The following is a 244,634-nucleotide window of genomic DNA, read 5'->3' on the forward strand; positions in this document are numbered from 1 at the left end:
AACAATGCCAACAGCCAACCTGAACCCTTCTAAGTCCACTGAAGGTTCTAACTTAGTCAAGAATTGCACTGAAAGAGAAGCAAAATCAACTTTGCTAAAGGCCAATTTCAACTTAGTTGCAAACATAACAGTGCATTTATCTAAATGTATTTATGATATTTCTACCCTGTCTCATTTCCTCAAATTCAAGGCAGAGATACAACAAAAAGAAATAAACTGTGGTACCATTATTTGTCTTTATGAATTTTCTTTTTTTAATACAATGAGATAGATATCCAAAATAACTCCCTGAGCATTAGTGCTGTACCTTTAGATTCAGGATCAATATATAAACTTGGCTGGGGTTGCCAGGTCTGTGCTCGAAAATACTTGGAGACTTTGGGGGTGGAGCCAGGAAAGGGCAGGGTTTGGGAAGGGGAGGGGCCCCAGCATGGTACAATGCCATAGAGTCCATCCTTCAAAGCAGCCATTTTCTCCAGGGAAGCTGATCTCTGCCAGCTGGAACTCAGTTGCAAAAGTGGGAGGTCTCCAGACCTCACTTCAGTCACCTGGAGGCTGGTAACCCTAAAGCTTGGCTCTGCCACCTCCTCATTATAGGACTTCCTCATCAATCCATCCCACAACAGAAAAAAAATGCCTCCCAGTGCTGCTTCTAGGGGACTGGGAACCCCCAGGAACAGTGTGAAGAGGAGTGGAGGTATGTAGTATAGGGTTGCCAAGTCCAATTCAAGAAATATCTGGGGACTTTGGGGGTGGAGCCAGGAGACATTGGGGCGGAGCCAGGAACAAGGGTGTGACAAGCATAATTGAACTTCAAGGGAGTTCTGGCTATCACATTTAAAGGGACAGCACACCTTTTTAAATGTCTTTCTTCCATAGGAAATAATGAAGGATAGGGCACCTTCTTTTGGGGCTCATAGAATTGGACCCCATGGTCCAATCATTTTGAAACTTGGGGAATACTTTGGGGAGAGTCACTGGATACTAGACTGAAAAATTGGTGCCTCTACCTCAAAAAATAGCTCCCCCAGAGCCCCCGAAACTCTATGAGAATTGATCTCCACATAGAGAATAATGAAGTGCTCAGCAGACTTCCCCCCCCCCCCATTTCTGGCAACACTGAAGGGGGATTGGCCTCTCTACTCACGAGTTGCTGCCAAGTAACACAGACACCCCATCCCAAGAGGAAGCCTTTCAATCAGTGACTGAAGCCTCTGGAGGTAGAAACGCACATGGTCCTCTGGGGGCGGAGCTCCCCCCCCCTCCGCCAGCCAGACTCCCCGAGGAGACACCACCCGGCAGCCGGAGAGGACGCAAGGACTACGAGTCCCAGCATGCACCTCGCGAAGGGAGGCCGGACTGGAGTGAATAGCAGGCCGGCAGTGGGCGGGTCTTTGTGACCCGGAGGAAGGGAGGAGCCTGAAGCCTGCGAGGGAGGGAGGCAGGCAGCGAAAGAGACACGGCGCCGTTCCCCATCCCCACCCCCAATTCCAGATTTTTGAGAGCGGGGGAGGAGGCTGCTTATACAGGGGTACCCCAGCAGGGCAGTGGGGTTGGGAAGCCTAATGTAGTAGAAGAGGGAATTGGCAAAAATTACCTCCTCCTGTTGTTGGAAATTTTCCATGGGATCAAACTGACAGATGGTGGATAATTTCCCACTGCCTTCCATTACCTTTTTGTTGGGATCATATGAGACCAAAAGGCCTGGCTGTTGCTTTGAATGCATGTGAAAAAAATTAGGCACACACAAAAACTTTGTATATTGGATGTATAATATTGTGGGGTTTTGCATGGTTTCCTGATTCTATAATCCAGTGGAAAAGATGAACTATAAATGAAATAAAATGGACTGCTTACTTCAAAATACTTTCAGTGCCTTCAAGCTGCACATTTACTCTAGAGTAAATGGTAAATGTCTACTACTTTCCTTTGCAATGTGATTCCTGCAAACATTTGGAAATTACTCAAAGGAAAAGGAGGGTTTTTTTGAGCAGGAACGCAGTTCTGGCTGGCTTGACATCAGGGAGTGTGGCCTAATATGTAAATGAGTTCCTGCTGTGCTTTTTCTACAAAAAATTCCTGATGAAAAGTAAATTCCTTGCAAAAGAGCCCAGAATGGATTTCATTTTATTAATCTAGCAACCATAATTTGGGGAAACATTTCTTTATTTGGTGCCATTCTGGTCTTTGTGATTTCAGGGGACAATCCCTCTTTATCTAATTGTGTAAAAAAACCAACTTTAAATGTGGCTTTAATGTGAGTATATGAAAGCTCTCTGAACTCAAAAGAGAAAATGAAAGCATTTTTGAAAGAACCTTTGGATAATGGAGCCATCTATTAAGGCTACTATGACGTATTATTTAGGGAAGTTTGGAGATGGTCACAGAAGAGACTTGGCTACCTAAATTATGGACAGGCAATTAAAAATAGAATACAGCTGCCTAGGGCTTTTTTCTGTCAAAAGAGATGCTGGAACTCTCAAGAGGGAAACAAAGGAGAAATACATGGGTGCCCCTCATGAACTTTTAAACATTTATTTTTGAATTTTGTTTCCATTGAGAGAACATAAGAAAAGCCATGTTGGATCAGACCAATGGCCCATCCAGTCCAACACTCTGTGTCACACAGTGGCCAAAAAAACCAAGTGCCATCAAGAGGTCCACCAGTGGGGCTAGAAGTCCTCCCAAGCACAAGAATACAGAGCATAACTGCCCCAGACAGAGAGTTCCAACGATAAGCTGTGGCTAATAGCCACTGATGGACCTATGCTCCATGTGCTTATCCATTCCCCTCTTGAAGCTGTCTATGCTTGTAGCCGCCACCACATCCTTTGGCAGTGACTTCCACATGTTAATCACCCTTCCTTTTATCAGTTCTAACCCAATTGCTCAGCAATTTCATTGAATGCCCATGAGTTCTTGTATTGTGAGAAAGGGAGAAAAGTACTTCTTTCTCTACCTTCTCTATCCCATGAATAATCTTGTAAACCTCTATCATGTCACCCCTCAGTCGACGTTTCTTCAAGCTAAAGAGCCCCAAGTGTTTTAACCTTTCTTCATAGGAAAAGTGTTCCAACCCTTTAATAATTCTAGTTGCCCTTTTCTGGACTTTTTCCAATGCTATAATATCCTTTTTGAGGTGCAGTGACCAGAATTGTACACAGTACTCCAAATGAGGCCGCACCATGGATTTATACAAGGGCATTATGATACTGGCTGATTTGTTTTCAATTCCCTTCCTAATAATTCCCAGCATGGCGTTGGCCTTTTTTATTGAATGAATTGCAGAAGTATAAATAATGAACATAAGAGAAGCCATGTTGGATCAGGCCAATGGTCCATCCAGTCCAACACTCTGTGTCACACAGTGGCCAAACCCACCCCACCCCCCAAGTGCCATCAGGAGTTCACAAACTCAGTCCCACCACATTCCCCCAGGGGAAAAAGGCCTGCAGCTGCCCCCAAAGCATAAATGGGAACGTGAAGCTGCACTTGTGCTCGTGGTCAGTACTGTACAGATTCTGTTAGGGGAGCCATAGGTTGTGCTGAGAAATTAGAAGCAGCAGGGTCAGTGTGCATATAATCAAAAGATGGGAGAAACACAGTTAGTGCTTTAAAGGGAGGAAGAATTTCAAGATTTACACAGGCAGATCTTGAATTCAGCAGGAGCTCACAGGAGCACAGCTCCTGAACCTGAGGGTTCCACCTCTTCCCACCTACCTACCTTGTCCACGGAATAGTAGGTGCTGCTATATAACAATCCCTAGATGAGCTCCATCACCTGTTTTTCTACAAAATGTACAGGTAATGAGTAAACGGGGCTAAGGATCAAATTTAGCATCCACCATCACCATAGAAAAGAGTATTACTTTATTTTCAATTCTTTATTTTTTTAAAAAAAAAAAAACTTTATTTGAATAAAATAGCCACTGATGGACCTATGCCACTGATGGACACTGATGGACCTATAATTTATAAATTATAAATACATCTCTTGCCAATTACAAACTACAACTGCAAATAAGTCCCCCATTACGGTGTTACAGTTGTTACACATTATCAGCACGAAATAAATTCATCTCCCTTTTCCCCATCGTTCAGAATCAGATCCCTACAAAATCAATCTGTTTTCACGCTGACGGAATAATCGGGGAACAGATGCGCTGATACATTCGCTGGGCAAAAGGATTTATGGGGCATACGCAGAATGAGGCAAGGCAGGCTCGCGGCGCTTCCCTACGTGGTTGCTGCGGCAACGGAGGCAAGCAGGCATGCGCAGAAGGATTCGAGCCTAGCACCGCCTCGTCGCGTAGCCACGGCAACAGCGGCATCAGCCAGCGAGGCCCGCGGTAGTGGAGCGGATCGTCGCGATGAGCGGCGCCGAGGCCGAAGCTGGTGCTGAAGCCGAGCCAGATGCAGAGGGGGCCGCCGGCGGTGGCGTAGTTGGTGGCGGCACCACGCGCATCAGGGTGCCCAACTTGAACTCTGATGACCCGCAGGAGCGAATCGCCGCCCGCCGACTCCGTATCGCTGCCCGACTAGAGGCCAAGCGCAGGTCCGTGTATCCGTTGGAACAGCGCCCCCGCCGGCAAGACTTCCGTTGCCTGAAAGACCCCGCAGCTTCAGAGGGCAGACGCTCTGGCATAACCTTTCCACCAGCTCCCTGACCTTTCCAAATCCCACCTTTCCCAGGCACCACCCCCATTCTCCAGGAGTTTCCCAAGCTGGTAGCTCTTTCCCTCCTACATCCCTTACTGGTCATTAAGGACAGACAGACCATATCCAGCAGGACTGTAGCCAGGATTCTTGGAGCAAAACAAAAACAGAAGAGAACAGGCTTTTTATCTGCAACAGGACCATGAAAAAGAAATCCTGTGTTAATACTTCCCCATTTAGTTGCAGCACTGGGGAGCACAAGCACAGTGTTTAAAGGGTTGGGGGACTGCAGGGATGACTAGAATGATTACAGCTTTGGAACACTTTCCCTATGAAGAAAGGTTAAAACGCTTGGGGCTCTTTAGCTTGGAGAAACATCGATTGTGGGGTGACATGATAGAGGTTTACAAGATTATTCATGGGATGGAGAAGGTAGAGAAAGAAGTACTTTTCTCCCTTTCTCACAATACAAAAACTCATGGTCACTCAATGAAATTGCGGAGCAGTTGGGTTAGAACGGATAAAAGGAGGTACTTCTTCACCCAAAGGGTGATTAACATGTGGAATTCACTGCCACGGGAGGTGGTGGTGGCTACAAGCATAGCCAGCTTCAAGAGGGGATTAGATAAAAATATGGAGCAGAGGTCCATCAGTAGCTATTAGCCACAGTGTGTGTGTGTGTTTATTTATTTATTTATTTATTTCTGGCCACTGTGTGATACAGAGTGTTGGACTGGATGGGCCATTGGCCTGATCCAACATGGCTTCTCTTATGTTCTTATGACCAGTTTCTTCATCCTGGAGCTGGATCCTCCCAATCAAGCAGGACTGGAGTCCCTAGCCATGATGTCACTGCCCCCCTTCTCCATACAAATTGGCTGTGTGTGGCCCTGCCTGGAAATGTTACTTTGGATTCATACTAGCTGTTTAATTGCCAGGATTCACTCCCCCCTTTTTCCAGGCAGTCGATGTGATGGCATGGTCAAGCTGTTGCATTCCATTATTTTTTGTTGTGAAGGATGCCTGCTGGCCAGATGACTTGTGACTTCAGTGTGGATGGCTGATGGATTTGATAGTCCTTTCTCCTCAGCTTGTGAAACACATGTTGACTTTTTACTTGTTTTTGTTCATTGTTTCATTTGATCAGAAGCTGAAATCTAAACTACAGGAAGCCTACTTCTTTTGAAGCCATATCTCTGTCCACATCTTATTTCTGAGGCAATATCTGTGTTGTTGTATTGATTCTGGGAATACCTAGACATATTTCTAGTATCTTACAGAGTGGGTGTATTGAGTTTTTGCATGTTTCCCTTCCCCAGAGAGGCTCTTGGAGAAGATCCAGATCTAAAGAAGCTTGTGGAGGAAGAAAAGAGCCGGAGCTACAAACAAATAGAAGAGAGCAGACAGGTTAGGACTAAGCAGTCGATTCTGTCTTTGAGCACAAGATCTGGAACAGATATTAGAGACTGAATTCCCCCTGGGCCAGCTGCAATATTCAGCAATCACAGCCACCACCAGTGTTCCACATTCAGAACTTCTGTGTCACTTTGCCTTGCATGAAAAGCAGTAAAGATAGTTCTTTGAATCACTGCTGTATATCAGGCATAAGCTGGACTTCCAAAGGTAAACACTGGTGTCATTAAACATGGAGGTCTGATAATCTTTCTTACTCTTCCACCAACTAATGAGCCTTTTGATAATGTGGCTTCCATTCATTATCAATGCTCTGTGTTCAATTACACCAGTGTTTGGCTTTGGAAGTCCAGTTTCTGCCTGATACACAGCAGTGATTCTCCAATGAGAAAGTTTGATTACAAAAACAAGAAACTCCACCAGGATCTTGTTTGGAACTGTGGAGTATCTTTGGAATTTGCCACATGAATTATTGCTTATTTGATGTTTTTGGGCACTCTTGTGTCCAGGACTTTTGGCTTTAAGGAGCTACTTATGTATGGACATGGTATTTGGATGTATACGCTTTGGAGAGTGTAAATAACAGTATACATTTGGCATTTAGTGTTATATGGCTTGATTATGCACAGTGTTCTGATTGCTACTGTGTGCCTTGGTTGTTCTCTTGATCCTCCATGTGTGTTCAGAGACTGGCCAAACTACTGCTCGATGGCACACAACTGGTGACAAACATCCAGGTGGCAGCAGATGCTCGGGAGGCGCAGAGGAGGTCAGAGGAAGAGGAACTGAGTCGGCAGAGGTAAGCAGTAAGCCTGAATGTCCAGAATTATGTGCCTTCTTTGACAAGTCTGTGGGATATTGCATTTAAACAAAGGGAAGGAAAATGACATCAGTGTCCTGTTTTAATATTCCGGTTTGAAGGGATGAATCCCAGCTCTCAGCATGTGAGCCTGCTTTATCAGTTTAGCTGTCCATGTAATCCCATGCTATCTCCTCTAACTGGCAGCAGCTCTTCAGAGCCTTAAAATTTAAGACTCTTTCCTGGTCCTGCTACTTGAGATCCCTTTAACAGAAGATGGCAACAGGTGAACATGGGAGAGTCTGCCTGAAAGGTGTGTGCTAATTAAGGTGTGACAGAGCACTGTGCATGGTCACGTGCAGTTTCCCTACATTATATTTCTGTATTGACTGCATTTTCTGAAGATCCATTCTCATTCTGATGAGACACCCCAACTTGTGGATTGCACTGCCTCATAGAGTATTTGTGGAATTGTACCTTCATTACATTGGCTGGTTTAGTGCTGTTATGCTAGAATAAACGTTAAGGAAAAGATACTGCGAAGAGGCAGTACCAACCAGTGTGGCATAGATTGAGCAATGTGCCATTTCGGCTGATCTTGCTAAGCTCAGGTCTGCCATTTGCACTGGTAGCATGTCTGGCATACTAATACCCTTGGTCCTTGGTAAGGTAACTGAAAGCAAAGGCTGAGATCTTTGCTCATCATTTGCTTGTCACACTCCCCAGCAGTTCACAATGGCTTTATGCCATTCTGAGCGAGAGCGCTGTTTTAAACTCACTGTAAGGGTTTCATACTGACGGCTGCTTGCAGGCTCGAGAAGCTGGAAAATGAAGCCAAAGCCAACCAGGACAAGTTTGATGAGATCACCTCCAAGTGGGGCACTGCCAAGGAGAAGACCATCCCCCAAGACTTGTGGGACGTGCTTAACCTGCAGCAGCAGCATTGTGCACTCCTGATTGAGGAGAAAAACAAGCTCATCAGTGAGCTGCAGCAGGTGAGGAGGAGGGGCCAGAGCAGCTCATCATATGACTGAGAACAGTAGCCCAGTGAGGGGAAAGGGAACCAAGAAATGTGTTTTGCTTAGAGAAAAGATTAAGGGAAACGTTGCCAGAGAATAGTGTTTTAGATCAGCAAATCTCTGTGTAATTTTACAGCACGTGCTGTTCTAGTCAGTATGTCCGTATGTCCACTTGGATTTTACACATGTGGGACTTTTGCAGAGGTCTCTCAGCTTACAGTGATTTAACCCAAACGATTGAGTGCCTGATACATGTATTTATTTATAACATTTTTGTGCCACCTTCCCACCCTGATCAGGGTCTCTAAGGTGGTGATCAGTCAAAACCTTAAAAGAGATTTTAAAATGAACAGAAACAATTCAAAACTTATCTAATGGCGATTAAATAGTTCACGTCCCCCTTCTGACTTGTGGAGGACTGGCCTGCCTGACAGGGTTGTTGTTGTCAGGCCTAGATTTTTCTGAGGGAGCCCACTCCCTGGGTTTCTTTGCTGGTGCCACCCACATAGACATACCCAAGTCTCCCTCTATCTCATTGAGGATGGTGGCTGCCTCCTCCACAGTTTTTAACTTTTTGTCCCTGAGGACCCATTTGACCTGAGGAGGGATCAGGCTGTAAAATTGCTCCAGCCCTATCAGGTTTCTTAGCTCCTCAAAGGTGGTGACTTTGCTGCCTTCTATCAACCTGTTGAGGGCTCTCTCCAGCCTGCACCCCATCTGGGAATATGTCTCCCCAGACTTCCTTTTGATTTCACGGAAGGTTTTTCTGCTTTGCTCTGCCGTGAAGCCAAATCTGACCCTGACCCTTTCCTTGAACAGGTCATAATTTGAAGTCTCATCGTCCCTCATCTCTGAGTATATCTCACTCAGGCCACCACAGATCTGAGGGCGCAAATAAAGCATCCTGTCCCCATCAGCAATGCGCAAGTCATGGCATGTCCTCTCAAAGCTAAAAAAGAATGCTTACGCATCTTCTCCCTTATTGTACTTGGGAAACTTTTTCTGTTCTACAGGAGGCCTGTCCCTGTGAGGACTGGGGAATTCTGCCCTCACTTGGAATTCTTTGCTTTTGAGTGTATATCGCTGTTTTTCTTGTTCTCTCTGCCTTTCCCTCTCTCTTTCTTCCCTTTCTCTCGCTCTTTCTTCCCTTTCTCTGCTTGCATTTTGGCCATTTGTAACTGATATTCTCTTTCTGCCTTTTCTCTCTCTGCTTCAAGTTTTTCCCTCTCTAATCTCTCCATTCTCTCCGCCTTCTCTCTCTCTAATCTCGCCATTCTCTCAGACTCTTTCTCAGATGCTTCAATTCTGGCTTCAATTCTGGCTCTTTCGTTCTGTATTCTCATTTTTCTAAATCCTGACTGGGGTTCTCCCCAGTAGCTGCCTCATCAGGCTGGCCGTAATCTCCCTTTGCTTTTCCCGCCTTTTGTGGTGGTGCCATTTCTGACAGGAATTTCTCCTCAAAAATAGTTCTGAGGTATAAAAATATTAAAAAAATTGTTTCACCAAATGTGAAGATCTTTAAAATAAACAATAAAGCAGCAGGCTTCAGAATCCTACTAGATTCTACTTCAGGCTGGCTGTGCCTTCTGGGCACTCAGAATGCTGTTACTTCAGATGTTTATCCCTAGGCTTCGGCAGTGCCAAATCATAAAAATAACAAACCACAATCACTTTTTTCACACACAAATAGAGAACTCCTGACTGGTGTTAGTATATTCTCCCTCACAGACCCTCTCACACTAGCTATCTTCCAGGACTCGCATACTGATGCATCTCCGAAGACTCTCTGGCTCAGAGTAAAATCCTGAGGTGTTTTTCTCCTAAGCAAGCCTCAAATGGATACTTTTTCATTGCTCGGGCAACGTTCCAGCCGATCGCTGCAAGCCTGTTCCTCAGCTACTCAGGCTGAGTTCTTGAGTCCGTCACAGGGGCTACTTGCACAACCAAGCCAAAACCCTAAAAACGGGCTTGTTCCAGCATCAGATTTATGCAGACTGGAAAAATTCAGATGGTTGATAAGAAGCTGACAAGGGTGCAGCTGTGTTCAAGAGTAATGTGTGAATTGATGCTGGCTTTTGCCTTCCAGGAGCTGAAGAGCAAAGATGACCAATATGTGAAGGACCTCAAGAAGCAGTCAGATGATATTAACCTTCTGCTGGAGCGAATGGAGGAGCAGATCAAGAATGTTATGAGAAACTACCGTCGAGAACTCTTGCAGATTGAGGTACTGGTGGAGCTTCCCTCCCTCCCCTCTGAAACCTGCTGGGTGACCTTGGGTCAGTCACAGTTCTCTCAGAGTCTCTCAGCCCCACCTACCTCACAAGGTTTCTGTTGTGAGGAGAGGAAGGTGTTTGTAAGCCACTCGACTCCTTTGAGTAGTGAAGGGCAAAACCAACTTCTCTTCTTGTAGAATCTGATCCAGCTGGCATGTAAGAGCAGACACCTTTCCTATCATGCAGAATCTTAATTATTTATCCGAAAGTTCAGGGTCATGAACTTTAGTGCCTGAAAGCATTGTGTCTGGCATTGTGTTTGGTGTTACTTGGTGTTGGGTTTGAGTTTATTGTATGTGCAGATCTGTTTCCTGTCTGTGACATATTAAAATACTGCTGTTAAAGTTTTGTGCACATCACTGAATTGTTTGGATACTTCCCCCTTCTTTGTGGAAGAAAAATACTGTCAAGTAAATCATTTCAACAGCCGAAGAAAAGTAGCATTGTGTCTTGCCCGAATAAAAAGATTGAAGTCAGCACCAAAAGGAGAAAAGAGGAGAGGGGACATAAAGTGAGCACCCCTGGAGTCCCAGATCTTGGGTGCTCCCTCCCACTGGGAGGGCTTGCTCTGTGGCTGCAGTCACTGAGAGATGGCCTTTTAGAAGGATTATGCCCATTGCCTGGGTCATCTCTATATTCCAGGGGTCAACTGGGGCTCCAGCGGGCTACTCTTGGCACACTGGACATCTAATATTTCTTTTGCCAGCATAGGCCAGATTTCCATTCAAGGCAGCAAACCTGGGGACAGTCACAGTTTAGAAAACTTTTTGTCAGAGGGAGAAGGCAGAGCACCCATGAAGAAAGGGAGAAGTGGGATGCCTGTCCCTTGGGGCTTCATGTCTAAAATGAGAAGTCAGGGCCAGGGTTAAATATTGCGTCAATGCTAATGTCAGATATTGACTTTAGAGTAGTGGCTTTTTACAGAGCAACATACCCATAAAACAAAGAGAAAGGCAGGCCCCTGCCATAAATGGATGACAGTATAAAATCCCTGGCATGCTTAAGGTTCCAGGTTCAGCCCCCGGCATCTCCAGTGAAAAAGACTAGAAAGCATGTGATAGGAAATACCTCAGCCAGAGACTCTGCCAATCCCAGTAGACAATGCTGACCTTGATAAATGAGCAGTCTGCACCCAGTATATGGTTCGGGTGTTTAATTCTGCTGTAGAACTAAGCTGTGGCATTGCAAATGGATCCTCAGCTTGAACTATGCTGCACTTTCCCTCCCTCATTTGCAGAAGGCCTTTGAACTGGAGCGGCGTGAACAACTGTCAAGCAACAAGAAGAAATGGGAGCAAGCTATGCAAGCCCTCAACCAGCAAGAGGTAAGGGGAAGGTAAACTGCTTGTTCCCCTGTCTGAAAGAAGCTTTCTGAGAGTGTGTGCATCCCTGATTAGCGCTGAAGGACAAGACTTTTGGCAAGAAGAGTCAGAATTATATGTGTTTAGAATTATATGTGTTTATACAATAATAATACGTATAATATGTATAATACGTATGTGCTTTCTGTTTCCTTTTTCAGATTTTTTTTAAGCTGGCTAGTGGGAGGGGTGGGCGATCTGGGACTGATGCATGTAGCCAGGATCAAATTTCTGCCTTAATTTGATGAGGGTAAAGCAACTGGGCTTGGGCAGGCCCCTCATCCAGTCAGGGCCCTGACCTTTGTGTGCCTTCTTTTTTTTGGCCTAGTTGGAGTTTATGACAGCCCGCCTGAAGAAGGTGGAAGAATATGAGTGGGAGTTGAATCGGCTGCGGATACAAGATGCCGAGGAATACAATGTTATCAAGATCAAGTTGGAGCATGATGTGCAGGTATGACAGGAAAATGGCCCCTGGGGACTCATGCACTGGTTCTCTGAGTGCTGTGGGAGCACTGTCCCAAGGATGATGTGAAGGTGGTTGTGCCACTTCTGCAGGAAATCTTCCTTGAAGGCTCTGTAATTCATTTGATAGGATGGCTTGCTAACAGTTCTCAGGAAGTAGTAGGCTTGCAGTGAAGTCTGGTAGTCAGAAATAGTTTCTTGGTGGTCCAGAGGAATTGTAGATCCCTTGAATCATTACTTGACACTGGAACGAGTAGCAGGAATGGAACCTCTAAGATTGATGTTTTGATTCTCATCTGGTGCTTTTCATAGAACTTCAGCATTGGATCATAACGTGAATCGTATCCAGCCTATTACCTCTTTTTTAAAAGTTCCTTTTCTCACCTTCCCAGCTTATTCCCCTAGGTTTTGACCAGGTTTTGATCTCACTGCATCTTTTCATCAGGGGACATCACCACATCTTGCTGTAAATCTGTGGAATAGGTTTCCTCTTTAACTTCCATTTTTGGTGACTCCTATTTTTGCTGGGGGGAAAATTGGGATCATTGTGATCAAGATCAGTGGTGAATGTTATGTCCTGATAGCAGCTTAGTGAGTCTTTTCTTTTGGAATGCCAGATCCTAGAGCAACAACTCCAGCAAATGAAAGCCACATACCAGCTGAACCAAGAGAAGCTGGAGTACAACTTCCAGGTGCTGAAGAAGCGAGATGAGGAGAATACCATTATCAAATCTCAACAAAAGCGGAAGCTCAATCGGTAAAGGAGCAGGATACCTGCCACCCCCAGTTGCCTCTGTGCTCCCTTTTGGGGTCACTGTCCTGGAGAGACGATGTCCTGGATTGTGGCTATGGTGTTCATGCCCTGGGAAGCTGTGGCCGATCACACCTCTGATGGCAGGCAATTGGGTGATCAGGTTGTGCGTTCCATTCACCCCTAAGGACTGCAGGCCTTATAACTGTCCAGGGGCAGAGAGGGAGCCTTTGCTGAGATGCTGGATGTTACATGATTAATTGCCTGGCTGGGTTGAACTTGCATCCTTTTCCTGAGGATGGCAGGACTGAGCACCTGGGGTTGTCTCAGGTAGAGTGGGAGTCTGGCTCTTTCCAACGCTCCCTTTCTAGCTCTAGCCACCCTCAAGTGCTGGTTCGCTTGGCCACTTTCCCTTTTCCACCTTTGCCACTATAGCTCCACTTATCCTCTTTCAGGTTGCATGATGTGCTCAACAACTTGCGCCAGAAACTGGCCAAGCAGATCAAGCAGTACCGTGAGGAGAACCAAACGCTGACGGCTGACTACAAGCGCATTGTAGAGCAATATAAGGACCTGCAGAGGACCATGAGGTGCGATGGCCTGCTTGGTGGCAGGGATGGAAGGAATACTTTGGCAGGAGGAAGTGGTGCAGACACACTAGGGTGGGATCCAGCCAGCATTTTCAGTCAATTGCCTAATTCCCCTCCTTATCCCAGCCCCATCTGCACATCTCTTTTGTCTCCAAGGGCTCCAGCATAGCCTTTTTGATGGCCAAAGGGGACTTTCTCCTTCCTTTTTCTCCAGTGGAAAAAGTTGGTTGGATCCAACCCGTGGACACCTGATTGTATTCTGACACCACAAGCAGCTTCCAGGGCTCAGCCTCAGCAGTTCGTAGGGACAGCTGGCCGCCATCTGTGGCCTTGCTTCCAGCTGAATGAAGGAAGCTGCCTGCCTGTTCTTTTTACGCAGACACTTTGCCACCGTGGACGCTGAGCACTTTTTGGAGGTGTGGCTGATGAATGAGGAGGAGGCCAAGGGGCTGATCCGCAAAGCCCTTGATGCTGACCGGGTCATCAACATCCAGCAGTTGGGGCTACCCTGGACAGAGCCGGACAGCTGGTTTCTGCATAATGTGGGGCCCATCACACATCACAAGAAGAAGAAGTCGGCCACTGAGCTGGCCCGGGAGGTTATCATGATGGAATGTAAGCATAGTTTTCCTCCAGGTCCTTCACCTAGCCTGGGGGTGGGGGGTGTTCTCTACTGAAGACTTTGCTGCAGATCCTGCAAAGAGGAGACATGTAGTACAAGCCTTAGTATGCTTACTCAAAAGTAAGTTCCATTGGCTTTAATGGGACTTGCTCACTTGTAAATGTGTTTTGGATTGCAGCTAAGATTCCACTAACACAATAAATGTGTAATCGTGGGGCAGTATATATTTCCCCCTCTTGTTACATTTATTCATTTTTATGCCATCCTTCCACGAGGAGCTTTGAGTGGTAAATTGAGTGCCCCACCACTGAATTTAGTCCTCACAACTACCTTTTGAGGTAGGTTATGCTAACAGAGAATAGTTTACCTCGGGTCACCCTCTGATCTGAGATTCCTAGTCTGACACTTAGTCTAACCATATAGTACACGATGTCAGCTGAAGTAGTTTGCTTAATATTTGAAGAACTCTGATTCCATGATCTCAGGTTTTCATTGGAGGAGTCACAAAGGAAGGCAAAGAGCCATGAGATCTTTTCTTGGAAATGAAGGACAGAATTTGTCTTTTGTCCAAAAGATACAAAAGTGGAGATTCCCTGAGAGGCTGAATTCTCCTGTCAAACAATCCACATTTTTCTGCAGGAGAAACTTATCTGCACTGTGCAGATGTACATATATGCACAGTTTCTGCTGCTAAATATAGGAAAGGGCAAAGAGCCCTTTGCAGCACTGAAGCCCCTTCTCTTTCCCATGAGGTCTCCTCAACCTCTCTTTCCGTCCTGAGGTTTTGGCCCCATCTTTTCAAGCATGTCTGTGGTCCACGAAGTATCAAATTGCATACTCACCTGTACATAACCCGCAGAATTCTTCCACATGGCAACGTTCTTCTCTTTGTGAATGTCCTTTGCTGTTGTTTTTGTTTGTAGAGAGGGTGTGTAAGGGTACATGCCTTCCAAGCAGAAATTCTTATCAGTGTTGGTCTCAAGCTTTCTTTGCAATGCCTTTGCCTCACTGCTCTTTACTGTAGCGAGCAAAGTAAAACGAGAGTCTACCACCCAGTCAGAAAGCGGTGCTCCAGAAGAGAAGGAAGTGGCCCCTGAGGAGGGTGACAAGGGGCCTGTCGAATCCGAGACAGAACTCCCGTATCTCTGGTCCATCTCACAAGCAACAGTCAAGCACGTATTGGAGCTCCTGTGTGATGAGTCGGTGGGTTGAAGACCTGGGAGCCATTTGTCATGTTACTTTCTGGGTCTGAAGCCTTGCTTTGCTGTTGTTTCGTGGCCCCCCCCTCGCATCTAATCCCAGGCTGAAGGCATTAGTACAGCATCAGCCACCTACTGTTTTCTGCCAAGAACCCTGGGGAATACTCTTTTCTCCTTGTCTTTCCAGGGCTTTGTGATTGAGAGCAAGCTGCGGGGGCTCCTCCAGCCTCTAGAGAAGCATGACCGCACCCTCATGAGACTGGACTCCATTTTCTCAGTGAGTTCTGATTCTGAGATGGGAAGATCAAGAAGGGTAACTGTGCTAGTCTGTCTGTAGCAGTAGAAAAGCGCACACCTGGCATCGGTAAAATCCTCAGCACTGAGGATTGCTGGGTCAATTCTCCACTTTTTTCATACAAAGAGTGGACGCTTGATAGATCCGGCACTAAAATTATTTAAGAGTAAGGTTCTACCACATCTTTTGTACGGTGCTGAAATATGGGGGTGGAACGAGAATGCTTTATCTAGTCTGGAGGTAGTCCAGAATCAATTCCTAAAACGAATTCTTGCTCTTCCTAGGGGCTCTCTTGCTGCCCTGATGAGGGCTGAAACAGGACTCCCTTCCATAAGAGCACGGGTACACTTAGTTATAATAAAACATTGGGGAAAAATAAAAAAACATTGGGGAAAAAGTAAATCCTCTCACCATGCTTCCTTTAATTACCGTTCACTTAATTTTCTGCTATTGAAAGATCACAGGCATTCTAGATACCTCAACAACATTATCCAAAGTTATTCTATTCCTGATGATCTCCCAGGGGCCCAAAATGACAATTCTCAATTTAGGGATTGGATATTTTTTTCAGATGCATTGCTAGATTGTTCTGTAATCCTAAAATTTAAAGTAGCCCCCTAGTTCAGACTAATCAGATCTGATCATCAGAGATCCCCATACCTGGTTTATCCAGATTTAATCTCAGATCATCCTTCACAGCTCTCCGCTTTCAGACTATGCAAACAACTCTGTTAACTGGTCAGTATTCCCACATCCCAACAGAACAATGTTTTGCATTTGTGGTTCACCTATGATAGAGAACCTCCCCCATTATATTCTGTCCTGTCCACTCTGTAAATTTCTGTCTGGAGTACTAGCCTCCTTAAAAGCACGTTCAGAAACTGAAAAGATTATATTTCTGTTATCTGACAATGATGCTCATGTGTCCTATAGAGTCTCTTTGCCCTTGCAGCAGAGAAGATAAGAGCAAGAGTAATATTAAATGCTGTAACTTCTTGAGGTTAACCTTTCTGGGGAACTTTTAAGGTGTTTTGTTGTTCAGGTTCTGTTTTGTAATGCCCAATGGCTATACACAGTAAATTTTTGACGACTGACAGTAGAAAAGAGCACACTGTATCTGAAGAAGTGAGCAGTGACTCATGAAATCTGCCACAAATTTTGTTAGTCTTTAAGGTGCCACTGGGCTCTTGCTCTTTTCTACTGTAATGGGAAGGTTATGGATGCAAGGATAGATTTTGATGGAAGGGTCTCTGTCCAAGGTGGAGAACCTGGGGCTGTCAGGAGTATCCCCAGGGAAGCTGATGGGTTGAGTTTTGCTGGGGATTGCCTGACTTGACTCTGGCTGTCTTGCCTGAAGGGGCTGGGTCTCTCTACAATTCCAAGCAAGACCCTTTCAGTCCTCTGAGCTACACTCTATTTCTACAGAGTAAAACTATAATGGATGGTTGCCCTGGCTTATGTCACTTATGAAGACCTCAGTCTCCAACAAATCACAGGAAGATTTTTGTCTTATTATTAGTTTCATTTTTTTTAAAAAAAAAACATCGTGCGTGTATGTATGTGCATGCTTGGAAGGCATGGTTGATTTCTGGCGACCCCTAGTGGGACTTGGACATTTCAGAGATATGCCTGCCCATCTCCCAGCCCCTGGTATTCCTTGGAGGACTCCCTTCCAGGTACTTGCCAGGGTCAGCCCTGCTTCGCTTTCGAGATCTGATAAGATCAGACTTGCCAGGGCTATGAAGCCTATTTGTGGTTTATTTTAAAGGAAAGGAAGACAGACGGGGGAGGCGTGGGGAAGAGATAAGGAGAGAGAAGAAGACAAGACATTGGATTTATATCCTGCCCTCCACCCTGAATCAGAGTCTCAGAGCAGCTCACAATCTCTTTTTCTCCCCCTCAACAAACACCCTTTGAGATGGGTGGGGCTGAGAGGACTCTCACAGCAGCTGTCCTTTCAAGGTCAACCTCTGCCATCGCTATGGCTGACTCAAGGCCATGCCAGCAGGTGCAAGTGGAGGAGTGGGGAATCAAACCTGGTTTTCTCAGATAAGAGTCCACACACTTAACCACTACACCAAACTGGCTACACCAAGCAGAAAGACAGGCTTGAGTAGTAAAAGCTAAAAAGTGGGGCCCATGTAGCAGGTGGGGGCTAAAGGGACAAAATGCTCTAATGAAACTGAGAGATGGAACCAAATGGAGAGCTATGGAGGTAAGGGCTGTCTGGTTCCCATTCCAGGCTGCAGCTTCGGGCATAGTTGGGTAAAGGGCCAAGAGCAAGGGGTCAGGTTTGGCTTCCACTGTAAAGGTGTCTCTCAATCGACAGTGGTGAGCATCTCTGAATGCAAAGTTCCTAACAACATGCAAGCCTCTCCCCCACACCTCCCCATCCATCATAGCAACAGGCACTCTGACCTTCTGCTTGTATGTATGTGCCCAGGACCCCTCTTTGACTTTGGCTGGTGTTTAGTTTGCCTCTCCCCTGCTAGCAAAGCTGTGGCTGTCTGGAAGATCAGAGTTGGGTTTTCAGAAAAATTACACTGCAGTACGCTTTCCATTTTCTGTCCACGGAGCTTCCTGATGTGGGAAAAGAGCTGGAAATTTCACTGGTACACACAGTCTGTTAGATACCACCTCGCTATATGAGGTTGCATAAATCACCATGGAAAACAGAGAACAGTTAAGAGATGTGCTTGAGCAGAGGCTTTGGTAACAGACTATAGACACCAGTGAAAGTCTGAGTTGTCTGCCTTTAGTCACTCAGGAAGAAACAATAAAGAAGCTCACACATCAGTGTGAGGACTGACATTCGCTACCATCTGGGCACTTGCCACTGATCCTGCTGACCTGTAATCTTTCTCTGCTTCTCCCCAGGCCCTATCAATTGATAATGAAGATGATTTGTATTACATGGTGGACTTCTTCATGAAGTACAAGGCTCAGTGCATGCTCTCCCTTGAGGTAATGATGTGGGTCTGGTGGGGAAGATTGTATTTAAAACTTGCCCAAACTGTCCTCCTGCACGAACATCCTGTAGGCAAATAAAGGCCCTCAGAAAATTCATGAAAAGGGAGCGATCAGAATATTGCTCCTCTCTGGTTTGCCTGCTACCAGTTGTGACAATGCAAGTTGTACTTTGTCCCAACACTGATAAAATTTATGTATTGTTAACATTTTCACCAAGCTTTCATTCATTTTAATTCTTTACAAGTTTCTCCCTGAGGCTGTTGTTTGCCAGTAAATGTTGGCCCAATCTTCCCTTGTAAATCTGGACAAACCCTCCTGACTGCCTGGAGGTCTCTGAGGGAATTCTCATTGTCATGTAGGAGACAGAAGTGAAGGTGGACACAGCTTCTGAAGAAGCACCTCAAGATGGGACAGCAACCAGTGAAGAAGAGGCCTCTTTTGTTACACGAGAGGAGGCCAAGGGTCTTGTGGTCTCAGCCATAGATCCCTCCACAATACGCATGCACCCCAATGACATCCTAAAGGCCCTCAGGGCTTTTGTGTGGGAATTCAAGGAGCCAAGGTAGGACTGAAAGTTTGGGGTGCTGAGGGGAGGGAATGGAATTTGCCAGAAGGGCAGGACATGGAGCAGAATGGAAGGAAGGAGCAAGTCTTGGTTGTGCTGCTGACTCGAGTCCCTGGGGAGCAGGTCGAAGTGGACACTACTTTCCTTCACCACATGTCCCAGGGGTGTTGTGAAAAAAAACAGGGAAAACACAAACCACTAGGAGTTCCTTAGAAGAAGGGCATTATAAAAGTTGGATAAATAAAGGAGGAGCTCATTTTGATGCAATGCCAAGCTGAGAAGCAGGCACCATATTTTCCTTTGCTGGCCAGTTCTGTGACCATTGAGATTGTGGCTCACATCCTGAGCTGCATTTCAAAAGTTTTCTTGCAAGGAGTGAGCGTCTGCTGTTGATACACAGACAAATGGCAGTCTAGTGGTTTAGTTTTGGTAATGTGAACCAACTTTTGCGCTTGCTAGCAGCTACCAAGGGTGATGGGATTAGCCTGGAGAGCCAGACTGTAGGACTAAGACTGGAGAAACCTGGGTTCAAATCCCCACTCCAAGCTTATTGGGCAAACTTGGGCCAGTCAGCCTAACCTACCTTGTAGGGTTGTTGTGAGGATCAACAATGTATGCTGCACTGAGCTCTTTGGAGAAAGGGTGGGCTAAAAATGGTGTGTATAGGTAGATGAGGTCCTGGATGCCCTATAGTGAGACGTGCAGCCCGGCCCCTGTCACAACCGGAAGATGACTTGGATCCAGCTGACTCTTTTGACTTCCAGCCCAGTCAGCCCCTCCCCCTTGCCTCTAGGGGGAAGCACCCAAGCTTGAAGCAAATTCATGAAGAGCGGGACACCTCCAAGGACTCAGAGTATTGGGACGCATTGACCCACATCATCCCGGATGGCAAGCTGAAACTGTGGGATGCATTAATAGAAGCCCTGCAGAAATATGAGTAAGTGATGGAAGTCCCTGCATCTGTATTTTGCAGGGCCAGTGAGGTGGAAACAGAACCTGGAAGGCAGCGGTTCAGATTGTGGGTTTCTGCCAAGAGGGCTCCTTGTGCAAGATGTCTTAGCCTAGAGTGGCCTCTGGTGGTGAGATGGGAGAATACTTGTTTCCTTTAAAAGCAAAGGCATCCCATCAAAACCTACCAGGGACCTGCTTTTTTGTACCCACATATTGGTTTTGCTTTGCGACCAGAAGTCTTTTTTTTCTTTGGCTTTTTAATTGGATCACTTTTTGAGCTAGTGAGGAAGGACTTTTCCATGGCTCAGTCTGGTAGGTCTGTCTCAAGTTTTTTTAAGGACACGGGATCACTACAAGAGCCAAGGACTTCTCTTGCCAATGGTAGGCCAAATGCTCTTTTGACCATTCTTTTTCTCCCATCTGTCCAGCTATGTTCTGACTCAGAGAGACAAGTTGATCACGGAGACCGATGGGCTGCAGAAGCAGAATGTGGAACTCCGGATGCTGCTCCATCAGTATTTGCATTCTCCAGTAAGTAAAGGGATGGGTTCCTGGGGAAGGAGTTACATAGAATGGGCTGTCTGTTTTAGGAGGAGAAGAGCCACTAGTAGCCAAAGCAAGGGGCAGGGACTCCCAGAAGGCTGTATATCATCTGTAGCTCTCTCTGGTCTCTGATGCTGCCAGTCATGAAGAGCTCTCACAGTCCCCAGGTCTCTACCCTTTCCGTGGTACTTGCAGCCTACATTTCTTCTACATTAATGCTAAATATAGCATTTGTAGGCAAAACAGTGACACAATCTTTGCCTGGAAGTCTTTAGATTAATCTGTGGAAGGGCCAAAATCATCTAGCAGGTGGGGTGGAGGCTGAGCCATCCTTAGCTATGAAGATCCATTGAAGGCCATTCTGCAGACTTGCAGGATACCAGGTCTTGGAGGTTTGCTGAGTCAGACAGATGGGCATATCTGTGTTTGTGGGGAGCCACGTATAGTCTCTGCAGGAGAAGAAAAAACATCACAAAGCAATGAACTGTGAACTGTGGCCTTTTCACAGAATGCATGCAGTATCTTCTAATCTAGTAGTGGACGTCTTTCTCATGTGAGATCATGAGTAAGGATTTCATCTGGTAATGGCTGTACCCACACTCATTACAGCAGCTCGACAGAAGGAGATGGCTCTGGCCACTTAGATTCAGTCATCTGTCATCTGTACATTCTCTAGCTCTATGATGTCAGGAATGTTTCCATGTTCCCACATTGCTTGGAAATCTGGGGAAACAGGGGCATTAAGTATGATAGTAGTTGACCCATTGTGTGTCCACAGCCTGCAGATGACTTGGTCCCCTCACATGGTCAAGGCTGCCAGATAGGAGGTTTCTACGCACACACCACCCCTCCCCTGAGTAATTGGTTTCACCTTCCGCCTAAGACTGGGCATATGCTGATCCGTGAATTATTTGGAGGCGCCGGGGAAGAACAAACTCTTACGGTGTGCCGTGCCTCTTTTTTGCAGGTCAATGCTGAGCTGCTGATCCCTCCCACCCACCTCCTGAACCTGCACCTCAGTTCCCCATGATTTTCTCGTCTGCAGGAGTAGCAAGGCCAGTTGCTTCCCTGGCAGCAGCATCTCTTCTTTGCCTGGTGTATGAGTGGGAGTTGTTCCAGGAAACCTGCTTGGGTTTACTTCCAGGGAGGCATGTGGGGATGAACAAGGTGGGCCTGAGGCTTCTCTATTACCCTTGAATGCTCATGCAGGCGATGTACGGATGAGCAGCCTCCTTTTTGCAATGAGCCACAGAACAGCCCCCTCTCTCTTTTTTGCCTGGCAGAGGCCGGATGCAAGAACTTTGGGGGGGGGGAGGGAGGGGGGGTGTTAGGTAAATTGAATTGGTTTTGCAAGTGCTCTGATCCACATCCCAATTTGGGCAATCCACAGCATTCCAGAGCATTGACAAAAAAAAACCCAAACAGCATCGCAGCCACTCTCGCCAACCCTCCAGAAATATTAACTGTAGGGCACAACCCTTTCCCCAGGTACGTTCTCTTAAATCACCCGATGCAGCCAGAGAAGTTAGCCTGCTTCCTGTCCATCACTTGCGCCAAGCAGGGTTCCAGGCATGTCGCGGGAGAGGGACAGGGTGAGGGACAGAACAGGCAGGTGGAACCGGAGCTGCCTCTTTATATAAAAAACTACTTTTGGTGCAGTAAGTCCTGGTTAACTCACATGGATCACAGCAGCTCAGGGTAGATCCTGGGTGGGTTGCATAGAAGGCTGGAGACTGGGGGCACATCTACACCTTGTCTAATTCTGGCTATCTCCTTGCCTGCTTGTGTGTTCATTGCAAGAATGCTTGAGGGAAGGGTGGTTTGTAAGTGTTGCACGGGAGAAGAAGCAAATAAAATGGTTGACCAATTTTCCCATTTCTTGGTCTGATTTTTGCTGCCTCCTGAGGAGCCAACAGAATAGATTGGGGAAGGGGATGCATGTTAATTTATCTGTGTTTGTCATCTGCAATTGCTGTTCTCCACCCAACTTTTGTTGTTTTTAAAGTGACTCTCTAATCTTCTTGAGCAGTGAAATTAAGCATGAAATTAAGTGAACAAGGCGTGAATGCAAAGCCCAGGCGTGGAACTGCATCACTGTGAGGGCCTTAGGTTTCTGCTCCTTGGTCTCACGCACCTTTTAATTCAGCCCTAGCTCTAGTTCTTGCCTGGCTGTCTCACTCTGGCCAGCTAGCAAGCATCGTACTTGCCCAGTTTCAAATTCTATCTGTGATCTTTGCCTGGAGCAGAACATTTGAACATTTAAGATCTGTGTAGTATTCTATTTTCAAAACTGACCGCCTCGATGCCTTTGGAAAACTCACCAGGGGGTATGAAAGTGACGGCTCTCTCTGTAATTTCTCCCCAACAGGCAGGCATGAGAGATACACTGCTTCTGAAAGTGGAGGGTCCATGTAGATATCTTTACTAATAGCCATTGATAATTCACTATAATTTGATTGCAGTCTCCTCACTGATCTTGTTTTCTTTATTCTTAAACTAACCACTGTAGTGTTTCCTCACTGGAAAGGTGCTTCAACCCTTTAGACGTTTTAGCTTTCCTGTGCCCTTTTTGAGAAGGGGTGACCAGAACTGTTCAGTATTCTGAATGGGATTACATCACAGATTTATTTAGAAACACTGAAGTGCATCCTGGTGTGTGTGTGGGGGGGGCATTTTAAGGATTTCAGGAGACTGGAGAAAGGGTGAGGGGTATGCATATTCCTGCATCTTCCCTCTTCCCACACTCTTCACTTTTCTCATTCTCCATAAAGAAAGACAGACTCTGCTCCTTTCTGGTGATCTGTTTTTATTAAAGAACTTAAAGATTTCCTCTTACAGCAAATTCCAAAGTCCCTTTATTAACAACAGTGCACAGAGAATATCCCCACCCCACCCCCACCAGAACTCTCCCCTTAACAGGAGAGAAATAGGATCAATCTTGCACACACCAAGGAAAGAGAAAGGAAAGCAGCCCTCATGAAACACACTTCCCTCAGGTGTAACAGAGCTGCAGGAGAAAGAAACAGAAAGGAATTGTGCTGGTTTCTTGAAAAGACCTGCTGCTCTCCATCTAACCCCCAGATCCTCCTCTGCCTGTTGCCTCCATGTTGCCATTGCCCTGACATCGCTCTCTGTTACTCCCTGTGACTGCTGGGGCCCCAGTGGTGGCTAGTCTTGTTTCCTGTGCTGTGGTGTCATGTGAGCACTGCCCTCTGGGTCTCAATGCCTGGGAAAGGCATACAAATGTTCAACAGGCAGCAAATACAGATGGACTTATTCAGTCATTTGTGGGTGTAGTCTCATGGGGTAGAGGCTATGAACAAGACACCTGCAGTCAACCCAGAAGAACCTTCTTTAGGAATCTCAAATCTATCCTTGCTAGTTTCCAGAGCACTGTGAGAGATGCAAGGAGGGGCAGATTAATGTTCCTGTGGAACAGAACAATGTAAACACTCTTAACGATGGGTGGTATCCATACACTACTGAGTCTTTTGTGTAGGCAGTAGGGCTCTCCCAGGAGCAAGAAGGCATCATTTACCTTGCTTCCTTGATCCTTAATCTTCTCTGTAGCAAAAACAGTGGACAAAAGTCCCTGCCAAATACAGGGATTAGCAGGTCCTTCAGACTTCCATGGCCTTTGGGAACCTGCCCCGCCTTGTCGTACCAATACCTGCTGGTATTGGTGCCCTCATAACATACATTTAAGCATTGCCCGTGCTGCATTTGATGAAGTCAAGATCCATTTTTCACACTTTCCCCTTTGCTATTTTGTAGGCTTTACCAGAACTCCCATTTTCATGCCCTTGCAATCCCTAAAGACCATAGTGGATGCTTTTTTATATCTGAATTTAGTAGCTCGGTGGAACGAAGTGCCTTATTTGACCAAGCAAAGGTGCTGTCATGACAAGCAAAAAAGAGAAAGATTCTGGATAGGGAATTAGGATTTGGGAATGGGACCACTGCTTATCTCTTCCTGACCCACAGGCCATGAAAAGTAGCTACTGTCCAAGTTGGATAGATAGACAACTGCTCCAGACAGAGTCTTCAGGGGTTACAGGTACTCTCCCAAATTGGCAGGTTGCCCTTTTCCCAGGAACTGTGACCAAAAATGGGAACTGTCTCCATCGCAGCCTCGGGGCTAGATAATCTGGATCCTCCCTCATCTATATTGCTGTTTCTCAATCTCAACCAAATTTCCAGGTTCTTCTGGAAGTCTGGATCATCAACAATCCTTTGTGAGAGCCCCATATGTGTATTTTTTGATAATGCGTAGCATTTATGAAGTGATTTCAAGTTGATCCAAATTATCTCGGTAACTTTCATAACCCCTGTAAGGTAGGTCCAGTTACTATTATTCCCCAATTGCAGGTGGGGTTGATGGCCTTAGGTCAAGTGAGAGTGGCTCATCTAGGCCACCCTGGAGTTGACAGAAGTGACCCTCAAACTGGGAACTTCCTGATTTGCAAACAAGATTCAAAACAGGCACTTCCTGATTTGTAACTCAGTCCATTGCAGTAGCTCTGTCCCTAGTGAAGATAACTCTCGTGGCCTGCTGCTGGTCAGCTGACTTGCCTTGTGTATTGTACCCATCACTGGAAGGTAAAGGGCTCTCTTCAATGGCCATGGAGCTCCAGGGTTGTGAAGGTCAATTTCTGTTTGAGTGAAAAACAGCAGAGAGCCAAGATGACAGGAACTGGGAAGGAGCTTTCTTATCAACAAAGGAAATGACATTGTCAGACAGCAAGCAGAGACCCAAAAATCTCTTAACCAGTTTTCAAACCTACAGAGAGAAGGAGATCTGGCCTTCAAGTTCCTAGTCCTCATGGAGGGATAAAGGGCCTCAATTATGTAAGTAAAACAGGAAAGATGGGACATGTCAAACTCACACAGAGCAGAAACTGTGGCCTGAGGCAGCTCCAAGCTCACCATTGGCTCAGTGGTGGAGAATGTTTCAGCTAAATCGCCTGTAGGAACAGACGGGAAAGGCCTCGTACAACAGCTGATCTAAGAGACGCTTCAGCTTCAAGACCTAGCCTGGGGTAAGAATCCAGATTTAAGGGGTTGACTGCTCCCCTCACCCCCATTCCAAGACAAAAGTTCAAAGCAAAATAAAATCTGAACTCCTCTTCTCCCACCCCGATTCCCAAAAGGAAACACAAGGAGGCCACAAAAGAGAAACACAAACGCAAGGCAGTGACCGAGAACACTGGGAGAACAGGGAGGGGAACCTGGGTGGGGCGGTTTCCTCATGCCCCCAAAAGCTTCTTGACCATGTAGCCAGGCATGGAATAGAGGAAGAGGCCAACCATGATGACCAGCAGGAGGGCCAGAACAATCTTGATGATGAGCCATTTGTAACGAGTGCAGATGAGGTACTTAATAGACTTGAGTGGGTTCAGGAACCAGATAAAGGATGTGTCCGGACGACTGCAGGGGGGAGGAAAGAAAGAAAATAATGCACAAGATTAGCAAGGGCAATGGCTCCTTCCAGGTGGATCTGGCCCCTTTAGGTCCCCACCTCTAACTCCTCCAACTACAGGCCTTGCTTGAAAAAGGCCTGCAGCTTAGTGGAAAAGTTTATTCTCCCTTTTCATTGCAGAGACAGCGAGGGTTGGTACTTTCCTGCTGGGCTGACTCCATAAACAAACCAAGAAGTCTCTGAAAGGCAATGGTTTTAGGCCAAGCCAGGGTCAGTTCCCTAGCTCTTGTCTGTGAGGTGCTCGACAACCCTGGCAGTTGAGCGCGCACTGTCTGCAAAAACTGGGTTGTCAATACATGGCCTGTGAACAGTTCACAGGGTTGTTTAGGCACCAATGAAGTCATGTGCAACTGGAGATACTCTTGACACAGAAACCCACGCAATGCTTGCTGAGGCTCAGGCTGGGACCTCCTGGTTTAGAGGTAGAATACCTCTAAATACCAGTTGCTGTGGGGAAGCAACAGGGGGAGGATCCCTGTTGTGGGCTGCCTGGGGGAATTTTGCTGGCAACCACAGGAAGCAGGAGGCTCAGCCAGATGGATTCCTCTTTGGTCTGATCCAGCAGGGTGTTTCTTAGAGCATGCCCAGTTCACAATGCCAGCCATTCTCTTTCCTCACCAAGATTTTTCCTTGGTAGGGTTCTTAATGTGACTTCAAATTCAGTTCAATTCCTGAACTGTGTGAGACAGCAGTAAACACAAGGGTGTTCTGGGGCTTTCACTGAGTAGTGACTCCTTGCCCTCATGCAACTGGGCTTGAAGGGAAGGGAATTTAATTACATTTTTGATCAACATGTTTTTCCTGTCTGCGCTGGGTAGCCTCTGCTGCTTATTGTGCTTATTCTGCCACTAGCTTTTCTGCTCATGCAAAGATCAGGGTTTTTCAATGAGCCTTTGTGAGAACAGAAACGGTCCTGGCAGAGGAAGCATGCTTTGCGGTGGAAACTGTCCAGCACACACAGAATGCGCTCACAGCATCCAAGCCAGCATCATTTATTTGATGTTTAATCTTACCTTTCTTCTATGGAGCTCAGAACTCCCCTGTGCAACAAAACTGTGAGGTAGGTAAGGCTGAGATATTGTAACAGATCTAAGCCTACCTAGTAAAGCTCATGGCAAAGTAGGATTTGAGCACAGGTGTCACTGCTCCTTTACAGGTGTCACACTGTTAACCCTCTTCTCTAGCCATTGCTACCACAGCTGGTATAAGAATCAAAGGGAATCCCTGCAATTCCTCTGGAGCTACCCACTCCCCCCACCATCATTACTGCTTCCACCATTCCCATCTGGCCCTATAGTGTGGCATGAGGCAGGAGAAAGAAGTACCCTGGACAAAGCGCCAGGCACCCTCAGGCCCCAAGGAGTTTCTTGACCAGGTAGCCAGGCATGGAGTAAAAGAAGAGGCCGACCATAAGGAGCAAGAGAACGAGGAGAAGAATTTTCAGCAGGAGCCAACGATACGTGTGCCAGATAAAGTACCGGATAGACTTGAGAGGGTTCAGGAACCAGATGAAGCTGGTATCTGGGCGGCTGGGGCAGGAGAGCAGGATGGGGCAAGGAGAAGGAAGAGAGCCAGGAAGTGGGGGGGGGAGGGGAGAGAGAGACAGGAAGACATGAATGGTGTCAATGGAGGTGGGAATGTTAAAGGCAACCTCCAATTCCTGGCATATCTCCCCACCCAAGACATACAGCTGCCATTATCGGTAAGCATCCCTGTTCAAGACAGGACCCCTCCCCCGCAAAGGTCTCCATTGGGGGTGTTTGATTAAAGAAAATCGAGAGTCACTTGCATAATTTCCCACCACTCACTTGGGTTTCTCCAATGGGTCGGGCTCGTTACGAGCCAGCCCGGCCGGGCTTTTCTCTGCTTCCTCGGCTGTCAGAAGGTGCAGTTCAGCTTCCACTTTCCCCTGCAGGGATCAGAATGAATATCACTCTGGGAACTAAGCAGCTGACAGAAAGAGGCACACGACACCATAGTTTCAACCAGCATCAGGACAGATGTGCTACCTGCTGAAACCCTGAGATCTGTTCAGAAGGCCATCTCTGAGCCAGATTGGCGCCAGATTAAGAGCCTTTTACTTGCAAAGGCTTTTAATAGCTGATTGGTTTTTTTGTTTTGCAAATCTAGTTTCCATTTTGAGTCATGTAGTTTTAATTGTTTTGAATTTTTAAAAAAATTGTATGCCACTTTGGGAATTTTTTAAAAATAAAAATCAGTCTATACATTCTCTAAATAAACACTTGGAACAGATATCTCCAGAAAACAAGTAGTCAGATGGGGGAACGAGAGTGTCGACAGTCCCTAACTGTCAATACCTGCACATAAACTCGGAGAACTGGAAGGAATCTATGATCACAAGACAAAAGCAGGGAAATCATTCCACCATTCCCTCTCTGATTAAACCACATATCCCAAGCCATGGCAGACGGCTGTAATTAGCAAATAAGATCTCAGATCAAAGTCTTGACTGTTGCTGGGATCCCTCCAGAGAATTCCCCCAGAACACAGGTGCCCCAAAGACTGCTGTATTCCCATTTTGTTCTCTCCACTGATGCTTTTTCCTTTCTTCCAAAAAAGGCAGGCTTACATGTTTACTTTCTCCTTAAAAAGGTAAAGGCAGTCCCATGTGCAAACACCAAGTTGTTACCGACCCATGGGGTGACATCACATCATGATGTTTTCTTGGCAGACTTTTTAAACTAGTAAAACTTGCTTAGGTTAAAATTTAATAAAAGTTTGGATTTCCAGAACTGCTATTTAGTATATATATGTGTGTGTGTGTGTGCATATATAATGTGGGAAGATATAATAGCATATACACCCAGACAACACAATCACTGGACCGAACAGCATTAACTACACCATCTCAGGCTCATTCACTTGCTCATCTTCCAGCATTATATATGCCATTAAATGCCAACAATGCCCTTCAGTTCTCTACATAGGGCAAACAGGACAAACCCTCCGCCAAAGGATAAATGGACACAAATCTGACATCAGGAATTACAGAACTGAGAAACCTGTGAGGGAACACTTTAACCTTCCAAAGCATTCAATGGGTGACCTCAAAGTAGCTTTTTTACTGCAAAGGAACTTCAAGAACAGAATGGAGAGAGAAATTGCTGAATTACAAATTATTATGAAACTTGGAACTAGCGCCTCCCCAGGACTGAACAGGGATATTGGTTTTTTATCTCATTACAGATGCTAAACCCACTCTCAGAACTTCAAGAACAGAATGGAGAGGGGAATTGCTGAATTACAAACTGTTATGAAACTTGGAACAAACACCTCCCCAGGACTGAACAGAGATGTTTTGGGTTTTTTTTATCTCATTACATATGCTAAACCCACTTTCACCAAGTAGGGCGATATATCCACAGTATTCCAATGTATTTCTCTTTTGGGATAGCGTATCAGAATAATGCTTTTGTATTGACGTACTCAAACAAGGGATATTGGCTGTTTATCTCATTACATTTACTAAACCCATCTTCCACTATATTTTAATGCATTTTTTCCTAATGGCAATCTAGAATGATGTATATATTTATGTTACATGTTAAAAGGTAAATTAGTTGGACAGGAAAAACTTCTGGGAAAGAAATGCCCTCTTTTTGACCCAGGCTTATTAGCAATAGAATAATTAACAGGCATTCTCACATTCTGACACGTTACTGTTTTATGGTTTCCCATGCTAATGCAACCCAGATCAAAGGTTTTCTGAATTTGTTAATTTTACTATTCTGCTATTGGATTTTAACTTTGTACCACTATTCCAAACCCCACCAGCTATGTGTGACTCTGCTTACTGTACCTCATTCCTCATCTGAAGAAGTGTGCATGCACACAAAAGCATATGTTCTGAATAAAACTAAGTTGGTCTTAAAAGTGCAATTGACTCCTATTTTGTTCTACTACTTCAGACCAACACGGCTGCCTACTGGGATATTTTTACAGGGTGGTTTGCGATTGCCTTCCCCAGTCATCTACACTTTCCCCCCAGCAAGCTGGGTACTCATTTTACTGACCTCGGAAGGATGGAAGGCTGAGTCAACCTGAGCCAGCTACCTGAATCCAGCTTCAGCGGGGATCGAACTCAGGTTGTGAGCAGAGCTTGGAATGCAGTACTGCAGCTTACCACTCTTAGCTACAGTCTGCATACTTTATATGAGAAGCTATCTCATATATACCGTACTTTAGTATATCTCATATATACTTTAGATACTATAGTATCTCATACTTTATATGAGAAGCTATCTAAATCTTGGGCTCTGGTAATACACCAGACAGAAAGTGCCAATAATCCCTGTCCTGAGCCTGGGTACAGGCGTTCATGTGCACTTGATATGCATAAGTTAAGATATATACTTGTGTAGGCCGTTTGGGTAACTTGTCCACCAGATCCTCCTTGCATCTTAACACATGCATTCTCAATTTTTCCTACCTGGCTGTTCCACCCCACCTCTCTTTTCCCTGCAGTCATTTTGCCTGGGCTCCTTTTCCAACGCCCTTGGTGCACCAAACAGTCCTTGGTGCAGGAGTTTCCCTAACCTCACTCTGCTCTGAGCAAAGATATTGACCCCATCCCCAGCTCCATTACCGTGATTTCAATTTCATCATTCTCGTCTCTTGCCAAAAAGGGCCACCAGCCCTTCACCCTCTTCTGCTTGAAGATGGAAATCATGGGCACTTCTGCCTCGCCAGTTCCCAACTCCATGCTGCATTGTTTGGCTGTCTTAGCGCCACGCGGGAAGCGATTCAAATCAAGCTCAATAGCTCCTGGAAGGAAGAAGAGAGCAATGTTGTTAGACCCTGTAGCAGGCAAGGCTAAAGTGGTGGCTGGTGGTGCTCCTGACCTGCTTAACACCCACCTTTTATACCCCTTTCCTCCCAGATTCTTCCCTTGTCTCAGAATCAACAGGAAATCTTGAGATACTGACATACTAAGCTACATTATACCAAGTCAGACCACTGGTCTCCGTAGCTCAGCATTCTCTCTTCTGACTGGCAGCAGCTCTCCAAGGTATTCAGGAGATAAAGGCCTTTCCTGCTACCTGACATCCTTAACTGAAGATGCCAGAGCCTGAAGCAGGGACGTTCTTTGTGCAAACCAGCCTTCCCCCTCCTCCAAAAAGGAATGTTTATTCACATACTCAAGCATCAAGATTCCTCTTTCTTGCTACCCCCTCCTTTTCCATGGAAAAACAGTTTTTCTAACTCCACTGCTCACTCAGCAGTATAGCACCCTATTTAGCTAGGGACAGCCCAGAAACAGAGCCAGGGTATGGGTTTCCTTATTGCCTCTAAACCCACCCACCCCCTTTGATGATGGGAACATATACAAGCTGAAGCAGCAGAAGTTCTTGCCTAAAGAAGGAAGTGAAAAGGGAGCTGGAAGATGGGCAGTAGATTTAGGGCAGACAAAAGGAAATACTACTTTACACTGAGAGTGATTAAATGTGGAATTTGCTGCCAGAGGATGTAGTGATAGCCACAGGAATGAACAGCTTTAAAAGAGGATCAGATAGATTCATGGAGGACACATCTATCAGTGGCTATTAGCCATGTTGGCAGAGGGGAACCTCCATGTTCAGAGGCAGTCAACTTCCGAATTCCAGAGCCAGGAGGCAACATGAGGGGAAGGCCTCAGCCTCTATGCCCTGTTGTTGGCCATCCAGAGGAACTGGTTGGCCACTGTGTGAGACAGGACGCTGACTAGATGGATCACTGGTGGGATCCAGTGGGTCTCTTTCTTATGTTCTTAGGTGCTTGTTTCTACTTTGGAGAGGCCTGTGGCTGTCCCAGCCCTTGAGAGACTTCTTTCCACATCGTGGAAGAGTGCAAATGCTGCCTTTCTTTTACCCTCCCACCAGCCTTGCAATTCAGGTTATGTGGAGAGAGTGTGTCAGCCCATGGCCACCCACCGAGCTTCATGATGTGGTATAGATTTGAACCCAAATTTCCTGGCTCTGTCCAACAATTTGAGCACTACACCACATAGCAATTGTGTGTATTTGTAAGCTTCTCTTCAAGCAGCTCCATGTTACTAGCAATAAGCACTGAAAAATTCCTGTATTTAGGAAGACCAAAAGTTAATTACTGCTGGGCATTTTCATTAGCACATTACATGCGAATGTACGACTGAACTCAATGAGATATCTCTATGAGTAAAACCTGCATCAGTTGATGTTGAAAAAGGCTGGTACAGTATATATATCCCCTTGCTCATGGTGATTGATGGCCCCACAGAAAAGTGCTCAACAGGATTTGGTTATCAGAAGGCATGAACAGGTAAATATTGGTTGAGTGCAGATACCAAAATTTTCATGGAACCCACTCAAAGCAAATTTTTCAAATGCTGATATGACTACATGACTTGGCCCTAGAAACAGAAGATATAACTTTTCTGCAAACATGATGGGAATAACTGGTGAGGCAAAGAATCCCAAAAATTCCTAATCCAAGCAACTGGGGAAGTTAGACTATAGGGAAGCCCTTTGCAGTCTTAAAACCTAGAATCATAGAGTTGGAAGGGACCTCCAGGGTCTAGTCCAACCCCCTGCACAATGCAGGAAACTCACAAATACCTCTCCCTAAATTCACTTCATTGCTGTCAGATGGCAATCTAGCCTCTGTTTAAAAACCTCCAAGGAAGGAGAGTTCACCATAAGAACATAAGAGAAGCCATGTTGGATCAGGCCAATGGCCCATCCAGTCCAACACTCTGTCACAGTGGCCAAAAAAATTATATATATACACACACACACACACTGTGGCTAATAGCCACTGATGGACCTCTGCTCCATATTTTTATCTAACCCCCTCTTGAAGCTGTCTATGCTTGTAGCCGCCACCACCTCCTGTGGCAGTGAATTCCACACGTTAATCACCCTTTGGGTGAAGAAGTACTTCCTTTTATCTGTTTTAACCTGACTGCTTAGCAATTTCATCGAATGCCCATGAGTTCTTGTATTGAACCTCCTGAGGAAGCCTGTTCCACTGAAGAACTGCTCTAATGGTCAGGAAGTTCTTCCTAATGTTGAGCCGGAAACTCTTTTGATTTAATTTCAACCCACTGGTTCTGGTCCTACCTTCTGGGGCCACAGAAAACAATTCCACACCATCCTCTATATGACAGCCCTTCAAGTACTTGAAGATGGTGATCATATCACCCCTCAACCACCTCTTCTCCAGGCTAAACATGCCCAGCTCCTTCAACCTTTCTTCATAGGACTTGGTCTCCAGACCCCTCACCATCTTCATTGCCCTCCTCTAGACCCGTTCCGATCATTTGGACTCGAGACCCAACCTGATCATTTATGATCCCCAACACAGAAGTCCCTGTCCCCATGAAACTCTGCTCTTGGGGCACCATCTCCGAAGCAGAGGGCAGCCATCTCCTCTCCCCCACCCCCATGCTATGACCCACAGTCAAGGCATTGTTACGCACCAAGGAAGTCATCAGCGGAAAAGTGGTCGGCATCCCACACCTGTAGCGTGAGTCGGGCCGGTATCTTGTACTCGGTCTCGTCCCAGGAGAACATAGACTCTTTCTTAGAGATGACGATCTTCTCCTCAGCTGCTAGATAGTCGAAAGGAAAGATATAGCGCCAGTTGAAGTTGCCCTCCCCAGTCAGGGAGTGGTAGTGGACATCTGTGTCCTGCTTGTCTTCTTGTTGCCCCTTCAGCCACCTGCACAGGCAAAGCCAAGGAAAAGGATGAATGCGGAGGTTGAGAAAGGGCGACCAGATATTTCTGCCACTGGTGATGCTCATGCAGTAAGGCTCTGCCCAGGCACTGAAGAGGGAGGGGCAGCTGGGAAGGGTGGTGGGACATACTTGCATGGAAGTCTGGTTAGTTGGCATTAGAAGGGAGAAGTCTTTCATCCAGTCTTGTCACATATGGCAGAGAGGTGTGGTAAGACCCCAAATAAGGGCCTTTGTAAGGGATGAGTCGATTTCCCCACCTCTGTAGGGATTTATTTTTTTATTCCAGGACTTTTGTTCTGACAAATGTTCTACTAAACTATGTGGAATTTTGAGAAGCAGAAACCAAGGAATAAAGAGAAGGCATTCCATCTCTCTTTTTTTTTGGGGGGGGGGGGGGATAGGGTATGAAGACCAAGAAAAGCACAGCCATGTGAATAGAAATCCCTTTCAAAATTTGCCTGTTGAAATTCTTAAAGATATATGTCTTGGGCACACGACAGGATAATTTCGAAGGGGATTCTTTCTACTTTATTTTTATTTGCATTCATATTGTAGCACATGGCTATGCTCTTTCTTGAGGGGCCTAAATATCAGGATTGCAGAAACACTTATCTGTGGGACTTCATTTTTCCCTGGAAGAGCTGCCTTTGGGAAGCTGGATCCAGACTGGATTGCAAAAATTGACTCTAGCAGGTTTTTGCAGTTCTTTCTAGTGTGAACTGTGGTAGCCGGTTTGTATCGGCGAGATAACAACAGCTGCATCATTGAAGATTTAGTGTTGTGTGGGGCCGAGCCTGAGCCGAAAGAGTAGGAGGTTGTTTTGTTGCCAGAAAGGGCAAAGATGAAAACCTTAAAAAAAAAAAAGCAGCTATGGTTGCCTGCTGTTGAGTATCTGAAACTGGCATCCACTTGAGGAGCAGTAAGGAACAAATTAATTTAATTTCCGATGCAGCTGTACTGCCATATTTAAAATATGATTCAAAGGCAGAATCCCTCTAACAAATTCTTGGAGAGTAACAAACACCATTTCCAGATTAGGGGCTGGTTTAGAAGAAAAGCTGCATCTGTGAAAGTGATCATGAGCCTGAAAAACACAAGCTGTTGAGAACGCACCAAAATCTATCAATGGACCTGGTCTGTCTTAATGTTTCAACCAGTCCATTGTACCATGGAGGGTCATGCCTGTCTCACTGCAACAGGGCTTGGGATAAAGAGGGCCCTAAATTATCACTAAGACTGCCCTGCCCTCCAAAACATGCAGCAGAAAAGCAAGCTTGACTCCAGAGACACACAGACATATACACACAGCCACCATTCCCCAGCCATGCCCCTGCTGCCAGGGGAAGGGGGAAAGGGGTTAGCAGAAGGAAAGCTCAAACCTGCACGCTGATGCCAAGAGCATGCAAAAGAGGCAGTGGGATGGCATTCCTCATTCACGGCGGGGAGAAGAAAACTGGACCCAGATTGATTACCTGGTCAGATATCCATGCTACCTTTGCCCCGATGAGTGATCAACCAACCCTATCCCAGGCAAACACATAGCTCAGGCTGGATTATCAAGGCTGGTTCTGGCATACCACAAAACTAGCCACCCTAGATCTCTAGCTCAATTTTGTTGAGCCTGTGGGCAGTTCTGGAATTTCTGAGAATGAATCCAATCACAAAATATTGGGAGGCTGCAAGTCATGCATCCTTCTGCATCAGAGGCAACTTTCTGAACTGTTGCTCCTTGCCTCCTGGGTTCTTCAGGAGTACTTCCTGTTCCTTTGAAATAGCAGAAAGCTAGGGCTGCCTCTCTGCTTTAGAAGAGGATGCTAAAGGGTGCACCTGTGGTGAGTGCAATGGCATTGCATTGGGGATGTTGGAACTACTTGACCCGAAGTTTATGGGAACACTCTGTCTTCTCACAGTGGAGACTCCACAGAATGACCACTTCTGAGCCTTATGAAGGGATGGAAGACCCCCAAAAAAGTTTGCTTGGTGACAAGCAACATTTATTGACTGGTCACTGGACTCTGCTGAAGATAGCACACTTATTTCAATGTTGCTCTTTCTAGCTACACAGAAAACTTTTCCACAGAGAATTGAGCTTGCAACACGCTTATGTTCTTGTGTGTCCTTATTAGCTCCACTGGTATTGTCCAAAATTTGAAAATTTGAATCAAAAGCTTTCTGGCTTAGCTATCATAACCTTTGTTGTTAGGCCGTAGAGTAGAGAAAGAAGGGACAAATATTGTTCCCATTGGTTCCTTCTGACCTGATGTGAATATAAAAGTTTACAGGTCAGACTTGGCCTGGACACCAGCCAGATTCTGGCTTTACTTATGTGGTTCCTAGTCTTGTTTTTGGGTCTCAGATCCTGGACTGCTTTGGATCTGGTTTTTCAGTCCACCTTCCCTTGGCTCTATCCTTCTGGAATTGGTACCTTCACCTCTTCACATGTGCATTTGCACTAGTAGTCCCTCAATGAAAGGAGAATGTCCTCCTCATGAATCCAAATGTCTATCCTTACAGAAGTTGGCTGAATGCAGCAATGAATCTGATGACTTTGCCTTCAGCACAGCACATTGGTCAAGGTTTCTTGATTAATCCATTCAAGCTCAACAGGGAGCTGGGAGGAACAGAGAAGTTATCAATCCAGTTCATACATTGTGTCGCAACTAACCCAGATTTCCCACTTAGAGAGCTTTAGCCACTTCTGTCTTAACTAACAAATGCTCCTGCATGAGGTACATATTTCCAAAAACCTCTTTTCCTCTCCGCATTTCACATTTTCAGACGTATACCCAAGCCATCCAAGGGGTATATCAAAAACGTAATGTACAGACTGACTAGACCAGGGTTGAGAGGGGTTCATATCAGATGACTCTGAATCTGCATTCTTTTTAAGGATGTCCGCGCTAACCCCCCTTCTGCTTGGGGATTTCTTTTTCTAAAAAATAAATAAATCCAAACAACAAAAAAGCAGCAGCCCTGTTCACAAGTTACAGTGAATTCACAGCCAGTGAGGTTTCTTTATATATGTGTCGAGTAATTCTTGTGTTCCATTCAACGCATGTACAGTTTAACATGGGATTTAAACTCACCTTTATTCAGGCCCTGGTCCCCAGTTTCATTTATAAATTGAATGCATGTTGGCTTTCTTGCAAACAGATGTGTGCATGTACATGTGTCCACTGTAACACATGAACAAGGCTATTGTCTGCATAGATGGACCAATATCCTAAGAGTTCCACAGATCTCCTGCTTGAACTCATTATGGAAAGAAGCCATGGTTGAAACCTGGTCTCTTTGTCTCTACCAGCAAGTTGCCATAAGCTATCAATTTGCTCTAGGTGCCCCAATGGGTAGTGTCCAGTAATGGGCAAGCAAAGGATCCGAGGGTAACTGCCCCGTGCATCCTCCTCCCCCACCAGACCAGACCCGCCCCAAGGAGGGGCCGTGCAAGAAGCATCCGTTGTCAATTACCCCCTGACATAGATGTCTGACATCTTCTCGCCCGTCATGAAAGCATCATCTTCCAGGACCACCTCATCGGTGTTCCAAATAATTACCCGCAGCTCATACCTAGCCGCCAGCATGGCGCGGACAGAGGCACACAACAGCAACAAAAACAACACACAGAACAAAAGAAGGGGGCAGAATAGAAAAGCAAAGTGTCCATTACTGACAGCCACAAGGAAAAGGAGACACTCTGTCCATGAGAAGCCCACCCTCTGCAAGGAGCACGGAGCCAGGCGGCCACACCACCACAAGAAGCTCACACACAGATAAGCTGGCCGGCTGGGTGAGCCGTACATACCCCCGGACAAAAATGTCACTGGATTTCTCGCCAGTGAAGTAATCATCGTCCTCCAGGATTACCTCATCAGTGTTCCACACTATCACTCTAAGCTCGTATCTGGCGAGGAGGAAGGGAGACAAGGGATGAGCCTGAGCGAAGAGGGGGTAAGGCTGCCTAATGCGGGTACAGGCTCCCCATTGGACACAGACACACAGACACACATTCTCTTTTTTAGGGCCTTCAGGGAATAGCTGAACAGCTGGAATGGGGCCACTGTGTTCTGGTATAACCTTGCTTTCTCTCAGCAAAACCCAAATTATACAGGGCCTGCAAATCAGAGCTCTTCCACCAGGCCTTCAAATGAGGCAGCGGATGTCGCCTTTTAGTGGCCTCCACCTCTCTGGCGACTGGTAATTGATGGACCTTGAGGCCTTACTGGCTGTGATTGCTGGAGCAGAGTCCTAAGTTGGTATCTCAGTTATTATATTGTAATTTTTAATCCTGTTTTAATTGCAATTTTAACTCTGTTGTAACCAGCGGTCATTTTGTACAAAAATAGGTGGTGGAGCTCATCCAAGGATTGTTATACAGCTGCAATACTACTCAATGGACAAAGAGGTGGAACTCTCAGAAGGAGGAGGAGGAACTCTCAGAAAGGTTCAGGAACTGTGCTCCTGTGAGCTCCCACTGAATCTGAGGCCTGGTTGTAACCTACCCTGAGCCCTCTTGGGAAGGGCAGGATTTAAGTCAAAGGAAATAAACAAACACACACACAAACAAAAATTAAGGCATCCTCTAGAAGTGGTGCAAGGATGTTAAAAAATTCAGACAGGTTTTTCCAGGGCCAGAGATGGGCAAGATGTAGTTTAATCAATGTAGTAGGGGCTTTGTGGTCGTCTAACATACTGTCTGGTTGATCCAAGTCCTGAACTGTATGGCTCAAGCTAGATTGATCTTTCCAGATTTGGAAAGCCAAGAAGGATGACCTGGAGACCCTTAAGAAAGGCAAATGTTGCTCTTCAGAGGAAGACAATGGCAACCCACTTCTGCTCCTTGCTTGACTTGAAAACCCTACGGGGTTGTCTGCAACTAGACAGCACTTTTCATCACCATCTGGTTCATCAAGTGCATTTTTTGCCACCAAGGAGGCCATTATTTAGATGTCCCCCTCCATTGGAATACCACAGCAATAGGCTAAGAAGATTCCTACTAGTCAGGTGGACATCATTTAATGGTTATCTCAGCCATATATAGAGAGCCAGATGGAAATGGAGCCAGATTCCAGGTGGCCATACTTCCTACTTTTTGAAAGCAGATTTGGGGACTAGCGCTCGGTCTCCCCTGCCGCCCCCCCCCCATTTCCAAAAGAGCAGTGTGGGCTAACTTTCCTGGAACTGGCCTATGGATGGTCCCCACCCTATCCCTTCAGGTAGGGGTCCCTGAAGTTTTGGCTGCATATGGAGCACAGCCAAATTTGAGGTTGAGGTCAAACCCCATTTTCTTATGAACTCATCTGCAGGAACTCATCTGCATATTAAGCCACACCCTCTGATGTCATCATTGTTTTGCACAGGGCTTTTTAAAAAGAAAAGGCCCAGCAGGAACTCATTTGTATATTGGGCCACAGCTCCCGACACCAAGCCAGCTGGAATTGCATTCCTGTGCGTTACTGTTCAAAAAAAAAGCCCTGCAAGCTTGTTAGGTGACCTCACACCAGTGTCTCAGCCTAACCTGCATTATAGTATTCTTGTGATGACCAAGAGAAGGGGAGAATTACATACACTTCTCTGAGCTCCCTGGAGGAACAGTGAAATAAAAAGATACTAAATAAATAGCCCATAACACAAGGAACAACTTTAAGTAGTATCCCCAACAGATGTGCTCCATTGTGGGGATGAGTACCATTCCAACATTTCATTCCTTTATTGTTCTCGGAAGCCTGCTCTATATTGTGCTTTGTGCTTCCTGAATGCCAAATTAACCAGGAGAATTTGTCAAATTAATTCTAGAATTAAATCAGGCATAGCTTCCTGGGTCTTTGTGTTCCTTCAGAGCATTTGCATTTTCCACTCCTGTGTTACTGATGAGCATGTGTGCATTGACAAAGCAAAGCACTTTGAGTGTATGTATGGCTGCATCACTAGGCACACATGTATACCAGTGGACTGCTGAAAACACAGTTCACAATCATGATACAAGTCATGCCAAGACACCTTCTCTGCAGATTTTTTTTTACAAATATCCATGAATAACTAGAAGGGTAAACATTTGTATTTAATTCAGAAATTAAAAAAAGAAAGAAACAGTGGACTTCCACATGAAAACAGTTACCTGGAAAGCCAAGATCCACCAGAAATTCAGATGAGGAAATTTTGAATGTATCCCTCCTCCACTGTCATTTCAAAGAGAGCCTGAACAGAAACTTTGCATACACAGTCCTAACCTCATCCTCCCTCTTACCCAGAGCTGATTCTCAGCCATTTGATAGCATGAAGTCAATACTGAGAAGATCCCCCCACCCAATTTCCCTGTATTCCAGTATGGGAGAAGTCTGCAGTGAGATGGTGTCCTGCAAAAAGTCTGAACACTGAATCAAGTCCTAACCTCATCCTCCCTCTCACCCAGACCTGATTCTCAGTCATATTTGATAGCATGAAGTCAATACTGATTGATAGCATGAAGTCAATACTGATTCTCAGCCCTATTTGATAGCATGAAGTCAACACTGAGAAGAATCCCCCCCACCACAATTTCCCTGTATTGGGAGAAGACTGCAGTGAATGGTGTCCTGCAAGAAGTCTGAAAACTGTGTCATCAAGAGGATTGGATCCAAACTAACTTTTCTGCTCACATCAGGCACTTCCATTAAACATCCCTGCCACCCCCTCCCACTGACCTCCCCAAAAAGTTGCTCCTGTGGAACAGCATATCTTTAGGAATGCAGCAGGAGAAGGACTTGCTGGAAGTTACCCCATGCCTCCTGCTAGAAGAAAATTTAGTCTGGATCCAACCTAGTGAGTTGCCCCCTCCAGATGAACTAGAACATTTGCAAAATTATTGTCACCTCCATGAAACTGCACAGGGTTATCCTTACCAAGCCAATAAGGCCAGTGAAAAGCAACCCTTCCTCTCCAAGCTGCTTCACCAGTTACCAAATTCCCACAAAGAAGTTGGCTCCCTGTAGAAATCTGGAAACAGGTGATGTAGCCCTCAGAGGGTGATTTTCAGAGACATATGCAACATATATCCATTGCTCAGACAGTCATCTACATTTTCTTACGCCCATACCAACTATGATATTTTATATTACTATAGCAGTTTAGATCATGAGAGCTGCTTAAGAGCCAAAGAAAAGCACAGCAGCCAAATGTCCATATACTCCAAAATCCCATTTCCTACCATGGCCAGCCAGATGATGCCAAGAAACCCACAAGAATGGCATGAAAGTATTAATGACCCTGCCATAGCTGGCTCCCAGAATTTGCTTGTCTTTGAACATGCAGGGTACAAGCATCCATCATGGCCACTAGGTGTTGAAAGATATACCCACCTCCATGAATTTGCCTAGTTCTTTTTTAAAGCCGTCTATAGCAATGGCCCTCAATACAGTGTGCTGGTGAACTGCAAAGGTTATTTATGCATCATATATATAAGTATTTCCTTTGGGTTGTTCTGAATTTGCTGTGCACTGTTTTTTTCTAGTGACCTTGAGTTATGTAGCATATGATATGATGATATATGATGCAAAGTATAAGATGATATATGATGCAAAGTAGGAGAACATAACTTCTGTTCTCCTTCTACTTTGCATTATATATCATCATATAGCTCTCAGTCATATGCCCTTTGTTGTTCCTCGCCCCCAGCTAAAAAGCCCCAAAGGCTTTGGCCTTCCCTTTTATGGAAGGTGTGCCAACATTTTACCGAAGCCCAATATCCATGATAAGGGACTTTTCTAACGATCTCTCCTCTCTGTGCATGACCTACTCTGGCCCCTTCAGTTATTAAACACCACCTTACACACTCACTACCAACTTCCATCTTTGGTCCTTCCTACACCATCTATCCTTCCCTCCCTTCTGCTCCTGTATGGTCTTCATAGGTTCCAGCACAACTCAGCCACAGGGACCTCAAGATGAAGTTCTCCCTCTCTCCCTCCTTCCCCAGCAGAGAATTACTTCTTTGGCTTCCTTGGTGAGATGTCAATAGCTGGACCCGGTGCCGGCATGTCCATGGGGAACATGTCTACCCACAACTCCAGTCGTCCCTGCAACAGTAGAAAGATCTGATTAGTTGCTCCTGAGCGCCCCAAGATCCTTTTTGCCTCTCAACATGTTGCCCTTCAGTTATGGCAGCTCCATGCCTCTGAAGCTAACACCATCTTTGGAGATCTCCTTTAATTGGAAGAACTTTCTTTTCCAGAAGGTCTTTAGGTTACACTGATGGTAGGTGTTGCTGGTTCTGTTTACAATTTTGTTTCTGATTGTGACCATAATTTCTGTTTTTTTCTATACTTATAATGGCATTTTATTTTGCTTATTGGTTTTATTATGAATGTTTTTTGTGTTTGAAATATGCTGCAAACCATTTTGAGTACCCTTTTGAGTACCATTTTGAGTCTAAAAAGCCATAAAATAATACATTTTTGGTTTGGTTTCCAACACATTCCCAAATCATCCTTGTCGCCCTAACGATAAAAAGGTTCTGAGATTAAAAACATCAGGAGAGTCCTGGAGGATCAGACCATCTATTTACTGCACCATCCCATTTCCAACAAAGGCAAGGCAGAGTCTTCCAGGAAACCCACAAACAGATTGTGAAGACAAGAGACCTGCACCATTGCCCTCCAGCACCTAGTATAGCCTCTGAAGTTGGGAGGGGGTTCCATTTAACAATGGTGACCAACAGCCGCTGATAGAGTTACACTCTTCCATGTAACTATCATATCCCTTTCATATCTGCCTAGGTCAGAAGTGGACAAACTGCGGCTTGGGAAACACATGTGGTTCTTTCACACATCTTGTGTGGCTCTCAAAGCCCCCACTACCCCATCAGTTGTCTTGGAGAAAGCATTTCTTTCTTTAAATCACTTCCCCATGCCAAGTCATTTAAAGTTAAAGTTAAATGCATTTAAAGTTAAAGTTGCTTTCCTTCCTTCCTTCCTTCCTTCCTTCCTTCCTTCCTTCCTTCCTTCCTTCCTTCCTTCCTCCCTTCCTTCTCTCAAATATCTGATTCTTGTATTTTTAGGCTCTCGAACATCTGATGTTTATTCTATGTGGCTCTTACATTAAGCAAGTGGCCACCTCTGGTCTAGGTCAAAGGTCTACATCTTGTGGTAACATTTGAATCATGCTACTGAGGGCTAAGATAGAATCAAGAATCTTGGGTGTGAGGCTAGACTTGGTCAGGTACCTGTTCAATCCCTGGCTTGTCAGGGTTGAGCAAGGGGCGTGTTTCCACGTGCTCAGGCACAAGCTTGCAGCCCACACGGGGGATATCTTCCCAGTGATGCAACACCGTCAGTGCCAGATGCTCATCTGTTTGTTTCTTCTGACCTGCAAGCACAAATTCCTTCTATGGAATCAAGCTGGCTAGTACAATATTATCTCTTCTGACTAACAGTGTGGTCTCCAGAATTTCAGGCAAATAATGGTCTTTCCCAGTATCTGCCACCTGAGATCTATTGAATGACAATGCTACAGACTGAATTGGGACAGTCCACATATAAAATTTATGCTCCAAAATGAAGCCACAGCCCCTCTCCAAGAGCACAGCATAAAGAAATACCTACTTGCTTCACCAGAACTCATACATATATGACTTTTGGAACACTGCTCTCTGGTTATGATTGAACATGGTATGCATAATGAAATCATGACAAGCCAAATTCTGCGTTAAATCAGGGGGAGAATTTATATGTATTGGGAATATCGAAATGCACACTCCTGTATTCTTATCTTTTTCTTGTTTAAATTAAAACTTCATTGGTAGTTTTTAAAAATTACCTTCTATGTAGCTCTCATGTATTTCGTTACATGCTCTACGCAGGGGTGTCAAACTCATTTGTTATGAGGGCCTGATCTGACATAAATGAGACCTTGTCAGGCCAGGCCATGTTGGGCTGGGCCATGTGTACCTATTTATGATTAGGTAGCAAAGATATAAACTTTATACAGGACACAGACAAACACAATTAAATATATATATTTTAAAAAACCAAACTTAAAACATGCTTAAAACGTTAGTACTCATTGGTCTTAAAGGTGCTTTCTTTGTACCTCTCCTGTGCAATCCAGGGAACTTGGCAAAAGAAGCTCTGGTTCTTTCCTTCCCTCCCCAGGGGATCATTTGGAGAAGGAGTTTCAGCCAGTAGAAGGAAGAGAGGCTTGACACAGTAGCTCTGCTGTGCAATTGAGAGAACCTGGCAAAGCAAGCTCTACCTCCCCCCTTCTTCCTCAAGGGAGGAGCCTCAGTCAATGGAGACAATAGAGGCTTTGCTCTGCAGCTCCTGTGTGATTAAGCAAATCTTGCATAGCAAGTTGCTATCAGAAGCAAGCAATAGAGAGAGAGAAGGAAGCAGATGACAGCCAGTTGCTCGGTGGCCTGATAGGAACCCTCCAGGGCCACAAGTTTGACACCCCTGCTCTACAGGGTCATACTGACACTGCCTATTATGTGAGATACAATATCTAATTGGCAATGGTCCTCTGTATCCGTAATGACAAAGGCCCCATCCTTACAAAAATATCCCATCCTCTTTTTCAAAGTTTGTTAAATAACCTGTTTTTCCTCTTGCCATCAAATTATGCCAAGCCTGTTATGTATTCTCAATGTCTTTGATTACCAGCTCTTCAAATTCTTTAATCTTCAAGTCATTATGGGATAAAATAAATGCTGATTGAGATTTCTGGCTTTAATTACCTCAGTTCAGACTATCTGTGTCATCTTCTGTTATAGTTTGTACACCATTTGAATGAGGGGCTGGCATAAAAGAATGACCTTTCCAAGGAACCTACCTCTCGTAATCAGTAAATATTTGATTTGTCAAATTAATCAGCAACTGGTTAACATTTTTTTTCCCTGTGTGTGTGTGTGTGTGTGTCTGTATCTGATGGCTTTGGCATAATTTAACAGAAGGAAAGAAATACTGAGAAGAGAAGCTCCTCAGCCAAAGGTTTCAGTTGTGCCCTCACAACTCAAGCCAAAGCCCACTTACCATTTTCATCCTCCAGTTCTGTGGGGCCAGTGAAGACTCGGTTGACAACCTTCACTCTGCCACCAGGACCATAGTGGGGACCATCAAGTTTACCCTCTTTGCATAGCTTGGACAGAATCTGAGTGGGCTTTTGGGGGTCTCGCCAAATATTATAACCATGACTGTGGAGAAAAATAGAAGACAGTCAGAGAGAAGGTCTGAGATACCTAGTTCCTTAACTAGTCCATCATTCAGTCCTTGCAAGCCCTCATAGACCAGTACATCTCAATCTCATATGCTTCAATGGTCCCAGCTTTACATAAACACCCGTCACATTACCAACAATATCTTAAAATAATCAACAAAGCCTGTTGTTTTCTGAAGTAAATTTCACATGAAAGGCCCCAGACTCTATATCAAAGTCCAGAGCGCTAATAGAGTATGAATCTGCTAATGAATCTGGACAATATCCAAAGCAGAATTATGTACATTTTAAGTCTTGTTGGACTGTGGCCTGTCATGTGTCCTAAGGGAGGTATCCCTAGCAGCCATCTTGGCTTCAGTCACAGAGACCTAAAATGGTCACCATAGGAGATTAACTGCAGACAAGCACAAAACCTAAGTACCACCACATACAGCTCTGTGGGTCAAGAACAGGTAGGTATTCTTACATGGAGTAGGTACCGGAGAAACCACAAGTTGCCCTGTGCTTGCTGTAGTATCGATTCTCCAGGTCTATCTTTGTTTCGCCAATCAGATCATCGGAGCCCACCAAGTCCCAATCATAGATAGCCACTGTCAGCATAGATTCCATAGGGAATGTGGCCTCAATATCAAATGACCTGAATGTGAGGAGATAAAAATTTGAGATTGTGACAGACCTTGAACCAGAACTTGTGGATTGATTCTTCCATGTGCTGAGGGAGAGCAAGTATACTGGTAGTGATCCTTATAGGGACCCAAAGCAGTGATCATATTAAGCCATTTTCATCTGAGCTACACAGGCTTCCAATCTGTTTTCAAACTAAACACACATGACCTTGAAACCTCCTAAATGATTTAGGCCCAGAGCATGTGATTGTCTGCCTCCATTTGTATTAGCACACTGAGGCTTGAAATGTCTCGTGGAGGCCTTCCTCTGGGAATCTTGGCAGAAGTTTGGCAGGTGGGAACCCAGGGGAGGGTGTCTTGGGCTGTTTCTCCCTCCCAGTTGTAGACTTCCTCCCTCCAGAGTGGTGAATGACGATTTCCCTGAAGTTCTTCAGCATGAGTTTGAGGATCTGCTTTTCCAGATTATCATTCAACTGGATTAATGAATACTCCAGGGGCAGTAGATAGTTAGCACTGCTGAAAATGGTTTGCTATGTGATGTTTGGATGTATTGGATTTTCACTGTATTTGACTGAGCATGCTGAAAGTCACCTTAGGGAGTTTTTGCATAGGAAGGAAGGAAGGAAGGAAGGAAGGAAGGAAGGAAGGAAGGAAGGAAGGAAGGAAGGAAGGAAGGAAGGAAGGAAGGAAGCAAGCTATCTTATATTGAATCAGATCATTGGTCCATCAGGGTCAGTATTATCTACTCAGACTGGCAGCAACTGTCCAGGGTCTGAAGTCTTTCACATCACCTAACTGCTTGGTCCTTGTAACTGGAGATGCTAGGGATTGAACCTGGGACCTTCTGCATGCAAAGCAGAGGCTTTTCCACTGAACCACATCTCTGTGGGATCAGGGTTGGTTCAAGATGTTTTGGCATCTGAGGCTAAAAAAAGCAAAAATGCCCCTTTGCACTCTTGCCACCAAAAATGAACATATCCCCATAACTGACAATTATATCCCATAACTGGCAATTTGTGGCCATTTAAATCATACTCCTTCTATTTGCTACAAGCAGGGCTTTTTTTGTAGAAAAATCCCAGAAGGAACTCATTTGCATATTAGGCCACACCTCCTGACATCACCATTGTTTTGTGCTGGACTTTTTTGTAGAAAAAGTCCAGCAAGAATTCATTTGCATATTAGGCCAACCCCCTGACACCAAGTTAGCCGGAACTGCATTTCTGTGCATTCCTGCTCAAAAAAAGTCCTAGTTACAAGATAGGTCTGGCCACGGTTGGGGGTTTTGTGCTATTCCGCAACACAAACATCGGTAAGGCTCCCTTACTTTCCAAAGACTGGGTTCAGCTGCTTGGAGATGTAGTTCTCTTTGTCCTTGATATCTGTCTTTCCCAGCTTGATGACAACATAGGGATCAGCTTTCCCATTGATGTCAGCAGGATGCAGATCGGTGGCCTGCAACAGAAACCACACCATCACTTGAAACTCATTGCATGCCACATCCTAGAGAGCCATATTAAAAACAGATGGCACAATCCCACTACCCAGGGGGGCAGTCTGAAGCCACAACAAATCCTGTTTCTGATCCTGCTGTATCAACAGAAGTAGTGTCCAGATTATGCAAAGTGATGGTATCACTTCACTCTGCTCTGGTTAGACCTCACCTGGAGTATTGTGTTCAGTTTTGGGCACCACAATTTAAGAAGGATACAGACAAGCTAGAAAGTGTCCAGAGGACAACAACAAAGATGATGTGGGGTCTGGAGACCAAGTCTCACCATCTTCGTCGCCCTCCTCTGGACCCATTACAACTTGACTATATCCTTCTTAAAATGACGCTGGAGGTCCCTTCCAACTCGAGGATTCAATGATTCTGTGATTATGTGTCACATGAAGAAGTATCACATGAAGTATGATTATGTGTCACATGAAGGAGAGCTAGTTTGGTGTAGTGGTTAAGTGTGTGGACTCTTATCTGGGAGAACCGGGTTTGATTCCCCATTCCTCCACTTGCAACTGATGGAATGGCCTTGGGTCAGCCATAGCTCTGGCAGAAGTTGTCCTTGAAAGGGCAGCTGCTGGGAGAGCCCTCTCCAGCCCCACCCACCTCACAGGGTGTTTGTTGTGGGGGAGGAAGGTAAAGGAGATTGTGAGCTGCTCTGAGACTCTTCGGAGTGGAGGGCGGGATATAAATCCAATATCTTCTTCTTCTTCTTCTATCTCACTTTGTCTGTCTTGGATCGGCTGACCATCACTTTCAATGGGTATTCAAATGTTTTCTATCCAGTTTCTCCACACCACACATAATTGTATAATCCTCCCTTAGTTGTCTTTCTTGAAGTCGTGCCACAGAAGATACTGAGTCCCATCTTTTGACTTCAAGGGAGTAGGAATTCGGGCTGGGTCAGTCTTGCTTGCTTTTCCTCCTCCTGAAGATAATAGTCCTATAAAAAGTGCTCATTGATGTGGGTTCCCCCAACATTTTAAGAAGGATTGTGGTCCCCTTTTCTTGAGTAAAGAAGAAATTTCCTCTTCACTCAGGAGAAAGGGGAACCATAATCTTTCTTAAAATGTGTGTGTGGGGGTCCAATTTGAACACAGCAGCAGTGAAGATTGGGGGGTCCCCCCCCTTTAACCCAGATGAGAAACTGAACTTCAAATTTGGGGAAGAACCCAAGCAGTGTTGCCTACAGAATTGTGAGGAGAAATGACAAAGAATTGTGAGGATAAAGATGGTTTGAAACAGTAACTGATTCGTTCTCACCCTAACAACGTAGACCCGGACCAGTACATTGATGGGATCGTTGCTTGGGATTCCCTGGAACATGCCAAAATTCGGGTCATATCCGGCCTCCTTGGTGATATCGTCGGGGAGTGGCACTTTGTACACACACATAGAGCCCTGGGTGAAAGGAAGACAGTGTAGTCTGGTTGGAAAGAGAATCTAAGGCTTGCTGAAATAACTTTCTCTAAGTGCAACATCACTATAAGACATGATTTTGCTATTAGAAAATCATTCCTTCCCTTGTGTCAAAACTGGAAAGTGTCCTGCAGGTGGGTTCCATTGTTAACTTTTGAGAGGACACTGCTTGAGCAGAATATGTTTGTCTCTTTCCTGTTATCAGACACAGGGAACTGGGGAGATATTCAGCCAGCAGAGATGCTAGCCTCCAAGTGGAACATGGAGAGCCCCCAGAATTGCAGCTCATCTCCAGACAAAAGAGATCAGTTCCCCTGGAGAAAATAGATACTTTGGAGGGTAGTGTCTATGGCATTATGCCCAGCTGAGGTCCCTGTCCTCCGCAGGCTTCATCCCCAAATCTCCAGGAGTTCCCCAGCCTGGATCTGGCACCTCTGCTTCCCATCCCCTGCTGGTGGCCACTGGGGACCTGGCAACCCTATCAGTCAGGTTCATTTACAACAGATGCCACAAAGGCATGAATCAGACTGTGTCTGTATTGCATGCACACTAAGAACAGCTCATTTTATGTGCTGCAATGACTGGACTGGACTTGAACTTTAAGTTTGTCATCTGTTCATCTGCACCTGAGACATGTCCTCCCTATAGAAGTGTGAGCAGCTGCTAAGGGACATTCAAACCTGCTTTAACATTTCATGTGCTAGAATGATGGGGAGACAAATTGCTGAGGTCTCCTCCCAGCCAACCAATCAGCTGGTATATGTTCCTCAAATTGACTGGGAGTGAAAGTAGCCACTTGTCATGGGGTTGGGGAGGTTTGAACTGGGGTTGATTCCAAAGGGGATGTATGCTATTCTCACTGAAATTCAAGCAGCTTTGATAAGTTAAAATTGCTTTCAATTGCTGCTTTTGGGGAGCGGGAAGCAGCTGCAATGAAGGACCAAAGAGTTTGCCCATTTATAGTGGGAACAAGAATGGTCACACCTCAGTTTGTATTAATTTTAATGCACTGTGAGATAGCCAGACCTACCTGGCTACAAAATGGCTTCATTACATTGTGATGTCATCAATTTGGACTATCTGACTATATCCCAATTGGTTGGAATCACTTTTCAGAAATAAATAATCCCAGTTCTTCTTGTTTTTAAAATGATGCTGGACAAGTGAAGAAGAGCAGAAGGGATGAGAGGGGAGGATTCAGGCCCACTGAATACAGTATATTTTGGCCCTCTTAATATAGATGTTGGAATCAGGGCTTTTTTTGTAGCAGGAACTCCTTTACATATTAGGCCCTGGTTGTAGCCCTGATGTAGCCAATTCTCCTGGAGTTTTCAGTAGGCCCTGTATTAAGATCCCTGTAAGCAAGGGCCTACTGTAAGCTCTTGGAGGTTTGGCTATATAAGTGGTGTTTGGCCTAATATGCAAAGGAATTCCTGCTACAAAAAAAAAAAGCTCTAGTTGGAATATAGTATATTTTGGCCCTCTGACTACAGTATACATTTGCTACAGTGACAACATTAACCTCTTACTTTGCTTATCTTGAGGAGGCTGGCTCATGTATGAAAATCGCCATGTCCTGATCCAGAGATGGTGCCCATACCTTGAATGCCTCTGATCAGGACTTTTTTTGTAGCAGGAACTCCTTTGCATATTAGGTCACACCCCCTGATGTAGCCAATCCTCCAAGAGCTTACAGTGGGCTCTGTACTAAGAGCCCTGTAAGCTCTTAGAGGATTGGCTACAACAGGGGTTTGTGCCCTAATATGCAAAGGAGTTCCTGCTACAAAAAAAGCCTTGCCTCTGAGGCAGCGAGAAGATCTGCGATGCTTGCATTTCGCATCACATTCTTCCACCAGACCACTCCCAGAGCTCTCCCTCCTCCCAACAACATTTGTCACCCAGATTTGTACAGCAGACGGGAAAGGAGAGAACTGTGGAGCAGCTTCTCAGTATGTTGCCACCTTTACAGGGTGAGGCACCAAGTCTGGGTGGAGGCATGGCAGCTGAAGCTAGGATGGTTGTAGATTTTTTTACTAGAGAGGCCAAGGCTCCCAGGCATCTGAGTCAAAGATAAACAACATAACGGCACCCAAACGCTCCAGTTTCCTACTGCCATTTCCTCTTCCTTCCAAAGCCACTTGTTGGGTAAACTGTCTAAAACTTACCTTAAACCTGCCCACTATGCGCTCTTCATCAGCTGCATTGTCATCGTCATCACCAATCTTCCCGCGCAAGAGGTTGAAGGTATGCAACCAGTCTTCAAAGTTGTCAAATTCTGTTTCCAGCTCTTTGGGATACACCTGGGATTGCAAAGAGTGTTGGGATGAGTTAAATGGAACTGACTATTTACCTGGGTGCATCAACCACCCCCAAACACCTGGTTACAGGATCCTTTGCCCTTGAGCTACAGTTCATTAAGAGGAGGAGTACTTAGAATTGTCCTGCTGCATCCATCTCTTACACAGGCAATGCCTCTGATGTGCATAGTTCCCCTACCTTTAAACCTTGTCGTGTTCATTCCACCGGAAAGGAGAATTCCAAGTGTATGAGAGGACATATGTGTGGAGCTGTTCAAGCCCTGATAAAGTGAACGGAGCAACAATGCAGCTCTGTGTACCTACACAGTGTTTACACAGTGATAGACTTATAGGTTGCTGCAGGCCTCATTTTGGGCAGGAGCTCACAGGCGTGGAGCTCCAGAACCTCTAGATTTTATTGTGCTCTTTATTTCTTATCCCCACCCTCCAATAATTGCTTCTGGGCTCCATTGTTCAACCTCCCTGTGAGAATTTAGCTGACAAACTTTCTAATATTTTTCCCACCAAACTTTTCCCTTTGCTAATTCATATGCGTGTGCATATTTCCCCAGAAAATGGGAAAATAACCAAATCATTTAAAGCAGGCAGAGGGAAATCATCATGCCATTGTGGCCACCAGAGTTCCCTCTGAGTGAGCAGGAGAAGCTCACAGATTTTTAGCCTCCAGCACACACATTTTTGTCTTAGCTCAGGAAGGATGACCCCAGAGCACACTAATGAATGCAGTAGCTCACAAAGTAAAATTTTTGTTCACAAGACTCTGCAGCTTAGAGGGAATATTGGTGGTCACATCGGAGAAAGTAATTTAAAATGTATGATGGGAGTAAGATTTTGTTATGACAATTATAATTCAAGAAGCATCTGAAGGTAGATGCTGAGCTGATATAATTCAGTACACCTTCCAGTGATGTCAGGGGTGTGCGGCATATGCAAATGAGTTATGCACATGAGCTGTGCTAATGAGCTCCAGCACCTCTTTTTCTGTGGATTGACCCCTGGTGTTGCTGATGCGCACTGAATCCAGCACATTATGCACTGGGGTTTAGGTCCCAGCTACAGGGCTATAGCAGCTGACAGCAATAAGATACCTGACTTGGGACCCTGGACCTTGTACTAATGAAGAGCCAGGGTGGTACAATGGTTAAAATGTTGCAACAGGACTGGGCAGGGTTTAAATCTCTCCTCAGCCAGGAAGCTCACTGGTACATTGCTTTTTCTGAGTTTAACATATCTCATAGAACTGTTGGGGGGAGAACCAGGGATGCAGCTCTAGACTTCCTGAAGGAGGGATTGATAAGCTGCCTGAATTCTGCCATGTGCTGCATATTTGTTCTCTTGTGTGCAGTGGTTTGGCCAATAGAAGCAGTGTCCAAGCATCAGCCAAGAGGGATGCAGAGTCCAAATACTCTACTATTCCTTCTGGGATTCAAAGCTTTTCTGTTGGAGTGTTTACAAGTTCTCTACCTGATGTCATGGGACATAAGAGAAGCCATGTTGGATCAGGCCAATGGCCCACCCAGTCCAACATTCTGTCACACAGTGGCCAAAAAGCAACAACAGGTGCCATCAGGAGGTCCACCAGTGCGGTCAGAACTGTAGAAGCCCTTCCACTGTTGCCCCTCCCCCCAAGCACCAACTTGTTTGTTTTGCCTGTGCTAAATTGTTAGTTAGATACATAGGACCTATGGAGTGTCAAGGAGAAGTTCCCACATTAGAAGAGGAAGGTCTTATGCATAATGAACTGACCTTTAGCCTGGTCCTTGGTCAATTCATAACTGGGAGATATTACCTGTGTTTTGTCACACAGGCATTTTGGGTTTTTCTTCTCTCTTTCTTTGTTTAGAGTTCTTTGTGTGTGGGGGAGGGGGCAAAGTCTCCTTGTTGCTAGGAAGATGTAGCTTAGTCAGCTAGACTCAGTTTGTTTTATTCCTTCATATAACCCTCCCTAATACCTTAGTAAACTTTTCCTTTTGCTAATTCATATGCGTGTGCATGTTTTTATTTTTACGTGTCAACCATTTCAATGCAGAGAGGATAGTAAGAAAGGACAGTTCACCTTCATCTCATCGATCTTCTGCTTGTTCTTCTTCTCGGGCACTTCTGGTTGCTGAGGCTGCTGCTGTTGCTGCTGTTTCTTCTTCTTGTCCTCTTTGGGCATCTTGATTTTTTCCTTGACCTTCCCTTGTCCCTTGGAGCCTTTCACAGGAGAGTCATCAAGTCTGATTTCTGAGCCCCAAACAAAAAGGCGGTGGATGGCAGGAGGGAAAGGTGAATGGTTGGAAGCAGGCAGTGGTGGTAAAGATGACATGAGATGGAAAACAGAACATGCAGCCATGATGTGCATGAAAGCTGGCAGACAGCCACTAAGATTTTGTTGCTCAAAACTGACCCTTCTACATCCATGCACCCATCCCTGGGACAACCAGCATCTCCCAGGTTAGCTCCTCATCTTTGTTCATTTTTTGATACAAGTTTTGAACCTGGTGTTTTCTGGGTATATATACACACACACATACACACTGTGGCTAATAGCCACTGATGGACCTCTGCTCCATATTTTTATCTAACTCCCTCTTGAAGCTGCTTATTCTACAAATGCTCTTGCACAGATCACAGACCACATTCTATTCCTGCCAACTGTTAAAAGTCTCTTTGCCAATGGATATATGATGATACCAAAACAGACAATGAGACAAGGAGAGTGTGATGTAACAATGCATGCAACAGAACATGGATATGTTTAGACTTTAGAACTGGGCAGTGGGCAAAGGGAAAGGAGAGGTAAAAGGAAGATCGTGCATACTGAGGGTGCTATGGAAGGGGTATCAGAACTGCAACAGACTTAATTCCTTCTTTGCATATTTGGTAAAAGATATCTCTTATGGGTCAACATTTTTCTTCTGCCCAAAGATGGCACAGAGAACCTTCCTTTGCATTCAATATTTCTCACTATTCCAAACTACATATCATGCTGGGGATTGGTGTTGGAATCCCCTGTTGTGCAATGAAGCTGCAAGAAGCAGTCATGGGAGGGGGCAATGTGGGTCAGTGCTTCAGATGGGAGGGTCAACACTTTACCTCCACATCATTTGTGTGACCACCCCCCACCCTTTAAGTGCTGGGAGTGAAAAAAAGACAGGCACAGTTTGAGACCTGTCTTTTTTTCTTTCTTGGATTTAAACCCTTTTGGGGGGGGTCATCTCCAACTGGCAAAACAAGGCAGGGGGATATTAGACCTCTTCCTGCAGCCCAATCCATATTGGTTCTCCTACCCTCACCATTGCTTTTTGGAGCTGTGTACTTTCCGGGGCTTAGATGACATTCTCAGCACTGACACAGGGAATGGCCCATAGTTGCTAAAATTAGATACTTTACTTTTTTCATTACAGCAAAAAAGTTTCCTGTTTTTGTTTATTTTTGAAAACCACTCAAAATGCTTGTTTAATGTGTAGTGAAACTCTAAGGCTATGATCACACATGCTAAATAATGCAGTTTCAATGCACTTTCCAACTGAATGTTCATCTGTGAACTGGCAAAATCCAGTTTGAAAGTGCATTGAAGCTGCATTATTTAGCATGTGTGATTGCAGCTTAAAATTCCCTTACACCTAAATGTTCCATGTAGCAGAAATGTGGCCCTGAAACATCTGTTTGTGAGAAAATAACAATGTACCTTAGGCACCAGAAAGACCTCTGCCTGAGACTCTGGAGAGCTGCTGCCAATCAGAGTAGGCAAGGCTGACCTTGAAAGGTCTGACATAGTTTAAGGCAGCTTGATGTGAATGCATACATATCCAACATTTCTTAAAGGATCAACACGGTTTGTTCCTTAGCCGCAACTCTCCTAGCTCTCAATTAAGGGTGCCATATTTAAATGGTCAGAAGCAGTCTGTGCCTTTAACTGCTGCAGGACAGAGAAATTAAGAATACTGTGGAGTTGCAATGATGGGAAATGCTTTACTGGTTAGTTGCCTGTTTGGTTGCTGTTAAGGGCAGAGATGCTCTCAGCACAGCTTCGCCAACATTCTTCAGTTTGCATTCTCTCTAAACTGGAACAGACCTCTGAGTTAAGTCTCTTCTAGCCAATCCTCAATCACCATTGTCATCCACAAATTTACCCTCGGTCAGGTCCATTTCTTCCTTCTCCTCTGCCTCTGCTGCAGCTGCCTCCTGTTGCCGAAGTTGCTAGAAAGAGAAAGGTTGCACAACAGGACAGGTGAATACAGTGGAACTTTTAGAACCCTAGCAGCTGGACTACTGTAACACATTCTATGTTGGTCTGCCCTTGAAGACAATCTGAAAACTGGTTCAAAATGCTTCAGCTTCAGGGGTTGCTAATGGGAAGACATATTGTCTATTTTAAAGCAGCAACACAGGCTGATTGTTTTTAAGTTCAATTCATGGCCTTGAATACCTGTCTCCCCATGTGTGCCAACAACAGTCTTCCGGTTTTCACCCTCTAGCTGCTTAAAATGGCCTGCTTGGCATCCACTAGAATCTGATCTTCATTGCGGTCTCTGCGCAGTCCCACACATGGCACTGTGCTCAGACACAAACCCTATTCCTTTGCTAAAGTTGCTCTCATCTTAAAGAAAGGGCACCGTGAGGGGGTGGAACATCACTGTTAGAAGGAGCCATACCAGAAGTTCTATTTGAGAGGGCGTTTAGCATACTTCATATTTTTATTTTTTTGAAAATGTAAGCTGCACTGAGCCACAAGCGAAAGACAGGAAATATATATTTTAATGAATAAATAGAATGTGGGCAATCAGTACTGAGATGCTACAAGAAGTCCTTCTCAACAAAGAATATCAAGCCGGGGGCGGGGGGGGGACCCACCTGAATGCGTTTATTCCACAGCTCACACATACCAGAAGGATTTTTCATTAATCTAACAAATATTTTTTTTTTGAAAATGAAACCTCATACAGATGAAGATGAAGAAAAAGAAGAAAGAGGTGGAGGAGATTAGATTTATCCCCTGCCTTTCACATGGAGTCTCAGAGTAGCTTACAATTTCCTTTCCCTTCTTCTCCCCACAACAGATGTCCTGTGAAGTTGGTGGGGCTGAACAAGCTCTTTCGAGAACTGCTCTTTTGAGAACAGCTCTGAGAGAACTGTGACTAACCCAAGGTCACCCAGCTGGTGGCTTGTGGAAGAATGTGGAATCAAGCCTGGTTCTCCCAGATAAGAGTCTGCCTCTCCTAACCACTACACCAGACTGGCTCTCCAACAGGAAGTTCTCTGTACTGGAGCAGTGATACTTAGTGGCTCGATGCCACCTTTGGCTCTTCTGAGCACCATTCCCTAATGTGGGGCCTCCTTCATGTTTCAGAGACTCCCTTGTGCTCTGAGCTTATGTATGGTTGCCAGTTCAATCTGCCCCTTGAAGCAGCTGCTGCCTGTGGAATGGGTAAGCTGCAAGGCTCCCCGAGGTGCAACAGACCTCATGCCAGGTATGGAAGTAAATGGGGCTCTTTTGGTGGAAGGTCTCTGTGAATATGGCTCTCTGAGAGCCATGGAGTAAGCACTACTGTACTGGAGGAAGGCTCCACACTTAGCTGCAGCATACAGCCCAGTGGGCTAAATCCTGTAGATGTATTCCACTAAAAGCAGGGAATTCCCCCAGTGCAAGTAGCCATCCCTTGATACGAGGTTCTTGTACCATACAAAAAATGCTGCTGTTAGTTGAGTGAAGTTACCATGTCTAACCTGGTTTTTGAAAAGACAAAAATTAGCACCCTTTTGGTAGTCTTATTTATTTATTTATTGTAAACCCATGCCCACCGCCATTCTCAGTTTGCTGGTGACCACCCACCTCCTTCATTGTCTCTATAGAAGCAAAATATTTTGACCACCAGTCCAGCATGCTCTCATCAGGCTCGTCGTCTTCAATTTCTTCCACTCCTTTCTTCTTTTTCTTCTTTTTCTCCTTCTCTTCTTCTGACTGCAAATGAAAGGACAATGGAGATACAGTAAGGGGACTTGAGTTTGTTCTGTCTCCTGCTCTGCCTGAAGAACCCTTGGTCTCGGCAGCCCAATTAAATACCATTCTTGGAATATTTACAGGCAATAGTTGCAACATTCCAAACACCCCAGGGGGAATTTCCCAGAACTCTTTGCATACCTTTTCATGGTCAAAAGGGATGCCTGGCACCACCTTAGGGTTGGCGCACCAGTCCACGATCACTCATTTATAGTCAATGGACTGCCTATTATTTGACCACTATCAAATGTTGTCAGAGAACCCCGGAAGCTAGGACTGATTCCCCACTAGGCTTGTTCCAGTGTCGGAGCTTTTTCCCCTCCAACGCTTCCATCCAATTTTGCACAAGCTGCTCCGGGGCTGCAACTTGCCTTGCCTCTTTCCTGTGGCAGGCAGAAACTGGTTTTCAGAGGATCTTGCTTGCTGTGGGAAAGAGGCGAGGCAAGTCGCAGCCCTGGGGCAGCTTGTGCGAATTGGGATGGAAGCATCAGGGGGAAAAGAGCTCCGATGCTGGAACAAGCCTAGTGGGGAATCAGTCTAAGACTTTTAAAGGAAAGCAAATGCTTTCCTTTAAAAAAAAAATCTTGATGACATTATTGGCCAACAAGGGTTGGGGAGACAGTAGCTTCCCCCCTCCCCCAAGTCTTGCAGCAGCAAAGCGAAGCTTTTCCTACGGTTCATCTGCTATACCTGCAGGCATTTCCACACAAGAAGAGTTACCCTTCTGCAACTGATTTTGGTTTTTAATAGTTAGCCAACAGCTAATTTGCTTCCAGGATAAAAACCAAAGAGCAGAATTAGTCAGAAAATCATTCACGTTTATAGAAGCCTTATGTTACATTGTTAAAATGTATAATAATTCATTATCATTTTAAAGAATTATGTTTCCCAATAAAAGTTAACTAGTTTGTAATTAGCAAAGATACCAAAGCTAATGATTGTTATAATTATTGTTGTTTTAATAAAGTTGGAAGTGTAACAGTTCTTGAGCAACAATGGATACTTTTTGACCTGTCAAATGGCCAACTCTATGCCAGCTTTCAAAAGCAAGGGATTTGCTGTGGAAGGTGAAAAAACAGATGCTATGTAGGAGTAGAGTAGGAGCCCATGCAAATCTGAGACGATCACCAGAATCACGGGGTGATTCCTTCTTTCACTTCAGACTGCCAGCGTGTGGAGGAGACTACATGAATGAATGCTGTCACATCTCAGCTCAGGAACCTTACTGTCACCCCCACTGCCATCTTGCATGTTTTCCCAATGAACAGGAATTAACTTTTAAAAAGTATGAGTATCACTAAAAGTGCAAGAGTAGCTGTGCAGGATCAGACCAGCAGCTCATCTTGCCAAGCATCCTGTTTTACACAAGGGCTAACAAGATGTCTGCAGAAAGATAGCTTACAAGTAGGACCCAGAGGCCAAGGTTTCCCCTGGTTGCTGGTTCCCTACATAAGTATATTCAGAAGCACAATACCACTGAGCCATAATGGATAATAACCACTGAGGTACCTATACTCGCTTGATACGCCAAATCCCCCTTTCAGGCTAAATAAACTAGTGGCCTTCACTGCATCATGGAGCAATGAATTCCACAGCTCTTCAAATGAAAAAATACTTTCTTTTGTTTGTCCTGAATTTGTGCCTGTTCTTCCTCTCTGCACATGCAGCCAGCACATGAAAGGATTGTGTGCAGAGGGCTAGAGTGAGGCCAACAAACTGGAAAAATACCACTGTGATCTCAGTAGATCCTGGGAATTTCTAATACTTAACAGAAAGCAAAAGCCTCTTTTTAGATGCACACATGCTTTGCGTACTCCAAAGACATGATTGCATATAGGTTTGTTACCAACTAGACCAAGAGCACTCTTCGCATCCTCAAAGGTATCTGATTCCAGCTCATTGACCAAGCTTGAAGCACACAAATTTAGCCACAGAGGAGGACTTTTAAAGGACTGGAGCAGAAAGAACAATTAAATGAGTTACTACAGAGCCACACCAAGCATAGCCAACACTTACCGGCTCCACCTTAACGACCGCGTCAGAGTTCTGCCAATGGGGAGAGGAACGGGGAAGAACAAGCAATGGTTAAATGCAGGCAGATGGCTATAAGTATTGCACACTCCACTACATAGATATGCACATTGCTCAATCAAGGGGAAAGCCACAGGTGCACTCCTCAGACAGCTAGTGAACAAGAAGGAAACAGGAGGACAAAGTCAACTGTGGAAGGCTCCCTCAGGAAGGGGCTGGGGGTAGTGGGGCATGGTTGATGCTACCATTCAACCCCAATGCTGGGATAATGGCTTTGGAGAAGCATAAAGTTCCAGACATATGATTCATGCATATTATACAGCAGAACAGGATGAACGGATGCCAGTAGGATTCTTCATCCAATACTGTCAGTAGACTTTACAGCAGGGGTCTGCAGCCTTTTACAATTAAAGAATTAACCTACATTAAAAATGCACAGCAAGAGATCAACCAGAAGCCAGTGTAAGAAAGCCCATTTGTATAACTTACAACATGCATTTTGATATCACTAACCATTGCCATGTTGATTAAGAACTTCAACTGTTTTCAATGCTAATTGCTGTGAGTCCTTTGTTAGGAAGTGGCACACACAAGGTCTCACATTAAATCATAAATAGATGCAGAAGCACCCTACATAGTTGTTTTAGCACACTGGCATAAATCTATGCATTGTTCACACCTGGTAAATCTTCACCTCTGTCATTGCCATTTCTGCAAAGCATCTCACCCTAGTACTACTCAGGACTAACCCTGCTTACCTTCTGAGATCCGACATGTTCAGGCATGGCTGTAGGCTCCATAAAGCACGTCTAAGAAGCCTGTAAGTCCCATGAAAATCATTGCCCACCATCCCCATAGTATAATAGTTCTTCTAGATAGTTCTTCTGGCCTGAACTAGCTCACAAACAAAAGGTGGCGATGAATTTTGGTTGGTTCGTGATCACAAATCAAAATTCATGACTGGTCAACTGGCTTGAATTTTCCATGAACTTTCAAGCTGTTCGTGGCGGTTTGTGAATGGATGCATGTCCACACAGTCTCCGCTCAGTCAAAACGTTTACCAAATTTCAAAGTGTGTGTGGGGGGGACTTTTCCAGCCTTGAAAACACCAATACGTTTCCTGTGCATTTGATGCGTGTAGCTTGCGCTTTTGAACCTGTGCCTGACATCTCTCCCAAAAGAACTTTCCTGTGTGCATCTTTTTTGGGAGTCCATAACTCAGACCCCCTAAGTCCAATCTGCACATAACTTGGAGGCCATGTAGTGGAGCGTCAAAGGAAGATCCCCTATACATTTGATGTCTCTACCTTGCATAGGGTCCATTCTATACACTCCTGAACCTGCATCTGTCATTTCCCAGAAAGCACTTTCCTGGGGTCCCTGTCTTTGGGGGAGCTGTAACTCAGATCCATAAAGCCAATCCACATAAAATGTGGGGGGCAGGTACAAGAGAGTCAGCCAGAGATCCCCTATGAGCTTGGCATCTCCAGCATGCTGAGGGGAGCACTTTACCACATCACACCCCTGTTATTCCTTGGAGGCCTCCCATCCAAATACTAGCCAAGGCCAACCCTGCTTAGCTTCTGAGATCTGACAAGATCAGGCTAGCCTGGGCTATCCAGGTCAGGGCAAGTATAAAGCTTAGGCAAGCACACCAAGGTATGTTTTGAAAGATGAAGAGGAAGATTTAGTTTTCTTTTAAAAAGAGCCATATTTGTTTCTGTACTAGCTGTGCAATCCTAAAAACAATTTCCTGGGCATAAGCCTGACTGAGTAACTTGAATAGGACCTGATTAGGATTACTTCCTAAACCCTGTTTGGCTGTAGACTAGAGCCATAGATTGCAGACTCCTGCTTTACAGCATAAGCAAGCAAGGTTGGCCCCTATCCTAAGCAACTTGCACTGAAGTTTGACAGTGGGGAAAGAAGCAAAAGGAGATATGAATGGGAAGGGTAGATGGAGCAAATAGAGGGTAGATATGCAAATGCAGGTATATGGACTTGAGCTTTGTTGCAGCAAAGAGGACTGGGGCAGAGGGAGTTAAGTGTGGCTTTCTGGGAACTGTTGGAAGTTTGGTAATCCAAGAAAGTAAGTCAGGGCCTCCTTATTTTGGAGGGATCTCAAGATTCAATATTTTGCAGGGGTTGCTTCCTAAATTGGATTTCACTTACCGCTTCCAGCTTCACCATAGTCTCCATTTTCTTGATGGGAACCTCAGGCTCAACATTGACTACAATTTCACCTGCAGGGTGAGAGTAGGGGCCTCCGTTTGCCAGGGTTGCATAGGCATTCAGGAGCTTAGCTGGACAAGAGGACAGAGGAAGAGAGAAAGAGGCACAGTGTCCAGACAGGACGGACAGACACAGAAAGCGAGAATCATTGGAGGGCAAAAGATGGCCGGAAGGCTGGACAAAGTTCACTGACTGATTGAGGGAGAAAAGGAAAATTGATCAAAGAATGGAAGGATAAAATACAGAAGGGTTCCAGTCTTCAAAGGGATAATTTATGCAAGTGAGAATTACACCAAAGTACCAAAGACATGAGAACCCCTGCATTATGGAAAGACACATTACACAGAGCAGCAGTTCTCAAACATGAGCAACTCAAGGATCCTTCCTTCAAACTTTCAAATTTATTGCAGATCCCCCAAGCCTATTTTCATTTGGAGCAAATGTTTAAAAATCCATGTTTAAGAAAAGTTCTATTTTTGAAATTTATAAACAAGGGTACCACTTATACTCTGATTTATTTATTTTGATTTATTCAGGAGCCCAGTTTGGTGTAGAGGTTAAGTGTGTGGACTCTTATCTGGGAGAACTGGGTTTGATTCCCCAATACTCCATTAGCAGCTGCTGGAATGGCCTTGGGTTAGCCATAGCTCTCACAGAGTTGTCCTTGAAAGGGCAGCTGCTGTAAGAGCTCTCTCAGCCCCACCTACCTCACAGGGTGTCTCTTTTGTGTGTGTGTGTGGGGGGGGGAAGGTAAAAAAGATTGTGACCACTCTGAGACTCAGAGTATAGGGCGGGATATAAATCCAATATATTATTATTATTATTTTATTATTAAACAGAGACACAGAAACACACCTTGATAAAGAACCAGCCCTTCTCAAAGTATTAATAGTAAGCTGTATGTTCTCTGCACAGGTCTCTGTCTTTTTTGTGAGACCTGAGAGACCAGGCACTGACTGCAGCATTTCTAATCACCATGGCTGTTTACCATCTTTGGCTACTGCCAACTTCCAGGTGGGTGTATAAAGAAACACCCAAAGGTTATAGTGACCAAATTGACTAAGAATATATTGTATAATAGCAGCCCCATGGCGCAGAATGGTAAAGCTGCAGTACTGCAGTCCAAGCGCTCTGCTCATGACCTGAGTTCAATCCCAGTGGAAGCTGGGTTCAGGTAGCCAGCTCAAGGTAGACTCAGCTTTCCACCCTTCCGAGGTTGGTAAAATGAGTACCCAGCTTGCTGGGGAGAAAGTGTAGATGACTGGGGAAGGCAATGGCAAACCACCCTGTTAAAAAGTCTGCTGTAAAAACATCATGATGTGATGTCACCCCAGAGTCAGAAATGATTGGTGCTTGCACAGCGGACTACCTTTACCTTTTTTTCTATATTGTATAATGATGGAAACCTTTAAGATGAAAACTAATTCCTGCATCTACAACAATGAATACACACTATTACATACAATATACAGTAAATTCCAACATGGAAAAAGTCTCAACGGCATGAAAAGAGACCCAATAAGTAATCTGAAGGAGTCCCAATGAACAGGAAGTCAACTTGGTACTCCTGCTTCGACAATTCTTCCAGCACAGGATACTCCACTGGTAATATTCTATATGGGAAAATTCCAAAGTTCAATTCTAAATATTTCCTCAGCATTCCAAGAATGCTCAAAAACTTCCAAACTCAGTGTACAATTAACAGGGATGCAAAGTCTCCAGTGCAATTTTACAATTTTTTTTACAAAAAGGCCTTGAGCCACTTTGAGCAAATGCCAGTTTGTAAAATTACACTGGAGACTTTGCATCCCTATTAATTGTACACTTCAAGTTACTTATTGGGACTCTTTTCATACCACCGAGACTTTTTTCATGTTGGAATTTACAGTATATTGTACGTAATAGTGTGTATTCATTGTTGTAATGCAAGAGTTACTTTTCACCTTAAGGGTTTTCATCATTATACAATATATTCATAGTCAACTTGGTCACCACTATAATTTTGGTTGTTTCTTTACACACACTCCTGAGTGACCTCTCTCCAGTTTTGTAAACCTCCAGGTGGGGCCTGGAGACCTCTTAGAATTACAATTAGTTTCCAGACTAAATAGATCAGTTCACAGGAGAACATGGCTGCTTTGGAGGATGGACTTCATGACATTATCCCTCCCCTCCCCAAACCCTGCCCTCCCCAGGCCCCTCTTCCAAATCTCCAGGAATTTCCCAGCCCAGAGTTTGCAACCTTACTTGACAGCACCCTGAAGATGATGGGCACTGTACTGAGAATTTTGGCCTGCCCAGCTGCTGTTACTGACTTCCACAGTGGGCAGCACCCTAAAGATGAGTGACTCATGCATTCCTGCTGTTTTCCCATGCACTCCTCATGGTTCCCCAGGGTCTAGTTTGAGAAATACTCATACAGAATATTTCCAAAGTGCTGGCTTGCATTATTACCTCAGCCTTGTTTTACAGCAACCAGCAAGTAGGCTGGTGGCATTACGCCTACAAATCGGACTGGAGAATGGGCAGGGCCAGAGGTATGGGCTTGCCAATGAACCCCATATGTTTGCAGCAGGGAATCCTTTTTCCACAGCACAGTGCCTCAGATATCACAGTGCCTCAGATGCCACATCTCCTGCCCTGTGCCACATTGCTCCTGCTGTTGTTCAGGGAAACAACGGGAGTGCTATGGGAGAGAGCGAATTACGCTGGTGCTGTGATGTCATCACTTCTGGCATGAAGCCACTAGTGATGTCACTGCTTTGGTGCAATGCATGGTGATGTCACTTCTGGGTTCATACTGCAAGTTGCTTCATGATTCCAGCACAACACATTTTTTTGTAACTTTACTCCTCCCCCTTCATCTCCTGAGGGCTGTCAGTACTGGGCTGGTAACCCCATCTGGAGAGGGTTTATTAAATACTGAATGTTTTGCCAGCTGCCTCCTTTTCTTCCCCTAGCTGGAGTTGACCTTATCACACACTTCAGCCCCCCAAGCCCTGCTCTAGGGCATGTTCCTCCTGCTCTCCCTGGTTGGATACCTGCTGTACTCCACTGCTGAGCTTTCTTATCCGGAGGTCGATAGATGAACTTGCGCAAAGAGTTGACAGCGTGGCTTCCCACCAGTGTGTATCGCCCAAAGGCACGACAATCAACCACACGGATATTCAGGGGAGGATGGAGGAGCTCATTTTCTGGCAGATCCTGCAAGAGACCAAACCCAGATTCGGAATGGAAGACCGTGGTCCTGAAAGACTTGCAATTCCAAGATCAATTTACTGACAGAGTTCTAGGAAAGGAGGAAGTGATAGGCATTTAAGAGACATCAACAATACTAAATGCTCCATTTAGTCCATTTGAACTCTAGGGGGAGCTGCAACAGATTCATCTGTTCAGACCTCAAAGGCTTCTCTTGTTTACCCGCCTGTAAATTGGTTCTTGTATCCATAGTTAGCTAATCCTGAAAGCAAAGGTGCACGTGTGGAGCTGGATTATTTCCCCAACTTGGGTAACAACAGGTACACTCAGAGGACCAGTGGAGGCCCTGGTGACTGATCACATGTAAACCATTATGGTGAATGGCAGGGGAGAGCTTGATGTGGTGGCTGCAGCTGAAAGGGATTTTAAGCAAAAATCTGAAATTCCATGGAGAGGCATGCCAGGCCTCCCGCTGTAGAGGCCACTGGCTCTTTGAGTGGCGGCAGAAGAATCAAACAACAGCGACATAAAGTATCCAGCAATTCCTAGATCTATTCTTTGTCACTTCTAGGCAGTACCTGGAAGCGACATAGTGATGTTGCTGACATTGCACCCATCCCACCATTTCCTCATCCCCAGCCCTCCCGATGGTTGCCAGGCTCAACTTGGGAACCTATGACTGGGATCTGAGTTTCCAAATTTTGACCTGTTTTGAAACTTCAGTCCTAAAAATCTGACTTTAGGAATACCCAGTAAACAATAGACTAAACCATCCAGGTTGCTAAGTCTCAGCTTTCTCATTCAATATTTTTACTCTGTATTTTTAATATAGAAATGGGTATGCTGAAATTGATAACAGTTGTTCATAGGCTTTTTGGGAGTGAAGCCTGGTAGGGGAATGCATTGTCGATACTCTGGTCTTAGTTCAGGTGAAGACTCTATGGGATTGTCGCCCAGGTCCCTGTCCTCCCCAGGTTTCATCTCCAAAACTCCAGCAGTTTCTTAACCTAGATCTGGCAACTCCCCCCACATCCACTGCTTGTGACCAGGGGGGATCTGGCGACCCTTGCTCAATCTGAAATTAAGATTTTCAAGTTAAAATGTTCAACTTGAAGCAGCAAGACTGCAAAATTCTGTAGCATCTCTGTTTAGAAGCTGAAGCATATCTCATTTCATTCTGCACTGGGTGTTATACTTTGCCTATATAATAAATGTTGAGAGTGTCTCACAACCTTTCAGAGTGCCCTGATAACTCTTTGGATTGGTTCTTGTTTTGAACTGGTTTTTCTTTGTAAGCCCACCCCCACCCCCACCATCATGTATATTCATCAGCCCGATGGCTTCACACCCCAGTGCATTTTATGAAGTGAGCTCTGACTCACGAAAGCTCTTGCTGGAATAAATGTTATTAAGCCTCTCAGGTGATACTGAACTGTGCTGTGACAAAGTAACATGGTCACTGTTCGGAAAGTGAAGTAAATGTTCAGAGCATAGTAAGGCTGGCACACCTTTCCGGACAAATATGTACGTAACAAGTTTGGGCCCATGAGACTCATGGGGGTGCAACTCCCTTCTCCCCACACATTCTCACCAGGCCCAGCTTGATTCCTGGGATATGCCACCAACGGGCCCAGAACAATTCCTCAGATCTTCCAACAACTGCTGGAGGTAAGTGCATTCTCTGTGCTTTAAAGGGGATTACCCCCTTGTGTATTTTTAAAAAAAGATTTCAGATTTTGGGGTAAGTGTGGCCATGATCTGTGGATTTCGATAACCACAGATGAAGGCCACACTTGAGAAACAGATACACAGATAACGCATCTTCCCAACCCCATCACATCCCAACTCTCAGCATCCTGACCTCATTCCTGCCTGGCTGCTAAAGGCATCTCTGGCCTCAGAGCTTAGTTTACTGCTTCACTATAACCAGCCTGCTAATATGGAGCAGCTGCAAAATGCCACTATCTCTACTGATGTGTCTTCTTGTTTTCTGGAAGGGCAGGCTTGTATTTTGCTAAGCCATTTATTCAGCCTCGTAGCCTGTCAGATTTCTGCACTTCTGCACTGTAATCACTACAATTTTGCATCTTTGTGTAATCATATCCTTTTGATCAGTTATCTAGTTTTATGCAGTCATGGTTTCTCTTTCATTCTTGTGCTTGTTTACTGAGTAATACCAAAGCGCTGTTAATAATAACAGAGACACGATGGAGCAGGGTAGGCATGTGAGCAGCATTTCCAGCCTCCAGGTGGGGCCTAGAGATGTCCCAGAATTAGATCTCATCTCCAAGGCCGTTTTCCCACTCACGTTTTACTGGCGCCACGACCCTCCTGACGCCGGCGAATCTGCCTGGATTTCGCAACAGAAGCGCCGGCGCTCCCAGAAGCGTCGGCGCTTTCCGTCGCTAAGCCAGCGCAAACGTTTTCCTGCATCTTTGCGATTTCCGTTTGCGCTGGCTTAGCGACGGAAGTAGCCGGCGCTTCTGGGAGCGCCGGAGCTTCTGATGCGAAATCCAGGCAGATTCGCCGGCGTCAGGATGGTCATGGCGCCAGTAAAACGTGAGTGGGAAAACGGCCCAAGTGAACAGCTCCCATGAAGAAAATGGCTGCTCTGGAGAGGGACTTTATGCCATTATACCCTCCTGAGGTCCCTCCTGTCCTCAAACCCCACCCTCCCCAGGCTCCACCCTTCAATCTCCAGGAATTTCTAAACCTGGAATTGGCAACCATAGGGATAAGTACCAGGGAAATACTTCTATCGACTCTTGTGTATTTTCAACTACATTACCACTGAGTAGAGATGAAGGTGATAAAGGGGCAGATTGGGTTGGTGCTACCCATTTTTCTCCTTTGACACATACATTGACTATGAAAACGAGGAGATAAGAACATAAGAACATAAGAGAAGCCATGTTGGATCAGGCCAGCGGCCCATCAAGTCCAACACTCTGTGTCACACAGTGGCAAAAAATGTTATATACACACATACACTGTGGCTAATAGCCACTGATGGACCTGTGCTCCATATTTTTATCTAAACCCATCTTGAAGGTGGCTATACTTGTGGCCGCCACCACCTCCTGTGGCAGTGAATTCCACATGTTAATCACCCTTTGGGTGAAGAAGTACTTCCTTTTATCCGTCTTAACCTGTCTGCTCAGCAATTTCATCGAATGCCCACGAGTTCTTGTATTGTGAGAAAGGGAGAAAAGTACTTCTTTCTCTACTTTCTCCATCCCATGCATTATCTTGTAAACCTCTATCATGTCACCCCGCAGTCGACGTTTCTCCAAGCTAAAGAGTCCCAAGCGTTTCAACCTTTCTTCATAGGGAAAGTGCTCCAGCCCTTTAATCATTCTAGTTGCCCTTCTCTGCACCTTCTCTAAAGCTATAATATCCTTTTTGAGGTGCGGCGACCAGAACTGCACACAGTACTCCAAATGAGACCGCACCATCGATTTATACAGGGGCATTATGATACTGGCTGATTTGTTTTCAATTCCCTTCCTAATAATTCCCAGCATGGCATTGGCCTTTTTTATTGCAAACGCACACTGTCTTGACACTTTCAGTGAGTTATCTATCATGACCCCAAGATCTCTCTCTTGATCAGTCTCTGCCAGTTCACACCCCATCAACTTGTATTTGTAGCTGGGATTCTTGGCCCCAATGTGCATTACTTTGCACTTGGCCACATTGAACCGCATCTGCCACGTTGACGCCCACTCACCCAGCCTCAACAGATCCCTTTGGAGTTCCTCACAATCCTCTCTGGTTCTCACCACCCTGAACAATTTAGTGTCATCCGCAAACTTGGCCACTTCACTGCTCACTCCCAACTCATTTATGAACAAGTTAAAGAGCATGGGACCCAGTACCGAGCCTTGCGGCACCCCACTGCTTACCGTCCTCCACTGCGAAGACTGCCCATTTATACTCACTCTCTGCTTCCTATTACTCAGCCAGTTTTTGATCCACAAGAGGACCTGTCCTTTTACTCCATGACTCTCAAGCTTTCTAAGGAGCCTTTGATGAGGAACTTTATCAAAAGCTTTCTGGAAGTCAAGGTAAACAACATCTATCGGGTCTCCTTTGTCCACATGTTTGTTCACCCCCTCAAAGAAATGTAACAGGTTAGTGAGGCAAGATCTTCCCTTGCAGAACCCATGCTGAGTCTTCCTCAATAACCCGTGTTCATCAATGTGCCTACTCATTCTGTCCTTGATAATGGTTTCTACCAACTTTCCCGGTATTGAAGTCAGACTGACTGGCCTGTAATTTCCCGGATCTCCTCTGGAACCCTTTTTAAAGATGGGGGTGACATTTGCTACCTTCCAGTCCTCAGGAACGGAGGCAGATTTCAATGAAAGATTACAGATTTTCGTTAGAAGATCCACAAGTTCAACTTTGAGTTCCTTCAGAACTCTCGGATGTATGCCATCCGGACCCGGTGACTTATTAGTTTTTAATTTGTCTATCAGTTGTAGGACCTCCTCTTTTGTCACCTCAATCTGACTCAGGTCTTTCAACACCCCTTCCAATATTAGTGGTTCTGGGGCGGGCAAAAAGTTCTCGTCTTCTACAGTGAAGACGGAGGCAAAAAATTCATTTAGCTTTTCAGCCATTTCCCTATCCTCCTTCAGTAATCCTTTTACCCCATGGTCATCCAAGGGCCCCACTGCCTCCCTGGCTGGTTTCCTACTTCTAATATATTTGAAGAAAGTTTTATTGTTGGTCTTTATGGTTTTTGCAATATGCTCCTCATAGTCCCTTTTTGCCTGCCTGATCACAGTCTTGCATTTGATTTGCCACAGCCTGTGTTCCCTTTTACTAATCTCACTTGGACTGGTTTTCCACCGCTTAAAGGAGTCCTTCTTACCTTTTACAGCTTCCATTACTTTGTTTGTTAACCACGCAGGCCTTTTCTTATGCCTGTTTGTGCCTTTCCTAACTTGTGGTATGTATTTTATCTGAGCTTCTAGGATTATAGTTTTAAATAGCGTCCAAGCTTCCCCAAGGGTTTTGACCGTATGTACCTTTCCTTTCAGTTTCTTCCTCACATGCCTCCTCATCTCAGTGTATTTACCCCTTTTAAAGTTAAACGTGGTTGTGGTGGTCTTTTTGGACAACTCCCTATTTATACAAACGGTGAAATCAATAACATTATGGTCACTGCTCCCAAGCGGCGCAATCACTTTTACATCTCTCACCAAGTCTTGGGCATTACTTAGGACCAAATCCAGGATCGCCCCACCCCTGGTAGGTTCTGAGACCATCTGCTCCATAGCACAGTCATTGAGAGCATCAAGAAACTCAATCTCTTTCTCTCGACCAGAACACATATTGACCCAATCAATCTGCGGGTAGTTAAAATCACCTATTACAACACAGTTTTTACTATCAGATACTGCCTGATAGGGCCAGGAAACCATTACCATCAGGAAGGACACCTGTATGTACATCACCTATCCCTCTCCTGAGGGCCCATACTTACCACTTCAAACCACTTGACCAAGGTGCTGAAATTGGGGTTTTTCTTGTAGTTCTGTATGAGGGATGATTGGACTCCCTTTCCAGCACATTCAATGTCCACTCGAGGCCGATCCACTTGGGCCAAATTTACACGCTTTAGATCTCTCAGTCCCCAGAACAATATCTATGGAGAAGAAAGATTAGATACCAAGATTGAGGCATTGACTTTTTGGGACTTCCCAGATTGACTGATCAAAATTATTTGCCTTACTTGCAAAGACATAGTTATGCTGCCATAAGAAAGAAAATTCAAAAGGGGGTGGGTTCCACACTCCTGTCACTAAAATTCTTTTGCTATCCTTGGTCAGATCTCTCTGTCAGCCCTTGTCCACACTCAAAGCTATTATTTGCCTTTGCAGCCAAACCCAAACAATGGAAGATCCCAAGGGGGCTCTGCTCTCTAGCTGAGGTTTGAAGAGCAAGGCAGTTCCAGTTCCAGCTAAATTACAGAACAAGGATGGTATGGAACACATGATATTCACCAAATCCTATTTGCATTTTCTGCAAAAGCTTCCATTTACCTCCACTCTGTATTTGCTCAACACAGGGCGGATACCCAGGGGTACTGGCAGGATAGGGCCCCTGTCCAGGTCTGTAGGGCCATCGATGGGAGGCAGATCTGACTTCCCAGCTGGGCCAATCTGGAAGAGACAAAATAAGCAACTGGAATCTTTTCCTTTAAGTAACATTCCCATTCTCCATAAGGCTTCCAACAACTCCCATCAGATAGGTAAGTTCTCTATTCATGCATTGGCTCATTTGTCAGTTTGGGGGGAGGGGGTCTAGAATTCCTGTTTTGGTTGTTTTTTTTTTTTCCAAAAAGAAAAATCCCAAATTTTGCAACCAGAAAACTGGGCTTCTATTCATTCCCATGCTTTATTTCTAGTTGCATAGTTTGGAAATATTGGTTCATCCTGGGGATTTGGAAAGACAGGCTGGAGCTCGTAATGTGCAGGAGGGGGGTACGATAGCAAAACAGATGAACAGGTGGATTACTGGAAGCCTTGTTCCCATCTTCACTGATTTCTGATCCTTTAACAGACACTGTCTATGTGTTTTCTTGTGCAACCAAATAAAAAGAAGGGCAACTTTTTTTTTTTTGCAAATCTCTTGAAAATCCCAAGGAAGAAGCTGTATTCTCTGTAAATTGCACCCCAGTCGCAGCTGTGCAGGTTTCTAGAACCCCTGAGAAGAGAAGCAAGCAGAACATGCTGGAAAGTTTTTGGAGATGCCAATATTTGGGGAGGAAAAAGGTCAGAATGAAAAACAAAGGATGGATACGTTGCTCCGAGCATTGAACACAGCAGTTCAGAAGGTTTCTTGCGTGCCAAGATGCCTGCTATTGTAAATGGCTTGCAGGTGAAAACTGAAGGTGATTTAAGAGAGTGGGAGAGGAGCAAAACTTGGCAGGATCCCTTTCATGCAGAGAGGGGAGAAAGGAAAATGTGCATTAGAGAACAGGACAGAGAAGATATATATGATGCGAGAGAGAAGGTGAACTGCCTTGAGCCCTGTGGTGAAATAAAATAAATGTGTATTAAATAAAATAAATAAAAATGAACCAGTAATAATGTAATCAAAGAGGGTTGCCATCCTCCTGGTCAGGCCTGGAGATCCCCCAGAGCTAAAACTGATCTCTGGACTATAGAGATCAGTTTCTGTAAAGAAAACAGCTGCTTTGGAGAGTGGATTCTATGGCACTATGCCATGCTGAGGTCCCTCCCCTCCTCAAATTCCAAACTTCCCAGGCTCCACCACCCCCCCAAAAAAAAAATCTCTAGGATTTCCTAACCAGGAGTTGGCAATCCTATTAAATCCAAGATATACTGTAGCATATTTAAGGCATCAGGCTATGTGTAGAGCAAGGGACAATTCGAGGCCCTTTGGCCTGATGGCAGCCATGGCAGCACCTTGATCTGTGACACACAAGGATCGATGGCTGCCAGCAAGGCCTGCCTGATCTCTTCGTCATCATATGGAAGCTGAGATCATGACAGAGAGAGAGAGAGAGAGAGAGAGAGAGAGAGAGAGAGAGAGAGGAGACAAACAGGGAGAACACACAGATTACTATACAAACCACTCCCAAAGACAAGGAAATGTCAAAGCCCAAAACTGTTTTCAGAGAGGGAGGTTGAGGAAGAAGACTTGCCTGGCAGATGAGATCTTGCCTGAGGCCCACTTCCAGCAGCCTGGTGGGAGCCATTAGCAGAAGGGACTGAGCAACCCTTTGCCAGCTCCTGTTTATTCATCACCCTTTGCAACCCAATCCTCATTCCAACAAAGTGCATTTTCTAAACCTCTCAAGAACCCTGTGAGACAGGCTAGGCAGTGAGGAATGGATGCAGCAACCTTCGGAATTAATTGAGTGTGCGTACCCATGTGCAATTTCAATTTCATGTCAATTCTATCTTGCATTAAACGCCATTCACAAACTTGCATAGGATGCAGTCCTCAGTCTATGGAAGACCCCTATGCAAGTTTGTGAATGGTGTTTAACATGAGATGAATTGATTGTGCCAAGTTTTTTGTGCTATGATGAAGTGTGAAGAAACATCTTGGCTTTTGTAGAAGGCTGTTTGCTGAAATAAGGAAATTAGGTACTCTTCCCATAAAGCCTCAGACAAGCCTTGCATAGACTGGGACGATTTCAACATTTGACCTTGACTTTGTTTGGCTGACTGTAGTTGTGAACTTCAGGTCTTATTCGTCATGTTGGCTGGGAATTGTACATATTGAGTTGGTCTTGTTAAACTCATGATTGGTGGAACTGTATAGAATTTTGTGCTTTAAATGACTGAAACAATCTTGTACTGTGGAATATTGTGCAAATTGTTATTGTAACTGGAAACTGTTATTTTATATTTACACAATACTAGCTTTTAGGAATAAGTCTGTGTGTTTATTAAGTTTTCAGTTACATTTACCGGTTAAAGCCTATTAATATGGTGGTTGCCTTCGGATTTGCTCTGTCTCTAGGATATGTTTCCCATTGTATCTATTTGACTACCTGGAGGCTGGCAACCCTAGGTAGACTACACTAAATGAGTAACTAGTGTGGTATAAAGAACCTTCGTCATTACAGACTTGATTGTTGCCCCATCCATTCTCAAGGAACTGAAGCAGCACACATAGTCCCTTCTTGCACTTAATTCTCATTAACAACTCTCTGAGAAAGAATAACTGGCAGTATCAGGCAGTGCACGTCAGAATGGCTGGGGACTTGAATGACAGTTCCCTAGTCATAGTCCACACACGGGTTTTTGTTGTTTCTGTGTTTCCCTGTAAGGTCTTTAATGGGGTGACAAGCTTATCATCTGCTTTCTCAGAGTAAAACTGTCCAATAATCCACAACAGCAAAGAAAAAGCAAGAGAATAGTTTAAAAAAAATCATTGTACAAACTGACAGGAAACCTACAACAGTAGTCCTGAAAACCTTACAATCAGCAGTTAGTATTAAAAATGAAATGAAACAAAAAAAACAGATTTGAAAAAAACAACAACCAAGGAGATCAAGGAATAAAACCATTAAAAGCCTTCAGGGACAGAAAAGTCTGAATCAGCTTTTGAAAGCTCCAAAATGAGGGGTGGGGTAGGGTTGCCAACTCCAGGTTGTGAAATAGCTGGAGATTTTGGGGGTGGAGCCTGAGGAGGGTAAGGTTTAGAGAGCTCAGCAAGGTACAGAGTCCACACTCCAAAGCAGCCATTTCCTCCAGGGAAACTGATATGTGTAGTCTGGAGATCAGTTGTAATCAATTGTTTAGGGGAGGGACGGTGGTTCAGTGGTAGAGCATCTGCTTGGGAAGCAGAAGGTCCCAGGTTCAATCCCTGGCATCTCCAAAAAAGGGTCCAGGCAAATAGGTGTGAAAAACCTCAGCTTGAGACCCTGGAGAGCCGCTGCCAGTCTGAGAAGACAATACTGACTTTGATGGACCAAGGGTCTGATTCAGTATAAGGCAGCTTCATATGTTCAATCCCAGGAGCTCTCCAGGCCCCACCTGGATTTTGGCAACACTAGGTGGGGCAAAGTCTGGTTCCAAGAGCAGGGATTTCTATAATTTATTTTCTTTCCCCTAACCATGAAGCTATTACCTGGAGCAACTCAAAGGCAGCCAGCAGGTCACCGGCAGTGGAATTCCCCCTGTAGATCTGGTAGTACTCCAGCTGGGGTGGGAAGCGGGGGGAACAGTACTCCTCATCCGACATCTTCACCACAGGCTTAGCGAATGTTCGGCCCATGAAGTCAGCCTTGCCCTGGAAGAGTACAGAGAGCATGTGGGTCCACGGCCATTTAAGATGCAGTTGAACCAGGACATTGGGTTTCTGCTCCTTGAGACAGGTTGGGGAGCTAGATGGCACTTTGGCCTAACAAACCATAACAAAGGGGATTGGTTGCTGTCAGAAGGGAACCCCAGACTTCCTCACTATAGAAAATAAGAACTGAGGGAAGTTTCAGAGCCAAACTGGACAAACCAACTGGGGTTTCCAGATGTGTGTTTCATACAGCTGGAAAAAACAGCCGGGGGAGAGCAGAGCAGGGTGGAAGCTGTGAGCTGTAAAAGGATTAAGGACTCTTCTCTTATCCCTCGTGTCCAAACTGCTTCCTTCTTACAATATCTTGCAGACAGTGAACAATGTGAGTCAGCCACCAAAAAAATCTAGATTGGCTCTCAGTTCCCATGTAGGGAAATTCCTATGAGCGTCCTCTCAGGGATATTAGTGCAGTTCAAAGTGGGCACCTGAGGAGAAAATGTACATGTAAAAGAAAAACTCTGTCAGCTTGCAGGGATAGGATGCCATTGATTTCCATCTGTGGCTTTCTCTTACCACTGTATCTTGATCATAGATCTCAATGACAATAATGGGAGGGTCATCTCGCATCTCGTGGACTTCTCCGTACAACTCTACATTGTCAAATACCAACAGTTGGTCCCAGGTAGGGCAAAGGGTTTCATTGAGGACCTGTAGAAAGATGATGAGAAATGATGGAGGATGTGCGTTCTTCCTGCTCCAGAAGTCTCAAAGGGTTTCATGAGCCTTTTCTAAAAACCTTTTCTTTGACATTATTTAAAAAAAAATTAAAACTTTTATCAACACAAAAATAACTACAATCACACAAAAACACATAAGCAGTCAATCATACAAGTGACATAACAATCACCTTATATAAACATATATAGAGATGGATTATGGTCTGATTATATATATAGAGAGACATTTTTGATCTTCTACAATTATCTCATCTACAATATCTAAACACACACAAATACATAACAAAAACTAGATATACAAATGAAAACTATCCTATAGTGGCTATTAATCAGAACTTACTTAGACACAGAGCTTACTTATAGATACATTTATTTTTTATACTTCTATTTAAGTTTTTCTTTGTCTTTTCCTAAATGCTTCATATTCAACAGTCCATTTTTCAAACATACATATTGCCTGACTCTATCTGACATGGTGACGGACTGAAGGAGCATATATTACTATGTCCCTTTCATTATTATGAAATGACTGTGTCCTCTTTGACATTCTTCAGATATTGTACTTGAAGCAAAAATTCCCAGATTCACATTGAACCCACACTTCCTTTCCAATCTCTGGAGCAATTTTTCAACAATTATTTTTGAGGAAAAAATTGTTTTATTTCTCCTTCGATGAGGCAAATAATAAGTAAACATTATGCTTTCATTTTATTAGTGTTTTTAAAAATGTATACCCCAACAGAGCATAGTGAGAAGGTCAAAACTAAATGATCAGTCCAGTCCAGTGGCAAGGACTGTCAAAGGTAAGACTCAGTCTTGAGCCTTCATGACATCTCTCTTACCTCAGTGCACTGGCTCTGAGTGATGAAGAAAACCCTGGCAAAAGGGTCGGACAGACCACTGCTGTCTGCAGCAAACAAACTCCTGGCCTGGTACATGTGGACTCGCAGCTGGAAGACTTGCTTCTCTGTGAAAGAATGAGAGTAGAGGAGAGACACTCAGCTGAGTTGAGGAGATTGTGGGTGGGTGGAGTGGGGAGGGGGAGATTACAGATTTAGGATTGGGGAGGGGGTGAGGCTTATTTAACAACACTTTGTTTTCAGTTCCAAGACTTAGTCCTGAAGCATGTAAAGTAAGAATTCCGGACTTGATGAATGTGGGCTCTTTTGTAATTCTGAAATCATGCAGCAGGTTCTGCCACAAAATGGCTGCAGATGTGTTGTCAAGCCAAGCACAGACAGAGCAGCAGCCAAGGGCCTGTGGTCAATTTAAAAAAAAATTGATTTTGATCCTATGATGGAAGCACCTGTGACTGAACAGGTGTTCCTTGTAGATACAAAGGTGATACTTTCTGAATAGGGGTGTCAGGTCTCCCATTTTGGTGGGAAATCTCCAACCCTCTGTACGCCTTTCTCACTGCCACTCAGCTGAGTGGTAGGAGAAAAAGGGGGAAGTGGGGGCCCAATGGTGTTGTGATTATGTGACTTGGGCCTCAGCACTTCTGAAAGCGTTTATTTATATCCACCTTTCCTTCAAGGTGTTCAAGGTGGTTCTTCCCCCCCCCCTCCATGTTATGCAATCACCAATGCTGCAAAATAAGTTAAACTGAGAGACAGAGAACGGTGATTTGAACCCAGCTCTCCCCAATCCTAGTCCAACACTGTCACTGTTACATCACACAAACTCTCAGACGAGGAGGAGATGATCTTACTGGTGTAGAGGAGGCTGATGGGAGGGAAGTAAAGAATGCTTTGTCCCTTGGGCAGTTTCCTCTCTTCAAAGCCACAAGGTAGGCCACTGAGGAAGTCTTTCCGCTGCTTATTGAGGCCCAGCCACAAGTAGATCTCCATTTTGGCCTGCACCGTCCAGCCAGCTGGCCCAAACCCCTTTTTGCCAGGTAACTGAAGGAAGGAAAAACAAGCTTTTAATCTGTGCTGTCCTGAGACCAAGGTGTGTGGTTTTCCTGGAAATTTCTGGTGTATTGGTGTATGTGTGTGTGTGGGGGGGGGGGTAATGCTATGAAGTCTGCCCCTGAAGCTGCCATTTCCACCGGGGGAACTGATCTCTGTCAGGGGGCAATAAAGTTTTAGGACTGTTCTGGTACCCATCTGGAGGTTGGCAACTCTACACGACAGTGCTGAGAGCAGCGCATACTGGGATAAGTAGTCTGAGAGGACAGGAAATAAAAAGGCAGAGATTTGGCCTGGGCCTAATTTGATTTACTGAGTGATGCAACAATGGTGTATGTTTAGTATTATAAAATGAACCTTATTTGGAAATTGACTTGTGATTCATTTGCCGGCCTTTGTGTTCTAAAGCAAAAGCATTTCTGTAGCGGCTCCTCACTTGTTGAATATCCTCCTTCAAGCTATCTAACTAGTACTGCCCGATCTCACTTTAGGTGCCAGGTTGAAACCCAGTCAGATTTGACTGATTAATTGTATCAGTTTGATTCCCTCCCCTAGGAGTAGTTTATTTTTGCTGTTTTTGCTGATTGTACTTGTTATTTTTGCATGCAATGCTGTTAGGCGTTTTGTGTGTGTATGTGCTAAGTGTGGTGGCTAACTTAACATAGGTGACCCTATGAATTAATGACCTTCAAAATGTCCTGTCTTGCTCAGGTCTTGCAAATTAATGACCGTGGTTTCCTTCACTGAGCCCATCCATCTCACATCTTCCTCTTTTACTTCTGCCTTCAACTTTTCCTAACGTTATATTCTTTTTCAGTGACTCGTCTTCTCACAATATGACCCACACGTAGTAATGGAAAATACAATAGCATGAGTTATCTTGGTCGCCAGTGAGACATCTTTTCTAGCTCCTTCATGGCTGCCCTCCCCAGTCTCCATCTCCTTCTGATTTCTTGGTTGACAATCAAGCCAGGGAACAGAGAATCTTTTAACAATTTCAGTTTCTTTCTTGTCAACTTTTAACTTGTGTTTAACTGTTTTAAGTAGCCTGAACAGACCTGGCTAGCCTGAGTTTGACAGAGCTCAGCTGCCAGCCAGAGTGGGCCCTGGTTAGTACTTGGATGGGAGACCCCCAAGGAAGTCCGGGGGTGTTACGCAGAGGCAGGCAAATGGCAAACCACCTCTGCTCCTTTCTTGACTCGAGTGGTTACTGTAAGTCAGTTGTGTGACTTGATGACAGTGATTAAGCGTTTCAATACTGAAAACTTGATTTTAGGACAAGGCAGGCAGACAATCATTTTGGCTGAGTGAAATGCAGAGCTGCCTACAGCAAAGGAAGAAGAGGCATAAACATGATTTTCCATATAAATAAGCAGGCAAGGCAACAGCTGGTTGCCAAAGGCACTGACCTCTGGACTGCAGCATACCAATGTGCCTTTTTTGCAATGCACCTCTCACCCCCCTCCTTCCTCTCCCTCTGCACCCTCCTACTTCTTTCTCACTTATTGGACAACTGCCAGGGTTGCCAGGTCTTACCTGACTCCCAGTGGGGAGGATCTTCTCGTGTGCGCTTTGCACATGTGACACAATGACATCACCCAGAAGTGATATTATTGAGCCAGGCATGCAGCGTGGGGATGCTCTGGCAAACTGAGTTTAAAAACTCTATGGTGCCATAGATTTTTAACCCAAATTGCTAGAGCATCCCCTGTGCAACATGCCTGACGCAATGACATCACCTGGAAGTGAATATTGTGCCACCATTGATCCCTCCCCCACCAGCCAGCTCCATGCCAGCAGGTTAAGGGCCCTGAAACCAGGGGAACCCTTGCCCTCAGCGAGAGGCTGGGAAGCCTAACAACTGCAGCTCCTGTGTGGGAAAATGGCTGTTCAGTCACCTTGAGGAAGACGGTCTTCACTTTCCCACAGTCTTTGCCCATTTCCTCATCCACAATAGAGTAGAGGATGTCCTTGGAGGGGATGCGGGCATAAGCAATGCGCTTATTGTTGCTCATCATCCAGATGAAGATTTCAGGGATGCTGTGCTGGGGCTGCAAAGAGATGGGCAGAGAGAGAAAGACAGAGAGAGAGGTTGAAATGATGACATTTCCATTAGAGCCCAGCATGGACCTGACAGCCAGTGGGGTGTAGTGTTAGAGTGCTGGATTGGAACTGGGAGACCCAGGTTTAAATCTCCACTCTGCTGTGGAAGTTCTCTGGGTGACGCTGGCTCCCCACAGGGTTGTTGTTTTGGGAGAATAAAATGGAACAGGGAAGATAATGGCATAAACTACTTTTAAACTAGCATTGGGAACAAAAGTAGAGCATAAATATGTGAAATAAATAGGTATACAAGCAGGGCTTGAGAGGTATGCAAGCTTAGCCATTCCTTACCTCATCTGCCAGGAATCGCAGCTTTTGTAGGAAGTTCTGTGACTGCTTCAGCTTCTCCCTGATAGTGGTTTTCTTCACCTGGGATCGCAAGGTCTTTGCTTGTTGGCCCATGGTCTCCTGCACAGCACCATGGGTGGGACAAGAAGGGGGGGGGGAGGGAGAGAGGTGTCAGCCAGGGAAAATGAAGCATGGTTTGGAAATGTATGTGATGGGGGGTGTCTCTATCCTGCTATCTACAAAACTGAAAGCCAGGCCCTGACCTGGATAGCCCAGGCAAGATCTCAGATGTGATGACAAGTATTTCGATGGGAGACCTCCTTGGAATACCAGAGCCGGGAAGTGGGGGCAGGCTTTATTTAGCTACCTCTCTGAATATCCTCCAGGCCCCCAATAGGGATCAGTCACCTGAGGTTACCATGAGTTTCAGGTACATACCTACACACCACCAACTCCCCTCCCCCTCAAGAAAACTGAAAGCCAGTAGTGGTTAGAGTCTTGGACTAAGGTCTGGGAGACCCAGCTTTATCCCACAATCTGCCATGAAGGCTTGCTGGGTGACCTTGGACTGGTCATGCACTCTCAGCCTCAACTACTTCACAGGATTGTTGTGAAGATAATATGGAGGAAGTGAGAATGATGTAAGCCACTTTGGGTTCCCACTGGGGAGAAAGGTGTGGTATAAATAAAATAAGCATTTTTAAAAAAAAAAAAATCAGGATATAGTACATGCATAAAACATGTGTCAGCACCTGCCTCCCACCACCCCACAAGTCCCTGTCCCTTCCACCTTTATTTCAGTGCTACCAGTTGGTCCAGAAGAGACACTCACCAGCTCCCTCATGCAAGATTTCAGCCTCTCTCGGTCCAATCGCGTGCGAGAAGAGTGGTTCTCGTCTTTGTTGGCGAGGGTCACAAATCGCCTACAAGGAGAGATAATTGAGGCTTGATCAAAACTTAGCCCTGTTGGAAAGGGGGCCTCATGCACTGCGAAAGAACATTCACACCAGAGTTAAACCTCACTTCTGGATGATCCAATAGAAATATCCCTTTTATCCCCAGTGACATTTGCAGGATCACAATTCCTTGATTTCAATTCAGAATTTACTTCAATCCAGAAATTACTCCAAGCAGAACTGTGTAACATGTTATGAGGGGAAAACACAAATCTCTGTGTTTACCTCAGAATGCCAGTGCAGGGGTATGTGTGTGTGTGGGGGGGGGGGGCTGGAATCAGCAGGATCAATTTGCAGATGGGAGTGGTCGGTGTTCAGTGCTTCTTTTCAACTGATTCTCCCCTTTGAATTCCCTCAGTTGTTTTTGTCTGTTTCCCCCTTAGGTAGGCTCTGGAATCTGAAGTGAGCCCAACTGTATATGGGGGATTGGCCTTACCAGGAAAGGAAAGGAGGATGTGCTTGGAGGCACCTGACCATATGAAAGGTTACCGTACTCCCCCACTCCATCTACTGATCCTTTCTTGAAATTCCCTCCTTTCCCCATAGTATGGCCACTAGTTGGGTTTTAAAAGAAGATGAGACGTATTCATGAAAGATAGGTCCATCAATTATTAGGCACAACTAATGGAATTTCCATGTTCAGAGGTAGTGTACCTCAGAATGTTCGTTGCTGGGGAAGGCCTAGGTCTCTGTATCCCTGTTTGTAGACATCTGAGGGATATCTTGTGGAAAATAAGAGTACTGGACTAGCTGGATCATGGTCTGATCTAGGAAAGCCCTTGTTATGTTCTTATGAAAGTGTCTAGAATAGATGTTGGGCAGAGTAATCATAAGAACATAAGAGAAGCCATGTTTGATTAGGCCGATGGGAAAAAATATCCAGAAAATATCCAAAAGAAAAAGGCCGAACAAGCATCTTCTGGGAATGGTCCATAGATCATGGTCCCAATCTAGTGAAAGTGTCATGCTTAAAATGCATCCTTAGGAATCAATGGGATATTCTTCTAAGGAGACATGCATGATATTGGACTGCTAGTAGCAGTGAAAAAAATCAGTGGGATTACTTTCTTTCTTTCTTTACTCCATATATACCTGCTTTTCTTCCTAACAGGGACCCAAAACAGCTGACATTATTTTCCTCTTCTCCATTTTATTCGCACAACAACCCTGAGAGGTAGGTCAAGCTGAGTGTGTGACAGGTCCAAGGTCACCCAGCAAGCTTTCATGGCAGAGTAAGGATTCAATCCTGAGTCTCCCGGATCCTAGTCTGAAACTCCAGCCACTACACAACACTAGCTGTAGATACTTCTAGCTCTCTTTTTCCCCCAGTGAATACTCAGAGTGGCTTACAGCATTGTTCTCCTTTTGTCTATTGCTTTAGAATCACTGCCCACTCTCTCTATATGTTGGACTGCTAATTCCATCCCATACTATTGTCTGATGAAGTGTGCTTCTAGCATACAAACATTGTGAATAAAACTTTGTTGGTCTTAGAGGTGCTACTGAACTTCAAATTTGTTCTATTGCTTTAGACCAACACAGCTGTCCACTTGGATATATCAACATTGCTCTCCTGTGCTCCATTTTATTTGCACAACAAATAATCCCATGAGGTATGTTAGGCTGAGGAGAGACTGACTGGCATAAACTTTCATAGCCGAATTGAGGTTTGAACATGTGTCTCCTAGATCCTCATATGACCCTGTAACCACCAATACACTGTCCTGTTTCACATTGGTGGCATGGACTTCAAGCATAACTGGATTGAAGCTGTAAGAAAGGGAGGGGATCAGAATTCACCATCTCTTGTCTCCTCAGCTTTATTATGTTCTGAGTCTGCAATTTTTCTCCCACCCAGAGTGTTGCTTGCACCTTTCAACCAACTCACAGGCATCCGCTGCTCAGCTCCTCCAGAACCCCCCGGAGACGGCGCTCAGGATGGGGCTTCTCTGTCTTGATCATCTCATGCACATCATTCAGACCCTCTTCCTGGAAGAACAGAAAGAACTTTTCAATAGGCTATATGCCAGACACTGGGAGACCTGCTGTGTCATAGAGGATCAGGCTGTATCTGAGGGTTGGGCTTCTTCCACACTCACCAGCTTGTCAGCAATCTTGTCCATGATATTTGCATTGTAGAGACGCCGTCTTTGGTCCTGCCACCAACTCTTGATGTAGATGCAAGGCTTCTTGTCAAAATATGGCAAATGGAAGTAATTCCTGAAGCAGTGGGAAGATGCACGTATTAGGAGTCACAGGAACAATGAGAAACAGATTTTATTCAATTGTGAGTGTGCTCCGGTAGGCCACATCAGCTTTCTGGTAGGCCACATCAGCTCTTCCCTCTTGTTTCACCATGACTATCTGAGCTCACTTGCCTGTCAGTGATCAAAGGCTTCATTGGTGGAGTGGTAGAGATGGAGACAAACTCTTCTTCGTCATTGGCTTCCTCATCACTTGAGTTCTGTAGCAACTCAGATGCCTCTTCATTGCCAGCCCCACCTTCTTTCTTCTTCTTTATGACAGGTTTGGACATACCATCAATCTCGTTGCCATAATTACCTTGGAACAAGAAAATAATGATTTGAACTTGGGGGAGATCTAGGTTTAGGCCACTAATGAACACTTTGAAGAGTGCTAAATGAGGCTTATGAGGTTTGCCTTTTTCACTGAACTGAGGCTTCTGAGGATCACTTGGCCATCTGAGTGCAACCAAGATGGCAGCCATTTTGGTTAGTTAACAAGGAACTAAAATCATAGTACAGTCTCATCTTGCTTCTAGAAATTGATGGACAGTGAGATTGTATAGCAAAGTCTCACTTTATGTATAGCCTGCTGGACATAAACAACTTGCAATTTAGTTGACAACTTAGGTTGATATTACTCCGTCATATCTGACAAAAGAAAATCACCTCATGAGGAGAGGTTTTGCTGTCACTCTTGGCTCAAAAGAAACAGACTCAAAAGTGTGTAGATTAATAAATCTCTACATGAGATATGTTGACTAATACAAATTCTTTATAGAGGAATTTTGTCCTCTGCAAAATCATCATGTAATGTTACTACAAAACAAAGGTGAGATTCTGTTACTTCAAGCTAAGTTTGTTTTCATCAAACAAACACACAAGACACACCATTATATCCATCCAAACAAATAAATACAGTAAATTATAGAAACTCAGTAGTACCTCATGGGAATGAAGGGAAGAATGAATAAAATATCTGTGTTAACAAAATGATTTGATCTGACTGATGACTGAAACTAGAAGTAAATTCAGTCAGTGGATATTGTTGAGCTGTTGCCTGCTGTATTGTGCCTTATCAGGAAGTTTTTATTGTGTTGGGTGAAATACGGGGACCAAGTAGAATTCCAGCTGAGCATTCTATTACCTTCTGTGAATTTTGAAGTGTGAAAGCTCAAGTGGAATCACCTCTGAGGAAGGAAAACTTTTTTCCCCTTGAAACACAGCTTATATCTGGAATATGTGTATTTATTTGGTGGATTCCTCATATGGATGCCTTGTCTTTATGCTGTTGAAACTTTGTATGGACTTTGTTATTGAAACTGTTATATTTGTGAGATTATTCAAGAGGATTGCTTTTTCTGTTACTTACCAGTAAATGCTATTGTACTTTTTAGTACTTTGTGATCATAGTTTATTTTCATTGATTACTGAAACTAACAGGATTAGCTGTTAAATGAATTCCAAAGGGAAGGCATTCCATATGCAAACAAAATCCAAATGTAACTTTAGACATTCAGTTTTTAGGGGAAATGTCACTATAAGGTAGCATTTCTCTATGATACTTCCACTGTTTTATTTTCTTGCAAGTACATTTTAAGGCAATTAGAACAAAATGCAGCCACAGGAAATACAATGGTAAATTTTGATCCCTGTATTTCATGTGTGTTTAGCTCTGTGCCACTTACTGAGAGGCCATGTATAGGAATGAGTCATGATGAGATGAGAGCCAGTGTGATGTAGTCATTAGAGTGTTAAAGTAGGGTGTGGGAAATCCAGTTTCAAATCCTCACTTCTGCCATGGAAGCTTGCTGGGTTACCTTGGGCCAGTCACTCTCTCTCAGCCTAATCTACCTCAAATTATTTTTGTAAGAATAAAATGGAGGTGAAGAGACCAATATAAGCCACTTGGATCACCACTGGGGAGAAAGATGGTGTGTAAATGAAGTAAATATCCTGTGGGAAAATTCACCTCACAATGACATTTTCCTGTTCGAAGTAAAGCAGCCACCTCAGTTCACTCTGCAGTCTTCATGATTCCAAACTCTGCTTCAGATCCCACATAAAATTCTGTGGACACAGGATCTGAAAAGGCGAGCAAGCACCTTCCCTCAAAGTTGACCTCATTATTTTACAATATAAGTACAAACCTATTGTGACCTCAAAGTTGATTGGCTTGTCTCCATTCTTTCTGTCAATCATAGTGGCTTCCAAGAAGGATCCAAAGAGAAAGAATTCCTCCATCTTGCCCGTGCAGTTCTGTGGTAAAAAAAAAAATAAATTCAGGAATTGTTCTGTCAACTGGAGGTAACAAGCTTGGTTTCCTGTGCTTCAGACATTCTGGGAAGCCTCATTATGGTTTTATGCATGTATGAAGCTACCCTCAACAGAGTCAGACTATTGATCCATCTAGCCTCATGCTGGGATGAGCAGTAGCTTTACAAGATTAGGCAGAGGTCCTTCCAGCCTTAGCACTTGAAGCCTTTAATCATCTGTCAACAGCAGGAGTTGAGAGCCTAGTTAGATTAGGAATAGGGAGACCCAGGTTGATTTTCACTCAGAGCTCTAACAGATGAGATGATGATCACACATCTTGATCTGTCCATAACATTCAATTTGCATGCTTGTACAACCTCAATTTGCCCAGAACAATTCAGGAAAGGAAGACAGGATTTAATTATCCAATCTGTGACTGGTTTCATTATTTGAAACCAGCTTCCCTGATCCAGTACTAGTGATTTGTAAGGAGACACAGTGTGTTTTAAAAATGTTAACCGCAAAGCAGGGGGACCAATTTCAAATGGTCAAACTGGCAAATAAAAAGTTAAACCTCTTCTCCCATTTCTGTATGGTCCCAAGGCAAATTGACACTGAACAAATCAATGATTTGTATTTTATGGATGGACTGGAACATGTGGCCTTCATCTCATCTGTCTGGTCCCTCAGCTGTGAAGTTTCCTGGATGACTTTGTGTAGCTCATCCTCTGTAAGCCCTAGTCACCTCACAAGGTTGTTATGAGGATAAGATAGGGGAGGTCCACCATCCTGAGCTCCTTGGAAGAAAGATGGGGTAAAAAAATTAATAGTTATATAGGAACTGAACCAGGAAGTTTCTTCAGGCTGAGATTGTGTATAAGTTTTATGCCAGGCTGTACTATTCATGAATGAAAGGAAGCTGGCCTCAGGTACCCAGATTCTGACTATCAGAGTTGGATGCCTTAAGGCATCTAGAGGAAGAATGCAGCCAGCCCTGGAAAAACTCCCATGCAGCCTCTCCCCCAACCAAGTCTGATCAACATTTCAAACAAAAATCATAGAATCATAGAGTTGGAAAGGACCTCCAGGATCATCTAATCCATGTTTTCCATGGTTTCATATTGCATTCCCCACAACATAGAAAAATAAATATTTCCACAGGAAAATGATGCTTCCCATCCATTTTCTTAACTACAGTGACTGCATAACACGCACAGACTGCTACATAGACCCAACACCAATAGACCCCTACATAGTTGCTGAGTCACAGAGAGGACAGACGACTTACATCGGCAACAGGCGTGGCCTGTTCCAACTGAACCTCTGTGGAACTGGTGATCTCAGGGTTGCTGGTATCTAAGATCTCCACGGACAGGCCAATGAGTAGACGGGCACGGAAGGAAACTCCCTCTCCCAGACCTTCATTCAAGTCCTGGTGTTCGTCCATTAAAGTGTAGTTGCGGGTGGAGCCGTACATATTCACCCAGGCAGGACCAAAGGTGGGCAGGAAACCTTGCAGAGACCGTCAAAACAAAGAAAATTAGGCACATGCAGATAAGCCTGACGTGTTCAGGTCATTTATCCAAATTGCAAACATTTCTATCACTTAACTATTGGTCCTTTATTCATATGGCAACCCTGGATTTGCAATCTGTCTTAAATGAATACACATAAGCAAGTCAAACACTGGATCAGATCTGGGTCTTGCCTCTTCACACATGATTCCTTTGTTATGGGCCTTTAAAAAAAATTAAATAGCATATATGCATTTCTGTATCTCTTTATGTTATCAAAAATAATGGCTTTTATTGTAGAAAAAGTCTAGCAGGAACTCATTGCATATTAGGCCACACCCCCTGATACCCCCATTGTTTCATATAGGGCTTTTTTGTAGAAAAGGCCCAGCAGGCGCTTATTTGCATATTAGGCCAAACCCCCTGACACCAGGTCATCCGGAACTGTGTTCCTGCTAAAAAAAAAAGCCCTGTCAAAAATATTTCACAAACATTTTTAAAAGTTTGTTTTGTAAATTTAATATTGTTGCCAGGTTTCTCCACCCCTATTTCCTGCTTCTTGCTGCTACTCCAGTGACCAGTGGGAACATTTTTTAAAAAATAAATAAATTAATAGTTTGATAGTGTTACATCACTTCCTCGGGAAATCTGGAAGTGATGTCAGTCTGCTCTAGGAATCACCAGAAATTCTATGGTAAAAACCATACAAGCCATGGCTAAAATTGAGATTTGGGTTTTTGATTTCTCCCATCAATATAACAGGGAAAATAATTCTTTAACAAGGAGGAAAGCTGACATCAGCTTCTCTAAGCAGTAACAATAATACTAGTCATTTATATTTCAAATTCCTGCCACAGGCCTGTGGGGTTGGTCAGTAATACAATCCTCTTATTGCAGATGAGGGACTGAGGTGGACAGGCTTGCCATGGGGCCTTAGTAAGCCTAGGGCAGGGTTGTCACTTGACCCAGGGACCCCCTAGATCATAGCTTGGCCTTCCAACTGTATGCTGTACCAGGTCCCTGAATGCAAATGACTGTCCTTGACTCAGACCACTGCAGATCTGAAGAAGGCCAGGGACAGAACACTGGGTTTTCAGGATGGTGACAGTGGTACAAGAAAGGCAATGTTACCCTTGTGGTGCACACACTCATCCCATTATTGCTGCCTTTATATAGGCTTTGTGTGTTTTTGTAGAATTTCAAAACCATGCAAAACCTATTTCACCTGAGACATCTGTAAGATGCAATGAGGCCTTTAAATTTTCCAAAAAATCTGTTTTCTGTCTTCATCCTATGCAACTTAAACTGGGTTTTCTCATATCCAAATAATGAAGGTAAACTCCATTCACCTTGACCTCACCTTTGTCTCCTTCATTGGAGACCTTCCTCAGGTCGATGAAGTGGGTCCCGATGGCCACATCATTAACCTTGTCAGAGTCACGGATCTGGACTTTGATCCGTTTGCAGAGGGGGGGGAACATCTCTGTGAAGACAATCTGCTCATTCCATAGAGGTTCATAGCTGCTTTTCTGGACAGAGGTCTTCCCCTGAGTGACAAAGAAAAAGAAGATGGAACTGAAGATGATGGAAGGCCATAACAGGACTCATTTCTAGACTGTGACATATGCAAACAACTGTAGGTGTGGCATAGATACAATCAATCAAGCAGATTTAAGCATTTAATAGATAGCCACATTGATCCACAGCAGAAGAGCTAGATTTGAATCAGATAATGCCTTAAGGACCAAAAATTTTCTGGGAATAAGCATTGGAGAGTCAAAGCTTCCATTTTCAGATATGATGAATGGAGCTTTGACTCTGGAAAGCTTATGCCCAGAAAACTCTGTTGATCTCTAAGGTGCTTCTGGAATCTAGCTCATTTACCTAATATTATAACTTGGCAGAAATTCTGTGGGTATTTCTGAAGCTGGAGAGATCTGCCAAGTTCATCTTGTGGTTTTCTTCTGAAGATGGAAGGCAGACGGCAAAACATGCCAGACTGATGGGGAGGTCAATGACATACTTCCCAAAACAAAATCTTAATTTCAAAATGTTATTTATTTAGTAATACATTTACATCCCATCCCTCACCCCTGATAAAAAGACACCCCAGGTAGCTTATTTTTAAAAAAAAAAATCACAAAAACAATCAATGATAAAATCAGACAGCTTGCATTTTGTATTAGGTGGTATGGAGGATCTGGGAGACCCAGGTTTGAAACACCACTTTCCCATGGAAACACAGTGGGTGACCTTGGAGCTGTCACTCTTTCTTACTCTAAAGGACAAAATGGAGGAGAGCAATGTATGCTACTCTGAGCTCCCTTGATTTAGGGCAGGATAAAACATTACGTAAATAAATCAAATACATCAATGAACAAAATTTTCAGAACCATTATTAGTGGCAATCATCATCACACAGAAGCAGCAATAAAAAATTTCTACTGCCCAATTATTAACAAAAAGTCCTCTTAGATGAAACCACTTTACACAATTTTCTAAAGGCCAGCAAAGGAGATCAATTCATAATGGAAGTCACTCTGGAGAATCAAGGCTATTGCTGAAAAAAGGCCTTAAATGGGTTGAAGGTGTTCTCAACACCCTGAGGGAAGAATGATAACCAGACAACAATGAGATGTTGTTGGATATATTGTAACTGGTGCATGGGGTTTGAAAAGAGAGAGGTAGTTTCTCAGAGATGTGGGTCTCCCTGGTCATAAAGAGCTTTAAAATGAAAGGACTACTTTATACTGTCTTATGATGCCACAGTGAATTATATTTGTAGATTTCAGGCTTTATTTTGTATGAGTCACAAGCAAGTTATTTTTAAGTGCTGGAAACAGGTTCTGAGGATTCCTTGCACAAAGTAAAATGCCAATTGTTTCATTAAGTAGATAAGAAATATCTTTGTGCAATACAGGATGAGGCTGCCCATCTTGAGCCTCCCACCCACAACCAGCATGTACCTTCTGTCCTGCAAACACCACTTGGACATAAGGGTCTACCAGATCTTTGTTTTCACCAATGAGGGCCTTCTTCACATTCGCCATGATGCTGGTATTCATACGTGGAAGCCCCTCTGCCTTATAGATCTTGATATAAAAGCGAGCCCATTGCCTTTCTGGAGGAACACCATCTGGAAGTAGCAGGTTCCTGCAGCAGAGAAGTCAAAGAGAGGAACATGTTGGGCTGTGTGTTAGGGAGGGGTTGTGTCCCAGTTGTAGAGCATCTGCTCAGCATGCAGAAGGTTCTAGATTCAATCCCAGGTATCTCCAGTGAAAAGTTATAGGTGATGTGAAAGACTTCTACTTAAGATTCTGGAGAGCCGTTGCTAGTCTTAGCAGACTTTGATGAACCATTGGTCTTATTCAGTATAAAGCAGCTTCATGTGTTCATGTGTGCAGGGCCTTTTTGTAGCAGGAGCTCCTTTGCATATTAGACCACACACCCCTGATGTAGCCAATCCTCCAAGAGTTTACAGTAGGCCTTGTATTAAGAGCCCTGTAAGTGCTTGAAGGATTGGCTACATAAGAGGGGTGTGGTCTAATATGCAAAAGAACTCCTGCTACAAAAAAAACCCTGCATGTGTGGATGGCATTTGTTTACTATTAGGTCTAATCAACAATTAATAATAATTTCTAGAAAGAACTGTGCTGGACACTGAGAAAGTAACCGTTCCCAGAATCTAAATTCCAGTCTTGTCTTCTATGGTGATAGATTTCTTTCAACTTATGGATGAGGAAGTCAACACCACCCTTCTATTCCTTACCCCTCAATGTCATCCTCATCTGTCTCATTAGCTTTGTGTGGCGTCTTGATGTTGTCCCCTTTGCCCACCACAGCAATGTCAACCTTTATGTAACCTTTCAGGCCTGCTGTGATGTCCTCTGGGTCAGACAGAATGGCCCACTTGTGGTAGAACTGATGCTCTGCAAGGAGAGAAGAAGATATTAGATCACCTGCCAGGCCTTGTGGCTCATGCATTTTCACAAGTTAGTTGCTTAGGCAGAATCAGCCATTTTGTGACTGATTTTAATGTATATACTGCTATGTTTTGATAATCAGGCCATAGAATATTTTAACAGGTTTTTCTTAAAAAAGCAATCCTTTTAATTATTTACTGTAAATTCATTACCGTGCTTCCCAGAGAAGCCAAAATAAATGAGCTTGTAACACTCACAGTTATTCTGTTTGTCCTAACTGTTTAGGCCATGAATGATAACAAGAAGACACCAACCAGGAAAACGATATGAGAAAAAAAAATTAAATCAAACCAACCAACGAGTACAACTGGCCAACCAATGTTATATATTGGATATATACACAACCATGTGTATATATGCAACAATATATATACCCATAAAGCTCATCTTTAGGTGGTCTTCAGATGCTAGTGTCCAAGTAAGAAGCTGCTGTATGGAAGTCAAAATAGTTTTCCCATCAGGGCTGGTTCTCTACTCAAGCAACTGGTGGTGGAATGAGGAGACTGCTGAGTACTTCAGGGGCTGAGCTCACTCCCAGCAATCAGTAGTGTGGAAGGCAAGGGACATCACATGGACCAATGTGGGTACTGCCCAGTCCAAGGCAATCTTCTTGGATTTGGTCAGCAGCAGCATTGGACAAGGTAATGGAGTCATCTTGTTTGAGGTCACAAAATATTGAGACTCATCCCAACTACCTAGCTGTTCTGATGGCCATGACAGATTCTATTTCTATTGGCTTGCCCAGTGTTCATACAGTCTTCCAGTAACTGATATAAAAACTTGCACAAAATAGAGGAGAGAACCACCAAGAGCACCCTGATTTCCTTGGAGGAAGGGCAAGGTGGAAAAAATATATAAGAAATCCCCATTGGGGAGTTCCCCTCCTGTAATCTTTGTTATACTGGTGTTGTCATGGTAATCAAAAATGTAATTTAGAGTTGCAGTCCTAAGCACACTTATCTAGGAATAAATCCCACTGAACATAGTGAGACTTAGTTCCAATGAAATATGGTTAGCATTGGGCTGCCCGAACCCAGAAGGATGGCCAAATGTGTCCTTTTCCTTTTCTTTTGGCTCTGTGTGTTTCAGCCTGCCCATTTTCATTGTTGGACTTGATGATTCATTTGCTTCTTGTATGCAATTTATATGTACAGCATATGTCATACAAAAATACTGACACATAAATAGTATTGGGGGAAAATGTTTATTTAAGGAAAAATACATTTCGAGGAAACAGAAAATGGGGGGAAATCATGTGTAAGTTCGGGTCATGTAAGGGAGAACCCAAGTTGATATGTGGAATTTTCCAGTCAAACTGGCAGAGGTAAGAAATCCAATAGCATGGCTACCGCAAAACCATCATCTTTTGGATGAATGCCCACCAAAGCATTCTTAAAATCAACAAAGAAGGGTGCATAATGCAGATTAAGTGATTAAATGCCTCTTGGGTGAATTCAGCCACTGGATTAATCTAATTAATTCAACCAGCTGCTTTTAGTTTATCCATTAACTGGATGAATTAAAATAAAGTGATTTTAATCCTACTGGCAACGCAGTTCAATTACTAAGTGACTTCCCAGATCACATACCAGGAGTACCATGTGGACATCAGCTGTTGGTATCATATGCTCATAAACCCAGAATTCCCTTGGATGAATACCATAAAAGTAGAGGAGCTATTATGACAACCACATTATGTATAAGAATCGGCATCATGTGCTACATACCAGACTGGGAGTAAACAGTCCCTACATCCATTTTGAAAGAGCCCACCAAAGTTCCACTACGCAGCAGGTTCTTGGAGTGAATCACCTGCAGATTGACAATGGGGAAGGGACATGGGTTATCATTAATGCATAGAGGATCTCAAGCATTGCAAGGATCTCAAGCATTGCAAGGAGTGAGTCTCAGGTGTAAAGTAGTTCAAATTTTAAATTGATCTGCTGTATTGGCATTCCATTTTTCCCATATGCTGCCAATATACTTTAAATGGCAATCCACAGTGAAACGATAGTTTTGTTTCACATAAGTCAATTAGAACAGGAACATCGGAGTGATGGTTCTAATACCAGAAGGAGCATGGCAGTAGATTATCCAGGACTATCAGTGCTAAGTGTGTACCCATAGGATCCAAATCCTGGCACAAACTGGACTGATCACACAAATTGAGGAAACTTATTGGCCTCAGTCTGCATAATTCATGGCTCTATTTATTTATTTTAATTTATAGCCTGCCCTTTCCCAAATGGGCTGTGAGTGGGTAACAACAGTTACTATTTGCATAATTGATTTTTTTTTCCAGTCATAAAAGTCATGAAAAAAGGCAATAAACTGAAACTCCATGCCCAATCACTGACAATCTTATTCTATCACCTCTTTAATGTCTGAGGTGCTGGCTAGGGTCATGCAATTTGAAAAACTATCCTTTCAGCCAAGAGGACTAGAAACTCTTTTTTAAAAAATATGAAAGCTAAGATTATCTGGAAGCAAGTTCTGTATCTAATACTGCATTCTAAGCATGGAATGTGGGTAAACATGAGTATCCTTTCCATTATGCATAAGAAACTTCCCCACCCCCCTTTTTCATTTCTTTATTGTTCCAAAATTTATCTGTGTTGTGTCCCACTTCTTAGGTCTGGGTTAGCTAGAAGCATTTCTGTAGTTAATTACAGAATTAGATCATTACACTACCACAAATTGCAATTCCTTCAGTCTGTTTGTTCTTTGTGCCACTACGTGTGGATGTGCACTGATAAAACATCACAAGAAAGCAACTTTAATGTGAGGTCATCTTGTCCAACCCAGATAGTCATTTTCTGAGATACTAATTTTGAAATGGGCCACTTATCGAGAAATCCAAAAAGTAAACCACAAATGTGTAGTGAATCTTGCTCACCGATAATTTGATGATTTTGTCAAACATGACATCTGGGGGAACATGGAAGTCAAAGACAAAATACTGGAAAGAGAAAAAAGAGTTAGGGGTTTTTTTGTGGCATGTGAAGAGGCAAAATTCTCACAAGATCTTCATTGCAGGGATAAAGGAAATGAAAACAGTTGTAAGTGAAGATGAAGGAAGCCACAGATCTTCCTGCTGCTGAAACAAACAAACAAAAAACGGTAGAAGAAAATCTAACTGCCCCTCACAAGACTGGAAAAATATTTGGGGCAAAATGGACAGTTGATCTGTCCTAAAAAATTAAAAAAATAAATAAAATGTGTTTATTTTATTTTTATTTTAAAATTTTATTTATTTTAAAAAGAGCCTCAGATGAAATCAACACACAAACAATGCACAAGAAGCAAAATGCAATTTTTTAAAATGCTTTTTTTGTTTTAAAGAGATTTCTTGAGATACAGTATTGTACAGCATTTAACCTTTGCAAAGCAATTTGCAGTTACAAAGAAGGAGACAGTGCTCCTTAGCCATGGCTCTGGCCACTGGCCCATCACATCCTTGGTCTCCATATCCTGCAGTGAACCCCAAGACAAGGGTGCATTGTGCAAGACACGGAGCATGGATGGGGTGTAGTTGTTTTCCCCTAATGCATCTAACAGATGGTGATTTAAACTGGGAAAACTGAAGGGGTGGGGCAGAAGATTCTAAATAATATGATAAGAAATGTTAGCCAATAGAAATAAAGACCTGTAGGACATGCCTCCCACAGCCATGAATCATGGCGTGCCAGGTGCCTATGACACCTACTCACCCTGAGCACCTAGTAAGTCACCATACGTGGAATGGTACACTGCATTTTGATTAGCAGGTCCCACAGACTGGGCACATTTCAGTTAGCACTGAGTGTGGACCTACTGCAAGACAAACATGAGATCCCCTGCTAACGGGGAAGTTATGAGGCATCTGCAGGAGAGAATGCAGGTGGATGCCAAACCCTTCCTGTGTGTCATTTCTTCCCTACAAATATCCACCTTGGAGACATTTTTTAAACTTGTTGGCTGAAGACATGATGGGAAGTTGCAGAGGCCAATAGGTGGGCCTGATGATTCTCCCATTACAGCTACCTTTCTTCCCATTGGTGGCCAGGAAGACCACCTACTCTCCGCTCCTGCATTAATGCTACCAGCTCCTTGTCACTCCTCATGTAATGCTAACCCAAGTCTGTACATTCAGGAACACTTTGCTGAGGTCATATAGATCCAGGAAGGGGCTGATAGGCCAATGACCACCCAGAGTGGACTCACCTCATTGTAGTAGGGGCAATTGGTCGATTCCTTCATGGATGTGTATTTCTTCTCCTCCCCTATCTCCACGCATACCACAGGGTCCATATTGAGCCCCACCAGCTGCCGTGCCTCAATTATAGTGATGCTGACCTAAGGCGGGAAAGAAACTTAGCATGCACACACCTTGCAGTCTTCAGAGCCGCAGTTCTTCCTGCATCCCCTCTCCACACTCCTTTCCAAAAGAGCACTGACTGCCAGAAACAGAATGGGAATAGGGGAGGAGTGGATTTCCTCAGTTCCATTCCTTCTTTGCTCTGGAATTTCACTCTGCATAAAGTTTCACCCTTCTGCAATTCTATTTTACCTACAGGAATGTCTAAAATGAACTCTGAAATTGGACATCCATGATTTACCTCAGTTTTCAGTTTATTCCCTCTATGTTACTGATGCACATGTGCAAATTGATGAAAGACAGCAAAAAAGGTAGTCATACATACAATATGTTCCAGTTTTTACATTGCTTGTAGCACAGCTTGCCGTCTCCTAGATGACCCAGGCTAGCCCAATTTTGTCAGAACTCAGACGTTAAGCAAGATTGCTTCTGGTTAGTACTTAGATGGGAGACCACCAAGGACATTCAGGGTTGCTATGGAGTGGCAGGCAATGGCCCTCATTCGTTTCTTGCCTTGAAAACCTTACAGCATCACCAAAGGTCAGCTGCAACATGTTCCCATCTCCATAGCCAACCTTGGTCAGTTGGTTGTTCACACTGTCTTTTAATTCTGTACTACAGCATTGTTCATTGGATGTCTTGAACTTGATGAGCATTGCTTTTATTTTGAACTTGCCTTGAGGAATTTTTTTTTTTGGGGGGGTGGACCCTGGGCAACATGCCCTCTATTGGATCAATTTCAATAAGTGAACATATGAAGCTGCTGTATTCTGAGCAGATGATTTGCCTGTTGGGGTTGCCTTGTCTACCCTGACTAGTGAGGCACTGCTGGATCTTAGGCAAACGTCTTTCATACCACCTACTGCATGACTCTTTTTTAACTGGAGATGCTAAGGATTGAACCTGGGGCCTTCTGGATGTTCTGCCATTGATCCACAGCACCTCCTGGGGAGATACTTGGTCTATTTTGTCTCTTCAAGCAGACAAAGGTAGGCAGATAACAGAAGATGTTGGTTGCTACTGGCCTGGCACATAAATGGCTGTACAGAACTATGAATAGGGCAGGTCCAGAGGAACTGAAACTTGTCACTACTATCCAGAGAAAAGGGCATGTGGTAGACACTGCCATGCTGCAGATGCCAGCCTCTGAGCCTGTGATTTGCTCTACAGACATGAATCCACTCTGAAGATATCATCTGAGTGGTGTGAGATCCAGCCATAGAAAAATGGTAACCATGCCAGACCAGTTAAATAAGACAGAGCACTTGCTAGATGAAAAGAAGAGGAATCAACCAGAAGGCACTGGAGAATGGGAAAAAGAGGATTCAGTGGGAAAGAGGCTGATCCAAGATTCCCAAGAGATGGACTTCATGGAGAGACCCTGTGTGTGTGGAAATGGTACAGGGCTGGTTCCCAGGCATTGTGCATCAGCAGAAGTAGAGAGCAGGAGTTAGGCCAATGGAACGAAGCATGTTGTGAACTCTTGGGCCAGCCCAAATCCAGACTAAAAGACAATGCAGTTAGAAACAGCACTTCACTCAAGTAACATAGAAGGGAAGAATGGAAGCATCATACCTGGTAATCCATGGGTCTTCCAGCACTGGGCTCCATTTTAATATCTGGCTTGGATCTTGAAAAGTTAATAATAAGGATGATGAAAACAACAAGCATTGATACAATATTCCTGAGCAGTCAACACTCTTCACATTGACTTGTTTCAGATGTAACACAAAGGTATGGTTTATATTAACTATGGTTAGTTTGTGAAACCAGAACTCAGGTCACAGACAGCCATTGAAATCCTTGACAGACACTAGTTGAATGTCTTTCTCTCTCCAACCTGAAAGGCCATTGCCACAGAAGAAGACAGGATTAAATCAGGATAGATGCATTCAGGCATCACAGAAACTTAGTTAAGACCAAGTTTGGCTAACAAGCAACATCCCATCTTGGTCTGATGGACTCTCACGAGCCCTTATTAATGGAATAGCCTCAGATAAACAATCACACTAATCATAGTTAGTTTAATTAAAGCAGGGTTTCATGTGATACCTGGACCAAGCCATTATTGCATTTAAACTAGACTGCTCCCCATGTAAAGCAGCTATATGGTGTGGGTTGACTCATGCCAATTTTTTCTCTAAAGCTTGCCTGATTCCAGCCTCTCTTCCACATGGCTTTTGCCCACATACGTCCCATGATCTCCCGCATAGCCCTTTTGGTGGTCAAAGGGATTCCCATATCCTTTTTTTCACTAGTGGAAAAAGCTGGCTGGATACAACCCTATGACCCTTTTACTTCCTTTAAGGCACTGAGAGTTATCCTTAAGGCTAATCCTCAACTTTAGAATTCTGTTTCCTTGGAGACTCCTCAAAATCTGATCCTGGCTATCTTCTATATAAGACTTTTTTCTTCTCTAAGAGGCTTCTGGTGGGGAAGGGAATGTAATTCAAAGCATTTTTGATGCTTTATGCTTAGAATATTGTTAGCTGTGCTAATCCTTTTGGATGGAGTGAGCCATAAAGCATTAAATATTACTGGAAGTCAGAGTGAGAACTTAGTTCTAAAATTTGAGACTTGGAATCTGACCCAGATGTGATATCACTTCCTGCCTTGTGATTCTCTTCACATGGATTGTATTTGGGCTTTGACATCATTTCCAGTATGGCACCTCTCCTTACCTCTTATTAGAGACATTGGTGGTAACGGCTGTGACTGAAGCCAGGGAGATTGTGTCTGGATCCAGGCCACCTCCAAGCCGCATTGCTTTCCGGTCCAGGTCTTCAGCTTCCAGAACAGCAGGCTCATCTGTCAGAGGTACAAACACACTGTTAAGGTTTCATCTGAATCTTGATAGTCTACAGATTCAATCCTGCAAAGGTCTCTCAGCTTCCTGCTGTCACAAGGGCAAATTATAGATGGGAGGGCAGATGTACCTTGCTTCCTGTGGTCATCCTTTGGAGCACGTGCCTTGCCAAGCTTCATGGCTGAAAAGACTCCTTTCCCAGCTCTGTAAGAACAACATTATTAATATTAGAATCCTACCATTGAGAGGGGACGTATAGGTCATCAGCTCCCTTCTCAGTGGAGGAAATCCAAAGGTAGAGCATCTATGACAAATGGCCATCTCTTAACCCCCCCCCCCACACCAAATGATTCCAATTGTTGGATTGCTCTTGCTGTTAGGAAATTTCTCCTAATGAAATCTACCATCCTGTATGCCCATTGTGTCTGGTGTTGCCCTCTGATGTCACTGAGAACAAGTCCTTGTTCTCCACACGGCTAATTCTATGGTGCATCCCCGCTTTCCACTGCCAGTCTCGTCTCCTTTTTATTGCACCATCCACTTACAAGCTGTTTTACTGAAAAAGCACGACAGGATGTAAAGTTTAACAGTGAGGAAAGCCAAATAAAGGGCATAGAGATGAGTAGAGTGAAATGAAATGCTGATCCATGGTTTTGTAACATTTTATTTATTTTTATGTATTTTATTAAATTTTTATCCCACTCTTTCTCCAAACTGGGGCTCAGGGCAGCTAACACCATAGCAATACAAACAATATTAAAACCATCATTTCAATAAAACCCAAGTAAAAACGTAGCATACAGCAAACAAATGCTTTCGGCATAAAACAGCATTGATGGTAGGGTCCACCAAAATTACCTTAGGGGGTTAGCTGGTGGAATAACTCTGCCTTACATGGTCTGCGGAGCACAGACAAGTCCTGCAGGGTGTGAGTCTCCTCAGACAGAGGATTCTATCAGGTTAGGGTCATGACAGAAAAAGCCCTCACCCTTGTCATGCTCAAATGGGTGAATCAGGGGCCAGGTATCACCAAAAACACATGCACAGTAGAATAAATACACCACAGGAAGTCATAGAGGTAGAGGTAATCCTTTAGGTATGACAGTCCCAGACCGTTTGGGACTTTAAAGGTTAATACCAGCACCTTGAATTTGACCCAGAAACCAACTGGAAGCCAATGCAGTTGCCACAAATGGGCTGGATGTGTGCAACTCTGTTCTGACCCGTGAATCGGTCAACAGCTTGGCAGCCATTTTCTGAACAACCTGAAGTTTCTGAAGCACGTTCAAGGGGAGCCCTTGAGGTCTGAGTACAGTAAAGTGCTCTGCGTGGGGTTGCCCTTGCAGATGATCACAGAGGTTCAGCTAGCATAAAAGAGGCGTGCATTTCCTTACAAACACCAAGATATGTGAATATATCCAGTCTGCATTATATTTTCACAGCACTGGCTGCCAGTGTGCTCCAACCGTAAGTGCTGGTCCTGACCTCTGAAGTTCTTTATGGGGCCCCCATACCATCTCTCCTGCTATGAGCTCCCACACCAGCTGCTTTCTTCTAAAAGGCTCTGCTTCATATTCCAACAGGATAAGTGGAATCTTGACAGTAATTGCCTCATCTTCTCTCAGGACTGCAAAGCACATCTTTTATTTATTGCATTTACATCTCACCCATCATGGAATTCATAGGAATCTCCTGTCCAGACACTTGCCAGACCCAAACCTGCTTAGCTTCAACTAGACGACCTGCACTGCATGCCCTCTAAGCATACCCCAGGATCACCCATCAGATATTTACAGTTGCAAGTTGGATACAAGATTCAATGAGCAATGCAATGGTGTCATATTACTTCTGGTTTTGTTCATTGTTTTATAGGTGCCATCCCATTTCAATTGTCTAGCTGTATCTGCTTTCATTTTTGCAAGCTGCAGGAAAATGTTGAGTGGAACAAACATCTTCTGACTAAATAAACATCCCCAGCTTTTGCAGCTATTAGAGAGGCAGTATGCTGTAATGGTTAAGAGCGGTGGACTTTAATCTAGAGAATGGGGTTTGACTCCCTGTTCCTCCACCTGAAGGCTGCTGGGTAACCTTGAGCCAGTCACAGTTCTCTCTCTCAGAACTCTCTCAACCCCACCTCTCAGCCTTTGGATATTGCCCCCCGCCCACTGGCACAGCAAGATGTTGAATAGATGCTCTTTAGGAACACATGGGAAATTCACGGTTTGATCCTTCATGTTCTCACTGAAATTTCTCTTGGATTCACTTCAGTTGTACTTTACCTCACATACCTGCAGTGCCCACCCCTGCCCCAGAGTTTCAAATGGCTCTTCCAACAGCCTATCCCTTTAGTTTCTGATCTGACTTTCACTCTCCCTGCTCCTTGGAAGTTGCCTTCTGTTCCTTCTCCCCCCTCATCCCTTTGGAAAAGAATCCACTCCAGGGAAAGCCTCCCCGATGGCTGTGGCCTTCACCAACCTTCCCTCATGCCCACAATGAACCAATCTCTGGCAGAGATGGAAAAGGTGAAATCTGCAATAAGGTCCTCTCCCCCCCCCCTTTGTCATCAAGCCACAGCTGACTTATGGCAACCTTGCGGGGGTTTTAAGACAAGACTGAGGTGGTTTGCCATTGCCTGGCTCTATGTCATGACCCTGGTATTCCCTCTTCAAAACATTGACTCTGCTTAGCTTCCGAGATCCAATGAGATCTTGCCTGGGTTATGCAGGTCAGAACAAGCTCCTCATTAGTTGACATTATATATATTCGAGTCACATATTAAACTCCCATTCCACTACAAATCCAAAAACTGCATGGCATGATGAAAGGAAATTAGCTGTATATTTGGAGAATAAAATCCAACTTCCAGAAAGCAGACATTTCTGGTCCTTAAAGCAAACTTAGGAAGGTTGTAGAATTTGCTGTAACAGACAATTACACCACACGTATAATTATCTTACAGAATTCGCTGCCACAAGATATGATGGACTGCGATCTTAGGGGGATTAGAAAATTCATGGAGCATACATCTGTCAGTGGCTGTTAGCCACCAGGTCTAAATTCAGCCTTCATATTTGGAAGTAGTATATCTTTGAATACCGGAAATGCTGGAAAGTTGAGGGGGGGAGAGACTTTGGCTGCTATGCCCTCATCACAAGCCTCCCAAAGGCATCTCATTAGCCACTGGGAGAAATGAAACACCAAACTAGACAGATTCTGTTAATTCTTCTAGATATTTTAAGATGATTGTTATAAATTATTGTTTATATAGTGAGCATTTTACAGAAGAGTAAAAAGAAAAGAAGCCCTGTGGTGCAGAGTGGTAAAGCTGCAGTACTGCAGTCTGAACTCTTTGCTCACGACCTGAGTTCGATTCTGGCAGAAGCTGGTTCAGGTAGCCGCTCAGGTTGACTCATCCTTCCGAGGTTGGTAAAATGAGTACCCAGCTTGCTGGGGGGAAAGTGGAGATGACTGGGGAAAGCAATGGCAAACCACACTGTAAAAAGTCTGCCATGAAAACGTTGTGAAAGCAACGTCACCCCAGAGTCGGAAACGACTGGTGCTTGCGCAGGGGAAAAAGAAAAGTTAGCTGTCTGCCCCAAAGAATTTATAGCCTAAATTCTGACACAGAAGAAGGGAAGGAGGCAAGGAGAGACAAAACAAGGAACTAAATTTTGTATGAGTATGTAGCTATCAGTGATTAGAGTGTCAGACCAGAAGTGGGGAGAATTGGGATCAATCCCTACCCCCCTCACAACAAGAAGTTTATCATTAGGCCAATACCACTCTGATACTCTGAGTGAAGGGTGAGATATAAATCCAATTGCCTCCTCCTCTTCTTCCTCCTCACCAGGGCTTTTTTTAGCATGACTGCCACAAGGACTTTGGGGCAGATGAGTTCTGCGGGATCTATGCTGGGAACTAAACTCACTGGCACACAGGTGATTGGGTCAGCAATTGGGTTGCCAGCAAGCCTGGAGAAAAATGCCCTGTCCCTTGAACAGAAATACAATATGTGGAAATGGGCTGCTGAAGCTTTTCAGGCAGAGAAGTAAATAAAATCACTTGGTAAATAGCAGTCCATTAAGCCTCTATTAAAGGGACAGGACTTTTCCCCACCAGGCAGTTAGTAAGTCTAGGACCACAGCACAGGAGAAGAGGTTTCAGCCACCCCCACTTCCTGACCTGAAGTGGAGGGTGTGTGGGGATGCTGCTATATGCCCCAAAGGGGAAACTAGTCTGTAGTCATTGGTACATGGGAGTTTCCACAGCAGGCAAATAGTGGCTTCCCAGGGGAACAATTCACAGGAAATGTTCGGTTTCCAAGCAGGGTTGCCAGCTTTGGGTTGGAAAATACCTGGAGATTTTGGGGGGTGGAACTTGGAAAGGGTGGTGTTTGGGGAGGGGAGGGACCTCAGCAGGGTACAATGTCCTAGAGTCCACTGGCCAAAATAACCATTTTCTCCAGGGAAACTGATCTTGGTCCGTTGAAAATCAATTGTAATAGCAAAAAAATCTCCACATGCCACCTGGAGGTTGGCAACCTATTTCCAGGTGAAGAGCACAGCAATGGATGATTCCCCATGTCTTTTGGCAGATACGTATTCAACAATTTCAACAGCTGCCTGAAATCTGCAGTTTTGCCTTGTGCGATTCTGACTTCTTTTCAATATGTATGAACCCTTTGAGATGTGAGAGGTGCTTGCAGGCAACCAATTAACACATAATGAAAAACTACATGAATGAATGAATGAATCCCATTCCCTTTAATCTGAGAACAAGGAATGAGACCATCTGCCTTCAAGGGAGGGGGAGTGGGCATGGTAGCTGCATTAATTCAGTCCAAAACAGGACTGCAGGTCAAGAAATGGCCCGCTCATGAAAAAATAGGCTTTTCCTGGAGGAAAAATATCCTGTCCCCTTAACAGAGGCTTCATGGGATGTTATTTAGCTGGTGATGCTATTTATCTCCATGCCATGAAAAGCTTCAAACTGCCTATTTTGGCACAATATTAAAGGGACAGGACATTTTTTCCACACCAGTTGCTTGAGTAGACTATACTGCCCTTAATGGGCCAATGATTTGACTCAGGAATAGGCAGCTTCATATGCTCTGTGGGCAGCTACTGTCTTCCATTATGTGGCCAAAAACAAGTAGAGTAAACTAGGGATGAGGGATACAGGCTCCTTCCCTTGGCACAACTTGTACACAGATGCAAATCAGGGATGAAAAGGACATGTGTTTAACTAATGGTCATGCAAAATAATATTAAAATACTTAATGACTTTGAGGGTGGAGTATAGAATAACCAAGAATATTTTCAAGATGATGGATAAAAAGCCAAATATCTTCTTTGTCTGAGACTTAGTGAGGACAGCAGGCCAGGCCAAGGGACACCACTGCCACATCTATGTGTCCCTGTGCTCTCAGCCTAACGCAGTAAAACACATTCAATCACGGATTGCTGGGGTGGGGGAAGAGGAGAAAAAAATCAGAGTCATGTAACTGGCTAACTAATGATCTGACAGCCACAACCATGGCAGGAAATCTGAACAGCAGCTTTTGATCAGGAACAATCTATCTGAGCAGCAAGAACATGGGATGTCATTAACCCTTCAAGGGCCAAATCCACTCTTAGCTATCAGCAATAACTTCCAATAGCCTCATTTTAATTTCTTTAACCCTTTTCTACACATGTAAAATCTCCCAGATGATCTGTATGCAGTATATTATCATATTTATAAATGTGTCTTGCTTTTTATCATAAGGAAATGAAAGATATGTACAAATATATCATATATCAAGAATCCTTTCTGTCCTGATATCTAATATATGCCTGGCAGTCCACCAAGTTACCCCAAATCTGTTTTTTATTCCCAGATATTCACTGAAGTGATTTTTTAAATTGCTATAGTACAGGGGGAGAGACCTGCAAAGATTTGGGAATGTGCTTTTTCCCTCTGTCCATTTCTCACCCACATTCTCATGCACTAAAAGCACAGAGCACACTAATCATGCCACTGTTTAGTTGGGTGTTATGACTGCTGCCTCCTCCTTTTTGTGCTTCCTCATAAATGTCCCATGTGACCGTAGGCCTTGAGTGTTGAGAGTGTTTGCTTTTTAAAAATCTTCTGAGCAGTTGGAATGTTCCTAAACATTCCATAACAACAACTGAAGCAATATCTAGGAAGGCCTTGCTTCTATCAAATGATGCAGAATTCACACAGCCTATAACTTTCAAATGCTGTAGCCTGCTTTTACATGCTTATTTTTTTAATCTTTGTTTCATTCTTACGTTTTTCCCCGACCCTTTCCGTCAATTTCTGAGGAAATGTTGTTAGATCTCTATTTTTTTCTGCAAGTGTCTGCATTTCTGGCTTTAATTTGATGCCTCATTCATCTTGTAGATGTGATGAGACTTCTGCATTCACGGAGTCTTGGATAGGGGATGTTTTCATACAAGCCGACCACCATGTACATGCCAGAAGTGCTACAATTCCACGAGAGGACTGTATCACACAAGTTTATGAATATCTAAAATGTCTCTCCTCATGAACTTATAGTGATACTTCCTCACAGATAACGTACTTGGCTGTTCCATGGCATATTAGATACAGTAATTTGGCACAGCCCTTACCTGGATGGCACAAGCTAGCCTGATCTCATCAGATCTCAGACACTAAGCCTTGGTTACTGCATGCATGAGATACCACCAAGGAAGCCAGGGACTATTACACAGAGGCAGGCAATAACAAACTACCTTGCCTTGGAAAACCTACAAGGGCTATGACTTAATGCCATCTCCCACCAATTGGCATATTCTAATTGAATTAAAGAGTAATTTTGAGGGTCTTAATCATGGAGGACACTTGGGGGTCTTAATCATGGAGGAAATATTACCCCCAGAGCAGCAAATATATGATAAGCAGAAATAGGAAACTCATCTGCATGCTAGCTCCTTCTGCATATCACCAGGTTCCCCCCCCCTTGTCCAAATGCAAAACTGGAAGCCCCACCTCCTATTCCTGCCCTTGACCCAATTATGCCTTGGCACCTGGCAGTCACCTGTGCACACCCCCCCACACACACCTGCATACACAATCCAAAAATCAGTAGGACTCAAGTCATCACCTACCTGTCCCAAATCAGGCAAACTCTTTATGCTTGTCTCAAAGCTACCATCCCTGCAGAGGAGAGGGGGCTTGGAGGAGCAGGACCCCTCGTGCTGGGGGTGCTCTTGGGGTGGAGAGAGGCGTTGTGAGTCCGTTGGTCACTCCCACCCTGTTCCTGGCTGCTTGCGGCATTAAAGCAAGGCTCCATGGCCCCCCATTTTCTGTGACTGCCAAAATATTGCCACTGAGGGGAACGGAATGGCGCAGATGGGAAACCAGAAGTGGCAGTGGAGAACTGACACCGTCCCCTTCGTGAATATTAGATGAGAACATCTGAGAACAGCTAAGAATGCTTGGGACGACAACCTCCACAGGTGCTACTGGTGATGCACCTTCCCCCGTACACCCTGGATTGGGCCCCTACAAAGAATGTCAGTGATTTGGTAACTCATCTGAGAATCTGCTAGCCTGCAGGTCTCTGAGTTCCATTTCTTCCTTCCTAGTTGCCCCCTACATTGGCATTTGCCAAACATCCAGCCAGGGGACTTGCTTAGCAGGCTAGAAAGAGAGCCGGAGGACTGCTGGATGCTTTGCCCCCTTGTGTTCCAGATGGACTCAAGGCATGGATCTGATTACAGGGCTGCCACTGAATTATTCAGAACTTAATTTGCCTTTATAATAACTGGATATGCATTTTGAGATGGGATTTTTTTTAAGGTGCTTCCACCTCTGCTGAGAGTAGGAACAGGGCTTGGTGAAAAATCCTTTGGGGCAGCTTCTTACATTATGTTTTTACTAGTTGCCCTAACAGGAATCAAGGGCTGCATTAGTTCTGGGGTAACTTTGTGAAGCAGAATGGGATATTTTTTGGGGGGGATGGAATCTCCAGACTACAGAGATCAGTTCTCCTGCTGAAAATGGCTGCTTAGGATGGTGAACTCTATAACATTACACGCAACTGAAGACTGAGGTCCCTCCCTCCCCAAATTCTGCCCTCCTCAGGCCCCACCCCCAAATCTCCAGGAATTTCCCAAACTAGTGTTGGCAACCATACAATGGAGGAAGGCTAGGATTCACACCTGTCTGTGCTTTGGCACCTTGAAAGGCTGTCTACACATGCTGCAGCATTTGTCTCTAAATTGCATCCACTACCCTCAAAAATATATTTTGCAAACATTTGAAACTGGATTGAAAATGCTCTGCACAAGCACATGGTCACACTGCTTTCCCTGCCCCTGAAGCATCATTTTTGGTGTAAATTAAAAAGTCACTTTAAAAAAGAAGCATTTCAATCTCACTTGGGTAGGGGCGGAGAGACTACTCAGCAGACTGCCATATTGAATGTCATCTCTGAAGCTACTCACAAAAGTTCATTTTGTACCAACAGCAAATTGTCAACTATGAAGTGCTTGACTCATGAGAGAATAGGCTTTTTTGAACAAGGTAAGAACACTGATTATACCCTGACCTGGATGGCCCAGGCTCCCCCAGTCTCGTTAGATCTTGGAAGCTAACCAGGGTCAATCCTGGCTAGTATTTGGATGGGAGACCTCCAAGGAGTACCAGGGTTGTGACACAGAGGCAGGCAGTGGCAAAACATCTGTTTGTCTCTTGCCTTGAAAACCCTGCAGAGTTGCCAAAAATCAGCATCAAGTTGAAGGCATTTTCCACCATGACCAAAAACATTTTGGCAGTATTTTTTAGCAAAGGTTGGGTCATCCCTAAGCAGAATGGGGTAGAAATAAGGCAAGCAGAATTTGTGTGTGTACACGTTTGTACCTGGAAGTCATGTCGACCTCTGGTGACTGACCCCTACTGGTGGCCTGAAGGATATTCAGAGAGGTGGTTGCTGGTGTTCCAAGGAAATCTGCCATCCAAGTACTTGCCAGAGTCAACCCTGCTTAGCTTCCCAGATCTGATGAGATCAGGCTTACCTGGACTATCCAGGTCAGGGCAAGGTGGGCAGTATTCTGAGGTGTTTGCATGGTCTGGACCACTCCCACTGCAGGAAGTGAATGCCATTTTTTGGGAATCACCCCTGTAAGCAGAAAACTAGCATAGCAGGAAGGTCTTGTACATGGGCTGGCAAGTAACAGTCAAACACCCCAGAATTTCAACTGCATGTGCAAATTAAACCAAAGATTACTGCAGCTACCATTTATTAGGCAATACATTTATTTAGATATTTATACCCTGCTTCCCCCCCCCCCCACTAGCAGTCTATGGCAGCTTATGGCATTATTCTCTGCTTTTCCATTTTATCCTCACAACACACTAGGCTAGGCTTAGTGTGTGACTGGCCCACAGTCACCTAGAAAGTTTCTCTAGCAGAACAGAGATTCAAACCTGCACCTCCCAGATCCAGTACTCTAATCTCTGCACCACATGCTCAGCCCTAGATACTTGCTTGTGATGTTGTTGTTGTTTTTAATTCTTATCATTTCATTTGGCCTCTATAGGATGCAATCCACCAAGGAGGTCTATGCACCCACAGGATACAATACTATGCCCAAAACACAGCATCAGAAAAGATAGGGAGAAGTCAGCCCTCGGGGTAGTCCCACACAAATTAAGGAAGAAACCTGCAAAAATTGAATCTAGGTATGGGTGAATATTCATTTTGTTTCTTTTGCTATTAGCTTGTCAACAAGGCATGCAACACGGACGATAGATTGGTTATATGGTGAAATACATGTTGTGCAGTTTGTAAACTTAATTTAGATGATGTTTGTATATCCAGTGCATACCGCATACATGTGATTATACATATCATGTGTGATGCTGATTTACGAATGTACACATGATGCTGAAAAATGCATTTGGAGGTGAGGGGAGATCCAGTTCAAATCCCCGCTCTACTGTGGTTGTTCACAAGGTGACCTTAGCCTGTCACTTTCTCTCAACCTCACGGGGCTGTTGAGAGGTATGATTGCCAACCTCAGGTAGCACCTGGTGATTTCCCGCTCTTACAACTGATCTCCAGATGACCAAGATGAATTCTCCTGGAGAAAATGGCTGCTTTGAAGGGTGGACTCTATGGCATTATACCCTGCTGAGATCCCTCCCCTCCCCAAATCCCACCCTCCCCAGGCTCCACCCCAAAATCTCCAGGTATTGGCAAACCTAGAGCTGGCAACCCTATTGAGAGGATAAAATGGAGGACAACTGAGGAATCAAACCCAGTTCTCCAGATTAGAATCCTCCATTCTTAACCACTACACCACACTGGCTCTCCCTCCAGCTGCAACATCATAGAGTTGCCATCTGCTAGGTGGGCCTGGAAAACTCATAGGATTACAACTGATTTCCAGACAACAGAGATCAGTTCCCCTGAAGGAAATGGCTGCTTTTGAGGGGAACTGAACTTCATTATACCCTATTGAGGTCCTTCCTCTCAGGTCTTCTGGACTGCTTCTGAAAGCCCTTTTCACCAAGTGGGAGGAGCAACAGCAAATAGCAGAATGGGCATCCAAAGGCACTTCAAAGATACTGTGCTGATATAGAAAGAGGCAGTCCCAGGCTGTTGGCCTTAAAGAGTGCAAGCACCTTTTATGGAACATAAGTTTCAGCCATGATACATCTGTTTGGCCTTCCAGTTGTCATAAGCTCCCTTTTTCTTGTTTTGCTATGGGTTAATTAACACAGCTGCCCCTCTGGAACCTGAAGATCCACTTGAATCAGTGCATAACATACCTTAGTGAGCATAAGTGATTGCAGATGGCTACCCAGAGCAGCACTTTGCAAGCATATATACCTGTGGCAAATAGGGTTGCCAGCTTTTAAACTGCGTCCTCTAGCTGTGCCTTCATATCAGTTTGCAAGCAATTACCAGATGATATTGTTTAATTTCATGCTGTGAAAAGCTTCCGCTGCCCATTTTCATTCATTAAACCTCTTATTAAAGGGATAGGACATTTTTTCCTCCAGACCAGTTGATAACCCTGGTGCCCCTGAAAGGCTGAAGCCCTTTCTTTTTAGGAGGAGATACTGCTCATGCCCAAATGCGCTTTTGGAGCATACAGAAAGATGGAGTAGTAAACCTACAACACCAATGTCAGGCCTTTGTCAGCAGCTGCTAGAGCAGAAAAAAGATGGGCATGGGCTTGCCAACCCCCAGCTGTGGCCTGGAGATCCACCAATATTACAAGTGATCTCCAGACCACAGAGGTTAGTCCCCCAGGAGAAAACTTCCAAAACCCTTACCTTCCCGCAAATTCCACTACCAAATCTCCAGGAGTTTCTCATCCCAGAGTTAGCAAAACTAGATGGGCCAGATTGCCCTTCTTCCTGTTGCTTAATTCTATCCGACAGTAGGAGGAGCGAGGATAATCTCATACTCACCTCGAACACAGAACCCATCTAAAATAAGATGGTGTTATGAAGCCGAGCTGAGGGGGAGGTATTTGGAATGGTCAAACTTCTATAAGACTGCACTGACTACAGTACATTATTATGCATATCCATGACTCATTATATTCTTTTATAAGTACAAATCTACAGAAAGAAGCCGCAGTGGAGGAGGCCCTAGGGCTGAATAACCAGAGAAAAAGTGCTTTTGCCTTTAGAAATCCAACGTATAAAAAATCAGGTTCTTCAAAACTTCAAAAAGGACTGAATGTGAAAGTGTAAAAGGCTTCTGATATGGCCTCATTAGCTGCAGATAATTGCTCATTAAAGTGTGAAAGTATTCGATTAGACTAACATTACAGGATTTTTTGCCAAAACAATAGCAAGCACACTCCAAATTACCCTTTTTGATTTCCTGTTGTATGCTATACTTAAAAAAAAAGTCTATATTAAAAATTAAAGATGTTGTAGGTAGCTGCCTGTTGGCATCTGGAGGGCTTCACTGAATTGCTAAAAAGAGAGGACATCTCATCCATTAAAAAAAAGGTAAAGGTAGTCCCCTGTGAAAGCACCAGTCGTTTCCGACTCTGGGGTGATATCGCATCATGACATTTTCATGGCAGACTTTTTATGGGGTGGTTTGCCATTGCCTTCCCCAGTCATCTATGCTTTCCCCCAGCAAGCTGGGTACTCATTTTACTGACCTCGGAAGGATTGAAGCCTGACTCAACTTTCAGTCAGCTACCTGAGCCCAGCTTCCGCCGGGATCGAACTCAGATTGTGAGCAGAGAGTTTGACTGCAGTACTGCAGCTTTACCACTCTGCGCCATAGGTCCATTCAAATCTCCACCAAAGTAGTGAGTTTGTCCAAGTTCTACCCCTGCTCATAACCCTTAAGGAAGGAGAAGCTGGGCAGGGGAAGAGAAAGAAAGAAGATTGCTTGCCAAGAAGAGGCTGATCAGAACACCTACTTGTGATCACCCTTTGTCTTCTCTTTGCCTTTGCTGGGTGGGTGAGCAATACAGGAAGCAGAGAGTCCAGTGAAATTGGAAAAAAAAAACATAAATGCACATGAGAGATAAGGAAGGTGCTTTACAAGCCAATCATCAAATAAATGAAACCTTTTAAGAAGGTCAAATTTCAGCAAAATGTATAATCCCCTCAGCCCTCCAACAAAGCCGAAGCTCTCGGCGCTCTGACCAGCAAGATGCTATCTGTGCAATCCTAAATAGATTTACATCCTTCTGTTGAACTCAAAAGGCTTAGAAGGGTTGACTCTGTTTGGGATTGCACTGCAAAAGACGCCTCAAGGAGCAAGAGTCATTATTGGCCTCGGATATGGGAACGCTCAAATGCCTCCACTTTGAAATGGAGATTATCAGCCAGTTGTTGCAGTTGACAGCGATTAGCAACCGCAGCCACTCCAGTTGCCTTTCATATGGTATAAGTGCCCTTGGGCTTACTTGTGTGTGACCATGTATTAGAATCCGCTCTGGAAAATGAGTCTCTTGTACTTACAGCACTGCCAGCTGCCTGCAAGAACCACTGAGAGCAACAAAAGGTGCCCAAGCCCAAGTGGAATGACTGTGCAAAAACCCAAGGAGGGGCTAATAGGGGTGACGCCTTTTCAAGAGTGCCATAGACATCAATGCACACCTCTCTCAAAACCACTTCCATCTAACTTGAAATCTATTGTGTGTGCCTTAAGACTTACTACTCAGATTCCACACACACACACCAGGATCTGGTTAGGGTTAACTCCTTTTTCTGTGCTTCCAACATCCCCAAAAGTTTCACTGCTTGAATTTCTGTCTCTCCCACAATTGCTAAAGGCACAGGAAACCTATTGGGGAGAGGAGCATAAGCCATACTGATTCTAGCACCTCTGCATTATACTGTGGCAGGCAACGCATCTCAGATTTGGATGGGTGAGGGATGTCACCACCGACAATATTCACTGGCTTGTTTCTATTCATCCGTACCTAATACCTGGTGTGGTTGCTGGAAAGGGTGGTAACTTTGGAACTGACTTTCTTAAACTACCATCACCCCAATTCTCAGTCTTCATCCTAAACTTTCAACTATTCTGGGAGGTTGTAATGCTGTAGCATTTGATATGGAGGACTAGCAACTTAGGTTGGAAACTGAGCAAAACAAAAGAGGCACGGTAAACATCACAATACCTGAATAGCAAATGGAGGTGTTTTTTCTCTTTTCCCTTAGCTTTATCTCTAAAATAACAAATGAATCAAAAACAATAATCAGCTTCTTCCTGCTTACAACATCAGAACTGCCACAGATGTTCTGTTCCATACTCAAGCAGGACACAAGAATCAGCTGCAAAAGTCTATCCTCCCCCTCCCTCACAACTCAGTATCTCTCATGAAAAACCACAGCAAATGCACACATGCACACAGGCTGAAGGTAGAAAGAGTGGTTAGCCAACATAGCATTTTTAATGCTATCTTGCCTAGAAGAGATTTTTCAAAAAAAAATCAAGACTATGCACTTAGGTTACTCAAATACTCCCCCTCCCCCAAAAAACTAAAGGCATATGAATCATGCAAATTAAGTGGACGATATATAATTCATCCTGTCATTTCTACTGTTTTGTATAATTTATTCTGTTCTTTTTAGTGAAAGGGAAAAGCAAGGATGATTGATAAGTACCTGGCATGATCTTTTTTAAAATATATACATATTGAGCAAGTTAAATAATACATGATTACTTGGTTTCCCCTTTTTTCTGTGTCCACCCTCACTAACAGTGTATTTCTGGCTCCCCCATCTAATGCACACATACAGCCCCATTTTTTTTTTGCCAGGTGGAAAAAGCTGGTCATGCTGGGTTCAAGATTATTAAGACCTTATAAACTCTGATGAGGGGTCTGCATGAGTGTCCAAATGGTCCACTGAGCAACAAGTAGCTGAGAACAGGGAAGTAGGATAAGGGTTTTATGAAATAGTTGCTCTGGGTTTCAAAGCCATTCCAAACTCCTTTAGGACTTATCGTGATAGAGTCAAGATGCTGTCCTTGGTCAGTGGTGAACAGAAAGTTTCACTGGCCACCAAAAGCAGCCTGGATTTGTGGACCCCTGAATCTGGATATCACATCCAAAAGCATTAAATCTTTCATGTCACATCATACCATGCACCTGAGTGGGCTGGCACACATACCTGGAGTCTTCACGATCATCACTGTTAAACAGGGAAATGAGAGGAATCATTAGGACCGAGTGCACAATTCCCATCAGCCTACTTGCTTACTGGTCAACAGAATCCCAAGCCCTACATGCACAAGAGATAATCCGCTACTCTGGATTTGTTAACCTACAATAGCAACTAATATCCTGTGTCTTGGTGCTCAATACAGATTAAGAAGCCACATTCTCTCCAGAAGCACATACTGAAACGGAGGTTTTGGTAAACCTGGCCTGATCAGGAGCAGAATAGATAAAGCTACCTGACATAATCCCCACTATAATACAGAAACACTGTGACATGCCACCATTTGGTGGATTGTGTCCATCAGTGCCTTCAATCATCAGCACTAAGATGGGAGGGAGCTTCTCGTGACCAGTGTTCCCTCTAAGCTGAGTTAGTGTGACCAAGCTCACAGTAATTAGCCTCCAGCTCACACATTTTTGTCTTAGGAAGGATGGCCCCAGAACAAACTAATCTATGCAGTAGCCAAATTGCTCACTCACAATTTTAATGCCAGTAGCTCACGAAGTAGAATTTTTGCTCACAAGACAGGGAGCTATGCTCATGACCCTCACCCATCCTTTTACAGTTACAAAAACTCAGATCCTCATGTGATTAAAGACCATCCAGATGTGAGAGGTGGGTAATCTCTCAAATAAAGAGGTACCAAAAGCACACCGTTCTGAATTGGAAACCTTTATTGCTAACTATTTAGAACCGTTGCTTTAAAAGGGTACTAGGTACATTCATAGAGGATATGTACATTAATTGCTGTTTGTCATGATGGTTTAAGTGGAACCTGTATGTGCAAAGGTATTCTACCTTTACAAAGCAGTTGCTAAGGGGGAAGAAGACCTCTCAGGGGTACTGTGAGAAACAAGGTGCTGGGCCAGATGGATCATTGGTTTCATCCAGCAGGACTCTTTTCTTATGTCTGGCTGCAGCTTAACAGGTGGTCCAAGAAATGGATGCTTGTATGTGCTTAGAAACCCTTGCATCTTTATCCTGTCTCAATATGTTATAATGCTAAGCCCTGCATATGGACACCCTGGAATAGGCTAGGGAGAAATAGAGTAAAAAATATATTGCTTTGAAGTTTCTCACTGAGTCTTAATACCTGGCTATGGATTTGTAGCCATCATGGATCTTATTCTGGAGTCCTGGTAGTTTGCTATGATAGATAACAGAAGAGAGAGAGAGAACACCTATGAAATATACGAAGATAAATTCAGCCATGGTCGGGAAAGCTTTCTGGGTGCAAAAGACATTTAATTTTAGTCATGTATAAGCTCAAACAGGGCAGGAGTGGTCATGCACACCTCCTTTTAGACTGGACTCGTGAATGGGATACAGTACAACTCCTACAATGGGCTACAGGTCTACGAGTGCATGCAAAGTCATGTTGGTCAGTTCTTGCTTGTCTGCATCATTTTAAGTTAAAATCTAGCTCGGTCCCCATAAGGGGGCATTATAAGTCAAACTCAGCACCATGGACAGTGCCTTCCAACCAAAAGAAAACGACACTGACTGCAGGCACAAAGAAGTAGTGCAACATGAGGCAGGCACCACACAATTGTGCAAGAGAAAAGGAAGCATCAATAATGCACCCAGACCAGATTGTATTCAGCTACAGAGCTACATCCCGCACATTAATTTTTCAGAGTAAACAGTGATCAGGTAACATTTCTCAGCATTGTCTTTCTCCTTGCCTGGGAATACAAAGCAAGTTGGCCTGTTCAGGCTGTGCCTTAAGCACTGAACAAGGGGTCCGAGGCAAACGAGCATCATGCATGTGAGGCTTGGCATAAATATTTAAAGGGGTATTGGAATCAGTGGCAGACTGGCTGTCCCAGCCCTATAAAAATGAGGAAGTGATCTACTGGAAAACCACTCCTGAGTAGGCTCATTCAGATGAAGGGAAACTTGCAGGAATATTTCCTGGTCAAGCATCCAGTGAAAGTACCATCTTAGGGCCTATTTAAACACGATTGTAAAATGGTAAAGCTCTGTTTACCATCAAAAGGACACTTAATATGAAGTAGGGCCAGCCCCAGACTATCTGGCACCCTAGGCAAGGCTAACTTCTGCCCCCGCCCCATTGATAACCAATTTTCAAAAACAGATGAATTGTAGTGCCCAATTCAGCACACCCAAAAGGCCAGCGCCCTAGGCCAGGGGTGGCCAACGGTAGCTCTCCAAATGTTTTTGCCTACAACTCCCATCAGCCTCAGCCAGCATGGCCAATGGCTGGGGCTGATGGGAGTTGTAGGCAAAAAAATATCTGGAGAGCTACCGTTGGTTATCCCTGCCCTAAGCAATCATCTAGTTTGCCTAGTGACATGGCTGACCCTGATATGAAGTCACAGCCAGTTCTGACTCCTTAACAATGATACTGTTAAGACCAGTTGGTGCAGCAGAGGGCCTCCATATACTCTGGGTTTGTACCCCCACTCTGTCATGCATTTGACTGGGTGAACTTGTGTCAGTGTCTCTCTCTACCCCCATCCCTTCTCCTTTCAATTCCCTAGGTGTCAATTCCCTTCCACCTCTTTCTCAGCCTGCCCTACCTCAAAGGGTTGTTGTGTAGATAAAATAGAGAGGGCAGAGCTCCTTGGAGGAAGGATGGGATAAGAATGTGAGCAATACATAAGCACATAGCACATGGAACTGCAAACATGCATTGTCCTCAATTTAGTTACTTTTACAATCCTTTTCTCCTGAAATGGCTGCCATCAATGTTCTTTCCTCCTCCATTTTGTCATCTCAACACCCCTGTGAGGTAGGTTAGTCTGAGAGAGTGACTGGCCCAAGGTCACCCACTAAGCTTCCAGGGCATGAGTGCAGATCAGTTTAAAGACTAAAACATCTTCACCTAATGGAGGTGCATCATATGATTTGGCTCTGTTCAGTTACTACTTTAGTAACTGGAATTCTCCCCCTTTTCCTTCCAAAGAGGGGGAATGTGCATGCTGAGGAAAAATTATGCATTTATAGGATGTTTATGGATTTCTATGATGGATGTGGATCAAACAGGGCGTATTTCAGAATGTTGGTTACTTAACAAATTCAAACCTAAGCATACTTACTCCATTCTAAGGCCACATTCTTTGTCTCTTCTACATATTTTCATAGCACTGCACTAGCTACAATCCCAAGAGTTTCCCAGAACTTTATGGCCACTTGCATACTGGAATCAGGAGTGGCCACCTTACACAACTATTTCTGTAAGGATGCAAGGTGCTTCGAAGTGTGGGTGGAATGCATTATAAATGATTGAGGAGGGAAAGGGTTAATTATTTTCCCTAAGGTCCTTTCTATGCTTGTTCATGCTCCACAACACACTATATTTACCCTTCATAGTCTTCTCCATCTTCTCCCAAACTGGTCCATTAGCATATGCAAACACAGAAATGATGTTAAAACAAAAATCTCATGTGATTAAAGGCAGAATAACACTGATCTCCAGAACCTGATGACATGGTTGCCTCTTAATCAATGAAAGAAATGTCCACCAGGTGTCAATTCAGGTGTGAACTTGGTTGTCCAGGGATTACTGACATTACACCCAGTTCACTCCGTGAATGACTAGCCCCCACCCCTACATTGTGAATGACTGGACTCCACCAAGAAAACAAGTTTCTATTTCAGTTCTTCTAGATCACAGACATTGGGATGGAATGGCCATTTTGTCTGTTTCGCCATGCTAACCCAACTTCCAAGATGCAATGAGGAAATTACTGTGAGGCATAAGCAGGACACAGGAAAGATCAGCCATCCTGCTTGTGATATACAAAATGAACGGCTTTATAGCGCTATAGCGATTACCTTTTTTTTTTAAAAAAGTCCACCAACGGCACAGCAGGGGAAATGGTGACTGCTAACGAGGACTGATGGAAGAAAAATATTGCTAATGTGGGCAGTTCTTTGAAAATGCTTCTATCCAGACTGGGCTTTCCACAAAAAGATTGTAGCAAAGGATGTTTGGGGAAGAGCAGTCAGAAGACAGGGATAGGATGACTGGAGCACAATGAGTGCATCATATTGTGTGGATGCTCCCTCCAAAACAAAAAAAAAAGGCACTCTAGTATGGCAGTATGGATATTGAATGCCAATATGAAGAAACCCCTCAAAGAGGAAGTAGTCCTGTACAGCACCCACCTGCTCATATCCTTGAATCGAACTGGTCACGTATGGGCAAACCCAGATCCACATTTAGACATGCAAATAAGCACACAAGCACTCAACAATCACGTGTCAGGGCTAATCTACACTTTTACAAGAATCACATGTTCCCCATTCCCACCTGCTGCTTCCCCATTTCAAGTCACACCTTTTTATTTCCCACAGCTGGCTCCTTCTGCAGCTACTGAGTGGCATCCTGAGATTCAAGACCTGGACTTGCCCCTGATCATCCTCGCTAGCCTACAGAAGGGAATTCATTAACAATGCCAAATAAGTAGATTTATGCCAACTGGCATCACAGGTCAGATTAGGATTCTTTGCTGTCTGTTCAGCTTTGATTTTAAAAAAGGGGGGGAAAGAATGCAGAATGCTAGTACAATGGAACAGGAAGTAAGTGGGTAATAATAATTTTTTAAAAAATATGATGTGATAGGGACATATTCTCTAGTCGACAGTTTGTTAATAAATGGTATTCCCATTTGGTAACTATTGGTCTCGTTTCTGTGGATGTTCCAGATAGGTTGCTTTTTTCTGCTTATGATTTTTGAATTCTGGCACCATCACTGAGATCCCTTCAGAAATGCTCTATATGCCCAGCCTGGGCTCCCCATCGGTCTGCCACACTAACTGGGGACATAAACAGATGGAATGACCATGATGATAAAACACAGAAACCCCCTTCCTGGGCAAGCAGCTGATCCACTTGAGCCCCACAGTGCTATTTACTGATCATTTTTGTTCCAGGATTGGTTGGTTTTCCTCCCAGAGCGAGAGAAAATTAACTGACTAATGAGACATCTTTTCGAAAGATGTTGGAAACACAGACAGCAAATGATTCTTTAATGAAGTCTGCAGGAGCCACGAAACCTCCCAGGAATCCCTGGCAGATTGTTTCTCTGCTCTCCTTCCTGGACAGAGTCACAAAGAACCCAGCTAGCAGAAACACTGGGGTGAGGGGAGATCCTGCCATGTGTTCAACTGCCCCAGGTAAAATAATCATACTTAGCCTTCTATTATATTCAGAGTGCTGCATGTACATCTTCATAATCCTTACCAAAAAGACCACTATTATTACCCTTACATTGCAGATGGGAACACTGATGCCTGCAGGCTGAGGATTGCCTAAAGCCCGTTAGTCACTTCATAGGAGAGGGCAGGATTTGAACAGGGGACATCCTGGTTCACAGATCAGTCACAAACTACATAGAATTTCACAGAATTCCTTGACACTTTGTTTGTTCTTTTCAGGGAGCCTGACAGGTCAAGAAAGATGGCAATCACCAACTAGTTGGCCACCTGATTACCTGCACCAGCCAGCCTGTATCCACCATGAAAAGGGGGAGAACCCTGGGAAGGATTATTCTCCTAACAGAAATAATAAAGAGGGCCCAAGGCAAGCCATCCCTTTTGTGATTTTATTATAAAAAGAAAAGTAGGTTAAGCAGGTTTAAAAGAACTCCCATGGATTGCAACCATATAGCAGTCTGTCTAAGGAAATTGGTTTTTAGGGTTTCTGGTCCTAACACCCTTGCCCACCCTTTTGTGTGCAAGAGTCAGTTCATGTTCACAAAACATATTTGCAATGTTTAGAATTGCAGCTCAACCCAGATTTTTCTCTGCAAGGTTGATTCTGAGGAGGTGCGTTCTGCCCTCAGATATTTCTTCTCAATAAATGCTGGCAAAGTTCATGCAGCTGAATGAGTCCATCATGGTTCAAACTGAAAATTTCCTAAGGCTGAGAAGGGGCTAGGAAAGCCTGGCTCTGACCTTTCTTCCACCCAAGGCAGCCCTGAGTAAAGGTTGTATTTGAACAAATGGAAGGTGGAATCCCATCTCTGCCCACCATAGCATAACAGTGCAGGGAGGAAGATTTTGAGCTGAAAAACAACCTAAGAAAAAAGAGTGAAGAAGCCTCTCCCAGTTCACACATCTGCTGCTCAGATAGTTAAGAGCCTTTTTTAACAACTGTGCTACAGCTGTTCACTGAGAATTGATCTCCCTTAAACTGTGACCTGATCCTAAGGAGCTGTTAATGCTGTGTTACCACCAATGGAACACCATTTCCTCCAGAATTTCTTCTCTGGGATGCAAACCTGAATGAGGTTCTATGCATCTGCAGTGGCCTTCAGGCACTCACCGCGGACTGCTTTAGCACATGCAAAGCAGTTCTTCAACATTAACCATTACTGTTAGGGAAACTCCGTTTGAAGGTTGTGAATGATTTGACTAGTGGAGCAAGCCTAAGTAGGTCTGATCAGAATGAAGTCCTGTGTTATTCAATAGGGCTTTCTCCTGGGAAAGTGGGAGCCTAGTATATGCAATTAAACTTGCTGTTTGGTATCTTTACCATCTGTGACCATCCTCATAATTGCTTCTTGCAAACTCCATATCTCCCATCCAAATCTAAAATCCTCTCCTGTTCCCAGAGTACACGGCTTGAGGGGGAGGGAGCAACTGAATTTCTAAGACACTGTCCTCTGTGGCTGGTGCTGTGGAGTGCAATGGGTGGAAGAAAAGTAAAACCAAACTAGAGTGCCTAATGAGAAATATGTTAATGACACTACCGGTGTGCATGCAACTAACATAAGATGCCAGGAAACAGTTCTCCCCAAACAGACCTGCTATTTTTGAAAATGCAGCAAGAAAGCTCCTAAACACCAAGCAGGTTCAGAATCCAGCCATCATTCTCCACACTGCACTGAGAAGCAGGGAAATTGCTTCCAACCCCTTCTCCAGAGCCTCTAGAAATTTATTTCATAACAAAGTTTGGCAGGGGGCAGGCAGAAAGAAGAGACATCTTCTCTGTATGTAAATACTGGCGTATGAACACTACGACCCCATGTGGTTCACAGCCTGCCTTCTTCACATGCTGGTGAGGGTTATTTTGAAGGGTCAATAACATATTGTAGAGCAATTTGGGCTCCCTTCTCTCTCTAGTTTGGGTTTAGCCAAAGGAACAAAAATGCTCTTGGTTTTTAAATCTGTGCTGGACTGGCCACTGCAGAGTAAATGAATGCAACAAACAGCAGGGGGGGAAATCAGCAATTACATGAGTGTGTCGTACCAGCATGCATACGGGCTCTCAAGCAGTGATACTTGGAGTGAAAACAGGTATGTTACAAAGCTGTGTCCTTATTTTTATGTCTTGAGTGTCTCCATTATGATAATAACTCACACAGCTTGGCATATTATTGCTTTCAGACATCCTGCTTAAAGTGGGGTGAGAAGAAAGACCCACCATGCCTAAAATGTGCATATTTTTATCTGCAAGGTACTCAACATAAACTACTGTTTTCTCCTCCATTTTGCCCTCATGGCCATCTTGTGAAGTAGGGAAGACTGGGAGAGAGCGATCGGTCCAAGATCATGCAGTGGTTGAGGGGGCAGGGAGGTTGAATCTGGGTCTGCTACATCCAAGTCAACCTACTTAAGCATTGCATCACCCTAGCTTTCTTTCTTTATATGGGCCCTGTTCAAACCTACTGACTTGTCTTCATTTTGTTTTGAACTATTTTTCATTCTTTGGATTCCAAGAACCAAAATATGAAACTTTGGCCCCCAAGGGCCAAAATATGAACCCCCAAGGTTTTGTAAAGGTAACACTCCCCCATTCTATTTATTTCAGTGGGATATATTCAGAAGAACTTCCTGGGGGATTTTGCATTACTGGAGTGCGGGGCTCACGCGCTTCAGCCCCCAGACCCCACAAAGCCTGAAGACAGAAATGTGGGTGGATCACGCATTTGGCATATCAGCCTGAGCCGCCCACATTGTGTCTGAAAGGCTAAAAGGGTGCAGACATCTTACACTCATATTCTCGCTTCCTTTTGCTGACTCATGTATTCTTGATAAATTGCTGGCTGTATCGAATCTTGGAGGCTATGAAGACATAACCTCATGCTTTTGAACAAAAGCTTCCTGTTTCATTAACTGCCTGATTAGCATCAGCTAGAGATGTATAAATAAAACCAGGACTTGCAGAGAGCAAGCGAGCTTTCCTCACTTCCTCAATACACGTGTCGAGAGTCTTCATTCCTACACTGGAGACATTCAGCAGCCAAAGAAGCTATCCGTGGATGCAATTCAATCTTCTTCATTGGCAGTTTTGAAAAGAAATCTGCATTGCTCTCTGCCAGAGAGGCCTTCCAGAGAAGATACCAGTCTTGGGACAGGGGTTTGGCTCAAGAGACTCCATTTGGGCCCCTTCCAGATTTAAGTCTGATTCTATCGTGAGGATGCTTGACAGGGGCTCTGAGGCAAAATGATGGGCACTATAACTTTCTAGCCCTGGTCCTTAACTCTATGATTGTGAAAGCACCCAGTCCTCATCTTCCAACATACTAGTGACCTAAGAAGGCTTTGCATTAGTGGCAAAGGGTAATTTGGGCACCGCAACACCATTGGTGTGCCTCAGCACTACCCTGCCTCCAGTAACAATGACCCATGCTATGATTCTGTTTATGCTTTCCCCCTCCACTGGGTGATGTTTTGTTTTGTTATCTTTAACAGATGCAGAAATTTCAGCCAATGCAGCTTCTGAATTCCTGCCTGCATTGAAGCTCCTGAAGGCCTATCAGCTGGAGGCAGGGAGGAAGAGGACCACTCAGTATAGAGCATGTGCTTTGTATGTAGAAAGTCCCAGGTATAACTCTTCCACCTCTTCTCCACCCTGAGCATGGTGCCGTGGTGAGAATCATAAGCTAGTGCTGGGAGAGCCCTGGTTCAAGTCTCCACTGTGCCATAAAGTTCTCAAAGTCATTCTGGGGCAGGCATGCTCTCTCTCACTCAGTCCAACCCACCTCACAAGGGTGTCATGGAAGTTAAATCACATGAAGAAGAGGCCACACATGTCATCCTGAGTTCTTTTGAGAAAGAGCAGGATAAGAATGTGGGGTGGACTGGCCATTTCACTGACAGGGAAATTTCCTGGTGGCCTGCTGCCCACAAGAGCCACCAGTGGCCAGCAGCAAGCATAACCAAGCTCTAGCAACTCTGCCAGAGCCTCAGGGGCCATTTGGCACAGACCATTATTCAGCAATGTTAACTGATGTCAGTTCACCAGCTGTCTTTCTTGCACAGCTGCCAGTTTTCATGAGGAAGAAATGGGCAAGCTGACACCCACTGTTTGCACTGTTGTGCTGAGTGACCCCTGCAGGGCTGACTTCTTGCATCACAAGGGCCACTCAGCTTAGCCTGCTCTGTGGTCATTTCCCCTTCTCTGTCTGCTCCTGATAAAGATGTAAGAGACATCACTGCCAGAGGTCTTGAAGAGTCTCTCCAGATAAGAGACTTAAGATTGCCAGCTACCTGGAGAAAAAATGCCCTGGCCCCATTAACCAAGGTTTAATGGGATGTTATTGACCGGGTGATGTTTACTTACCTTTGTGCCACAAAAAGCTGCAAGTGCCCATTTCTACGCACTAAGCCTCTGTTAAAGTAGCAAGACATTTGTTTTTCTCCAGGTGGCAGGCAACCCAAAAGTAACTTCAGATATTCCCATATTGCTTTTTTATTTAACCTGCCATTTGCTTGATATTATATTTCTTTGTTATTACATTACATGCTATATAGCGTTCCATAATTGGTATTTTATGGTGCACAACTCCTGGAGCCATTTCGAACCATTTTGTACGGAGAGATTAGTCAACGACTATTTCAAATAACAGAATAAATATACTAGAGGAAAAGGTGAAAGGCCCCATTATCCTCACCTCACCAAGAGGAAGGGGGGAAAGGGGGCTCCACTTCTTTTTAAAGCAAGGTTGTCGACAAACAATATCAAAAGATATGTGGTGGTGGGAGGATCAGAAGTAAGATAACTTTACAGGGGCCCTTTTGTGCACCATTGCCATGGTAACAGCTACATCCTGAAATGCAGCCCTCTTGTTCAGGAGCACAATGGGATTCTCAGCCTTGGTCTTTCTGACATCTCTCAGGTCGCTGACAGTCAGCAAGGAGGAAATTCTGCTGTGAACGGTTTGAATTGGGAATACAACCACAACTGTGCAGGGTGAGAACCTCAGAAAGGTACTGCTAACAAGCATGGAACACAGTCTCAGGCTCGGGTTCGTAGCTGTTTCTGGAGTATCTTACAATGCTTGTTTGAATCTGGAGCAGGGCTGAGAGAGAGGTCTGTGGCTTGCAACCAGAGCTCCTGCTTGGCACATAGACATTCCCAGCTGCTTCAGCCCCTAGTGTCTTTTGTGGAAGGCGTTCATATCACAGTTGCTGGGAAAGGACCTTTCTCTGCCAGAGACACTGCCAGTCATAGCAGAAAATATGGATTCCAGAGGACCTAACTACACAATACTTTGTTCCTGAGTCCATCCATGGCTCTGCTTCTGGTCCCATCAGAAAGATATGCCGGAAGCTCCTGGTTGAAACTACTTAGAGGTTGATTCGGACAGGGGCCATGGCATGTAAGGAGACTTTAACCTCCCCTCCTTGAAGTTTCCTCAACCAAGGGCTGTTGTTTGCCTTGCTGGGAAAATCATCAGTATCCCCAGAAGGGTGAATAGTGGCTACCTGAGGTTGTTGCAAATTGAGAAAACAGAAGAGAGGGAAGGCTTAAAGACCATCTTGCATGCTGTGTTCCAATCCACATTGGCTCCCAAAAACTTGAGAATCTGTGTAACAGGGAACTCCCACTGCATGCTGCTCAATGGGATCCAGGATGAACCTGGCCACAGTATATCATACTGTTTTGCCTTTGGCTAGATCTACCAGTGGTCTAAGCTGATGTAAAGCAGTTTTGTACGTTTATGCATGTTCAGATATTAGGGTAGGGGTGGTCAAACTATGACTTGGGAGCCACATGTGGCTCTTTCACACATATTGTGCGGCTCTTGAAGCCCCCACCGCCCCATCAGCCAGCCTGGAGAAGGCATTTCTCCCTTTAAATAACTTCTCCAAGGCAAGCCAGCTGATGGCTTGGAGAATGCATTTAAAGTTAAAGTTGCTTTCTTTCCACCTCCACTTCCCTTCTCATCGATTTGCCTGTCTGCCTTCCTTCCTTCCTTCAAAACCTGATGTTCATGTCTTTCAGCTCTCAAACATCTGATGCTTATTCTGTGTCTCTTACATTAAGCAAGTTTGGCCACCCCTGTGTTAGGGTGATTAGATGCAAAGGAAGCCAGGGAAAATGGTAAAGGAAAAAAAAAGTAGCTTTCCAGCACTAAACCCTTGTGGCACCTTCAAAGACATACTGTGGACTAAGTTTTTCTGAGATAGAACCCACTTGGTCAGATGCAGGATATCTGTACATCTTGTGAAATGGTCTTTAACATCCCAAAAAGCTGATGCCATGATAAATCCATTAGTCTTTAAGATGACTCTAGCTTGTGTTTTTGTGTTGCATAAGGAATCCAAGCTTATGCTTGAGTAGCCATGAGTAAGTTACACCTACTCAGTGAAGATCTGCTTTAGCAGCTCAGATTCTTTCCCTTTCTAATGGAGCCAATGGGAAAAAAAGGAACTCAGGAAGAATGTACAAAACTGCAAGGCAATCCACCAGCAGAAGGCCACAAAGGGGATTGAGAAATTTTACCCAAGTTCTTTACAAGTGAAATTTTGGAGAATTTATACTTTCATTTTGGACTACTCCAGTAATGGATGGATAGTATGGTCAGTGTTTCCACCACTCTCAGAGGAGACTGACAAGAAAGAGATAATGAGGTGTGATGTTCTGGTTTTAAATCAGGTGTTAATGTGTCTAATGGTCTGCTCTCCAGAGGCAAGAAAACATTGCCTGCAGGAGACTTGGCAGAAAAAGGTTTTCTAAAGTAGCTGAGAGGTAATTCTGCTTTTTCTTTTATGCTCGTCCCATTTACTTCTGCGAACTTAGTTGCATGATTTTCTTAAATGACTGTACAAACTCATCACCCTGATTTCCCAGCAGGGATCTTAGCAACTGTTTGATTGCAGTTTCCCTGGCAAAGTTCCCCAACAGCTCCTTTGCAGTTTGGACCCTGCACATAAAGTCCACAGATCACATTCTGACACACATCAGTCAGGGGCTGTTTGCTCTAGAAGGAGTCACCATTCCCTGTAAGTCTCTGTTGCCATGAGATGGACTATTAAATTCCCATTCTCCTCCAAGCTATTCCATCATTGCTGAAGTCCATCAAGGAAGTCCATCACCCACATGCTTGCATACCACACCAAACCAAGCCACACTACACACTCTTTGCAGGAGTTTACACAAATAGTTTCTGCACAGAGAAATCTCACTGTGTGAGAAAAGAACCCTGTAACCGTTCCACATTCTCATAAACCTGTGCAGTGAAAGCTGCTATCGTGGGGTTTTTGCTCTCCTCTGTGGATACATTTCTTCTCTTATTGAGTGAATTCACACTTGTGAAAACACAAAAAACCAAGCATAATTCCAAGGTTTCCTTTACTCGGTAAGATTTCTCTGCAAGAACAGATGTGTAAACTTTCAGCTGGCTCCAGCACAGCAATGCACACTGCAGACTCAGGCAGGCAGGGCTGGTCTGGGCCATGTACCTCGCATTGAGGGAGCCTTGGCTGATGGTGTCTCCCTCGCCCAGAAGTTCATCATCACTGTGGTAATACATCTCATCTTCTTCCTGCCTGCAAGAGCAAGTGGCAAAACAAAGAATATGACTCTTTGAGGTTTTCAGTGGGCTGTCTGGGAACCCTGCAAGGGCAGTAGAGAAGAGCAAGAGGCCAGAAGCATCTTAAAGGTGAACGACATTTGTGGCTGGGTAGGAGCTTTCGTGAGTAACTGTTCACTTCTGCAGAAGGAAAAGTAACAGGAGCGAGGACTGTGTAAATAGTAAAGCAGCCCAGGCAGCTGGCCTTTGATGAATTTATTTTATTTATTATTTATTTATTCGATTTATATCCCGCCCTCCCCACCGAGGCGGGCTCATGGCGGCTACCTTGGGTAAGAGATCTGGATTACTCAGAATTCAAGAAATGGATTGCTGAACATTCCCAGGGTATTGCATGTGTGCATGGGGGCTCATAAATTTTCAATCAATACAAATCTAATCTCTCTAGTCTCTGTTTTCTGTCCTGACCCAGATGGTCTAGGCTAGCCCAATCTTGTCAGACCTCAGAAGCTAAACAAGGTCAGCCCTAGTTGGTACTTGGATGGGAGACACCAAAGAAGTCCATGGCTGCTAAAAAAGGTAGCCCCCTGTACAAGCACCAGTTGTTTCCAACTCTGGGGTGATATCGCATCACAACATTTTCACAGTAGACTTTTTTGCGGGGTGGTTTGCCATTGCTTTCCCCAATCATCTACACTTTACCCTCAGCAAGCTGGGTACTCATTTTACCAGTCTTGGAAGGATGGAAGGCTGAGTCAACCTTGAGCCGGCTATCTGAACCCAGCTTCTGTTGGGATCGAACTCAGGTTGTGAGCAGAGCTTGGACTGCAGTAATTCAGCTTACCACTCTGCACCACAGGGCTCATACACAGAGTCCTGAAAGGGGAGATCCAGATGCGTACGAGAGGAGTTGCCAATAGAGGTTAGACGGGGCCAGGCCTCGGATTCAGTGGGAACTCACAGGAGCACAGCTCCTGAACCTTTCTGAGAGTTCCACCTCCTCCTTCCCGCCTTGTCCATTGAATAGTAGGTGCAGCTGCATAACAATCCTGGATGAGCTCCACCATCTATTTTTCTACAAAACAACCCCTGGAAGAGGCAAACTGCTTCTGTTTGTCTCTTGCCTTGAAAACCGTATGGGATTGACACATCAGCTGTGACTTGGCAGCACTTTCCACCATTCTCAGCTATACATTTCTCAAGAGCCATTTGCATAACTTTTACTGGTTCCTTTCAGAATTATGAAATCAGACCAAGTTAATCTGTGCTTGTTTTAGGCATTGATACACCATGCTCTCAGCCAAACAAATCAGTTCTTGAGGTGGCTCACCTAAAAACCCCAGACCATAATTAGAAGTCAGGATGTCTAGTCAGAATGTGGATTGCTCCTATGGCGATCATGGAAATGGCAACACTTTACAAGGATTCTACGTAGCCAGGGGGATTTCCCAGGTGGGGGGAGTAGTTTTGTAAATTACCAGTGGATTAATTCTCCATTATACCATTTTTAATTCCAACTATGTTTATTGATTTCTTCCTTCCAGATACTTGTCAGAGTCTGTCCTGCTTAGCTTCTTAGATCTATGAGGCCTTAACTACTTCTGCTATTAAAGAAAGAAAAACTATCACAGAGCAGATAGTAATTTGCCTAACCCCAAAACCATACAGTGTGACATTCCTGAAAAGTATAGGAAACTGATATTTCACGATTCTGGTGTGGAAAAATCCAGACAGAATTCTGGTTTTAGATGATAGAGATCTTATGCTTGAATTAAACAAAGACACCATTTATGGAGATGGCACCTTTGATAAAGTGCCAAATATGTTTTACCAACTGTACACATGGCATGTCAAGGTGGGTAATTCATATCCACCATGTATTTACATTTTACTTGCAAAAAAGAACATGGACACCTATAATAGAATGTTTGAAATAATGAAGCTATTGATTCCAGATAAACTGTTGTGGGGGCACAATGCTCTTAATTCCTAGTTCCATTTCAGTCATCCCAGTGTGTGGTCTCTATTCAAAGGACTGCAGAGGGACCTGGCTTGTCACAAACTAACATTGGCTAATGCACAGGCAGGTCGCCTAGAGGTAGAAAAGAGAAAATATGAGGCACCGCATTACATGGTTGCCGCTTCTGTGCAACAGTATGAGCAGGTAAACTAAGATAAACTTAGTTGCTTAAAGAGATTGGCTAATTTGCAATGAAGAATTATATCTGAGTTGTTATTGTTGTTAAATAATTGTTGCTTTTACTATTACGGTTAGATAGTCTTTTGTCGTGGGTGTCCCACAATGTATTAACATTAAAAAGTTTGACAAATTGTAAATTAATAAAGTTAAAGTATTTAATTTCATTTAAATATATATTCCTATGTAGAGTTTTAATTTCTGTTATTATTGTTTTTCCTTCTTAATAAAGTTCATTGATAGCAAAATGGTCACTTTTTGTTGCATGTGAATATGACTTATTTTAATCCTAAAATAACAACAAAATATTATTAATGGTTATCCACAATTATAAACATCTATGATGCTTTACAGATTTTTCCATGGTGGCTTTTTTCCATGGGGGCTTTTTTCTTTGTGGGCTTCTTTCCATGTGGGCATGTTTCCATGGTGGCTTTTTTCCTGTGAGCATTTATGTCTGTGGGGTTTTTTCTTTGGGTTTTTTTCTGGTTACTGTGATAACCATATTCATGAACAGCTATGATGGATTAAGGTCCCTTTCTGGGTCATGTAGGAATCTTTGTCATGTTCACTGAAATACTCAGAGAAGAAGTGCATTTTGCAAAGCAAGCATGGAGGTTTTTTTTCTCCTAGTTTCTCTCAAAACATTTCCTCCCATTTTCTGATCCTACCCTCAGACCAGTTTTAGCTTTTTTTTTTTTTTGCCCAGCCAGGTGCTAGACTGGAGTTAGCCCAGCTAGGGAAAGTGACCAGGAGCAGAAAGGGAACTCTTGCAGGTGAGAAGGCTTAAATAATTTCTCCTCCTGTATCCAGATTCAGCCCTTCAAATCCCCCTCTCCTTGCATTTGTCCTAACTCTGCAAATGCAAAAGGAAACACGACTTTTGTTAGACCTTTTTAGCACATCAACAGGCCACTAGAGGGCATCATATGCAAAAGTAGTCCATGTTGTTTTAACCAGCAACTGTTATCGATGGACATTTCAGACTTATACCTCCAGAGCAGAATTTGGAGCAGGAGACACAAATGTACTCAAGAAATGCAACAATAGTAAAATAACTCTTGAATCTTGTGCCAGATCTACTGGCCTCGAGACTGTGCTTCAGATTTCGTCATCTCCCAAGGTCCTGCATACATCATATCATAGCCGTTCAACAAGGAATGCCTCCTGAGTCCACTGCCCCCAGCCACTCTCCATTTAGGATTGCCAACCTCCAGGTGGGGCCTGGAGATCTTCCACTTTTACAACTGATTTCCAGCTGGCAGAGATCAGCTTCCCTGGAGAAAATGGCAGCTTTGAAGGGTGGACTCTATGGCATTGTACCATACTGAGGCCCAGGGGTGGCATTCTAGCAGGAGCTCCTTTGCATATTAGGCCACACACCCCTGATGTAGCCAATCCTCCAAGAGCTTGCAGGACTCTTTTTTGTAAGCTCTTGGAGGATTGGCTACATTAGGGGTGTGTGGCCTAATATGCAAAGGATCTCCTGCAAGAATTCCACCCCTCCTGAGGCTCCTCACCTCCCCAAACCCACCCTTTCCCAGCTCCACCCTCAAAGTCTCCAGGTATTTTCCAACGCAGACCTGGCATCCTACATCCATTGCTGCTGCCACCATCCCCTCCCTTCCCACTATTCTGCAGCCTAAACTGATAATGCTCCTCTTCAATCCCAAGACATCTTTAAACACACAGTGGCTATGCATGCCCAGTAGGACATCCTGAATTCTCAAATCACATGGGAGATTGCAAAGTCCTGTTGGGCATCTGGGTTCATTGTGGCTAAAGGCATCTGAGGAACAAGGAGGGAAGGAATGTGAGATGGATGGAGTGGTGGCAAGGGTGAAGCAGTGGCAGAGGCTGTCATATTGTTAAAATGCCCCACCAACTCACCTCTCCTCATTGCAGAACTAGCCCTGTCACTTATTTAATGAATTCTCTCTGAGTAAATTCCACAGCTATCCCAGGGCAGAGGGAGTATGATGTGGCCATTTTGCTGAAAATAAGCACATCAGTGCCTGATTGGGAGATCTTGAAATTCTATGTATGCCACCAAGAGTGGCAGAAAGACAGGATATAAATGTCAAAATGTTTAACTGAACAATCTGAAACATATAACCACAATTTCAAACACTGCCATTTTATATACTTCAAACTCCACCATACATCCTTTTTGACAAGTTTTTAAATTGGCTTTCAAGCATTGCTTTGTGACAGGTTTAGTTTTTAATGGAGAAAGTATAAAGAAGAAAGGTCTAGGAAGATCTGCACATTTTACAAGTTGGGTGACTTGAGCAATATAAGATAGCCCCTTTCCTGGCAAAAACAATGGGGTGGAAAACCCAGGGCAGCTCACTAATAGCATAAAAATAGTCCTTGTGTTGGAATAGAGGATATCTGGTGAACAAAGAATAAGAGAATTTGACCCTGCAAGGGGCAGCAAAAGGGCAGTTAGACCGGAGAATGAGGTCAGCACCTTCTCGCCTATTAAGTGTCATTTCTTGTCTGTCTCTGGATTACGACTTTTTGGGCAATATCCTGCTTCTTCTCTGAAATTCTCTCTCTCTGACCAATTCCCCACTAGGCTTGTTCTGGCATTGGAGCTCTTTTCCCCCTGACACTTCTGTCTGATTTCACGCAAGCTGCCATGGGGCTGTGACTTACCTCACCTCTTTCCCATGACAAGCAACATCCTCTGAAAACTGGTTTCTGCTTGCCCTGGGAAAGAGGCAGGGTGAGTCGCAGCCCCTTAGCAGCTTTCAGCTGGGCATTCTTTCTGGACGTCCTTGGAGGAGCCAGCACCTTTGACTTGAAATGTTTTTGAATTGAGTATGAATATATGAAGATTTGTATAACCCCAGTGTGAGCATCTGAAAAAGCCTCCGCATGAAACGGCTGGCTCCAGCTTACAGCCCTGTGATCAATTTATGTAATTGGGGTTCAGCTTCTTTGCCACTGACAGTCTCTGAAGAATGGCACTGGTTTCTGCCTCTGAATCAATGGAATGATTGCAGTGGATTTAAGTGCATTTTGAACTGCTCATTTGTTGTCTCCCAGTTGCTCTGGGAGTTTATCAGGTCAAAGTGAAATTTGGATGAACACAACACATATGAAATTGTTTTAATGTTTACACTGCATTTTTTTGAAATTTTCCACAATTATACTCTTTAAATTGATTATAAATTTGTTGCCAGTAAACTGCAGCCATGAACCTTTGAGATTTTTTGTGGGCATTTACCTCATGGCTTCTTCTTGTTGTGTATGCCGTGGGAAAGAGGTAGGATGGTCACAGCCCCATAGCAACTTATGCAACATCAGATGGAAACTTCGGGGGGGAAAGAGCTCCAATGCCAGAACAAGCCTAGTGGGTAATGGGTCTCTCCCCCTCTCCCCATATTTAGGATCTTGTCTCTGTCTCTCATCTTCATTATCATGCTTTAACTGATTCCTGAATAAAGCTTTATCTACACCAGGGGTCCTCAACCTACGGCCCAAGGGCCAGATGCGGCCCGCTAAGGACGTTTATGCGGCCCGCCGGGTTATGGCAAAATCAGACCGGAAGTGACGTTCGACCTAAACTCGCGTTAGCAACGCACACTTCCGGCACTGGGCTGAGGTGGTGGAGACAGAGTGTGAGGTGATACCGAGGTGAGGTGAGTTCCCAGGCTGGGGTGTGTGGTGTGGGGAAGGGAGAGAGATGCAGAAGATGGAGAACTGACGGCCCGCGGCCTTGTACAGTAACGGCAGCCCGGCCCTCCAACAGTCTGAGGGACAGTGAACTGGCCCCCTATTTAAAAAGTTTGAGGACCCCTGATCTACACTTTAATCAGGTTGTGCACCTTTACTGTGATTACTCTGCCAACACATGGCAGTTACCCTGGCAGTTCCTGCAGAAGTAGACTCAGTGGTGTTTACTACTATGGATCTCTGTGTAGCCAAACAAAGAACAGAGCTGGAATCTGACACACACACACACCCCGCACAATGTTCCTCTACCCCCTACTTCTTTACAATGTGGAGCTCAAGTGGAATGATACAGTAGCCTTGCCAGCATCTACAAGGGACACTGAGACCTGATCGAACAGGTACATGATCCCCATTTAAGCTTAGTGCAGCGCTCTTGCCTAGCTGCAGGAATTGTAAGATATCGATTGAGGGATCTGATCTATGTCTCCAATTAAGAGACTGCGGGCCAGTTTCATTCAGTAAATTGGCCCTTTACTGCAGCTTTTCCAGGTCTCCAGGAGGGTCATCACTCCACGATAAGGAATGCTGTGATTTGTTTCTTACTTACTCTGCAGTCCAAATATACAGAGAAACCTCCCAACTGTGAACTCCAGGATGCAATAATAAATATGTCAAATCTATAAGTCAAAATCCACCCTGTGCAGTTTTCTGACCAACAGGGCTGATGTGACTGAGGCAGAACCCAGAACTTATGGCCCACACAGCCCATGATCCACTCTGTTCAGCACAGCCAGATCTCATCTGGGATACTGTTCTGTAGCTTGCCACTCCACTAAGCAAAGTGTGAAGCCTTCCTCCAGCCAAAGGAGCCTCCTTCCAATTTATAGAAGGAAGTGCCTGGATGGCTGTGAAGAGAGGATGCTAAAACAGAAGTCCAGTGGACACGCTCAAGACTAACAACATTTATTCCAGCAAAAGCTTTCCTGAGTCAGTTGCCTCTCACTTCATCAGATGCAATGAAGAGAAGAATTTTCCTTATACTTGTCTGAAATGTTCAAAGATAGGATATCATCCACCATGTTCAGTTCTGGGCACCTCGCTTTAAGAAAGGTAAACTATCCCACTTGCAGGATACAGCAGGGTTAAATTAATTAATTAAATGAGTCAGAGCTTACTCCAATGGATCTGAAGAAGTGAGCTTTGACGCACTTCTAACACTAATTCTTAAATAAATATGTTAATCTTTAAGCTGCCTCTGGGCTTTTGCTTTATTTTACTGCATCTGTCTAACATGACTGCCATCCACCCCCTGAACAAAAATGGTTGGAATCAGGAAAACAATTCCTATGAGGAGCAGTTGAAGGAACTGATGTTTGGCCTAGAGAAGAAAACATCAAGAAGAGTAATAACTCTTCAAATACCTGGATGGCTGACAAATGGAAGAGGTCAAAGACTTGTTCTCTGCTACTCCAGGGTGCAAGACTTGGGCTTAAGTAAACAGATGAGTACTTCTCACACAAATATTGGAAAATCTTCCTCATGCAAACAGCAGTTTGAAATTGGAATCAGTTACCTGGGGGAGGTGGATGGGCTCCCTCTTATCAGACATTTTCAGGTCTTTTGATGTGATCTTGGGGTTTTTTAGAGATCAGGAAGACACAGGGGAAATTGGAGAGAACTGTGGGTCAAAATGCAGCTGTGCAGCACCTGGTGGGGAATCAGTCACTTGAGCCAGAGAAAACAGAAGCCCGAGGGTGGAGCAACTGCTACTGAGGAATCGCTAAGAGACGGGACAGCCATCTGTCAGGAATGCTCAAACTCTGGATTTCCTGCACTGAACAGGAGGTTGAACTGGACTTCCTGTAAACCCCTTTCCAGCTCTAGGATTCCTGGCAAACAAACAAATTAGATATACCTAACAACCTAACTTCCACCTAAGTGTGCAACATTTCTGCCATGTTCAGAATTGTGTGGAGTCAGACAAGTCTTGTGCAGGTCCTAAAATTAACTTAAAGCCTTCTCCTCTGGTTCTTAACAAGAACATTAGTGATCACCTATACCTGGAGGAACCCAGGAGAGGGGGGATAAGTGCTGCTTACAGTTAGTTGCTAAGCAACTTCAATGAAGTATGTGGTCCTCAACTCTCTCTACAATAGGAGTTGGCTGTGGATTTACTCTGCAGTTTGTCTAACAAGGATGGGTAGTTGTGCCCCTATCTCTCTTCCCTTCCCAGTAGAACATGCACCCTGGGCTTTAGTTATGGAAGAGCAGGGATCCCCATGCTTCCAAATGGCTGCTAAGTGTCCCTCAAAGGACTAATGCCCAGCAGGATCATAGCACTTCTCTATCTTACCAGTCGGCCAACATCCAAGTTCTGACATAATTTAGAGCAACAGTACCCTGTGCATGAGCAAAACTGTGATCTGATTTCCTTCCTGTGTTTTTAGTCAGCCCTTTCTGGGTCTTATCTGACCTGGATGGCCCAGGCTTGTCTGATCTCATCAGTTATTGGAAGTTAAGCAGGGTTGGCCCTGGTTAGTACTTGGATGGGAGACCACCAGAGAAGCCTAAGGGTGCTACACAGAGGCAGACTATGGCAAACCATCTTTGTATATTTCTTGCCTCAAAAACCCCTTGAGGGATTGCCATAAGTCAGCTACAACTTGATGTCACTTAAAAGCAGAGGAGAGCAAATGAGCTAGCTGGCTAATTTCTGGAAAAACACCCAACATAGTTATAGTGATGCAAGTAGAAAAGGGCAGTAAAGGAAGATACAGAGTCCTTCAGAATGGTTACCTCCGGAGAGCTCTCTCTGCAGCACTGGCCTTGCTGGGAGACTGCCGGTGACTGGGAAGCAGGATGTCCGTCTCATAGGGGTCACCCTCTGAACGTGCATTGGGATTCTCCAAGAATTCCTCATCGTTCCAAGCACCGACTGTGCCGTCCATGGCCTGGTACCTAATCTCGATGGAGACGCTGGTCTGAAAAACAAACAAAACCCAGAGCATGTTTATTAATGCCATTCCTTTTATTACCTATCACACCTTAAGGGGCAACATAGCCTCAGATGACACACAGATGGAACCCCAGTCATTTCATCCTTCTGTTCTCCAGCCAACAAACACCCAACTTCCAGGTCAGCCTAAACTTTCCCTAGAAGATCAGAATATACTTGGGGACAAACCAGATGAGAGACACAAGGCGATCTATGATAACATTAGGTTGAGGAATCTGTAAACATATTCCCCGAGCTTTTCAAAAATGTTAATAGATGCTATATGAGGGCTTGATTTAGATTAGGACTGCATGCGGGAGGGGGTGAGGTGAAATTCTCTTTTTTCCCCCCTTTGGTGTTTTTGCTGATCATTTCATTCTTATAGGTTGTTATTAGCCTCTAAAGCATAAAAAAACAATAGATGGACTGCCCTCTTCTCCACCTTTTTTTAAAGGTTAATAACAGTGCTGGGGCAGCTAGATTCAAGTCCAGTAGCACCTTAGAGAATGAGATTTTTTTTGGGGGGGGGGAGTTTGAGCTTTTGAAAGTCAAAGCTCCCTTCATCAGATACAAGTAAAATGGAGAACCCTGAGTCCTTATATCATAGTCAGAAGGTGGAAGAGGTGTTGCAAAGAAGGAATTCAGGATGCAAAGGTGTGGTGACAATTGTAATCAGCTTGTTCAGAGCAAAGGGAAAACATCTGGTGGCAGAAAATTAGTAGCCATAGTGAGATAAAAATCCTGTGACCCTATTCAGTCTAAGGGGGGGGGGGGACTCAAGTTCATTCCCCACTCAAGTGCTGAGGGGAATCAGATTTTATTAGCCAAACCACATCGGGATTAACCCGGTGAGGTAGGTTAGGCTGAGAGAGACCCAGCGTTCCCCAGAGAGCTTCACAGTAAAGTAAGGATTTGAACCCGATTATGCCAAGATCCCTGCCCATTACCCAAATCAGGGCTTTTAAAACAGAAAAAGTCCAGCAGGAACTCATTTGTATATTAGGCCACACCCCATGAACCAAACCAGATGGAACTGAGTTCCTGTGTGTTCCTGCTAAAAAAAAAAAAAAAAAAAGCCCTGAACTTAACCACGACACTTCAGTGGCTCTCACACTTCATCTGGAAATCAGCAGAGGAGTATGGCAGTTTTTAGGCCTCTGCCACCTGGTTGGCAACTGGCCTTGATGGCCTTTTGGGGTTAGGGTTGCCAGTCCCCAGGTGATGCCTTAAGGTCTCCAGGAATCACAACTGATCGGCAGATGACAAAGATCAGACTACAGATCTCCAGACTACAGAGGTCACTTCCCCTGGAGAAAATGGCTGTTTTGGATGTGGTATCTATGGCATTATACTCTTCTGAGGTCCCTCCCCACCCCAAATCTCACCTTCTGCATGCCCTATGCCAAATCTCCTAGAATTTCTCAAACCAGTCTCGGCAACCCTATTTGGGGGTCTAACGCCAACAGGGCTCTCCCTCTGTTCATATACTTGACAAAATCTCTCCTCACTCCAACTTCCGTTAACATTCCCTTCTCATGGCTCGGATTAAAGAAACCAGAAAAGCAGAGCAGAATTCTGTTAACTTGCTTTCCTTTCTTTGGGTGGTTGCCATGGTTACTGCATAGGGGAGTGACAATATGTTGGCTTTATGCAAGCATTTGCTTTACTAATGTGTGTGAACAGCTGCCAGATCACACAAGTGGTGGTCATTTGCTAAAATCCTCTGTTGTGAAACAAGCCCACAGGGGTCATTATTATAACTAAATTTCTCGTGGTGAGAAAGAAACACTTGTAAGGGTGAGGAACCTGTTGCGGACTTGGCCTCTCATCTCTGTGGTTCAGGCTATTCTACATAAAGAGAATGGCAGGTCCTTTGAACTACTGTGGATGCTTCCGTTTACAGGCCTTGATTGCTGGAAATGGTTTTAATTAAATACCCATCCAGGTCTGAAAAAAAGTGAACTTCATGCCTAGTTAGGGCTGCCAACCTCCAGATGGTGGCTGGAGATCTCCTGAGATTACAACTGAATTTCAGGTGACAGAAATCAGTTCACCTGGACTAAATGGCCATTTTGGAAGATGAATTCATTATGCCTCATTGAGGTCCCACTCCTCCCCAAACTTCACCCTCCCCGGGCTCCACCCCTCCACATATTTCACACCCCAGAGTTGGCAACCCTAATCTAGAACAGTTCTCTGAGAGTAAGAGTTCCTCACAGGAATTTGGCCAGAGCACAGCAGAGCATCAGAGACTCCAGCACTGCCAGCAGTGCAATGGATCCAAATACCTCATAATTGGCTTAAGATGAGGCCTGCCTTCCTGGATCAACCAGTCCACTAGGTACAAGTTTTGTGTCTCCAGCTCCCAAATTTCAGCCAGCCCTTGGGCCAAGGGTAGAGTTGCTAGCTCTATGTTGCAAAATTCCTGGAGATTTGGGGTGGAGCCTGGGAAGAGGAGGCTCCTTAGCAGATTATAATACCATAGATTCCACCCATCAAGGCATCCATTTCCCTCAGGGGAAATGATCATGGTTATCTGGAGATTAGTTGTAATTGTTGGAGAACTCTTGGCCTTAGCAGGTAACTGGCAAAATAGGTTTACCAGTCCCCAGGTCCAGGCAGGGGACCCCCAGACTTTGTAGGCTCCTTCTCATTGCCCCAACATCCATAATGTGCCTTTAAATCCTGTCAGGATATTTCAGAAGAAGCTTGCAAATTGTTTGTGTTTGAGAATGTGTGTGTGCCTTTAAATCTCCAGAGGACAAAAGTTGCAGGGGGGGGGGGGCGTGAACAGGCAGAGCCATTTAGCTCTTCCTGGTGAGTGTGTGAGAGAGGAAGAGAGCATAGTCCCTCTGTTTGTTTTGCATTTGTTTCAACTGTGTGTATAGTACAATGGATAAAAAGAGTTAACTAGAACCTGATTATGGGATGGAGGAAAACTCCTCCCCTCTAGATTTCTCTCTTTTTGTGTGTTAGTCTGAAGAAGTTGGTTGTAATAAAGCAGATTGTTAAGTTCAACAACTCCCATAAGTAAAGTGATTCATACCATTGCATCAGTGAGATCACAAAAGTGTGGGCATGACCACTGTGTTTGGGAAAGAATTCATTGTTTATTTTGGCTGCTTTGTGAGTGTGCATATATGTGTTCCTCAATAAAGCCACATTTGGAAATATTACCAAAGACTGACAAGGGATTTGTGGGGGTATGACAAACTACACTTTCATTTAGTGGAAATGCAGCTGCTGGGGAATCCTTTGAAGGCAAGAAAAAAGAGGACAAGCAAATGAAGACTATATTTAGGAGAACTGCACTGCTGTATTTTTATTTATTTATTTTAGGGAATGGGAGAGTCTAAGGCTTCACCCTTAAATTCCCCAGGTGTTTCCTGAGTTGAATCTGACAACCCTACAACCTAGCCAAGGGTCCAGTTCTCTGCACAGGCAGCCTGACTCCAGGGAGTAGACATGTTTAACACACAAGATGAGCCAGCATGCAACTGCCTGCCCACAGTTGTGTTATCCTTCTCTAGCCTAGGTGGGAGAATAGTTCAATTGCCCAGGAAAATCAGCTCTGTTTAAGAACCATCCACCTGCTTCCTGAAATACATTTACCCGAATGACTGAGTTGTTGTCATCTATTAGCGTGTCCATCACCTCCAGCTGTCCTTCTTCCACCACCTTCTGCAAGACCATCCGGAACGTCCCAATGAGTCTGGAAAGCAAAGAGGAAAAGTTGCCTTTAGGACCTCAGGAAAGGTGGATCTCATGCCACCTAATGAAGGTAACTTTTAGAACTCTCAAGATCTTGTGGGAGAAAGTATTTTGGTCTCAGGAGGCAATAACGGAGAAAATCTCCCTTTGGGGGAAAAGTCACTGAGAAAGAGATGGGCAACTTTAACTATTAGGAACTAGAAACTTTTCAATATGATGCAGAAGCCATAGCAGGGGAAAGGGAGAAGTGATCATAACAGAGGAGCAAAAAAAAAAATGTTTGGGGTTTTGTATGTAACTAAGCCCCCAGTGCCATTATCATTTTTAGGCAATTTTGGAAGAGGGAAACTTAGACTGAAGAAGAGGTAAGGGGGATCAAATATCACAAACCCTGCCTTCCCATTCTTTCTCCACTCCAGGTCTCTGTGAGAAACTACTGGCAAGGATCAAAAAGCCACTTGGGAAGGGTGATGAGAATAAAAAAAAAACCCAGCAAATGTGAAAAGGTTCAGCATTCCCATCTCCCACTGCTTCCCTCCTTTAAATTCACCTCTTCTGAAGCAAGTCATTTTTTTTAAAGTGCTGCTTGGTGTTCAGCTGCCTGTGTTTGTGTGTGACATGCAGGGCTTTTTTTTGAGCAGGAATGCACAGGAACGCAGTTCTGGCTGACTTGGTGTCAGGGGGTGAAACAATGGCGATATTGGGTATGGCCAAATATTCAAATGAGTTCCTACTGGGCTTTTTCTACAAAAAAACCCCTGGTGGTGAGTCTGTTGAGGTGACATGTAGTAATTCCCAGAGAGATGGACTGCATTAGAAGAGGCAGTCTAAGTCAGCCAGGGAGAACTGATAGCTGTGAGGTATAACAATTCCTTCGCATGCAAAAGGTTCCAGGTGCCAGGCTCTGCTTTTTCAGTCAAAGGCACAAGAAAAGACCTTTTGGGGACTGGAGCCCTTGAAGAGCAGCTGCTATTCAGAATAAGTGGTACTGGCACGCAGCTTCAGGTATGCAGAGGAGAAATGCTGCAGGAAAACTAAGGCAGAGGGAAGTATAATATTTAGCATGCAGATGGCATTTGACATACTTCAGCATAGTAATCCTTAGAACAGCCAGATAACTATTATTACTTATAATAATAAGTGAGGCAGACAGCGAACAGCTTTTATTAAGCTAGAAGCACAAAATGCTGTTTTCAGAGAGGGGAAAGTGGCTTGAAAGTAGCCTCCCAGCTTGTAGGATGTATTCTCACTCCCCTTTCTGCCTCTGGGCAACAGGTTTTGGAAGTTTCTTATCTTTTTTTTTAAACAGAGTCTGATTAGATTTGTCCACAGGACAGAAGAAATACACCCACATCAGCAAAATGAAGCCTTTCTCTAAACCACTTTTATCTCTTTTAAAAACCATCACCATTTACTGAACAGTTTACGGCCAGGGAGATACAAGCCAGGATCCGGACTTACCTGGGCCGTTGTTTGCAGCGCCGCAGAAGGGGTGAAGAGGGAGGGCAGCCATTGCTGCTTCTCTACAGGGGAAGTGGAGGGGGCAGGCCAGGGGCCCAGCACGGGAAGCTGGGTGCCCATCCAGCCCCTCCCAGACCTATGGGGTCTCTTTGGGGGAGGGCAGAGAGTGGGGGCACCTGCAATTATTTAGGGTGCCGAGCTGCTACTGCCTTCCCTCTTTGGACGCCTGGTCACTTGGCCCACCCGCCCAGCTCTTTATTTAAGTGTTTTTAAGGTTATGTTCAGTTATGTTTCATATGTTCCTTCTCGTCACAAGTTGGCAGTATCCATTCTCAGGAAAAGCAGCCTGCATGCTCATTTCCTGAGTGTGGGGAGCCCAATAAGGGATCTTGGCGTGAGGGGCAGCTGAGGTGCCCAGCCCGGGGGCATGTCTAGGGATCACCCTCATGCTCAGGTGGCAGGGGAGACCACCTCTGGCCTTCCGCCCTAGTGGGATCCAAAACCTGCCACCCCAAGTCTGCCAGCTGATCATTGACTGGCAGGAAGTGCAGTCGATGGACAGCAGCCTTACCCCATGCTGTGCCAAGGCTTTTTACAGCTGTAACAAATAAAAGTTGTGGCCAATTTTATTCCACTTTTCTGAAAATGCTGTGTACTGTGTGTTATTTCAGCTCAGTTGTGTATATTAAACTAAAATATGTAGTCACACTTGGCTCAGGGTGCCCACCTCTGCCCCTCCCTTTGGCCCTGGAGCTGCAAATCCTTGATTTCAGCCTAGTTCAAGCCAGTCCACAGGTGGAGGCTCTACACTATTAAAAAACAAAAACAAAACCAATCTCCCTGCTAGGGTTTCCAGACTGGGGTTGGGAAATATCTGGAGATTTGGGGGGTAGAGGCTGGGCCTAAATCAGGTGGAGTTTACAGAGGGGATAACACCATAAAGTCCACATTCTAAAGCCACCATTTTCTCCAGGTGAGCAGATATCTGTTGCCTGAAGATTACTTGTAATCTCAGGTGATCTCCAGCCATCACCTGGAGGTTGGTAGCCCTATGTTTAGCTAGAAAGCCAACAGGATTGCAAAGGGCTGATCCTTTCCCCTGGGTTGTGTCCATTTTTATTTGCATGAAGGTTTTTACACAGAAAGGAATGTTTACAGGAAGAATCCAGCATCCACATTCTCGAGGGGTGCAATCCCTTCCACCTTTTCAGGATCTGTCCACTTCATTCTCCTGCACGGGGGAACGAGGCCTGAGGCTTAACACTTATGTTGAGATGCGGCCTTCTCTGGTGCACATCTCTATGAGCGCACATTTGACAGCTGAAGTCCTTTATGAGATGGGGGGATTATCAGTCACATCACATCATGTCGCATCACATCAATCCTACTAGAAACCATTCGTTTGCAAGATATGAACGCTCCCTGCTTCGGTGACATTCTCTCCCCTGCAGCCTGCCTTTATCGGCAATTAAAGATAATGACACTCTGCTTCCGACAGCAGCATCAATATTTGGACACTGTGTCAGAAGCCTTTCGGCCCTTGCCTGAAAGCAGGAGTCAGCAGGAAGAGCAGCATCCCTCATTAAAGCCTCTTCTTGCGCTCCATGTCAGCCTGGGGACACAGCCTTTGCACCTGATGGCAGGTTCTCAAGTCAGAGTTTCGGGGGGGGGGAGGGGTCACTGCTACTGTCTCTGTAAACTGGTTCCTGGATGCCCATTTGGCCGAAAGATAGAGAAGAGGCTGCTGCAGTGTAAGATGTGAGGGAGGGACCCTACAGGACCAGCGATTTAATGCACACATTGTGGTCTCTCTCTATGGGATTTGTATCTTACCCTTCCTTCCAGACCAGGACCTCAGGGCAACATACACAATTCTCCCCTTTTCCATTTTATCCTCCCAACAGCCCTGTGAAGTTGGTTAGCTTGTGAGTGTGCCTGTGACTGGCCCACAGTCACCCGGCAAGCTTATGTGGCAGACTGGGATTCAAACAGGCCCACACACACACACACACCCCTGATCCTACTCTGATGCTCTAACCACTACCCTGACTCTATAGTAGTACTCAACCTTAAGTCAGTTTCTCATCTCTGTAAAATTCCAGGGAGCTGACTTGCAATGGCAGATTCAAGCAGGAAGAAAAAAAGATACAGCTTCTGGGATCACATGTCTGAATGCTTGCTAAATGTGGGCCATTTAATTTGAATGATGTGAGGTGTCCAGTTTCTGCTCTTGGTGAGGCGCCATGTTCTTGAGTCTACCCTAAGTAAGGCATGGTCAGCAAGAAGGAGAAGGGGGTTCAGGGGGAAGCTCCCAAGGGCATTGCTCACCCTGCTGACCTAGGTGCCTCTTTGGTGCTATAAATCCTGAGGCCCCTTAAATGGGGGCGAGCGCTTAACTTTGACCTACCTCATAGGGTTGTTTGGGGGATAAAAATGGGGCCATGTATAGTGCCTTGAAGGGCTGTAACTAGGCAGGGGCCATGGGCATGGCACTCCCTCCCAAATCTGCCAGACATACTCCCTCCTTACCCCCCGACCCCCCCTCTTCTTTTGTTTAATTAAATTAGCATCCCCTGGTGCTTCCCCTCGGAAAAAAAATCCTAGATATGGTCCTGCCTTGAACACTGGAGGAAATGTAATGGATGGAGGTGCCATGTTCAATGGCAGAGCAGACAGATGGTCCCAGTCTGAAATGCCTTTCCTTCCAGGGTTGTGGCATAGATAAAATGGAAGAGCTGTCAGCCACTTGGGGTTCCCATTGAGTAGAAAAGTGGGGTAAAAGTGAAGTAAATAAATATTGTACCCATCCTATTATTTTTACTATAGTAATTGGGCCATGTGAGAACTCAAACCTGCAATGGAACCTTGTGCAGCCATCAGTCAACACAGAGGGATCTCTCACTGTAGACTCAGTATTGCAAATCTGAGACAAATTTGGAAAGCCGAGCTCAGGCAGAACATCTGTCTGAACTTTGAGAAGCTGGCCAAAAAGGAATAAACAACAGAGAAACTTTTTGGAATTCCTCAGGATGGAGGGGAGTCAGGTGTGCTTAAAAGAGATATCTTGGGAGGAGCCTGCAGAGGCAGAATAGCAGCAAGAACTCACAGGCACTTCAAAAGGTTTCTAATAATAATAGGGTAAGTTCTCTCATGGGTTCCATACCTCTCCACTGAGTACCTATCTGGATGACAGTGTTCAACCAGCTTGTTAGATGTCTAGTGTGACATGTAGCCAATTAAAAATGAACGGCTCATGTTTGTGGATTTTCATTCCACCACCTGTGCCATGAATAATACATCCTCAGCAGCCTGGATTGTCTTCCAGCTGCACTTGTTACACTTTTTAGAAAAGACATTCTCTCTCTCTCTCTCTCCACCTCACTGTCACTGGACAAGTCGTCAGAATTTATTTTCTGTTTGCCTTTTTCTACCACTTCTAATTTTATGGGTATTCAGCACCAGGAGTGCACAATTATTTGAGGGTGGTGGAAAGCGCCATGAAATCATAGCTGAGTTATAGCAACCCTACAGGATTTGCAAGGCCAGAGACGCTCAGATATGGTTTGCCGTTGCTTGCCCCTCTGTAACAACCCTGGAATTCCCTGCTGGTCTCCAAATCCTGGCCAATGCCAATCCTGCTTCGCTTCCATGATCTGACAAGAACAGGCTAGTCCAAAGCATCTAGGCCAGGGCTGCACAGTTATTCATTTACCATTCATTTACTTCATTATACCTGTGACTGACTCAAGGTACCCAGCAAGCTTCCATGACAGTCTCGGGAGACGGACCCAATTCTCCCAGATCCTAGTTCAATATTCTAACTACTTCACTACATTGACTCTAGGAGGAGTCAATAACATAGGGTGAGACATTCTCCCTGCCAGGGCTTTTTTAAAAGCAGGAACGCACAAGAATGCAGTTACGGCTGGCTTGGTGTCAGAAGGTGTGGTTTAATATGCAAATAAGTTACTGCTGGGTTTTTTTTCTGTAAAAAGCCCTATGTGTAACAATGGTGATGCCAGGGGTGCGGCCGAATATGCAAATGAGTTCCTGCTGGTTTTTTTCTACCAAAAAAGCCCTGCTCCCTGCGCGCAGGCATAGGACAAAAGTGAAGAGAAGGCAAGGGCTTCATAGGCCCCCTCTTTAAGGGAAGGGCGATTAAGAAGAAGAGTTGGTTTTGCCTCTTCGATGTTGCATTCAGAAGTTTTAAATATTCAGCTTTTAGCATAGAAGGTTCTCACAAGATGATACCTGACTTCTGTTCAACTATCTCACATGAAAGTAAAGAAAACAACTTCCAGTTGGAAGGATTGTGGAGAACAGGGTTGTTGACGGACATGTAAATATATTTATAAATTTTGGCAAGATATTTTAAGAGAGATCAAAATGCTAACAGGATATGCAGTTCCATTAGAACAGGGTTTAATTCTTCTAAACTTATGGAGAGTTAAGTCTGTCCCTAAGATTAGGCAAGAGCTTATGATGACTTTATTAATGGCTGCCAAACTTTTGATTGCTACTAACTGGAAATCTAACATGGTTCCTTCTATAGATCAATGGCATGCTAAGGTTTGGGGGTTTTGCACAGTGGATAAAATAGCTGATTCCTTAGTCCAAATGGAGTCCCATTCAGGTTTAGTGAATATTTTTGATACATGGTTTCCTATTTTAGACTTTGAATGGCAAACTATGGCATTGAAAAAATATATACCTAGATACTTACAACACAATTTGTTCTTGTTTGCTTAATAATTGTAATATTTTCTAGGATATATTATTTTTTAATATATAATGTAGTTTTTGTGTATAGATGTATCCAGATGCTTATAATTTGTTTCTGTCTTGGGTGTCTGACCTGTGATTATTTTTTCTTTTTAATGAGTTTTACAACAAAATTATTAAAAGTTAAAAAAAAAGAGTTGGTTTTATACTCCACTTTTCTCTACCCTAAGGGGCTTCAAAGCAGTCTACAGTCTTCTTCCTTTCCCTTCCCCACAATAAGAACCTTGTAAGGCAGATGAGGCTGAGAGAGTTCTGAGTGAACTGTGACTCACCCAAGGTCACCCAGCAGGCTGTATGTAGAGGAGGAGAGGGGACTCAAACCCAGTTTTACTGGATTACAGTCTGTTGCTCCTAGTCCTAGCCACTACGCCACACTGGCTCTCAGTGAAGGCAGTTGCCTGAGGGCTCAAGACACACAGCATCAGTATTGATAAACAGAACTGTTTGAATGTTCAGACTTTTTGGACACATAAAGCTGTCTTACATTGAGTCAACTTCTTGTGTCAGTATTGTCTGCTCAGATCGGCAGCAGCTCAGCACCTCAGGCAGAGGTCTTTCATACCACCCTGATCCTTTAAACTGGAAATGCCAGGGATTGAAATTGGACCCTTTGGCATACAGTGCTCTGCCACTGAACCACAGCCCCTTGCTTCCAAGGCCCTGGTGGTAATGATTGCAAATGTTCACATAGGTATAGACTAGGAGGACTCATTTCAAAGCACAGGGCTTGTTCAATAGTCCATTGACCAGGTCATCAATTTCAGTAGCTGGATTTGTTCTTCTTGTGCTGTTGTATGACCTGCCCATTTAATCAACATCAGCTCTGCTCCTCCTCTCCCCCACAGAGGCAGATCAATAACCTTGGCTAATAGTTCAGCTGCAGTCAAGGATGTCTCACTGGCTCAGCTCAAGAGTCTGAAAGACATCGCTGTGACTTTTTGTGGGTTTTTTTGCAGGCTTCCCCAGTTTGAGGTGTCAACCCTACCAAATAGAGGAAGGATCTTCTTTGCAAAATCAGTACTGCATGTGGCAAATTACCGGGTGCAAGCAGCCTTTCCCTAATGCAACAGGCTCTTATAAGGAGCGGCCTCCAAATTTTGAGGGAAAGTATTACTGTTAGTAGAATGGCTCTGCGGCTTGGGACCCAGCCCATTGATTGCAATGTCATCCCCCCCTCCCCAATATTGGCCTGTTTAAGGTTGCCAGCTCTGGGTTGGGAAATACCTGGAGATTTTGGGGGGTAGAGGCTGGGGAGGATGGGATTTGAGGAGGGGCAGGACCTCAGCATGATATAATGTCATAGAGTCCACCCTTCAAATCAGCCATTTTCTCCAGGGGAACTGATTTTTGTCATCCAGAGATCAAGTGTAATAGTGGGAGATCTCCAGGCACTACCTGGAGGATGGCAACCCAAGATTGCATCCAACCATTTCATGCTTGAAACATGGCATTTCCCTGCATTCCTCTCTGTTCAGGCAGTGCCTTCTAACACCTGTGACAATCATCCCAGGGTAGGGGAGCCAGTGTTAAGAGACAGCCATGTGGACTGGAGGAACTGGAGTGATGGAGGTCAAGGGATGAAACCCCCCCCCCCAGGTTACTCGGTCTTTCACCAGTCCCGGATTAGCGGGCGGGGGGGCGGGGTGGCGGTACTCATACGGGAGGGTTACTCCTTCCGGGCTCTCCCGGCCCCAAAGATCGACGGTATTGAGTGTGTTGGCCTGGCGTGGGATGTCGGGGAGAGGTTGGCGATCTGGCTGGTGTACCGTCCGCCTAACGCACCGGCCAGCGCCTTACCATCCCTGATGGAGGCGGTGTCCGGTTGGGCGCTGGAGTACCCAGGGCTTCTGGTCCTGGGCGACTTCAATGTCCATGCCGATGACCCGGCCTCCACTCAGGCGATGGACCTAGTGTCTTCCATGGCGACACTGGGACTCTCCCAATTTGTTACGACTCCCACGCATCAGGCTGGGCACACATTAGATCTGATCTTTGCGACCGGGATTCAAGTGAACGAAATCGCAACAGAGACGATACCATGGTCGGATCACTTAGCCCTCAAGGCTCGTGTGGAGACGCCACCACAACCCTGTAAGGGCGGAGAGCCTATTTTGGCTCGCCCGCGGAGCTTGATGGACCCGGAACGGTTCCAAATGGCTCTTCGGGATCCTTGGCCCCCTGGCGATTCCCTTGATGCCCTGGTCGATGCCTGGCAAGATCGGCTATCCGGGGCAATCAACGAGATCGCACCTCGACGTCCTCTGCGCCCTCGTTCAAAGCTGGCTCCTTGGTATACCTTGGAGCTACGCCGGTTGAAACAAGGACTCCGACGACTAGAGAGGCAGTGGCGGCGCACTCGTGACGAAGCGGCGAGAACATCCTATAGAACGTTTATGAGGTCTTATGAGGTGGCAGTCAAGGCCGCGAAGAAGAAGTATTTCGCGGCCAAGATTGCGTCTGCAAATTCGCGCCCAGCACAATTGTTTAAAATAATTGGACAGTTAACCACACTGCCCCAAGGCAGACCAAACGTTAGAGAATTGGAAATCGGCTGTGAGGCTTTTGCGAAATTTTTTGCAGACAAAATCACGTCGCTCCGCCAGGACCTGCCCATCACCTTGGATACAGTATGTGAGCCCGAGGCCCCGTGCCTGTCTTCGGATTTAATCCTGGATCACTTCAGCCCGCTCAGCCTGGAGGAAGTTGACGGAATTCTCTCCTCTGCACGCCCTACAACTTGCGATTTGGACCCATGCCCCTCCTGGCTAATTAAGTCCTGCCTGAGGGAGCTTGAATGTCCTTTACGGGACATCATAAATAGATCCCTCACAGAGGGGCGCTTTCCATCATCTCTAAAAGAGGCTCTGGTCCGTCCCCTCTTGAAAAAAAGTACAGCGGATCCGGTCGAATTGGCAAACTACCGACCGGTCTCTAATTTACCATTTTTAGGTAAAATTATAGAGAGGGCAGTGGCGTCGCAGTTGCAGAGCTTTCTGGATGACGCTTCCATCCTAGACCCTTGCCAGTCCGGCTTTCGCCCGGGTTACGGGACGGAGACAGTACTGGTCGCCCTGGTAGATGATCTCCAACGGCACCTGGATCGGGGCGGTGTGGCGGTGCTGATGTTGTTGGACCTGTCGGCTGCGTTCGACACGGTCGACCATCGGCTACTGACCCGCCGCCTCGCCGATGTAGGGGTGAGGGGGTCTGCCTTACAATGGCTTGCCTCCTTCCTCGAGGATCGGGGACAAAGGGTGGCAATTGGGGGCGAGCTGTCCCAGAGGCGCACACTGGATTGCGGAGTGCCTCAGGGGGCAGTTCTCTCACCGATGTTATTTAACATCTACATGCGCCCCCTTGCCCAGATTGCCAGGAGACACGGACTTGGGTGCCATCAATACGCAGATGACACCCAACTCTATCTGCTAATGGACGGCCGGCCTGACTGCGTCCCAGAGAATTTAGACCGGGCCCTGCAGGATTTGGCAACCTGGTTGAGGAAGAGCGGGCTGAAACTGAATCCAGCGAAGACAGAAGTCCTTTGTCTGGGTCGGGGCGCTCGGGGAGGGGAAATACTTCTCCCGGTCTTCGACGGGGCGCCGTTGAAAGCGGCGCACCGAGTTAAGAGCCTGGGAGTTTTACTGGAGCCTGCATTATCAATGGAGGCCCAGATTGCAGCCACTGCCAAGTCAGCCTTTTTCCATCTAAGGCGGGCAAAGCAGTTGGCTCCCTTCCTAGAGCGCCAAGATCTGGCAATGGTGCTTCATGCAACGGTCACCTCGAGACTGGATTACTGTAATGCCCTCTACATGGGGCTGCCTCTGTGCCGAACCCGGAAGCTGCAACTGGTGCAGAACGCAGCGGCTAGACTGTTGCTGGGACTCCCTAAATGGGAGCACATACAGCCTGGGCTGCGCGAACTGCACTGGCTGCCAGTTACATACCGGGTTCGTTACAAAGTGCTGGTCATTACCTTTAAAGCCCTATATGGTCGAGGACCTGTCTACCTTAGGGACCGTCTCTCCTCATATGAACCCCAGAGAGCACTGAGGTCAGCCGGGAAAAACCTGCTGACTGTCCCCGGACCGAGAGAGGTGAAGCTGCAAAGCACCCGTAACCGGGCCTTCTCCTCTGTAGCCCCGAGCCTATGGAACCAACTTCCAGAGGAAATGCGGGCCCTGCGGGACCTAGAACAGTTCCGCAGGGCCTGCAAGACCTTCCTCTTCAGACTGGCTTTCCCTGATCGAAATGGAAATTACGAAGGAAACCGCCATCAGAAAAAGTAAATGTAGCACTAGCACTTTTAAAAAATTAACTTAAATTTAAAGCCTAACCAGATTTTAATTAAATGTTTGATGTTTGATGTAGTTTTATTCACCTGTATAATCTGGCTCTGAGCCATGTTGTTAGCCGCCCTGAGCCTGCTCCGGCGGGGAGGGCGGGATACAAATAAAATTTGTTGTTGTTGTTGTTGTTGTTGTAAGTGCTGCTCCACTGGAAAAGGAGTTCATTGCATCCTCTCCTTCCAGCCTGCCAATCCTTGTGGCTGTTCTTCCACACAGATCCCCCAACCCCAGGAATGATATTGTCAGCTTTATGCAGAGAAGGCTCTGTAGGAACAGAAAGGAACCTGAGGAAAAATTATTTGCCTTCCATTCATGGGTGGTTGGATAGAGCCCAGTATTTTCCTCCCAGCTGTTTTCGAAACAAACTATTCACATCCTGCAGCACTAAATCCTTATGTCGTATATAGATAGGTTTTGAAAAGCTTATGTGTCTTTTGTTTTTCATTTTGAGATTTTACAAAAAATGACACTGCGACAGGGTACAGAGAGATGGAAGGGGACAGCTTCAATGAAACATTTAGCCCATGGGGCCTCTCTGTGTCTTAAAGGAGGATTTGGGGCTCGGCAAAGATAGAGAAGTTGGATTAGCAATCCTCTCCCATTCTGTACTGACTATTACTTTGATTTCCTTCTTTCTTCCTGTCTCGCTCATCCTCTTGCTTGCTTGAAAAATGGCAAGCTCATTGGACTTCTCCTTTGTTATTTGCTTGTATTACTGTGCAAAGCAAGATAGTCATTGATGATAGTCTTTTAAAATTGATAGAAGACACGATTAACTTTTGGATGGATCCCAGCTTTTTGTTTTGGTTTGTTTTTACGGTACTGTCAAATGGTGGAAAGCAAAACTGCACAGAGAGAGACCCTGTCTGAACAGTAGCAAGCTGCCAGCTCCCCCTGTCCCATCAAGGGCTGCAAAAAGCTGAACCACCAAACAAAGCCCCAGAGATTTGGGACAATCTGCCTTGTAATTCCAACACAGATGAAATGCAATGGGTGTCACTTTATTTTTGTGCGCAGCAGGGCTGCAGCCTCTTGTGGCTGACAAACATGAAGAGCGATCTGGCTTCTTTGCACAGCTGTTCCATGCCGCAAATTAGAAATCAATGGGATTTTGATTAGATGAGACGGAGTTTACATAGCCAGTCAAGCAGCAACACCTTCTGGAAGTTCCACCCCTTGGCTGAGATGGGAAAGCAGCATGTGCTTCTGCGAGCTAGCCAGGCAGAAAGGATGGTTACAAATGTCTATCTATTATAGTTTAATTCCATTTAGGGATTTAGTACCACCCACAGGGTTCCCCCCTCCTCTGGATTATCCTTATAACTGCCCTGTCAGGCAGGCTAGGTGGACAGAATAAGCTTCCTGGCAGAGTTTGAACCAGGGATGCTCAAGCACCCACCAGTTGGGCTCACTGCCTGTTCACCAGTCAAGAACAGGGTGCTGATTTTTCATTTTTTGGCTGCTCATGAGCAGTTTGAGCCTGTTCATGGGATTAATGGTCACATAAACAGTACATTCCAATTAGCAGGGTTTCATGCATGTGTGTTCTCACACTACCTCACTAGCAGTCTTGAAGCACAGGTTGGATGAGCACTTATCAGGGATGCTCTAGGCTGATCCTGCATTGAGCAGAGGGTTGGACTAGATGGCCTGGATGGCCTCTTCCAACTCTGTGATTCTATGAGTTTTAGTTTGTCCCCACCACATAGATCTGTTGTTACAGCATGCCAGCCATATCAGTAGTCAGAATATTAATAACAAAGTTTTCAAAAAGTCTTACTGTTTGGTGTTCATTTAAGTTTGTGTTACAGATGCCATTTTCTGAACACACCTTTTTTTTGGGGGGGGGGGTATTTTTGATGTGTGTGTCTGTGTGTTTCCACCTGGAAGTCATGTCGACCTCTGGTGGCCAATCCCATTTTTACACAGCCTTATGGGAGGTAAAGTCCCCCCTCCGACCCAACCATCCATGACCCCTGGTAGAAGTCAGTGAATGGCCCATAAGCACAACAGGTTGTTTGTGATTCCATCTGCTACTTCCCCAAATATCTTTTCATATGATTCACTCCCAAAATGCTATGAAACCCCTGGCATTTCCCTCTCCATATGACATTGATTTGGCAAAGGCCTCTCTGACCTAGGGTTGCTTGCTAATCTCCAGGTAGGGCCTGGAGGTCTCCTGGAATTATGACTTATCTCCAGATGACAGAGATCAGCTTCTCCTGGAGAAAATGGCTGCTTTGGAGGGTGGGCTTTATGGCGTTATACTCTGCTGAGTTTCCTCTCCTCCCCAAAGCCTCCCCTCCCCAGGTTCTACCCCCAAATCTCTAGAGATTTTCCAGCCCGCAGACGGCAGGCCTGCTTCCTTTTGGGGAGTACAAGTAAAATAACACACTTCAACTTTCCCCCCTCCTTTTCCCTTTCCCCCTAAACCAGCTTGAGCTCAGGATGTATGAAAGGAAATGAATTATTGCAAGCTGCCTTGACTCACTCCATCACACACAGGCTTCCATCACGTCCCTGTATAACTGGGAAAGAAACAACTGAGCAGGATGAAATATTCAGGAGTTCTTTACACACCACTGGAGCTCCAAGCCATTCATAATCCACCCAAACCTTCCCCCTCCCATCATCTCTGACAACAGAGAAGAGCTACCCATACAGTCTTCAGGAGCAAAGACAGCTTTTGCTCTTCTAACTGGATCAGATGTATTTAAGAAGCATGCTTGCATACGAAAGCTTCTACCACAGATAAAACTTGGTTGGTCTTAAAGGTGCCACTGGACTCAAACTTTGTTCTGCTGCATTGGACCAACACGGCTACCCATCTGAATGGATTAGATATGTAATTAAGCAAAAAGCAGTTGGGGAAGGGAGAGTATACAGGGTTCATAGAATCATAAAATCATAGAGTTGGAAGGGATCTCTAGGGTCATCTAGTCCAACCCCCTGCACAATGCAGGAAACTCACAAATACCTCCCCCTAAATTCTCAGGATCTTCCTTGCTGTCAGATGGCCATCTAGCCTCTGTTTAAAAACCTCCAAGGAAGGAGAACCCACCACCTCCCGAGAAAGCCTGTTCCACTGAGGAACCGTTCTAACGGTCAGGAAGTTCTTCTTAATGTTGAGCCGGAAACTCTTGATTTCAACCCATTGGTTCTGGTCCTACCTTCTGGGGTCACAGAAAACAATTCCACAACATTGTCTCTATGACAGCCCTTCAAGTACTTGAAAATGGTGATCATATCACCTCTCAGCCGCCTCCTCTCCAGGCTAAACATGCCCAGCTCCTTCAACCTTTCTTCATAGGACTTGGTCTCCAGACCCTCACCATCTTCGTCGCCCTCCTCTGGACCCGTTCCAGCTTGTCTATATCCTTCTAAAAATGTGGTGCCCAAAACTGAACACAATACTCCAGGTTCAGAGCCATGATTAACTCCTCATCCTCCATGCTATTTCAGAAATGGCTCTTCTGGGATGCTTTAAGCATCTGACAGTATAATTTCAGAGAGTAGCCATGTTAGACTGCAGTGGAACAGCTAGAAGCACCTTTGAGAAAAGACCAATGACATATTCGGGGTAAGGGCTTCTGAGAGTTAAATCTCCCTTTGTCAGATACTAAGAAAGTTTGGACTCTCAAAATCTCATTCTCCCAAAATCTTGGTGCTCCTGTACTCCAGTCTAGCTGTACTGACTTAGTATAAGGTAGCTTCAAGTGCTCATGTGTCCCTACAGATTGTGGAATGCTTTCTTCCTGCAGCTGCTTTCACATGAATCGAACAATCACATTCAGCACATTTTAGCGATCATTTGCAACCAGGTTCTCCTGTGGAAGATCCACTTGCAAACAATCGCTAAAGTGCATTCAAAGCAATTGTTTGGGTGGTTTGGCTGTTTTGTTGATACCAAACATATACACACTATATATGCCATTTATATGTGTGCATGATGTGGACTGCTGATTTATTCATGCACAAATAGGAGTGAAATAATAAGGAATATGATGCCACTGCTGAGGCTAGAATCCTGGCAAGAATTTCACTGCAGCAGTTACTTCTCTCCAGAGGTTTCCCCTTGCGGAACTGCCATGCTGCCCTACATTTAAAAAGGACCAGAGAAGCACACTGTCTCGTTACTATTAACATGCATTTGGTAGTACCCTGCACGCTTTTCTTTTTGCAAGGAAAGCAACGTCTAAGGTACCCAGGGAAATGAGCTTCAGAATGGGGATCATTATGTGTGTTTTTAATATTAAAAGGAGGCAATATTTACCAAAGAAAGAAACAATAGCTGCATAGTTCAATTAAGCTGGGGAGAATGCTGCTTAGCATAAAAGCGTCGATGTAAAGGGAAAGGATGAGCAGGAAAATGTGAGACTTTGGGGCCATTCTATCAACAGCTGTGAAGAAAATAACCCCCCCCCCCACACACACACACACCAATGGTGCCAGATGACAGAAGAGAGAGACAACCAATCAGGGGCCAGCTGAGTCCTAGAGCTGACCTGGTTGAGATGATTTTTCAGCTTAGTAAGAGGACGACGAGGTCTTCCTAGAGTTCCAGCAGAGTCCTGGGCTAGCCAGCAGCCTGCCTGCACCCAAGTCACTTGTCCAACATGGTTTACATTAAAATTTGTGCATCACTATCGTAATTGTTCCTTACCACAGGCTCATATTCTAAGCAGATTTACTTAGAAGTCAGCCCCAAAGTATTCATTGGGGCTTAATCCAAGAAAAGTGTCCTTAGGATATACCACAGCTTCCCTGTCACTGTTCCAGCTCCCAAGCTGTGGCTGCTAATTCAAGTGGACTTGAAATATCATCATGATTGGCACAGTCCAGATTTCCATCCCAGTGCTGCTGCCACCCGCCCGCCCCCCCCCCCCCCATGTCAGGTACTAGAACACCATACATATTAATGGTTTCCTACTCCTGGAGTGAAAGTCACATATCTGCTATTTCAGACAACAGATCAGAGTTGGAGAGGCTGTGGCTCAGCGGAAGAGCCTCTGCTTTGTGTGCAGAAGGTCCCAGGTTCAAAAGGATCATGTGGTCAGTGATGTGAAAGATCTCTACCTGACACTCTGGAGAGCCACTGTCAGTCTGAATAGACAATACTGACTGTGATGGCCCAATGGCCTGAATCAGTATAAAGCAACTTCATGTGTGTTGTTAATGAGTTTTTGGGGACAGGGGACAGATGGTGGCTCAGAGCATCAGCTTTGTATACAGAAGGTTTCAGATTCAGTCCTTGGCATTCACAAAAGGGTACAGGTAGTAGGTAATATGAATGACCTCTACTAGAGGCCCTTAAGAGTCACTACCAGGACAAGTAGATTAGATTGATCTTGATAGGCCAAAGGGTATGAATCAGAATAAAGCAGCTGCATGGGTAAGTGTAATTTGATGGAGGGTCTGTGGCTCAGTAGACTGGTGTAAAGTGCAGTCAAATTGCAGCTGACTTATGGCAACTCCATGGAAGTTTCAAGGCAAGAGATGTTTAGAGGTGGTTTGCCATTGCCTTCCTGTGTGTACTGACCCTGGACTTCTTTGTGCTAACCATTTTAGTTTTAGCTTCCAAGATCTGATGAGATTGGGCTAGCTTGGGCCATCCAGGTTGGGGCAGAAATACAGCACATGCTTTGGCTGTAAGAGGTCCCAGACTTAACCCCTGCCATCCTCATTTAAAGGATTCCAAGTAGCCAGTTCTGGGAAAGTCTTTTCTCTGCTAGAAATCTGCCACCAGTCAACGGAAACCATCCTCAGATGCACAGTTTGGTCCAATACAATCAGTTTCTTATGTTTACATGAATTGAGAAGAATGAAAAACTCCTCAGTAAGAAACAAAGCACTGAGTCTGTTCTGAGGTTTTTGAATGGATAATGATAGCACAGTCTGTAATAGCCCTGGAAACAACACACAGTAGCCTGCCATGGGGCTCAGTAGGCTTGCTACTGCTTTTGAGGGGGAAATGATGCTCAATAAAGCACAAAATAGTGATTTAGAAGCCACAACAATCAAACTGGCACATACAAGACACATGCACTTTTGAGGACAAGTATTCAGAGTCCACAATGCTATTACTACAGAAAGAAATACTATCGATGGGGAGGAAATGGACAAAGGCCCCACCAGCCCTACCCACTTTCTAGCACTTGCTGGGTGCCAGGGAAGGTGTCGGTGGGTCCCAGAGAACCCACAGGCACCACATTGGGGGGCCTTGTACTAGGGATATCTGGGTACCAACCTAAACCTCAAAGCTTGCTGGGTGATCCTCTTTTAGGTCAACCTACCTATGGCAAGCTACCTGGCTGGACAGGACAAGCCTGTGGGCCCAGCAGCAAGGCTCACCTGGGTTAAGCAGAGTGGGATCAGATATGGTTGCCAACCTTCAAGTGAGGGCTGGAGATCTCCTGGGATTACTACTGATCTCCAGGTGACAAGGATCAGTTCACCTCCTGGAGAAAATGACCACTTTGGAAGTGGACTCTGTGGCATTATACCCCATTGAAGCCCCTCCCACTGCCAAACTCACAATACTCAGACCCCACCCCCCAAAGTAGGGTTTCCAGCTTCCCACTGGGGGGCTAGGGTTCCCAGTTCGGGAGCCTCCAATCCGCTGGCATGGAGCTGGCTGGTAGGGGGAGCCTTACCCCGAAAAGGCTCTATTGATGCCCAATGTGCCCAGCATGATGATGTCACCTGGAAGTGATGTCATCATGCCAGGCACATCACATGTGGGATGCCCTAGCATTTGGGTAAAAACTCTATACCATCATGGAATTTTTTGCCCAAATGTTAGAATGTCCCATATGCGACATGCCCGGCATGATGACATCATTTCTAGGTGACGTCAGCACACAAGAGGCTTCCTCAGCCGGCAGCCAAGTAAGATCTGGCAACCCTACCCCAAAGTCTTCAGGTATTTCCCAACCCAGAGTAGGGAACCCTAGACCATGGGCAAGAGGGTACATGGGCAGAACCCTAGACCATGGGCAGAACAATCTCAGGAACAGGGTAGTCTACCCAGGGAAGCTTAGAAGAGATGGAGGCAGTGACCAAGCCTGAACAAAGGCTCTTTGAGCCCAGGTGGCTTAAGGTACGTCATGGCTGTGGACAGCAGGGGTGACTAGGGAGCAGGGTCAGGAAAGAGGAGGGTGGAGTTTAGCTCAAGGGCCAGGTGTGAAGCTGAAGCTATAAAAAGGAGGAAGAGAAAATGGGAGAAGGAGGGTAGGAGAAGAAGAGGGAAAAAGGAGGCAGATTGCAACTTCAGGGCTCTTCTCCTATGTATCGCAGAGTAACCCTGAGGTGGGTGAAGTTAACCACACCTGCAGCTGCATGGATTGGTGGATAAAATAACCTGCATAAGGAAATAGTGCCAAGGCTGGTGGTTTCAAGGCCCCATGGGTTCCAGGTATGATGTTCCCCTGCCCTGAGAAAGGCTACATCTTAGAAGTACTGTAAAAATCAAATAGAGAGCAGAGCCACAGAAGCTGTATTGAACTCTATGGAGAAAGGGTTGGCTAAAAATTTAGCAACTAGGTCAAGGGGCAGTTTCCCTTCTCATCTCATTATGTGGAACTCTGGCTATTTCTTTATTTAAAATATTTATATTATATGAATGGAGCAGTGAACAAAACAAAACTCTTCTGTAAAAAAAAACAAACCAAGCTCAATATCAATCTACTCATCATTGGGCTAATGATCAGACAGCCATCCCTCCAACCTCCAAAGTAAACTGGTGCCAGAGCTCAAAGAATTAACCTCCCAAAGTGTGTTGGATATAACAGCCTTAGGGTGTGGTCACATACTCCTTTAGTTCCGTCTTACCCACGGTTCCCATTTGGATTTTATAAGCATGTCCAGACAACCACATCTGTCCCTCGAATGCAACTTGTCAGCATCCCAACTTGCCCTGGTTTGATGTCGGCATTATTTGACCCCAGAGAAAGTCCAGCCCTTTTCCCCAGAAGTGGCAAACATTCAGGTTATTCCTGTTTGGACAGCTCATGCACAATACTGCCCCTTGGGATGTTTGGCGCCTGCCATCCGCCCCTCCCACCTTTTTTTAAAAAAGACCCAGCAGACATGCACGTGACAAGATCATCGGGAATCTGAGGTGATGTTTCCGCTTCTCCGATCAACACAGGATCCATGTTTTTTCCATGTGGAGGATTTCCAGATATCATTGTTACTGCCCAGTTCCAGGAAAGTAGTTCCTGGCAATCCCCTAGTCTGAATCGGCAACGTTAATTCCCGGAACTCCCCCCACCCCCATCTCTGAAGCAATGTTCGATTTTCCACCTCCCAATGGTTGGGTGCATGTTCAATGAAAAAACCCTGGCAGGAATCACCATCTGATTGCTCAGCAACTGAATGAAAGAAAGATTACTTTGGATCTGCTTGATGGGTTGTGCGCACGCTCCAAGAAAAGAGTGTGATAGCATTCAATAACAACAGGATGAGATCGGGACGAGTTTATTTCTTGGATGTTTGTCTGATCGGCCTCACATCAAATAAATATTCAGCAGTTCATATTTGAGCACTGCAGGCCCGCTTTTAATGTGATGTGTGACCACACCCTTAGGCAACTTTCCCAGGCCTGTCCTTGCCACCCAGGGGGCTGACTGCCTGCAGAGATTATTAACTGATGATTGGAGGTCATTCCCTCTTGAAGAGAGGATAGTTTTGGCAGGACATGTGAGATGGCAGAATTTATTTATTTATTTATTTAGATTTATATCCCGTCCTACCCCACTGAAGCGGGCTCAGGGCGGCTCACAGCATAAAAGTTCTAACAATAAAATTCAGAATTAAAATACAATAGCATTAAAATACAGAAATACAATAGCAATTTACATAATTAAAACATTAATAACAATACATCAATCCGACAGTGTGCTATCTATAGACTTCCTTCAGTATTTTGTATTCAGAATGACCTTGTGAGCCAAGATTTGCGTACTCCTTCATGGCCTCTGTGCATCACACTGATGGGCTTTGTGCCTGCACAGAGTAGGATTCAGAAATTGTGAATTTTGGACACAAAAACCCTCCCCATTAAGAAATACAACTTTGGGCTACTCATGTCCAAAAGAGAATAATTGCATCTTCCTGCTCAGTTCTCTCTCCTTTGATGCAGCTGCTGCATGATGTGAGAAACTGCTCCGGAAAATCTTTCTTCAGAGCTTATTATTTCTTTTCCTCATGTATCCAGTTAGATTTTTTAAAAGAACTTTTCCTACTCTATGTAGTTCTTTTTAGTTTAACGGGAAGCTTCTTATGCTGTCAATGTTCACTGCTTTTGCCTGAGCCACGAGGGCAACTAAACATACAGCTTTAATTAACCTTCCTTTCTGATGACCCACTGAGACAGGAGCCACAGCAGCATCCAAAAACAGGCGGCTCAACATCATTAAACGGTTTGTGTGGTTAACAAGCAAGCTGATCACAGCTCTGCTTTGGAAAAGGATGTTTCAAGGCATCATGGTTATAAAGAGTTAGGCTGTTCATTCAAGCGATGCTGCCCAGAGAGAAATTACCATTTGGAGAAATTCTTCTAAGTCCAGAATAGTATCTCTGCTATCCCTCTAGCTCCTGATCCAGCCAATCTCCCTCGCTTCTGTTTACAGAAAATCAGATAATCCTGGTTATAGACAGACAGAGAAATCCAAGAGAGGCTGGTCGGGATGCAGCTGGTGGGGCTGGGTTAGGATGGAAAGCACATCAGATTTCTGCAGCAAGTCCCCCCCACCCCCACCCTGTCCAGCTAATCAGACAGGCTTGCTGTAAGAGCACATAAGGTACCTTAAAATCTCATTCAGTATTTTTACTCATTGCTGTGCAAGTTTGTGCCCTGTCTTTTTTGGGAGCTTTTAATCCCTTTATTATTTTTGGTATTTTCTGCAAACCTGGGTATTCCTGCCCAGGCTTATAGACACACCTTTCCTTTTCAAATCTGACCCCATTGTGTAAATGTTATGTTAAAAAAAAAATCTGTGCTTGAAAAGGAGTATGGCATGTGTGTGGGGTAAGAATGCCTCATCCTGCTATGTTGTAGGACTATATGACATTTTTGAATCACCCGTTTGGAGTTTTAAAATGGTGGCAGCATCTGCATATCAGACAGAAGGATGCTGTCATGTCTAGTTTGGTCCTCAGTCACCTGTCTCTGCTTGCCTGACGGGTGGCCACTTGTAGGACAGGGCTGTGAGACCTATTTCCCACTAGCCTTATGCCGCTCTCAGGCTCCTCTTCTCTGTGGGGCTTTCATCGGATTTCACACTATCTGGCCCAGGGCTGCAACTAGCTTTGCCTTTTTCGCATGGCAAACAGAAACTGGTTTTTAGAGGATCTTGTTTGCTGCGTGAAAAAGGTGGAGCAGTTGCAGCCCCAGGGCAGATAGTGTGAAATCCAACAGAAGCCCCGCAGAGAAGAGGAGAGCGAGAGCGAGGTAAGGCTAGTGCAATATCGGTCTGACTCTCCAGCCTCAGGCTTACTTGTGCTGCAGGGAGTAAGACCTTGGACCCCATAGCTCTCAGTCGGAGACCTTCAGAGCTCTACAAATGAGGAAACATTTATACAAAAAAGAAAAATTATGTGAAAATAGAGGCTTGTGTGCTCCATTCTTGCAGGGCAGCAATAAAACCAAAGTGGGGATATTCAAATCAGACCAGGCTGTTTTTGAAATTCAGTCTCTTCGCTAACTGAGATTCTTGTAGTTTGGCATTTTAGTTATGTGCACATGCTGTCCTGCATTTATGCATGCACTGGCCAGGTAGAGAACAGGAGAGATCTTGAGTGAATGCAAAATACTGAAAATTGTGTCAAATTGCACATGCAATACACAAAATTCAGGAAATGAACAGCTGAGTCATAGAGGATTCCTAATGCATCATTTCCACTTGGGAGATGAGACTCATTAATTTAGAGCATCAGAATTCAGCAAGCAATAATAATAATAATAATAAATTTTATTTCTACCCCGCCCTCCCCGCAAAGCGGCTCAGGGCGGCTAACAGTAAGTAATATATTAACATAAATAGTAAAACATTAGATTAGCAATTAAAATTACACATATAAAAACCCGTTAATTCAGTTAAAATACTTAATTTACAATTACATTATATATATATCTGGCAGTAATAGCTGTTCTGGCGCTGATTCTGCCAGTTTAAATGGTGTTAAAGATGGCGGTTCTTCGTTCATTGCAACTCAGCAGTCCGTATCTTTATAGGCGTGTCTAAAAAGGGCAGTCTTGCAGGCCCTGCGGAACTGGTCGAGGTTCCGCAGGGCCCGCACCTCCTCCGGGAGCTGGTTCCACAGTGCAGGTGCCGCAACTGAAAAGGCTCGCACCCTGGTGCTTTGGAGCCTGGCCTCTCTCGGCCCAGGGATGGTCATTTTGTTTTTACTTGCTGACCTCAGTGCCCTCTGGGGTTCATACGGGGAGAGGAGAATTTTGGAAGCATCCTCTAGCTTATGATGAGCTACTGCAAAGGGCATTTTGAAATCTACCTTTCATTGCAGGTTTGTCTGGAAGTGTTCTAGGAGATAAATTCTCAGGCCAAAAGGTGGCATTGATTGCTATCATTATCTTCCACAAGACTCGTTATACAGCTGTATGGATTAGATGTTTGCTGAACCTTACATAAACTCATACCAGAACAAATCTTTTCTTTGGGGTCATGAAAATGCTGGGCTAGAAGCAACATGCTGTCAGAAGAAGGGAAGTGGTAATCAGTCTCATCAGAAAGCTTTTCTTAGAGGATGACAGTTCTACTGCTGTTGTCCATGCAGTCTCCAAGGGAAACATATAATCCATTGAATAATGCACTTGTGTGCAGCTCCCATTCATTTCATTGGTGCTTGTAGGATTGCCAGCTCCAGATAGGGAAACTCCTGGAGATTTGAGGGTGGAGCCTGGGCTTAAAATAAAATATGCTTAAAAGATTAGAACTCTTGCAATATTTTGTTTATTTAACAGTTTCTGATAACTGACACCTCTTGCTCTGAATTATTGCGTCAAAATTTGTAGACAATGTCTGGGCTGTAGCAATCTTGAGTATGATGTTCAAGTGCTGTTCAGGTGTGTATGTGTGTAAGTTGCAAACCTACTTTAGATTTATTGAAATTCATTACAGAAATCTCATGGGCAATGCTTTGAGCCTAAGACCCAGGGGAAAACATGAAATGGCTGGGCACTGTGAGCTTTTGTACAAGTTGCTTCAAGTGCTGGTCAGCCAATGGAAAAAATATAGAGCAGGGGTGTCAAACTCATTTGTTGTGAGGACCGGATCTGACATAAATGAAACCTTGTTGGGCTGGACCATGTCAGGTTGGGACAAGCCATGTCGGCCAGGCCATGTCTGTATCTATTTAAGATTAGGTAGCAGAGATATAAATTTTATAAAGAACACAGACAAACACAAATACATATTTTTAAAAAACTTAAAACATGCTTCAAACATAGCACTTATTGGTCTTAAAGATGCTTTCTTTGTATTTCTCCCATGGGATCCAGGGAACTGGGCAAAGGAAGCTCTGGCTCTTTCCTTCCCTCCCCAGGGGACTGAGGGGAGGAGCCTCAGCCAATAGAAGGAAGAGATGCTTAGCTCAGTAGCTCTGCTGTGCAATTGAGAGAGCCTGACAAAGCAAACTGTTCCTCCCCCTCTTCCTCCCCAAGGGAGGTGCCTCGGCCAATGGAGAAAATAGAGGTTTTGCTCTGTAGCTCCTGTGTAATCGAGCAAGCCTTGCAAAGCAAGCTGTTGTGCAGAAGGAAGCAAGATATAGAGAGAAGGAAGCAGATGACAGCCAGTTGCTTGGGGGACTGATAGGAGCCCTCTGGGGGCCTGATTCGGCCCCCAAACTGCATGTTTGACACCCCGATATAGAGGCTTTGCTCAGTAGCTCCTGTGCGATTGAGCAAGCCTGGTAAAGCAAGCTGTGATGCAGAAGGAAGCAAGAGAGAGAGAAAGAAGCAGATGACAGTGAGCTGCTCGTGGGCTGATGGGAACCCTCTGAGGGCCTGATCCAGCCTTTGGGCTGCATGTTTGACACCCCTGCACCAGAGCATCAATTTTCTCTAGGGAAACTGATCTCTTTAGTCTGGAGATGAGCTGTAATTCCAGGGCACCTCAGGTCCCATCTGGAGGCTGGCATCCCTAGATGCTTGGGCAGTAAAACCTTCCAAAAATTGGGTTGTTAACATTAGACTTCCATGATAGTCTTCCATTCAAGTACTTACAAAGGCTGACCATGCATAGTTTCTAAACCTTGACAACGTCTTCTCTGAGGTCTCCCAGTGGATCCAACCAAATGAAGCCCCTGCCTGCTTCCAACCCCTTGAGACAGACAAACCTCTTTGCTCTCCTACACTGTCTTGCTGGTCAACAGGTTGCCATCAGAATCTCAGGCCAAGTGACCAGGCTGAGAAACCAGATCATATTACAAGCTAATTAGCCACAAATTGATCAGTGGCTGAAGCACGGGGCATGTGGGCTCCATCACAAAGCCATACAATGGAGCTTCATCCGCTACTCCATCAATAATTCAGGCCCAGGTGAGCATCGAATGTCACTCCTTTATCTGGGACGCCGTCTGGTAAGCAAATAGCCTGTTTCCTTATCAAGCATCTGTGTGCTGTACAGCAGACAGTTAGAAGCACATTCTATAGCTAGTCTGTCATCTCTGACCCTGAACATCTAAGGTACACGAGCAAGCCCCTTCTATACTCCATCTTGTGGAATATGGTGAGCACCAGAGCTTTTTTTGAGCAGGAATTCACAGGCAGGCCTCATTTTGAGCAGGAGCTCACAAGACCAGAGCTCCAGAACCTCTAAATCAGGGGTGTCAAACATACAGTTCAGGGGCCGAATCAGGCCCCTGAAGGGCTCCTATCAGGCCCCCAAGCAACTGACTGTCATCTGCTTCCTTCTCCCTATATCTTGCTTCTTTCTGCATAACAGCTTGCTTCGCATGGCTTGCTCAGTCGCAAAAGGATTAAACAAGGATTGAGGGAGAAGCAATTCCAGCTACAAAATGTTTGCATTATGTCTACTTGAATGAATATAGACTGGAGCTTCCATAGCCAACCGATATTTATGGCTGCAGGTGGAGCCTAAAAGCTGAAGAAGGTGTCTACCAAAACCGGTCCCAAGCTTCTTGATTTGGCTGCAGCATCCATTCCTTTGTTACTCTTCAATGATCCATTTCAGGACACTTTTGGAATAATACTTGGACTGTGCACTGGTATTGTTTATGGACATTTGTTATGGACAGTGCCTATATGTCAGCTTCATTTTTTTTTTGCTTTATTATAATACACTAGAGGCTGGATACAGAAATTGTCATAATTGTTATTGAGAAATACAAAGAAAGCATTTTTAAGACCAGTGAGTGCTAACATTTTAAGCATGTTTTAAGTTTTTTTAATCTCTGCTACCTAATCCTAAATAGGTACACATATCGCCCAACCCGACATGGCCCAGCCCAACAAGGTCTCATTTATGTCAGATCCAGCCCTCATAACAAATGAGTTCAACACCCCTGCTCTAAATGTTATTGTGCTCTTTCTTGCTTTACCCGCCCCCCCCCTGCACCAAATACTTGCTTCTGGGTTTCATTGTTCAAACCCCCTATGAGAATTTTGCTGAACTCTAAGGTTTGACAAACTTTCTAATATTTCCACACACACACACACACACACACACACCCCAAAAAATGGGAAAATAACCAAAACATATAAAGCGGAAAGATGGAAATCTTCATCCTGGCATTGTTGCCACATAGGCGAAAGTAATTTAACAAGTATGATGGGACTCCAAGTAAGGTTTTATGTTGACAATTATAATTCAAGAAACATTTTAAGGTAGATGCTGAGCTGATGTAATTTAATACACCTTCCAGTAACGTCACGGTGAGTGTGGCATATGCAAATAAGTTGTGCTGGTGAGCTCCGGCACCTCTGGGGAGGAGCTGTGGCAGAGCTTCTGCTTTGTTTGTAGAAGGTCCTAGGTTCAATCCCTGGCATCTCCAGTAAAATGTCTCAAGTGGTAGGTGATGTGAAAGTCCTCTGCCTGATATTCTGGATAACTACCGCCAATCAGCTTAGACAATACTGACCTTGATAGCCAGATGAACTAATTCACTACAAGGCATGTGAGGGGCTGTGGCTCAGTGGTAGAGCCTCTGCTTTGTTTGCAGAAGGTCACCGGTTCAGTCTCTGGCATTTCCAGTTAAAAGGATCCAGTAGGAGGGGATGTGAAAGACCCCACCCCACAGAGACCCTGAAGAGCTTCTGCCAGCCAGAGTGAACAGCAGTGATCTTGATAGACTAAGGGTCTGACTTGGAGTGAAGTAGTTTCATGAGATCAACAGTTCGCAGGAAGAAGCGAAACTGAAACAAGGATATTAAAATTAAACCCACATACATACAAAATTCAGTCTTATGCCTGCTCAGACAGCAACCTAGACGGGGTTTCCTTCCTGTCCAAAAGTGGAGAGGATGCAAGAAGATGGGGAATCAAGGTTTATGCAGAAACTGGGATTTGTCAGAAAGGATTAGACAGATAAGCATACAGGACTAAAGCTTGGGGGCTTTGCTAGCCGGGTCGCCAGCCGTGAAATTGCCTCTTTCCAAGGCTTTGTACAGCTGCTGGGGCTGAATGTGGGCTTTGTGCCCTGCTTATTAACTTCCACAATTCATTTCTTAAGCCCATGTTGCAAGAGACAATTGCCCTAGATGGCTATTTATGAGATCTTGTATTTTTCCGGCAGGATTTATCCTGCTGGTGCTAAGTGCTGGACAGCTTGGCGCTCAGTCGGAGTCATTCAGGGGTTTGTTCCTGGACAAGCAGATGCACAGCTAAAAGGCAGGTTTGGAAGTGATGCTGAAGTTTCTTGCAAGCTCCACCGCACCATCGGAGTGCCACAGCCCAGTTACCTGCACACTGGGATATACAACCCCTTCTCTTCACAGGCAGGTCCTGAGGTCCTGTTGAGTACACAAGATAGATCTGTGGTTGAAAATATGGGAATGGTCCTGGGAATATAAAATAATTGCTTGTTTTTCTTCCTTCTGCTCCAAGCTTTGTTGGTGTGAGTGGGTACTTTGAAGATGAAAGACATAGTTGTTGCTGCCCAAGATATTTGACTTACAAACTTCAACAGGTTAAAAAAAATGTCTACATTGATGCCTGGTGTTGGAGCTTTTGAGATAAAGTAACTTTCCCCCTAATTTTGCCCCAGTGAGGTAATGGTTGTTCTTGTGATTTAATAGTTTTATTGGATTTCCAGGTACAGAGTATAGGGGAGGGGAATAGAAGGAAAGGGGGAGGGGAGGGTACTTGAATAAAAAAAGTTTTATAATATTTCTACTTTTACAATGCTCAATTCTAAAATCTTATAATATTCACTGCAAACAGATCTTCTCATTTAATAATACAATACAATAGTCTCTTGAAGCTCCTACTAAGACAAGAATATAATTATATATGGCAAAAATGTTCATAAATTACTTGATTGACTTGTTTTGGAAGTTTATATATCGCGACCTAGCCAGATAGTGTTTGGACCAGAAACAAAGCTAATAACAAAATTTTATAATCTTTTTTTAAACTTAAAGATGCAAGATGAGATAGTTAAAGACTGCATGGTTAAGTGGGCCCAAAACTTGGCTCATAATATAGATTTAGACGTTTGGGAGAAAGTGTGGAAATGTAATATAAAAATGACCAGCTCAATGAACTTAAAAGAAAATATATATGATGTTTTATAGATGGCACTTAATTCCAGACAAATTGGCAAAAATGTATCATAATATGTCAAACACATGCTGTAAATGCAAAAATGCAACTGGAACTCTTTACCATAACTGGTGATTATGTGACAGAACCAAAACTTATTGGAAGATGGTCCATGAGCTACTACAAAAGATTCTGAAAATACAAGTTAGATTCTAACCAGAGCTCTTTTATTAAATATACTACCAGAAGATTACTCCAGACAGACGAAATTGTTTTTAATACATGCAGTGACTGCAGCTGGAATAATATACACCAAATACTGGAAACTTCAAGAAATACCAAGAAAAGAGGAACTAATATCTAAACTCATAGAATTTGCAGAAATAGATACTTTATCAGCCAGACTGAGAGATGACAATCTCTGTGAAACTAAGAAAATTTGGGTAATGGTTGTTCTTTCATTATGCTGAGGACTCAGACTGAGTAGGCAATGTTTAGTTTGGAAATGAGGAGGTTAAAAGAGCACTTTATAGTCAGCTTCAGGTTTTCTGTCTTTTGGTTGTCACCCGTAAACTTTTTTTTAAAAATCTTACTGTTTCACTTAAATCTTTCCCTACAATTACCGAATTTTCTGAAGTGCATCTAATAAAGGGAATTCAGTGTCCACACCTTTTTGAAGCATGCAGATTAAAGAACAGCTTTTTAGAAAATTGCACCCTTGCTAGCTGGTGGTCACCATTTTGCTACACTGAGGATTTAGAATGACGTTTAGTCGATATTTGTAAATTAGGAGGTGGACAGGCGCTCTAGGCTACTATATGGAAATGCTGTGACAGGTGTAAAGCAACTGGCTGTGATTTAGCAGAACAGCCAAATCTGGATTTTGGAAAAAGGAGGATAGAGTATTGCTCCTTGAGCATTAAGAATCTTAAAAGAACCAAACATTGGCAGGTTGTGCATCCATAAACAGAATTCTGGAGAAGCAGAATTAAAGAACTATTCTAAGCAAATGAACAATACTTGGTAAACTTTTGAAAGCCAGAAGCAGATTGTAATGAAATGTCTGGATTTTTGCATGTTTCAGATGCAGTCTGGTCTCCTACTGGAAGTATGTTTGTTCTCCAGACCTTATTGATCAATTCCTCTGAAGAAAATGGCAGCTTTGAAGGCAGACTCTGTGACATCCCTGCTTAGCTTCCTCCCCTCCCGACTCTCCAATTTCCCAAGAAACTGCCCTCAAACCTCCAGGATTTTTTCAAAGTGGAGTTGACAACCCCTGTGTCTGCATACTTCCTTGTCTTTCTCTGCAGGTTTACTGTTCCCTGGCCTTTGTTTGCATTTTCCACCTTTGCCTTCCTAATTCTTTTCACTCTCCTTCTAAACTGCCCTCACCACAGTTCCAAGTGGATTTTTACAGGGCTTTTTTTGTGCAGAAACGCAGTTCCGGCTGGCTTAGTGTCAGGCGTTGTGGTCCAATATGCAAATGAGTTCCCGCTGGGCTTTTTATTTAAAAAAACCTCCCTGTGCAAAACAATGTCATCAGGGGATGTGGCCTAATATGCAAATGAGTTCCTGCTGGCCTTTTTCTACAAAAAAGCCCTGGATTTTTAAAAACCTAATGTATTTTCAAAACCTGACCTAGATAGTCTAGGCTAGCTGGATCTCATTAAACCTCAACAACGAAGCAGCATTGGCCCTGATTAGTGTTTGGATGGGAGACCACCAAGGAATACCAAGGTTACTACACCGAGACAGGCAATGGCAAGCAACCTCTGAACATCTCTTGCCTTGAAATGTTATGGGTTGCCATAAGTGAAATTGCTGTGTACAGTATTTATTCACTTAGTACATTTTTGTCCTGCCCTTCTTCAAAACTCCCAGCGAGCCTCCATGGCAAAGTGGGGATTTCAACCTGGGTCTCCCAGATCCTACTCCAACACTCTAACCACATTGGTTTGCAGGAGCTTGAAAGGTTTACAAGCTAAGAGAGAAGCAAGCAAAGCTGTGCAAGAACATAACAAAGGAGAGTGATTTCCAGTGCCAATTTGGTGTAGTGGTTAGGAGCACAGACTCTAATCTGGAGAACTGGGTTTGATTCCCCATTCTCCACATGCACCTGCTGAGTGACCTTGGGTCAATCACAAGTTTTCTCAGAGCCGTTCTCTCAAGAGCAGTTCTCTCAGAGCTCTCCCAGCCCCACCTACCTCATAGGGTGTCTGTTGTGGGGACAGGAAGGAAAAGCAGATTGTAAGCTACACTAAGACTCCAAGTGAATGGTGGGATATAAATCCACTCTCCTCTTCCTCCTCTTTCCCTGAGACCACTCCCCTGCCCAGCCTCCTGTTGCCTAGTTCTAAGGCCTTTCCCAGTCCTCCTATCTGGATGCTTCTAACCAGTCTGGAAATGCCAGATATCAGTACTGGCAGTTTATACATGCAGAGCTTTTGTCCTAGAGCTGAGCTATGGATTCTCATATGCACGGGAGATGAGGGAAGAGCTGCAGGTCAGAAGTCATGACCCTGATGGGCTTGACCCTCCATGTCTCTGCTGTTCAAAATTAAATTAACACTGGGAAAAGGGGATTCTTCTTCTGCTGTGTCAATGCCTGGAGCAAGTGCAATTAATGCAACAAAGTATTATCATCGGTAGCTTCCCTGCTGCGCGAGCCCCGGCTCAGTGAAAGATGGACTTTAATAACTTTGTGTGTCTTTATTTTAGCTTTGAACATAATTACATTGCAGTTAAAGATCCCAAAGGGTCTGACCGTATAGTGCCTCGCCCTGAACATTTCTCCAGGTGTCGTTCGAATTAAATTCCAAATTAAATTTTTTTAAAAGATTGACTGAGAAAGTTGAGCTGGCCCTAGAAGTGCAAAGGTGGGATTCAAAAATGGTTCCTAGGATACCTTTTACCATGATGACTGAGAAGCAAAGGATACAACAGGTCATTGGGATGCATTCCAAACTGAGCTGCCCACAAAATGTTGTTAGCAAAGGTACTAGATTCTGTCAAAATGGAATATTTCTTTAATATTCTGAAATTACCTTTATGAGCATACAAAAATGGCCATCTCCCAAATCAGAGAAGCAGACTTTCTAATACAGCACTTTCTGCTTCATCTGGCAGTGTCTCTCTAGGGCCTCCACCAAAAATCAGGTATTTCCCTAAAACTGCTAATACTTTTTAATTGAAGGTGGCAGGAACTGAACTGGGGATTTTTGGCTTTTGAAGAAGATCATCTACCACTAGCCATACCCTCTCCTTACTCAGCTATAATGAAATCTACATTGCTTCCTTCAGATCTGTGCACATTCACCTAGAAAGAAATATACTAAAGCTCCAATGTCCTCTAACAACATACAGTAAAAACTTTGTTAACCAGACCGCTTGGTTTACTGCCATTGGGGATGGGCTGTGGCTCAGCAGTAGAGCAACTGGCTTGGCATGCAGAAGGTATGCAATGGATATCCAGAAATAAGTGATTAGCCAAATGTCACTGAATCATATACAGTCCAACTTGATTCCAACTCTAAATGCTGGAGGCTTTGTTCCTGTCTTATACTGTAGAGCAGCAATTCCCAGTTTTGAAATTCAGATCATACACTGACTTGCTATGAGAATAGAAGATGATTCATTTTGGAACAGGAAGGACACCATTTTCAACTTTATCAAGTCAAAGTTTTTGAGTTGTGACTGAGAGCAGAACGCCAAATTTCGAATTGTGCTTCCAGCACAGATTGCAATGGTGACATAGTTTCCCTTGATCCTGTCTCCCATGTGATTTTCTACCTCTGCAAAATGATCCCCTTTGAGTCTAGGAACCAATGGAATGCAAAATCGATGGTGCGGTCTCATTTGGAGTACTGTGTGCAGTTCTGGTCGCCGGACCTCAAAAAGGATATTATAGCATTGGAGAAAGTCCAGAGAAGGGCAACTAGAATGATTAAAGGGCTGGAGCACTTTCCCTATGAAGAAAGGTTGAAACGCTTGGGACTCTTTAGCTTGGAGAAACGTCGACTGCGGGGTGACATGATAGAGGTTTACAAGATAATGCATGGGATGGAGAAAGTAGAGAAAGAAGAACTTTTCTCCCTTTCTCACAATACAAGAACTCGTGGGCATTCGATGAAATTGCTGAGCAGACAGGTTAAAACGGATAAAAGGAAGTACTTCTTCACCCAAAGGGTGATTAACATGTGGAATTCACTGCCACAGGAGGTGGTGGCGGCCACAAGTATAGCCACCTTCAAGAAGGGTTTAGATAAAAATATGGAGCACAGGTCCATCAGTGGCTATTAGCCACAGTGTATGTGCGTATATAAAATTTTTTGCCACTGTGTGACACAGAGTGTTGGACTTGATGGGCTGCTGGCCTGATCCAACATGGCTTCTCTTATGTTCTTATGTTCTTAAAACAGTGCTGAATACCCAGCTCCCACCTCTGCTTCAGTGGCTCCTCTTGCCCTCCTCACCTTTGTTGCTTCCACTGAGAATGTTTTGTTGAAGACAAATCAAAACCCAACCACACACAAGCCCCTAGGACACATACATTCAATATCTTTCAAAGGAAAATACAGACAGATGGTTTCTCTTAGGGTGGGAGGGAGATGCTAAATTTATACAATTTACATAAATTACATTAAGTAAAACTGACCTAATCACATGACATGTGAATTGGACTCTGAATATACATGGAGCTTTGCTGTTCAATAACCTGCTGCCTCTTTAAAATAAAAGGCGAATGAGAACTGTGTGGTTTTTGAGGAGGTTAGAGAGAGTGGTTGTGGTTGATGGAGAAACCCCTCACTTGGTCAAGGTGGCACTGCAAAGAAATGACATCAGACACCCTCAGGTAGGCTTATGAGGCAACTTCAACACTTCTGGAGGAAGTGAGGGAACCCAAAAGTGGTAGAAGGCACTGCGAGGGACAATGGGAAACGTGAGCAGTGCCCGGGTCTATCTAAGGGCTGAGCTGGGGAGATATACCCATGTCCAGGATTTACACACTGGGAGGGAAGAGAAGTGAGTTGTGACTGTGAATCCCTTTTCCATCCAAGTCCACAGATGCTGGGGCTATCCAGCATGCCATAGAACAGGGGTGTCAAACATGCAGCTCAGGGGCCGAATCAGGCCCCCAGAGGGCTCCTATCAGGCCACCAAGCAACTGGCTGTCACCTGCTTCCTTCTCCCTATATCTTGCTTCCTTTTGCATAACAGCTTGCTTTGCAAGGTTTGCTCAATTGCACAGGAGCTACGGAGCAAAATCTTTATTTTTTTTCCCATTGGCTGGGGCTTCTCCCTTGGGGAGGAAGGGGGGGAGGAATAGCTTGCTTTGCCAGGCTCTCTTAATTGCACAGCAGAACTACTGAGCCAAGCCTCTCTTCCTTCTATTGGCTGAGGCTCCTCCCCCCAGTTCTTTGGGAAAGGAAGGAAAGAGCCAGAGCTTCCTTTGCCCAGTTCCCTGGATCCCATGGTAGAAATACAAAGAAAGCATCTTTAAGACCAATAAGTGCTAACGTTTTAAGCATGTTTTAAGTTTTTTTATCTCTGCCACCTAATCTTAAATAGGTACACATATGGCCCAGCCTGACATGGCCCAGCCCAACAAGGTCTCATCTATGTCAGAACTCATAACAAATGAGTTTAACACCTCTGCCATAGAATGTAGACAAAGAGGCCTTAACCTGGAATTTCTGTCATTCACAGTTCTAGAGCACACACTGAACTTGCACAGGACACTAGTCTAGCTGGTCTGACCTCACACTTGCCCTGTGAGCACTAAGATAGTATCATGGAATGTCCAGATGGCCACTGAAGAAACAGAACTGTGGGTTCGATGGATCTTTTGCCGTATTGGCAGGGCAATTCTGAACAGTTATTGCTGATTTTTCAACCAGCCCCAAACTTCCAAAAAATTACAGCTTGAGACAACAGAGAAATGAATACACATAGGAGGGGTAACAATAGTTCCACACCTCAGCTGTCAAAAAACTGCCACCTGGTGTTGTTACTGTTCACAGCAAGACTATAATTTTCTGCTCTACCTTCATACATACCAGTAGTTGTGTTATTTTTTAAAAAATACATTTTGAAAACTCCTGCACTTGATGCTTTATGCAAAAGAAAATAAGATATTCCTTTGACAAATTTTCAGTGAGAAGGCTGGGAGAAATTTAATATTCCAGATGCAAGATTTCTGGAATTGCACAAGCAAAAGCTGAGATGACAACGACCAGCGTCATGCTTTCCATTATCCCGTATTGTACACCTGAACACATGAAGTTACATTATACTGGATCAAACCCTTGGCCTATCATTAGCCGGTATGGCCCATTCTAAGTAGCAGTGGCTCTGCAAGGTCTCAGAAAGAGGTCTTTCACATCACCTGCTACCTGATCCTTGTAACTGGAGACACCTTAGGACAGGAGTGTCAAACTCATTTGTTATGAAGGCCGGATCTGACATAAATGAGACTGTTGGGCTGGGCCGGGCCAGGCCAGGCTGTGTCAGGCTGGGCCATGTATGTACCTTTAATATTAGGTAACAGAGATATAAACTTTTTAAAGGACACGGACAAATATGACTGAATTAAAAAAAACCACCTTAAAACATGCTTAAAACATTAGCACTTGTTGGTCTTAAGGATGCTTTCTTTGTATTTCTCCCATGGAATCCAGGGAACTGGGCAAAGGAAGCTCTGGCCAGCTCTTTCTCTCCCTCCCCAGGGAACCAGGAGGGGGAGGAGCCTCAACCAATGCAGAAAATTGAGGTTGAGCTCCTGTGTGATTGAGCAAGCCTTGAGCAAGGAATCAGAGAAGGAAGCAGATGATAGGCAGTTGCTTGGGGGCCTGATAGGAGCTGTCCGGGGGCCTGATTCAGTCCCCGGGTGGCATCTTTGACACCACTGCATTAGGAATTTCTGTGTACAGAGCAGATGCTCTACTACTGAGCCACAGCCCCCCTCCCTCATTATTAAAAGGGCCATGAAGGAGTCAGTCATGATCATGAGCCGATCCTCAGTGAAAGAACCTTAATCATCTTGGGTCAAAAGATAGGAGACAAAGAAGAGTGGAAGGAAATAAGATTCAGATGCTTGAGAAGCAGCAGCTCAGGCTACACTTGATAGAGGCCATCAAGTACCACAGTTGAGAGATCAGAACAAGCAGGGTTGTAAGACATAGAGACTAAATCATGCATCATTTGCTGTCTGCAACATGAAGTGCTGATTTGCATGTGTGAATGGAATATCACTTCTCTACAGATGAGGGGATTTTCTTCTGCTAGACTGGGCACAGCAAAACGAGCCAGTTGATTTTTTAAAAATCAGAAAATATTGTTTTCCAAGCCCATATCTGAAACTCAACTTTACCATGCTCTCAATGACATCCATGCAATGAGAACCATAATATTCCTAGAACATGGGATTCTGTCTTAAACATAACCACCTGCCATTCTGGCAGATCTTTTCCCACTTCTTTCATGGAAAGAAAGTGTTCAAACCAGACCCCTCACCACCATGTCAAGACATAAGAACAGATATAGAAAATAATCCACATTTCATGGATATAAAACAATTCCAGTAAGGCCAATGGATGACGGAAGAGAACAAGTCCACTGTGTAGAATATCACTCACCTGTTGGAGAAGACCTTGCTGTAGTTGAACACCTGAATTTCCAACATCTCATTAACATCAATACTGCTGGCAATTGGCCACCGGAATGTCTGTGGGAAAATATCATGAGGAAGTGAGAGGAGAGTTTGCCTCAGCCATGCAGTATGTTAACTGTTGGGCACAACCCATAAACACCTTAGTTTTCAAATATTTTAGGCCATTTTATCCAACAAGAATAGGCCGTGCATCCATTGTTCCACTACACAAGTGTAAAATTAGGTATCCTGTTCAGAACTTGACATCCATCTTCAGTAAAGCAAAATTCTATGCCTCACAATTTGTACACAAAGTGAGTAAGTGTGCAAAATCTCACATAACTATGAAGTAAAAAGAGACAGTGTGGGATAGCATCCAGCGTTAGATTAGGATCTGTGCAAATCGCTTCTCTCCATGAAACTGAGAGCTAGTGTGGTGTAGTGGTTAAATTGTCCAGTTAGGATCTGGGAGACCCCAGTACTGAATTCGCACTCTGCTATGAAAACTTGCCAGGTGACCTTGGGCCAGTCACACACTCTCAGCTTAACCTGCCTCACAGGGTTGTTGTGAGGATAAAATGGAGGAGAGGAAAAGGACATAAGCAGTTTTGGGTCCCTGTTGAGGAGAAAGATGGGATATAAATGAACTAGAATTAATGAAGTCACTAGTGTCCTTGAAACAGCCAGTCTCTCTTGCTCTCAGCTCAAACTACCTACCTCACAGCATTTTTGTGAAGATAAAGGAGGGGGGAACCATGTATGCTAATAAATAATCAGGATATTTTATCCCCTCCACAGTGACTTTGAATGTTGAATGTAAACATGGTATAAAAGACTTCTGGTTAAGCTACAAACCAGTATTTCAAGAGCACTTGTTATGAGTATTACTTGTGTATCTGTATCTAAGGCAAAGTTTATTAAAATAGGCCAGCCACTTGCTATATTCAATTTCTGCTTCATTCTATTCATTATTATTCGCACTTGCTTTCAGTATTACATTCATTTTAATTTTCACTGGCTTTAATGGTCATGCTTAGAAGTCAATTTCATATTTCCTGCTCCCTCTGACCTCTCCTTGAACTTCTTCTGCAGCAAGGTCTGTTTGACTTTGCTGGTTGGAAAGCTCCAGTGTCAATACCATATATACCATAACATACCAATCTGTGCCTTCCAGAAACAGAAGCCTCACACCCTGAAAAAAAGCTATATATATATATATATATATATATATATATATATATATATATATATATATATATATATATATATATATATATATATATATATTTGGCCGCTGTGTGACACAGAATGTTGGACTGGATGGGCCATTGGCCTGATCTAACATGGCTTCTCTTATGTTCTTATGTTCTTAAAGCGACTGGACCCATTAAAGCAAAATGAGTGTGCAGATATCACTGTTATTTATTTCTCATTCTGGATACAGATATTGTTTTTCTCTTGGCGCCAGTTTAGGGCTTGGAGGTTACAAAATCTGGAGTTCCTTGTCCTGACCTTTCTATATTGCAGAAGACAGTGGGACAATAATTTCTATCATTTCAGGGACTTTGAAAAGCAATAAGCAATAGCCTCATCATGAAGTGAATGTGAAATAATATTTCCTACAACAACCAGGAGTCTAGAGGCATCTTAAAGATTTTTATGGAAGAAGCTTTTGTGGACAGGAGCCCACTTAGACAGCTGCATGAAGTTATTACCAAAGGGAGCATGGATTGCTTTCTCATAACATGTTGAGTTAATGTTCTCACCCACAACTGCTGTTGCAGTTGCTCCCTCTTTGCATATGAAAGTTCCTGGCTGTACCTCCTTGTTTTCACAGCTTTTGACTTTTCTGCTTCCTTCTGGATAGGCTGTTTGCTTTGGGAATAGAGACACTTTGGGGGAAAAGCAAGTGGGCATCTGGTAACACATTGGGGGGCACCATGCTGGGACAACTAGCTTATTCTAACTGGTAGTATACCACCAAAATCTCAGACAGATCCTTCCCAGTTTGCACTACTGAATATTGAATTTCAGACCTTCTCCATGGAAAAGCATCTTCTCCACTACCAGGTCATAGCCTCTCCCAATATGAAGCTACCTTGCACTGAATCAGATGACTGGTCCCTTTAGCTCCATATTATTGTCTCTGACTGGCAGAGGTGCTCCAGGGTTGTTCTCAACACCTGACCCAGTGTTTCTTTAACAAGACGCTAGGGACTGAACCTGGGACTTTCTGAATGCAAAGCAGATGTTCCATCAGTGAGCAGGAATGTTGGGTTTTTATTAGCTTTTTAATTGTTACTGCTTTTATGGTGTTTGTTTCTCATTATGATTTAATTGATAAGCCTCTGCAAGCAGGCTCTATGGTGGTGGCATAGAAATCACCTGAACAAACCATTTAAGAAGATAACTTATACAAACGCAGGACTTTTTTTTTTCTTTAGCAGGAACACACAGGAATGCAGTTCTGGCTGGCTTGGCATCATAGCGTGTAGCCTAATATGCAAATGAGTGTTTTCTTGCATTTAAAAACCATACCCTAGCACTATCACAGACAAAGCTGTTATCATGAAGAACGAGGGCTCTTGTGCCAATATAACAAGGGATCATCTATCCTGGGAATGCTCACAAACCTGTGGGCTTCAACCTTTGCCCAGACAACTGTAATATAATAGATATTTGCTTGTGGACCACTGGAAATGTCATATATGAATACATTGGCACTTTAATGCAAGCCAATATGGAGTTAAGCCCCGACCCAGAAGGCCCAGTCTGATTTCATCAGATTTTGGAAGCTTGGCCCTGGTTAGCACTTGGGTGGGAGACCTCCAAGGAAGTGCAAGATCCAAAGCAGGCAATGGCAAACAATCTCTGTATGTTTCTTGCCTAGAAAACCCTGGCTGAGACTTGATAACACTTTCCACCACCACCACTAAGTCAAGAGGAACAGTTAAATTTTTAGAAGCCGTTCTCACAGTCAACAAGATGGAATGATGGCTTCAGACTTGGGGGGCAGAAATCTTGCACTCACCTCTATTCTTGCGCTCTGCCAACCGTCACTCACCCAAGAGTCTCAGCAGCATCTTTAAAGACAGTGCAGCAAGCCACATACCCCTATAGGGCTTCCCGAATTCTCGCAAGAGTTCAGGAAGATCTGTTGGGCATGTACAGCTTATTTTGCTGCCTTAAAAGAGGTCTGGGGAACGTGGAAGGAAGAAGCATTAACTACTCTTGGGTGGAGCAAATGAGAAGCAGAGAGCAAGAGATGAGGGCAGGGAGAAGTGGGCATATAGTAGCAGCCTCAAGAAGCTCATGTAGTCAAGCCACTCCAACACCCTTACCAGCAGCCAATTGAAGTCATATTTTATTACAAAATAATGAAGTGAAAAAGTACATGTGGTGACAGATGGGGGAAAAACAAGCACCATGCTTTGGAGGAAGGGGAACATAGCACAAATGGAAAGACAGTCTAATTTCTCTATTTTAAGCTTCTGTTTGTTCTCTCACAAAGATGTGTGGCTGAGAAGGTGGACAGTGTTCGAGGCACCAAACTGAACGACTTGGGGGATAGATCAACAGAACATTGAAAGCAAATGCTTGCAAATAATCAAGCCATTTTCTGCTTGCATCGCCAGTAGATGAGTTTCTAAATGAAAATGTAGAGAACAAAATTGTTTGGGGTTTTTTTTTCTGTTCAGAGGGCCTGTGTGCAATGTAATCTTGAGGGGGGATTAGAATTCTGTGGCAAGAAAAATGGAATTTGGCAACCTGTGCAAACAATGTGCATAATTTCTCCTCCTTTACATATTATCATATGGAGAAGGTACTCAAGCCTTGCTCCAACCACTGGCAATCTTATTCCGCTCTTCCATTGGCTATAAATTTTCAGCAAACATTGCCACATTGTTTCCTCACAATCAAAGAGCTAAAAAGTTGCCTTTAAAAATGAAAGTGGAGGCTTTCAGGAAAGTTAATGTTGTGCTCCATACCAAATTCTACCTGTTTTCTGTGCTTCTCCTACATGACAGCATGCATCACACTTTGCTTATACCTCTCTAGTCAAGACTTACAGGCTTGGTTTTCTAATTTGGTTCCAATGATGGGACTTGGTAACAGCTGCTATGTCCAGGTCCCTGAGGGGCAAGTCATCAAGGTATGGAGAAGAGGCAGCTGATTGTCTTTTTTTATTGCTCACATACTTTATGATGTTGCAACTCCAAAAGACTTTGCAGAAAGGATGGGCAGAGAAGTTGCCTTCTAAGCTAAGCTTGACCCAGGATTCCAACTGGGGGCGGGGGGGGGGGGGGAGTCCTTCCCTTTGTAATTCATATCAGCCCAATAGATTCAAGACTGCTTGTTCGGGTGTCTCAGGGATGGCCACAGAATGAGATCGATTCTGTTGGATGCTTTACTTGGGATAGGAACTGAGTGATTTAAACCCCTCAAAGTGAGCACAGATAGCAGATGACGTTATGTTAGGATGGTATTCTAGTTAGGTATTGTTAGGTATTCTTGCTTGGTTCCTGCCTCTATGGAAACTGCCTGTCCAATGCCACTCAAGTTGCCAGCTTTGTGAAGCATGGGAGCCAATCACAAGAAGGCTGTTTTGTGGGGCAGCATGTGTGCTTTGCTTTGAATAAGAGATGCAGTTCAGTTTTCAGTTTCCAAGGAAGACGACTGTTTGTCCCTGCACAGCCACAGAAGAAGCTGCCAAGCATAAAATAAAATAGTCTGTATGGCCAAGATGAGGGCATATGGCTGCAGTGCCCCTGTTCAGGATGGGGTTAGTGTTTTGCCAGTCAGTCAGCTGATAGCCAGGGTGAGGTCAGTGCTTGGCTAGTCAGTCACCTGCAGGGAGCAACCCAAAACTCCCTGTTCTTTTTCTTGTTCCATTGCAGACCCTTTGGAGAAACAAGAAGCAATGGGTACCAAGAAGCATATTGGTCAACACCGCATTGAGGATCACTGCTGTAGATGAATTCCCTTAAGCCTTACTTGATTAATTGGTGGTGGTTCCAATTTAAATGAGAGAACTAATTGCAGGTAAACTGGTCTACCTCCTTAGGGTGTGCTTACTTTGGAGAAGCTTCCAGCTTATCCAATATCACAAATATAATATTAGATTATGCTAGAAGCTTAGATGTGTGCAGCATATTCCATCATGCCAGAATTCCACACTGTAATAAGCAATGTGCATTAAGATTGTTAGATCCAAGTGGGCATTAAGACTGTTGTTCACCTTTGCATGCTACTGATCATTTTTATGTACACCCATTTAAGTTTTTAAAAAGTAACTGAAAATATTATTTGGAGATGGAAGATCTTCGCTGGTAAAGATGAGAGCTAAGGGCACACTTGCTTATTTTAGGGCCATGTGTATTTTTATTAAGATAGAGGCCGGCAGAGGGGTTTTTTGTAGAAAAAGCCCAGCAGGAACTCGTTTGCATATTAGGTCACACCCCCTGACACCAAGCCAGTCGGAACTGCATTCTTGTGCATTCCTGCTCAAAAAAAGCCCTGGAGGCAGGAATGAGAAAGAGATTGTTAAAGAGGGACTCTGCTTTCAACTCTGAGATATAGATTCTGTTTAACAGATAGTGGAGTTTTCTTACACTTTCTTCAAATACCTTAAAAAAACGCAGCCATCATGTCCCAAAGATCTGACACAGCTAATGTTAATTTAGCAATAGGATCCAGGGCTGCTTCTCCTACCTAGCCTTCTCTCTCACCGCAAGATATCACTTTCCTCAATGTATCTGCTGAGCTTGCAGGCTGCAAGATAAGTGAAAAAGTGGAGCAACAATCAAGGAGGCGAGTTGGCTCAGGCCCCATTCTTCCTTCCTTTGTTTGCTGCTTTTCTGAAACCGCAGTCATAAAAGTTGAAGGCATGCCATTGTCCAGTGGCTGGATACTACAGCCCCTATCAATCTCTCAGCCAAAAAAACATTGACCTTTCTCAAATACTCCTGGCAGACCTTACATACCATACAACATCAGTCCTCAAATATTTAATATCTTAAGAGATGAAATCAGCTCTCCAGGGTCCATGATATTACAAACAAAAGAGCAAGTGTCATGAGTAGGGTATTCAAAGTACATCAGAGAGACTGCACTTCAAATCTGGAAAACACAATGCCAACTTGGGCAAAGCTCTGCAGGTACTTCCAGACAGAAACACATACACCCTCAAAAAAAGGTCATTTTTACTAATGTTTTACAAGCACTGGTCCTGTTTAATCCAGTCCAGTCCCCAGGCAAAAAGAGAGGCAGACCTCAGAAAGAGAAGTCTGTTGTCTCCAGCCATCCTTCAGCCACCATTAGTTTCTTTAAGCCAGTAAAACGATCAGAGTTTTCAACAGTCATTGTCCGTTTTACTAGACTGTGGAAAATTCCTGGTTCAGTAGTATAGAGAATCTGCTTCACATGCAGAAGCTCCCAGGTTCAATACTTCACATCTCCAGTACAAAGGAGCAGGGAGTATGTCATTTTAAAGACCCTGGAGTGCCATTGCCAGGTAAAGTAAAGATCTCGGTAAACCAATAGTCTGACAAAGCATAAGGCAGCTTCATGTGTTCGTATGTGAAATGGCTGCAGTTATAAGGGGTAAAACCTTGTCCATTTCACCCATTCCTTTAAAAAACAAATATTACCACATCATTCTGATGTGCAGCTTCAGCAGCAATAAAGGGCTAAGTGCCACTTGGGATGGAGTAAGAAGGAACCATGTCAATAATCACACTACTCCACCCCAGGTGATACAATCAAGTCATGACTGTGCTGTATTTGCAGATGGAATCCAGCAAATTACCATAAACCGGAACTTGAGAAACCTGAGATGGCAATGGGGAAAACAGAGAAAACAACAATATGGGATAGTCATTTGGGTTTTCAGGCATAAGTGAGTGAGCAAATAGTGTCTCTCTCTCGGCTTGGCTTCGCGAACGAAGATAGTGTCAATGCCTCAGGAAATGACTACTGTTGAAGCACTTTCTGTGTAACCTGCCTCATTATTATAAGGAAAAATGCATCAAATCACATGCACTGCCCAGAGATTTGTGAAAGAAAGATGTGATGCAAGCATGAGAGATTAAGTAAAGAATAACAAATAGTACATTGCAATAGAATGGAAGAAGTGAGGAGGGAAAGCTCCTACCCTGCCACAAATGTTGTTAGTCTTTAAGGTGCTACTGGACTCTTTACTCTTTTCTACAGCTATAGACAGACTAACACGGCTACCCATCGTGATCTAGTCCATTGCAAAGCTGCCTATAGGGCAAGGCTTCCCAGCCCTGATGAGCTTGAAGACTAATTGCCTGCCTTATGTGTCTGTGATTTTAATTCTTTTAAACTTAGAATGAATTGAGGGTCCAAGTGGAGGAGGATGATAAAACCTCCCACTTGATCCCAGGGTCCAGCCACAGACATAGCTGTGGTTGATACAGATAGGAGCTCCTTTACAGGTGTGTCAGGAAGAGGGAGCCACTGATTTGTAAAAGGGTACAGCTGCATTAATAAAACCCATCCCTGAGCATACGAAGTTGTTTTGTACAGAATCAGACTAGTGATCAGTTTTGCCCAGTGGTGTTCACTTGGACTAGCAGTAACTCTCTAGGGTCCCAAGAAGAGGCCTCCCTCAGCCTCACTACCTGAGATTCTGTAAGTAGAAATGCCAGGAGCTGAACTTTGGATCCTCTGTATGCAAAGCATGGGTTCCACCAGGGGTGGAATTCTAGCAGGAGCTCCTTTGCATATTAGGCCACATACCCCTGATGTAGCCAATCCTCCAAGAGCTTACAAAAAAGAGCCTTGGAAGCTCTTGGTGGATTGGCTACATTAGGAGTGTGTTGCCTAATATGCAAAGGAGCTCCTGATAGAATTCCACCCCTGGGTTCCACTGCTATGGCATAGCCCTTCCCATAATCTCAATGGTGAGCCTTGGGGAAACCCCAAACACATCAGTAGCACTATCGATACAAACTGGGCTCAAGTCTTGCTTCAACTGTGGGTTGCAGGCTTCCTATGATGGAAGCTATCTCATTAAAGTTAACATATCTAGTTTCTGCCCATGTGGCTAGAATGGGTTGTGATGGTATGCCATGCTGTCACACACTCTACCATGTCTGTTGTTCTGCAACACTCCTCTAGTGGCGATACCACTATCTAAAACACAGACAGATAGAAAGCAGCAAATCTTGCATCAGGAGCTTATATAGGTAATTGTAGAATAGTCACAATATAAATTAAAAGGAGAAGAAGGAATAGACTCCAAGCAAAATAATCAGCTTTGGTCACCCTGAGGGAACAAACAGCTTTCAAAGGCAATTACAGTCCTTCAAAGCCATTTACAAGTTGTTCATTAATTATTGCAATGTGGCAGCTTCCGTTTTGTGCACAATTCATTGATTGAGATGCGAGAAGTAGCCACATTATTGGATAAAACTTCCATTGATTTTGGCAGGGATAGGAAAACTGTATTTGCAGCTAGATGGCACCGTGCAAATCTAGCAAAGAAAATCTAAAGCATCATCAGATATACATAAATTGTCTGAAACTCAAGCATGCAGTTTGGAAAATAAAAGTGTCTCATGAGACAGATCTGAAAAACAGACTGCATATTTACACCATGTGGGCTTAACCTTCTTCGTATATTGATTGCAGGAACATAGTTGGGGCTGTGCCATAGGATGGCTGACTGGAGGAGGGTCACTTTTGCCCACAAAATAGACTCAAGTGCATTTTGCCACACAGGCTATCCAAAGATAGATATAATATTACATGTTCAAAAACTCAAAACTGTTTATCATGTTGTGAAATCTGAAAACGTGAGAACGTTTTTAACCACTTTTTTCTATACCCTGTATATCCTGGATTTCCCATCAAACATAACAGCCCCTAACCTTTTAGCTTTTTCTTGGAGGTAAAATTCTCCAACCCACTTATCATTCTGGTTGCCATTTCTAGTATTAGCCTGACCTTGGCTATTGTAAAATCCTTCCATGTCAAGGAGAGCCAATGGCTAGCTTTGAGAGGACATCAGCCCAAACCTGAAAATCATATATGGTGCAATCCTAAGGACACTTGCCTGAAAATTAGCCCTACTGAGTGGACTTCAGTAGAATTCTGAGTAGAACTGTTTAGGATAGCACTGGAACTTGTCAGGGGAAAACATTTTGCACTGTGGTGGTTACCCAGTGGGCAGCAATGCTTAGAGTCATGCTTTCTAGGATTTAGAATGTACAGCCCCTGCTATCTCTAGTATTCAGACTGGCATGGTGTCCAGGCCTTGGGCCTCATAATTTGAGAGTATACATGCTGCTGATTGCATGGAGAGAAAAAAAAGTGCATGAGCTATGATTGCATGAGCTATGGCTGCCAATTGCCTGGAGAAAAAAAAAAGTCCTGTCCCTTTAACAGAGGTTTAATAGGATACTGTGTACCCAATGAAATTATTTACCTCCAGACCATGAAAAGCTTTAACTGCCCATTTTCACACATTAAGCTTCTATTAAAAGGCCAGTTCTCTAGGGTTGTTGGCAACTGTCTCTATAATGCTTTAATTCATTTATAATTTTAAACATGGATTTCCATCACCACCACCACCCCCCCCCCCCCCGGTGATTTTTTCCTCTTGAAAATCTGGAGAACCTGAAGACAGGATATAAATTACCAAATAATGTTGATGATGCCCAAAGCAAAGAATCCAAAAGTTGACACCGTCTTTTTTTCTTCTTTAAAGAAATATAATTGGCGAGGAAACAATTCATTTTATCACAATAGATCAAACACATCCATCAGGATCCTGCTTCACAAAGGCAGCCATGTTCTGTTAGCATAGTTTAATAAAAAGTGACCTTTCTGTGTTTCATATTTCAAACATGAGACAGGAGCAGAAGATCTTTAAAGGCTAGGGGGTCTGCAAGATGCCTTATGTCTTGCATTAGAAGAGAGAATTCAGGGCCAAACTCTTTGAGGGCGGGAAGGGTTGCCTTAGCACATTGTGGAAGGGTAGTTAAGAGGAAGCAACACTTTCAGCTCCCTTTGGCAATGTAGAGGCAATAATGCTTATCTACATTACTGGACTGTTATTGTTGTAAAGATTACAGCAAGGTAGCACAAGCTGTGCGGTGGTGGAAAGCGCTGTCAAGTCACAGCCAACTTACAACAACCATGTAGGGTTTTCAAGGCAAGAGACACTCAAAGGTGGCTTGCCATTGCCTGCCTCTGTGTTGTGACCCTGGACTACCATGGTGGTTTTTCATCCAAGTACTGACAAAAGCTGACCCTGCTTAGCTTCAGTGTTTTGACAAGATCAGTCTTGTCTGGGCCATCCAGATCAAGGTATACTGTGTAGATGATAGTTATTATTAGAAACACAGCTAAAACTCATCTGAAAGAGCTGGATTGCTGCACAGGCAGGAGAGGGCTGTAGGAGGTTCCCAGTCCCCCACTTACACAAACAAGGGAAAGGCAGGAGACTCGGGCATCCGTCCTGGCTGGACCTTGTCACTGGGGGGGGGGGCAGCCTGTTCGGCCAGTTCAAATCCTGGTGGGCTTCATACAATGATGATGTGGAGCTCGCTCAAGGTGCATCGCCCATATATATAGCAGTGCAATTTGTGGTGTTTTCTTTGTGGATCTCCTTATTTAAGACCTCTCCTTACTAAATCCTGCATCTGCAATCTGTTTTTAAAAGATAGCACTTGAGGGAGAGGATACATTCAGGAAGCTAATCTGCAAATTTTGGTGATTTTTTTTTTAAATTAGTCTTTCTCCAAGGAGCTCAAGACTGCATAGATGATTCTTCCCTTCCTTCTTCTATCCTCACAGCCACACTTTGAGGTGGGTTAGGCTGAGAGAGAGTAACCTGCCCAAGGTCATGCTGTGAGTTTCCTGGCTGAGAGGGGCTTTGAGCCTGCATTTCACCCAAGACTCTAACTACTACACATACAGGCATAAAGACAACAAAGAATGTATCCTGTCTTGGTTTTCTAACAAAAGAAAGAGCCATGCTTCAGCCCAAGATAACTATCACTATTGGTTCCTGGCTTCAATTAATTTTTCTGACCAAGTGAGAAAGGTACACAATTGAATCACTGATATGGAATAGGGTAGTCTAGTTCAATTCAAGAAATATCTGGGGACTTTGGGGAGGGGTGGGGAGCCAGAAGCAAGCTTGTGACAAGCATAACTGAACTCCAAAGGGAGTTCTGGCTATCACAGCTAAAGGGACTGCACACCTTTTAAAAGCCTTCCCTCCTTTGGAAATAATGAAAGATGGGGCACCTTCTTTTGGGGCTCATAGAATTGGACCCCCTTGTCCAAACCTTTTGAAACTTGGAGTGTGTTTTGAGGAGGAGCCACAGGTGCTATGCTGCAAATTTGGTCCCTCTACCTCAAAGAACAGGTCCCCCCAGAGCCCCAGATACCCGCACATCAATTCTCCATTATATCCTATGGGAATTGATCTCATATAGGGAATAATGGAGTGCCCAGCAGACATTCCTTCCCCCCCCCACTTTCTGATGACCATGAAGCAGAAGGAGGGCCTCCCAACCAGGGGATCCCCTGCCCCCATCTGGGGATTGGCAACCCTAATATAGAAACGTGTACCTGACCATGGCTATGAACTCTCAAGAACGAGGCTTTTGATTAGTATCATTGCCTTTGACCACAGACAATAATTATCAGAATAATTTCACCTTGGTCAGCTTATGGTAAGTGAATGCCATATTGTTATGCTAGGAGCCATGTTGTAACAGTACAAAGTTTGACCACTAGGAAAATGAACTGAAATGATTCTGGTCAGAGTCAATATTTGTAACTTTTGGATGCCACTGTACACTGTCATTGATAACTGAGGCTACTGTGAGGGCCAATGTCTGGGTTTTTTACTGTGAAATAAACACATGTATATTTTTATACATTTGTTAATATTTATTTTTTCTATTTTGACTAGCAGTATTATTGGGCCTATACATTTATATTTTCTTAACCTTCAGATACTTAATTTATTTCCCCTCCCCCTTTTTTCCTTTTCAGCCATGTAGAAGTTGTTCATGTGATGCTGCCAGTCATTATTGGAAACCATAGAAACTGTGTGGCTCTTGAGACCATGTAGTGTATTAAGGTGTCACCAGAATCTGGGAATCTTGGGTTCAGATTCCCACTCCGGTACAAAACCTGCTGTATGACTCTGGGCCAGTCATTCTTTCTCAGCCTAACGAGGCACAGGATTTTTTCAAAGATAAAACGAACAGGGGGACCCATGTATGCTTCTCTGATGTCCGGGGGGTGGTGGGGGGAAACCATGTAAGAGAGATGTGTGGATCAGGTAAATACTTGTGCATTTGCTGTTGCCTGTCCAGAAGATATTTCTGCCAAGCCTGTAGAACCAGGTTCCAGATGTTAATAGTGCTGGCACTCTACATGAAGAGAGGCCAACAAGAGCCCTTGTGATTAGAAAAGTTTTCAGGCCAAATATCAAAAGTTGTGTCAGGCCAAATATCAAACAAGACTCCCACAGTAACTTCGAGGTTACCTAGCAACCAGCGGGAAGCCAGGGACCAAGCAGATAAATGGATGTACAGAACAAGCTGCCGCAAATTTGTAGACTCATAAAATCATAGAATTGAAAGGGGCCATACAGGCCATCTAGCTCTAGTCCAATCCCCTGCTCAGTGCAAGATCATCTTAAAACATCCCTGACAGTGACAAGTGTTCCTTCAGCTGCTGCTTGAAGACTGCCAGATTCATTCAAGATTCATTTGTTCTTTCATTCAAGACTGCCAGATTCATTCATGAGGTCAGTTTAAGTTCCTTCCTCTTGAAAAAAAGCTACTCTGAGAACCTTGTACTAAAAACCCAACAAAGGAATTGCACAGAGAGCAGTCCTTAAAATCTGGGTCTGCTTTCCTCAGAGCACCAAGAATCCACAGGTGTAAATCACTTGAAATATGTGGGTGGGGCTGGCAAAAGGCTGAATCCTGTGCCATTATCTGGTGCCTTCATGCCCCCTCCCCCAGCTCTATATCTCCCTACCCAAAAGCTCAACTGAATCACAGAAACTGGAAACGACCTTGCTAAACTCAGGCAGCCTCCTACAAAGGTTCACTTTTGGTGACAGTATGGCCAGGAAGGGGAAACCTTTGGAGCTATTTTAGGGCATACCATTCACCCTTTGATGTCACCATTTTGTTCCGAGGTTGCTAACAATAAAAATCCAGCAAGGTAGGTAAGCATTATTATTAGCCTTGGCAGCTCATGAGAAAATATTTTGAGATTTTGCAAGTGAAGCCTGGGAAGGGTGGGGTTTGGGGAGGGGAAGGACTTCAGCAGGATACAATGTCAAAGAGCCCACCCTCCAAAGCAGCCTTTTTCTCCAGGAGAACTGACTTCTATTGCCTGAAGAGCAATTGTAATAGCAGGAGATCTCCAGGCCCCACCTAGAGGTTGGCAACCCCATCTCTACATCGCCAAAGGGAGCTGAAAGAATTGCTTGCCATAAATTTCCTAGCTAGACTTGGCAACCTTACCCAGATCTTGCAGTCAGGAAAATTCACTCATGTGAACTCAGTCCTGTATCCTATTGCTACTAATACATTCCCCTCAACATGTGTGAGCTTCCAGAGTACCCCTATCTACAGAAGCAGACTTGGCAGCTGCATTATTGTTCTTGTTGATGATGTTGTTCAGATGGCCATTCCTCATATTTCCCAAGGGGAGGCGCTGCAGTTTATAGCATGAATCTCTCTTGAGTGGGCTGTAAGCACCAGAACACCTGAGAAAAGATGTAGTCAAAGATCAAAGCGAGCACTGCTTTTTCTCTAGAATCTGGTGATGCTATGATGATCCCAGTATGTTGTCTTCTAGTTCTTTCAGAAAGGCTCTGAAAAGCCATGGCCCTGCACATTGAGCCACCCCCTGTACAGAAATAACCTGTAATAATGCTAGTGCGCTGCATCTGCCTTGGATTGGGCAGCACCAATCAAAAGCTTGTTCTTTTTGAGCCCAACAACGGGATTTATTAAATATAAATGTTACTCAGAATGCGAGCATGGGATTTTCACGTGCTGTGAGGTTTGGGGAACAACCTCTTTTCTTCAGCCAGCAGCAGGAGTGGGGAAGTTCAAGGTATTTTGTAGGGCTGCCAGCTCCAGGTTGGTGTATACCTGGAGATTTGGGGGGTGGAGCCTGAGGGGGGCAGGGTTTGGTGAGGGGAGGGACTTCAGTGGGGTACAATCCCACAGAGTCCATCTTCCAAAGCAGGGGAACTGATCTCTGTCACTTGGAGATCAGGCATAATCCCAGGATATCTCCAGCCACATTTGGAGGTTGGCAACCCCAGTATTTTGTCACCTCAGGCAGGTTCTGTGTGCTTCCCACTATTTGCTCCCAACAGAATCTCAGTGATGCTAACAGCACCGGAGGGATTTGGCTTGGGCCCAGCGAGGGGGTATAGATCTGGATTGTACCAAATAGTGTGAGTTGTGCCTGTTGCTTCCTCACCTATCACTAATGGCCAGGAAAAAGATGTTCCCTGTAGTGCTGCCAACATCTTTCCAGCTTACCTTGGACCTGGGCAGCAGCAGCACTGCTCTGGGAAGCAACAGTGGGCATTGGCTGAGCCTATGCCAGGGTTAACCAGCTCTACTTGCACTGCTTGTGCCTCTGGAATTTGCCTTGGACTCAAGTAGCAGCAGTCTGGCTTCAGCAGGTGACAATGGGCATAAGTGTGCCCATTGTTTCCTTCCACACCACTGTTGGCCAGAAGCAGGACATGCCCCCTGCAGCATCAGCAATGAGGGCTGGATCCCAATGGCAGCAGCACAGATAGAGTTGCCAACACTGTGTTGGGAAATTCCAGGATATTTGGGGATGGAGTCTGTGGAAGGTGGGATTTGGAGACAGGAAGGACCTCAGCAGAGTATAATGCCATAGAGACCATGTCCAAAACAGCCGTTTTCTCTGAGGGCAGTGACATTTGCAGTCTAGAGTTCTGTTGTCCAATCTTTGTTATTTGCAGATCAGTTGTAATTCTTGGAGATCTCCAGGTACCACCTGGGGACTGGTAACCCTTACTGTTCTGAGAGGTGGAGAAGATGATGACATTGGATTTATATCCTGCCCTCCACTCTGAATCTCAGAGCGACTCACAATCTCCTTTATCTTCCTCCCCCACAACAGACACCCTGTGAAGTGGGTGGGGCTAAGAAGACTCTCACAGCAGCTGCCCTTTCAAGGACAATCTCTGCCAGGGCTATGGCTGATTCAAGACCTTTTCAGCAGATGCAAGTGAAGGAGTAGGGAATCAAACCCAGTTCTCTCAGATAAGAGTCCACACACTTAACCACTAAACCAAACTGGGTCACAGCTATGGCTTCCTTCCTCCCACACCATTACCAGCTGCAATACAAAACCCAGCAGGGGGTTGCTATCATGGCTGGGCTGTGGTGCCCCAAATGGCAACTTCAGACGTTTGGGAAGCAAATTTGCCCCAGAGGAACTCACAACTGCCTACAATTCAGATGTCAAACATACAGCCAATAATGGGGGCTAAGAGCAAATGTGGCAGTTCAAATATCCACATTTTGACCTTGTTTCTTCCTTGGAAGCGAAAAACTCCCTTGCAAGTCTTTATTTTTGCACCAGTTTCTCCTTCCACGCAGCTGTTTTTTCAGCACTAAAATGAACCCATGTTCCAATGTCATGTCTGCATCTTTGGCTTATAAATGGGTGAAAACAGATCATTGATGGCAATGGCAATGCAGTAAATGAAAATAATGACAACAATAGCTGACAAAATCAAGATGGAACAAAAATTGCTGTGTTGGCCACTCCCTTGCTAGAAAGCTTTTTCTGACCTTTTGACATTAGGGGCCCAGGATTATACCTGCATGCATGCTTCATACTTAGGAGGCACTTAACATGTTGCATCATAGAAAGCATCCTACATCTCTCAGTTTCCTAAGGATCACTCTGGCACACAGCTGTTTGTTTAGCTTTTTTGCTCTCTTTGTTCTATGTGAGCTGTATTGTTCTCCTCTCTCTTTTCCCGTCAATCATGGCTTTTTCCCACGCCTTCATCAGCATTTCCCTTAAACTCTCACAGTCCTTTCTTCTCCTCTCTCATTTAAGGAGGTCTCCACCACCTTAGACATCAAAGAAAAACAGTCTTGGCATGCTTCAATAGAAAACCAAAACAAAAGATTGCACAATTAAAAATTCGTATCAATCCCACACATCTCATTCCACCCAGAGAGGGTATGCTGAGGGAAAAGCAGAAGTCTATAGCTATCTCAACCACTTTTTTAAAAAGGCATGAGGGAAAGCAATTATACCAGATGTCCCCAAGCCTTTTAAAGCCTGTGGACACTGTTGGAATACTTATACAGAATGTTGGGTGCAACCACAAAATGCCCGCCAAAAGAGATGGAGCCACACACAGAGAAAGCCAAAGTGCTGGGGAGAAGGGGTAATTTAAGAATACACTGGGACACAGAATAAAAGCAACACTGTGGTGGCAACTGCTACTGAAACATTATTTTAATCTGCTGTCCCAACCAGACCAGTGGCCATTTAGAATCTGCCAACCCAATCAGATCTCCAGTCACCAATCAGAAGCCCTGCAGAAGTGCCACACCTGGCCCCACCCACTTGCTAAAAAACTTGGTGGAGGCCAGGACAGGTGTCTGCCCTCAGGCACCACATTAGAGGACCGTTGGTTTATACAAGGCACATCAAAATAAGCAGATCCACAGAAAGCATAAGCCACTCTTACATTCAAAATAGTTCCAATATATTTTAATGAGTGAGCCCAAAAACAGGCAGGTAGATATCCTTCCTGCAGTTTTGGGATGGGTTTGATAATATTGCTTGTTTTGCCTAGTCATTCAGGAATCAGGGATAGGATTTTGCTTTCTGGGCAATAAAAATGATTCAGGAATTCCAGCAGGGAATCCCAGGGCATCCAAAGTTCTTTCCTTGGGATGATGTCGCAGCTATGACTCAGCAAGAGGAGGAGAGGGAGGATCAACAATGTGCAACCCCCTTGCACAGATGAACCTAGAATGGGGAGGGGGGGTGCATCTGGCACAGGTGCTTAATTTCTCATTCCAACCAGCCCCAGAGCTGTGGCTAGAATCAGGCAGCAAATGAGATATTCTGTAGGACAGCTAGCAAACTAGAAGATGACCCTTTCTGGTGCTGCAGGGAAAAAGAATTTGAGACTCATCAAATAGAGAATTACTAGTCTAATTAAGATGAAAAGCTTAGAACAAAGAAGACACAAAGGCTAAGTGCAGCTCTACAATTGGCAAAATAAACTCATGTATCTTTATGTTCTGCTTTTGTCTGGACTGCAGAAATGACTCAGACTGGATTGGAAAGTTTCCCCTCAGGAGACCCATCAAAACGTGTGGAGCTTATGCCCGGAAAACTTGCTGATGGATTGTGTCCAAGGGTCCAAATGAAATCCCAACATTCTTGTATGCAACTAGCATTCTCTGTGTGTGATATGGTCCCATGGTCAGGAGGGACATTTCTGTAATTATTTGCTTGGCTCTTACACATAATTCACCTGGCAACTTTGGGATTGGGTGGGTTGAAAGTGAGCTGAAAGCCCTAACTGAATAACTTCAGCGTACTGCACTGGCTCTCTAAGCAAATAATACATCAGTGGATGGACAGTCCACTCAAATACACAGGAACAGTGACTTAAGAAAAGGAATGAGCAAACGAGCATCTGGAAAGTCCCTGCCTAGGAAAGCAAGACAAAGCTTTGCAGATTCTAGTGCATTGTTTAATGCTAGGTTTCCATGAAAGAGCTCAGGTTACGTGGTTCCCTGTTTCTCCATTTCATCCAGACAACAACCCTGTGAGGAAGGCTGAATCACTGGACAAGATTACCAGACAGCTTCATGGCAAAGAGGGAATTTGAGCCTGAGTCTCCCCAGTCCCCACACCTACTTCTCTAACTTCAGCCTAACAATTCTGGGTTAGTAACCTGAGAAGCAAGCTGGAACACTGCAGGTCGCATGAGGGATGTGGCTTGGTGGTCAAGCATTTGCTTTGCATGCAGAAAGCCCCAGACTCAATCCCCAGCACCTGCAGTTCAAATAAGATTGCCAGCTCCAGATTGGAAACTCTCTGAAGATTTTTCAGGTAGAGCCCAAGGAGGGCAGGTCTTGGGGAGAGGAGGGACTTCAGAGGAGTATAATGTCATAATAGGATCTGCCTTCCAAAGCAGCCATTTTCTCCAGGCCAACTGATCCCTATCACTTGGAGATTAGTTATAATCCTGGGAGATCTCTATCCACTACTTGGAGGCTGGCAACCCTAAATTAAAAGATGCAGGCAGGAGGCAACATGAAAGATCTCAGCCTCAGACTCTGGAGAGCTGCTGCCAGTCAGAGCAGACAGTGCTGACCTTGATGGACCAAGGGTCTGGAGCTGTAGAAGCAGGGGTTGTTTTGTAGAAAAATAGGTGGTGGAGCTCATCCAGGAATTGTTATGCAGCTGCAATACTATTCAATGGACAAGGAGGTGCAACTCTCAGAAAGGTTCAGGAGCTGTGCTCCTGTGAGCTCCCACTGAATCTGAGGCCTGTGTATAAGGAAGCTTCTTCTGGACCCTGTTGAAGGCTGGGGCACTTCTCAGGGGTGGGGTGGAGAGCTTGTTACAAACCAGCCTGGAATCCCTGGATTAGCTCTGGGTTGAAAAGGAAGTGTACGAGATTTCTCACTCCTAAATACCCCTCTGAATCAGCAGCAAAGACAGACCCCCTTGCACACATCGAGCATCAAGACGAGCAGCTGTTCTCCTCCTCAAACATTTGCCCTTCTGAGTTCCACAGGCTCTAAGAGAGTAAAGCTATTTGTAGAAAGCAGATGACATTCACAGCAAAGGGGAGCGGGGGTGGAGAAGAGGGGAGCCCCCTGACGCCAGCAGCCCCAGCAGTTTTTAACCACTTGGCAAGCAGCGACGTGCAGGAGGCTTTTATGTAAGCTTTGCAGCAATAGAGGTTTATGTAACAATAGAGGAAAAAGCAGTGTGCAGATGGGGACGGAGAGAGAGCAGTTTTGTGTGCAGCAGCTGAGGAACGAAGGACAGAGTCTCTGTGTGGTGGAAGGGTTTCATGGAAAGGGGGAGATGTCAGGGACTCTTCTTTCAATTTCAGGGTTCACATCTCAAATATGTGAAGGAATAATTTTTAAAAGTCCTTTGAGCATGTACAAAGTATTTTCTTCTTCACCCTGGTGTAACTGCAGGCTGCCTACTCCTTCCCCAAGTATTATCCACCAGGTTTACAATGCAATCCTTACTCTCATCTAAACTTAGTGATTTCAGTAGGTTTAGACTGGAGAAACTGCACTGATACACCATTACAGTGCAAACCTAAGAACTGCCGTGACCTTCTAAGTCCATTGAAGTCAATGGGCTTAGAATGGTATAACTCTGTTTAGGCTTGCATTGTGTCAGGTTTTTTTATACCTGCGGCCTCCTCAAACTAAAACTGGAACCATGATGCCTTTTGCTGCCAAAAGAATACCCAGAGCTCTTTTTGTAGAAAAAGCTCAGCAGGAACTCATTTGCATATTAGGCCACAAGCCCTGGCATCACCATTGTTTCACACAGGGTTATTTTGTCAAAAAAGCCCAGCAGGAATCATTTGCATATTAGGCCACACCCCCTGACACAAAGCCAGCCGGAACTGCGTTCCTGCTCAAAAAAAGCCCTGAGAATATCTATTTTCTCAATCAGCTCCATTAAATAAGAGCCAGGAATGGCCCAATTAATATAGTCCTTCAGCATCCTGCCTTCCCCTTTGCCCAGTTAGTCAGGCTCAGAGATGGTGCTGTGCTTTGGGGCCCAGAGTTGCGCTTTCTGAACAGTGGTGATGCTTTAGTGGTGATGATTTCACTGCACTCATCAGTTGTTACGCAGACCATGTCAAGGAACACAGGAAACCGCCTTTGGCTGAGTCAGACCCTTGTCTGTATTGGTCAGTATAATCTATCCCTTGTCTGTATTGGGCAGTATCTGACTGGCAGCAGCTCTCCAAGGTTTTTCAGATCAACCAGTCCTTTTAAATGGAGATACTGGGCACTGAACTTGGGATCTTCTGCATGCAAAGCAGATGCTCCACCACAGAGTTACAAGCCTTCTCCCCTACTATAGCACATCCTTCTTCTCCCGCTCCATGAATTGATTTTGCTGTCCATTATTCAATACCTATATATCCCATGCTCCCAGCTTTAATCTGGAGGCAGCTTCCAAACAAGAGCAATTAAAAGAATCAACATCACAAAAAAGAATCCAGAGCAACGATCAAAACAACACAGACCTAAACCAAAGTAGCAAAGAGATGGCTGGGGTGACGATAACCAATCTGTATATGGTCTTTGGTTCCAGTGGCCATAGAAGGGTAGGATGTATTTAACATGGTGTCGCAGTGAGCTGGAGTCTATGAACTGGGAGTGGAAGGCATTCACAATCACAAATATTTTCCCCAGCCTCCTGAGGTCTCCAAAAAGCTGATACTCAGAGTTACAGGAGCTTTATGGACAAAATATCCTCTTGGGGCAAGGTGGGCTGCTATGAAATGGAAGGATTAGGCTACATTGACTGTGGTTCCATTTTCCTGCATTGATGGAAACTCTGCCAGAGGAAAAAGCAAGGAGGGATGAGGTCACATAATGTCCTTTACAGGCCCACCCCTGTGGCCTCTTTGCATTTTGTCCATGGGGTTCTTGTAACTGTGACCATCAGCTTTTGGGGAGGGTGTGTCTCAGGAGTCTTCTGGGAGAAGGGGATACGTTCATGAATGCTCTCACATCCAGTTTGCATGACCCAACCCTGATTTTGTTCAGAACGTTGTATTTTGCTTTTGTAACACAGACACATACGAAAAAGCACATACAAAACAAGATAGATCCACAGAGACAACAAAAGGTTGCTCATATCAGAAAAGAAAGCTGGCCAGTGAGGAAAAAGGTAAATATGACAAGATGAAGTCACTGTAAAATCAACTAAAAATAGGCGTGCAATGCAGGCGGCTGTGAAACTTGAATTTCATTAGCAATTAACATGAATAACATGGAAAATGTCAGCCTGAGCAACCCATTCAATGGGTAATCCAGCACCCTATGAGTAAGTACCAGGCAGAGGTTGTAGGAGCCCTCTGCTACCTTGTACTGTATGAGTACTAATAATATTTTATTATCTTATTATACAATGCTATATATTTTATTATCTTATTATACAATGCTATATAATTATGGTGTCTTAATTCTTCAAGGCAAATGTCTGCTCCTCTTGAGGCAAACCAGTTTCCTTCCCCTAGCACAGTTTAGAAACCAGTGATCTAATAACAAGAGACCATAAAGTTTTGAATCTCTTGACATGCTTTAGTGCCTTTGGATCCTGGGGGCTGACGATCTTATTGAAATTATGGGCAGTTCAGGTATTTTAAAAATATGGTGTGGAGGCAAAATGGCTGCAGTAAAGTTAGAGTTGCCAAGCTACACATGAGGCCTGGAGATCTCCCAGAAATGTGATTGATCTCCAGAGATCAACTCCCTGGGAGAAAATGGCTGCTTTGAACAGTGGACTCTATGGCATTATTCCCCAGTGAAATCCCTTCCCTCCCCAGGCTCCATCTCTAAATCTCCAGGAATTTCCTGTACTGGAGTTGGCAGCCCTATGTTGAGGGAATCACAAAATGGCTGCCATGATGGAAGGTTAGAAGGAAAGCATCTTCCTATAATAGAGACAGTTGTACCTAAATGGGTGCTCTCTTTTGAAGAATCTTCTGTCTCAGTGAGATGTACACTGCATTGGTCAGCCCACGCTGGAATATTGTGTGCAGTTCTGGAGGCCTCACTTCAAAAAGGATATGGACAGAATGGAGCAGGTGCAGAGGAGAGCAATGAGGATGATCAGGGGCCTGGAGACCAAGCCCTTTGAGGGAAGGCTGAGGTACTCGGGAATGTTCAGTCTGGAGAAGAGGAGGTTGAGGGGGGACATGATTGCTCTCTATAAGTATTTGAAGGGCTGTCACAGAGGAGGACAGAGAGCTGTTCCTGTTGGCAGCAGAGGATAGGACTCATAATAAAGGGTTCAAATTAAGGGTGGGAAGGTATCGACTGAATATGAGGAAAAACTTGTTTTACAGTAAAAGTTGTTCCACAGTGGAATTAGCTACCTAGCGAGGGGGTTAGCTCCCCCTCACTGGCAGTCTTAAAGCAGTGGTTGGACAAATATGTGTTAGGGATGTTCTGGGCTGATCCAGCACTGATCAGGGGGTGGGACTAGATGGCTTGTATGGCCCCTTCCAACTCTGTGATTCTACAATTCTATGAGATGGAGGATAGCCAAGATGAGCTCTTTGCTTTTACAGGAGAAATACTTTGTGAAACCATATGAAGGGCCACTGAGAGACTGCACTCCTCTCCTAATAAGAATATCATAGCAAGGGGGAGACAAAACTAGCCCCAAACATTGGCTAGAGAAGGAGCAGATGTTGGAAGGACAATTAATTCATTATTTTTCTGTTTAGGATATTTATGCTGCTGCTTCAGAGTCCTTTGTGAGGTGGCTTTCAATTAAAATAATGTCATAATAAAAACAAGCCATTGAACAGCATGACCACTGTCCATTAAACAGAGACAGACAATTTAAAAGCTGGAAAGATAAAAATCTCTAATTAAAAGACTGGGGGGAACTATGTATTAACCTCTGGCACCTAAAGGAAGTAGGCTAGCCTCAAAGGGAAGGCATTCTAGAAGCAAGGTTGCATCACAGAAAATGTCCTGTTTCTACTCACTGTCTGCCTCACCTCTGAAGGCTGGACATAGAGAGCAAGGCTTGAGAGGCAGATCTTAATCAGTGGGATGGATAGTTTGGAAGCAGATGGTCCTTCTGGCACCCTGGCAACACTCTGGCATCTATCCGTGACCGTAAGAATAAGACCTGGAGGATCATTCTGCCATTTTCATTCAACAGAGACGACCAACAAGGGAAAATCAGATGTGTCCAATTGTATACCTGATCTACCCTCTTTACTTGTATGTCCTGCTTTTTTAGACTGCAGCCAGGCCTGGCTCTATTGATGTAAACTTTTTTAGGAGACTGTTAATGTAGAAAGAGCAAGATGGGTAGCCATGTTAGTCTGTCTTTAGCAGTAGAAAAGAGCAAGAGTCCAGTAGTACCTTAAAGACTAACAAGATTCGAGGCAGGGGATGAGCTTTCATGAGTCACTGCTCACTACTTCAGATACCTGAAGCAGTGACTCATGGAAGCTCATATACCCTGCCACAAATTTTGTTAGTCTAAGGTGCTACTGGACTCTTGCTCTTTTCTGCTGTTAACGGGGAAGTGAGATAGATATATAACAAATGAACAAACCATGTTGGGCAATTACTTTTTTTTCTTGCAAAGCTTTCACAAAAAGAAACAACACCCCCTTGGCTTTTAAATCCATGTAAATAATGGCTTGTATAGTGAACTGAGCTGATGTGTAATAATTAGGAAAGAAGGAGAGGTCAGGCAATGCCTTGCTCAGAACCGTTGTTCACAACAAGTCATCTGTGCCCTGTGGGCATCGCAATTTCCTCACCTCCGTCTGTGGCCAGGGAAGACCTGGAGCTAATGATCTTAAGGTCTGCTTGATTTCTGGGGCGATATACTCAGGTGGATAAACCGCGTATTGGGAGGTCAGCACAGATTTACAGCCATGCAAGTTCTTTTAAACCACTTCCCGTCAACATGGGTGTTGTCTCGCCCACAGCGATATTGGGGATTTCGGGCACTGATGACGGCAAAGAGGATAATCATGCAGATGTGGAGAACGGATTTTTCAGGAACCGTAGCGCAATGGTTAGAGGACATGCTGCGATTGGCGGTGGATGAAAGGCTGGTCTACCGACGAATGATGCAACAACAACAATTCGAGGACATTTGGGCACCATTTTTGGCGGCTGTCAATAATTTACAGGGTCCGGGATGTGATCTTGAACATAGTTCCCTCTAGGCTGTGGGGGCCAAGGTGGTCCAGAGAGCTATATCAAGTATTAGGCATACAATAGGCAGTGATAGATAAGTATGGGCAACAAGGGTGACGGGTCACAGGATGTTGGATGAGTGGATAATTATGAACTACGTAATTTTTGTTTGTTTAATTGTTAAATACTTATTATTACTATGGACCTGTTATATATACTAATCTCAATAAATGATGAATGTTGGGGGAAAAAAAAAAAAGGTCTACATAGGTTTGCCAGGTCCGAGTTGAGAAATACCTGGAGATTTTGAGAGTGGAGTCTGGGGAGGGCCCTCAGTGGGCCATAATACCACAGAGTCCAGAGGAACTGATATCTGTTGCCTAGAAAACATTTTTAATTCTGAGAGATATCCAGGTCCCACCTGGAGGTTGGCAACTGTAGGTAGGGTTGCCAAGTCCCCCGTGGCCTCCAGTGGGGGACTTCTTTCACGTGTACAACATGCGCAAGGCACAATGGCATCACCCAGAAGTGACATCGTCACACCAGCAAAGCCGCGCACCAGCTGCTCTAGGCATTCCCGAGAAAACTCTAGTCTATGGCTTTCCCAGACACTCTAGCTATAGCATCTGGGAAAACCATAAAGTTTTTCCGGAAATGCCTAGAGCGGCTGGCATGCGGTGTTGCTGGCAAAATGACATCACTTATGGGTGACATCATCACGACGTATGGGGAGGTTCTCCCTGCCAGCCCAATGTGTTCAAGCGGGTTGGGAACCTCCAGGGTGGGAGAACCCCCACCCAGTCCGGGGGCTTGGCAGCCCTAACTGTAGGCCTACACGACAGTCAGACCCATTTCAAACAGCCTTTGTAATCCATTTTAGAAGCCAGTTGCTGTTGCATTTTCATATCATTTCAGACACAGGCATTTTAGCAACTGGCTGTTAGTGAATTTTATTTACCTTTTCATACAAAGCTGCATATGTCCAGTTGGCATAGTGGGGTTGAGTTGTATTTGGGGTAAACTGCTTTTTTCTGTTTTCACCTTTTCTTTACACTTCAAGATTTTTGTAGCCTGCTGTTTAAAATGTCTGCAGAGTTTCCAGTAGTGCCACTTCCCCCACAAACACCCTTTTTCACCACACAGCATTCAGAACAATTAAAAAGACACCACGTGGTGAAAAGGGATGGGGGAAAGTGGCAGCATTTGAAATGGAGCAGGTGCAAAGGAGATGGTTCACTGACGGAATAAAATTCACTGTATGAAATACCTGTCCCTGTACTGCTTTACTCAGAATTGGGCCAACAATAGATAACATCTGGTTTAGAATGATAATATGAAGAGGGGCCTCAGAATGCAAATATGTTCCTTCCCAAGTCCCTCTCCTTTGTTTCCTGCTTCAGACATTCCTTTCTTACCTCATCAAATGGAGCTTCATCTTCACAGTTCTCAAGCACTCTGGTGTAGAAGGAGAGACCTACAGAACCAAAAAAAGAGAAGCAATTAGTTGGTGGAGAACAACACAAAACTCAGACAGGTGTGGTAAATGAGCTTGTGGAAGAAAATGTGGCTTGTGCAATGCCACATTTAGTTATAAGAACAGTAATATAATTCTGTTTCACACAGTGACCAACCAGCTGCCATGAAGAGTCAACAAACAAGGCACAGAGGCTGAGGCTTTCCCCTGGAGTTACCTCTATATGTGGAAGTTCACTTTAGTCATCTTAGCTAGCATTCTCTAATGAATCTATCAAGAACATGAATGATGTGGAATAATTACCAAAGTGCTTGTGATTGATACTGAGCCAGTGGCTTTTGATGGAAAAAACATGCAAAGTTCTGGATTGTGAAGAACTCTTTGACAAACAAAAAGGAAAGAAGGGGGCTATTTTCAAAAGCTTGCACTTAAGAAAAAAAGACTACAGAAAAGATTCAACAAAGACATCATATTACAATAACAATGCCTGTAAGAGAAAAAGACATACAAATAACTCTGTTCACTACTTCATCAGCAAACCCAGAACTAGAATGCAATTAGACATGTCAAAAATGTAGAAAAAGGTAGACAAAAAGATAAAAAGAAAAATCAGTTTGTCATTATCTTAAGAAATGCCTAAAATAAAATTATAATAACACTAATTATAAACCAGAGAGAGATCAAATTTAGAAATATCTCTTCAGTCACCTCAAATGCTAAAATAACAACAACCAGGGTTTTTTGGAGGCAGAAAAGCATAGTAACATAGTTCCAACTGGCTTAGCATCAGGGGGTGTGGCCTAATATGCAAATAAGTTCCAGCTGGCCTTTTTCTACAAAAAAGCCCTGTGTGAAACAATGGTGATATCAGGGGGTGTGGCTAATATGCAAATGAGTACCTACTGTGCTTTTTCTACAAAAAAGCCCTAACAACAACAATAGTGGTGATGGTGGTGGAAAGTGCTATCACGTCACAGCTGACCTATTTCAACCCACTGGGATTTTCAAGGCAAGAGATGTTCTGAGGTTTGCCATTGCCTGCCTCCGCATCACACCCCTGGTATTCCTTGGAGGTCTCCCATCCAAATACTAGCCAGGGCTGACTAGGCTTCGCTTTGAAGAACTGACAAGATCAGGTAGCCTGGTTTATCCAAGTCAGAGTGGTGGTGGTGATGATTATGATAAAGAAAATTTCTGGTAAAAAAGTCCCACTTTGGCTGCAGAGCTGACTGTAAACGTACCTCAGCTCAAAATAGCAACAGCTCATTTCTTCAACCTCGGGCATGGATCCTCTCAAGTACTGTTCCCCTGCCCCTGCATGCAAATTGCCTATGGGGTTTAGCCCCGCCTGGCAATGTCCCCCCCCATGAGAAAGACTGCCTAGTGCCCAACATACTTGAGATGATCCTTCAGCACATTCCTCACTTTTTTGAACTGCTCGGTTAGAAAAGACACTCAGTTACTCTTCGTGTGGCTGTGCTCAAAAGAAGGTAATGATTTTAAGATTTCATTCTTCCACATCCGTGGGGAATCCTCAGTAAGGTTTTATTTAGAGAATGAGCCCCAGTGGAACCCATCTGCCGACATCTCATCTCTGAGCTATTTGATCAGACTCATTTGCTAGAAATACTTCAAAGTTTGGGAGTCTGAGAGCAGGAACGGGGGACCTTGCCAGCCTGAAAAGCTCCGAGGTGGCCATGTGATAGATTAAGACTGTCAGATCCACTATGGAGGGGAACTGGGGTATTGCATCAAGGTGTGCAGATAAATCTACTTTCTCTTTTATTATTATGTCACCAAACCTTCTCTTTGAGCTCTTCTTTCATGCTGGTGGGGAGAGAAAGTAATAAAAATGTTAACATTTCTGCCACCCAAATTCAAATCAAACCTCTTTGATGGATACTCTTTGTCTCCAGTTAAAGAAGGGTGTTTTCTTATTTTAATGTTGTTAAGCATGCCTCATTTTTAAGGTTTCCAGCTCTAGGTTGGGAAATTCCTGGAGATGGAGGGGTAGAACCTGGGGAGGGCGCAGTTTGGGAGGGACAGGACCTCAGTGGGGTGTAATGTTATAGCATCCACTCTCCAGGTGTTTTCTCCAGATCTGGAGATCAGTTCTAATTCCAGGAGATCTCCAGGCCCCACCTGGAGACTGACAATCTTGCTTATTTTGCATTTGGGATGGCAGAAGCCATGTACAGTGCTATGCTTGAAAAACTTGAACAGATGATGTTTGCTTTAGACAATGTGAAAGCCCCCAGAGCCGCGCTTTGTTCTTGCTAATTGCCCTTTTCTTAATTAAATCCTCCCATATAATCAGGAGTGAGTCACTATGAGACAAGGAACACCAAATTTTACAGCGGTGGCTCTTAGGACTTAGTTTTACTGAGAGCTGCTGTTTTGGTTCTCTTCCCTTTTATAAATTTTAAGCAATGCAAAAGGAGAGTTGAAAATGTTTCAGAGTAAGACCTAGCTTCTTCATTTCTACTCTGTGGCCACAATTCAGCATTCAGAGCAAATTGGGTGTAATTTTTAAGTGTGCAGACTCTTAGCTGGGAGAACCAGGTTTGATTTCCCACTCCTCCATTTGCAGCTGCTGGAATGGCCTTGGGTCAGCCATAGCTCTCACAAGAGTTGTCCTTGAAAGGCAGCTTCTGGGAGAGCTCTCAGCCCACCTACCTCACAGGGTGTCTCTTTTGGGGGAAGATAAGGAGACTGTAAGCCGCTCTTAGACTCTGATTCAGAGAGAAGGGAAGGATATAAATCTGCAGTCTTCTTCTTCTTTATATCCTCCCATGTGAATGGCTGATGACAATGAGGCAAGGAAACCTGAATATGACCTTCAGTAAAACTTAACCTTTAAATGACATGGTCATAGTCATAAGGTTCATGGAAGTTTTCAAAGCAGAAGCTTCCAGTGCCAAAGAGACAAGCCACTTTTCAGTTTTGATTTAATAGTTGAGCAGAAAGGTGGGTTTGCTTCTTCAGCATATTCTGGACTTCAACAAAACAAAACTTCTGTTATTTTTTCAGTTTTCTTTATAGGATTTCATTTCTCGCTTCACCATTCCCAACGCAAACTGTGAGGGAAGTTGGGCTGAGAGAAGGTAACTGGCCCAAGGTTGTCCAGTGAGATTCAGGGCTAAGGCAGAATTTGAACGAAGGTCTCAGAGGTCTGAGCTCAACAACTACACACTGTGATTCTCATCTATTACCAGTCCATGATCCATTTGCCTGTCTTTTCCTCCTATCTAACCCTTCCTTCCCTCACTGCTTTTGGCAGCAATTCCTTTGGGGAAAAATTCTATACCAGCTTGAGCCTTTCCCCTCCCTCCTCCTACATGAAAATCAAGCAACAATTTAGTGCAGTTCTTCCCACTTTAAATGCATAGTTAAGCCTGTCATCTTTTGCTCTAACTCTTGCCTGGGTTTCTTTTCTTGCTGTAATGAGATTTTTCTGCTGAATGAACACCCTCCATAGGGAGACCCTGCTCTGAACCTGTACAGGAAGGCAAAAATGCCTAGATAAGCAAGCACAGACCTTTCCTGATTACTGCTTTAGAATTTCTCCATGACTCTCCACAAACACACATTTACTTCATTCATGATACCAATAGAACTACCTGGTGATCAGGGATCTATCTCTTGAATGCCAGATAGTCCTTTTTGCACCTTGACTCCATCAAGGTCTTGCAACCTGGTGCCAGGAGCAGAGGAAGTGCAGCACAACAATGCCAACAGGCATGGGTGGAGTTGCCACCCTCCAGGAGAGGTTTGGAGATATCCTGGAATTACAACTGGTCTCCAGATTACAGGGATTGGTTCCTTGGAGAAAATGGCTGCTTTAGAGGATGGACTCTATGGTGTTATCTCCTGCTGAGGTCCTGCCCACTCTGAGAACCAGTTTGGCATAGTGGTTAAGAGTGGTGGACTCTAATCTGGAGAACTGGGTTTAAGTCCCCACTTCTCCACATGCAGCCAGCTGGGTGACCTTGGGCCAATCACAGTCCTCTCAGAGCTCTTCTCTTGAGAGCTGTTTTCTCATAGCTCTCTCAGCCCCACCTACCTCACAGGGTGTCTGTTGTGGGGAGAGGAAGGGAAGGAGATTGTAAACTGTTCTGAGACTCTGAGTGAAGGGCGGGGTACAAGTCCACCTCTCCTCCTTCTCCCTCTCTCAGAGTTGCTGTCATCCCCACAAGCATGAACCATCTCCAATTTGGCCTGCTTGTATTTATTCTACTGAATATCCATATTTGAATGCCTTAGAACTGCACCCTGCAATTGTGCTTTGGATGATTGTTTTGTGTTCAGATTCAATCCCATGAACAATTTCATCTGTATTGACTTGCAATTGATAAGGGTGTGTTTTAGAGAGGCACTAGAGAGGCATGGTAAAGGCAGTTTAGTGTGGAAGAGGGAGAAATACTTAAACCTTCCCATATCTATTGATTATAGTCTACAAATACCTCCAATAGGGCATTTGTCCACCAATGGAATTCATACTGGGTTGACAGCCCAGCTGAAGAAAAAAAATGGATTGTGGGGGAGATATATTTGGAAAGCAGAACTGCCACAAATGGAAGAGAGTTAAACGCCCTCCTTGCAGGCACTGATGATCCCTAGAAGTGTTTCCTCAGCTCCCGAAATAATGTTACTGCAAGGGAAATGTAGGGCAAGGAGTCCTATGTGACCCGTGTAACATCATGTTTGGTCCTCAGTATTTTATTTTTGCAAAAACTGCTGTAATCTGCCAAACTACATTTCATTTCTGAGTTTCCTGCATTGTGCAGGGGGTTGGACTAGATGACCCTGGAGGTCCCTTCCAACTCTATGATTCTATGATCTGTGAAGAGTTCTCTTGATTGAAAACACACACACAGAGAAATGTAGTCTTAACCAGTGGGCAATAGGGGCAAGTTGCCCCAGACCCCACAATGGGAGGGGCCCTGCCTTCTCCCCTTGAAGGAGGGGAGGAAGTAAAGGAAAAGAAGGTTTCTGCCACCACCTTTCCCCATCTAGAGCTTGGCAGCAGGCTTGCAGTGGCAGTAGGCAGTGGCTCCTGTCCACCTCACACAGGGTGAGGGCCATTCCCTGCCTGGCCCCAATCGGGGGGCAGTGAGTCTGGAGCCCCACCCATTCTGGGCATTTGCCCAGAGCTCCAGAATCCCTAGGACCACTACTGTATAAATAGTAGAATTAAGGACTCTCATTCAGTTTGGGGACACAGAGAAAGAGGAGGAGGCTTAACCCTTCCCTCCTGCTCAGTTTCTACAATCTCAGTCCCCAGGAATTACCACTGGTCTTCAGTTCCCCTGGAGAAAATGAATGCCTCAGAAAGTGTACTCTATGGCATTATATCCCACTGAAGCCCCTCTCCAAACCCCATCTTCCCTGGCTCCACTCACAAAATCATCAGGTATTTCCCAACCTAGAGCTGGAAGAAAACCCTCCCTTATTTGCCCTAGAAGGAAAACAGACAGGTAGTCATATGGTATCTGTGGGGTTTTTTTCCCCCATGAGGCAAATGGCAGACCCAGGAAGGTATCCCATTTATTAATGATTGTGCTGATGCACTAGATTTAGCATTTACTCTCACACAGGGCTGGATCCAACAATCCATCTGTGGATGGTGTGGACAGTCATGAATCTTCATTCATTCTGTTCCTCTCCTCCCCAGGGTAGTCCTCTCCAACCCCAGAAACTCCCCCTGAGAATTCTGCTGATGGAAGAAGGGAGCAAGTTCACCTTCTTCCCTCTCTTCACTGCCATCTCCAAAATAGCAGGGCTATGCTGTCCAGTGACTCTGGGAATAAACTTTTCAAGGATTGCAAAGGACCACAGTGGGAGATGGAGAGATAAGGGAAATATGGTGATGCTTGCATTCCATGCACACCACCGCATGTGCAATTATTCAACTAATCACAAAGTGGTATGATATTCCCTTGTAGTACTGGACTTCTCATCCTTCTATGGATAATACACTCAAATTTGCAAATGATACCTAATTGGAAGGGATTGCATGTGCTTGCAAGGGATAGACTACAGAATTCCTAATGGCCTCAGTAAATCAGATGTTAATAATATAAAGGAATACAATAAGGTCTTTGAAGACCCAGGGACCAGGATACTCTCTACTCTGCAGCTGACAGGCTGAATAGCCCAGGAGACCGTGTGGTGGGGCTGGACTGTCATTCAGAAATAATGAGTATGATTTCTGAATGTAGAGATTTCCCCAGATGCTCTTCAAATTCAGAAGTAAGGAAATTCAAAAGCTACTTATGGTTAAGATAATGGATTGCCGCTGGGAGGATGTAGAAATAATTCACTACAGAGATTAAAGGATCTGGCATTTGCCACCTATGGAGAACATCTGCAGAACCACTAAAACCTAGAAGCCACTACTGCCACCAAGAATTACAGATCAACCAAGAATTACAGATCAAAATCAGAGAAGGAGCCATTCCCACACATCATACACAATTTTGAAATGCCTCCATCGGCTCCCCATCTGAAGTGTTGGTTTCAAAACCCTGAACAGCCTAGTATCAGCATACATGATGGACCATTTCCATTCAAATGCTATACAAATCTATCTGTATAGTAAAACCCTCCTTGAAGAACCTGTTCCATGTGCCACCATAGAACACCCATGTCAAAAGGAAGCATTTCTTTATGCAATTCATGAATAAGAGCCAAACAAGATAGTGATGTGGGAGATTCAGAATCAGATGCTCCAGTCATGCTTCTTTTTACTTTCCAAAAAAAAAAAAACCATGGGAAAGGGGTGGTGGTAATACTGGACAGAAGGTGATATTTAGCCCTCTCCCCTGTGCTGTTAAGAGTCCCGTGGCGCAGAGTGTTAAAGCTGCAGTACTACAGTCCTAAACTCTGCTCAGGACCTGAGTTCAATCCCAGCAAAAGCTGGTTCAGGTAGCCCGCTCAAGGCTGACTCAGCCTTCCATCCTTCCGAGGTCGGTAAAATGAGTACCCAGCTTGCTGGGGGGAAAGTGTAGATGACTGGGGAAGGCAATGGCAAACTATCCCGTAAAAAGTCTGCCATGAAAACGTTGTGAAAGCAACGTCATCCCAGAGTCGGAAATGACTGGTGCTTGCACAGGGGACCTTTCCTTTTCCTGTGCTGTTTCCAAATCTGAGTTGCTGTCAGGCCCATGGAGGAAATGCAGGTACAGCTTTAGGGAGAATTTAAATTGGGAGAAAGGTGCAAATGGAAAAAAATAACCCCCTCCCTTCCCTAGTCTCACTACCCCAATCTGAACCCCGAACACCCCCCCACACATACACTTGCTTTGATCTAACATTGAGTCAATTTCTGCTAATAAGAAGCTTGAAAAATCAAACTTAACTGGGCTTTCAGTTATTTATTTATTGCCTGCCTTTCTTGTTGAGACCCAAGCTTACACAATATAAAACAATGCAACCAGGCAACATGAGATAGCCATGTTCTCTTTTTGATATAACTCATATGGTCACAATGATGATTTGTTTGCAACTGAAGACAAGTGATATTTCTAGTGGTTTTTGCCATTGCATAGTTTGTGATACTCAGAATGGGAGCTGGTCAGGTAGCTGCTGTTGCTGCATGCTCACAATTTACTGGTTTGCTGGGATAATGTATACTCCAGGGTCATACATCAATCAGCTACATTATGAGTATATGTGTCACTTCTGCACCCACAGTGGTATTCACCATTAGCATTCATAACAATGGAGCATGTTCAGAACTTTCTGGGTCAAACAAGTTCCCAGGGTGGAGGGAGATGAAAACATGCAAAATCTTTGTGGTCAAAGTTAGAATAATGGATGGACACAAATATATTCAGTTTGGGAGTCAGTAGACATAGTGGCAAAGCTGAAAAGCAAAAGAAAACAGCTTCTCTCATGCTTCTAACTCCTTGCCTTCCCATTAAGATCAAAAGCAAGGAAAAGATCTTGAATGGCCCTTAGCTGACTCACCTGCAATATAATGAAAGAGCTTGAACTTCATCTCTTGGTAGAGTTGCCAACCCCAGGTTGGGGAATTCCTGGAGATTTTTGGCCGGAGATTAGGGAATATGAAGTTTGGAAAGGGACCTCAGTGGGATACCATAGAGTACAGCATCCAAAACAGCCATTTTCACCAAAGGAATTGATCTCTGCAGTCTGGAGATGAGTTGTAATTCTAGATCCCACCTGGAAGTTGGCAACCCTGCCTCTCAGCGTATGCACTGGAAGCAGCAAACTGCCTTTGATCTGCCCTACATGCCATCCCTAAGGTCTCTTGGAGCAGCAGGAAGCAGGTCAGATGTTTTAACACAAGCTGCACCCTAAATTGAGCAGGGAGACATCCCCCTGGGAGGCTGCTGAGCTAATCTCCAATTCCCTAGCCTGCTCATGAGGAACACATGAGTGCAGCAATCAACCTAGAAGACAAACCCAGAGGAACTGTGAAGCAAATGAGAGGGCTTATAAATAGATGAACCTCATGGGAAAGGAAAGCAAGAATTGCCAGGCCTAACAGAATGGGAACAAGTAAGAGAGGAAAGTGCAGACTAGGAAATACTGGGAAACAGGGGGGATGGGAGAGGAAGACTTATCACAGCAGGGAAATCCTGAGCCAGGCTGGGTACAATCCGAGGTTCTCTCTTTATCCTGTCCAGGGCTTTTTTTGAGCAGGAACCCAGTTCTGGCTGGTTTGGTATCAGGGGGCATGTCCTAATATATGTAAATGAGTTCCTGCTGAGCTTTTTCTACAAGGGGGTGTGGCCTAATATGCAAATGAATTCCTGCTGGGCTTTTTCTACAAAAAAAGCCCTGATCCTGTCCATCCTTCAAAGAAACTCAGGGTTGATCTGTGATTCTTCCCTCTGCCGTTTGATCCTCACAATAACCTTGTGAGTTACATGCTATCCAGTCACTTCTGACTTATAAGGACCTTATGAGTTCATGACATCTGAAACATCCTACCATTAAACGCCTTCCTTAGGTCTTGCAACTTGAAGGCCGTGGCTTCGTTGCTTGAGTCAACCTACTCTCTTTTCCAACTACCTTCAACATTTCCTAGCATTATTGTGTTTGCCAGCAGAGTTTTGTCTTCATAAACCTTCTATATTCTGCTCTTTCTCCTTCTCATTTGTTCAATTAATCACAATATACATCTGCTGCATACTTCAACTAATGTGAAGTTTTCATTCAATCCAACTGTGCAAGAAGCCATAGTGAGTGATTGGAGTGACAGTATTTTCTCCCTCAGTCACCGGTGAGCTTCATACCAAAATGAGAATGTGAATCTGCCCACCCCCCCTCCTGCTCCTGGTCTGGCATTCAAACTACTGCACTCTACTGCACCCTCAACAGAGCTTTCCTTCTCCCTCAAAGACAGGAGGCAGGAGGAATGCAGGCTCTTCTTTATGTTGGGTCTGGTAGAGTGTAACGCTAAGTGACTATTCATCAGGAAGTCCCCTGTTTGTATTTCACCTCTGCCTTGAGCTCATTAGATGGCCTTGAACAAGCCATTGTTTCCACCCAGTGGCACCATGTACATACATTTGAAAGCAGAAAATACACAGCCTTTGAACCATAAAATTCTTCTATTTAGATATTCAAAACACTGTACAATGCATTTAAAAAAAAAAACAGTCTAAAAGATGATGCTCTAGCTGGAAAGCAGCTAGCCTGCCTTTGCATGGAGCCAGTAGAAACACAAAGGGAGGGGCAGGGAGTTATCCAGGCTTTGCACCATTATTGGACAAGGCCACTTAGAGTTGCCATGTCTGTAATGGAAAATACCTGGAGACTTTGGGGGTGGAGCCCAAAGAGGGCAGGGTTTGGGGAAGGGAGGGGCCTCAGCATAGTACAATGCCACAGAGTCCACCCTTCAAAGCAGCCATTTTCTCCAGCTGGAGATCAGTTGTAAAAGTGGGAGATCTCTAGGCCCCACCAGGAAGCTAGCAGCCTTAAGCCCACTTCCTCCATACAATGCAAATACTACCTGAGGCTGAGCAAAGAACTCTGGGAAGCTTTTCATTTGTTTACAAGAAGTCAAAAGGACTTTTTGCACATGTGGACATCACTACATGCAGAATCGGATCAGGGTTGCCAGGTCTGGGTTGGAAAATACCTAGAGACTTTGGGTGTATCAAGGAGAGGGCAGGGTTTGAGAAGGGGAGGGGCCTCAGCATGGTACAATGCCATAGAGTCCACTCTTCAAAGCAGCCATTTTCTCCAGGAAAGTTGACCTTTTCCAGCTGGACATAAGTTGCAAAAGTGGGAGATCTTCAGGTCCCACCTCGAGGCTGGCAGTGGCAACCCTAAATTGGATGCACCCTGAACTTGCTCCCATATCTAACTTGCACACCTAATGAGGGTCTAAAGCAGATTCCAAGGTGCTGTGTTCTTAATGCTAGGTATCAAAATAAGGCAGCATGGTTTCAAACCGGAGCATAGTTTAATAAATTCAATTCTTTCTTTGTCTGGAGCTACAGTGAGTAAAATTTCCTTTTTCTCTGTTTCTGCCCATGCCCACACCATATCCTGGAGTGGATTACAGCAGTCTAAAACACTGGCCTGGATTAAAGGAACAGAGTGGTCACAACACCACACGAGGACAAAAGGCCCTGACCTAGATAATTAGGGGGTCCAAGGTTCATCTCTGTTTCAACTATGGAAGGATGAGTGCGAAAACTCTGACATGGGCAGCTGTTTCAGGTGTGCTGAGCTAATAAAATATGACTTTTGATCTGTTTCTTTCAGGGGAGGGGAGTAGTTAAAGATGAGGTGGGAGGAGATTGGTGCTGAATGAATAGGGTTAAAGAGGTGAAGTTGGACTAGCACCCATAGAGAATCACAGAGAATGCTCAAGGATTGAGAGCTGCCCATAAAGGACTGGGCTTTATTTAAAGAATTACATCAATATTTAGTACCTAACAGTTTGGAATCCAGCTTCAGAGACCAGCTAATCAATCTTCAGAGTTATGCTGTGAAGAAAACAACCACTGATCCTTGTCAATTGGGAAAGGGGTGTGTGTCACAGTGCTTAGCAGTGTGTCTTTACCATAACTATGCCAATCGATATTTCTGTTCCATTCACACTGACAACACACAAGCATAGCCAAGGGGGGCAAAGAAAGCAAAACTTCAAAGGGCAGGTTCATGCCACCATTGTTATAGGGGAACTATCGACCAAAGAGGCTGAACTGCTTAGATCAGCACCATAAAATGACTACAAAAAGTTGCTCTTTTCTTGGCAGGATCAATTCAGAATTAAGTTTTTATGGACGGATAGTAGCTTAGTGGTAACCTAATTTCTAGCATCTCTAGTTACAAGGATGTCAGGCAGCAGCTGTTAGGCGAAACTGATAATTGCCTGAGAAACTGGAGAGCCGCTGTCAGTCAGAATAGACAGTACTGGCCCAGATGGACCAGTAATCTGATTCAGTAGCCCTTTTCAGTCATTACAGTTTTGATGTGCCTCCTACCACATATTCCAGGACCACAGACTACACGTAATTGCCTTTAGTATTTCAGCTTCAGTAAGCATGATTGGAAATCCAAGTCAGCTGGTGCTAGAAGCTTTTCAGACTCTGTGTCATGAACAAATATCTGCATGGAGGGTGTTCCACAGTCAAAGTGCTACAGCAGAGAAGGCCCTGCCCTTGTGGCCAGCCACCTCACTTCAGAAAATGAAGCAGGGTCATCTACAGAGGTATTCTGAGGGCAGAACAAGATGAGACACTGAGAATTCTAGGTATGGAGTGCAGTTTTAAATAGCTGACATGTGTGGAATCAGGACCATAGCCCAGGGAGAAGGGTTCCGAAGCCTTTCCCCTCATGCCATTTTCTGAGCCCTGTCAGGACAAATAGCTGGATGTTTGTGAATGGGGCAATTAGAGTCCTGCAGGGTCACTTTGGGTATGGAAAATGGCAAGCGAGGGAAAGGCTTAACTTACCCCACTTTCCCTGTGTCCTGATCCAAATCAGGGTCCCATCTATTGATAATCTGAAAGGGAAATAAAGCTGGGAGTTCCATACAAGGCCAGTCAATGATGAGTGACTATTCCTGTTGTTTAGCCAACCCCACTTCTTTACCTAGAAAATCCCCACCCCATTTATCGTGTAAGACTGGCTACATCTTTGAAGTTAACAAAAGTATTTTGCATCACCTTAGCTGAGCTCTCAGAGCACACTGGAGTTTACACAATGGAAAGCATTTGTCTCCTGCACATGTTAGGTTTTCATTTTTTTGTTAGTGAGGCTTTCCCCTGTGATGTGTTTTCATGACATCATACTTGAACCACTAATCTGATTCTCCAAACACATGTTTCACGACAGAAACTACACATTACCATTTTTAATTTTTCTCCTGGGTTCTCCATCCAAAATGGCTCATCAGAGTGCTATTTGCCTCACTGAGTAGCTGTGCATGTTCTAATGGGTTAGATGTAGAATCCAAATTAGAATCCAAATTACCTGGTACCTGGTTAATTTATAGAATCCAAATTACCTGGTACCTGGTTAAAACATTACCTTTATTTCATCCCACTGGTGACACAATAGGGATATCTCTTTACAACTGTGCATTCTATAATATTTCACAGTCGATTATACCAACAGTTGAAATGCTATGGTTTTTAGTATGTGATATGATAGACCAATGATATTTGACAGATGATGTGCAGGACTATTTCACAGTATTTGACAGCTCATAACATTTCATATGCGATGTCTGCCAAAATCAAAATAATCTGGAGATGCCGCCAATTCTAAATGCAGCATTTGACTTCCTGCTATGTTTCCATATACCTGCAAAAGATGTATTGCAGCACTAGCATCTATAGATGTAGGAGACGCTGACACACGACTCTCTGGACCCTAGCAATCATATTTTCTCCTCCATGGATCAGAAAGGCAGATTGTATTCCAGGGATAAGATTCTGATATGTAGCAATTTCTTTATCAGCCCATAAGACTGGTACAAGCACAGGCTTGAGCAATTTATTAGCTCTGAAGTGGAGAACAAGCTGCTACAGTGTTCCATGTGCATAGATAATTTGTGCCAAACAGAACAGCCTCTGAGCTCCTGTAATGCCTTTGCAAGGCTCGGTTGCTCCTGTTCTAGAATGATGTATTACGATTAAAAGACCTGTAGCAAAAAAAGCGATTTGGTTCATTGGTCTCAATCAATATGAAATTAAGCTCCATCACCGCCTCCTTAGCATCCCTGCCTGTTCTGCTCGCTGACCCACAATCTCACAATAACTGTAGCTCATTTAGTGAGCCATTCATTTCCTGCCAACGCTAGCCCCTCTTGATGTTTGGTCCTCTTTAAGGAAGTATAGCTGATCTGTGATCTCCAGCTGAGAGATCAGCTCCCCTGGATAAAATGGCTGCTTTAGAGGTTGGTCTCTATGGCATTATACCCTACTGAAGTCTTTCCCTCCCCAACCCCCACTCTTCCCAGATTCCATCCCCCAAATCTCCAGGTATTTCTCAACCCAAAGCTGGCAACTCTAGCAGCTCCTCTAAGGAAAGGAGTCAATTTGTTCAGTGATCCTTTTCATAGATACTAGAATCTGAAGCAGTTCCAGTCTAGGTTTTACTCATGTCTTAAGATAAGTTGGCTAGGGGATGATGGACTCTGCCAGGGCTTTTTTTTGTAGAAAAAGCCCAGCAAGAATTTATTTGCATATTAGTCCACACCTTCTGACATCACCATTGTTTCATACAGGGCTTTTGTTGTAGAAGAACCCCAGCAGGAACTCATTTGTATATTAGGCCACACACCCTGACACCAAGCCAACTGGAACTGCTCAAAAAAAAAAGCTCTGGACTCTGTTAGGCTTTATGTTCCTTTATTCATTTATCCTGAATAAGTTACTATATATTTCTTAAAGAGACCACCAGCACTGGTGTCAAGGATGAGATCTGAACCCATTCACCCCCCCCCCCTTTACTGCACCCCTCTGCACAAATCTTGTAACCTCAGGAATGACATTTCCAGGGATTGGCATGAACTGCAGGATTGAAAAGGAACACAGGAACGCATCATGTGCCTACTGTACATGAGTGGCTGGTCCACACCAATGTTTGTAGCCTACTATGAGAAAAAGTATATCCTTCAAGGTCACTTTCCTGTCTAGGGAAGTAAAGGAATCTATATCATTACTTAATTTTAAGTGGGATTTGTCAATAGAGGGTTCATGTGACAAAAATGTACATGTGGGCTGTTGCCAGACAGCAGCAGGAATCTCGTAGGAGTCCTTTGCTTGTTCTTCCACTTGATCAGCCATTTCATACATCATTTCCTCTACAAATAGTTCAAAAGTCTATGGCAAGACACTGCCCATTCCAGATTTCCACATGGTTTCCCTGCACCTCAAATCTCATATCTAGAGAATGGAAACAGGAATCCTGCCTTCTTCATACATATCTACATCTGTATGTGTTCACATGGTCATCATTTGCTACACCCATTATGACACATATGCATTATTTAAGGGAGCCCTCCAGAATTATCTTTTGTTTTCCCCTCAAGGCACTTGGGTCTTGAGTCTGGTGTTGAGTTCCTCATAGCTTCTCAGCATATATATTAGTGTACTTTATTAGTAGGCTTTCTCCCCGGTTGGGAGCTGCCAAAGTCTCTTCTGTGTTGGCTCCCAATTAGGTCTGAAGGGTGAACTGGAAGCAGGAGGAGTAAGCCCACATTGCATCGAACCTCAGAGAAAACTTCATCCATGAAGCCCCCTGCCCACAGCCTTTGCATCTCGCTGTTGTCATACACAACCTATTCTGGATACTCTACACTTTCATTTCAACCATCTTTGTCAAGATCAGTTTTCAAAACATTTTGTCACCTCAGAGCACAGTATTGTGTGCCACCCAGGACCCTTTGCAGTATCTGGGAACAAAACTCACACTGGATGTGGAACAACATCCCAGCATCCTCTGCAACACTGCAAGAGCTTTTTAGTGTTCACAGTTTAGACAGCACAGTGCAGAAATTTTGTTAGATGCTGTCTATAAAAAACAAAATGCTGGAAGCAGCTTGTGACACAGTAAGACAGAGATCAATAGCTGAAATCTGACGGAACCAAACAATTACACAGCAGAGAACACAATATAAGCAGCCTGTGAAATTTCCTATTAAAATAGCAGGTGAGAAAAGAACACATCAAAAATGGGACAAAATCAAATTAAAGCAAAATATAGTGGGCATAAAGTTCTTAGCCAGACTAGTTATAGGTAAAGTTGCCAACAGACCTGGAGAAAAATGTCCTGTTCCTTTAATAGAGGTATAATGCGATATTATCTACCTGCATGCCATGAAAAGCTTCCACTGTTCATTTCCACACACTGTACACTAGCAAAATTATTAATTTGATTCCTTATAGTGAATCTGGGAAGGGCATGTTTATTGACAAAGGTCAGGAGAAATATTATCTTCTTGGAAAGTTGTTCCAGAAGTATTGGGACAATGGTCTCTACATTTAACAATAAGAATAAGCAGGCCCTTCTAGACTCTCCCATGCAGTTAAAATGTGAGTGGGAGGGACATAAACAAAGGGCTCATTAATCAGTGGCCCATGAGCCTTTTAAGTGTTAATGCACCATTATTTCTTATGGCTATACCTGTACTTAGAAGACATAAGAATATTAGAATATAAAAGAAGCCATGTTGGTTCAGGCCAATGGCCCATCTAGTCCAAGACCCTGCATCACACCGTAGCCAAAACCCCAAAACCCACCAGGAGGTCCACCAGTGGGGCCAGAATTCCAGAAACCCTCCCACTGTTGCCTCTCAAGTACCAGAGACAAATCTACTCCATAGGAAATAGTGGCCCTTTGAAATATGAATGGACTGAGCTGCTGATCAGCTGTGAAGTACTGAAAAAATGGGTGGTAGTCCTGACCTTCAGGCCAGGGCTATCCCCCATTGTTAAAGTGTCTCCCAGCTGGTCCGCTGTAGTTAGTATTTGGGTGGGAGACCACCAAGGGAGTCTTTCAGATCTATATACCAGATTTGTTGTTGTTTTAATAGGCACCCAAAACCACACAACCATACATAAAATGAGTCACGAACCTATAAAGCAAACAAATAAATTCAAAAACCAGAAAGAGACAAGAATAGTATTAACACAGCCAGGGGAAAAAACATACAAACAGAAGGCAAGAGAGCCTGTTCTATCAGCAGACAAAAGAAGCGAAAAAATCAAATACAGCTACATTTTAACTTGCTGACAAAAAGCCAGAAGAGTGGGAGCAGGTGTGTGTCACTTGGCCAGAGGTCCCATGTGTCTTAATTCAAACGTCAAGAACCGGAGTTTGCCCATAATTGACATGGTCCTGGTTAACTGCCAGGCTTGATCTTTCTTTCCCTCCATCTCTCACAAAGTGTACTAAGCTAAAGACAGATGTCATTGGGCATGGGTGATGTTTGCAGATTGGCTTGTGGCTGGGTGGAGTACATGAAGCTGCCTTACACTGAGTCTGCCCATTGGTCTGTCAGGGTCAGTGTTGTCTGCTCAGACTGGCAGCAGCTGTCCAGAGTCTCAAGCAGAGGTCTTTTACAGCTCCTACTAACACACCTGACAACCCTCATCTACGGCTCTGAATCGTGGGTTTTATACCGTCATCACCTGCGACTTCTTGAGCGCTTTCATCAGCGCTGCCTTCACACCATCCTCAACATCCACTGGAGTGACTTTGTGACCAACACTGAAGTCCTCAAGAGGGCGGAGGTTAAAAGCATCGAGGCACTGCTGTTGAAGACGCAGCTGCGCTGGGCAGGGCATATTTCTAGGATGGAAAACCACTGCCTTCCCAAGATTGCTCTGTATGGCGAACTTTCCACCGGCCATCGAAATAGAGGGGCACCAAAGAAGAGGTACAAGGACTCCTTGAAGAAATCCCTTGGCACCTGTCGCATCAACCATCACCAGTGGTCTGACCTAGCCTCAGATCGCAAAGCATGGAGGCACACCATCCACCAGGCTGTCTCTTCCTTTGAGAACGCACGCATAGCTGGTCTTGAGGACAAAAGGAGATTGAGGAAGAATCACACTGCTACAGCACCAACCCCAAATCAGACTTTTCCCTGCAGCCACTGTGGCCGGATCTGCCTGTCCCGCATTGGTCTTGTCAGCCACCAGCGAGCCTGCAGCAGATGTGGACTACTGCACCCTTCTTAAATCTTCATTCGCGAAGTCAAGCCGAGAGAGAGAGAGAGAGAGAGAGAACTCACCATCAGAGCTGCGCAGGGGTGGCCAACGGTAGCTCTCCAGATGTTTTTTGCCTACAACTCCCATTAGCTCCAGCCACTGGCCATGCTGGCTGGGGCTGATGGGATTTGTAGGCAAAAAAAATCTGGAGAGCTACCGTTGGCCACCCCTGGATAGTGGATAGAGTATCCGACAAGGATCCTGGAAGACCTGGGTTTGGGATCCCCACTTCTACGATTGAAGCTCACTGGGTGATCTTGGGCCTTCCACAAATTCTCCACCTGGCTTAGCTCACAGAGTTGTTGTTGTGGGAAAGTAAAGGAGGGGAAAGCAATCTTCTAAGCCACTTTGAGTCCCAAATAGGGGGGGAAAGTGGAATATAAATAAATAAATGCATCTTTATCATCTCATTTGGAGATGCTGGGGATTGAACATGGGATCTTCTTCTGCCCCACAGCTCCACTCCCACACAGGACTGATTTCAGGGGTGTTAAAATGGAGAAATCTTTCTCCCTCCCTCTCATTCAGTTAATATACATATATGGCTAGATCCCAGTGGAAGTTGGGTTCAGATAACCGGCTCAAGGTTGACTCAGCCTTCCATCCTTCCGAGGTCAGTAAAATGAGTACCCAGCTTGCTGGGGGTAAAGTAGAAATGCCTGGGGAAGGCAGTGGCAAACCACCCCATTAAAAGTCTGCCATGAAAACATTGTGAAAGCAACATCACCCCAGAGATGGAAACGACTGGTGCTTGCACAGGGGACTACCTTTACCTTTTAGAATGATATTCACTTCACAAGCAGCAAGGATAGAGACAACATCTGAATTTCCTTTAGGATTCTATCAAACTTCTCATTCCTTATGGTCTGAGTTGAAAAATCCCTGTGTGGACTTCATTTCTCTCCCTTGTGCAAGTTGAACTGCTTCTTTTTGTACCACTTCCTATTTCTTCTTACTATTTTTTCCTGTTAAAACCAATGCCCTTTGCAACATTATTTTCACATCAATTGAGTATAAATGGCATAAAATGGCATACAAGAGCCAAACGAATCAGGAAGACAGGCAATGCAGAGTAGAACAAAAAAAGTTCAAAATGACCAAATTCAGTAAATAAAAAGACCTGAAATGGAGGCACATTCATATTGAGGTCCTAGTTCAGACTGCAGGTCCATGGGGTTTGGGATTTTTCTAAAAGCTGGCTCTGGGAGTTTCATACGAGGAGGAGAAAATAGTGCTGATTACCTGCTGCTTATCCCCAGCATCTAGCAAACACAGATACACTTGTCGGGCTGGGCCATGTGGAGCTGGGCTATCTGTGTACCTATTTAAGATTAGGTAGCAGAGATACAAACTTTATAAAGGACACTTACAAACACAATTAAAGATTTTAAAAAATGTAAAACATGCTTAAAACATTAGCACTTCGCTAGTCTTAAAGGTGCTTTCTTTCTATCTTTCCCATGTGATCCAGGGAATGGGGTATGGGGTAAAAGAAGCTCTGCCAATAGAAGGATGAGAGGCTTGGCTCAGTAGCTCTGCTGTGCGATTGAGAGCTTGGCAAAGCAACCCCTCCCTCCTCCTCGAGAGGAGCCTCAACCAATGGAGAAAATAGAGGTTTGCTCTGTAACTCCTGGACAGTTGAGCATGCTTGGCAAAGCAATCTGTAATGCAGAAGGAAGCAAGAGAGGGGGAGAAGGAAGCAGATGACAGTGAGTTGCTCGGGGGGCCTGATATGGCCCCTGGGCTGCATGTTTGACACCCCTGTTTAACCCTTCCCACCCTCAGCAGTCCCACTGAATGAAAAATGACTTTCCCCTTGGCTGCTCTTAGTCATGAAAGTGGGGGGAGGGAGAGCCTTGTTGTCTTTTAATCTATTTATTTATTAAAATATTCTGCCTTTGCTCATGGCACAAACCAGCTTACAAACTCAAATGTAAAACATACAAGAAACTCCCAAATAACCTCCCTAAGGAAAAAGATTAATAACTGCGGTCCAGTGCTAATAACAGCTAAGGGAGGGGGCAATTTTGTTTGACAAAACCATACCAGTTGGAAAGGGTTAAATCCCTCTTTCTTGCTGAGTCCCCTCCCCTCCCCAGCTGCAATTTCCATTATTAAAATTACCAGGAAGATTGAGTCAGAGATCTCCCAATGGCTTGTCTTATTTGCCCCCAAGCCAATGGCCATGAGCCTATCCTGTACCAAATTCTATAAATTAATAGTGCATTGTGTGAAATACTTTGCTTTGTTTGCTCTGAATTTATTGCTCATAGATTTTATAGGATAATCTCCAGTGATATGAGACAAAGAGAAGCATTTCACTTCATGCCATTTATGTATTTTTAAAATCTTTGCTTAGCCCAGGGCCAGACTAGAAATTGTCCAGCAGAGGCCAGAATAGCTTCCCTAGGATTTAACAGCAACATCTGAAGGCCTGCTGCCTGAAGCAGTGGAGGAGAGGGGCTACTTAACCCAGTCCCTTCTAGCCATGACATTTCCCCCCCTGCCAGAAAAATAGATATGGAAAAGAGATATGGGTTGGATCCAACCAACTTTTCTAATGAGCTAAGAAGGGATCTCCTGACCATCCAAAAACTCAGTGCTAAGAATTATGGGTCCTGCATGCATAAAAGCTGTATGTGACAGGGAATATAGTATGAGGGTGAATTGTGAGGGACTAATTGAAAGAGCTGGCTGGATCCAACTGTATGTGTAGAACTGTATGGCTGCACAGTAAATACATACGCAATTAGGCTCTTTTGCCCTAACTTGGCTGGCCCAGACTAACCTAGTCTTGCCAGATCTCAGAAGCTAAGGGGGTTCATTCTGGTTAGATCTTGGATGCCAAGACCAGCAAGGAAGTCCAGGGTCACTATCCAGAAAAAAACCACTTCCACCCATCTCTTGCCTTGAAAACCCTACAAGGTTACCATAAGTCATCTGCAACTTGAAAGCACTTTACACAAATGCATACACACATGTAGGGTCCTTTAGGCATCATGCTGTTGACTTCACACCCAAATGTATCCAGGACATTTTTATCTCACCTTCTCCTCCATGTAGCTCTAGACACTCTGCAGGGCTCTCTTTCTGTGTCCTTCTTTCCTCACAACAACAATCCTATGTGACGGACCCAAGATCCATGAATGGGGCTTAGGACCAATCATCCGAGTCTAGTGCTCTGAACACTACACCACCCTGGGTCTCTCCAACTTGCTTCTCTTTCCACCCTCAATGCACGTCTGTACATTCCTACAGTCTAGCCAGAGTCTGTTATTCAACGAACACCGACATTACAGAAACTCATAAAGTCATGATTAAAACGATATGCAATAACCATTTCAGGAGATGTTAAATAATAGCAGCCGGGGAAGCTAGAAAAGCAATATACCAACATCCAATTCATAGGAATCCCTCCAGAGTTTACTACATTTCTATTGACATTCTACCTTCTCAATTTCAGTCTGGCTTCTGCAAAGCAGAGTCAAACTCTTCTAAGCCCATTGACCTTAATGGTCCACTGATATTTCTCTTAATTATGAAAAAAGAAATATTCATTTGGATAGAGCATCAGTACCAAATTCATAAAACATTTCCCCCGTGTTCAGCATATACGATAAGTAGAATGCATACTATTACAGATCTTATAGACCTTGTGTTCTCTGACTTGCAAAAAGTTTTCAACCAAATCCCTCATCTGAGGCTGCTAACTTCGCTATGAGATCAAACATCTTCTTATGGGCCTGTAACCAACTTTTATTTTAAAAACTTAGATACTCAAAGATCCTGGTCGACCTGATTCAATTGGTAATGTAGCTCTTAAATACACCAAAAATGAGAGATTTTTGTAGATCTGTCAGGTCTCCCCTGACCACCAGTGGGGGATGGGGGGGTAGGGTTGCCAGATCCAGGTTGGGAAACTCCTTGAGATTTTGAGGATGCAGTATGGAGTCTAGAGCGGACAGGGATCTCAGCAGGGTACAATGCCATAGAATCCACCCTCCAAAGCATCCATTTTCTACAGGGGAACTGGTCTGTTGTAATTCCAGGAGATCCCCAGGTCCCAACAGGAGGCTGTGATCCCTAGGATAAGGGCAGCTTGGCATGCCCAAAGAGCCCTGAAGCAGGCTCAGTGAAGTGGCTCCTGAGGTACTAGCAAGCACTGCAGGATCCTTTTGGACCATGGTGATGATGAAGATGGATTTAGGATGGCCCAGAGCCTCACACCTGCTGCCAGGGTTACTGCAACCCAGCTCTAAGCCAAACAGACTCTGCACTACCAGCACTGTTGAAACCACTTGGCTTAGGTTTAGGGCTGCCAGCCTCCAAGTGGGGGCTAGAGATCTCCTGAGAATTACAGCTGATCTCCAGACCACAATTCCCCTGGAGAAAATGGCTGCTTTGGAGGATGAACTCTACAAGATTAGAAGTTCCTCCCCTCTCCAATCCTGGCCTTCCCCAAGCTCCACCCCTAAAACCTCCAGGTGTTTCCCAAGCAGGAGTTAGTCACTATATATAAGTAGCTCTGAGCTGGCAGTGGCCCTGTAGGGCAGCAACCCCCTAAGAGTTTTCATTATGTTGCTTGCAGAAAGCAAACATGGCTGTCTCCCAGATGTTGCACTTGCACTTATTTTACCAAGGTCATATCATTAACACCCTTCTGGAAGTGGTCTGTGGAGAACTCCATTCATTCCGAAAACCAAAATTAAGTTGATGCTGTCCTTACTTGGAGACAATGCTGATGCCACACCCTATTTTTAATTCATGATATCACTTGGAAGTATATGATAATAAAAACGAGGGCTTCTGACCTTGTGCAGAGTACCTTTTATCATCATTGATACCGAAACCAGGAGAAAAATCAGAGAGACATCACTTCTATCCTAGGCACAAGAGCCAGTGGCGTATAGACAGTCATGGGGATAAGTCCATCAAGGGCTACTAGCCAAGATGACTAAAAGGAACCTCCATTTTCAGAGGCAGTAAACCTCTGAATGCCACTACGAAGAGAAAGCATCAGAGGAGGGCCTTGGCTTCGGTGTCCTGTTCACTGGCCCTCCAGGACAACTAGTAGACTGCTGTGTGAACCAGAATGCCGGACTAGATGGACCACTGGTCTGATGCAGCAGGTCCCTTCTTATGTTGTTACATTCTAGTGCTTACAGTGTTGAACACAAAGCCTGGAGATTTGGTTTTAGATCCCTCCTGGGCCACTGGGTGACCTTGGAATGATCACTTGGTCAGTCTGACCTACTTCACAGGATTGTTTGGGGGTTGAAATGGGGAAAGAAGAACCAAAGATGCTACTCTGAGTGCCTTGGAAGAAAGAGGGGATCAAAATGTGATAATCAGATGAGATCCATTATATCTACCAAGCAATAAATGTTCTCCTACACACACACACCCCAAAGTGACTGCAAATACTGACAGTATACACACTGAGCTGAGAAAGGGAGCTCTTGAAAGCTTGCACCCCTGGACATGCATCTAGCTGTTATGCTGAGCTTTGGGTTTCATTCAAGTAGATTACAGTTACAAAAATCTCTCTAATCACTAAATGATTCACAAGAACTTTCTGAGAAAAACAGCCTCAAGCTTGGTGTTGTGGAGTGGAGAGCAATGTAATCTGACAGTGACAGATGTGTGAAGCAAGATGATCAAGGTCTTTCTGAGAGGTTCAAGTATTTACTATGTGATCCTAAGCCCAGCTATATCCTTCTACACCCCATTGACTTCAATAGACTGAGAAGCACATAACTGCTTAGGATGGCACTGTAAAAGCAAAAAAGGAATTTCTTTTGGTTGTCATCCTCACACTCACAAGGAGACCAGAACCACCCACTTTTCACAATTCTGGTTTTACAAGCATGAAATGCTGCATCAGATCTACTGAATGGCTTAGTCTTAAATTGCTTGTCTCCCAGGGGGTCCAGTCCCACAAGACACATTTCATGCACAAGCTCTGCTGAAACACAGCTGCCATTCATTCCAACACAGCTTCAACAGGAGACCTTCTCTGATGGATCCTACCTAGAATTTGTAACCAGAATTAAAATGTACTTTATAAAATGAGACAAAAATAGAACAGGAGAATTTCCCTATGCCTATCCCAAGCACAAAAGTCTGCTTTTGTTTGGAAGGAAGGAAGGATTTTTTAAAACAAAAACAAAAACCAACAGCAGAATATATGTATTAGAAAAATCCTTCATAGTCATAATTAATTAGCATCACTTTAGTTTTCAGCTATTGCTTTCTATTTTTGAAAATTAATGGACAAATGAACTTTTGCTGTTCTTGATGTTAAGAATCAAGAGATGAAAAGACAGGAGAAGTCTGGTGATTTGTACAAACTTTGGACCAAAAGCCAAATTGGGATCAGAGAGAGGAGAGTGCTGGACAGGCAGGCTCTGAAACAGCATGGGAGTTCTACTCTGAGTGCAAAAGATGTTTTGAATGTAGCAAAGGACAGATAACACACACAGCTCTTTCCACCTGAAGATATATAAGAACATGAGGGTCAAAGAAGATGAGATACAAGGTGACCCATGATCGAATTGCCCTACAGCTTTTTGAAACTTTAAAACCAGCTGTGGGGGGCGAGGCTGAATTTAATTGGATCTGCTACGCTGGGAGAAAGGGAGAGTCAATACAACACCCTGCATAATTTTCCTAATCTCCCACACAGGCAAGTCCATTCAGGGAAAATATACAATTGTTTTAACTTGTGAAACTCACTGTCACAAGATGCAAAAACTGCTTCTTCGCACAATACATCATTAACTCATGGAACTCACTGCCACTAAATGATTGTGCTGGTATAGTTGTTTTAAAAAAAGATAATTACACTAACTCTCATTTAATTACACATTACATTTTATTTCATGTTCATTTTAAGGAACTGCTTTTTCAAATGGGAGAGGAGGTACGAGAAGAGAGCACCTTTTAAATCTTTTCATTCCCTCCTGTTTTCTTCACTAGGAAACATAGAGGGGGGGGGGGTGTTTCTTCCTATAAAGAGAATAGAAGCAGTTCCGCAATAATGTGTTTTCCTGAGAATTTGTCAAACAGCCTTAAAATATGTCACACCACCTGGCCATCACCATCTATGAGTTAATGATGCATTGCGTGAGAAAGTAGTCTCTGTGTGTGGAGAAGAAGCTCAGGAAACAGGTCCAGAGGCTGGCCATCTTATTACGCAACTTAATAATGGATACAGTGCCCTGGTGAAGAACCAAATGTACTTTTTAAACAGAGGCAGTGGTTTAGAATATTTCAAACACTAACTAGTCACCAGCACTAGTTCCATCCACTGACAGAGGAAGAAGACATCAGGAGGAGGAGGAGACTGGATTTATACCCTGCCCTTCACTCGGAGTCTCAGAGCTGCTCACAATCTCCTTCTCCTTCCTCTACTCACAACAGACACCCTGGGGCTGAGAGAGCTCTGTCAGGCACTGCTCTTGAGAAAACAGCATCTGACAGAGTTATGACTAACCCAAGGTCACTCCAACAGTTGCAGGCAGAGGAGTAGGGAATTAAACCTTGTTCTCCCAGATAAAAGTCTGCACACTTAACCACTTCACCCACGGCTCTCTTACGACTCTTGGTCCACCAAAGTCAGTATTGTCTTCTCTGACTGGGAACAGCTCTCCATGGTCTCAGGCTGAGGTCTTTCATATCACCTGGTCTTTTTAACTGGAGATGCTAGGGACCACTGAGATGCTCAGATGCTCTACCACTGAGTCCCAGCCCCTTCAAGCAGTGACATAGGCATGGGCCTCCTTGATTCTCCTTGGCATGATGGCTTGCATGTGGAGTGAGCAAATGGGGTACATAATTTGGGGAAACTGGAGAGAGCATGGTTGCCAACTGTTTGGAGAAAAAAAATAATCTCCTGTGTCTATAATAGAGGCTTAGTGGGATATTCTTTTTATCATGTTATATACCTCTATGCTATGAGAAGGCTTCTACTGCTCATTTTCACTCATTAAGCCTCTATTAAAAGCACAGGACCTTTCTCCAGACCTGTTGGCAAACTTAGAAGGGAGGCAGGATCTCTTGCTTCCATCCCCAGTAAGGAAGCAGGCACTACTGGGAGCCAAAGGCTCCACATTGCACCCGATGAAGCTTTATGTGGCCATAAACTCACCAAGCTGCCTTCGACTGAGTCAGACCATTTTTCTACTAAGGTCAGTACTGTTTATGCTGCTAGGCAGCAGCTCTCCAGGGTCTCAGGCAGAGGTCTTGTATATCACCCACCACCTGATCCTTTTGTAGCTGGGAATGCCAGGGATGCCAAGGACCTTCTGCATGCAGAGCAGATGCTCTGCTGCTGAGCCATGGGACCGAGGCTGGAGTCTTTTCTTATGTAATAATTGCCTTGAAGCTTTTAGGAAAGTTACTTTGGGAATCATCTGGAAGTCAAGATGATTCATTTTGTTTTTGCTATGGGGGAGCCAAAACTTTGTTTTCACTCCTTGCCCCACTAGGAAACTTCTTCCAGCCTCATTATGCCTTTTTCCTTCCCCTGAGCTGTTTGGAGAGGGGCTGCCCCATGGGGACAACAATATTCATGCCCATACTAGAAACATGCAGATTGTCAGGTCTGATGTTTAGACACACATTTGTACTTGGTCATATGAACTGAAGCAAGGTCATGCCTAAGATTCCAAGAGCCAGGAAGTGCCTCCTTCAGATCTCCCCTAAGTCATGAACTCTCTCAGGCAAGCCGCTCCATCACCCTATAACAGTGGGATGATCATTCTAGACCATTTTATGGGGCTCCCATAAGCACTAGTGCCACAGTGTAGACAAGGTGCTTTGAAATCCAAAGATGCTAAGATCCTTGCATCTGCAGCACACAAAAGATGATCTTGGGGCAACTGGTGCCTTTCTGATGCATGTCCATTCAGCTAAATGTGACTGGTGTATTGCAGAGTAGATAAGTTAGGTCTAGGCTCCCTATTAACCGTCAGACATGACCTGCAGGTTTTCCTCAATTCCCACATTTTTTGGGGGGGGGGAGCTGATTTGGATTGGGCATGTGTGTCAGGCACAGAGCAGAGGCTTCTGTCTGCTTCCATGCACCATCTTTTAAAACCTGAAACAGTTCCAGGGGATGTTACTTGGAGTTGGACCTCTGGGGAAACCCCTCTAAACCCCTGAGACTTGGGTAGCTTCCCAACCTGGGCCAAGTAGTGCCCCCAAGATCATTTTAAGTTGGGAACACCTAAGGGTGAGGAGAAAGGGGAAGACTCCTCTCCAAGTGTGCCTCTGTCCCAATCTGAATTGAGATTGAACCAAAGGCAGTCTATGGGTGCATTCACACGCACTAAATGATGCACTTTGCAACTGGATTTTTATTGTGTAAGAACAGCAAAATCCCCTTGCCATGTGAAAGCACCCTATGCTGAGGAGAACCCACAACTCAAGTCTGACAGTTCCACAGGGAGGAGGAAACTCTGTAACATGCGAATCAACAGGCGACATTCATCGGTTGTGGGCTGCTTCCAGTGTACAAGCGCTGCTGCTGCTGTGGAACATGCCGTGACTGCTGTCATGTCTGAAGGCGTGCCGGAATGCAGCGGCATTACCTGTTCGCAAGCCTTGCAGCTGTAACAAAGTGATGCGTGTGAAGGGATCCAGGCGGAAAGGCGACCGCTTTGCCTGTGCGGCAGTCCAAGGAGTATCCGGATCGCCCCCCTGCCCACTGCCGGAGAGTTCACCCACGAAGGGAGGATTTTGCAGAAAGATGTCAAAGCCTCCACTCGCCCGGCATCCTTTTTTTTTTTAAGTCAAACTCCTGGCCAACTTGCAAAGCGGTCGTGTGAATCCGCCTGCAAACCTGGGTCGGCGCCCGTCTCTAGTCCTGCCCCTGCAGCCTTCCAGCCCCAGAGAGACTCCTTTGCAGAGGAACTTTCCCTTCCCCGGGGAGGGAAGGCACCCGAACCCCCAGGCATGCAGTCTCTCAGTCCCACCCGCCCTCCAGCCGGCCAGGATAGGTACCTCGAAAGGCCACTTTGGCGATCCGGTCGCCTTTGCCTCGCAGGTCCGTGACGGTCTTCAGGTGGACGATCAAGGCCATGGTTGGGGAAGGGGGGGGGCGCGGCGGCGATCCGGTCAGGCTCCCTTCAGGGCGCCGCCATCCCCCTCCTCTTGTCCCGGCGGCGGGGTGACCTTCTGGGGCGGAGGAGCCCTTTAGCCATCGGACACTCCTCCTCCCATGCCGGCCGGCAGCGGAGCCAGAAGAGGCGCGGGCGGGAAGACTTTGGCTGCCTAGCTGGACTCGCCTCGCCTCGCCTCCCTGCTGCTCTCAATTATTCAGGAGGAGCGCCGCGCCGCCCGCCTGTCCCACACCGCTTGGCGCAGAAAGTCCCGCCGGGCTGCTCTGCTCTGCTCGGGCTGCTGCGCACTCCACCCCCCGGGGGGCATCGCCCCTCCTGCCGCCTCCTCCGGCCCTCACCAGGAGGCTGCCGCCGCCGCCCCGCTCCTGGCCAGCCTCTCCAGCCCGGCGCAACTTGCCTTTGGGCTCATCCTTCTTCCCCCCGGCTGGAGCTGCAGCTGCTGCCTCGCCTTAACCGCTTGGCTGCTGCCGCCCGGAGAAGGGATCGCGGTGGCGGGGGGGGGGGGGGGGGAGGCCGGGCAGGGCTGGGCAGCCAGTCCCTGGGGGGGGGGGGGATCTGGGGAGGATGAGCCCAGGTTCTTCTGCTGCCTGCCTGCAGCGGCCCAGCCCAGCCGGTGCAGTGTGAAGGGCAGGGGAGACAGAGCTCCAGCGATTGAAACGCCAGCCTTGTCCCTTGGGCTCTGTTGTGTGTATATAGACTATGTTGTGCCTGGCTCATTGGAGCCTGGGAGACTGAGCTTGGGGACTCTGGAACAATGGGCAGTAGGATCCAAATCCCTGCTGCCCTGCTCCAATCACGGGCCCCCTGCTGGTTTGTATGATCCAATGACGTCCTTGCGCGGGAACAGTGAAGTGTATATACAGTTGGCCCCCTTGGCCCAGTTAGCCAGTCTTAGAGTTCAGCCTCTACCATACTGGTCTTAATAAAAGAGCAACGATCACAGCAACAGCGTCTCTTCTTTGCACGGAACCCACTATATTATTCGCTCTCTCGCAGGTTTACTCGCACCATCCTACCCGCCCCCCCTCATCGAGATTGCCTGTGAGAACTTCAGAATGGGCAGCCCACTTTCTGGCGAGAGACCCCTTTGGCTGGGCCTGGTTCTGATTTCTCTCAAGTTGGATCAAGGCAGGGTTGAAGGTCCAGATAGTCCAGCGTCCGGTTTCCAAAGGTGGCCAGCTAGGAAAAGCTTCAAGCAGGGCATGAAGGCAACAGCCCTGCCCCACCCCCCTCCCTTCCGTCAGTATCTAAAACTTGGTATCTACCAGGCATTCTGCATAGGATGCAGATGAGAGATCTTGACAATGACCTGAAGGATTGTTTTTCCTTCCAACCTCCTCACCACCACCACCACCCCCCGCCAATATCTGCCCTGGTGGAGGGGCTATGGCTCAGTGGCAAAGCATCTTCTTGAAATGCAGAAGGTACCAGGTTCAGTCCAGACTTCCAGAACATTTCCAGTTCTGGTCAGGCAGTAGGTAACTGTGAAAGACCTCAGCCTGAGACTCTGGAGAGCTGCTGCCAGGCTAAGACCATGCTGATCTTGATGGACCAAGGGTCTGTTTGGATATGAGACAGCTTCCTGTGTTCCTGGATAACTCAAAAGGTTGCCGAGTTTTGTTTTGTGGTGTGGTGTGCCTTTTGTTTTCAGAGCTCTACTGCCTCTCTGCATGGAGGTTCCATTTTAATCGCCACAGCTGGCCATTATTTCTATAGCTGTTTTTAATGCACAACAAAAGCCCCACAATTCATATTTTCTCTGTCCTCAGAACAGCAGCCCTGTGAGGTAGGCTGAGCTGAGATATTTGAGAACAGACACTTCCCTTAGAGTTGCCACCTTTCCTGGCAGGCCTCTGAAGCACTGGCACATGGAGCTCCACCTCACCTGTTGCAAAAGATGCAGCTGTTAAAGGCATAGGAACCCTGGCAGGGAAAAAAGGTGGCACTCTTTCATGTGGAAGATTTCTTAAAATCACAGCTGGCTTGGCTTAACATGCAAGAGAAGTGTGGAGGCACCACTCAGTAATACACAATCTATTCCTTACATCCTGCTGCTTCTTGGAAAAGCTAAGGACGTCCTATGCAGCTCTCATTTCCTCCATTCTATCTTCACATCAACCCTAGGAGGCAAGTTGGTCTGAGAAATGATGACAGGCCCAGGATTACCCAGCCATGTAGCAAACTCTCAGGAGAAGCAGGTTTCAAACTAATGGCTTCCTGATTCGAGGCACACTGCCCTGGCTGTGCTTTACCCCAAAAAGGCAAAACAGGGCTTAAGGGTGTATCAGTTAGTTCAGTAATTCAGCAGGGGCCATGTGTCCTGCACAGAGGGGATGATTCGGAGGGGGCATTCAGAACTTCTGGCTTGCAAATGGGCATCTGAGACTTCAGGCAGGCCCATCTCCCTGCTTGCAATGGCTTCTGGCAACTACTGGAGGAGAAGTTGGTTAAAACACACTGCCCTGAGGGGGGAAATATCCTGTCCTTTTAATAGAAGTTTAATGAGAGGTTATTTAGCAAGGAGAAAAGGTGAATAGGTGGCGTACAGCCAAGGCTTGTTTTGTAGAAAAAGCCCAGCAGGAACTCATTTGCATATTAGGCCACATCCCCTAACATCCCCATACTTTTGCACAGGGCTATTGTAGAAAAAGCCCAGCAACTTATTTGCATATTGGGCCACATCTCTGATACCAAACCAGCCCAGACTGTGTTCCTGTGCATTCCTGCTCAAAAAAAGCCCTGCACACAGCAGACAGGAATCACACCAAACATAGAATCATAAAGCTGGAAGGGACCTCCAGGATCATCTAGCCCAACCCCCAATGATGGAGTTGGCTGGCAGAAGGGTATGCCCTTGATCCTGTATCATATGATGACATCATTAATGCACCACATCTGGATTGCTGTTTTTTATGTCCCATCTTAATTTGTGCTTTGAGGGACATTCACTTGTGATGTGATGGGAGCTGGTTAAAGGTTCAGTGTGATTCCTGTCTGCTTTGTGCCACCTTTTCAGGAGCTTGTGGAGGAAATCCATCCTCATAAAGTTGCCAAGTGGCCTGGAGAAAAATGCTTTGCATCTTTATAGCAGAAGCTTAGCTGTTTAGAATTTGCAGATGGATCTTTTTATGAATAGAGGTAAATAATATCACCTGCTTCTCAGGTTGTCTTACTGATCCTTTAAATTTGTTTATTGATAGTCCACCTTTCTTGCTTCCACTTCTGAAGGGTGATGAAAAATACAGTGCAATAAAAAGCATTTAAGGCTGCAATCCAAAGAATGCTTTCCTGGGAGTAAGCTCCACTGGATAAAATGGGTCATGCCTCCAAGTAAAAGTGTTTAGGATTGCAGAATTCAAAAGCAAGGCAGATAAAATAACAAGACATACCATTAACAATGTGCCAAGTGGATAACAAAGTCAGAAAACAATGCAGTGAAACCAAGATAATACATACAATAAACCCATGCAATAAACCACTATCCTGTTTTCTTTATTGAAGCACCCTCCTGAACAATTCCATTTTACTATAGACATTTTCAAGGAAGTGTGGCAGACAGACATTAAATCTGTGTAGCCTTCCCCTTCCTTTTGCCCTTGCGTCAGAAGAAGTTTCATCAGCTTGACCCCTCCATGACAAACTACTGTTTGAGGTACAGAAGCAAAGCCAGTAAAAGAGGAGACAACTCTCTTTGCGACACCATATAAACTCGCTTGTCACAAAGCAGAGAACAGGATTCATTAACGCAGATGCCAGAAGTGTTGCCACATCCCCTGACCTCCAAGCTCCCCGTGCCATCCACAAATTCATGGGAGACAAATTAAATAGGTAAAAGTCTTCCATTGGAGCACCCCCATGCAGAAATCTGTTTGACTTCTGCAAATGCTGGAGCTACTGAAAGCAGAAGAGCTAGGATTGTCAACTGTCTGAAGAAAAAATGTATTGTCTCTTTAAGAGAAGCTTAATAGGCTGCTATTTGCCAAGTGAGGTTATTCAACCAGCTGCCACAACAAGTTTTACATGGCCATTTCTATACTTTAAGCTTTCATTAAAGGAACAAGACATTTCTTCCCCAGGCCTGTTGGCAACCCTTAGAAGAACCATACCAGGGAGGAGTTGGGGAGTGTGACAATTCAAGTTTTACCTGGACTTTTTTTTTTGCCCTAGAATCATTAAATTTAATCAAATAAAAGCTGCTTTGGGCAACAATTACACTAAAGCAATACTGAAAATAAAGATTGGGGGAAAGATCTAAACCACAGGAGGGAAAGACTATATAGCAGCAGAACTTCACAAACTGTAATTTAGTTTTAACCATTCATCTCCCAATGTGATCACAATAACTTATTCAAGCCAAAAACCACCACCAAGTAATTTCTGTCTCTTATTTCTTTTCCATGTTGAAAAATGCATTATAAATGTCTGGTCTGTCAACATCTCTCATCCTAGCTTCAAGATCATCTCTACATCTATTTCTCTGTGGATATCTAAATCTGCAGATCAGGGCCACGCTGACACTAAACAGATTTTCTTGCAAACTTGGGGGGCCCCAGGTTTGCAGAAAATCTGAAAACAAAAACAAAAAATACATGGGGGGGGGGGTTAAATTTCCCCAAAACAGAGTTGTCTGCACATGCAAAGCCAATGCATATATCTCCTTCTGGTGATGGTGATGACAGCAATGGAGGGAGTGCCAGGAAGCATAACAGGTCTGGCAACAGTTATGGGCAATGGTGGGGGGAAGCAACAACAGCCTCAGCGTTGGCAGTGGTGATTGGGGGGGGGGAGAAGCTGCATCAGAGAAAACCTGGGAGCTGTGCTGGGTCCACAGGTGTTGTCAGAGATGAGGGGAGCCTTGGCAGCCATAGGGATGACAGCAGGCTTGATAGAGAAGGCTGGAAGTGAGAGGCATGCAGGCCCAGAGAGGGTTGCAGCAAGGAGAGGGGGGAGCCATGGCAGCCCCAGCATTGATGGCAGCAGTGGGGTGGGGGAGAATCTGCAGCAGGCTGAAGCTAGGAGCCATGGTAGGACTGATGGAGTAGCTGCTGATGGAGTGGTAGGAGCCACAGTGACCCTGAGAATGGCACCAGTGATTTGGGCAAGAAGACATTGCAGTAGCAAAGGCCAGGAGCTGGGCCAGGCCCATAGGCAATGGTCACAATTAAGATGGGGAGAGGGAGCCCATCCCTGCAAATAGCACCAGTCACCGCTAGTACATTTTAAATTCTAAACTATCAAGTTAATTTGAATATGCTAAGTTCAAGTAACCAAAATTGGCTTGGTTGACTGATTTGTCTGCCCTCCCAATTCCTCCCCATTAACATTTAGTTCTCCAATTGTAACTACGATCAGGCCTCGGATTCAGCAGGAGCTCATAGGAGCACAGCTCCTGAACCTTTCTGAGAGTTCCACCTCTTCCTTCCTGCCTTGTCCATTGAATAGTAGGTGCAGCTGCATAACAATCCTGGATGAGCTCCATCAATTTTTCTACAAAACGAACCCTGACTACAATGAACAGTTTTTTAAAAATAGCTCCATATTATCTGGAGTAAAATGACCTTCCTTTTAAGAGTGGGTTATCAGGCTGATTTACCAGGTGATATTATTTACCCCCATGCCATGAAAACAACTCATTTAATGGTGGTAGAAAGTGCCATCAAATTCCAGCCGACTTATGGTGACCCCATGGGCTTCTCGAGGCAGGAGGTTTCAGAGGTGGGTTGCCATTGGCTTCCTCTGCATAGCAGCTCCAGACTTCCTTGGTGGTCTCTTATCCAAGAAGTAACCAGGGCTGACCCTGCTTAGCTTCTGAGATCTGATGAGATTGAGCTAGCCTGAGCCATCCACATCAGGACCCATTTGAAGCTTCTGTTAAAGGGATGGGACATTTTTCTCCAGCTTTGTTGGTTCCACTTATGCTCTGCTGTGTGGTTTCAGACGCCATGCCCCAGAAAAACACCACAAGAAGCACACTGGTGAGAATCTAGGTCATGACTCCTCCCTGTTGGCTTCTGATGTTGACCAGAGAAAAGTTTTGCATTTTAGCATGCTTTGTCAGTTCTAATTGTCCCTGATTAGGGGGGGAGTGAAGGCACCAGGGGCTCTGCAATAGAGCATAGGCTTCACATGCAAAAAAATCCCAGGTTCCATTCCTAGTTACCTCTGCTTGAAAGGAAAGACCTTTCTTTACCTGGAGAGTGCTACCAATCATGATAATATCTATCATCATGGACCAACGTCCTCCTGACTCAGCAGAAAGCAGCCTGATATCTTTGCATGACTGGCCATGGGGACATAATGTAGGTTTTCAGAACACCTCAGGGCAGAAAGTGCTAAAGGGACAGTCAGCTAATGCAAGCATGCAGAGCCAACTACTGAGAATAAGAACAGCTGCTGGATATAGTTATGGGGGGGAATGGCCCAGATTCCAAATCAGCAGCCATGTTAGTCTGCTACAACAAAACAATACAAATCTTGTGGCACCATACATATTTATTATGACAGAAACTTTCATGGACTAGAGCCCAGTACGCATAAATGCAGGAACGTTTACGCCATAATAAATGTTTTGTTTTATCGCAGATGCAAAGGATATGGGATAGCTATCCTACTGCATTGTGGCTCACATCAGAAGTACACACCTTGTCAGGTCTGTACCTTGTGGTGTGGGAGACAGAAAGCTGTCTTTGCAGACAGAGTTGATCTTCTAAAGTTGTCTTTTCCTTTTGGAGAACTTTCTTTGAAGCTTAGAAATCTGGGCAAACTCCAAGCCCCACTTGGTGTTTGACAACCCTATCATGTCATATCCATGTCTCTTTAGGGTTACCAGGTCCAAGTTTGGAAACACCTGCAGAGTTGGGTGTGGGACCTGAGGAGGGCAGGGTTTGGGGAGGGGAGGGACTCCGATGGGGTATAATGCCATAGAGGCCACCTTCCAAAGTGATCATTTTCTCCAGCTGAACTAACCTCTGTTCCTTGGAGATCAGCTGTAAAAGTATAAAACCTCCAGTTATTATCTAAGAACATAAGAGAAGCCATGTTGGATCAGGCCAATGGCCCATCCAGTCCAACACTGTGTGTCACATAGTGGCAAAAAAAAAAAGGTGCCATCAGGAGGTCCATCAGTGGAGCCAGGACACTAGAAGCCCTCCCACTGTTCCCCCAACCAAGCACCAAGAATACAGAGCATCACTGCCCCTGACAGAATTCCATCAATACACAGTGGCTAATAGCCACTGATGGCTCTCTCCTCCATATGTTTTCCAACCCCCTCTTGAAGCTGTCTATGCTTGTAGCCGCCACCTCCTGTGGCAGTGAATTCTGTGTGTTCATCACACTTTGGGTGAGGAAGTACTTCCTTTTATCAGTTCTAACCTGACTGCTCAGCAATTTCATTGAGTATCCATGAGTCCTTGTATTGTGAGAAAAGGAGAAAAGTACCTGGAGGTTAAAGAGAAAAAAAAAACACACTGTGATCCCATTTTGTTGCAATCACTTGAAGGCTGGCATCTCTTTCACTGACATGCATCCCTTGATTTTGTCTTCCAGGCTTACAGAAGTCCTAGCAGAGATCTTCCATTTGATGGCAAAGGAAATAGACAGGTGAGATATGCTAATTCAAAGCAGGCTCAAACCTACAGGTGCTGCTTCTATCTTCCCCAGTAAACAAACGATTGCTTTTAAAAGTTCCCAAGCAGGATGCAGTAATTTCCCCACCCACCACCCCTCTTGGGTAATTACAGTTTCTGATATGACACTTTCCCCTGGAAATACAATCTTTTATGGTCTATTATCTCCATGTGGCCAATGCAGGGCACCTTGAGAGCATAGCCGGGTCTCTATCCAGATCCAACTGAATATTGTAACCCAGTGCAGCCTTAAGTATAGGTCTCATCTCCCCACTCCACAACAAACACAAATACTGTGGTTCTGTGGTGGAGTCTCTGCTTTGCATACAGAAGCTGCCACATTCAGTCTGTGTCAGCTCCAGTTAAAAAGCTCAGGTTGTGCGTGATGTGAAAGACCTGGACCTGAGAGAAGTGCTGCCAGTTGGAGAAGATAAGACTGGGCCAGCTGTACCAGTGGAGTGCCTCAGTGTAAAGCCCCTTCATGTGTTGACAGGCAACATCTGTCAAACTGCTGTTTTCTGCAGTCGCTTCTGAAGAAATGCTTGCCCTCCCTTTTTTTTGGTGTGCTTTCTCTGTGTTGTCAGAAGGGGAACTAAAATGGGGAAGACATAAAGGTGATTAAAACCCTGTGCATCCTTTACTGTGCAAAATCTCCCTTCAAGGCTTCATGCTTGAAGTATAAAGGAAGCACTGCATATTAGGGTTGAAGCCTACCAAAATGATTCTATCACTTCTATGTTACATTTTGTATCTCAGCCTTCTTCCAGTGAGCTCAGGGCAGCCTACATGGCTCTCCCTTTCCAATTTTATCCTCACAACCAACCTGTGAGGGAGGTGAGACTATGAAAGAGATAGTAGCTCATTCAAGCAAACTTCAAGGCAATGATAATTTGAACTCAGATCTTTTTCAGATTTGAATCCAGATCTTCCAGACCCTAGTTCAGAAATATAACCACTACCCCACACTGGCTCGCCTTCAGAGCACTATAATCTCTGAAGGAACCTGAACAGCTCAGTTCCCTATCTCCCTGTTTTATTGTGTCCCCCCCCCCCCTCCATTTATCATTCAACTGGCATCCAACTGTCCTTAACATGTGAAGTGCAATTACTACAGTCATTCCTCTTCAGGCCTCTTTTTGAGTTGTGTGTTGTGGGGGGCTATTTTATTTTATTCTATTTGCAAAGTAATAATTTTCTGAATACAAGGGAAGGGGAACCAAAAATGCAGAAACTGCATGAGACATACTGCATGGAGAAGAACAGGACAGAAATGTTTAAAATAAGCAAACTGCTAGCTTGAGTGTGGGTGTCCCCGCTTTACTGCCCTGTTCAGTTATGAAGTCTGCATTCAGAGGGAATGAGCGGGCTACCTTCCATTCATGACATACACAGTGTATGGAACTGCCTATTCTCCTGTCAAAGCAGAATGGAAGGGTAGGGAGTCCATTACTTGTTCCTGCACTGTATTTTTTCAGGACATGGAAGGCAGATGAAATCACTTATTTCGCTACAAATGCAAGAAGCCTGGACCAGTTGCCATTGTGAGGCTGCTTTGCTTCTAGAGTGTTTTATTCATGCTACTTTGGGAGTCATTTGAAAGGTGGTGTTGGAGGAGAGTTTTACGGATACTGTGGACTGCCAAAAAAAAAAAAATGTGGATCCTAGATCAAATCAAGCCTGAACTCTCCCTAGAAGCTAAAACTAAGGCTGTCATATTTGATCACATTATGAGAAGACCAAAGTCACTGGAATAGACAATAATGCCAGGAAAAGCCAAAGGCAGCAGGAAAAGAAGAAGACCCAACATGAGATGGATTGCCCCAATCAAGGAAGCCACGGCCCTCCATTTGCAAGACCAAAGCAAGGATGTTAGGAGTGGGATATTTTGGAGGACATTAATTCATAGGGTCACAATACGTCGGAAGCAAATTGATGGCATTTAACAGACACACATGCTTCCTGAGGCTGAATGTTAGTTTTGTGCTGGTCTTTAAACCGGGCTTTTGCCAGGTTTTATTGCTGGTTTTTAATATGGATAATTCTTATGCTTTACTGCTTTTCCTCATTTTATTTGTTTCTACTTTGTAAGCTGCCTCAAGCAGGTCTCTGGAGAAACAGCTTATGAATTTTCTAAATAAATGAATGGCTGCCCACCCCCATAACAACCAGTATGGAGCAGTAGTTAGAACATCAGACTTGCACCTGGGAGACACAATTCTAAATCCCCACATTGCTTCTCTGTTTTTATGGAAATTATAGCAGTGTAGTGTTTCTCCTTGGTCCAAACCTGCTTTTTCCACTTTCTGGGAATATGCCACATGTGCCCCTCTTTTCATACAAAACAAGTTTGGAGGGGTTGTTCAGAAAGGTTTCTCTATCTGTGTCTTGTGGAAATCTAAAATTACATGCATGGGAGCATGTTGGCTCTCAGGGTGGTGGGAAAGGTGCACGGGTAGTTCAGACAACTCTCAGGCATCAGCCTGGGTGACCCCAAAGCTGGTTAATTAAGTCAAAATGACAGCCAGAGTCAACAGGTGAGTGAGGATGGGCTCCCTCCCAGGCCATGGCAGAAGCGGGGGAGAGAACGGCAGCTGCCCTTTGTTGCTGCAGCTTCTCACTTGGTTGTCCAAGAAAGCAAGCAAGCAGTTGTTCCTACTTGCCTATCTTTCCCCTCTGGTGGGGAGCTGTTACTGCCTCTAGAAATCATCCTCAGTGTTTGCTTAAGGTGGAGGTGAACAGTAGTGTAATGTACTGAGTCTGGAGACGTTCAACCACAAACATCCTTTATTAGAGAGCACATTACAAAGACAACATGGCAGGGCTGGGTCCCCACTTATATGCATTCACCTGGAACAACCCACTCCCAGTCCGGTCCAATCCTGACCGGACAGATGCTGACCTCCACATATCTTAATAGGCGGTCAGCATCTGTCCCTTACAGTCATGTGACCCGCAGTTTCCCGCAGCTCACCTCAGCGCGCATAGTCATGCTGTGTTGGAAATTCAGGGATCAAAATGCAGCACACAACACTCCTCCCCCCCCACTCAATGCAATGCACATAGTTCTTTAGGTACGCCAGTGGCCGCCGTTCCCCTTGTGGCCGCTGAGGTTCGACCGGGTAAAGGGGGCTGCCGGAATTATTATCGGGGCAAGAGGTTTGTTGCTAGGGTTGCCAAGTCCAATTCAAGAAATATCTGGGGACTTTGGGGGTGGAGCCAGGAGACTTTGGGGGTGGAGCCACGATCAAGGCTGTGGCAAGCATAATTGAATTCCAAAGGGAGTTCGGGCCATCACACCTTTTCAATTCCTTCCTTCCATAGGAAATAATGAAGGATAAGGGCACCTTCTTTTGGGGCTCATAGAATTGGACCCCCTGGTCCAATCTTTTTGAAACTTGGGGGGCATTTTGGGGAGAGGCACTAGATGCTATACTGAAAATTTGGTGCCTCTACCCCCAAAAAAGCCCCCCCCCCGAAGCCCCAGATACCCGCAGATCAATTCTCCATGATTTTCTATGGGAATAAATCTCCCTAGGGAATAATAGTTCCCAGCAGACATTTCCCTCCCCTCCCCCTGCTTTCTGACGACCCTGAAGCAGGGGGAGGGTCTCCAAACCGGGGGATCACCTGCCCCCACCTGGGGATTGGCAACCCTATTCGTCGCTGTGGGCCATGGGTGGAATGGACCTGGCCAGAGTTTGCCGCGGTGGCGGAGCTGATGTGCTTCTTCCCCATCTGAGCCGTTGGAAGCCAATGAGGTGGCAGCCTGGAGTGCACTCCATGTGGAGAGGCCGCTGTGGCCCTGCTCAAAGGCGGTTGCCTGTCGGAGTGCCTTCGTGTGGGTGATGTCGTCAGTGGCCAGCAGCTTCCGGCGCAGCTTCTCTTCCCAGATGCCAACCGCGAATCGGCCAAGCAGGATCTCCTCCAGGTCCCCTGTGAATTCACAGCAAAAGGCAAGACTTCGGAGCTCAGAGTAGTCTGTCGTGGACTCAGCCGGTCGCTGCAGCCTCATGTAGAATGCAAGCCGGTATGCGATGTGGGTTGGCCGTGGCAATAGGTGGTCTTAGGGGTTGTTTTGTAAAAAAACAGGTGGTGGAGCTCCTCCAGGGATTGTCATGGAGTTGCATCTACTATTCAATGGACAAGGTGGGGAGGAGGAGGGGGGACCCTCAAAAAGGTTCAGGAGCTGTGCTCCTGTGAGCTCCTGCTGAATCCAAGGCCTGGGTGGTCTGTCATGGCCAAGACCATCGTATGTGGCAGCCGCAAGTGTGATGGGTGAGATGTCTCAGGAGGAGTGCCTTCTTCTCACCGGCTGCCTCCATCTTGTGCAGTTCGATGTTGTACTTGAGCCAGTCCACCTATGACTCCTACAGGTCCACTTGGGAATGGTTGAACTCTGGTAGTTGGTGTCCTGGAGCAACAACCATGCTTCCAGCTGCAATGTGTGGCCCAGTGTGTGATTAGAGCACTGGAGCGTTTGTGCAGGCCTTGCGGTGCAGCTGAGCAATGGCTATCTCGACAGGATCCCACCTTCATCGCCAGTGTACTGTACTGAGTCCAGAGTCATTCAACCACAAACATACTTTATTAGAGAGCACATTACAAAGACAACATGGCAGGGCTTATATGCATTCACCCAGAACAACCCACTCCCAGTCCAGTCCAATCCTGACCAGTTAAAGTTCATGCCATAGATCTTAATAGATGGTCAGCATCTGTCCCTTACAGTCAGGTGACCGGGGTTTCCCATGGCTCACCTCAGCGCGTGTAGTCGTGCTGTATTGGAAATTCAGGGACCAAAATGCAATACACAACAAGTAGATAGCAGGTAGCAGCATCTTTGTGGCATACCTTCTCTAGTATTCTGGGAGAGAAGAGGGGGAGAAAGAGGAAGACTGTGGTGTTGGTGAGCAGGCTGAAGGAGGGATGGGGTGAGCAGGCCCAAACCTTCCAGGGTGACCCTCATGTGCCACCACTTTGGTTGAGTGAGAGGGCTACCTTAGATTGTTGCTCCTGCACAGTGATAGGCCCTCCCAAAGCCATTGGGCCTCAGCTGCTAACCAAGCGTGCTTATCCCTGACACCAGCTCTGAGGGAAGACAGCACAAGGGCTGCCAGTTCTGGGTTGGGCAATTCCCGGAGATTGGTGGGTGGAGCCTGGAGAGGGCAGGGTTTGGGGAGAGGAGGAACCCCAGTAAGGTTTGATGCTATAACTAGAGTTGCCAACCTCCAGGTGGTGGCTGGAGATCTTCTGGGATTACAAGTGATCTCCAGGTGACAGAGATCACCACTGGAGAAAATGGCTGCTTTGGAAAATGGACTCTATAGCATTGCACTCCATTGAAATCTCTCCCCTTCCCAATCCCCACCCTCTTCAGACTTGTATGTATGGTATGGGAATGGAACAGGGAACAGGGCCCATGCTGAGTTTTGTCTGATAAATGCATTGACCTGACTTTTCAGCCATGGTTCATGAGGATTTTACCTCATAATCTGTTCTCAGCAAATGTCAACAATGCTTAAATATTCCACCCCATACTTGATTTCCCCCTGAGAATTAGCAGCCTTGAGCAAGCGTGGGAAGTGGGCTGCATATTCACACAAATATTACTTCCCACTTCTTGCTCAGAGATGCGGATGAAATGCATGTAACTTGCAGAGCAACATTGTGTGCATAAAACTGTTTTCTAAAAAAGAAATGGACAAAACTTTGGCTCCTGAATGATAGCTGGTCTTACATCATTTCTCTCTAACAGAGACCAGCAGGTATCTCTTTGCTGCTGCTCAGGTAGCAGCAGCCACAAAATTCCCCCTCCCCTCTCCCACTCTGTTTTCTACATTCATAATTCACTGAAAATTAAAACCTGCCATGATAACAGCAATGCATTGCCAATTAGGATGCCGTTGTTGGCTTGCGAACTTTGGATTGCAAAGTGTGCTTTGGAAAGGGGTGAGATGTGCGGCTATTTCACAATAAAAATGAAAAGGAAAATAGAGATGTATTTATTCTTTCTGAGCATTAGAAAGACTGGAGTTTACTGAATATCTCAGCACATGCTCAGATTACAATCTCTTGTCCAAAGAAATGAGTGCTGGGCCAACAATGAAGATGGATTTAATGGGTATTTTATAAACACAAACTTACAAAAGATGAGACTAGAAGGGATGCAGCAGCCCAGCAGATGTCATGTTTTTTTACCTGCAGGGTACTTTCTCCATCCCACCTTGTCTTCCAAAGAACCTCTGACCCTTGTAGCAAATTCTGGCACATATCTGAAGCACCCCATCTGTGACAGTTTCCTCTACACATAATTCAAGGACAGATTGCCAGTGGTGGGCAAAATGGATGGGTGAGTGGGTGGGCTATGTGGTCCTTCTGTATTGTAGCATGTTTGCTTTGTTCTATTTTTAATAAGATCAATCACATTTTCCAAAGCTTTTATGTTTTTGTACTATTACTGAAGAATCCTTGATAGTGTTCCAAGGATCCCCTGGAACACAGTTGTTTGAAAACATGAGCAGAAGACAAGAAAATGGAACGCAGAAAAAATGAAACCAGGAGAAGGACAAGAGATGTGAGAGGAGAAAGTAGCGCCCATCATCCCCCAAGAACTGAAGTGTACATAAAAACATGGCTTACTCTTCACTGCAACAGGAAAAGATAGGTAGTAGTGTGTAAACTGTAGATACCTTCTGACATCAACTCAGCCAACTAGATATAAACAAATCCGCATAAGAATCTTATGACTGCACAGCTACATAAAGTTACTTAGGAGTAAAAAAAGGTAAAGGTAGTCCCCTGTGCAAGCACCAGTTGTTTTCAACTTTGCGGTGACGTTGCTTTCACAACGTTTTCATGGAAGACTTGTTACAGGGTGGTTTGCCATTGCCTTCCGCAGTCATCTACACTTTCCCCCCAGCAAGCTGGGTACTCATTTTACCAACCTCGGAAGGATGGAAGTCAACCTGGAGCTGGCTACCTGAACCAGCTTCCGCTGGGATTGAACTCAGGTTGTGAGCAGAGGGCTCCGACTGCAGTACTGCAGCTTTACTACTCTGTGCCACAGGGCTCTTTACTTTGGAGTAAATCTCACCAAATTCAGTGAAACCTACTTCCACAAAATATGCAAAACTGAATTTCAGAGGGGTAAGCTAATCCAACACCTGTTCCAGCGAGTACCTTTACTCAAGGGAGACTTGATGGATGAGCCTATAAATGATTAGGAATTTATCCACATGTGACTGAAAAGCTAGCAGGAGAGCAAACTGGGAGCTGTTTGAGGGCATACAGCAGCCAAGTTGAAGCAAATTATGCAGGAGACCCTGTGTTGTTTGACACTGAAATCAAGAGAATGAGTGGGAACAACTTGAAATAGGATGCTGAGTGCAACAGAGGATGAAGAGAGAATGTTGGTACCCAGGGCTGGCACTAGACTGTCTGGCACCCTTGGCAAAGCTAACTTCTGGTGCTCCCCCCTTCCCCGCACTGATAATGTCACTGAGTCACATGGGAGATAACCAATTCCGCACCTCCAGAAGGCCAGCGCCCTAGGCAATTGCCTAGTGGCAGGGCTGGCCCTGTTGGTACCCCCTGAATGGTTAGGGGGGAACACTACTCTTTCTAGTTTCCTTATGGTATCTTTGTATCATTTGCTGCTCAACAGATGTACCTGAACAGGGCTTTTTTGGTAGAAAAAGCCCAGCAGGGACTCATTTGCATATTAGGCTACACCCCTTGACATCACCATTGTTCCACATAGGGCTTTTTAATAGAAAAAGCCCAGCAGAGATTCATATGCATATAAGGCCACACCCCCTGACACCAAGCCAGCTGGAACTGCGTTCCTGCTCAAAAAAAGCCTTGTACCTGAACAATACCTGTAGGAAGCAAACTGACCTTTGTACAGCAGGCACCAGATCCGCTAAACTCAGAATCTCATTCCCAGCAAGACCCTTGAATCTCAAGTGCTTCATTTTTGGCCAATGCACTGTGCCAAATAGTATCTACCTCAGTCTCAATTCACATGACAGAAGTGGTGTCAAACTGTTTCTTTACCCTGTACCTTTGCTGTCCGTAGATCCCAACCATATGATGCATTTTTTTCAAGAGTCAGATCAAGGTTCTCCCAATCTGACTTGAATTCCCTGCGGTCAGACAGCAGTTGTGGCAAACTTATTTTCCAAGTGTCACAGGGCCTGATTCAGATTAGGATCATGGTGTGGGGGAAGGAGCGGCTTCAACCTTCTCCTGTGCAGTCTTCCCAAACTGAAACAGCCCTGGTGGGGCATTGTCATATTGTGCAGCTCCATCTAGCTCTTACAGCAGAGGTTCCCAGCCCTTTTCAGCCTTCGAGCACATTTGAAATTCAGACACAGCATGGTAGGCACAGACACAAAATGGCTGTCACAGAAGGAGGAGCCAGACACAAAATGGCTGCTGCAGTCATACACTGAAGATCCTTGTGCTGTGTGGGAAGAGGGGTTGCTTCCAATACAACATTTTAAAAAATTTGGTGGGCATCAGTAAATGTGTTGGCAGGCACCATGGTACTCATGAACACCATGTTGGAGACCCCTGTTTTAGGATTAGGGTTGTCAAGTCCCCAGCTTCCCACAGCGGGGGACTCTCTCTCATGCGTGGAGCACACTCGCAATGCAATGATGTCACCAGGAAGTGACATCATCAAAATGGTGGCACCCATGCAGGGCCACTCTAGGCGTTTCCGGGAAAACTCTATGGTACCATACCTATGTACCATAGAGTTTTTACCTCCCAAATAGCTAGAGCATCCAGGAAAACCATAGTTTTCCCGGAAAGGCCTAGAGCGGTCCTGCATAGGCACCACCATTTTTATGATGTCACTTCCGGGTGACATCATTGTGCCAGCAACATTGGGGGAGGTTCCCCCCGCTGGCCCAATGAGGGATGGCGGATTGAGAACCTCCCAGGCGGGAGAAACCCTGCCCGGATCTGGGGCTTGGCTGCCCTACTTAGGATGTCACATTCCAAAGGCAGAGAGAACATAGATTGCCAGAACACCAGGAGAACACTCCAGCCATGGAAGGCTATTGAAGTTCTTTTGCTGAAGTTCCTGTCCACTCATCACCAATTGTCCATTTGAAGTGATCAAGGCCTGCTTGTTATACTGTGGCAGGGTTGGCTATCTGGAAAACATTCCATCTTCAATAGTTTCTTTGGCATTTCCTACTACAATAGCTGTCAGAGTTAAAATGAGCTCAGGGCTGCACTCTTGTAGTGTCAACCATTAAGATTCTCTCTTCCAGCCAATTAATTGACTGAGGTTTAGTCAAATTATTAAATCAACACCAATACATAATCAACTGGTTGCAAAGGATGATTTTTAAATGAAGGAATAGACTTGCAAGCCCTTTTCTTTTGGGTTCCTGGGAGATCAGAAACCTTTGTGGTTGTCCAAAGTCTCTGCTCAGTGACATCACAGCTGATTTTACACTGGGCAAAAGATCCAGTAATGCTGCACTTTCAAAAGTGATCATCTACATCAGGGATGGCCAACGGTAGCTCTCCAGATGTTTTTTGACTACAACTACCATCAGCTCCAGCCATGCTGGCTGGGGCTGATGAGAGTTGTAGGCAAAAAACATCTGGAGAGCTACCGTTGGCCACCCCTGATCTACATTACAATGTGCCTTGACTTCTGTCTTACTCCAGTGTTTTGACTGCCATTTACATTTAAATTCCTGAATTGGCTCTGACACTGTTTTCAGCATGGAGTTGCCCCTGACTTTCCAAGACTACTTTTGAATGAGGGTTTTCCAGGAAGCGCATTCCACAGGACCATAAAGATGATATCTTTCCTGGGAAACAGGGCAATAAACTCGTTTCTCAAGAAAGAAGAAAGGAACTTTTAAACCTGCCCCCCCTCCCTCCCTCCAGTAAAGCAAGCAAATGTGGAGGGAAAGTCCAGGAGCAAAATTTTGAGTGTAGATGAAAAAATATACACCGGATTTCTAGAAGGCGATTTCAGTGCTCAGAAAATCAGACCCAAAAACAAACTGGGTAGTAAAACACAGATACAGTGCAACCAAATGGTTAAGTTACTGGGATAAATTCTACAGTGGATGGCATTTCTACACAGTGAAGTTCCCCTGCCCCCAATAAGTAGTGCTCACAAAGATGTTAATTATCTTACAATATTGAGAGGGAAGGAATAGCCCAGGAGTGGCCAAACTGTGGCTCAGGAGCTACATGTGGCTTTTTCACACATGCTGTGTGACTCTTGAATCCCCCACTGCCCCGTTGTATGGGGGGTTCTCTAAATCACTTCTCCAGCAGTTTGGAAAATGTATTTAAAGTTAAAGGTTTCATTCTTACCATCGAAGTCCTCACTGCTCCTGGTTCCACCCTACCTCCCCAGTCTCATATCCTCCAACACCCCAGCTTGTGACTTTGCTCCTCCAGTTCTTCAGCCTCAGCCCCTAAGATCTCCTCTCTCAAATGATTCCATCTTTTCTTCCAGATTGAGACATCACAAGGAGGTTGGTACTTTATGTGTTCTGGTTCAGAAAACCTGTCATCCCTGGGCAGTTATACGAGGAAAAACCTTCACTATGTTTTGGAAGCAATGGATATGACCCACTGTGGTTAAGAGAAGGTTTTGCCTCTTTCTCCATTCCCTTTGAGCCACCAGAAAATGCCACAACCAGGGAAGGGATTGTGGCTGTTGACAGAGATGTGCCCAACCTTTAGGCACATCAGATCTTGCAAAAGATCAGCTGTCACTTTCTTTAGAGATGTTTCAGCAAATGAGTTTTTTTCACATGCAATCACTTTAGTTTAGACCAGAAGAATTTTCTCTTCCTGACGTTTTGGCTAGTGACCCTGAAGTATTATGTCTGAGATTATTATGTGTGAGACACTTATATTGGATAAACATGTTTTTTGTGTAATGCACTTGCTCTCTGCTCGTCATAGGTTGAAATATGAACAGGAGATAACTCATTGAGATGATCTCTTCTACTCAACATTTAATTTAATTTAATTTTTTTTATTTATGCGCTGCCCTATCCTGCATTGCCTCTTGGGTGTTTCTTAGCCTCCTAGTCTCTCTTGTTCTGATGAAACTAAGGAGAGTAACATCACGGCAAGGGAAGAACAGACTGGATCCACTTACAGTAGCTTGGAAAATCAGCACTAACTGGGTCACAATGGGTTATCTAATGTGTAACCATTATGGCCTTTGAGGTAACTGGGTAGTGCCTCTCAAGTTCTACTGCAAGTTACTAATTCTGCTAATGCTAAAAATTAACCCTTTCCCAAACGGCTGTCTTTTGTGATCTATGATTTGTGGTCTCAGACCAAGGCACTGGGAAAGATGCAATAAATTATGGTTTATAACTAAAACCACAGGGGAGATGCTGAAGAATGAAAAGACTGAAACTAGGAATCTGTGCGTGCGAAGCATGTACTCTGTCACTGAGATAAACAAATGAGTGCTACTTGACATTTGTGTACCAGGTTTCAGAACACAGCTAAGCTATACTACAGACTGAATATTTGAAGCTGTTGTCTATTTACCTGTCATTTTTACCCTCTTTTCCTTCCAAGGAGCTAAGGGCCATGCTCACAGTTCTCCTTTATTCCATGTTATTCTCACAATAACCCTGAGATAGGCTGAAAGCGAGCAATTGGTCCAACATCACCTAGCAAGATGAAGAGTGCAGTGTTTGGACCCAAGTCTCCAGGCTGTAGTCCAGCACTCTAACCACTACATCCACTGGTTTTTTACTGATAGAGATCATTGGGTCCATCTGCTGAGTGGCCCATTCTGATGGGCAACTACTCTCCCAAGGTACCAGGAATGGATTTCTCTCCTTTGAACTGTAAACTGACATTGAACCTAGGAACCTATGGCTACAAAAAGAATCTGCACTCTGCTACTGAGCTATTACCCCTTCTCTTGTACAGCTCATCGCTTGGGAGGCTAGTGCTATAGTGGTACTAGCAAAAGTGCATTTCCTTCTGGTGACTCACCCACTGGCATCTTAAGGTGCACTCACATGTTCTACACCAGGGGTCCCCAACCTTTTGAAGCCAGTGGGCACCTTTGTAATTTTGACACAAGATGGTGCACGTTGGCGCA

At 44.7% G+C, this 244,634-nt stretch overlaps 2 protein-coding genes across 2 annotated transcripts; one reads left to right on the forward strand and one right to left on the reverse strand.

Annotated features, from left to right (window-relative positions):
• The first annotated feature begins 4,355 nt into the window (after positions 1 to 4,355).
• DRC1 (dynein regulatory complex subunit 1) lies at positions 4,356 to 21,595 on the forward strand. The gene is made up of 17 exons (XM_060250581.1): positions 4,356 to 4,555; positions 5,976 to 6,063; positions 6,756 to 6,868; positions 7,680 to 7,863; positions 9,974 to 10,111; positions 11,398 to 11,484; positions 11,849 to 11,971; positions 12,600 to 12,739; positions 13,189 to 13,323; positions 13,703 to 13,938; positions 14,970 to 15,148; positions 15,332 to 15,421; positions 18,317 to 18,403; positions 18,769 to 18,971; positions 19,768 to 19,911; positions 20,354 to 20,456; positions 21,436 to 21,595. The coding sequence occupies exons 1-17, from the start codon at positions 4,371 to 4,373 to the stop codon at positions 21,496 to 21,498; spliced, it is 2,298 nt and encodes a 765-aa protein (XP_060106564.1). The 5' UTR covers positions 4,356 to 4,370; the 3' UTR covers positions 21,499 to 21,595.
• Positions 21,596 to 25,512: 3,917 nt separating this feature from the next.
• On the reverse strand, positions 25,513 to 224,865 carry OTOF (otoferlin). The gene is made up of 46 exons (XM_060250592.1): positions 224,767 to 224,865; positions 197,493 to 197,551; positions 172,065 to 172,153; positions 137,001 to 137,100; positions 133,190 to 133,374; positions 97,224 to 97,297; positions 96,969 to 97,095; positions 95,863 to 95,917; positions 94,134 to 94,265; positions 92,827 to 92,889; positions 91,658 to 91,742; positions 89,717 to 89,876; positions 88,914 to 89,100; positions 87,308 to 87,494; positions 85,722 to 85,945; positions 84,328 to 84,436; positions 82,313 to 82,496; positions 82,034 to 82,154; positions 81,823 to 81,923; positions 79,811 to 79,901; positions 78,982 to 79,098; positions 78,486 to 78,638; positions 76,389 to 76,578; positions 75,520 to 75,644; positions 74,514 to 74,648; positions 73,779 to 73,940; positions 70,211 to 70,330; positions 69,652 to 69,813; positions 64,001 to 64,163; positions 60,900 to 61,030; positions 58,713 to 58,742; positions 56,529 to 56,657; positions 54,829 to 54,895; positions 52,767 to 52,906; positions 50,558 to 50,692; positions 48,237 to 48,374; positions 46,800 to 46,927; positions 45,313 to 45,483; positions 44,663 to 44,823; positions 42,859 to 43,001; positions 41,625 to 41,713; positions 37,465 to 37,563; positions 33,404 to 33,645; positions 30,554 to 30,732; positions 27,756 to 27,856; positions 25,513 to 25,895 (listed from the first exon to the last, which is right to left on the reverse strand). Exons 1-46 carry the CDS (start codon positions 224,843 to 224,845, stop codon positions 25,715 to 25,717), a joined length of 6,003 nt encoding a protein of 2,000 aa, XP_060106575.1. The 5' UTR covers positions 224,846 to 224,865; the 3' UTR covers positions 25,513 to 25,714.
• Positions 224,866 to 244,634: the final 19,769 nt, after the last annotated feature.

The sequence above is a fragment of the Heteronotia binoei genome, chromosome 1, assembly GCF_032191835.1.
Source record: "Heteronotia binoei isolate CCM8104 ecotype False Entrance Well chromosome 1, APGP_CSIRO_Hbin_v1, whole genome shotgun sequence".
Lineage (NCBI taxonomy): Eukaryota > Metazoa > Chordata > Lepidosauria > Squamata > Gekkonidae > Heteronotia > Heteronotia binoei.

What these genes read in the sequence shown, in the direction of transcription:
- DRC1 (XM_060250581.1), top strand. Translation starts at nt 4,371, where the DNA reads ATGAGCGGCGCCGAGGCCGAAGCTGGTGCTGAAGCCGAGCCAGATGCA. An exon ending in GACCTGCAGAGGACCATGAG is followed by an intron (nt 13,324 to 13,702) that starts GTGCGATGGCCT and finishes CTTTTTACGCAG; the next exon opens with ACACTTTGCCACCGTGGACG. An exon ending in AGCTCCTGTGTGATGAGTCG is followed by an intron (nt 15,149 to 15,331) that starts GTGGGTTGAAGA and finishes TTGTCTTTCCAG; the next exon opens with GGCTTTGTGATTGAGAGCAA.
- OTOF (XM_060250592.1), bottom strand. Translation starts at nt 224,845, where the DNA reads ATGGCCTTGATCGTCCACCTGAAGACCGTCACGGACCTGCGAGGCAAA. An exon ending in GCAGAGAGAGCTCTCCGGAG is followed by an intron (nt 97,298 to 133,189) that starts GTAACCATTCTG and finishes TTGTTCTTACAG; the next exon opens with AGCTGGGAAAGGAGTCTTTT. An exon ending in CAACTTTGAGGTCACAATAG is followed by an intron (nt 82,497 to 84,327) that starts GTTTGTACTTAT and finishes TCTTGTTCCAAG; the next exon opens with GTAATTATGGCAACGAGATT.